The sequence below is a fragment of the Rhineura floridana genome, chromosome 3 (assembly GCF_030035675.1).
Source record: "Rhineura floridana isolate rRhiFlo1 chromosome 3, rRhiFlo1.hap2, whole genome shotgun sequence".
NCBI classification, from domain to species: Eukaryota; Metazoa; Chordata; class Lepidosauria; order Squamata; family Rhineuridae; genus Rhineura; species Rhineura floridana.
In genome coordinates, this window is record NC_084482.1 from 50,967,201 (window position 1) to 51,209,055 (window position 241,855).

Here is a 241,855-nt window from a genome sequence, read left to right on the forward strand (position 1 = left end):
CTCTCAGCGGCTTTCGATACTATCAATCATGATATCCTTCTGGAAAGACTGGCTGAGTTGGGAGTGGGAACGACTGCATGGCAGTGGTTCTGCTCCTACTTGGCGGGTCGGCTCCAGAAGGTGATGCTTGGGGAACATTGCTCGGCACCCTGGACTCTCCAGTATGGGGTTCCGCAGGGGTCAGTTCTGTCTCCCATGCTGTTCAACATCTACATGAAACTGTTGGGTGCAGTCATCCGGAGTTTTGTAGTGCATTGCCATCAGTATGCTGAAGACATGCAGCTCTATTTCTCCTTTTCATCTTCTTCAGGTGAGGCTGTCAATGTGCTGAACCAGTGTCTGGCTGCGACAATGGACTGGATGAGGGCTAATAAACTGAGGCTCAATCCAGACAAGACTGAGATGCTGCTAGTGGGTGGTTCTTCTGACCAGATGGTGGATGTCCAACCTGTCTTGGATGGGGTTGCACTCCCCCTGAAGGAGTACATTCATAGCTTGGGGGTTCTCCTAGAACCATCTCTGTCACTTGAGGCTCAGGTAGCCTCAGTGGCACGGAGTGCCTTCTACCAACTTGGGTTGGTGGCCCAGCTACGCCCCTATCTGGACAGGGATAACCTGGCTTCAGTTGTCCATACTCTGGTAACCTCCAAGTTAGATTACTGCAATGCGCTCTGTGTGGGGCTGCCTTTGAAGATGGTTCAGAAGCTGCAGCTTGTGCAAAATGCAGCGGCTAGATTGGTAACCGGGACCAGATGGTTCGAACATATAAAACCAATTCTGGCCCGCTTGCATTGGCTGCCTGTATATTTCCGAGCTCGATTCAAGGTGCTGGTTTTCTCCTATAAAGCCTTAAATGGCTTAGGACCACAATACCTGATGGAACGCCTCTCCCGACACGAACCCACCCATACACTACGCTCAACATCCAAGGCCCTCCTCCGGGTGCCTACTCTACAAGCTGGGAGTCTGGCAACAAGGGAGAGGGCCTTCTCAGTGGTGGCCCCCAAATTATGGAATAATGTTTTTGATGAGGTGTTCCTGGCGCCCACACTGTTGTCTTTTCAGTGCCAGGTCAAGACTTTCCTTGTCTGCCAGGCATTTTAGTATGTGTTTTTAAATTTTTTAAATTGTGTTTTTAAATTGTTTTTTGTGTTTTAAAATTTGTATATTTGTTTTTAATGGCTGTAAACCGCCCAGAGAGCTTCGGCTATGGGGCAGTATATAAATGTAATAAATAAATAAAACAAGATCATCATAGCACGTCTTGTTTCTGTTATTTGGGCTGACTGCAGGTATTGCCAACACTCACTATATGCTCGGAGTCACATGTTACCAAATTCTTCCAAGCTACACAGGAAGTGGATTGGACTGTGAAAGACCAACCCAAATTGTGTTTGCATTTTGACAAATGTGTAGGGCAGTACAATATCTCAGAGGGGAGGTCAGTTCTCCTGCTCCCCTGGTGCATTCACTATAGCTGCCCAATTTCCCTGCTTTTTAAAGTTTGATAGAAATATCTGTTGGCTTTAGGTACATTCTTAAACCGCAAGGTTTTTTGCATGTTAGTGAATTTCCCTGCTTTTTAGTCCGGGAGGTAAGAAATGGGATACTGTGCAAGTTTGCTGAGAATGGATTGATCATTTGCATGCTTACTGAGTTCAGTGGGATTTACTCCCCTGCAATCATGCTTAGGATAGGTGAAACTGACCACAGGGGATGGGGAGGGGAGGAGGAGGGAGGGGAGGAAAGGCAGAGGGGAGGACTGGGATGGGAGCAGGCAGGAGGGGGAGGGGAGGAGGACAGGTCTGATAATTTGCATGTTTATTGAGTTCAGTGCGATTTACTCCCATGCAATCATGCTTAGGATAGGTAAAACCAGAGCTTGGAAAAGTTACTTTTTTGAACTACAACTCCCATCAGCCTCAGCCAGCATGGCCAGTGGATTGGGCTGATGGGAGCTGTAGTTCAAAAAAGTAACTTTTCCAAGCTCTGGGTAAAACTGACTGGGGGGAGGAAGGGAGGGCTGGAGTGGGCAGGGGAGGAGGAAGAATGAAGAGGGGGGAGGAGGAAGGGAGAGGAGAGGGGAAGGAGGGGAAAAGCAGGTCTGATCATTTGCATGCTTATTGAGTTCAATGGGATTTACTCCTATGCAATCATGGTTAGGATAGGAAAAACTGACCATGGGGAGAGAAGCCTGGGTTGGGCAGGGGAGGAGGAAGAAGGAAGAGGGGAAGAGAGGAAGAAGGGAGGAGACGCAGAGCTTGGAAAAGTTACTTTTTTGAACTACAGCTCCCATCAGCCCCAGCCAGCATGGCCACTGGATTGGGCTGATAGGAGTTGTAGTTCAAAAAAAGTAACTTTTCCAAGCTCTGAGGAAGGGAGAGGAGAGGAGAAGGAGGGGAAAGGCAGGTCTGATCATTTGCATGCTTATTGAGTTCAATGGGATTTACTCCTGTGCAATCACGGTGGGAATAGGTAAAACTGACCATGGGGGAGGAGGAGGGGAGGGGAGAGTAGAGGGAAGGAGGAAGAGGGGAGCAGGAGTGGGAGGGGGAAGGAGGGGATTGGAAGGGGGAGGGAGGGATGAAGGAAGGGGAGGGGAGGGGCAAAAGGGAGGTGATGGGAGGGAGGAGGAGGGGAGGGCAGGTTCGATCATTTGCATACTTATTGAGTTCAATGGGATTTACTTCCATGCAATCATGCTTGAAAATGAAATGGACTGCCTTCAAGTAGATTCCGACTTATGGCAACCCTATGAATAGGGTTTTCATGGTAAGCGGTATTCAGAGGTGGTTTACCATTGCCTTCCTCTGAGGCTGAGAGGCAGTGACTGGCCCAAGATCACACAGTGAGCTTCATGGCTGTGTGGGCATTTGAAGCTTGGTCTCCCAGGTTGTAGTCCTAGTATAGGTAAAACTGACCATGGGGGAGGAAGGGGGCAGGGGGGAAGGAGGGGATTGGGAAGGGATGAGGGAGAGGGAAGGAGAGGGAAGGGGCAAGAGGGAGGAGGAGGGGAGGGCAGGTTTGATCATTTGCATGCTTATTGAGTTCAGTGGGATTTACTCCTATGCAGTTATGCTTAGGATAGGTGAAACTGTCTTGAGGGAGGGGTGGGGGGGAGAAGAGGGTAGGAAGGGAAGGGAAGGGAAGGGAGAGGGGAGGAGATTGGGTGGGTGGGCACTGGGCAGAAGGGAAGCGCCTTTCCTTTCCAAAAGGAAAACATTGTGAACAGTATTCTTTTTCAGCGTTCCCCCCACCTTTTTATGCTACTGCAGGTACATGTAGCCTCCCACCCAAATTTAAACCAAAGGTGTCCCTGGCCACATCCACACCAGACTGTTATTCCACTTTAGGCAGTCATGGCTTCTCCCAAACGATCCTGGAAAGTGTAGTTAGTGAAGGGTGCTGAGAGTTGCTAGGAGAGGCCCTGTTGCCCTCACAGACCTTCAATCAGAGCAGCTGACTGTTAAACCAGTCTGACCATTGGAGCCCTATCAGGGGAATAGGAGTCTCCTCTCAGCACCCTTCACAAACTACACTTCCCAGGATTCTCTGGGGGAAGCTATGACTGTCTAAAGTGGAATAAAGGTCTGGGGTGTGTAGCTCCCTGATTAGCCATGCCAAGCAGCTAGGAGTCTGGCTTTTAGAACGCTGACAGTTGGTTCTTACTAAGCATGCCTGACATTATCATTCAGTTCAATGCAAGATTTATTAAATTAATTAAAAATCAGCCAGGCATTTTTAAAACTTTTAAACTGCAGAAGATGCAGGCCAGAGTATGGGGCAAGGTCAGTAATAGGATTACAGGTATTCTGTGAGCATGGCTGGTTTTTAATGAATTTCAACAGATTATGAGAACTCACAGAAAAAAGTCCAAAAGGGCTCTGGTTTTTCTCTCTCTCTTCATTTTACACTTTGAACTCTCAATTCTCTGACTGTTTTGTCTATCACTATGAAAATTGAGAGGGTTGTTAAGCAAGCAATTCTGAGTTCAGGACTATAAATTTTGTAAGGTTTTGTTTTGAAATGAGCTTATGGGAAGGATCAGAATGGCATGGGGGGTATTTTCAATTTAACACTGCGGAATGCGAAAAATCCATGCTGGCTATAGTATACAGCCACTCCAGTGGCTGTATAATAAATCTGCATGCCATCACTGGACAGTGGGAGCACAGTCCAAAACATAATGTGCATGCTCCTGATCTTCACTATACATTTAAAGCAGTATCATACCACTTTAAACAGTCATGGCTTCCCCCAAAGAATCCTGGGAACTGTAGTTTATTAAGGGTGCTGAGAATTGTTAGGAGACCCCCTCTTCTCTCACAGAACTACAATTCCTAGAGTTCTCTGGGAAGAAGGATTGGTTGTTAAACCACCCTGGGAACAGCACATTATTGCTTCCTGTTGTTTTCAGGTTTCAGAAGATTTTTCAAAAATGGTGCAGACATTGGGAAATAAGTATATATGGCTTATCTCCGGTAAAATTGTGGACACGTCAATAGTTGCGGGTACAACAATTGTACAAGTACAGTGAGCATGGTGCTGCAAAGTACAGCAAAGTATACTTGGTAAATTGTGGGGAACTGCAAATTCCTAGGAACAAAATTTGCTGTTTAATGGCAGGGAAATGCAACCACTCCCGCAACCATTTAAATAAAAGATTGTTGAATTAATAAAGACATTCAACCACATTTGGAGGAAAAGAAAATCTACTTTATTACAGAATGAAGTAATGGAGAGACAGGACAAGGCTTTTAATTTGCAGAGGGCAGGGAGAGGATCAAAAGTTAGTTTGCTTGTGAAATTGTTAACTGTAAATGCTCATACACTGGTCTCCTTACAGCGCAATTCTGACTGTTCAGGTCTGCTCAGAAGTAAGTCCCACTGAGTTGAATAGTGCCTACTCTCAGGTTAAGGGGTATAGGATTGCAGCCAGTGAGAAGCTTCTTCATGGCCCATTAATTTCTAGCACTGGTCTATACACTAAAGAAAAGTGTGGGCCAGTATGAGTGTCGTTTATATAAGCTAACAATTTGTTAGCTGCTTTGAGAGGCAGTGGCTTGCTAAAGCAGGATTCTAAATATACGTAAACAAAACAAACTTTTCATAATTCACATGATTGTGGAAGAGAAGATACATTCAGATTCCCCACAACAACTGAGCAGGTGACGATGGCACATTTCTTGAGCAGAAGAAACAATCACTCCCAAAACTCTGTGAGGCAGATAGTCCAAAAATGTAGACATTTTGTGAAAATCTCCAAGACCAGACATTGCATCTTATCAGAAAATTCTTTGCCTCTCAGGACGTTTTGGGATGACTGTTTTTATTGCACAACACCACCTCTGTGCTTTAAAACATGTTTCATTTCTTCTGGCTACTGTTCCATCATTGGCAGATTTTAAATACCTGCTTGCCAAAAGTAGCTGTATTTTTGCTGAAATTCTAGGCACAGATCCAGAGGCGGATTGCTGCCCTTTAGTTAACTGGGCAGCTTTGACAGATGAGCAGCAGAATGTTGTAGGTAGGATTGGAAGGAATATAATATAGACCTAGAACAAAGCCCATGGGATGGACCTAGTGATGCTCATGCATGCAAGTGTTTTGCAGTGTACACACAACATCATCCTCATCAAAATGCCATCCCATATTATTTTCCATTTAATTGATTTACCATTTCTTTGAAATATCTGGTTAGTTTTTTCAAAAAAGTATATTGGGGTTTGGGGGAAATGAGTGGCATTTTAATGAGGGCGACTTTGTGTGGACACTGATAAAAACTTGCATGCATGAGCCAACGATAAACTGCCATGCGGAAGCACCCCATATCTGCCCATATGCATTGTGTGGGCCTTTTCTAGGATTATTTTAAGTAACCGATGTCACCTGGAATGAGGGTCTCTTTTTTGCCAGACTAGGTAGAAAACAGACATTTTGATTCACAACCGTACATGCAGTGTCATTCACAACAATACTTTCTGATGTACAGGAACCCAGGAAACTGCCTTAAACTGAGTCAGTCAGATTATTGATCATCGGGCTCTGTATTGTTTCTGGCCCCAGTTCTCCAGGTTCTCAGGAAAGCATATTTTCCAGCCCTGCCTAGAGATGCCAGGGACCGGACATGGGACCTTCTGCATGCAAAGCAGATGCTGTATCGCTGAGCCACAGCTCTCCCACTTACACAGAGGGCAGGCCACTAACACAGAAAAGATGTCCTCTTTCCATTCATCTGCTCACTGATACTCTTTTCATTCTTCATACTGGAAGAGTCTAGCAGATAAGGTCACTCCCACTGTTACACTGTTTTAAAAGAAGACCTGAGTTAAGAGGGCTGTCACATAACCCTCCCCCATCCTCCCAGAAGCGCTTGAGTCATTAGAGGCTGATTGGATTCACTTGGCAAACCCAGACAAAGGCATAGCTGTTGCTGACTGTGCTCAAAGTGTCAGTTTGACTTCATCTGCTGTGTTTGAACAAAGGACTTCCTGTTAGCATGCCTCAGGCACTTGCTGGTTGGGTTGGCATTAGATGGTTATGCTCACAGGATTCCCCTGTTCCCCCCCACCCAACATATGAACACACAATGTGAAAGATGACAGCTACTACAGCTCTGTTATATGTTGTGTGTACACACACACACACAAACACTCACTCACTCACACACACACACACACACACACACACACATTGTATAGCCCAGAGCAGGTGGTACATTCAGAGAATGGACCCTTTGTAAAAATGCACATTTTATTTAATTACACAGTATCAATGTCACCCTTTTTATTTTATTTTTAAAAAAACATTCTCAAGGTGGCTTGCAAGCCAATATAAAAACACAAGAGCTTAAAAACACCAATAAAACAATCAAACTACAAAACACAGAAAAACAAGTCACACAGCAGAGAAAAGTAGAAGATCTTAAAAGTCTGGGCAAGCAATATGCTACTATATTTCAAATCAATAATGTAGACTTTTGACAGCGAACCCACTTCTGTTCCAACCATTAGCAATTCCATCAGTAAACACACCAGTGCTCAAAGCAGGGCAGGATGGAGTAGGCACCCCTTTAGCAAACCAAAAACCATCCAACCTCCCTCTTTTCTCCTACTTCAAGCACTGAGGTGTATATACTACAGACTAAACTGAATATGTGCGAACTTGACCTGAAACCAATCCACTCCCTTCAAGCACTGAAATACACTGACACTCAGAAGCTAATAAATAAACGAAAACGGAAGTGAATGCAGAAATGGGATAATTTCAAAATAGCTACTTAAGGCGGCAATCTTAAATGTAGTTACTGGGACGGAATTCCCAATTATTACAGTAGGGCTTACTTCAGAGGAAACATACATTAGGATTGCACTGAAAGTCTCTCAGTCCCATTTTAAAGGTAAAGGTAAAGGTGTCCCCGCACTCGTAGTGCGAGTCGTTTCCGACTCTTAGGGTGATGTCTTGCGACGTTTACTAGGCAGGCCGTATAGATGGGGTAGGATTGCCAGTTCCTTCCCTGGCCTTTCTTTACCGGTACTCATTTTACCAACCACGGATGGATGGAAGGCTGAGTGGACCTTGACCCCTTTTACCGGAGATTCGACTTCCTCCTTCTGTTGGAATCAAACTCCGGCCGTGAGCAGAACTTCGGCTGCGTTACCGCCGCTTACCACTCTGAGCCACGGAGGATCTTTCGTCCCATTTTAGGTAGGGGCATATACATGATTGCAATAAAGGCAATTCCCAGCCAGGGCCCCATGCCATCCTATTATCAGTACAATGTAGAGCCATCAGACTGCAGTACAGCTTCTTCCTGTGCCACAAAGGCAATGTCTAAAGCTCTGGACCACACTATGGCTTCTTCCCACACCTGGATTGCAAAATCTGGCCCTGGGCTCGTTTATCTTATGACACAAGGGAGTGTTTATTTGTTAAATTTATATTTCACCTTTCCTCCAAGGATCTCAGGGCAACCTACAGGATTATCCCCTTCCCCATTTTATCCTCATGCAACAACCCTGTGAGGCAGGATAGGTTGAGAGACGGTGACTCACCCAAGATCACCCAGTGAGCTTCATGGCTAAATGAGGATTTGAACCTTGGTCTTCCAGGTCCTAGTCTGACACTGGAATACAACAGGAACACTGGTTCCTGTTGTATTCCAGCACCTCCAACATAGGAATTTGCCTTATACTGAGTCAGATAATTGGTCCATGTAGCTCAGTATTATCTGCACTGATTGGCATTCCCAATCCTTCCTGGAGATGTGAGGTACTGAATTTATGACCTTCTCCAAAGCAAATGTTCTGCCACTGAGCTACAGCCCTTCCCCTGCACCATAGAGACACATTCAAGACCAGAGCTTGGAAGTAACTAGTTACAAGTAACGAATTACTTGTAATTCATTACTTTTTTCAGTAACGAGTGGGTAATTCCTTTACATTTTGATTGCAATAGAACTAGGAGTAATTTTACTACTTTTGTGGAGTAATTGTAACATTTCCAAAATTACTTTTGGGCATTACTTGGGGGGGAGCAGGGGAAGTCTTCTGCTCCTCTGATTTGTGGATGAAAATCATGTGCCTCATGAGAGACAGAAGAGAGAGAGAGAGAGAATAAATACTGTGTTTGCACTTTGCACACAAAGTGGCCTCCACCACCCTCTCTGGCTACTGTGCAACATTTGCAGTATTTTAACTTTTTTGCATCTCAGGGGAAAATGTTTGCTTGAGTGAGTGTCCCTTAGTTGGTAGCAGGGCAGGGTCTGGGAGGTGGTTAAGTGAGAGAGATTATGCTGGCTGGCTGAGTGGGGGGGTTGCACTTGGTCTGACTTGCAAAGATCTGAGTAGTGGCCTCAGCCTCCCTCCCCACCACCCTTACCAGTGGAGAGACCACCATTGCTATCTCATGAATAATAATTATTATTCTACTACCTCTGTATGTGTGTGTTTATTTTTAATGTTGCTTTAGGCTACTTAGATGTGTAGCAGCCAAGGCCAGCACCTTGTAGGCTTTTTTTAAAGTAACTGAAATGTAATTGTAGTGATTACTTTGGAGGAAAAGTAAAGTAATCAGTTACTTTCAGAGCAATTGTGGTTGTAACGGTAATTACTACTTTTTTGGGCCTTGTAACTGTAACTGTAACTTATTACTTTTTAAAAGTAATCTTCCAAGCTCTGTTCAAGACACATTTAAAGCACATGACTTACCCCCCCCCAAGAATCCTGGGAACTGTAGTTACTCCCTCACAGAGCTACAATTCCCAGCACCCTTAACTAACGACAGCTCCCAAGATTCTTTTGGGGAAGGCGTGTGCTTTAAATGTGTGTTGATTGTGTTTTAAATGTATGGTGTGGCTCTGCCCAAGCTGGAATACACATTATCCAGTATGAGATGACAGACTTCAGGACTATACTGCTTCAGACTGCGGGTGGCAGCATATTTAATTAATACTCCCAAATCATTATAAAAGCCCTTCCTGCTTTTATAAAGTTGCACAGCAGAGACAAAACTATTTAGTTTAGGCCTCTTCCTGAGGTGCTAGTTTATCACAGGGAGGAAACCTTTTAAAAACAAACACACATGGTGGCATTCAAAGGTAGAACCTCCTCCCACCCAAAATCTGAAGTGGTACAGTTCAGAATTCTGCCACCTCTGCTGTCTACCTTCTCATTCTTCATAAAGCAGATTAGAGACAAGAATTTACCTACCTAATCCTTGTATTCTAGTTAGCACAGGCAGGTAGTGCTCCTACTCCCATTCAAAAAACAACCCCAAAGTCCGCTGTTTCCAAGGTTTAGTCACACACAAATCAATGTGTATTCATAAATAAGGAAGCTGATCTTGCTTGTGCTAAAGCTGACCAAAGACCACAGAGTACGTACGTGTACACATACACAACATCCTTTTTGCTCCTCCTCTGGCAAATCTGCGGCCACTGGCAACACTAAAGCTCAAAATGCATCTGCCAAACCAGCAGATGAAGGTACTACATTGCCCCCTTAACGGTTTACATATATGGGACATTTCATGCATCTGATGAAGTGGACTGTGATCCACAAAAACTTATGCCACAATAAATGTGTTAGTTTTTAAGTTCTTGTGCGAGTTAGTTCTTGTGCTAGTTTTTACCACAAGACTCATTATTTTTGCTACTAACACAGCTACCCTTCTGGACATACAGGACAGAGCAGGTCCCCTCAGAATCTACTTTGCCTCCCAGACACCCTACCTCCACCCTGCCCTAGTGCTGTCATTTTCATTATTTGCTGGGATCAAACACACCAGAGTGGGTTGCCCCAGGTAGTAAACTCAGGGTGAGAGTTCGTGTCAGCTCAAAGAATGAATGACATTCTCCAATTGCCAGAGAGCAATGGAAGGGCATCATTCACACCCCTCTCCTGTTGCATGTGACTGTCACCTCCTTTGCCAGAGCCCAAAGTCAAACAGGACAAATAACTGGCCAGTCACAATCTCCCTGTCACTGAGACACAAGGTTGCTACTGAGCAAAAGGTGGGGGCAGGGGAGGGAGAGAAAAAAAGAGAAAAAAGGCTTGACCACAACCTCCTCTTTGGAGTCAATTGTCAGAAAAGACAGAAGCAACTCCACACACACACACCAGCTATATGTTGTCTTGATTTTAGCTAAACAACTTAATGAATAAACAACTTTTGAGCTGGTCTGTGCCCACCCCTTCACTTCAGTTCCAAGCTAGGCTTCATTGCCCTGGGACCTTCTGCAGAGCCCATCAAAGACGGCTAAGATCTGCCCCCTGGCTCCACCACCAGACCCTCTGTGGCTCCCACACAGGTACCAGGAGTTTTGATTGGCAGCCCCAGTGAGGAGTTGTTATGTGTCTTCAAGTTGATTTTGACTTATGGTGACCCTATGAATCAGTGACCTCCAATAGCATCTGTTATAAGCCACCCTGTTCAGATCTTGTAAGTTTAGGTCTGTGGCTTCCTTTATGGAATCAATCCATCTCATTTGGTCTTCCTCTTTTTCTACTCCCTTCTGTTTTTCCCAGCATTATTGTCTTTTCTAGTGAATCATGTCTTCTCATTAGTATGATAACCTCAGTTTCATCATTTTAGCTTCTAGTGACAGTTCTGAGAAGCCTGTTATTTACTTGTTGGTAGGCTGGACAGATCAGCTGCCTAGGAAAATTTCCTTTCCTCTTTCACTCACAGTGTTCCTGAATAGTAGGCCAGGCTTGTTCCTTATTTACAAATTGGGATCTAAGCAGAGAAGCTTGGTGAGCAGTCTCTGAGACTCAGAAGCAAACATATGAAGCTTGGGCACATATAATTTAAAACAGAGTCCAATTATCCACCTTCTTTCCCACTACAGAATTAGTCTCCACATACTCACACAGCCCCACAACAGCCTGTTGTGGAGGTCTCTCCACTCCATCCCTGACTGGCTTCATTCCCTCCAGGAAGGAGGGTGCCAACTGTATAAGAAAGAGTTGGATGCTTGCTCTCTCCCATGTGATGGTGATATTCATGTGCACCTACCCCAGCCACATGGGCTAGTGGCTTTCATGTTGTTGATTTACCTTACATTATGGGACAGTATGAAAATGGAAATGGACTGCCTTTAAGTTGATCCCAACTTATGGCGACCCTACGAATAGGGTTTTCCTGGTAAGCAGTATTCAGAGGGAGTTTACCATTGCCTCCCTCTGAGGGTGAGACGCAGTGACTGGCCCAAGGTCACCCAGTGAGCTTCATGGCTATGTGGGGATTCGAACCCTGGTCTCCCAGGTCATAGTCCAACACCTTAACCACTACACCACACTGGCTCTCTATGGGACAGTATAGTGCGAACAATATAGAGTGAAAGAATGCTTCCCTGTGTCCCTCCTTTTTCCTATGGCTGTATGTGTGTATGAGTGCTTTCAGAGAGTAAAATAATGCCTCTTGCTGGTCTGGATGGAAGGTGGTGAGGGGTACGTGTGTGTACAAACTAGCCTACTGTGCAAAGGTAACATTTACATTTGTTGTTCTGCCCATCGCTGATGTTTGGCCCTTAGAAGGTTGCCCAAAAAGAAATGTAGCCCTTGGGCTGAAAAAGGTTTCCACCCGATTTAGAAAAACAATGGATCTGTATAGTTTTTAAAAATTCTCCTGCCAGCCCTCTTTATCTTCATGGTCCACCCAAGAGACACACCCTCAACAAAAGAAGAGCAGCATTTAAATCATAAAGGCAGGTCAGAATGGTGACAGGTTTTGGACCAGTGACAGCTGAGAAAAGGGGCAGCACCACTGAAGAGGCAAATGTATGCCCTTTGCCTTAGAAGCCCAGTGTCCTTCATTGTGCCCAGGGCTTTAACTGTTCAAGCAACAAAGCCAGCAACCTTCTAGAAAATAATGATTAAACGAGGCTTGGCCCAACAACAGCCCACTTGGTTAAATATTTCCAGAGGCATCAAGAATCAGTGTAGCGTTTAGTGCCAAATACAAGAGAGTTTGTGGCACACTCATTGTGTAAAACTCGTGTCTTGAATTCTCAGTTATCAAAGAAATAATTTCTGGGCAAGTGACTTTATAGGGTTGCGCCCTCTTGTGTCTTTAACAGCATATTGACAGAATTTAGCAGGCAAAGAAAGAAAACATTTTAATGCCTGAGTATTTAGCACTTCCAGTCACTTCTGCATAGTTACGTACTGCTTAGTTAATGTTCTGTATGTTACCAGCTTGCTGTTCAGCTCAGAGAATGTGTGGTGTGTGTGTGCATGGCTGGAGTGACTTGCAGTAAGTTACTAAACCTTCTTTCTGAACGCAGATATATCTGGTGACAGAATCAGTACCTTATTTTTGTGGTCTTTAACAATCACTTTTCTCCATCTAGTCCAGGGGTGAGGAACCAAGGGTCACATTTCCTTCTGGGCAACCTTCTGAGGACCACATGCCAGCGGTGGGTGGGTCCAGAAGAAATGGGTGGAGCAATGAATGTAAATTTTACCTTTGTACAGTAGGCTAGTTTCAACACATACACACACCTCTTTATCTTTCATGTAGACAAGCAAGAAGCATCAGAATCTGAGGACACATTCCTGCAAAAATATTCAGGGATAATGGAGAGGAGGTGTAGCCTGAAGAGAGTTCTGAAGGCTAGATAGAGAGGTTTGGACGGCCACATTTTGGGCCCTGGCCCTGAGCTTCCCCACCCCAATCCAGTCAGCATACCACAGTTTCCAACAGTAGTCAGCCAAACACCTCTGAGAAGCAAATGAACAGAAGGTGAGGACAACAGTATCCCTTTGTTATTTGTCCCCAGTCAAGGGTGCCAACAGAATTTTCTGGGCCTAGTACACTGTCTATGGATTGGACCCTCTCACTCCCTTGTGAAGGAGGGCACAAATTTTCATAAAACTTGCATATGCTTTGCCATATACAAATTTCTGTCCTCTTTAGCAGCCTGGAGTGCAGGGCCCCAAAATAAGTCAGTGGTCACACTTGTAATAAAATGTCTGACAGAATGTGAGCAGGCAAAGCTTTCCTTGTAATTAAATCTCCATACTAAACCTTTAAAAGTCACTCAGCTGTTAAAGGCACAAGAACCCTGCTCCCCTCCCCCAGTGCCAAGCTTAAACCAAAGCCCAGGCGGCAATCCAGTACCCCTGGGAATAATCCCCATTAAACACAGAGACTTACTTCTAAGTAGACATGTATACCATTGTATTGTAAGTTAACACAATGAATTCTTAATGAGAGCCTGGACTTCAGCTCATGCACAACAGACATGCCTAAGCCTCTTTGCAAGGTTTTCACATTTTGCATTTGCATTTTTTGGGTGAGAGAGGTTAACATCCACCCACACATTGTATAGTGATATTTCGAGAAAATAAGTTGTAGGTAGGGTTGCCAGGCCCAGCCTCCAAGAGGTCTTCTGTATCTTTAAAAGTTGGGCAGGGGGAAGGGAGAATTCCACCTTGTGGTTTTTCCCATTACAGTGTTGCAAGAACACCTGCACTTGGCTTACTTTCTCTTCTCCTAAAGATACAGGACCAGTCTCAGGCCCTGAACCTAGCAACCCTAGCTGTAGGGTATATATGATCTCAGACAAAACCACCACAGGAAAATGCATCCTGTTTGCTAGGAAAAAACGTAGGACAAACTATGGAGATTCTAAGGACCAGAAAATGAGACTGAAGCAGTAAAAGTGTACTAAAGGGAGGGGATAGCTAATGTAGTCCAACACATCTGGAGGACACTGCAACTCCCTTCATCCCTAACCATTGGCTATGGTGCCTAGGGCTGATTGGATGTAGTCCAACAACATAGGGAGGGCACCATGCTGCCTATCCCTGGGCTAGAGGCTTTTTAAAAAATGAAATCTCAGAGTCTGGGGGCCCTGTTGGCTTTGGGTCTGGTATATTAGTACCCCCTGCATCTCCCTTAGTAGCTCTGTCTCCAGTTTGGTGTTCAGGTGTATATACTGCCTTTGAACATGGAAATTACATTGAGCTAACATGGCTGATAGGTGCTGCTTCAAAGGAAGCCACAGACCTGAACTTACAAGATCTGAACAGGGTGGCTCATGACAGATGCTCTTGGAGGTCACTGATTCATAGGGTTGCCATAAGTCATAGTTGACTTGGAGGCACATAACAACAACAACAATGGTTAGAGCAAGTAGGAACAGCGATGTGCAGATTAAGCCAAGGAAGATGTTATGGGAGTGCCATGCAGCGCCCTGAACTTATCCACAGCTGCCGCTCTGGGCTCTGGTTTCTTTCATGGAACCCTGACATTTGGAGATTTAGCAGCTGAAGCTTTTTCTGGCAAAGTGATAAACTTTGAGAAGTGGTGTTAATGACAAGCTGTTGCTAGATCAGGGGGAAGAAACCTGTGACCCTCTGGATGTTGTTGGACTACAGTTCCCATCATCCATGACTGCTGGTTGGGGCTAATGGGATTTGGGAGTCCAGTATCATCTGGAAGGCCACAGGTTCCCATCCTTATGTTAAAGGAACAGAAACTGGAAAAATGGGTGTTGGCTGCTAATAAGGCTACTTTCTATCATGTTTCTGTTGACTCAATGGAGCAGTTACAGCAAACATTGACTCTTTTATTTTGACACTTAGGACCTGCCAGGAAGTCCCCTCATCTAAGTAGTTATTGCATAACCACGACAAGATTAGCTCACAAATAGTTTTAGTACCTCTGAAACAAGCAGCCCTCAAACATGGGCCTCTGGATAGAGAGGGTTCAGACCAACAGGATTTTACAATGGAGAGGAAAGGTCAAGCCTAGGTGTGTGTCCAGATTACCAAAGTTTCCATTGATGGTAGTTCAGTCCTTTTGTCTGGGTGGGAAAGAAAATGCAGAAGATGGAACAGACTTGCTTTTTGTCACTGTAGAGAGGGGAAGGTGAACCTGTGGCCCTTCAGATGCTGTTGGACTCCCAACACCAGCATAGCCAATAGTCAGGCATTATGAGAGTTATATTCTAGCAACAGCTGGGGAGCTACAGGTTTGCCAGCCCTGTTCTAGAGGGCAGGACTAGAATCAATGAGTGGAAATTGTAAGGAACCAGATTTTGGCTAAACATTAAAGTAAATTTCCTAACGATAAGGGGAAGCTGTCTATCAGTGGACCAGAATGCCTTTGGAATGTGGTGGGTTCTCCTTCACTGTAGGCATTTAAGCAGAGACTGAACAATCATCTATCATGGATGCTGTAGTTCAGCCTTCCCTAACCTGGTATCCTCCTTGTATTTTGGACTATGGCTCCCACAATCCCTGGCCATGCTGGCTTGGAGCTGAACATCTGGAGGGCACCAGGCTGGGGGAGGCTGCAGTTGTGAGGCTGCAATTGTAAGATTCCTGCATTGAGTTGAAGGTTGAACTAGATGACCTCTAGGGTCAATTCCAACTCATAACATCTATAGTTCTATTTCCAGTTGACACATCAAAAAATACATGAGGCTCCATAGCAAAACACCCAATCTCCAGCTCCTGCTTTGCTGTGCTCCTTGGCCCACCTCAAGGAGAAAGAGGTCATTGAGCTTCTACCAGCCAGACTGAAGCACTTCAGGCACTAAATAATTAACAGGGTTTCTGTTTGCTTAGGCTGCCATTTCCTGAGTGGCAGAAAAATTGCTGCTGAATGGAAAGGCTATCTGTCTAGGAGATATGCCTCCCGACCTTGGCATGATCTCCAGCCCACTATTTATTTGTTGAAGCACTACAGAAAGTTTATTACACCTGATGCATTTGAAAATAACGCAACACCTCATCAGAGGCAATGGTCATTCTACATCTGCTGGAAACTCAACAGAGTCTTACGGCACCCATTGTTGATTTTGCTGTGACAGACTAGCATGGTTACCTTTCTAGAAACTTTCTGAAGTGTATAATAAATTGGTTTATAGCACTTTTTGTGAGGCTCCCCACACATTGTTTGTTCCAGAAATTAGCAGTACCCTCTTTTTTTCATGTCCATGAATACATATGCCTGGTGAATTTTTGATGAAATGTGTAACACATTTCTGTTTCAGCAAGTATTCCAAGGCATCTGAAAATCATGTTATTGCTATTGCTCATGGCATATCGTGCTATTTTTGGTGTCTTAGTTGCGATAGAGTGGTTTATGGATTTTTGTTGTGCATTTTAAATATTTTCCTACTATCACTTTTTGATAAGGTACATTAAAAACACACACATAAATAAACACAAGCAGGAAATAGAACAAAAAAGTGCCTTTACTGTAATAAAAATCCCCTGAGGAGAAACCAACTAAGGCTAAAACTGCATATTATGGTAAATGCATAATGTACAACTACATCTGGGTTCCCCTCCACACCTTTATTTAATTATAAGTGCACAGGTGACAGATTGTCATTAAGACCACAGCATACGGGGATGGGAAGCTTAATCTTCCCTTTCCAAACTACGATCCCAATGAGGATCTCACACACAGCTGTGAGGCTTAAAAAAAATTCATTGGCACAGAGTGTATTTCTCATCAGGATCATGGCCTATAATTAAACAGTTAAAGAAAAACCACAGACATAGCTGCTCACTAACCAAATAAAGTAATGTCCTGTTTGGACTGTGGATATTTTATGGCAAGGAACAAAATGAAGTTTTAGCCTGCGACTACTATGAAGCAGGCCAAAGCTTTAACAAGAAGCAAACAAGTGTTGCTGTGTATATATACACATTTATGTTCGGGCTTCTGGGATGTGGGGATGAAAAACCAAACCACTGTACAATATGTTTGGGAACTTCCAAACTGATGTTCTTTGTTCTAATCTACTGCACTACTGATCTCCATAGCCTATAGGCCATGCTGCCAGCCAGCTGTCTAGTTTTGACTCAGCTGACCTGAATAGGGAAGGCAAGCAGGGCAGAGTTCATAGGACAGATGAGAGGCCAAGGCCACATCCCAGAAGATGGAAGGCAAAGTAGGACACTGTTAGACTGGGCAAGTTCATGAACAAAGAAGAAAGTAAGCATAGGAGCCAGAGAGACAAAGAACACAGGAAACTGCCTTATACCATCTGCTTCAGAGTTGTCTACTTCAACTGGCAGCAGCTCTGCACAGTCTCAGGCAGAAGTTTTTCCTATTCACCTGCTACCAGATCTTTTTAGCTGGAGTTGCCAGGGGCTGATCCAAAGATCTTATGAGTGCAAAGCATGTCCTCTACTGCAGAACTACAGCCCTCCCCTCATGCCAAGTACATTTAGTACGGCAAATCCAATGGCTCCCCTCAGCAGCTATACACATACTAAAGGAGTGTAGCAGACCTTGAGGTATTGTACAGTAAGTTGAGTGAGACTGGCTTTTCTTGATTACCTGACTCCCAAGGTCAGGAGGACTCTGACTGCCAGTATTTGTTGCTGGCCTAAGATGCCTGAAAATATACTCAGCATCCTCTCCTTGTTCATCTGCAAAAGCAGAAAAGAATACATGATAAAACAAGATCAGCAACAAAATTTAGGGGAAAAAACTGATTTGTCAGATAACTCTGGGCTAAAAAAAACAACAGACCTAAAAACACTTCCTTCCCCCACCCCCATTTAAGTAACACTTGAATTAAAACACAACAGTCACACACAGTCCTCCTCCTGAGCTCTTCCTGCCATTCACTTACAGCCAGCATTTTTTTTGAGAAAAAAAATTACATCACACTTCATTACTTATATAGAGAACAACTCACCCAAATACACACATACAACCCCAAGGCGCAGAACATCATTCTCAGCAAGGGTGGGCAGAAATCATGACAGTGTGAGGCTCTTCATTACTAGCCTTGGCTTGAGTGATCATAAACCAGCTGTTCATATTTCTGAGCAAAAAGTGGTGGGGTAGCAGACCGTAGAAGCAGGATATGGCCCTCCCCTCCCATTCTACAGAAGCTGCCTTCAGAGAGAGCTGGACAAAGGAATGCCCATCTTCAGAAGTACACTGAGTACACCACTCACAGGGAGCGGAAGAGGACTGATACAAAGGCACTGCTAGGAGCGTGCAGCACTTCCCTATTTCACTTCTTCAACCAGGTCCACACAACAGCAAAGTCTGCCTCCTTCCTGTAACTCAGGAGAGAAACAACACATCTTCCCTCTCCACAATGAGAACAAGTGAGAGGAGAAATGGTGGTGGAACATCAGGATGTTGGCAATACTCCAGCCACAGCCCAACGACTGAGAGCAGTGTGCAGACAATATGAGATGCTGTGAAGGCTGTAACAAAGAGGCTGGTGGCACCGTAAATATTAACGCTGTAACCCTAGCTCCACTTATCTGGGAGTAAGCCCCAATAAACTCAGCGGGACTTACTTCTGAGTAGATATGTTTAGGAGTACATTGCAATTTACTGTGGCAAAAGCTTTCATGGACCAGGGACTACTTTTTCAGATTCAAGAAATGCCATCTTGAATTTACCAATATACATAGAAGCATACATACAAGGAGAAGCAGGTGGGGTGGATGGGAATCAGGGTTATTATGCAAGAGAAAACGGTAGAGATGTGTGTGTGCATGCGTATGTGCGCGCCACTTTACTGTGCACAGCACAAAATATAACACAAATCATGTCAGAAAAGGAAAAAAGGATTCAGAGTAGGCTTGACACATTCCCAACTGAAGAATAAGTAAAGGATGAATAACAATGTATAAAGAGATGCAATTACTTTTCTGTGGTGAGCTAGCCACTCCTAGTTGCTTTGGAGCCCAAGCCTTCAAACAGCTTCAGCCTTTGAAACTCTTTTCGGAAAGTATGGCAATTTTGGGCATAGTAATGTGACACACCCATTCTCCAGCACTGCTGGGCCCTCTGGCTTCACTCTGTAGTTAGGTTCCCCCACTCCCCTCCTGTCTGTAGTGATGTATCTACATATCTGCCGACTGAAGACAACCCTTTGCGCATCTGACGGAAGAGGGCCAAATAAGCTTGTGGCAGGGGAGAACTGGAAGGCGACCCTTTTGACTATACATGTACTAGCAGGGAACTGCTGTAAAACCAGACGGCAAATATCATGGATCTCCCACAACTCTCATCTGCATGGAAACTAGGAAGTACCATATGCATATCCAAGGGAAACTCTAAATGACCTATAGCTTCCCCATCAGTTGGCACCTCCTATATGTTCAATAGGTGGCACCAAGGAAGTCACAAATACTTCAAAAACACAATCAAACAATTGAGATATTGCCCACCCACATTGACAACCAAAGCTAAACCCCAAACATTGAAAAGTCTTTTAAGCTGCCTTCATTTATATTGCCCGAGGGGGTGGGGGTCATCACGATGGTGGAGGTGGCATAATATTGTTGCACTCCAGGGCTTGGTCCAAAGGCAGGAGCGCTATGAGAGAAAGAAACCTTACCACAGCTCATATAACAAGCCCAAGAGTTCTTTTTACACTTGACAAACGTTTTTCTCTGCAGAAGGACTCTTATCTACATGGCCTCCATTGGAACAGCAGCACCCTTCTCAGTTCTGAAGCACTCCCTTGTGGGATTTGGCAACCAGACAGAAGGCAGGGGCACTCAATCATCCACCAAGAGGCCAAGCTGTGACCTAGACAAAATCCTCTCAGTACTGGAAAATGCTGATTTGTACAGCATAAAAACAGGAGGGACTGCAGAAGAAGGTGAGACACTCCACAACAGAGTCAACAGAAGTGTGGGTTGTAAATAAAAAAAGAGGGTCCCAAATTGCTATCTAGCTGTACTGCAAAAGTGGCACTAAGAACTTGACTGAAGGCTCCAAAGAAATTAGAAGTCCTGTTGTCCAGAATATCAAAACCAAAAACACAGGTGCATTCCAGCACAGAGACCCAGTTTTTCTATAGCAGAGGTCAAGCAGAGTACTTGAGTTATTCGTAACAAAAAGAAACTGTATTGTCTCCACTACCAGGATGAAATCTCAATGGCTAACTGAGGCCTAGTCTCATCAGATGCTTCTTCACAAAGGCAAGATTTGCAAGGCATCCTCTAGGAATGGGACCGGCCGAAATAAAGACGTTGGCTTCTACCATCTGCTCTTGCTATAAGGAGATGAAGCCTGAGGCAAAAGAAGAGATTAAGACATTAGGTTTCTTACCACAGGAAAGGTCTTTAAGAGTACCTAACTAAAGCAAACAGAATTGGAGTGGACATTAACTCTTCTGGACAGAGGCTTGCAACCTGTGCGATATTGGGATGCACTCCCTCTGAATGGTAAAGGGCGGGATGTAAATTAAATAATAAACAAATAAATAAATAAATAAAATTTGTTGTTTGGGAGTGCTGCTGCACTCAACACTAACTAGGGATGCTTAGGTGGTGGTCAAGGATGCTTTTTACCAGCTTCAGTTGGTTCACCAGGTGAAATCCTGTCTGGAGAGAATGGACCTAGTATTAAGAAATTTGATTCCACATGAAGTTAGGTAGACTACATCCCTTGACACCTTTAAATGGGTCTTAATTTTTTTTTTTTTAACTGCTAGTCTGTGGCTGCGTCTTGGTTTTTGGTATGGTCATGTTTGTTCATACTGGTTAGATAGTATTTTGTGCTGTTTAAAATGTCTGTTTTTAAAATTGTATTATGGCTTATTTGTTTGTGTACATTTTTGTAAACTGCTCTGAGAAGCATTTTGTTTGAAAAGTAGTCTATAATTTAAAAAATAAAATAAAAATGTGAATTTAGCACAGTACTCCTAATTCAAAAGTGAGAAATGTAAGACCAAGTCAGTTTATATTTTCTCACAGTTCACATTTTTGCATTACTCTGCAAAGCATGTAATATGAATTAATAACAATGTACAAGTCTCACCCAGTCACACTGGTGTACTTGCAGAGTGTGTAAGTCTAACTGTAAATGGTATCTGTATGTGATGGCATCATGACATCAATACCCGCAAAACTGGGGTGGAGTGCAGCGAGAAGCAGTGTATAAATCAGTTGAGAGGGGCAGGAAGGTAGGGATTCACTACATATACTGGTTTATGGGACTGGACTGGAATAGAATTCAATTGCTTGTTACAGCTGAATCAACCAATTCCTAGCACTTTACACACCTGTCCACTCTTTCCATCTTTCTGTGCTACTGCCTGCTTGTTCTGTGAAATGTAGACATCCTCAGCACGCAGTGTAGAATTAGTACTGCCCATCACCTGGCTGTTGGCTGTGGCACGAGGGAGGATGACATCATAGGGGCCCTCAGACTGGAAGCAAAGCAACAACAACAAAGAGGTAAACAGTAAGAACTGAGCAGAAACTGTGGTCAGGAAGCAAACCAACCGCTGCAGTATGTTCAAAGAAACAGAGCCAGCATTCTGTGTGTCTCATTTTTAAAAAGCAACAAAATATTTGTCCTTCAATGTAAAAGGCTTTTAGAAGACTTGAATTGTTTCAATTTTAATCACTAAAAACACTTTCAGGTTTAGATTGCTGCCAAGCTATACTAAACTTTTCCTTATTTTTATATCTTTTCTACTAGTGAGAAAAGGCTGACACATACAACAGTTCTGAAGCTATTTCAGATCAGAAAAAATGGGGAAAAACTCTCATTTTGTGTCTTCAAGGACACTACTCAGGTCCAGCTGGTATTTTCACTTGGGACCCTCAGCAGCAGGCTTGCATGCACTCCCCAAATTCATGTACACCCCAGTTCCTTAATTGTAAGATATCAAAACTTGAAAACAGCAGAAATGCAGCAGCTGTTGCAGTGATGCTAAGCTATAGAATTAATACCCTAATTCAGCTCCTGTCACAATGTTAGATAAACCTTTCTGTGGAGACACAAATGAATGCTAGGGAAGGTGCAAATACTTCAGCTTAATACATTGAGATATGAATGAGCCCTTTTGCTCATGCAAGCAGCCAGGCTTTGTTTCTCCCTTCAAGTAAGTGGGCAAACAAATCAGGGAGCCTTCTATTAACTACAGTTTCCTGTTTTGCCTGAACCAGGAAACAATGATTAACAGCTTTGGAATAAGCCAGGATATTAAAACCATATTTGAACCATGATTTACTGTCTGGTTCATTCTGAAGCTGTTAATGTTAACCATAGTTTCCCCAGATTGGATGAAACAGGAAACTATTGTTACTACAAGTTTTCCTCATTTGTTTGCCAGCTCATGTCAAGGGAGGCACAAAGGACTGCATGTGTGGGCCAAGATACAATCATCTGAACTCTTCCCTTGACTGGGTCACATGACAAAAAATGGAATGATCTTCCTTTGCCCTACCCTTTTCCACATTTATACCCATATCTGTTGGAAGGAGCAGGCCAAATAAGCTCCTTTGTTTTTGTTTTTTTAAAAGATGCTTCCTCTAGGCCTACTTCTCTTGAGAAGGAAATGAGGTGGTAAACCTGATTCTGGTGGTACCATCTTAGACTTCTGATGGGGACTCGCATAAGTGAACACTTCTCTATGAAATAATTTTTTTAAACCTTAGGTGTTTGTGAGGGAAAAGGTTCCTAGGCGTGCTGTCTAAACAGGTGTAACCCAGAAACAGTTTTGCCACCTCATCCTGTGGTGTTTGAGAACTAGGCCTCAATCTTTAGGCAGAAAGAGGCCTGCATTTAAAGAGTGTTGATTTACATCCCCTGAATGCTTACACACAGACTGCCACTATTTATTATATTCCCTTATCTATAGATAACTACACAGAATATCTGGATTTGACATTTCTGGGAAGCCTTCACCTTTCCTGTCAGATGCCAAACTCTCCTGCTGAACTGCTCAAGAGGATGTAGTTTTTTAGAAGCCTGCCATTCAGGAAGTTAAGCTATAGTCAAGTAGGATAAGAAAAGTCAACAGAACTACAAACTCACAGGTCCTTTGTGCATGAGAGCCATCTCTGTAGGTTGGTACACGCTTGTCAGTAGCTGCCCATTGTATCCGCTATATGGGGACACAGGTTTTTTGGCTGGAAAGAGAGAAAACACAGAACAGTGACATTTAAAGGCATAGCCTCAGGCACTTTTCAGAGCTTTCTGACAGCACTTTCTTAGCACAACTTGAGAAGAACTTTGCTCAAATAACCTCTGAGAGGCAGAATGGTGAACACACTGTACAATATAATGTTGAGCAAAGTTTGAAGAAGTAGCCCGCTGTACTCAGAAAGGCTCTTCTATGCCAACAGGGCAGGTCCATCAAAGCTCCATTACACTTGAACTGCATGACATTCTCTCACATACATAACATGTGAAGCAACTCAGCTCTCTATTTATTTATTCATTTATTTATTTATTTTCAACTGGCTTTGCAGGCATCATGTTCATTAGCTGGGTGACGGTCTGACTCAATTATGTTCTCTCTGGTTCTGTACAAAATGTTTATGTCAAGTGTTGTTGACTTGCAGTTTTTAAAAAAAGTTTTATATTTTGTACTATTCTTGTCTTTTGTTTTGATTGTAAGCCGCTTTAGATGGACAGTTGGCCAGAAAAGCAGCCTATATTTTAAATAACTAAATAAATAAATGCAACCACCCATGTGGTGAGATGTCAGAACTGCTGCTTTGAACATCTTTGTGGCACTGCAGTATTCTCAGGGTCTGGATTGGTCCTCCCTCGAGGCCCTTGGTGCGCTGGAAGGGATTTAAAAGGCTTTCTGTTTGGGCTAGGACTTCAACTGAGCAGCAAAGTCTTCCTGGCTCTGGTACTTTCCTCAGCTCTGACTCCTTAGCTTAACTCCAAATGTTCAGCTCTGGCACACATTTAGTAGAATGGGTGTTCCATGCGTAGATATGCTGAGCACTGAAATGGGGTAAGGAGCAGAGATACAAGGGGTCTCTGTAGAAGAGAAGGACTGTCAGATATGCAGAAAAATCCTGTTCCCCCATCCACCCCCGGCCACTACAAAAATGGTGGGTATAGAAAGCTGTGCATGTGCCCTGCCATCATATTGTTGGCAAAGAGAGCACACAATTGCAAATCCTCTCACCTGAGTTGGAAATTGGGTTAATTGTTGTCAGTGTAAGGTTTAAAAATGTGTATAGCCGTGCATGCTCAGAGAACCTGATTGCTCAGATGCATTTTCCCCAATCCCAATCCCCTCCACTCATTCCTTTAAACAGCAAGCAGGATTGCCCCTTAACCATTTAGGGCAAGAGTGGCCAACATGGTGCCCTCTGGATGTTGTTAGACTACAAGTCCCATCAGTCCCAGTCAGCATGGCCAGTGGTTAGGGATCTTGGGAGTTGTGTTCCAACAACATCTGGAGGGCACCATTTTGATTACCCCTGATTTAGGATCACAGAAGGGGTATTTTTGGCTTTGGAGGAGGCATGCAAGAGGGTACACATTTCCCAAGCAAAAGCACCAAGTCTAAAATCCAAAATAAAACATGAAAAGTTTAACATGCTATCCAATGATGCATTCATAAAGTCATACTTAGATTTTTCTTGATTCACCACTGCATTATCTCACATTTACACAGTTACAAAGCCTCCTTTTTGCAGACTTTGATGACCAACAGACACATGGAAATTTAGCATGCAAAGACATAAGTGACTGGGAAAGCTTTATGTGCTCAATGTCTATGTCCAGGCTGCTATTAAAGCCATGGGGCAGATCCCATTTAAAAAGCATGGCAACCCTAAATGATTGCATGGGCAACCATCACATTTATATCCAGAATTCATTTTGACCCTTCAAAAAGAAAAGAAAAAGTACACACACATAGATACTTTAATCAGTCATACAAATTATCCTTCAGAGAGCAACCTGTCAGACTTCATCTCTGTTATATACAACACTTCATTTCATACGCCACTATGAGATTGCAAGAGCCTTCACCTCTGCACACAGATAGCTTTATAAAGAAGTGATTGGTATTATTTCTTCCATGCTGGTTCATGCTGCTGGAAGCAAAGCAGGAAGCACTAACTAATCAAGTGCAAGAGCCATCAGAAGCCTGCTGGGGCATTTTGTTTTTTAAGCCAGTCATAAAACAAAGCCTTGTTTGTGGTGAACTATAGACAAAGTAGGTTTTAATGAGCACACTGTGCTCAAGAGACCTTCCCCAAATAAGAGAGCCCTCTCTAGGGTATAAGAGGCAAAGCTTGTCATAAAATCCTGTCAGCCATATAGTCAAATGTGTGTGTTTTAGCCAATCCATTTTTCCAACAAAGAATTGCCAACCAGTTGAGGTTTTGGTCTGCATGTAAAATGGCAGCCATCTTGGTTAGTACTGCCATCAGTCACATAGGGGACTTGCGCAGCCTATATAATAACCCACTCGCAATAGCTTGGCTGTTTTCTTCTATAGAAAAGTAACAAAACAAAAGGTATTTTTTTGGCTTCCTTCAGCAGTATAGTATATATGTTTCCCCAAAGACAGATGGATTACATTTCAAAATGTAAATATAAATATAAAAATAGAAATAAACAATTTTGGAGTTGCTGCAGTTTCTGAAATGAGGAGAAACTATGAAGTTTTGTTGGAAAACCAAAACTAGACATTGAAAACGAGATTCTTTTTTTTTTAATGCAGAAGTATTCAGAAGCCCTAAACAAAGTAGGAATACTTTGGTGGTCCATGAAGACCATGAAGAGATAGAACAACATAATTTAAAAAAAAGACATGGTGAATAGGTATAACAAAGCAGGAAGCAGAGGCATTTAGGCAAGACTGAAAGGTTGTGAGCCACAGAATAACACTGTGATTTGTGTGATGTGGAGTGATGAACTAAGGCTCATTCTGCATGGTGAGGCTTCTTGATCCTAATTGTGCTTATTGTTATGTGGCAATCCCATTACATTCACTGTGACATCCTTCCCAGCAAGTGTACCTAGATTGCAGCCATACTAACATGCTTCCATTTACAGCGGCACTGAAATATTTTATACTGTGAAAATTCCAAATAGGTGGATTAATATATAAAGGTGGCCTGTCTATCCTGCCAAGATTTTGTCCACTCAACCTGACTTTTACAATAAGAAACATATCAAAACATGTTTTTAAGTGCCTTTAAGCCACCACTTCTAAGAGTCCATTGCCTTTGCTACTTCTTTTTGCTTATACTACATATATGTACACACTCCTTCGGAGAAGGCTCTACTGGCAATTATGCCTTCAAAGATGGCTGACTTTTCTCAGGTTGCATTTTCTATAGCATCCTGCATGTTTTCCTGCCAATATCTCTGCTTTTTAATGAACCATAGTCCCTCTCCGGTGCTCTCTTTCCTGCTAGATAGAAAGAGCAATCTGCTACTTTTGAAATATAGGGTGAAGTGAGAAAGCTTGTGATGAATCGTATGATGAATCAGAGAACATCTAATAAGGTCTCTAGATCCAAACATTTTGAAGCTCAGCACCCACAAGCCCAGTAGTAGTGCACTATTCTAAAAACATATCTTTCACATTCTCATTGTCCGTCAGGTGCCTAAGGTGCAATCCTCCACATACATACTTTGATCTAAGGCCTGTTGAACAAAGAGAGACTTACTTCTGAGAAAACATGCGTAAGAATGAGCTGTAAGTGCCATTTCCAGCTTGCTTTTTATTTTCATTCAATGTGCATATGTCAGTAAGGTTGCCAACTTAAAGACTGCCTGTGTTACTTTGCCCTTAACAGCCATGAAGAAATTAAGCAAGTAACTTACTTAAAGGCATATGAGCAAAGAAAGTAAAAAGCTGGCAAATTATGTGCAAGAGCTTCACATGTGCATATACTTTGATACTGTGGGAGGCTAAAGTGGGTCAGAGGTTTCAGGAAGACACTTCCTGTTGGATTAAGGTGGAGTCTTTGGTGTGAAGTTGACAACCAAAAACAAAAGGCAAGTTAGAGAATACATTTAAGTGACATTTTCAGCAGAAGGAGCAATGCAGAAAATGTCTCCTCCTTAGCCTGGCAAAACAGCCTCTTATTTATTTGTGACATACATTCCACACTTCATTTAGAAAACTCAGAATTGCTCACTCGGGAATCTTTGATGAGCTACAACAGCATCATGTGCTCATAGACCATTTTCTAAGCCCACTGGCAAAGAGTCAGCGCCACAAAGCCTGAAAGTAAAAATTGTAATATAGGGCATACTCTAATGAAGTGAGGAGGGAGACGAGAACTCAAGGTAATCCAACCATCAAAAAAGTCTCTTTACTAAAATATTCACTTGGGTCCATCCATATGTAAACACACAAGAAGACACATACTGGCAGCTTTTGAAAATCCAAAGGAGTAGGATTCAGGATCTTCTTCCTAAACTTCAAATTATCATCACCTGTCCCCACTAATTGGCCCATGATGAAAAAAAAGCTAATGGCACCAGGCCAATTAATGCAATATTTGCTGTTATTCAGATCAAATTCTTAAACTTATGTTATGTGCAAGGACACGAAGACATTTGCTGCCCTGTGTTCCTTTGGGAGAAAGGGAAGGATATCAGTTTAATAAATAATAAATAAATTTCATACCACAATGTTCTAAGCCAAAATAAGTATTTACAGCCCAGTCCCATGAAGAAAGGGTGGACTTTGACGTATAAAGTTTATAAATTTCCAACCCTAAATTTACTCTGAAAACTTGGTATGTAAATGCCAGACCCAACCAATGAGATTTTAAAATATGCCATGTGATTTTCACGTCCAAAGAAAAGCATGATGGAAAAGTTTCAGTAAGCACAACTAGAATGCCATTCCTCCAGTAACACTGCTTCATGGCACAATGCTTTTTCCTCCCCATGCCCAAGGCCAGTGGCCTCTCCACAACTCACATATGAAGGCCTACCTGAAGAAGGCTCATCCATTGAGAAGGCCTTGTTCTCCACAAACATGCTCTGGGATTTCTGTTCCTTGAGAATTGTTTCATATCCCACCCCCCGGGTGGGGTAAACATCATCCTCATAGGCCTGCTCTGGTCCTGGTCTGATTACTTGGGAGATCTCAGGGATGACGTAAAAGAAAACAAAGACACAGGCATTGGAGACAAGAGTAATGGCCAATGTGGGGTCATCCCAAGTTGAGTCCCCTTCCTGCTGGTTGCCATAAAGATACATAACAATCCATACGATCCAAATGGCCATGGAGAGGGAGATGGTGAGGAGGACAAAAATGGCGTGCTTCCTCCAGTGCTTGTAACGCCCACACAAGACAGGCCATGCAGCAACAAATGTAACCACTTGCAAGAACATGACATAGATGAGTGCCATGACAAAGTCTTCATTCTGCACTTTGCAAGGGTCCTTGGATGTACTGTCACTCCTCACCACTGTGATAATGAGCCACTCAGCATTGATGATGACTTCAACCAAGACGAGGAGCAAAGCCATGCCAAAGGTGACCCACCCCCGGGGGCCATGATTCCGCCGGGCAAGGAAATTGAGGCTGAGGGTATGTGCTGCCAGACAAGAGAAGCACACGGCAAAGAGGACACCGAAAAGGAAGCGGCGTGAGGCACATGTTGAAAAATCTTGCTTGACGATAAAAGCAAAAGTCAAGCAAAACAGCCCAAAGGTACCAAACAAAAGGAAGGCTTGTGTCCCTATTAAACTCTTCTTCTGATAATCCTGGACAAATGGAATGCTGGCCACTAGGACAATGGTGAGGACAAAGCTGGTCACAACACCAAAACTGGCAATTGCCTCCAATACGATGCCCCAGGCTACTGACAGGTCACAGAGGTTGTAGTAGATGGATTGCAAGTCCTTATTGCACCCTGGTGGTGGTGGTGGAGTCACTTGAGCCAAGCACACTTTGATGGGAAGTCCTAAGAGCCACAGGTACGGCAGCAACACCCTGGGTACAGCCATTTTGGAACGATGGCACATGTGCTTTGGCACTTTGGGAAAGAACTAAAAAAAGAGGGAAAACGGACAAGATTAGCATATCCATGTGAAAGTGGATTATGGCAGAACTGTGTGATTTTGTACTATTGATGGTGGTGCTTGGTTATATAGCATGGTGATGGTCTACATACCCTGCCCATCCCTCTATACCAGCACTACTAGGCTCTATCAAGGTGTAGAAGACAGTTACTGTACTGTGTTAACCAACAAATACTTCAGATAGCAGACTAATATTGTGACGACCTAAGTTTTGTTGTTGGCCATGGTTCAGTTGGCACAGCGCATACTATACCTGGAAAGACATAAGAATATAAAAGAAGAGCCCTGCTGGATCAGGCCAGTGGCCCATCTCGTCCAGCATTCTGTTCTCACAGTGATAAGCCAGATGCCTATAGGAATCCTGCATGCAGGATCTCGGTGCGATAGCACTCTCCCCACTCATGCACCTCAATAGCTGGATGTTCAGACGCTGGAGGTAATATATAGCTATCATCATCCATGAATTTGTCTAACCCTTTTTAAAGCCAACCAAATAGGTGGCCATCACTATATCTTGTGGTAGCACAATCTACAGTTTAACTACGCCCTGTGTAAAGAAGTACTTCCTTTTGTCCTTCCTGAATCTTCCGTCATTCAGCTTCCTTGGATGGCCCTGAGTTCTAATATTATGACAAAGAAATGTCTCTGTCCACTTTCTCCACCCTATGTAGGCCTGTGCCTCAGGGCCAAACTACACATTATGCAGGAGGTTTGTGATCAGATCATTTGCCATTTTTATTATTACTTTAAATCAGCCGCAGGGGACTCCAAACTAGAGCAGGCAATGCTGAGGGAAATAGAGTGTTTAATCCTTTTCCCCTCTATTGTTTTGTAGATCTCATCACTGAAGCAGCTGTTACCCCCGTGGGGGGGGGATGTTTGAATCACCCCACTCTTAAGAGTCCAATAGCTTCAAGGGCCATTTAGTTTTGGTTAAGGAGAGGAGGAAGAGTGTTAAACATTTCTTCTCCCAGCATCACTACACCGATCAAATTTGGTGACCCCTGCAGTTGCTTTAAAGTAAAAATAAAAACCAGGAATTCCAGTCACAGATGTTCCACATAATGTACAGTATGCCCCTGAGATGTGGAGAGTCACTGCCTATCTGAGTAGTCAGTGCAGGGTTAGATGGGCCATGGTCTGACTTAGGTCACATCCACATCATACATTTAAAGCATTCTTATTCCACGAACAGTCAGGACTATCCCCCCAAAGCATCTTGGAAATTGTAGTTTGTCAAGGGTGTTGGGAACTGTAGCTCTGTGAAGGGTAAACTACAGTTCCCAGGATTCTTTAGGGGAAGCCATGGCTGTTAAAGCAGTATAAGTGAGCTTTCAGTGTATGGTGTAGATGTGACCTTATATTTTTATCCCATTCTTTCACAGACTTTCTAGGCAGGCTACACCACAAATATATAAAGTCAGAGCAATACTGAAGAGAATAATCATAGTATCTAAAATAATGAACTGAAGACCAGCAAAAAGAAAAGAAAAATAAATTGGGGGGGGGGAAGAGAAAGAAATCCTAGAGCTCCTAGCAACAATTCATTATATCCCACCTTCTCAGGCCTTCTTTGCCCCTCTCACACTAAGGTTAGAAGCATGAATATACCAGTCTATGGCTAACTCACTACACCACCACACCCTCCAGAACTCAACAATCTCAGGCTTTACCTAGAACAGGTGTGGGAAATCTTTGGCCCTCCAGATGTTGTTGAACTACAACTCCCATCATCCCTGATTGGGGCTGTTGGGAATTGTAGTTCAACATTTCAAACGCCAAAGGTTCCCCACATCTGACCTAGAGGCAGCTGTGTCCAGAATCTTGTTGCAATAATGAGGAGACACCCTGCCCCGCTCCCCATGTATGCCACCTTGACCTCTTTAGAGGATTAAAAAGGTAATTAACAATTTCATTCCTTATATTTATACCTTGATTTTTTTATCAGTTAAAAAAAACTCAAAGTGACTAACAAAATTAATATAAAAATAAGCATGGGTCAAAGCAAGCCAATGGGAGGGGCCTTGTTCTCTCCTCTTCCTCCAGAGTTACTGGATGCTGAAATCTGGAGAGGGGAGGAGTCAGGTGGCAGCTGGGACAGACAGCCATTGGAAAGGGCCTTGCTCTCCCTCCCCACCCTTTTCTGTTAAGGTGCAGAGTTGGCTGGCCATTGACAGATTGGAGTCTAAAAAGACAGAGACAATGTGGCCGTTTCTTGACTGTTAAAAGAAAAAAAAATAAAACTTCCTTGGAGAGAAAGAGAGGAATCCTCATATGGGAAGTTGTTTCTCAAAAATAACTGTAGTTGAACGTAATAATTGGACAAATCATTGGCTCCCCACTGCCCCACTGCAAAACATTTCTCAGACCAGCTATGTTCCCCTGATGCAGAATCAAGCAACACTTTTGGCCTCCCCTTGGCTGCCACTCAACATTTCTTGGTTCCCAGGCTTAGAGGATTCCAGACGACTTCCGAAAGAAGAGAATTCTCTCACATGAATTCCAAATCCGCTTGTTGTGTGGCCTGGATCATGGGCTAGTCCCAGCTTCTGGGGACTGGGGCTTTGTGCTTCAGCATGTGAGAGCTAGTCTTGCCGCAGCTCTTTCCCCCATCCCCTCTTGTATTAGCCATGAATGCTGCCACTCACTCTTCTTGGGTACTCTATCAGTTCAGGTTACCTTTATGTGTACAGTCACTGGGCTATTTTAGTTCCAAAACTCAGCAATCTGTACATATGCTGAACAGTGCATATTCTCTGCTTTCAAAAGCATGTCCTCCAGGGTAAATGCCAAGAAGCAAAAAAGTACAGTAGGGGCCCACTCATACGGCGGGTTATGTTCCAGACCCCCACTGTAAAGCAAAAACCGCTGTAAAGCAGAACTCATTGAATAGAATGGCGCGCGATGCCCAAAAACTGCCATAAAAGCGGAACAAGCACCGTATGAGTGGGGCTTTAGTCTAATTGTGTCTAATTGAGACCGCTGTATTAGCGAATCGCTGTAAAGCGAAGCGCCGTAAAGCGGGGCCCTACTGTACCTTACACCTTTCAATCCTCTCCAAAACTTTTTTGGCTGTCCCTACCGAAGTATCTTATTCTTTCCCCCTGACCCTTCAGTTTCTTTTTTGAACTCTACCATAATAAAGTTGTACACTGGGCACTGTAATGTTAAAAGAAGCAAAAAGCATGAGAGCCATGTTCTAAAAGTGTCAAGGTTTAGAAGGTATTCTACAGAGACCCATTTCACTGGCTTAAAAAGGATAATGCTTTCCCCCGGAAGGCCTGCCTGGCACCAATTTTGTCAGTTTCAGCACCAGGCAAAGACCTTTCTCTTTTCCCAGGCATTTGACCAGCACCAGTGACTAGATGTTTGTATTTCTGATTATGTTTTTAAGATGCTTATGTATTTTTTATCCTGGCTGTAAGTCACTTTGGGACTTTTTGTAATGGGGAGAAATGTATAAATCTAATCATCATAATTATCCTATATCCTTGTCAGCCTTTAGTACAAACTGTATGACTCATCACCTAGATATTTGTATGGCTTTCACTGTTCATGTAACGTATAACATGGTGGTTTGGATGAAATCCCAAGAATCTAAACTTTTAATTTTTACAAGATTGCAGTTCTATTGGTGGCTCAGAAAACATATAGATACTATTTGCAAATAGCTCAAAAATCAGGGGGCAGCAAGAATGCTCTGAACAGCAGTTGAGCAACAGGATATCATATATGTAATTCCCTATCCTGTATTCAACTGACAGTCACAGTAGTCACCGCAGTGCCCTCCAAATGTTATGGGCTCCAACTCCCATCAGGCCTAGTCACCAGTGGTCAGGAATACTGGGAGTTGTAGTCCACAACATTTGGAGGACACCATGTTTGTTACCACTGCATAATGCTTAGCATCCCTCCCCAAGCCCTCTATATACTTTGCCACTATGCCAGCTTTTTCTGTCAGAGCTCATGTGCCCATAAACAACTATGTTGCAGGCAAAAATACAACAGCGATGCCTCTTTCCATTACTGTATCTCCATGCCAGGGGATTAAATTCTGCCTACATAAGGGTTATCTCCATCTTTTTCTGGCAATATTCCTATTAAAAAGGAGACAACAATGGAAACCCTCAGATATGGGGAAATGGCCATTGGTCATGCTTGTTGAGGCTGATAGGAGTTCTTCAGCAAGATCTGGACGAGGGTCAAAGGTTTCCCACCCCTGCCTCATGTCATATGAGTTGAATTCCTAGGGATTTCAAGCATGAATGATCTTGCTTCAGAGGAGACCACTGATCTGGGACAGCTTTGCACAGATTTTCTTTCAGCTCTGTAAGTCTGCAATTCTATGAAAGCCACTTAGGGCACTTATGTGATTTCCCTCCCAAGCTTACATAAATCAACACTGCATAATTCTGGATTTTTTAGTCACCAAAGTTGGATAGTTTTTATGGTGTGGAATATTAGACTTTGTGCTTAGATATGATTTACCATCTCACCAATGTTAAAGAGTTTTTTTCTGGTAGCTTGTAAGTAGACAGAGGGACACTCAGGAATTGCCTTTTGGCTGGAGCTGCAAAACAAGCTTGAGCAGCTACTCATTGTGGAAAGGCTGCTGGTGGTTCCATCTGTTTGTCATGTGAATGGCAGTCAGCCCACATCTCTCATTTCAGTACCTATACCCCAATCAACATCCTTCCCTGCCCAATCAATTGGAGGGAGCTTTGTTTTAGTTAATGTGGTTTCTATCTCAAGAATCCCCCCAATTAAGCTGTTTAATCATTAAACCACAAAGCTCAAAATACATATGTGAACATCTCTGCTTTCTTTACAAAGCACCGGTAACCCTTTTTGGGTTGAAAGGAAAACAGCAAACCCACCCACCTCTTACAAATAAGATATCACATATAGTTTTTTTTTTAAATGCACCACTCTATATAGTATATTTCATTGCCTGTGCACAAAAAACACCATGTTCCAGAATTCTGGAGACTAGAGATGATCACTATGTGGCATGGGGATCAATTGTTTCCTGTCTAGTACATAACTGTGTATATTGAACAAAGCTGCACTTTGCTCTGGAAGGCACTGATTTGTGGTGAGGCTTAATTCTGCTCTTGCCAATCATTTCAGGAGAAATGCAGGTTTGTTACATCTCTCACATACTTCTAGAGATTTATTTTACCACCTTTTTCAGTGAAGCTATAGAAAAACGTTTGAGTCACCTACAGCTTTAGAGGCTATCCTCATGACAGTAAGTATGCATGCTAATGATCAAGAGAAACATGTGCACACAGTAGTCCCTACCACACTGATCACATGCACCCACTGCTGAACACATCGCTTTGCTTTCTGCACATGTCAAAAGGCAAAATGTTCAGAGTCAGAATGGGCTAGTGATTAGCGTTGAACTATGGCCTGGAAAACCCAGGCTCAAATCTCCACCCTGCCATGAATCTCACAGGGTGGCCTTGGGTCAATTAACCTCACAGCCAAACCTACCTCACGGGGTTGTTGGGAGGATAAGGGGGGGGGCGTACTATGCATGCTGCCTTGAGCTCATTGGGGTAAAGTCAGAATATACATGTAATAAACAAATAAAAAATTCTAAGTCCTTTCAGCCATGTGTTGAAAGCTACATTCTGCATGTAGAAACTGAGGTACACCCTACCAGCTTGCTACAGCCTGGGAGTGATACTAAATTAAAATGTGCAGATGTTTCTGGTGTTTTTTCTGTAGCCACTGCATGCCCAATAGTCATGTGGAATAGGCCTTCAGTCCAGACAGCTAGGGACTGTTAATTCCCAGCCACGTGCTCCATGTACTCTAAGCATTGGGGCAGTCTTCTCTTCTGCGATGCTCCATCTTACAAAAGGCAGGGGATTCTTTGTTCATTATCTTGCTGAACAAATTCAATGATCACAGTTCTACGTTTTCACCATTCTCTGCCACAAGGTTTCCCCTCTGAAACTGCTTCCCTGAGCACATGCTTGTCTATGGAACATCACAGATATTCCTCAGATACCATTTCCCTGTGCACCTAAGAAGAGAGACTTGGTCCCAGGACATGGCCAGTGGGCACATGACATAGCCACCTTCCTGAAGCTAAGCAGGTTTGGGTCTGGAAAGTGCCTGTTGCCTGAGAACCCCATGTGCATTGCCTTGAGTGCCATGATGGAAGAAAGGTGGGGAAAAATATACTAAACAAAGAATAGTTCAGTATGGACTTGCCCAGTTGCTGCTGTTATCCCTTATCTTTAGTTCCCAGGACTCTTTGGGGGATGCCATGACTGTTTAAAGCGGTTTGATACTTCTTAGTTTAATCTAACATGGCACTGCTGTCTAGGGATAGCCCCCAAAGGTGAGTAGTAAAGCACATGCTTTTCCATACACAAGGTCCCAGGTTCAATCTCAGACATTTCCAGTTAACAGGAGTGGGGAACCTTTTCTAGCGGGGGGACCAGTTCTTCATCTCCCCAACCCTTGGTGAGCCAAAGTCATAAGTGACGTCAGATGGTGCTTCCCTTTGAAGTACTGATTTTCAGGACATCAAAGGAAACCACAGGGTTTTCAAATATGGAAGGGACTGAAGGCATTGTCTGATCAGCCAGTCAGCTGATGGATGGATGAGAGTGTGCCTCCAAATCCCCCCACACACACATTTCTCCTTAAGATCTCTTCAGTCTGAAGAAGCATACAGTGGGTTGAAGGTACGCTCTGATGGGCGGATGGCAGCACATCTTCAAATGCTCGTCCTCACTAGTGATGTCAGCTGGTGGGCATGATTTGAGGAAAATGGCCTTATGGGCCAATTGTACCCCTTAGGGGTCCATGATTGGTCTAGAGACCGAAGGTTCCCCACCCCGAGTTAAAAGGATCTCAGGAAAGAGGAATAAGAAACCCCTCTGCTTGAGATCCAATGCCAACCAAAAAAGACAATACTGGACTATACAGACCAAAAGTTTGACTGCCAGTATAGGACAGCTTTGCATACTGTCTATATTTCTCAGGAGCTCGTGACAAACACACGGCATTAATTAACTTTTTTTAAAAAAAAAACCTTGTAGAGACACTGCTCAAGGGGAGAAGAATCAGGTGTTGATGTGCAACCACAGTTCTGACATTTCTGCTGGTTTCCATGCCACCTTGGGAGCACAGAGCAGATCAATCAATCTTGTTAAAACACTTCTCTGTTGTATGTTTTTAACTTTTCTGCTCTTGTCCCTCTTGCACATCACAGGCTTTGGTGTGTCATCTTTCACTGCACTTCATGACAAAATAAGTATCTTACATAATGCAGCATAACGGACATATTGTGCTCCTCTTTCCAATTTGCAAAAGCCATGAGGAAAGCTACTGTGCCATCATGGGCAAAGCTTTGTCAGGGCAAAACCCCCCCCACAATTTGTTGTGTATTCCTCTGTTCAACTTCAGAGACCCGGACTGTTTTGTCCCATATGATTCACTCCTCTCCAGGAAGTAGGCCGCATTTACCAAGGTAGCTGGAAGCTGTTACTGGATCTGTCTCAAGAGGCTTAGGTGGTTCCAGCTAAGAGTCTGGTGTGGGCAGGAGGAGGGGAGTTGTAAAGGGCAACAGGAGAAGGAAGCAATGAGCAGCTATCTATTTTGGAGTGCGACAGAGAAGAATGCCTTGGAAATTCAGGAGATGACATAATAGCTCCTCTTGGATCCCAGCAGCCTCTTTCACTGGGGTTCAGAATCCCCAAATGTTTCTCAGGAATGGGTAGCAGCTTGACCCCATGCATGCTTATTTGGAAGTAAGCACCACTGAATTCAGTGGGCCTCATTCCCCAGTTAGTATACATAGGTCTGGCCTATTTGTCATGTTTTCCTGTTGTAGGCAAAAAATCAAAAACTGAAAGTTACTGAAGGTCATACAGCAAAATCAGCAACAACAATAGAAGGTGGTAGTGGTAGTATTGAAAGGGTTCATATCCCCCACCAAACTGCAGAGCTATACTCTCACAGATGGTCAGCCTATCACCTACCTGTAATGGTTATTTCTGACACAGAGTCCTGATGTAACTAAGCAAAAAACATATTCTAAAATTCCAGAAACTGGGCTTAGGGTGTATCTATATCCCCAAGGTAGGGCTCCCTACAAAAAAACCCATAATGTAACAGCAAAGAGAAGAGTTCCTGCTCTTTCAATTCAGCTCTTATTTAGTGTGAAACATAAGCAATAGCCCAGCTAATACAAATTCCAAAGCAAATTCATCCCATAGTCACCATACTGCAGATTACAAGGGGTTGTAGTTTATGGCAGCCTTACATTCCTGCAGTGTAGTACACAATGAATACTGTGGGTCAGCTCTGAATGGTTACAACAATCCTGCAACGTTGATCAGATGCATTAGACCCTTCTTGCAGGGTAAGGCTGTAGGTGAACGAATAAGGGGTCACCAACATGGCCCAGTATGTACCCATGTGCCTGCAGGCCTTCTGTGGTGGCTACAGGGTCCCCTCCTCTCCCCCTGTTGAAATTAGGCTTGAAAGAAGCATTCCACTGTAGTAAATAGAATCGGTCGTGGTATATGCTTTGTTGTGGTGTGTGCGTATCATGTTCACAATAGTTTCTCTGGTTCGCAAATATGCCCGCCATCCCAATAAGGTTGGCAACCCCTACAAGTCTTCAGTGTTATCCATTGAACAGTATCATTCTGGTGTGTTCCATTTTTTTCCTTAGTTCAAAGATGGGAGGTTGGGGAGGTCATGAAAAGGGCTTTTAGTGGTCTCTGGATTCCCTCTTCACCTACTTTAGCTTGAAAAATTATTCTAACCCTGACCAGGAGTCCAACATTCCCAATCCACTTAACGGGAAAAGACAGAAGATGAGAGTTCTGTCCAGTTGCTTTACAACTCAATAAACCTTGGCCAAAATCTACATCTTAGTACCATCCTCTGATTGTAATTTAGTAATCTTTTCCCTTCCAAGAACATGTCATCTGGTTCTAGTGCCAATCTAATCCACTCTGCTTTACTCCCACAATCTTGAGAACATATGATGGAACCTACATTTATTTGTCATATTTGCATCACACCCTTCCTCCAGGACTCTCAGGGTGGCACACAGGAAGTAATTCCATTTTATCCTCACAATAACTCTGGCCGGCCAGCCAGCTTTGTGGCTGAGTAGGAATTTGAATCCAGGTCTTCCTAGTCCAAATTCAACACTACCTCACACCACTATACTCACAATGCACTACTGGTTTCTCCTGTTCCAATTATTAGATCCCACGGGGAAAGGCACAATTCAGCATGCACCAATTGCATTTTGCAAACCCTTTGTCCTGTGTGTATGTATATACAGAACTGCAACACCAGCAGTAAAGGAGAGAGGACACTCCAGATTTTGCCTTGCAAAATTTCCAACCCAAATCTCAGCCCTTTCACATATTTGCTTACTGAAATCTGACCTTTGAGAGGGGCTGTTTGCCCTCTTGTTTAAATAACACCTAAAAGATAATATTAGGATTCTCCCTTTTTCAAAAAATTTTTTGTCAGGGCTTTCTTTTAAAAAAAACCCTCAAACCTCTGCTTCCTAATATAACATGTAGATTTTAAAAAGAAATGTCTAAATCTGAAAACCAAAACTTAAATACATACCATAATAATATTATCACCATCGTCCTCAATATTATTTATACCCTAAGGGAAAGCAGCAATATCAAATTCAACATTACAGCTACATAAGTTATTTTTTAATATATAGTTTGAAGGACTAACCTAGGAGTTCCTTCAAAACACAAGACTGAAGAAGGGGAAACTGGCTGATTTCTTGTGTATGTGTTGTTAGCCCTCCTCCGTTTCCATTTAGCCAGGGAAGAGAAGCGTCTTTGACGCATAAATCTTCGGGGGTCAACCGCTCAGCGACGATGGAAGGTCCCAAAGTTTTAGACACCCATGGAGAGGGGAGAGAGGTCAATTCCCCAGCCGGCGATCTCCATGTAACATCAGAAACCACCGCGTCCCTTGCATGAGAGAAAACAGTCCGGGTTCTTACCTGCCTCAGGTAGAAGCCTCTCCCACCCAGGAGGACAAAGCCAAGCGGTGCCACGCCGTGTGCCCGGGACTCTGAGGTGCTTACGGTCTGGCCACCACCTGGTGCCTTTCACATTGCAGATCCGAAAGTTGAGGCGCTGGGACAGAAGGAGGGAGGCAGGCAGGCAGCAGGCGCAGGGGGCGTGCAGTAGCCGAGCGGCCGTGCTGCGAACGAGAGGGTGCGGGGAGGAAGAGAGAGAAAGCCCTTGCTTGCTTCCTCGATGCTCCCTCGCTTTTTGCTCTTGGAAGCTACGAGCCTGACATCACTGTGACATCAGCCCCATTCAGGGCTCTTATCAGGCCTTCGCCCAGCTATGTGCAACCAGATTGCAGGCTAATAAATCACTTCATGCGTGCCCCCCCCCGCACCGCTTCGCCCTTAAATCTTTGCGTCTCGAGTAACCGAGCTCGCCTTTACGCGCAAGAGCGAAAGTTCCGCCTTCGTTGGCTCATCCTTACCCAGGTTCTCTGGCGTTGTGATTCCAGACCTGGTTTTCTGACTAACACTCCCACTTTTTCATCCACGCCTCTTCCCCCTTTCTTCATTGTACTCAGTCGTTCAGGTATAACAAATCCCATATGGCTGGTAGAGCTTAATGGTTTATTATTTTAAAAAATCCGTATTTACACGAGATGTCCTCGGCTGCTTATTCTTAATAAGAAATGTATGAGAATAGGATGAAGGCATTCCGTCTGGGGACTCTGCATATGCACAGAAGTACTTTACAGTTATTACTTATCATTGTTACTATTCAGCTCTAGTATTGAAAACAGGTTCCGGTTTTGAACATCGGCCCCATTCTCCGATAAATGGGAACTCTCTGGGCTTGCTGACAAAACCGCAAACCCTATGCACACATGAGAGCCAGTGTGGTATAGTGGTTAGTGTTGGACTACGACCTGGGAGACCAGGGTTCGAATCCCCCCACAGCCATGAAGCTCACTGGGTGACCTTGGGCCAGTCACTGCCTCTCAGCCTCAGAGGAAGGCAATGGTAAACTCCCTCTGAATACCGCTTACCACGAAAACCATATTCATAAGGTCGCCATGAGTCGGAATCGACTTGAAGACAGGCCATTTCCATTTTCATGCACACATATCTGAAACGAAACCACATTGAAAACAATGGGACTTACTTCTGAGTAAACATGCACAAATACCTTCACAGGCACCAGAATTTCCTTTCCACACTAAAAGGAGAGAAGAAGCCTTGATTAAAAGTAGGTATATTTAAGGTCTCTGCTTTCATTACTCTACTGTTACAGCTGTCTGAATATTTATTTATTCATGTATTTATAAGATGTATTAGCCATGGTGACCCATTACAATTATAAAGCAACTAATGCCATTCCAAATGGAACAGAGCAGCACAGTACACTCATTATGTGGGCAGGTGTCAATATGCCTCTTGGCCACCCATATGATTCAGTGATTTCAAAGGGAAAAATACCATCAGTAGAATGGCAATAACATCTGGACCAGGTGGTTTGTGGCTCATATATACATTGGCCCAGATCTCACAGGATGCATTTTTGAACCCCAAACTGTGCATAAGCATCTGGCTCCTATAACTCTGACTCACCTCTTCAATAGGCTTTAATGTCCGAAGGCATGCTCTGTCCCTTCAGGAGGAATTCCCCTTAAGTATGGTCATTTACCTCTTTGAGATTTAAAGCTTTCTCAAACTGCTTTCTCAAACACACAGAGTCATCTAGGATAAGCATTAGCCCAGGATGTCATTGTAAACAAGACTTTGTGCAGTTATAACTAACTCTTATCAAGATTCCTTGGTGCAAACCTATATTTATGTTATGCCTTAGCTCTGAAAAACTGGAGTTTCTTTTTCATGTCATAGAAAGAACACTCCTTGGTTAGGATACTGGGACACCAATGTTTGAAGTCACAACGTAAGAAAGAGGCAGTAAAGCAGTAAACATCCCTGGGAAACAGTTGTAAGTGTGGGAGATTTTGATGGGTGGCAACAACAACTTGTACAGCAATGCAAGCCCTTTCTGGCGTGGAGGAATGATAGGACTGGTCTAGGAATCTAAGTCAGGATAGTGTTCAAAGGGTAGAGGGTGGGGAAGACCAGGTCTCACCTTGTATATGGCTGGCGAGGCCAGGCCAGTCTTCCAGTGATCGTAACCTCTGGTTGTGGGTCCTCAATGGCAGAAGTACTTCTCTAGGTCTGGAAGGAGGGATCCTCTGTGGAAGTATCCTCTGTGGAGGTCATTGGCATGGTTAGGTGTGCAGGAATATTATATATCACAGTTCTCAAGTTCTCAAAATGCAAGGTTAGTGATCCTGATGTTAAATCACTCCATGTTCTCCGGGACTCATCAACCTGGGGTTCTGATTGCTAGTGAACTTCTACCCTATTCCTGTGGAGTGGTTCCTAATATAAAGCATTGTTGGATCCCAAAGTCTACATGATAACATTGTGCACTCCTCCTTCAGTAGGGGCTAGGGAGCTTTCCATTAAAATAGCACACCTGACATAACGTTTGGCCCTGAAATAGGGGATTTTACACACTATCGTTTTTATAATTCTGGTAGCATTTTCATGTACAAATGCTTCACAGTTCTTTACGTCATTTTAGCCCCTCCAAAATGCTCTGAGGTAGCTTAGGCCAGGCTTCACCAACTGGGTGTCCTCCAGATGTTTTGGACCAGAACTCCCATCAGCCCAGCTGGTTGGCTGGGGCTGATGGGAGTTATAGTCCAAAATATGTATATGATAAGATTTGTATACTGAGTAATTGACAAACAGCAGACAGAGCTGCCATGTTCCCCAAGGAGAGGGTGGCCTTAGCTTCTCTGTCCTTCCTCTCTGCAGAAGAGAGATGCACCATAGCTGCACCCAAGGTCTTCTGAGCAGCAGCTCCAGGCTCAGCAGCTTTGGAGCTTGGATGAGGATGCTTTTTGCTCTTCAGATGCTTGCTTGTTTGCTTGCTTGCTTGCTTGCTTGATTTATTTATTTATTTATTTATTTCCTGCCCTTCCTCCTGGCATGCATGCATGCATGCATGCATAAATAAATAAGAAGCTGTCACAGATTCATGGAGCCATATATTTTTGGCTGCTGCCTAGATCTCATCAGCTTGGACCAGACTATGGTACACCTCCACCTGGCCCTCAGTTTTACTGCTCATGTTGCCAGTCGCAAAAGGTATCCTTGTCAGCTGGAGCCGTTTCTAGGCAGAGTAGTCTGTCCTGGGTAAATGGACAAACAGTCTGACCTGATATTAGGCAGCTTTCTAGGTTCCTATGGATCAGCCCAACCTTCCTTTTTGTCCAGCATCCTGTTTCCCAGAGTTGCTAACCACATGCCTTTGGGAATACAGGAAAAGGCTGCAAAGCACCTGCTAGGTCCCATGTCCGATCATCAGCATCTCCAGGGGTGGGAAAGTCCCCATGTATAAAGTCCTAGAGCAGCCTTTCCCAACCAGTGTGCCTCCAGATGTTGTTGGACCACAATTCCCATCTTTCCTGACCATTGGCAATGCTGGCTGAGGCTGATGGGAGTTGTGGTCCAACAACACCTGGCGGCACACTGGTTGGGAAAGGCTGTCCTAAAGAGTCACTGCCTATTGGTGTGGATAATACTGAGCTAGATGGAACTAATGGTCTGACTTCCTATGTTCCTAATGGGTGTCTCCTGTTGTTGCTCCCAGCAGCTGGTACTTAGTGAGAGAGTGCCTCTGGACTTGGGACGATGCATGCAGCCAGCATGATTTGAAAGATTCATCCTCCATCATTTTGTCTAATCCGATTTTTAAGCCAGCACAGCTAGGTGCCATCACCACATCTTGAGGCAGTAACTTCCGTACATTAATTCAGTGCTGCTATATGAAGTACTTCCTGTTCTGAATCTCCTGCCAATCATACTCAGAGTCCTAGTATTATGAGAGAGGCAGGAATTAGCACACGTAACATGATTTCCAAATGGCAGACCAAAGCAGGTTAGAATAATTCCTGGGCAAACTCTACATTGGAATCACTTGGAAACTATGTCTGTCAGAGGCACTGTGGAAACAGCAGGGAAGAGAAAGCCTGCGGCCCTCCAGACACTGCTGGTCTCCAACTCCTATCAGCCTCAGTCAGAGTGAGTAATGGTCAGGGATGATGGGCGTTGTAGTCCAGACATATCTGGAGGCCCACAGGTTCCCCATCCCTGAAGTAGAAGAAAGCCAGGCTCATTCCTGCTGCAGGAAAACAGAAACACTGACATTTGTTTATTTATTTATTACATTTATATCCTGCCCTTCCTCTCACCTGGAGCTCAGGGCGAGAAACAAAAATGCTAAAAACGCTTTAAAACTTCTGTTTAAAGGTATGTCTGAACATACCCTGTGACATATTTAGATAAGAATATTTATTTAGGGAAACAGAATGAGAACAAAGAATGAGTCAGTTAAAAGATAAAAGAAAAGAACAGCTATGTTAATGAAGCTCTGTAAAATCCAGTAACTATCCCCATGCACAGCCGTTTGGAGGACTACAAGGAGCAGGGTTTACATGGGCAGGACCGCACATGGCTTGGGGGAGCATAGACTCTGTGGGGAAGCAGCAAAATTTGGAGCTGGGGAAGATTCAGCAAGGGGCCCAGCCTGGGCACACATGCAGGATGCAGTTAAGAACAATAGAACATAAGAAGAGCCCTGCTTAATCTGGCCAAAGTGGTCCAGCATCCTATTCTCACAGTGGCCAGCCAGATGTCTGTGAGAAACCCACAAGCAGAACCTGAGCACAACAGTGCTCTTCCCACTTGTGAGTCCCAGCAACTGATATTCAGAGCATACTGCCTCCAACAAAGGCAGTAGAACATAGCCATTGTAGCTAGTAGCCACTGATAGCCTTACGCTCCATGAATTTGTCTAATCCTCTTTTAAAGCCATCACTACCTCTTGTGGGAGTCAATTCCATAGGCCTCTGAGGGCCGCACGTGGCCTGTGGGCTATATGTTGCCCTCATGTGCTGTAAATGATGAATTGCAGGACTAGTGTCAGAACAGGATCATGAGAACTGTCTTTTGATGCAGAGAAAAAGTCAGTCTGATTCCAGCAGTCAGCCCAATTCCCCTGGCAGCTCACAAGCAGGGCATGGCAGTGGTGGTCTGATACAAGACAGCATCATTGGACTCTGAAGCCATTTTAAGCAGGCAGCACTCATCACTTAATGAGTCAGAAACCCAGCAGGTAAATTCAAGGCACTCTTTTAAAAATTATATATGCCCTTGGGAATTGAGAAAATGACCCAGGCCTTATCCTGACAGTGTAGGACATGTGTGATACAAATCAAATCTGCTATGCAAAGCTGGATACTACAGAAGTTAAATAACAGGACAATCCTTTCTTTATTTGCTTATTTATTAATTATTACATTTATGTCCCACCTTTCCTAAAAGCAACAAAAAAGCTTTCTTCAGGTATGTCCATAGTAAAAGACAGAGAAAATAAATGGTGGCACAGCTACTCACTACTCAGTGAGGAAGGCAAAATGATAACAGATGACAAAGAAAAGGCAGAAGTGCTCAATTCCTACTTTGGCTCAGTCTTGTCCCAAAAAAGGGCCTATGACCCTCCCGGGAAATATGAAGTAGAAGGGTCAGGATTGGACCTTGAGATTGATAGACAAATGGTCAAGGAATACCTAATCACTTTGAATGAGTTCAAATCGGCAGGGCCCGATAAACTGCATCCTAGAGTATTGAAGGAACTGGCTGATGAACTCTCAGAACCGCTCTCTATCTTTGCAAAATCATGGAGGACAGGTGAAGTGCCAGATGACTGGAGGAGAGCTAATGTTGTCCCTATCTTCAAAAAGGGCAAGGAGGAGGAACCGGGGAACTACAGACCAGTCAGCCTAACATCAAACTCTGGAAAAATTCTGGAGCAGATTATAAAGCAGTCAATCTGTAAGCACCTTGAAAGCAATGCAGTGATTACTAGGAGCCAACATGGATTTATGAAGAACAAATCCTGCCAAACTAATCTCATCTCATTTTTTGATCGGGTAACCTCCCTTGTAGACTGTGGGAATGCTGTGGACATAATATATCTCGAATTCAGCAAAGCTTTTGACAAAGTGCCCCAGGATATTCTGATTAGCAAGCTAGCTAAATGTGGGCTGGATGGAACAACTATCAGATGGATCCACAGTTGGCTCCAGAATCGTACTCAAAGAGTGCTTATCAATGGTTCCTTCTCAAACTGGGCGGAAGTAACGAGTGGGGTACCACAGGGCTCGGTCCTGGGCCCAGTGCTCTTTAACATTTTTATTAACGACTTGGATGAGGAGGTACAGAGCATGCTTATCAAATTTGCAGATGATACAAAATTGGGAGGCATAGCTAATACTGTAGAAGACAGAAACAAAATTCAAAGAGACCTTGATAGGCTGGAGCATTGGGCTGAAAACAACAGAATGAAATTCAACAGGGATAAATGCAAAGTTCTACACTTAGGAAAAAGAAACCAAATGCACAGTTATAAAATGGGGAATACTTGGCTCAGCCATACGACATGTGAGAAGGATCTTGGAATTGTCATTGATCACAAGCTGAATATGAGTCAACAGTGTGATGTGGCTGCAAAAAAGGCAAATGCTATATTAGGCTGCATTAACAGAAGTATAGTTTCCAAATCGCGTGAAGTACTAGTTCCCTTCTATTCAGCACTGGTTAGGCCTCATCTTGAATACTGCGTCCAGTTCTGGTCTCCACACTTCAAGAAGGATGCAGACAAACTGGAACGGGTTCAGAGGAGGGCAACAAAGATGATCAGGGGACTGGAAACAAACCCCTCTGAGGAGAGACTGAAAGAACTGGGCATGTTTAGCCTGGAGAAGAGAAGACTGAGGGGAGATATGATAGCACTCTTCAAGTACATGAAAGGTTGTCACACAGAGGAGGGCCGGGATCTCTTCTCGATTGTCCCAGAGTGCAGGACACGGAATAATGGGCTCAAGTTGCAGGAAGCCAGATTTCGACTGGACATCAGGAAAAACTTCCTAACTGTTAGAGCCATATGACAATGGAACTAATTACCTAGAGAGGTAGCGGGCTGTCCGACACTGGAGACATTCAAGAGGCAGCTGGACAGTGATCTGTCGGGAATGCTTTGATTTGGATTCCTGCATTGAGCAGGTGTTGGACTCGATGGCCTTGTAAGCCACTTCCAACTCTACTATTCTATGATTCTATTATTCCTCCAAGGAGCTCAAAGTGAGCTACATGGTTCTCTACCTCTCTATTTATGCTCACAACAACCCTGCAAGATAGGTTAGGCTGAGTCAGGCCCAAGGTCACCCAGTGAGATTAATGGCCTAGTGGGGATTTGAACCCTGGTCTTCCAGGTCCTATTTCCAATTTAGTCCTTCTCAGAAATAAACCCCATTTAATGGGATTTAATCCTAGGAAAGTGTTATAGGATTGCAGCCTAAGAGGATGTTGATTCCCCATTCATGCTCATTGATTAAACCCTTTGATCAAGACTGATGGCTTATATGTTCCACATTATCAACTGACCACGTAAACTTTAAATTTATACTGGGAATACCAAACATGTATGTACTTAGGTACTAGAGAAATATATAATTCATATCTAGAACATCTATAAATATATAAACTGAATCTGAAGCCTAGCAAGACCGTGACGCTGTGGGTTGGTGGTTCCCATGTTCAAATAATTGGTCAGTTGTCTGCTTTGAATGGGGTTGTACTTCCTCTGAAAAAGCAGGTCCATAGTCTGGGGGTGCTCCTGGATCCATCTTTGTCGCTAGAGGCCCAGGTGACCTCTGTGGCTAGGAGAGCCTTTTACCAGCTTCAGGTGGTCGACCTCTGTGGACACTTCTGGACAGGGACAGCCTGATCACTGTTGTCCATGCACTGGTAACCTCCAGGCTGGATTACTGTAATGAGCTCTGTGTGGAGCTGCCCTTGAAGTTGGTTTGGAAGGTGCCGCTTGTGCAAAATGCAGTGGCGAGATTGCTTACTGGGGCAGAGTATTAACAATATATCACCCCACTGCTGAAAGAATTGCACTGGCTACCTATTAGCTACTGGGCTAAGTTCAAGGTTCTAGTTGTGGTGTATAAAGCCCTATACCGCTTGGGACCAGGATACCTGAAAGACCATCTTATCCCTTATACACCCAGTCGATCACTGCGCTCTGCGGGTGAGGGCCTCCTGCAGATACCTTCTTATCAAGAAGTCCATGCCCAGAGCTTGGAAGTAACTAGTTTCAAGCAACGAATTACTTGTAATTCATTACTTTTTTGAGTAACGAGTAGGTAATTCCTTTACATTTTGATTGTAATAGAACTACTTTTGTGGAGTAATTGTAACATTTCCAGAATTACTTTTGGGCATTACTTGGGGGGGAGCAGGGGGAAGTCTTCTGCTCCTCTGATTTGTGGATGAAAATCATGTGCCTCAAACTGGGTTTCTGTACAGTGTTGCTCTTCCCTCATGCTCTGTGGGTGGGTAGGACGAGGCAACGAGGGAGGAGGCAGAGAGTGAGACGGGGTGGAGTGGAGAAAACAATTATTTTAAAAAATTGATAGTGGTGGTGAAGAATGGAGTGGAGGGAAAAAGGATCCGGAGGTCAAGAACATGGATAAAGGAGGAGAAGGAGGCAACAGCAGAATGGAGATAAAGAACTGTAGAGATGAAAGATGACAACATGTTTTGGCACACAAAGTGGCCTCCATCACCCCCTCTGGCTACTGTGCTGCATTTGCAGTATTTTAACTTTTTTGCATCTCGGGAAAATGTTTGCTTGAGTGAGTGTCCCTTAGTTGGTGGCAGGGCAGGGTCTGGGAGGTGGTTAAATGAGAGAGATTATGCTGGCTGGCTGAGGGGGGGGGGGTTGCACTTGGTTTGACGTGCAAAGATCTGAGTAGTGGCCTCAGCCTCCCTCCCCACCACCCTTACCAGTGGAGAGACCACCATTGCCATCTATGAATAAAAATAATTATTCTACTGCCTCTGTATGTGTTTGTTTATTTTTAATGTTGTTTTAGGCTACTTAGATGTGCAGCAGCCAAGGCCAGCACCTTGTAGGTGGTTTTTTTAAAGTAACTGAAATGTAATTGTAGTGATTACTTTGGAGGGAAAGTAAAGTAATCAGTTACTTTCAAAGCAATTGTAACTGTAATGGTAATTACTACTTTTTGGGCCATGTAACTGTAACTGTGATTTATTACTTTTTAAAAGTAATCTTCCAAGCTCTGTCCATGCCATACAACATAGGAAATGGCCCTGTAGTGTAGTGGCACCTACCCTTTGGAATTCTCTCCTCTTAAATATTAGACAGGCTCCATCTCTGTTATCTTTTCGGTGCTTACTGAAGACCTTCCTCTTTCAACAAACCTTTTAAGTAGAGACCTTATCCCAGTCTGTCTGTGTTGGAATTGCTTTTTAAGGTGTTTTTGAACCTTTCTATTTTTAAAAAAAATGTTTTTAAAGCTTTTTAATTTTTTAAAAAAGATGCTTTGTTTTAATATATTTTAAAGTCTGTTTTTATGATGTTTTAAAGTGCTTTTAGTGCTTTTGTTGCCACCCTGGGCTCCTACTGGGAGGAAGGGCGGGATATAAATCTAATAAATAAATAAATAAATAAATATTTTGTTTGCAGCTCTAGTTCAAGCAACAGTTCTCTGTGTTGTTCTAAAATTATTGTGGATCCCCAGCGTTCAGAACAGGCAGGGCTGGAACTGAAGATACTGGTCCTGATTAGGAGATCAAAATTAGTGTCTTCATCATGTGATCAATGGATTTATGTATAGGAGTGAAAAGATTCATCACGAGCATGAACAGTTCAAAGTGCTGGTAAAACAATTCTGCTGCGGGAAGAAAGATGGATATGCCTGCCACTGAAATTCTCCATAACTTTGGGAAGGGGACTTTCTTCTAAGGGGGCACAATACCTCCATGCCTTCCTACCACTAGGAAACATGACCACATTTTATGTTAATCAACATCTTAATGACTGTGCTTTCAACATGCATCTCTTGCTTTGCTAATAGCTTTTGTTCTACTTGACCCTTTATTGACATCTTGTATTTGTAATGTAATTAAGTACCAGCTTTAACACACTTCCTGCACTTTGGTACAAAAAGACTACAATGCAGACATAGATGTCACTTTGCTAGGCTGATGTGTATTCAGCTGTCTGTCTGTAATCCTCCCCCACCCTCCAACATTCATCCTAAAGATGTGTGTGACATGAAAGCTTCCTTTCAGAATTTTAAATACCAGATGGCTCAGTTAAAAGTACAGTTTCACTTGCTTGCCACTAATCATAGGGGCAACATTTTGCTGAGCATGCCTCTCGTTTGACAGTGCTCTTCCTAAAAGTGTAACCAGAAGCCAGTTAGCTGGGAGCTGGGAAGAGGGCCAGTCTGAGTCTGAACAGGAACACTTAACAGGCAAGATTCTATTTAGAAAGGTAGGAGCTGGCAATCCATGGACTGGCATCTGATTGCATATCACTATGGGCAGAAGTACCCCCTTAGAGTAGTTCAAAGAAGTATTGGTAAGTGTAGTGTTCCAGAGCAGAGGTTCCCAAACAGTGGGGCACATGTGAGCCTTTATTGGCTGATCAGCATGCTGTTGGCTGTGTATGCTGTAGCTCAGTGGTAGAGTATCAGCTTTGCATGCAAAAGGTCCCATGTTCAATCCCTGGCATCTCCAGGTAGGACAGAAAAGATTCCTTGACTGAAACCCTGGAGAACCAGGCCCTGTCACTGTGGGCAATACTGAGCTAGATGGACTAATGGGCTGACCCAGGCAGCTTCCTATGTTCCTAAGCCTTAGACAAGACTCTCTGCCCCCCCCATTTCCCAATAATACAAAAACACTATGGGTGACAGTCATGTTCAGAGTAGACCCTTTGAAATCAGTAGGCCTATGTTCATTGATACTGATGAGTCATGACTAACAGTGGATATCACCATATCTATAGATCTAGATCTAGATACACACACACACATTCTAAGTATTGTTATTCTTTTCTTTTTACAGTGCATAGTTAAGCTATTATATGGAACTCGCTCCCAGAGGAGATAGCGGCAGCCACCAGCTAGGATGGCTTTAAAAGAGGATTAACAAATTCATGGGGAATAAGGCTATCAATGGCTACTAGCCACAATGGCTATGTTCTGCATCCACAGTCAGAGGCAGTATTGTTCTGAATACCAGTTACTGGAAACCAAAGGAGAGAAGAGTGCTCTTGAGCTCAAGTCTTGCTTGCGGGCTGCCCCAAGGCATCTGGATGGCTGCTGTAAGAACAGGATGCTGGATTGGATGGGCTATTATGGCTCTTATTATGTTCTTATGTCCTTCAGAAGCTACTCACACTCATTCTTTCATCCCCTTATTATCTTGGCACTATATTTTGGAAATGAGTTGACCAGCCCATCTGTATCTGCCAGTCTGACTGTCTGGCTATTTTGTCTTGTGTTTATCCAACATTAAGCACTCCCCACCTCCAAACATTGCTCTTGGCAGGGTTACTACTTGATTCTTAAATGTTTTTATTTAAAAGTCAGAATAGGTTGCCTTAAAAATGCATTGCACAAACAGCAGGTGAGCAAAAAGTATTTCACAATTTAATGCTGTAGCAAGGATTAAAAGATTTCCTGGGGAACAGACACAACCTTTGGCTGAGAGGGAGAGGTACTTCAGTGGATTATAGCACAAGAGAGTGATGTGTGTGCTCATATTCCTACACACGCACATGACCGGGTCTAGGTTGCTTGCCATAGTTTGAGTTTTCTTTTGAAGGTGTGTGTGTGGGGGGGCGAGGTGTGAGAAAGAGAAGGAAGTGGACACACTGCTACCTCTGGGTTGAAATTTCAAGTGGATCCTCCCCCTTTAGGTGCCTCTTTCGCTCAAAATAGCAAACTTCATCTGAGTGGTTGCCAGCAGGTTCCAGAAAGGAACAAGGCTGCTGTTCTGATATACAGGAGAGATAGAAGGGTCAGGGAGTTGGGAGTTCAGCTGGTCCAAAGGGCAGCTCTAACACATCTTGGATTCCTTGTGAAGTCAGATGCTGTCTGAAAGGCAGAGTTACATTACAGATTTAAAAACAGTCTAACTCCTCCTTTCCAGGGAATCTTGAGAACTGTCGTTCTGGATGGGAGGTAAGATTGGAATTTCAGTACTCATTTTTGGGGGAGGGGTGAATAGGGACAGTTAAAGTGACATAGAACTAATTTTGTAGGGTATATACAATCCTCCATCTGGATGGTAATGGACAGCACAGTCTGCTTCCTCCACCCCCAATTTTTGCTGTTAACTGTACAGAATGAAAAGATCTGTCAGTGACAAAACGCTGTTGTAATGGGAAAAACCACAAGGTGGAATTCTCCCTTCCCCCTGCACAACTTTTAAAGACACAGAAGACCCTTGGAGGCCGGGCCTGGCAACCAAGAGGTCTTCTGTATCTTTAAAAGTTGTGCAGGGGGAAGAAAGAATTCCACCTTGTGGTTTTTCCCATTACAGTGTTGCAAGAACACCTGTACTTGGCTGACTTTCTCTTCTCCTAAAGATACAGTATCAGTATCAGGCCCTGAACCTGGCAACCCTATAACATCAGGGATTCCATTGTTCATTGACTTCCCTCTAAAAGAAACCAGAAAGATCTACTCAGTAGGTAGAGTCAGCTCAGAACAAGATGGGATGGGCCAGGGTCCCTATTTTCCAGATACAGTTTCCATTTTCTGGGACCTACCTCTGAAAAGTCACTGTCCCCTTTTTGTCTTTTGGGAATTCCTTGTAAAAATGTACTTAGCGTGTGTACCAAGAATGACATTCAGATTTCAGCCTTTGTTGTTGTTTTTTAGAAGTTAAGGGAGATGTAAGGACGGCAGATGCATCACACGCATGAACACTAACACACACACAAGCCCCTCCTCGTAGTCTACCATGGCAGCCAGGGACATTTATTCTGAACTCCCAGTAACATATTCTGCTGCAATTATATTTTTGTAATTTGTCTGCAGCTGAAAGAAAGAACACTATTCAAAGCACACAGCAAACAGAGAAGATCCTTCAGCAATAGGGGGAGAGACAGAAAGAAGAATTCAGGCAGTGTTATAGGTACTTGTTTTTATTTGAAAAGTTGGGGGGAGTTATCTACTGCAACACCTTTCCTTAATGGATACCTCCCACACACATACACACACATATACCGCCTGCCTAGTTGGCCTATTCTCCACTTTGTGCTACAACACTTCCTGTGTTAAGGCTTAGCTGACAGAGGATTCCAACCAGCTTGGCAGCAGCAGCTGCTGCTGCTATAGGAAAATGTGTCCTTGAGTAATGACAACAACAACAAAGCCGTCTGGCCATGGGCTGCAGCTCCTGCCAGCAATAAGTGCTGACCCATCACCGAAGGCAACTAGGACACATGCTGTTTCCTTGAGATTATTTCTTTCCAAAGCTCAGGTTTATTTTCTGAGAGCCTGACCCTGGCTTGCACCTAACACTTAACATATTGGCACCATCTTATAAATTCCAGGACAGTTCCAGAAATGCCATTATGAGCCACCCACCATGGCAGGAAGGGTAGCATGAGATCTCTGCATCCAACTGGACCCCAGGAATGACAAATTAACAGTTGCTACCTACCCACAATTTTTTGTTACAGCACACAAATGGACACAGGAAGCTGCTATGGTCCATCATTGGTCCATCAAACCCTGTTCTGACAGCACTGCCTCTCCATGGTGTCAGGCAGAGGACTTTTCCAGTTACAACACGAGATCCTTTTAAACAGAGATGCTGAGGGATGAAGCTGGGACCTTCTACACTTGACTTCCCCAGTCTGGTTCCCCCCAGATGTTGTTGGACTCCAGTTCTAATTGTCTCCAGCCAGCATGGCCAATGGTGAGGGGGGCTGTAGTCCAGCAACATCTGAAGGGCACCGAGTTGGGGGGGGTATTCTATACACAAAGCATTGCCCTGCTACTGAGCAATGGATGATCCTCCCCATGTACTGTACAAGCCAAACAGTTGTTGAGTGGACTGACAGCCCTTAAGATACTTTTGTTTCAGGAATGTAGTAGTTCAGCAGAGCCCAAAATTAGTGCCGTCAGTCAAGCAAAAACTTTATAATCAATGTATCACATCCAATTTAATCAATTAAACTGTTCAAATATTACAGAATATCTGTGATATTCTGAAGGTATTTAACAGAAATAACTTTTTTGCTAAATAAGCGGAGACAAACCTATTATTATTCAGAAAATCATCTTCAGTGCATTGCTTTATAATGTTGTAATAGATCTCCATGTGTAGTAATGCTGGCTAAAATCCATTTAAGAATTCACTGGCATAGCAAGTTTTGCTAGGTCTTGGAAAGATTTAAGTCAACTATCCAAAGCCCTGCTCAGCCCTCTCCTTTCAGTATAACAAGGATGGGGAACCTGTGGCTCTCTGGATGTTGTTGGACGCCAATTCCCATTAGCATCAGTCAGCATTGCTAATAATCAGGGATAATGGGAGTTGAAGTCCACCAATATCTGGAGGTCCAAAAGTTCCCCATTCCTGCCATAAGGCAAAATATTACCCAAGGGGCTATGCTCCTCACTTATTTTTTATTTATTATTTGATTTATATCATGCCCCTCTTCCCAGTAGGAGCTTAGGGCAGCAATGCTTCCAATGGTGTTGATACTACTACTGCTTTCAAGGAGCATCCTCTAGGCAGGTTTCTCTGACTGAGCCAGAACCTTGGGCATGCTGGTGATACCAAAATGGATAACTCTGAGAAGGATAGATTAGCTGCAGGAGATGACATCTTGGACCATCCTGTTACCCTTCCTCTTCTTCAGTAGTATAAATTCCCATCCCTTGTCGTACATTATTCACTGCTAAACTGTCTCCTGGTGTGACTCCCGTCTTAAGCAAAAATTAACCAAATTATCCACATTTCCTTGCTTGGCTCAGTCTGCACTACCATTCTATTGTTGCTGAACAATGTCTATATTTTTCAGTACACGGAAAGCATCACCTCTGGGACATGGTTAGAAACTTGCTTGTACCTGGGAGCACGACTGAGCAAGCCAAGCCTGGCAGCGTAATGTAGGTTAATTACAACTTCCATTGCCAGTTGGTACATTCTGAACTGTTCTCATCCAAGCCAAGGCTTTCAATAAACCATTCCATTTGTGTACACAAAAAGGACCGAGTACAATTTAATCTACCTCTTGCAAATAAGTACAAAACAAACAGACATCAAGCTGTATGTGTGTGTATTTAAAAAAATCATGGCACTATCATTTGCCACTTGTTGGATGGTCCCCCTCTCCTGCCTGTCACTAGCATTACTACCATATTTGATAGCAAAATGAGTCTGCCATTGTGCAGACATGGAACAAAGAGAGTATGTATGCTTGCCCCACATTAATGTTTGTTTTTCCTGTCAGGACTAATATGCCTTTACCAGCTGCATTCCAAAATTCCTGCTTGCCACGCAGCTGGTGAAAGTGTAGGAGACAGAGATTTCCTTTACAAAACTACATTCATGGGAAGACCAGTAGATTATAACCGTTAATGTACATCTCTTTGTATGAGGAAACGAGATCTACTTATACGTGTGGTCTTCTATAAGGGCTTCCTACCCCATCCGTGTTGCTTGAACCTCTTGCTGTCTTCACCATATTTACTTTCTCAAGCCTTTATTGAGCTTGTAATCGTGAGTGAGTCAGCAGTCTTTGGTTCCTTCTTTACTGCTCATCATCAGCCTAACTCACTTCAGAATTGCTCTGCAAAGGGCTTTGGAGCTGTAACTGCCACAACAGGACCACAATACAAGAACGCTTAGATTTTCACTTTATTTATATCCAGAGCCAGTGCTATATTGTGAAGCTAGATCAATACAAAAGCCACCAAAGGGGCTAAATCCATCTGTTCTACAAGTCCCCAAGAGGTGAAGAAAACATGGTTTAATGGAGAATTAACAGTGGAAAGTCTGCTCTGGTTTGGAGGATTATTGAACCTGATTACAATAAGATTTTTAAAAGGGGACTTAGTCTTGGAAAAGTGGGGCAATCCTGTACTTACTGAGCTGTCAAGTACTTGCTTTCGGGGGAGGTTGGGACAAGCAGGGAAGTTGAGGGAATTATGTTTTGTGCAAATGCAAAGCATGTGTTTCAAGGGCCTGAAGAGATAGTGTTTAATGAGCCTGATTTATACACCCCACAGCATTTATTGGGGCAGAACTGGGACTACCTTACAGTGCAGGATTTTTTTCTTCTCCAGGGCAGAGCACATACACATATTGGGTTGCATCCAACTAAGTTCTACACAGAGTAGACCCACTAAAATGAATGCATCTAAGTTAGTCATGCCCATTAATTTCAATGGGACTACTCTGCGTATGATTAACACTGGATATAACCCTGACTTCCGGGAAGTGGTGCTGGCTGGTGGTTGTCTCTGAGGGAGCTCTGCCTCAGAGGAAGCTTTTTTCAGGTTAAAAGTCAGCCAAGAGGAATCTTGGACTGGCTTAAATGTTCTCCAAGGTACAGGAGAACCGATCAGATCTTCCACAAGACTTCGTTGAGCTGTCGGCGGCTGGAATTGATCAGGAAATTCCTGAGATAAGAAGGCAAGCCGATCGGCTGAAGACGGAGTCAGGATTTTCACGCAAGCTGGACTGGAATGAAGCGAAGCGTTTTTTCTTTTCTTAAAAAAAAAACGTTCTTAACCAGCGAGCCCACTTCTGCCTAAACCTTATCATTTGGCTTAAATTACTGCAATAAAAGGGATTTGTTTATGAATCAGCAACTGAGAAACCTGGGTGAGTCATACTTTTTCTCTTTTAAATATAATTAAGGAAGAAAGAAAATATAAACAACTTATTTACTTTTCTACGACAAAAAGCTGGCTTGAATTTGGACTTTTAAAGTTTAAAAACGGATGAGAGGTAATTATTATATTTTGGACTATTTTTCTCTTTGGACTATTTCTTGTTGGATGAATCCGCTGCTCGTATATGCTACTAATTGTTTAGTCTTGGCAACCAGAATTGTTTTGCATTCTTGGATGCAGATAAGGACTGTGTTGTGCTGGCTGGATTCCAATTACAGGCCTGGAATATTAACTCTTCTTTTTGGTGGAGGGAAAAAAAGAAGAAATAGACTGCCCTTAGGTTCTGAAACAGTGATTAATTTTAGAAATTAAAGGCCTCTTTTTGAAAATGACAACTAAAAAAACAACTAAGGCCCAGGGGCGAAGAGGTTCTATTGATACACAGGAAGAGGATATACCCCCAGAAATGTTTCAAAAAATAATGGAAGGGATTAATGCTATAAAACAGGAAATTAAACAGGAAATGAAAATTGAATTGACAGATATAAAAGACTATATTAAAACACAAGTGGATGAGATTAAAGGGACAATTGGGCAAATAAAGGAGGATGCAAAAAATACTAAAGAAAAGGTACAAACCTTGGAGAATAGAACAGATATACTAAATCTGGAACTAGAAAAAAATTTGGACTATTTAGCTATGACTGAAATGAGAAATAAAGAGCATTGTTTGAGATTCCGTGCAATCCCTGAGGAAACAGGTGAAGACATTAGAGACAAAATTGTTAATGCTTTAGTAAAATTTCTGGACTTGAATGAAGATAGGATGGAATTTGAAATAGACAAAGTTTATAGAATTAACTCCAGATATGCAACAATGAAAAAAATTCCAAGAGATGTGCTTGTTCACTTCGTAAAGAAAACGACCAGAGATATGGTTTTACAGCAACACTTTAAATATACCTTTAAAATTGATGGTAAGGAAATACTGGTGATGAAGGAAATTCCTATTAGACTTTTACGTAAGAGAAAAGAATATGCTTTCCTTACAGAAAAACTTAAGCAATGCAAAATTCAATTTAGGTGGGACGTTCCAGAAGGAGTGATTTTTACATTCAGACAACAGAAATATAGATTGAATACTGTTCAAAAAGCAAGGGACTTCTTGAGAAAAGCTTCAAAAGATATGGAAGAAGATAAACTCAAAGATATGGATACAGTTCCTGGGAAACAAAGTCAACAAGGATACGCAGAGGAGGGGAAGGAAGATGATGGATCAAAAGGAGCATCAGGCAAATTTTAAAATACACGCTTAACGATGGATTACAAATACCTAACTTGGAATATAAATGGAGCCAACACGGCGCAGAAGAGAAAGAAAGTGTTTCATTATTTGAAAAAATTAAAATTGGATATAATTTGTCTACAAGAAACTCATATTCAGAAGAAAGATTCTAAATATTTGATTTGTAAAAATTTGGGTGAAGAATTTATTTCAGCTGGACCAAAAAAAAAAAATGGAGTTGTTCTCTATATTAACCCACAATTGCTTCCTAAATTGGTATTATTGGACGATAGTGGTAGATTTGTGGGGGTTGAAATTACTTTACAAGGTACAAACATTTTGATAGTGGGTATTTATGCCCCCAATGAAGATAAAACAAGGTTTTATACAGGACTTATGGAAAAATTGTCAGAGTTTTCATATGAGCATTGGTGTGTCATGGGTGACTGGAATGGGGTAATCTCACCAAAAATTGATAGGCTTTCTGAAAAAAATATCAAAGAGACACAAGGTAAATTACCGAAGATTTGTTTTGAACTCATGGAACATCTAGAATTGGTGGATACCTGGAGATATATAAATGATAATGCAAAGGAATTTACTTATTTTTCAGAAAGACATAAAACATTTTCGAGGATTGATATGATTTGGAGGTCAAAAATTTTAGCGAAGGATATTTTTAAAATGGATATATTACCAAAAACTTTTTCGGACCATAATCCTGTGATATTAACTTTAAAAAAAAAAAATCTTGGATTTAGATGGAGACTAAATGAATCTTTATTACAGAATGATAAAGTAGTACAAGAATGTAAGAAGAAATTAAAGGAGTTCTTTGAATATAATTTACATAAAGGAACAAGTGAAAATATTGTTTGGGATACAAGTAAGGCATTTATGAGGGGATACTTTATTAAATGTAATTCTGAATTAAAAAAAAAGAAACAACAGAAAATGCAATTAATTTTGGAAGAAATAAAACAAAAAGAGGAAGAATTGAAAAAGAATCCAGCTAAAGTTTCTATTGTAAATCAAATTAAAATGTTACAGAAGCAAGTATCAATGTTGACAGTTAGAGAAATTGAAAGGAAATTAAATTTTGCTAAACAAAGGACTTTTGAATTTGCAAATAAACCTGGGAAATGGTTAGCATATAAATTAAGAAAAGAACGTCAAAAAAATATTATTTTAAAGATACAAGAAGGAGATGAGACGCTGACAGACAATGTAAAAATTAAAAAGATTTTTCATCAATATTACTCAACATTGTATAAGTGTCAAGAAATTCCATCTGAAAAAATAGAAGAGTATTTATTTAAACAGAATTTGCCTAAAATTACAGATTTTCAGAGACAAGTTATTAATGGCCCTATTACGTCAAGAGAGATATCTGAAGCTATAAATAAAATTAAATTAGGAAAGGCACCAGGACCAGATGGGCTATCTGCAATGTATTATAAATGTTTGGAGGAAGAACTCCTGCTACCTTTACAGTCTACAATGAATTCTATTTTGCAAGAGGGAAAGATACCGGATAGTTGGAAAAATGCTAATATAACATTAATACCTAAAGAGGACCAAGATTTAACTAAAACAAAAAATTATCGGCCAATATCTCTACTGAACAATGACTATAAAATTTTTACAATGATTTTGGCTGAAAGATTGAAAATAATATTGCAACAATTTATTCAGGAAGATCAATCAGGGTTTTTACCTAAAAGACAATTACGTGACAACGTCAGGAATGTTTTGAATGTGTTGGAATATTTAGAACAACGAAATGATAAACAAGCAGCTCTGATTTTTTTAGATGCTGAAAAAGCATTTGATAATTTGAATTGGAAATTTATGTTCCAGGTTTTGGAGCAAATGGACTTTGGAGACAACTTTATAAAATGGATTAGATCGATTTATACATCACAGAAGGCCCAGATAATTGTTAATGGAGACTTAACGGACTCATGTGAAATACAAAAGGGTACAAGACAGGGATGTCCATTATCTCCCCTTTTATTTATTTTGGTTTTAGAAGTGTTGCTTAGAGATATAAGGCAAGATAAAAGGATTTCGGGATTAAAAATAAAAAAAGAAGAATATAAATTGAGAGCATTTGCTGATGATTTGATAATTGTACTAGAAAACCCTTTGGAAGGAATTCATATACTGATGGACAAATTAAAAGAATTTGGACCTTTAGCAGGATTTAAGATCAACAATCAAAAAACAAAGATGTTGGTGAAAAATTTAACTTTAAGGGAACAGAAAGAGTTAATGGACAAGACAGATTTTACAATAGAAAAAAAGTTGAAATATCTAGGCATCATCATGACAAATAAAAACTCAAAGTTGTTTCACAATAATTACGAAAAATTATGGACAGAGATTAAGAAAGACTTGCTAAGATGGGATAAACTACAACTGTCATTAATGGGTAGAATATCTGTGATAAAAATGAATGTATTACCGAGAATGATGTTTTTGTTTCAAACAATACCTGTAATATCCTCTGATTTACCTTTTAAACAATGGCAAAAAGATATTTCTAAATTTGTATGGCAAGGAAAAAAACCAAGAGTTAAATTTAAATTACTTCAAGACGCTAAAGAAAGAGGAGGACTGGGATTACCAAATTTGAGACTTTATTTTGCTGCCTGCTGTTTAGTCTGGATAAAGGAATGGATCTTATTGAGGAATAAAAGACTATTGGATTTGGAGGGCCACAATCTGAAGTGGGGATGGCATGGATATCTATGGTATGACAAAGTAAAAGTAAATGTAGACTTTAATAATCATTTTATAAGACGTCCTCTGTTGAAAATATGGAATAGATACAAACCAAGGTTTTATTCGAAAATACCATTATGTGTCTCAAGTCAAGAAGCTTTTTATAGAAGAGAAATGTCTGGAAAAGAGAAATGGTTAACTTATCAAGAACTATTAGAAAATGTACATGGAGAATACATAATGAAAGAGAGAGAACAATTGATAAAGGAAGGATATAGTTTTCATTGGTTTGCCTATTTACAATTGTTAGAAAGATATAAAATGGACAAGAAAATGTATGGGTTTGAAATAAATAAATCTGATTTTGAAATAGGTTTGTGTACAAATGATGAAAACATAATTGCAAAAATGTATAAACTTTTATTGAAAATGGATATGGAGGAAGAACAAGTAAAAGAGTGCATGGTAAAGTGGGCAAAAAATTTTGGTCATAACATACAAATGGATCAATGGGAAAATATGTGGAAAAAAGGCTTGAAATTTACATTATGTTATAATCTTAAAGAAAATTTTTATAAAATGATGTACCGTTGGTACATGACTCCAGAAAAGCTGTCAAAAATGTATAGTAATGTCTCTAATGTTTGTTGGAAATGTAAACAACAAGAAGGATCTTTTTATCATATGTGGTGGTCATGTAAAAAGGCGAAATTATTTTGGGCACAGATAGGTAGGAAGATGCAAAAAATTCTAAAGATAAATATTCGGTCAAAACCAGAATTTTTCTTATTGGGTTTTATGGATAAACAAATAGAAAAGAAATATGGAAGAATAATATTATATATGATTACGGCAGCAAGATTATTATATGCACAAAAGTGGAAAATGGAATCAACACCAACAATGGAAGAATGGTTATTGAAATTAATGGACTTAGTAGAAATGGATAAATTGACATGTTTACTTAGAGAAAAATCGACAGATACATTTCTTAAGGAATGGAAACCTCTCTTAGACTTTTTGTTGAAAGATCAAAATAAAATGATGATACTGGGATTTGACGATTAATTAAGACAGCCTATGGAGAAAAGGGACTCTGTATGTATACATTAAGGGACAGGTTTGATGTATATTATATACTTATAGCTGATCTGCGACAAATCGGAAGTCAACTATTTTATTTTCATTTTTTTGTTGATGTATTGTTATGTCTTTTTGACTTTGTTTTGTTTGTTTTTGGAAAAATTTGAATAAAAATTATTAAAAAAAAAAAAACACTGGATATAACCCTCTGTGTTTCTTTCCTCTACCCTGCCTTTGGTGAAGTACTCTCTCCTGCTGCCTAGCAAGTGCTCGCATTGCATGACACTTGTTAGCCTTTAAAAATGCTGCAAGATTTTGAGGAATGAAAATAATCCACTGGCAGGACTATTGTCAGGATATCAGAAGACAGCACACATGACCATGGACCTGTGTGCAGTCAGATACAACCCTTTGTCCCATTTATTTATTTATTTATTGTTTGATTTATATCCTGCACTTTCTCCCAGTAGGAGCCCAGGGCAGCAAACAAAAGCATTAAAAACACTTTAACACATCATAAAAACAGACATTAAAATACATTAAAACAAAACAACTTAAAAAAAACTTTTTTAAAAAGCTCTGAACATATATTAAAAAAAAAAAAGGTTAAAAAACATATTGGTTAAAAAAAAGTTTAAAAGCATATTAAAAAGCAATTCCAACATAGAAGCAGGCTGGCTTAAGGTCTCAGCTAAACTTGTTGAAAGAGGAAGGTCTTCAATAGGCGCCGAAAAGATAACAGAGATGGCGCCTGTCTAATATTTAAAGGTAGGTAGTTCCACGTGATAAAGAAGAAGAAGCATAAGCCTTTCTGGGGCCATGACTTCTACTTTGCCCACCCTGTAGATCAGGACCTTGTTTGAGCTAGCAGTTCAGGAGAGGATCTAGGGCTCCAGGCAGCCATCTGCTTCCAGATTTTCTGTCACCAGGGCAGAACCATGGAGATGGTGCAAGAGCCAGCCACACAGCACCGTCACCATGTTCTCTGCCTAGACTGAGAGGTCTGTTTGCTGAACATAGCAGAGGAGAGGAGAAGGGGGCAGCTGCAAGGGAAAGCAAACAAAGGCTCTAGCAGATCAGAATGCAATTAAGCAGCTACAGATTGCACAAAAAGGACGCTGATGGAAAAGCATGAGAGGGTATTGGAAACACAGCTACAAAACAGCCAATAGGTTCAAATAACAAGCAGCACTGATGTTGCTACAAACAGTTCTATTTTTAAAAAAAATCCAACTATGTGTTATTGGCCTTCTCAAGTCCCCATGGAAATGAGTTCCATAAGCAAAGATTTATTTATTTATAGCCTACTCTTACCCAAAGGAAATACTAAGCATGTCACTGGTGCTCACATCAGTCTGGATTTCAAGCCCTGTTGATTTTAGTGGGAGAGATTTAGGCACATGCGTAGCTGTACTATGGAAAGCAGTGGGCCTTAAAGGTGCCCAAACATTTGGTAGGTGGTGCCTCTTGTCACCTAGCCTGAGCCCAAAGCTTCTATTTTATATATTTTCAAAATTCATTTGTTTGCTTGCTATGCTCATGGACTCCTCTTAACCAAATTTTGCATAATGGTTCCTGAGATCAAGGAGCAAATTCCCATCAATGTTGGATACAATTTGATGCCATCTTGAGTCAAGATGGTGGACTGAATCTTTCAGTTTCTTGGAATTCCTGAGCAATGCTGGGTACAAGGCTGCTCGTCATTTCTAAAATAAGATGTTCCGGGGCTCATAATATCCTTGGTTTCATGCTGCTTAATCCTAGATGTGTAGAGTTCCATAGCATCATGGGAAATTTACTCTGCACAGGCTCAGAAACACTTTGTGGCTGATGCATGCCAGATACATCCTGGTACAAATTCAGCTCTGCCTAAACTCTCAAGTGTGCTCACTTCAAGCAGGTTGCCACTGCCAGCAAGGTTGTTACCACTCTAGCATATGCTGTCAACTCCATTTTGGTTGGACTCCATAGGAAATGAGAATTCAGGGCCTTCTTTCTTCCGCACAGAAATAAAGGATCCATTGAAATCTGAAGCTGGCTACATGGTTCATTCTTATTGTTTGCTGTATCTTTGCATCTTGCCTTCCAATCCTGACAGTGCTCTCGTATTAGAAACATATCTTGAATTTCTATGTTGGATTATTCTGGGACAACTAGGCTGTCCTTGGCATGTGTGTAAGGGTGAATTACTGGGGGTGAACACATCATTGTGGGAACTACAGGGTGGGGGTAGAAATTAGATGGTGACAGGCTCACAGGCATTACCCACAGATGGCAGTCCCAGTGACTGTAACTGGATTTTTACAGTGAAATTGCTTGCTTTGAACCAGAAAGGGAGATATGTTGAAGCAGGCTTCTACAAGTAGAGCCAATGCAGATGCAGATCCCTGTTCTATTGTAAAATCTGTCAAACGGGGCCCCATTGAACTGGCTGGATGGCTCTATGGATGAACACATGGACCACCACGTGTGGCCACTAGTTGTTACACATGACTAGCACTGTTCAGGACCATTGTGAAGCGTGTTAACAGTCAGGGAAATATGTCCCTTTTCAAAATTGGTATGATTTGCATCATGCTGACAACTGAAGTATTGTCAATGTAGACTGTGAAATTACAGTATTTATCACATTTATATCTTAGGAACATAGAAAGCTGCCTTACACCAAGTAAGATCTTTGGTTCTTCTAGCTCAGTATTGTTTACACTGATTGGCAGTAGCTTTTAAGGGTTTCAGGCAGGGCTTCCTCCCAGTCCTACCTGGCGATGCCAGGGATTGAACCCAGGACCTTCTGCGTGCAAAGCAGCTGCTCTGCCACTCAGTTACAGCCCTTCCCCATGTTAAGTTCTTATGGAACCTAAAGGTAGTAGTCCCATGTCATCCTCACTTCAACTCTGTACAAGCAGGTTAGGCCTTTAGGTTCTTTATCTGAATCAATTTCAGTCTGGTTTCAGTCCTGGTCATGGCACTTAAACCACCTTCGGCATGCTGGTTGATGACAATTGTCAGGAGAGAGGTGGGGAGAGTGCAACTCTAATTGTTCTCCTTGATCTGTTGGCAGCTTTTGATACTATTGACCATGGCATGGGTAGCCAACATAGTGCTCTCCAACTTTGTGGATTCCATCTCCCATCAGCCCCAGCCAGCATGGCAAATTGTCAGGAATTATAGTATTGTAATCCAAAACAGCTGGTGGACACCATGTTGGTCATCCCAGCATCACAGTATTCTTCTGGAGAAGCCCAGGGAACTGGAGGTTAGGGGCACTGTACTTAATTGGTTCTGCTCCTACATTCAAAGCCCTTTCCAGAAAATAATTATGGGGAGAGGGCTGTTCAGCATCATGGGAGTTGTCCTGTCATGCCAATTCAAGGTGCTCATGTTAGTGTTTAAAGGCCTAAATGACATAGGCCCCAAACATCTGAAATACTGGCTCCTTCCCTACAGATCCTTTTGGGTGTTAAGACTGGCTGTCTTAGTAGTTCCACTGTTCTCAGAAGTTCGGGGTGGGGGTGACCCAGGAGAGGGAATTATCTGCGGCAGACCCTAGGCTGTGGAATTCCCTCCCTACAGAGGGACCTTCATTATATAGTTTTCATTGTATGCTGAACATGTACCTGCTTATCCTGACCTTTGACACTATATCTATCTACACACACACACACATACACACACACACACATTCTACTACTACTACTACTACTACTACTACTACTAATAATAATAATAACAATAGGCTGAGAAAGAATATCACTGGCCCAAGGCCAGCTAATGAGCTTTGTGACTGAGGATTTGAAGCCAAGTGTCTGGGTTCAAGTGTCGCGGGTCCAAGTCCAAATTCCCAGCAAAGGTAAAACTTGTGAGTCCAGTACTACAAGACCTAGTTCTACCAACAAACTGCAAATGAGGTGATAAAGCAACTTCTAGACTGTATCATTTTGGACATCAGAAGGAGGTTCATGCTTATGTATAGAAAAATATTAATTTATTCAGTTTTTAAACCACCCTTCATCAGTAAGATCCAAGGGTGGTTTACAGTGTCCAATTAGAACAAACCAATTACATTTAAAAATGATGTACCACCTGTCAAATCAATATGATACCATACAGAGGACCAGTGGACAGTATAACTACAGTGAACTTGAATACCTTAATCAGTTCCAAAGGCCTGAGTGGAAAAAAATGTGTCTTCAGATGCTGCCAAAAGCTCAATAGCTGAGATAACAATTGCATCTCTACCTTGTCATAAAGGGGGAATTAAATCCCTGTGTTCATTTAAAAAAACAGCATGTCAGGGAGAAAGGGTTTTCTATGTGCAGGGAATTTGCGGGAGGAGGGACATGGAGAAACATCCAGTTGTGATTTCCACACTTGCAGTTTTAAGTGGAACAGTCCAGAAATTGGCTTACAGCAGGTGTGGAGAACTTCAGGCCCAGGGGCCAAAGGCAGCCCTCCTAGGCCTCTCCACCTGGCTCCCCAGGCTACCCCGGCCCTGCTTTACATATTGTGTGTTTCTCCTGGCTAGAATGTGTCCTTCACCTCTGATAATGCCTCTTGCTGCTTGCTTGGATGAAGGATAAAGAGGGGTGTATGAGTAGGTGGAGATTAACAACTGTACAAAGGTAAAATCTGCATCCATTACTCTGCCCAGTTTTTACTCTGGCCCTGCCTGCCACTGGTATGTGGCCCCCAGAAGAAGGAATGCTGTTCTCAGACTGAAAAATGTTCCCCACCTCTGTTTTACAGCCTCTGCTGCCTTGTGAGAACTAGGCTTAAGTTTCTTGTAAACAAAGGGAAACTACGCGTTTGAAAAGATCCTGCGTTCGAAAACATGACAGCTTCACCAAACACACTGGATGGTCTGAATTTCAAGTTGCCCTTTTACAACAGAACTCTATAGAACACAAATCAAATGTCACTAGAAAAAAAAGTTAATTAGCCAGCTATATCCACATATCAACTGTGTGTTGTACTAGTAAAAGGAAACAAACCCCATTTACACTTCCGTGCCACTTGTCAATTTCATTAGACATTTGCAGACTTTTTGAAATTATATATGAAAAAAATCCTATGGCACCAATCCTTACTGTGCTGTTCCAGACATACCATGATGCTCCCAACCACAACCTCAGCCAAAAAAAAAAAAGGGGGGGGTTTGCACAAATTGAACATACAGAAGACAACTCCTCTCTGGAAAGAGCTTAAGCCAAATACACAGAACACAATCCAGTAATTCAGACTATTTCCTTGGCCTGTGCAAACAAATTCTTAACTCAGAAACCCAATACTCAAACAACACACTTTATTAGGAAACAGCTACCTTGAAAATAACTCTTTTCCTGCCCTGACCTCTTAGTCATGTCTCAGAGAATGGAAGAACTAAAAAGGAATGCCTTCCACTATTCAAATCCAGGAAATTCTGTGGCCTGAACAATGTAGCAAAGAAGATGACAAAACTCACCACTGAAACACCTGTCCAAAAATCTTTCAAAAATGGGCAAAATCTGAATAAAATTTATTCCTATAAAATAGTTGGGTGAATGATGCAACCTCAGGATTCACACGAGGAACCACTAGTTTGGAAGCACATGCAGGCAAGCTTTGAAACTACTCCCTCCCATACAATTCCAAGTTGGTACAGTGAACAATCTCATGAGTGGGTGGTTCCAGCATCAAAATATACTATATACCAATAGCAACAAATTGTCCAAACGTACATTCTTACGTAGTGAAACTGGCAACATCCACACAAACGGCATAAGTATCAGCAGGTTTGGGGGAGCCTCAAAGCATCAAAAACAATTAAATGAGGACTGAGCCTGCTCAGTGACCAAAACATGTTGTCTGACTGTTGGGGTGTGTGAGGGAGACAGAGAGCCAGGGAAAAGGGAAATGGAATGGAGTATCATGAAAGAAGGTGTGGTTGGGGGAGCACTCTGTACTGCAACATCTTGTTGCAGACCTTACTACAGTAGTTTGTTCTAAACCTGAGTTCTAAAGCTCTGAACCAAGAATACAGGAAGGTACTGTACAAATCTGCTCTAACCAGCGCAGATTTTACTTTAGACTCATTTATTCAATTGCATCTATGGGCCACAGCTTGTCCCCCACCCCTTTAAAAAGAAAATATGAAAAGTACAAGAAAAAGACAGAGAGATACAATTCAAACATAGAAAAGTATGAAGATTACATCATTTCAAATTGTCTTTATGGTATAATAATGCCTGGAATCTGGCAATATCTGAGAAAATAACACACAATTTGAAAGTCTCAAACAGATTGGAAGACCAAAAACATGTCTATGCTATTTGATGGGAATTTATCACATATGTCACTTCAAATGATCTGCAAAGTCCTTTGCCTGTACCAGTGTGTGAAAACTGGACCTCATAAATTTGATTTATAGAAACTATGCTCCTCTATTGACCTTGTTCAACTATTAATACTAGAAGAGTCTCTCTGTAATGTGATAGTGAAAACATTTTTGATGCATATCCCCTAATTGTATTTGTTTTGTTATGTTCTTTCTAATCCAATAAAATCTAAGAAGAAGAAGAAATCATATAAAAGTATCCATGACTCTGCACAACTGTCCTGTCTGATGTTGCACAAGGTTAGAACATTGCCCTAGGCACTTTGGAGGTGGGATCCTAGGTTATGAAGTGACCCAGCCCACCAAGGCTGGCCACTCACTCTGGTCACCAGGAATGACTGTAAAAAAGCTCTCTGTTTGGGTTGGGACTTTGACTTGGACAACAATAGTCCTTACTGCTTCCATCTCCCAGCTTGACTTCCCACCTTCTGGTTTTTGATCAATGGCTGCCTATGGTTCACCTGACAAAAAAATAGTGCCCTTCAATCCCTACTCTGTGAAAAAACATTTATTCCAGTATCTGCAAAGGGGCACCACAAGCCTAACATTCCAGCACTTCCCCACCCCCTCCCCAAAATGAACCACTGCAGATAACTGGCTCATTTCCACTAATGCTAGGATCTTTATCCGCCATTTCTTGCTTGATGGAATTTTGGGAGACTGCCAGTGTTTAGCAATCACGATTTTAGCTGCCACCAAAAGATTCGTGTTCAGATCTCTTATCTTTACTCTGTACTCAGTCTTTATAACATAAGGAACATTGCCACCATTTGGTTGACTTTGGTTGACTTATTCATTTCTTTTTAAAGAGTTTAAGCCCCCTCCAGACATCCTTTTTATTGTGCATCCATGATGATTTGTGCTCATTATGGTATTGAAGAGGTTATATGTGATCCTGATTTCAATAGTTTGTGCCTGCAAAGGTTTTTGAGCAGGCGTACTGCTTTGCTTCCAATCAGTGCATGTCCCATAGCTTCCTGCTGAAATCCTGTAACTTTTCATACCGCAAATGTTTCAGGGTTTGGTGTTTGTTTTTTGTCCTTTTGTTGCACTATAGCACAAGAGTGCCCCTCCAGACAGCAATAATGCAGTAACAGTGGGAAAGCATTACTGAATAACTATTAAAGAGGAATGATGTGTGGACGGTCCAGTATAAATCCACCCCTAATGCACAGAATGCACCATTCTAGAGAAACCTTAACAACCCATCCTCCCCAGTACTTCTGGGCAGAACCATCACATATGTAGAACATTTGTACCTGCTAGCATTTCCAACAGGCCCCAAAATTCTAGTTTTAGATTCTATTCAGTCTCTGTGGTGGTGGATACCATATACAGAGTACAATGCTTCTTGAAGGTTAAAATATAGAAAGTGTTACTTTGTAAACAGCCTTCCAGGATTTCTCTTCAGCTTTTGACAATTAGGGCACAGCCACAGTACAAACTTGAAATCTTGGGGGTTTCGTCCTGTGCTCTCTCAGTAAACCTACAAATGCCCCAGGTTGTTTTGCATAAGCCTAAACAGCCAAAGTGATTTAAGTTTGTGGTGTGGATGTGTCACAGAGTTCAGTTCCTATTTAAGCAGTTTCTTTCACTCAAATGGAATTCTAGTAATGAATCCATGCCATGCGTGAATGTGTGATGGAAAGTATTGTGGGAAAGTTTCTTCCTATGGAGACTTCTAAGCCAGGTTCTGACACAGCAGATGGGTTTCATAGAATCAGATGTGTATCAAATATTCTATGATTCTATGAAATACCTTTAACATTAGGAGCATGGGCATCTGCAAGAATTTTTCTGGGGAGGGGGCAAAGTAGAAAACTGAAAGGGGGGAGCAAGCCAATTTTTCACACACACACACACAAATTAGAATAGCACCTGTACATGTTGTCTCATATCTCAGTTTTTACAAATGCTAGAAACTTACTCTTCTTAAAAATTGAAACCTAGGAATCTAGTGATTAGGGTTGATTGAGGGGGCAACTGCCCCCACCCCCTGATGTCCATGATCAGGAGGCATACAGCCTCAACCTTTGACAGCAGTAGCTGTACAGCCTTAACCCTGCAAACGTTTTAAAGGGTTTTTAAAAGCCATGTTATTTTGGGCTGCTTTCTCTTACATAAGGTCTTTTAATCTTGCTTTATGAGAGCTGTCTTAGAATGGATAGCTTTGTGTTTCTGTTGAACTGTTTGTTTTAACTTGTTATGAGCTGTATCTAACAAAGGGCCCCATGAATGCAAGGACTTTCACCTGCCCAATAGGACTTCCTCTCCCTCTCTTGTTCTCATACCCTCCCCAGCTTCCCCAATCTCCTATAGACTTTCCTCCCCAATCCTCTGCAGCAGATGGGGGAGGGGCATGCATGGGGGGGGGAAGGGATAACTTTATTGGATACCAACCCTATGTTTTTAAATGAATGTCAGTACTGTTGCTTTGGAAATTAGAATCTATATTATGTTTTCATGGTGCATAAGCTAACTTGAGTGGGTGGTGTCCCAAAAGGTGGGCTCTACATTATTTCATGAATAAATAATAAGCACCACTGATTAAAACTGGACATGCAGCCTATGACTTGCTTTAGGCAGAAGCCTCATTGACAGCAATGGGACTTGGTCTCCTATGTACATATATCAAGGAATATTGCCTTAGGCATCACCCTTCAGTCCTAAGCATACTTGGAAATAAATCCCACAGAATTCAATGGACTTACTTCCAACCTCCCCCTCTCATGATTATAAGTCCATTTATTGTCTAAGATGTGTATTGGGAGTAACTGAACTCTCTTGCAGGAGTCCTTTGCATATGGGAAAAAGATCCTGTAAACCAGACATTTTATGAGATCAGTTAAGGAAATATACAGTACAAAACATGAGGTCTTTCCAGCTAGGCCAGACACACATTCACCTCCCAGTAAGATGGAGGGATGAGCAGTGGAAAGGAGTGGAAGGAGGAATACTGAAGGGACAAATCTGACAACTGCCTAAGATGCTGGGGAAAGCCAGCATCATCTTGTCCTCGCACCCTGATCTCACAAGTTGCCTTTCCGAAATCTGACTACAAGATAGCTACTTGCTATACCTTTTACTGCAAATAGGCCAGACACAGTTAAAGTTTTACAAAATATAATACTAGTGTCTCTTCTATCAAGGGCAATGAAGTGTGCCTTGGAACCAGATGTCTGAAATAAGGCACACAAGTTTATTAGTTTCTATTTAACTCTGACAGTCAAGAAAAGAGGACAACTTTTTAAAAAGGGCCTCTTTGAGGTATATGACGTGGACATGTCCTATGATGTCTTTTCTGGTCAGAAATTATTGTTTGTATTAACTTTGTTTTGGAAAAATCCTTGATGTTTGCGGAAGTTCAGGCACTCTTAACATTTGTGGTGTGTGTGGGCTATGTGTGGGGATGAATAGTCAACAAAAGTAGATCCCAAGAGCCCTTATGGTGGCAAAGAGACATATTGCAAGGCTGGAAGGATAAACACCCACCATCCACTAAGCAGTGGTCTGACGATCTCACTGCCCTTTCTATGTTTTTTATTTCATCTACAATATATTTTGGAAAGTTGTTCACCTTTTAACAATATCATAACCAAATTTTGCACACTGGTTCCTGAGATCATGAACAGGTTTTTGTTTATGTTTGCATAGAATTAGATGCCATTTTGAATCAAGATGGCGGACTGAACCTTTCAAAACTGCACTTATTTTTTGGCTTCTTAGCATTCCCAAGCAATGCCAAGTATTAGGCTACTAATGGCTTATAATCATCAGTCGTTAGGATACCTATTTGGACATATCAACTGCTTATATTAATGTACAGTATGTATAATTGATGGAATATTCTTATTTTAATGTCAGCTGGCATGCTTTTGTCTCTCCTTTGAACCAGCAGTTTAAGCAGCAGGCCTTAGTACATGATAATGTTCAATGTTCATACCTTGCAAAGCTTTACCTTTGGTTTCTAAGATCAAATTGCTGTTAAAGGCACAACAGAAAGCCAGGAAATTTCCTTCTGCTTGGTTGGCAGTACCCCCACCCTACACAAGACACCACCAAGAGCAGCACGCATGGAGTTTTTGGAATACTCCCATCTCTGCAGTTTCTTTACATTTCGTTAGCCTCAAAGGAGAAGTAAAGAGGCAAACACCCACCCTATCATCCCTGCAGGAAAGAAAAATGATTAGAAGCAGGTTTTGAAGCTGCTGGGGATGAGACAGATGTCACTGGCTCCAACTACATGGCTGAGGTTTAATTAAAACCAATTTGAGCCTGTTTGCACAAATGATGACATTGTGGATGTACTGTCCTCAATTAAGAGCACTCATAAACAGTTTGCTTCTTGGATGTACAGCCTGCCTGTTTCTCTGTGCCACTACCTAATTCCAGAGCTTGGAAAAGTTACTTTTTTGAACTACAACTCCCATCAGCCCCAGCCAGCATGGCCACTGGATTGGGCTGATGGGAATTATAGTTCAAAAAAGTAACTTTTCCAAGCTCTGCTATTGCACAATGACAGAGAGCTCTTCTCTGGGGAGTTCTATGTTTTGGTAGCATTGCCTTTATGTGGGGCATCAGTTCTATACATCTGGAATGTTTTAAAAAAAGAAGCCAAAGTAGCAGTGTTGGTCAATAAGAAAAAAAACCCTCCAAAATTCAGTTGAGCAGTATCTTCAATGGGATAAAGCAAATCTCACAAAAGTGTGGCACGCTTCTTCTGATTGTAGATTCCACCCTGGATAGCAAGATTTGATATTCTTCAAGGTGCATAAAAAGCAATATTCAAAGCATTCCAGATGTTTCAATACCTTCAAGTTGAATACTCTTAGGCTCAGTTCAAGCTGCTAAGAGCATGAACTCAATATATGCTCCAGGCTCTAAAAATATTTGGTCTTCAGATATTGTGTGAATGGTCTATGTCAGTGGTTCCTCAACTTTTTCCCCCACAGGCCACTTGAAAATTGTGGAGGGGTTTGGTGGACCACTGAATGGTTTTTTGCCTGTTGCAGCAATTGCAATGCACTGTGCTAGCGCATTAATACAATTGTAATTGCTTCTTTTATTTCTTATATATTGTATTTTATAGTATTCCATAGAATTCAAACTGTAATACAATAAAATACAGTAAAAGAAATAAAAGAAGCAACTAAAATACAATTAAAATCAATATATATATTTAATGTGACAGATGTAACATCTCCCATCTTCACCCACAAATCCACAGACACGCTGCAGTCCACCTGAATGAAGTTCATGGACCACTGGTGGTCTGCAGACCATAGTTTGGAAACCCCTGGCCTATGTTACTGTGAAACAGTACTTCAGATATGATCTACTGAAAGACAACGGATGATCCTTTTGAAACTTTACCCCTTACAATTACGTCAAAGCAAGCAGAAAACATAGAAGAAAAAATGGTCAACTAATTCACATTTTCTGGAATATATTGGTTAGGAAAGGCAGCAGGCTTTGAGATTGTTTAACTTTTCTTTGGACAGGAGGAGTTCTGTGCAAATCAAAAGCTGGCTGATGATATATTCTACTATGATAGTCCACTCAAAAGCATCATTTTAGCCATTTTGGATCTTGTAATTGTTTGGGACAAATTGAACACCCAATTCTTGTGTTTTTAGGGCAAAGCACACGTTACAGTTGGAACTATTATAAGCATTGTGGCATCATCTGACAGAACTGCAAACCTAAACGTAGTTACTAGGTAATAAACTTTACTGAACATAGTAGTACCTTCTGTCTCCCAGGAAACACATGTAAGATTGTGCTGCAAGAGGCTTCATTCTTACACACAATTACTCTCTAGCAATTCCCAGTGAAGTCAGTGAGACTTGCTTCCAAATAAACATGAGAAGTATAATGCCTTAAGGTGTTCATCCATATGAACATGGCTGAATGGTACATATGCCCATATCTTTCCAAGCAGTCTGGCAGTATCTGTAGTTTTAGAAGCCTCAAGGATAAGCTGTGAAAAGCTAATAAAACTGGTAGTTGAAAGCCATGGTACATGAGGATTAGAGTAGATGCTCCAAGAAAGAGTATACAATACTCCCAAAAAGTTGAGACTAGCATAATATAGCACATAGCTGCAGTACAGGTCATAATCATTGAGGTTCAGCTAGAACATAACCAATGAGCATCAATACTTAACCACCAGCTATAGCCCAGTTTTACATTAGAGCTGCTCAGAAGATGCAGGGAGAATCTACAAGAGCACACCTCACTACCAATTACAGATGTGAAAGCCTGGGGAAACAAATCAGAAAAAATGTGTGTGTCCCCTCCCCCCAATATTTCCCAAGCTTTCACATCTCTGCTGCCAATGAATCAACGATAATGGGTTGTATTCAACTAAGTCCTACTGAGAGTAGACCCATTGAAATTAATGAACCTGTTAGTTCAGCCCATTAACGTCAGTGGGTCTACTTTTGAGTAGGACTAGTGTTTAATGTGTCCTGCCAGTTGGCTACGACAAAGGTGCTGCACCTTCCATACCAGAGAATGCTATTTGTGCCACGCTACATCAACATAGAAAGACAAAAGGATTCTCAAAGGCCAAGGAACTTGCTCAGCAAGGATTCCCCATTGCCTGTGGGCATATTCTGCCACCTACTGACAGATTTGCACCACGCTTTCCCATCCACCTTTGTTTTTTGGGCCAAATCCTATCAAACCACCCTGGAAGTATTATTTTATTATTATTATTTATTAAATTTATATACCGCCCGACTAGCAATAGCTCTCTGGGTGGTGAACATAGAAATACAATAACATAGGAAATACAATAAATGACACAATATAATACAAAATAAAACAGTCTAAAATCAATACAATAACATTTTTAAAATTAAATAAATTTAAATTAAAATGCTTCAGAGAATAGGACGGTTTTAACCTGGCGCCGAAAAGAAAGCAGAGTCGGTGCCAGGCGTACCTCCTCAGGGAGACTATTCCACAATTCGGGGGCCACCACTGAGAAGGCCCTAGATCTTGTCACCACCCTCCGGGCCTCCCTATGAGTTGGAACCCAGAGGAGGGCCTTCGTAGTAGACCGTAGTGTACGGGCCGGTTCATATCGGAAGAGGCGTTCCGCAAGGTATCGTGGTCCCGCACCGTATAAGGCTTTATAGGTTAATACCAACACTTTGAATCTGGCCCAGAAACATATTGGCAGCCAGTGCAAGCGGGCCAGAACAGGTGTTATATGCTCGGACCGCTTGGTCCTTGTTAGCAGTCTGGCTGCCACGTTTTGCACTAGTTGTAGCTTCCGAACTGTCTTCAGAGGTAGCCCTACGTAGAGCGCATTGCAGTAATCCAAACACGAGGTTACCAGAGCATGTACCACTGATGTAAGGTCCTCTTTACTCAAATAGGGACGTAGCTGGGCTACCAACCGAAGTTGGTAAAATGCATTCCTTGCCACCGAGGCTACTTGAGCCTCAAGTGAGAGGGAAGAGTCTAAAAAGACTCCCAGACTACGAACCCGCTCCTTTAGGGGGAGTGTAACCCCATCCAGGACAGGGTATATATCCACCATCCGATCAGAGAACCCGTCCACCAACAGCATCTCAGTCTTGTCTGGACTGAGCTTCAGTTTGTTAACTCTCATCCAGTCCATTGTCGCGGCCAGGCAATGGTTCAGCACATCGACAGCCTCACCTGAGGAAGATGAGAAGGAGAAGTAGAGCTGCGTGTCATCAGCATACTGATGACAACGCACTCCAAAACTCCTGATGACCTCTCCCAACAGCTTCATGTAGATATTAAAAAGCAGGGGGGACAAAACTGACCCCTGCGGGACCCCATATTGGAGAGCCCGCGGTGTCGAGCAATGTTCCCCGAGCACTACCTTCTGGAGACGACCCGGCAAGTAGGAGCGGAACCACTGCCAAGCAGTACCTCCAACTCCCAACTCCGCGAGCCTCTCCAGAAGGATACCATGGTCGATGGTATCAAAAGCCGCTGAGAGATCAAGGAGAATCAACAGAGTTACACTCCCTCTGTCTCTCTCCCGACATAGGTCATCATACAGGGCGACCAAGGCCGTCTCGGTGCCAAAACCGGGCCTAAAACCCGATTGAAATGGATCTAGATAATTGGTTTCATCCAATAGCGCCTGGAGCTGGCCAGCAACCACTCGTTCCAAGACCTTGCCCAGGAATGGAACATTCGCCACTGGCCTGTAGCTGTTAAAATTGTCTGGGTCCAAGGAAGGCTTTTTCAGAAGTGGTCTCACCGCTGCCTCTTTCAGACAGCCAGGGACCACTCCCTCTCATAAGGAGGCATTTATCACTTCCTTGGCCCAGCTACCTATTCCATCCCTGCTAGTTTTTATCAGCCAGGAGGGGCAAGGATCCAGTACCGAAGTGGTTGCACGTACCTGTCCAAGCACCTTGTCCACATCCTCGAGCTGAACCAACTGGAACTCATCCAACAAAACATGACAAGACTGTGCTCCGGACACCTCACTAGGATCAACTGCTATAACTTGAGAGTCTACGTCCCGGCGGATGCATGAGATCTTATTCTGGAAGTGATCAGCAAACTGATTGCAGCGGGCCTCCGATGATTCCACCGTGTCCGGAGGGTTTGAATGAAGAAGTCCCCGGACAACTCGAAAGAGCTCCGCTGGGCGGCAGAGATGATTTAATAGTGGCAGCAAAATGATGTTTTTTAGCTGCCTTCACCGCTCCTACATACAGCTTAGTCGAAACACTAACCAGTGCATAATTGTATCCGTCGGGAGTTTGCCTCCATTTCCGCTCAAGCCGCCTCCTATCTTGCTTCATTGCTCTCAGCTCCAGAGTATACCATGGAGCTGTATGAGCTCTACACAGGAGAGGGCGTGCAGGAGCGATCGTGTCAACAGCCCGAGTCATCTCCGTATTCCACAGAGCGACCAGGGCTTCAACAGGAGCGCCAGTCCTATCAGCTGGAAAATCCCCCAGAGCCCTTTGAAAACCCTCAGGATCCATTAGTCTCTGGGGGCGGACCAATTTAATAGGTCCCCCACCCTTGCAGAGGGAAGAGGTTACTGAAAGTCTAAACTTCAGCAAGCAGTGATCTGTCCATGACAAAGGTTGTGTTGTAAGACTCCCCACATCCAGATCACTATCCCCATGTTCAGTAGCAAAAACAAGGTCTAGAGTGTGCCCTGATACATGCGTTGGACCACTAACATATTGAGACAGCCCCATGGCTGTCATGGAAGCCATGAAGTCCTGAGCCGCGCCAGACAAAGTAGTCTCGGCATGAATGTTGAAATCCCCCAGTACTAATAGTATTTCCCCCCCCCTAAAAAAACACAATTTCTTTAACAGAAAGTAAATTGCTCCTATTTTCAATTAACTCTTGTCAATAACAAGAGGCTAGAAGCCTTGAAGCCACGGATAGATACAACCTGGAAGATACTTATACAACCCAGGTGGGGAACCTGTGCCCCTGCAAATGTTGTTGGAACTCTAGCTCCCATCAGCTCTAGCCAGCATAGCCAATGGTCAGGGATGATGGGAGCTGTAGTCCAACAACATCTGCTGGAGCACAGGTCCCCCATCTTCACTATAGGGTTTCAACAGAGTGTTGTATCCACACGCAATATTCAATGCTGGTCCTACTCAGAGTAGACCAACTGAACTTAACAGACATGACTAACTTAGGTTCATTAATTCCAGTGGGTCTAGTCCAAATAGGGCTTAGTTGAATACAGTCCCATGGTAGTTCTGCAGAGAAGGCTGATAACTTTATCCATCATCATCAGTTTATTGCAGGCAACCAAATACAAGTTTTAGCCAGATAAAACACTAATATACAATTGCAGTATCTAAAAACTTTAGCAGTGGTATCTAAAACTGTAACAAAAATTATAACATTATAACAACATTTAAAAGTAAAACTCAGATTGCGAGGCAAGCTTGTCTAATCTGAGCAGCTCTCACGGCAAATTTGGCTGTGCTGACCATTACAGATCTATCTGGGCAGGTCAACAAATATTTGATCTTCTCCATATCACGAGAGGAGGAGGAAATTGCCACTAGAAATTTCTCTAAGTATTTCTTCCTTAATGTCTCATACAGTTTACAATGTAACATATAGTGGATGGTATCCTCTACCTATGGCCACCGCAAATACAGATGCACTGATCTCTAGGAATTCTCTTGTATCTTCCTTCAAGGAAGTTGGTTTTCTTTGTCTGACAGTGCAAGGCGGTAAATGCCTTGTGGAGAAAAGGTGGATTTAATTCAGACAGATATTTCTCTTCCTCATGATGGTCTTTAATAAGGGGAAAGGTAATGGAAAATCTAGATGAACTAATAGCATCCACATCCTTCTTTGCAAAGAAATCATGAAGATGCCTTTTGATATTACATCGGCTGGACAGTCCAACAACATCTGCTGGAGCACAGGTCCCCCATCTCCACTATAGGGTTTCAACAGAGTGTTGTGGAGTCCACACGCAATATTCAATGCTAGTCCTACTCAGAGTAGAACCACTGAATTTAACAGACATGTCTAACTTAGGTTCATTAATTCCAGTGGGTCTACTCCAAATAGGGCTTAGCTGAATACAGACCCATGGTAGTTCTGCAGAGAAGGCTGATAACTTTAGCCAACCATTTCAGTATCTTTCATGTTAGATTACTTCAGGTTTTGCCCAAGTGCAATGTAGGTCAGGATTGTTTTTTTTGGGGGGGGACGGGGGAGTGGAGGGAGAAGAAGAGAGAAATTACACAATTGTTTCCACCTCAAAGCTTTTGAAACTGCCAACAATACTCTAAGGAAGAGTTCTGCTTGGATCTTTTGTCTTTTCCTCAGCCTAGCAAATTTACTTTTCAATCTTTCACATATTCAAACTTTTTTTCTTAGTATGCCAGAAAAGTAGATAGGAAAAGTATGCATCCCTCTAGAAATAGCAGTCAACATAATACTGAACCAAAGAACCATTTGCTAACCACCTTCAAGCCACAGCAAGAAGACAACGTTGGGAAGAATTGACTCTTAAACCCTAAATAACTTGCCCCAGGATTTCTCCTTTCATATTTTACATTTCTTTGTACTTTGAGAATGGGAGAGAATTGTGTGGGCACAATTGTGATGTTCTACTTCCACTGTCAGACACAGTATGCCTCTGAATGCTGGGAATCATAAATTAGGAGAGTGCTGTTGCACTCAGGTCCTGCTTTCAGATTTCCCACAGGCATCTGGATGGCCACTACGAGAATAGTATGTTGCGCTGGATGGGCCATTGGCCTGATCCAGCAGGCTCTTCCTATGCTCTTATGTGTTTCTCTGGCTTCATCGGAGGATACATGAAGGCAAAATTCCTCTGGACCCTAACTGCAGGAACTTGCCGATGATATTGAAAAGTGAGTGAAGAAGTAATTGAACATTGGGACTTTGATACTGTCTTGTTTTGCTGTCATTTTCAGTGTGTATTTTTCATTCTGTATTTCTGTAAAACGCCCCCCTATCAAACCACTGTACTGATGGATGATATAAATATATTTATTCAGTTGAATTGTCTCCGAGTCTACTCCCATACTAGTCCTTCTAGTTTGAATCCTGGAGGAAAGCAAGAGAAGATTACAAAATCCCTAAGATTAGGAACAAAGTTCCAAAGCTAGGCGAAGAAAAATGCATTGTGAATACACTTCACGCTGCTTCAGGGAGTAGCCTCCTACTACCGACTGCCCATCACATACGAAACTAGTCAATCTGCTGGCCCAAATGTCTTGATGCGCTCATCCAAAAGAGGACCATTTATATGCATGGCAGTCTGGGTTGCTGCACTGTCCTTGTATTAAAATGTTTTCTGGAAGAGTGGAAGTCTTCTGACATCTCAGACTGGCTTCTTTAGTTTGTTGATAGCAACCTGACTCTCAGCCAATAGCTGTTGCTGCTGCTTACGTTTCTTTATCTCCCGGTAGGCTTGAACAACCCTTTCTCTTTCCTCCTGCATGATCCTCTGGCGAGCAAGAGAGGGATGGGCAGCTTTTGAAGTGGAGGTTGTCCTGCCAGAGCCCAAGAGAGACATTAGGAGAAGTGGCCTCTGGCCAGCCTGGAACACAAGAGAGATTTAGCTATAGAGAAGCACGAAGAGGAAAGAGGTTATGGACTGAACCCAGGGTATCATCATGAACAGAGAAAAAAATCAGGGTCTCAAGTACCTGAAACACTGGTACAGTTAGCTTGATATATTAGGGCAGGTGTGGGGAACCCTTAGCGCACCAGATGTTCATAGAATCATAGAATATTAGAGTTGGAAGGGGCCTATAAGGCCATCAGGTCCAACCCCCTGCTCAATGCAGGAATCCAAATCAAAGCATTCCCGACATATGTTGCTGAACTACAATTCCCATCACCCCGGCCACGTTTGCTAGGGCTGATGGAAGGTGTAGTTCAGCAATATCAGGACAGACAGAGGTTCTCCACTCCTGTATTAGGGTTAAGTGAGTAGGCTTTCCTGAGCGTTGCTGTTGATCATGTAAAAATTTTCCTGCATAGGTAGCAGGGACAAGGATAGGCCACTGGCAAAGTTAGAAGACAGAGATTGACCTACGTGCAGCTAAATTGTTTACCTTGTCTTTGATAACACTCTTCCTGGGCTTTGCTGTAAGTGTTGGGGGCTGTACTGCAACCTCTCCAAACTTCACAGAGTCTGAAAGGAACAGGAAGGAGGTAAACTCCAAATTAGATAATTGAGGAGATGGAGATAGCTCTAATAAACACCCATTCTTCTCCCATTATTTCCCATTTAGGAAGCAGGCTCTAGCCTGAAGTCCAGTCTAGAATCCAACACAGTCTCTCCCATTTATCATGTCCCAGCACAGGACAAATGTCATTCCAGCCTGCAGGTTGATCCCAGTTCTGGGCAAAAAGAAGGACGGGGTTCTAGAACAGCCTCACCCTTGCATATCACCACAGTACTCTGCAACAGAGACTACTATCAAACTCCAATCTAAATGCACCTGGCCTTATCACAGACTTCAAACAAAAAACGGTCTGCATCCAAAGAACCACAAAGAAAGAAAGCACATCCAAAGAAACCGCAATCACATCAGAAATATTTTTACAAAATATTTTAAATTATTAGTTAGTGATGTATGAAATGCTTGTATTTTAATGCTGTATTTTCTGATGTGATAGATAATTGTCCATTTTTATGTATTAACGTAGTATACTACTGTTTTTATAGCCCCTGATGAAGGCCCAATATACCAGAGGCCACAACATGTTGGGCTTTCCCAAGAAAAAAAATTTCCTTCAGCATTTTGAGATTTTTTCTCTTTCTTTGTGCTTATCACAGACTTCAGCACAAAGCAAGTACATGGTGTCACACCTTCCCTTTTCGCTGGATCTTTGGAGATAAAAGAATGTTATAAAAAACAGCACTGCAAACTTAGGGAGGGAAGTGGAAGCTGGAACCCAACTGCCTTGAGAGAATAAATACAAGACAAAATTTGCTTGGTATCAACCGACTAAGACACAGTGTTGGTTTGATATAAATTTTCAGCACTGCAAACGCTTTCATCTAACACCCACCCTCCACTGCAGCATGCTACAGCAGAGGGTCTATCACTTAAGGGTGCCTTCATTCTTACAAGCTTATTTGGCTGTTTTATAATATGGCTTTCATAAGATTGCAATTTTAGATGTTTGTAAGCCGTCCTGAATGGTGCTTTTACACCAGAAGGGTGGGATAATAAATGTTTTAAGAAATAGAAATAAAATATCAGTGATATGCAAAATGGAACCCCTACTTCTGCACAAGATATTTTTAATGTAATAATCTCAAATTAAGTGGCAATTTTTTGTTTTATACAGCACAAATGAAAAAAACAATATTTAGCTCAACTGTTTTCTAAACAGAGGAGACTACAGCCTCATTTGCATCAGATAAATCCCATCATCTAAAGCCATTGTGTGGCCTATTGCAACATATAAGCTGGCATGACAAGCCTTCATCTCTATATGAAATTCTGGTTAGGCAAATAAAAGTATGGTTTTGGATGAACTACAACTCCCTAAAATAAATAAATCCTCAAAGAAGCACTTGAACAAAAATTAAGCATCCAGAAAGATGTGATGGTTTTGAAATACTTGGTAATCTATAGCAGACGTTTGTGGTGTACTAGAACCACGAAGAAGGCTGAATAGCCCCAAACTGAAAAATACCTCTCCTACCTCTGAAGAAGTCTTTCTCCAGCATTGCTGCTTTTTTCTCCTCCTTTTGCTTACGGATTTTATCCAGCTTCTTCTGCTGAAATCTAGAAAGCAAGAATTGTTGAAGAAAGAACACAACATCAGCTGTATCCTTGAATTTCAAGGGAGGAGGAAGAGGAAAGAATTAAAAGTCCTGATCAGAGCAGAAAGGGCTACAAAAACTACTGTGTCAATGCAAAATAGCATGGTAGAGAGGAACCAATATGCAATTTCACCACTTAAATGATGCAATCCTATGCACATACATTTGGGGGTATGTTCCATTGAACTCAGTGGTAAGTACTACTGGGTAAACCTGTGCAGGATCAGGCTCCTAATATAAATTCCTGATAGGAAGGACCTGCCACTCCTATGAACAAGAAAACAAAACTACTGACATACTTGCCACTTCATCACCTCCTAGGTATGGTGGAAGACCCATGAGAGAGAACAAGTATAATATTCCTAGATTTTCATAACATTATCTCTCACACTGCTTATTAGTTCCTTGCCGATAGTTCCAGGGCCTTTAGGGAAAGGACCATGGTGCAGTGGCAGAGCACATGTTTTGCATGCAAAAGGTCCCATGCTCAACCTCTGGCATCTCCAGGTGGGAGATACCAGTCTGAAACTCTGGAGAGCTGCAGTCAATCTGTGTAGACAATACTGAGCTAGATGGGCTAATGGTCTGATTCAGCATAAGGTAGCTCCTTATAGTCTAAGATACTTGAGCAACAAGTTTCCACTATATGATTCTCCTTCCCCTTGTTCAGTCTCTCTTACTCGCTCCACCCAGTGTTTTCCATCCTTCTCTCTTCCTGCTCTGCCTCCTGGGTATATGCACTGGCTGAACCCTCTCCACTGGCTTCTCGTGAAAGGAGTACTGATTCCCCTTCAGTTCTGTTCTGTTGGTAGAGATGTGAAGGCTCAGAAAGAATCCAGAAAAATTGAAAAAAGAAACATTTTCTTCCAGGAAAAAAGTGGAAAAAAACTTTTTTTCCTGAATTTTCCCCCAGTCTTTCCAGACCTTCACATCTCCATCTGTTGGCTTTTCCACATGCAGCCTTCATGTTGCCCTGCCAGTTCAACTATTATGCTGGAACCTCCTAGCCCAGACGCACACCCCTTACTTTGGAGGGGGTCTCCTCCTATTACCCAAAACGAAGCATGACATTATTCATACACCTACATATTAATTTATTATAACATCAGATACAATATATGCTTAACTTCTACAGACAGTGAAGTTTTGCCATCTTCTTCTGAATCCTTCCCCGTCCAACCCAATGAGCTAGAACAGCTTGGGTTAAATCTGCATTTACTGGACAAAGGTCTCAGCTGAAGAGCAATGCTGTTAGAGTGCAGTGCTCCCGAAGCCAAGCGCTCAAACTTACTCTTTTTTCTTCTGAGACTTTTGGGGGGCTGGCTCTTCTTTCTCAGGTTCACGCTGTAGCTGGTTTTTGGTGAGGAACAGTACATGTTGAGTTTCCCGCTCCATGCGCCCAACATAGGAAGATTCGGCCTCCCCTTTCCGCCGCTTGAATTTTGGTACTGGAATGTCACCTTCCAGCCTCTGTTGGCTTGCTGAGACAAAAACAAAGACTATTACAGTCTTATTCTGTCCAGCAGCATTCAGAGAAATGAAGCAAAATGAAAAGAAAAAGACCTCTAATCCCCTTCCTTACTCTTTTTGGTTCTCTGCAAAACACTTGTCACTAGTTGAGCAGGTACACTGCCTATTTGACAGAGGTCCAAGCTAGAGCAGTGTATCACAGTCTCTGTGACCTGATGGACACAAGTGGGTGTCATGTTGTGTCCAGCCAGCCTGTATTTCCCCATCCCAAAAATGTCATGGTCCTGGTTCTAGTTGGCAGTCAAATGTTGGACTAAATTACATTTGAACCCATAAGCTTCCAAATACAGCACACACTATTTGCATTGTTCATGTTTACTATTACACAGCTCCTTAGAGCAGACGATTGGTATCACTTTGCCATAAGTGGGCAACTGAAGTTGTTGCCCAAAAACATATGGATTTGCATTAGAGTTTTTCTGCTCCATTCATTCATTCATTCATTCAATACGTTTATACCCAGCTTTTCATGAAAACCTCTCCAAAAAGCAGTTAGAGGGGTGCGCTCAGTGCTGTTCTCAGCTGATCAGTTCCGCACTGCCAAGCCTAGTTTCAACAAAGTGAAAGTTGCAAAATTATACAGAGGGTGTCTATTTGTGTATGCACACATGTACTATTATGGTAAGGAGACAATCCATAGTGTATATTGAAAAACATGAATGGAGACTGCTTTTACCCTTTTTCTTTTTCTTCTTGCTCTTAGGGTTCTTTAATTCATCACGGCTCTTCATTATTTCCCGCAACCGAAACGGAATTTCTTGTTCATCCAGGCATTTGGTTTTCTTCTTGTTTGTTTGTCTTAAGAGTTTTAAAAAGAGAAAGAGAAGCGAGGAAGAAGTGTTGGCAAGGCTCTACAGACTGTCTCAGCAAACACAATAGTTAACTCCAATTACAATTTCAAAACACTTTTTTGGTATCATGACCTGCATTTATGCAGTACGAAGGACCTGCTCCAGTGACAGGATTAGAGCTACTGTCCATCACGCGGACAACTCACAGACAACTTGCCCTCATACTTTCAGCATGCTCTCCATTAGAATTTCAAAATAACACCATCTGTACAGTATAGCTGTGACAGGACACACATTATTTCCGTCCACTGGCTATGCTGGCTGAGGCTGCTGGGAGTTGACATTTGGAAGGCAAGAGGTTAACTACTCCTGGTATAAAGTGACATAAAATGTATCTATCTGACAGCTTTACAACACAAGATGGGAACTTCCACCTGAGAAATAGTAACTTGTCCAACAGTAATTCTACTACTAGCCTGATAAATAAATTAAAAAATAATGAAAAGTTTGACCTCAAGTTTAAGCCTAACTCTCTCTTGTGTGAAACAACACAGACTCCGAGTATTGAAACAAGATTTGTATCATGAAGTTTGGTAATCTAGAACCTGCTTTGAGGTGCAGCTGGTATCCCTAGCACTAGAAAAAGCACGTTCTTCCCGCAGCAAGGAAGTACTGGACCGAAATCCCATATCGAGCCGCCTGAAGCAAGCCACTGATCTTTCAACTTCAGCCCCCACATCTGTGATATGGAAATGGGAAGTACATTGTGCTACCTTACAAAGTTACTGTAAGGATCACTGGGATGTGAAGCGTTTTGAACACTCGAAATATTATCAACGGGATGAACACTGACCTATCCCCTGGAACAGCAGAAGGCATCTTCGGGGTCCGCTGTTTCCACCTGCCCATTGCAACCCTCGGCAGGCAGCATCCACGTGCGCTTCCTCCACTTCCGGTGCCCCCTCGTTCCATTGGCTAAGCGCTCTTTTCCACGCCTACGTCCACTTCCATTTGATGTCTCGTTAATTTCCCCGCCCAAAATCTCTTTTCCAGGGGTTCGCTTCCTGGTGCCGGGCCATGACGGCCTCTTCCCTTGAAGTACGTTCAGTATGCATCGCTGAGGCTATTGGGCAAGGGAGGTGTCAGTCCTGACGTGCGGCATAGTGAGGGAAGAGGGGCAGGTCTTGGCTTGCTGTTCAGACGGATCCCGAGGAGATGCTGTTGTTACCGTTGGGCGCTCTCCGGTGTAGTCGAGGGCTGGTGGGGTCTCAGGGTTCAGCGGCTGGTGGGCATGGAAAGGTGAGAGTCCGAGGAAAGGGGAAGCTCGGAGGGTAAAGTCACTGGGATTAAAGGTCACGCTGGGAGGGTCAAAAGTGGTTGTGAGTCATATGCCTGACCCTGGGCATGTTTACCCGGAAGTAAGTCACTCTGTTCCTCAGCCACCAGCTAGGGAAGATCAAGGACGGGTTACTGGATGGTGGCTGATGCCAGCAAGGGGAGATCAGCCTGGCATCAGCTGGACTTAAAATGCCTGCTAAAAAGTAATCTCTGATTCTGTCATTTCATCCAAATCCCTTCCTTCTGTTGCCTGTAGCCTTTTAGATGCCCGGGAGGCAGGGCGGGATATAAATTTAATAATAAATAAATAAATACATTATAGGTCTCAAAACATTGCTTGTGTTTTGTTTTAATCTATGGATGCTGTCTGGTTACTATAGGCACCTTAGAAAAATAGTAATGATAATAAAACATTTTTGAAGATTATTTATTTAATTCATTTAACAAGATTGATGTACTGTGTAACCATCTAAGTATCTTAAGTGGTTATCAAAAGCCCTAAGCAGTTACGGTAGCATAGCAATGAACATGTGGTCCTCCAGATGTTTTCCCAACTCCCATCAATCGCAATCAGCATGGCCAAAGGTTAGGGATGATGGGAGTTGAAGTTCAGCAACAGCTGGAGAGCCACACTAGCCTGACATGCTTCCAACCAGATGTCACACAACACATACTGAACTTACAGTCTTTGCTGCCAGAGGATATGATGGCCAGTGGTTTAGATGGTTTTAAGAGTGGGTTGGTCAAATTCAGGGCCTATCAATGGCTACTAGTCATGTGCTTCCTCCAGGTTCAGAGGCCTCTGAGGCAACAATATCGCAGATTTTTAAACCATTAAATTTGTCATTACAGTAGGGACCCACTCATACAGCGGGTTACATTCCAGACCCCCGCCAAAAAGCGGAACTCCGTCAATAAAATGGTGCCTGATGCCTGAAAAACGCCATAAAAACGGAACAAGCGCCGTGTGAGTGGGGCCTTACTCTAATTGAAAAATGCCATATTTGCGGAATGCCGAAATGTGGGGCCCTACTGTACTGTTTGTTAAATGGATATTACATGTGGAATATACTCTATAGCAAGCTATCTTTTCCCCATGGCATATCCTGAGGGAATGTTTTATCCCATAAACATTTGTATATCCCTGCTCTTCTTTAGAGACCCCTTAGGCAGGGGGTTGGACTTGATGGCCTTATAGACCCCTTCCAACTCTACTATGATTCTATGATAGGCAGGAATGAGGAACCTCAGCCTCAGGGCCTGAATGTGGCCCTACAGGCTCTCCATCCGGACCTTGGGACTCTTCCCAGGCCACACCCCCTCACCCCAGGCCACACCCTAGTTGGCCCTGCTTCTCATTCTCAAGTATTTTTGCATGGCTAGAATGCATCCTTGAAGTCTTATAATGCCTCTTGCTAACCTGGGATGGAGGACAGAGAAGGGATGCATGAGTGTGTGTAGAAACTAACCTACTTTACCAAGATAAAATATACATTCATTATTCCTCCCACTTTCACCATTGGCCCTGCTCACCACTTGCATGTGGCCCCTGGAAGGTTGCCCAGGAGGTAATATGGCCCGTGGACTGAAAAAGGTTGCTATTTCAGCCCTAGAGACTCCCACCACTAGTTTTGTTCCCTAGATGGTTCCATCATCTTTTAGGCCAGTGGCTGCTGTGGAAAGCATATTCCCACTGTTGGCCCCCAAATTATGGAAGTCAATGCCTGCTGAGGTCTTTCAAATTGAGAGTCTAGGCCCTTTTAAATGGGCTTTAAAGCCATGTCTATTTGTACTGGATTGTAGCCTTAGTTTTATTCAGAGTAGACCCATTTAAATTAATCATCCCAAGTTAGTCATGTCCATTAATTACTCTGTTAGTAAGACTAACTCTGAATACAATCCATAGATTTTATTTGCTTTTATTGGCTACTGTTCAGCCTCTCCTTTCTTCTTTTTGATGGCTTTATTCTTAGACTATAGTTTGTCGTTCTCCACTTTGAGAATTTTGTATTGAACAATGTGTTACAAATTCTCTGAATAAATAAATGAAATCTGGCAGGCCACATCCTGGGTGGCTAGGACTCTGGGGGATGGATTAGACACACTGGAAAGCGGGGGGGGGATATAGAAAAAGTTTCCTTGGTAATGGAATTTATTTCTGCTTTTGTTCTTGTTTAGGAATGCTTATATCTGTTCAGGCACCCCCAAGATAGTGGTAGTACAGTGCCCTCACTTCTGCTCAGATCCCATCATAAGTGTTTAGTTGGTATATGGAGGCTCCCTGTGATCCCGATAGATGATGGACAGCGACACTTTCATGCAGATGCGCAGGACAATGGTTCCCAAAATGCTGCTTCCCTGATGGACAAAGAGCCTAACTCCAAGGAAGAGGCAGTTTCTTCAAAGGACAAAGAGCCTCTCTTTGCCGTACCTCCAATGCTTCTCCCTCCCACAAATTGTTGCATGAGCGGATGCCACAACTGTGTGTGGATTGCATACACCGAAGAGCTTCTGAAATATTACCAGGATGGAGGTGATCAGGCCTTAGCAGCTGTGGAGAAACACATACAGGACGAGAATATAAAAATGTTCTTAAAGATGGAAATCAAATTCCGCATGAAGAAAGACTGAAACTCTTAAACCGGTGCAGCTGCATACCTCACACATTGTCTCAGGTCCTAATGTAGGGGGGGAAATCCTGATGGCTTATGGTCCCTTCTGGAAGTGCTAGTCTCATCTTTTACAGGAGTCCTAAAGTTCTCAAACCTGTTTGAGTGGTATACTGATATGAGTCCTAATATTCTGGTTGCACCTAACGTACTGTGCTTAAAAATGTTGTGGCTCTTATTCTATATTATATGATCATATTGTTAACTATATTTTATTATTTAACGATTAAATAATCTTCTGGTTTAAGATCAGAGTTAAAGCTATTTCATATAGGTTCAAGGTCCACCACATTGGAAAATTAGAAGCTAATGTCCCATGATCAGCAATGATGCTGTCTAATGTTACAAATTATATTTTCTTTCCAACCATGCACCCATACATTTAGTTGGATCTTTCAGGCCCAAATTCAAATAGGGTGGGATGTCCGGGACACAGAAAGATGCCCCTTTTGCCCTAGTTCTGTACTGCCCTATGAAGTGTCTGAACCTTACTGTATTGCTAGAGGAATTTTCCTGTGAGTTGACCCATGCCTGTTTGTTGCTTACCCCAGCTGCTGGGAGGATGGGTTCAAGAGTGGGAGACTAGTACTGTTCCAATGACTAAAGGTGTGGTGCGTGCAGCTCTGTTTCCTAGAACCGTTACAATTGGTGATTGTACCAGTAATGAAAAATTCACATGGCTTGCCTTGGGGATATAGCTAGATCTTAATGGCCTCATGGATAGTATTACATTATAGCTACGGAGTCCTGATTTGAATGCTGCAGCCAAGGGCAAGTGAACTCTTCCTGTGTTGCATATTTATTTTATTAAGTTTGTGTCCTGACTTTACTTCAGTGGAACTAAAGCCTGAACATGGTATGGTTCCCAGGAGACCTTCCTTCCATTCAGGTAGTGGCAGACCCAGACGTACCTGGCTTCAGCAAGGCTGTTGTATCATGCGCTTTGAGACTACAGTGTTATGCATAGAGCTTTGTAGCATTGGCTAACTCCATAAAGATCAATTAGCCACTTTCCCTGTATCAGCTAGAGGATGACAGCTCCTAGGACTGAAGGTTATTCTAAACAATAGATAACATTTACATGTTTATGCTGCAATCCAGTGAAGTTACTTGTCAGTAAGCCCCATTAAACTCTGAAGAAATGTGTGAGTAAACATTCAGACTGTAAATAGGCCAGATACATCGTTAATTTGGAGCACAGTCCTACACAACACACATGCACACAGTTGGTGGCTGGGAAAGTTAGGATAATGTGTCAGTGTCTCTAAGCCAGCAGAGTGGGCTATTGTCAGTGGAAGCCTCAGGTGGGCAAAGAGCAACCACTGGCAGTAACAAGCAGCAAGATGGGTCAGGGTATTGGTGGCTTTGGATCCGCTGAATCCAACGCCCTGCAAATCCTCCAAGGGGCCCAATCCTTGGTCTTGTCAGTTGGAGCTGGTGTAGCTTAACAACAAAAAAGAAATGACCCCCACACCTTATGCCCTGGCTGGTGCAAACCAGTAGAGCTGAGAATGCCGTGGTGGGCTTCTCCTTGACCTACTTAGGATTGCTTTACAGACAAAATATCTTGTCTCCAGCAGTAGTATAGACGAATGTAGATGAACACTGCTTGCTAATGTTGCCCTAGGACTTCAGAGCCTGAAGGGAAGCACACCACAGTCTCTGTTACTGGCCAGAGGACCAAGGGCCATTGGAAAACAGCACCCCCTGCCCCCACATTCGTGGCAAGAGGAAGACTAGCCTGGCCCCATCCATCGGCCAGAGAAGGAACAGGTGCAGGAAGTTTGCTTCCCTCCTCCCTGTCATCATCTGCTCCATCTGCCAGTTGTCTTGGGACCAAAGAGTTGAAAGGAAGTAGTTTCTGGTCCCAGCCACAGGACCAAGGGCCACTCAGTGGCTGCACCTCTTGCCACCCAGGAAAAGCCATTGCATGAGAGGGCATTCATCAGCCAGTGCAGGAGCAGTTGCTCCGCTGCTTGCTTTCCTCTTCCTCATTTCCTTTTCTGTCATGTCAAAATGTGGGTCTGGTGGCAGGGACTGTCTTACCTTTTAATATTGGTATGGTGCTTGGAAAATATTACGTATGTTATAAGTGAATAATAATAATATTAACGCCACTTGTATACACTGTACACCACTCCTAGTCATTGGCTGTGTTGGCTTGTTGTGACATCTGAGTGTGGCCACGGGCTCTTATCTTTGGTGAGATCATGATTTAGGCCAGGGACAGGAAATCTGTGCAGCCCTCCAGATATTGTTGAACTCCAACTTCCATCAGTCCCAGTGGTCACAATGGGAGAGGGAGTCCAAAACATTTATAAGACACCAGTTTGGTGAAGACGGTCTTGGGTATTAGTTGTATCTTCTGAATATCTTAGCTGTTAGTTATTTTATCTTATTTATAAATGTATTGGTTATTGTTGTATGCAGTGGCATCAATGTTTATGACATTTTAGAAAGAAGAGTTTGTTTGTTTGAATTATAGTCTGCCTGTTCTCCAAGGCGCTCCAGGTGGTATATGTGATTCCCTTCCCCCACTTTATCTTTACAACAGCCTGTTAGGCCAAGAGATGGTGATTGGGCCAAGGCAACTCAGTGAGCTTTGTGGCTGAGTTGAGATTTGAACTTGAGTCTCCTCAATCTTTGTTCAATATTCTCTAACCAATACTATATCATGCTGGTGAAAATTATAGGTCTGTGCTGATAGGGATGGATGGATGGCTCCATCATTGTGGTCTGGTCCACCCCTGTTCTACATGGAGTCCATGCAGAAATACAAACATAAAAAAATAAAAGCACTTAGGAGGTTGCCAGAGGGCTCCAGTGCTGCCTCTGTCCATTTTTTTAAAAAAAAAACTTTCCTTTTACAAAGCTCCAGAAGTCGTCATCCAGCTGCTCACAATGCAGAGTGGCAGGCACATGGGACCTCTTGTCACCATATGCTTTCAACAGAATGGAGAAAGTCCTCCAGGCACGACAGGGCTTGATGACATTCTGTTGCTCTCCAAAGGAATTGTGTACACGGGGAGGCGGAACATGATCGCCCCAGCTCTTACAGGGACTGCAGATTCTAAAGCTGACTAAAATGGACTCATGATCCAATGGAGGTCATGATCAACCCCAATCAAATCAGGTGTGTCTGTTTTGGAATCAGGGACTGTTAAATTATGTTTACGTTTATTTCCATGCCGCCTTTTGGCCAAAAAAGGCCTGCAAGGTGGCTCACAAATGAAAATGCAAAGGATAATTCAAGAAAAATAATACAACTTAACAAAAAATTTAAACAAAATCTGAACCTTTAAAAAAAATACATTCATATTCCTGCCAAAGCCAAAGGGCAGTCCCCAGAAAGATGTGAGGGAGAACAGGGTCAGCTCCTTCTTTCAGGCAGGGGGATGGGGCAGGGCAGGTGGAAAAGATTTCCCCTTGATGCTCCCAGCGCAGGCTGTCCCCTTCAATTCTACAGATTCCTTCTCCATTCCTATTTGGGGAGCTTAGCAGCTATATTTATGTCTTGTTGAACCATTATCTCCTGCAAATTATTTATAATAAAACAAATAATGATTCCACCCTTATACAAAGTGCTCTTCCTTAGTGGTTTTCAGAGAGGTCTTAAAAGATTAGGGGTACTTTTGGGGGGCAGCTGAGAGATGGAAAGAAGATCTAGAAGGAGAAGATTTTCTCTCTTCATTAGACCTGTTTCTAAGTCGGTGATATATTTATAATGAAGTGCCAGTCAGTATAATAATGGTATTCATTGTGCTTTTTGACTGTTCAAGGCACTTCACATACATTATTTCAGTAATCCTTACAGCTGCCCTGTAATATAGACCAGGGATGAGCATAGATATGAATGGCTTCCATTTTCCTCTGCTTTTTTTCCCTTAAAGGGCCTGCAATCAAGGGATGCTGTTAAGACTGGAGCAAAACAATGTTGGAGGGGCTTGAGGCAGATTTTGCTCTCACTACAACAGTGCTGCCAATTGCACTGTAGCTCTTTTGGTTTTTGTCTTTAGAAGATATGAAGGGCTTCCATGACATCTGTGGAAGAAAGAGAACCAGCACCAAAAGTGTGTGCTCCATAAAGACCACCGAGTCAAAATCTAGTTTTTCAAAGAGGCATATATTTCTGTGGATGATGATTATTGGGAAGGTGCCCATCAGTATGGCACACTGGGGAATGGGGGAGTCCCCTATAAGCAGCAGTAACTGCTGCCTATGGTTGCCAGCTGACCACAAAAAACTGGCATGTCTGGCTTTTCTACCTTTAGGATCAGCTTCATGCACAGAAATCGGGTGAAACCTTTCACAGAACGGGCAGAAACATTATGTCTGCCCTTCCAGCTGCTGTTAAAGCAGGCAGTTGAAAAGATGACATCCCTAAAGGGAAATTGCCATTTGGCTGTGTTAATTCATCAAGGCCATATTAGGTAACAACAGCCTTTTCTCATCAGTAAAAAGCGACGGCCCCATTTCAAAATGTAGAAGGTTGCATTCCCTCTGCTCTCTTCTAGAAAAACAAGCTGTCATCCTTGCCCTTGGTCTGCCTACCAGGGTCATATCACTTACAATCCCTTCCTAACCCCCTGCTCTAAAGTATTTCTCAGACAGCCTAATCGCAGGTCACTTTAATGGAACTGCTGAACCTTCCGTGAATTACAGCTAGCTAGACTTTAGCAAATAGGATTAAGCTACACTGTTAAATGAACTTGGCTGGATCACTTGGTGTATAAAGGAACCTTTAAAAATGTACTTTTGCTTAGTTTGGTGCAGAGGCATTTAGCTGGAGTATTGAAATTCATTGGTAGGAATGTTGTTAGGTGTTTTTTTTTTAAGAACATCAGAAGCCTTTAATTCATTCTTCCACCTGGAGTTCACACAGGCAGCCCTTTGTATGTGATTCTTCTTGCACAGGGTATAACTGCAACTGTCTTCTAAGCTGAAGCCTATCAACTTATTTTACCAGTTCCTATGGCGGTGCCTGTAACAGCACCTTGATGGGCAAACAAAGGTGCAAAAGCTGGTCAGGCTTGGTTTTGTTCTTCTGGTCAGATGGCAAGCTTTATAATAATCTTCATCCCTAATGGGGGTGTAGTGTGAAGGAACAGTTTGCAAGCAAAATAGGCCATTAAGTGGAAGTGGCCTTTCTGCTGAGGAATATGCCACAGCCGTCTTGAGCCCCTGTAGCTTGCTTTTTCCTGTCAGGTAGCTATTGTGATAAACAGCTGATGATTAAAGGGAAGTACTGTGCATCACCTCATACCCTTCTGTGCACCTGAGTACATCTGCAGCCATAACCTCCCACAATCACCCCAGCAGCTGGTTATTGCAGTCCTTCTTGGACAACCCCTGCTTATTCCACAGCCTCTGCTTCCCCGCTTAAGAGATACATTTATACTAAACTACCCACAGTTTGGGTTGCTCTGCTTGCTACCTCCATCCTCTTTTCACTGAGCCTTGCAGTTCCTGCCTAAACCATGTGAAACAGAGGTAGAAATGCCACTAATGCAGGCACAGATGTAGGTTTTAGAATATTTTGTTTCATATGGTCACAACGTCTGTTGGCATAGAAGTATTCAAACCTTCAAGTTGCACAGAACGGTATCAGCTATACACAGTGACATGGTGGTGTGGAAGTGAATTGCTCTACAGGCTTGTCTTTAGACAGATACTGAGCCTATTGCAATTTTTTTTAATTTTTCAAACAATTTCATTAGTCTTTGGTCATTAGTACAGAAACAAAACATATGATAATGCTGATTTGGAAAATTTCAACTACATTTTCCCCTATTGACCCTTCTCCTAGCCTGAACATCCAGTCCATAAACAATGTACCTATCGTTGAGGTTGATACTGGATTAAAAACTAGAGACATAATCCTATTAGGAGGAACATAATAAGTCTAGCAACCCTTTTGAAACTTCCAGTGTTTCTGCAAACGAGAGATAATACACAGCAACAACTGTAAAGGCTTGCTACAGTGGTGCCAGCTAACATAACACTAGTATCCAGTGAGTAGTAGTCCTCTTACATTTTTAATTTGTTCCTAGTTATTAACCTGTTTGTTCCACCCACCTTGCAGCTTCTTTAATCTGGGTCCAATTGTGGTTGTATTCCTGGGAGGGTTTATCCAGGTGTAGGAGGAGGACCATGGGTGCAACAGACTGTGTGCTGATGAGTTTCGTTCAAATGCTTGCTCTGCCAGGGGATGTCACCAGGTAGGTTTGGGCAAGTGCAGTCTTTCTGCTTAACCTTTCTCAAAGGATGGTTATGAGGATGCAAGTGAGAATGATCCTGCAGTGCTATGCACATTGACAGGGCAGCAAGTATGATTGAATTCAGTTGGCCTTCCAAGTAATAACAAGCACTAGGATTAAGCTGAAAAAACAGCAGGTTTTTGTAGCTTGACAAGACAGCTTGGCAATGACAAATAACAATGAAGTTGATGGATATTGGAGCATAAAAGTAGGAGGTCTGGCTAATCTTGCATGATTAAAAGGCTAATGTGGTGAATGTACGCATACAGCATGTATATGTACTTGTGGTATATTTTAATCATGATTTTTTAATGCTTTGGTTTTTCAGATACCACAAGGAAAAATTTCTCAGATCCGCAATGAAGCTGCTAGGTCTTAATCTCATTTGTTAGAACACCTTGGTCTGTGTGACTCTAGCTGGAAGAGATAACACTACTGAGGTTGGGAGTAACAGATGTGGTCTTATCATGAAGGGAGATGCAGGAATTTCAGAACGAACTGATGAACAAAAAGAAAGTCTTCCCCCCTTTCCAATGATAATCCTGCAAACAACTGCAAACGTTAGCAGGTTTATTTACAAGGGAAGGGGAGGAAAGATTTAATCAGATTAGTATTTGTTTAGGGATTAAACTGTGAACCTAAGAGATGCTACACTGTATCAGACCAATAATCCTTTTATCCTAGTGTCCTAACTGGACAGCAGCCATTAATAGATGGTTTCCCAAACTAGGGTGCGGAATCTGCTGATGATGTATCTGCACCAAACCAAATCCAGCTTTTAGTTATCCATTAGATGTGCACTAGGCCCATTCTGTCTGCACTGTGAGGCATGCTGGCCCCATCCCGTCTGCACTGCAGCACTTGCCATGCCAGTTGCATTTTGCACACAATTTGTCAGGAGCAAATTTTTCATGGAACTGAGCCAAAACAGAGAGCATCAGCACAACAGGAAAAGGCTTGCACAAGGACACATTTTCACAGGACCAAAAAGAAACGCTGATCTTGCCTGGAACCCAGGCTGCTATTTCCCCTCTCTGACAATGATAATCTGTTGTTTCAGATGGAAGAATGAGTCTTTCTATTAGTCTCCATACGCAGCCCCCAGCCCAAATGTGTAGAGCCACATGAAATAAAACAATGGAGTGAATCTATGTGCCTTAGGCAGATATAATGGCAACAGTGCAGCACTAGGGTGGAGATGATGGGGAGAGATATCTCTTGAACTAAAGGTCCTTAAAGAGTGAATGATGATGACCGCAAATCTGTATGTTTGAAAATCTCTGCAATTATATACTCTAGCAAGGGGCCATGTTGGAAGGGGAAAACTCCATACAGGCATCTCCAGGTAGGGCTGGGTATGTCTCCTGCTTGACACCCTGAAGAGCTGCTGCTAGTCAGTGTCGACAGGACTAGGCTAGATGGGTGAATGGTCTGGCTCAGAAGACAGCTTCCTATTCCTCTCCTGGAATCAAAGATGTGACTCTAATACGTTTTCTTCCCTAATTATCTTCTTTGAACTATGTCCTCAACATGTGATGAAAGTCTAAAAACGGACATGATTTACTCTCTACTCCACACTGGCCTTGTGGTCTAACCTGTTTTCTTCTTCCTTTCTTCACAACAGATTAATTCACAGGAATCAGCAGCTTTTTTTGTGCCGAGGTGGTATTTCTTCACTACAGGCATGAGCCTTGAACCTCCCAAGCCAGAGGTCAAATCACCCACCAGAGTGACTGGAGGACCTGTCACACCCAGAAAAGGACCCTCCAAATTCAAGCAGAGGCAAACCAGGCAGTTTAAGAGCAAGCCACCAAAGAAGGGTGTCCAAGGGTGAGAGATGGAAATGCTGCTTGGGTGGACAGGAGTGATTTCACCTTCTAAAACAGTGGTTCTCAAACTCTTCCACTGAAGAACCTCTTGAAAATTGCTTGGCGGACCACTTAAAGACTTAAGTGCTGTTGTAGCAATTGCACTGTGCTAATGATTTTTAATTGTATTTTTATTCCTTCTTTTATTTCTTATATATTGGGTCTAAATTGCAATACGATAAAATACAATGTAAGAAATAAAAGAAATTAAAATACAATGAAAAATCAATATAAGCATTTAATGCTTATGAATGTGCTATCTCCCATCTTCAAACACAAATCTACACATATGCTGCGAACCATCTGAATGAAGCTCACAAACCATTGGTGGTTCATAGACCACAGTTTGGGAATCCCTGCTCTGAAAAACAACCATAGGCCTCTTGATCCATCTGTGTTACAGCTAACATCCCTAACAGCCCAGGAGCAACTTTAAAGCCATCATTTTAGGCCCAGAGCTGTGTATACAAAGACCAGCTTTAGAGAACACATACTCACAAAAACACAGCCAACATGGTGCCCTCCAGCTTTTGTTGGACTACAGCTCCCATCATCTTTGACCATTGGCCATCCTGGTTCGGGCTGATGCAGAGTTGTAGTTCAATAACATCTGGATGGTACCATGTTGGCTGCCCCTGGAATATGAACTGAGGCCTAGGTCACACATTTAATTTTGGTCTTCAGAACAAATTTCAGTAACATTCCTGTTCCCCACTCCTCCCCCAATCTACCTGCCTCCAAATGGCTCAAAATGGAAATTAAAGGGATTGCGAAGAGCTCCAAAAAGACCACTCCAAACTGAGTGAATGGGCAGAAAAATGGCAAATGCAATTCAATATAAACAAGTGTAAAATTATGCATATTGGAGCAAAAAATCTTAATTTCACATATACGCTCATGGGGTCTGAACTGGCGGTGACCGACCAGGAGAGAGACCCCGGGGTTGTAGTGGACAGCACGATGAAAATGTCGACCCAGTGTGCGGCAGCTGTGAAAAAGGCAAATTCCATGCTAGGGATAATTAGGAAAGGTATTGAAAATAAAACAGCCGATATCATAATGCCGTTGTATAAATCTATGGTGCGGCCGCATTTGGAATACTGTGTACAGTTCTGGTCGCCTCATCTCAAAAAGGATATTCTAGAGTTGGAAAGGGTTCAGAAGAGGGCAACCAGAATGATCAAGGGGATGGAGCGACTCCCTTACGAGGAAAGGTTGCAGCATTTGGGGCTTTTTAGTTTAGAGAAAAGGCGGGTCAGAGGAGACATGATAGAAGTGTATAAAATTATGCATGGCATTGAGAAAGTGGATAGAGAAAAGTTCTTCTCCCTTTCTCATAATACTAGAACTCGTGGACATTCAAAGAAGCTGAATGTTGGAAGATTCAGGACAGACAAAAGGAAGTACTTCTTTACTCAGCGCATAGTTAAACTATGGAATTTGCTCCCACAAGATGCAGTAATGGCCACCAGCTTGGATGGCTTTAAAAGAAGATTAGACAAATTCATGGAGGACAGGGCTATCAATGGCTACTAGCTGTGATGGCTGTGCTCTGCCACCCTAGTCAGAGGCAGCATGCTTCTGAAAACCAGTTGCTGGAAGCCTCAGGAGGGGAGAGTGTTCTTGCACTCAGGTCCTGCTTGCGGGCTTCCCCCAGGCACCTGGTTGGCCACTGTGAGAACAGGATGCTGGACTAGATGGGCCACTGGCCTGATCCAGCAGGCTCTTCTTATGTTCTTATGTTTAGGGTTGACAATCCTAACAAGGTTTAGGGTTGACAAAAATAAAGGAGAAAATCTTCATTATAACTATTGTCAGATTATTATTGGATTTTTCAGTATCAGGATTTAAACTATTTCTATTATATAAAGGGTTTTTTTTCCTGGAGAAGAAAAAGATAAAGCTACCCAGTTTGCACCCACAAAGAAAACAACTATTTCTTATGCGTTAGACTGCCATGTGGAGCAGCAGGCTAGAATGCTTACTCGTGAATCAGTCTGCCGGTTCCATCCGGCTGCTTGTAACATTTTCCTTCTCTCTGCCAGCAGATCTGGTGGCAGGGAAAGGTTCCTTTGTAAGCAGCAGGTTAGATACTTCGCCATCAGTGAATCTACTCATTTGTTCATTCAGGGACAAATTTTCCTCATGTCTCTTCCATTATCATGGAGAAGTGCATTCCTTCACATTTTCACACCAAATCCAGAATTGGGACACTATATTGGCAACACGGTGCAAATTGTACCAGTTTGTCTGGTGGTGTTCAATGAATCCCCAGGTTGCAATTCTTATATATTTATTTATTTTATTTAAAAGCATTTCCAAACTGCTTAATATTTAAAATCTCTAAGTGGTATAAAAATGCATTCTTAACAACCAAAGAAGGCAGAATGGATTGATGGAGCTTGGTTTTTGCTTACTCTGAGGCAAACATAAAAAACAATACACTTACATAAAAGTAAGAGCTGTTAAAAACAGTGGGACTTACAGCCCAATCCTATGCATTTTTATTTAGAAGTGAGAGTTTGACCATGTCTATAGACGTTGTTTATTGTAGGTTGATGTATATCTGATAAGCTTCTGCACCAGGGAAATGGGGAGCGAGCCACATCTTGAGGGAAGGACCACAGCTCAGTGGCAGGGCACATGTTTTGCATGCAGAGGGTCCCAGGTTCAATCTTTGATGTCTCCAGGTAGGTCTTGAGAAAATCCTGACCTGAAACTACAGAAAGTTCCAGTTAGTTTAGACTTGGACTTGCCAATAGTGCCCACAGCCTGCTCGTGCCCTTGTGCCTATCTGCCCCTCTCCCCATACTAGACTACTCCCCCATTGGATGGAAGAATCCTACATCTACGGCTTTTAAAGTTTCTTGCTAGGCCTTTGCCATACATGCCCACTTCCATTCTGATTTAACAATTGTGGGTGAAAATGTGTGATTCTGAGTGACTTGTGACATCCAATTAAGCTAAATATTGGACAATTCAGGACAGACAAAAGACAGTACTTCTTCATGCAGTGCATAGTTAAACTATGGAATTCATTTCCATAGGAGGCAGTGATGGCCACCAACTTGGATGGCTTTAAAAGAGGATTAGATAAATTCATGCAAGATAAGGCTATAAATTACTAGTAGCCACAGTGGCTATGTTCTCCCTCCACTGTTGGAGGTGGTATGCTCCTGAATACCAGTTGCTGGAAACCGCAGTAGGGGAGAATGCTTTTGTGCTTAGGTCCTGCTTGTAGGCTTGCTATAGGCATTCGGTTGTCCACTGTGAGAAAAGGATGCTGGAGTAGATGGGCCACTGGCCTGATCCAGCAGGCTCTTCTTATGTCTGACTTGGTATAAGGCAATTTCCTATGTTCCTGTGGGTCTGCAGTGCACTCTGATATTCATCTGTCTTGTCTTGCTGGTACTGCAGCAGAAAGAAATCAATGATGGCATGCTAAGCTGCTTTCATTTAGGGTGTAAAAGTACAAACTTTGCCAGTCCCAGGCATGGTCGTGTTTGCCATGCAGCTGGCTTTCTTTGTTTCTTCTTTAATGTATGCAGATTCAGATTCTGAGCAAAGAATATTTAGAAGAAATTATATGTATTTAAGATGTGTGTAATTTATCTTGTTTCTGTACTATTTTCGTGGATATATAATTGAAAGAAGGGAGAACATGGAGTGGAAAGTGCTGAAAATGAAGTCACATTCAAGCTCTGTATATTCTATATAATAAAAGCAACAACAATAATACATTTATTATTTATTTAAGCCATTTCTATACCGCTTAATATATATAAAAATATCTAAGCGGTATACAGAAGATAAAACAACAGCAAATATTATAAAAATATACAATAAAGCCACGATACAAATGCATATGTAATGTGTCTAATGTTGTTAGGTACCACAGCAATAGTGCACATGTCTTTTTTTAAACTGTGTTTAGGTTGTGTCCATTAGGGAGTCTGTGATAACTTTGCCCACAGTTGGTGAGGGTTCTGCTGTGTATGAAATTATTGAATCAGTGGTTATCCAGAGACATAGTAAGCTCTTGCATGGAAAAATCACCATCCTCCTTAAACTACTCCACATGTAACTCTATAAAAAAGATATATCAGGGGCAGCCAACATGGTGCCCTGTGGATGTTCTTGGGACTGCATCCTCCATCATCCCTGAACATTGGTCATGGTAGCTGGGACTGGTGTGAGTTGTAGTCTAACATCTGGAGGGTATCATATTGGCTATCCATGGATTATATGCTATAGTGGAATGATCCTGGTTGGGTGAAAAAGCCAAATATAGACTGATCTTTCTCTTTTCCTTTGCAGATTTGGTGATGACATCCCTGGCATGGAGGGCTTGGGAACAGGTACAAAGGATTACTGTTTTTGCACACCACTTAAAATTGATCTGTACCTTTGTTAATATAAAAAACTATGCAGTTTCTCTTTATACCTGTTTTCCACCCATCAAGGAATCTTTGTGTTTTGCCTAAAGATGGAGACAGACATGGGTACCAGCTGGTTTTTGCATTTCCAGAAATGGGGAATCAGTCTGCCATTTATTTTCGCCTTCCCAGAAGGCCTTGGTACACTACAGAGCCTTATTTGAGTGTCTGCTAGTGCTACCTCCTCCCACATTCCTGCTTAAGACTTGTACAAAGATACAGCCAACTTTTTTCTCTCTCTTCTCCCTTCTTTGTTTACCATCTAGCCTGGTGAAGAGTTCTGGAGAACTTGAATGTTTCCACACTATTTTGTGACTTTTTTTTGGTCTAACTTGGTTGGGATTGCCCTAATATGGATTTTAGATTTTTGTTTGCCAGATTTTCTAAGGCAAGCTGTAGTATGAACAGGCTCCTTGTAGTGTATCTGACTCAGCAGCCTCTAAGCAGCAATGTGTGAAATAGCGGGCTCGGTAGGGTTAGGGTCAATAATCTGATACCCTAGTGTGCATGGCATGTGCTACATAGTTTAAGCATGTGATATAAGTGAAAATGATTCAGCTTGTTACTACATAAAAAAGGCAACAGGCCCAAAGGGTTAAAAACCATCCAGGTTGGTTAAATACCCAAGATCTGTGTACAGAATCTCTGTCCTTAGGGCTTTGAGAAATGGGTCAATGGCTAACAGCACACCCACCTCAGCCTGTCTCCCTTTCAGAATGGTCTTGTTTCATTGGTTGGGGACTATTTTTATAGCTCATCTTGGCCTCCCCGACTTCTTGCATAGTCATGTCAAAATACTAGTCTGGCCATAGAGCATGGATTGGTTGGTAGACCAATTGGCAGTCAAGTGACTATGAGAAACACCCTTGCACGGCTAGCTCAAGCACTTACTTAGAACTAGCTGTGTTTGTTATGACAATTGTGTCTGCTACCAATTGTCACCATAACAGGAGTGGTAGCTCAGTGCTAGAGCATTTGCTTTGCATGAAGAAGGTCCCTGGTTCAATTCCTAGCAACTCCAGTTAGGACTAGGAAACATTCCCTGTTTGAAAACCTGGAGAGTAAGTGTAGACAATAATGAGCTAGATTGGCCAATGGTCTGACTCACTAAGGCAGCTTTGTATGCTCCTATAGGCCTTTGGGGAAGATTTCAGATTAGCAGTATGATGTCTTTTGGCAATTAACATATACGTGTTTCATTGATGCTAGCCCTGCTCTCTTTCAGATATCACCGTGATCTGCCCCTGGGAAGCTTTCAGCCACCTTGAGCTCCATGAGCTGGCACAATATGGTATCATCTAAATACATAGGCCAGAAATGAGGCTGCATTGGTATTTGCCATTCTTTCAGTAGTGGAGGCAGCTTTTGTGACCTTCCTTTTATCTGTGCTCCTAGCTCTGCAAATTAAGTATCTTGGTAGCAATCAGCTCTTGGCCTTTAGCAATTAATAAAACTAAAGCAAAACCTGAATGACCAGGAATTAGGCTTGACTTTGCTACAGTTTCTGCCAAGAACTCCCCCCTCCCCCTTGTAGCTATAGTTTGTAAAAATACATTTTTACACGTGGTTTCTCCATTTTACTGTGACCATGTCTTCCTTCTTATCTGTGCCCTGGAGATGAGGGAACAAGGGTTTAAAGCGGTGGATAATCTCAAACAATGATATCTATTACAACACTTCTTTTTAGGATAAAACAAAGAAGTGGAAGGGCAGGGAGCCTGTAATTGCAATAGGGAACCTTTAAGCTACAAGTGGGTGTGATGGGATTGGAATGCTGAAGGACAAAGCAGTGTGACTGAAAACATGAAGAAATTTGTCCCTTCTGCACATACAGAATAGGAAATTGTTTCCACGGAGAGGCTGTGGGGTAATCACAAGAAGTTTTTTGTTTTTTAAAGTAGACTAGTTAGGCTTTCATGAATATTGGTTAAGTGTGGACTAGATCACAGGTTTCCAAACTGTGGTCTGTGGACCTTCAGTGGTCCATGGCCTTCCTTCAGGTGGTCCATGGAACACCTGTAAAAATACAATTTTAAAAAATCATACAGCATCTAGCACAGTGCATTACAATTACTACAGCAAGCAGAAAAATCATTAAGTGGTCTGTGGAAGAAAAGTTTGGGAATCATTGGACTAGATTATCTCTTGGGATTTCATCTAGCCTTGTGGTGGTGGTTTATGAGTAAATTCCAGCTGCTCTCTAACAGAGGGATAGTGAAACTTTATGCTTATCTACTCAGAAATAAGCCCCAATGAATTCAAGGGGTCTTGTTCCCAAGTGACTACAGGATTGCAGCCTAAATTCTGACTAACGCTTCACACACCTGTCAACATGAACTGAGATTCAGTGACTAATTGCAGTGCACTTCAAGTATTTTTCTGGTTTGGAGTGCCTGCTCTCATCCTCCAGTGGCTGAGGGAGCCCACCAGGAAAGCCAATGCATTTCTGTGCATCCAACTTCCTTTCCCTCCACAAGGTCTTGTCTCCTTGCATAATCTTTCTTGTCTCCTCCTGTCACACTGGGCTTGGCATTGAAGAAGCCAAGCAACACCCAAGCACTGAAGCTGCTTTCTTTCCTTTATGCAGCCAGGCCCCTCTCTCCCTTTGCCCTGGTTCATCTCCCTCTGAACCGACTGGGACACAGAGGAACAACCTGGGTGCCACCCCAATGAACTTGACTCCAGGCAAGCTACAAAGGGAGATGGAGGAGAACACAAAACTCTCAGCCTCACTGTGCCTGGCCCTTTGGGAACCTGCAGAAAGGGGGGAGATAAGCATTGCCTGCTCCCTTCTCCCCCACCATGGTTTTGGGCTATGAGAACAACAGTCAAATAAGTGACAGGACATGAGACGTTAACTTCCTGAAGATGGTTCCAGCACAAGGATCTATCTTCCTGTATGATTCACCCATGGAAATTGCTTCATGTTCTTAAAGGGGCTCTGTTTCCTCCACAATACTATTTTTCATTTCTGCACTTTTAATATGATCATAACAGCCTGCTGTATCAGGCCAATGGCCCATCTAGTCCAGCATCCTGTTCTCACAGTGACCCATCAGATGCCTATGGGAAGCCAGCAAATGGGACCTGAGTACAAGAGCACTCTCCCCTCCTGTGATTTCCAGCAACTGATATTCAGGAGCATACTGCTTCCAACAGGGGAGGTAGAACATAGGCATAATGGTTCATATGAAATATTTCCTACATAATTTGATTTTTTAAAAAACTCAGCAAGCTGCAATCCTTTGGTGGCATATCTTAAGGAATGCAAGTCTGCAGTATGGATTCCAGAAAAGATGCAGATATTGTCACTATAGATCACCCAATGCCATACAAATGGGGGAAACGTTTACTAAGGAGAGCCAAGAACTATTGATTGGAGCAGCTAGAATATGAAGCTGAAAAGACTTGGGGAGCAGAGACCATTGCTATAATGTATAATTAATGAAAAGTAAAAAGCTATAATCAGATCAAGGAGAGTGGAGTAAAGGAGGAGCAGCTCATCAGTCATGGTGAAAGTGCCACCAGAGAACTTTTCAGCCTCAAAGGGCTTGGCTTCCATTAGTCATACAATGGCACTCTGCTAAAAGGTATTACCAGAACTGAATGAAACATATAACGAGGAAAGGAAAGCATGTCAAAAAGGCTCAAGTGAGCATTTGGCAAAGCACTGGCATCTGTGCATTCTGGTTGTGGCCCTCCAGTGCCTCTACTCTAGGTCTACATGCCAGTAGAAATCAAAAGTCTACCTCAACATGCTATTACAAAATACTGTATTGAATTAGACAAAAGGAATTCCCTCCCCACAGCCTGCTGTAATATGTTTTCAGTGCCTGCTGAAAGGGGCATGAGATTCTTCAGAGCATTCCCTAAATCTTTGCCACCACAGCAGACACATGCAAGTGGGAGCATTGGCTTTGGGAAGGCGGGAGAAGCCAGTTGTTGGGCTGGACCTGGTTTCCATGCCCAATCCAGATACTGGTTTTGAGAAAAGGCTACGGAAGACCAATTGCTGCCTGAGTGCAGAATTTTCTACAACACATGAAGGCCAGATACCAACAGGGTGCTCTACAACACTCCTCTTCTTTTTCTGGCCATATTTGGAAACACTGAGGAAGGGCGCATAGAAGGAAGAGAGATAGTACTGATGAAACAGGATACAGCTGGAGGTGAGCAGGGGAATAAGCTCCAGCCAAGGACAGTGAGTGCAGGACACAAGCAAGACGTATTCAAGTGCAAAGGGGCTTTCTGTTCCTCATACAAAACACACATCCTGCACTGGAAAGTTAACTAGCATATCATAATAGGAATAGGAATCCAATATTCTGGATTTATACTCCTCAGAAGATCATGAGTAAAATCCCCTCAGTCTCTGGCGATAGGAGAGCAAATATGTTTCCTCCCTCTCACTGTAATACTGAGTCCTAGCAAAGGCAATGCCTGCCAGACGTTTAGTGGCCAGTAATAAGCTTCCTACTTCAATCACAATCAGAAACGCAAAATAAAAGCCAATTGCTCCTGCATGATTATTAAACCATCTGCTCAGCTGGGGAACGCAGCCTCCAAGGTAGATGGTGCTTTGAGCCACAGACTCCTCCAGGACCAGGGTGCCAAAGCCACACTGGGAATTTGGTATGGTACTATTTTCCAGTGGATCCAGGCAGCAGGAAGCTGGAACACCACCGGCTTGCATGCCTGGAGAACTGCAGTTAAAATACCTGGAAGTTAAACAACAGGAACAATTAATTGTGCTTGCCACTGCAGCACAGAGATTCTGTTTCGCTTCTAAGACTCTTCCAACTTCCATTCATTTTTCCACTCATGCAGGCAGAAGATGGCCAAGCAGAGAACAGCATTCCAACTAGTGGATGGTGTTCAATGCTAGTCCTACTCAGAGTATACCTACTGAAGTGGAATAGACATGACTAACTTAGATTTATTAATTTCAATGGGTCTATTCTGAGAAGGACTTTGCTGAATATAACCCAATAAGGCTAGTCCACTCACGGATTCCCTGACTGGATCAGGATCTATGCATGCAAAGAGGTACTTTGCAAAGGGAAACCCCACATTGAGCACCTGGAGTTGTGTGCACAGCGATCTATGCATAACTGACTTTATGCATGCATCACTCAATGGATGGACAACAGAGTTAGCTTTGACAGTGCCTGTTAGGACTCAAGCTCAGAGAAGTTCTTGAACTGGAAAGATGGCAGGTGTGGATTCAAGTTGTGCACCACCAACCAGCTCACGCCAAAGGAAGGAAGTGCAAGGAGACCAGCTGCAGCAGCCAAGGAAGCCTCTTAACAAAAATGAGCCAGAGCAGCTCATACAGTGCTCCCTGCCAGTGTTAAAGCTGACTGTGCCCATTATCTGTTCAGTGGGTGTGCACATGCAGTTCTTGAGTCAATGTGTTAAATCTGAAAACGAAATTTAAAACTGGTTATTCCTACCTGTGAACAAAAGATATTTTATTTCATTTATTCACATTAGAAACTCTCTAGTACTTTTTGCAAGTAAAGACAATAACATACACACAATGTGCTTTTTGAAAGAACCACCAACATTAAGGAGATGAATATTAGCAGAGCAGACACCATATAGACGTTCTTCTCTAGCATTGGGGTTTCCTACTTTGGACCCTATCCAGAGGCATATGATTTGCAAATAACGTCTCATTATTTTAGAGTAGCTAAGTGTTTCTGGACTAGGGTCTCTCTCAGCAAGATTTGTGGTAAGAAATGAAATTAGTTATGTTTTAATCTGTCTAAAACTAAAGCTAGCAAGATGATCAACCCAGATTAGTAGCAATGGGTGAAGTTCCAGGAAATGTGGAGACTGTACAGGTGAACCAAGCTGGGCAATGATCATACCACACTGGCTTCCTGCCCTTTACCAGGCCTATTGCAGGCATCATGGTAAAGGAGAGATTTGAGGATGATAATCGACTAGTTCTACAATGGCACGGTTTCAATCATACAAGGTATGGCTAAAAAAAAAGATGGCTTTATTAGCAATTTTAGTAGAGCAATCATGATGACCATGATTGATTTATATTGTGCTATCAATATGTGATGTTTTACAGAATAACATAAAGGTGATGGGGGGGAGACAAGTCCTTGCCAAAAGTTGCTCACAATATAAATGTTAACAGTGGTAGAAGAACAGGGCTGATACAACGCATAGGGAAATTAACAGCCCGATCATATCCACATTTACTTGGAACCAAGTTTGAATCCAACATATTCTCTAGTAAGCAGCCAGACTGCACTTTAAAAACAAGTTGCTGCCAAACAGCATTCAAGAGCAGCATTTTCACATTCAATTTTATAGTAATGACCTGGTTTTCCAAATAAAAGGCCTTTCTGATATCTAGGGAACAGGGAGGGTTGGTGAAAAATAGTATATTTAGCGAGCTGGGCTGGACAGTGCCAGAGTGATATAAACTTGTTGAGTAATCAGCATTTCAGAGTTTCAAACAATTTCCACTCCAGGATTGTTTGTAATTAAGGTCCTACTGCACCAGTTTTCTCCCACCCTTCCTAGTTGTTGATAGAACAGAGCAAGGAGGTAGAAGTAGGCATGTACTCACAAATTTGTTTTCCAGTTTAGGTAAGACTCCACTCCGCAGCACTGCAGGCCCATTTGAATTTCATCCATAATGAATTGGAGATCTGGGTCATCTTGATATCGTAGCACTGCCACCATGAGAGAATTTTGCAAGGAGGCCTTGATTTGGTGTCTCAGAGAAAAGAGAACGATTCCACCTAGAGCTTCCAGGATCACAAAGGTGATGATTCCTCCAGTAAAAAGCTTCAAGAGGCAGGTGTTTTCAAAGAGGGTTCCTGTACAACCCAGGAGAGACATAATGCTGGCTACCAGACCCACTAGTACAAAAAAAGAGCATTGGGTCACTGCCCAAATAAGTTACCTGTTCACTTGCAAGTGACTCCTTGTCAGAGAGACCCCACATCCCTATTGCCAAAATGAGCAATCCTGTAATAGAGAACACCAGGTTCCAAACAATGGCCAAATATTTAATACAGTAGCTAAGTGAGTCCAGAGGGTGATGGGAAGATTGGCGGAGATGCCACTGTCTTGTCTGTTTCCTAGGCCGGCCCATTTCTCTTTCTCTGCTGGGAGGGGAGCCTTGTGCATTAGAGGGGCAAAATATGTCCAGTTTGTCCACCTAATCAACAGAGAAGAGAACCAAAAATGTAGACCAAGTGTCAGAGATAGAGAACAAAACAAAAAGGGAGGTACAATAAGTATTGTTTCCCCTTCTGAAACATCCTGATGTATCACTGAAATACCTTGGCACAAGAGTAGGGTAGAAAGTAGAGGAAAGGAAAAGAGATTTTTGATCAACTTATCCAGGGGGAAAATCATACATTGTTGCTTGGTTATTATATAATCAGTGATGCCTCGTTTCGCTGTTGCTCCACCTCAAGTGAGCTGGAGGCAGAATCATAGTGATAGAGGTTTCTGGTCTATGATAAAATTAATCTCTGCATTAACAGTCAAAATTGGCAAAGGGAGAGAGAGAGAAAGCTGCCCTCGGCCTTGGCTATGTGAAGCCTGTTTTGTAAGAGAACAGGACCTATGCTGGCCTGGGTGTACCTCTAGAGCAGTGATTCTCAAACGGTGCGCTGGGGCACACTGGTGCGCCGCAAGAGGTGGCTAGGTATGCCACGAATATTATGAAAGTATATTATTATTAAGTTATTTTTATTCATAGTTTAACATATATTAATATATTTTTAATTTTGTACACGAACTGCGCCAGAAATGTTTTATATGTTTTACAGTGCTCTGCGAACCAAAAAAGATTGAGAACCGCTGCTCTAGAGAGTCTAAGTTAAAAAGTGGAAGGTGGTAGAGTCGTAAGGGGGAAAAAACTGGTATAGGAGTATAGTGAGATATTTATTTTAAATATTTGTATCCCACCTCTCACAGACATGGTTTCTGAGGTGGCTCACAACAACAAAATCCATGTTCCCATAACAAATACACAACAATCACAAAAAGTAAAATAAACTTTACAATTAAGATAGAAAGAGCAGTGAGATAAAATGTAAATCCTGTTAAAAACCAGGGCGAAGAGCAACATCTTTAGCTGGTATCTAAATATCACAAAAAGGGGTCCAGACAAATGGACAGTGCACAGCTAAGCAGGCCCTGTTCCTAGTTGCAACCTACCAATCTGTTAGGGACCCTCAGGTAACACTTATTGTAGACCCATTATGATCAATGGGCATAAGATAATACATTAATTTTAATAGGTCTACTCTGTATGACTTAGCGGAATACCACCCATACTAAGCTTAATACATTTGAAGAGCTGTGCATATATATGTGCTTCCTTTCCTGGAGAGGAAAAGAAAATTACAAGTTTGATTTTACATTTGAGTATTGTATTCATTCCAGATGCCCAAGTTAACCTTCATTCATAAATGTTTCTACCCCATATCACTGCTGAGAGATAGTGGGCAGAAGGAAACATTAGACGGAAATCTGATGGAAAAGACAAAGTGTATGCGATCAGTTCAAGAAGGGAGAAGAGACCATTTAAATAACTGAGGAAAGTGGCAGGCAACTTGACTGATTCTGCAGCTAAACTTGGAATATAATGGAAGGTATTTATTATTATTAATTTATTAACTGCCCTTCACTTTAAGGTCCCTGGGCAGCTCACAATTTAATATACAACATTAAAAAGAGTTTAACACAAGATACAAAATTAAATGATACATTTAAAACAAATTATGTAGATCCAAGGAATGTAAAATGGGGAGAAAGGTCCTCAAACACTAAATAACAGAAATTTCAAGAAGGAGCCAATTTTGTTACCAAACTGTTATTTTTAAAAACATAGCGTGATCACTTTTAAGACATTATTGTTAGGACTGGCCATAAACCTGTCAACTAAGTATATTTCATTAGAAGAAAGTCCGATTGAACTTAGAGTGACTTACTTCCAAGTAAACTTCTTCAGGATTCTTCTTAGTATTTTTATACTGGTGACTGTGCAGCATGATGGACTAGAGTAGCTTTCAGTCTCCACAGAATCAGGACCAGTTTCTCTATATAGGCGCGTTCTATCAGAAAATCTCATTTGTGTGTGTGCGCGCACACACACACACACACACACACACACACACACACACACACACACACACACACACACACACACACACACACACACACACACACACACACACACACACACACACACACACACACACACACACACACACACACACAGAGTGAAGGGAAAAAAGGGAAAACAACTCCATATACAGAAGATTCAAGATCTCCAACGACAACGGCAAGTTCAGAAACAATATGCAAATCCTGGCAATTACCTTTGGTAGCAATGCACTGGTTTCATCTTCTGCGATCTTGGTGTCCTGGAAAGACAGCCCTGGCAAGAAAGGGTTTTTAAATGTGATAAGTTTGTTTCATTTTTCCTAGGCTGTAATGTAATCAGTTTGAAATCATTCTGCCCTTCTCCTGGCTAACCAAATGAGAAAACTACAAACATCGTACACTGTACAGGGGAGGGAAGTTTCAGGGGAGACCCCCTACAGTCATGCTTGTATCATGTGAGAAATCACATTTCCCGGCTTAAAGAGACTGGCTTTGTCTTGCCTGCTAGCCTGTATCCAGTAATTAGTTACAAGTTAGATGCCATCATTCAGGTCACACAATGGAAAGTATTTCTCATACATACATGTGTGCGCACACGTGCACACACACTCAAGAGTTACAGAGGTAAGGGCTGCTGCTGCATTATAGTCTTCTGTGACAGAGAAATTCACAGGATCGAAATGAGATTCACCTTATCCTAAGCATTTGCTATGTTCTGAAATCTAACAGTGCTGCCAAACAGGAGGCACACTGAACATCAGAAAGAGCATCAGTACATCACAACGTGATATTGTGCAGAACTTCTGATCTGCAGTCCAGTGACCAAGGGCTGAAATTCAGACCTAAGACATAGAGGTTCTTTCAAGCCCCAGTTCAGCCATGGATTTGCTGAGCGGCCATGAGGAAACTCTCAGCCTTGGCTCCCCATCTGTGAAGCAGAAATGCTAACGATCTAAAACACTAATGTGAAGATAAGCATTGTGTAAAATATTCTTCATGGTAAAAGTCCTGTACTTTTAATAAATTGTCACCTGAATATTGGAAAGGATCTCTACAAGAATATGCTGCATCACTAGGAAGTCAGATATATCTTATTTATTTATTATATTTATACCCCACCTTTCTTTTCATGATTGAAACCCAAGGTGGCTTACATATGGTTCCCATGCAGTCTCCCATCCAGGCACTGACCAGACCTGACCCTGCTTAGCTTCAGCAGGGAGTTGGCCTTATGTGCCTTCAGACCATAGCCTGGGATCTTCCAAAATCCTCTACCTTTCCTGCAAGGCTGCACAATGCGGGAGATTGTGAGGCAATGGATACAATGCATTGTGATTGGCTGGCATTGCTGTGGTATATTAGATACTGGTAGTGAATGGTTACTGCACATTTTCCTAGCGAGTTCAAAAAGTATGTGCAGACATACTGTATGTCTAACCCTTCAGGTAAGCTGTTATGTCTTTGCCCAAACCAGCCTCCACAAACCTAAAATACTTAAAGTGCTAACCTAAGAACATTTACTTGGAAGGGCTCTTGAAACAAGTAGGATTATGGGGTTTAGGGCTGTGGAACAAGTACAGTTTAACAAGAGGGATATCTATATTAATGTTGAAGTTCCATAAGGCTGGTTAGGAAAGGTACACCAGTTTCTACGGCTCAACTCTAACATCATATATGCAAAGCTTCAAATAATAGTTTGGAGGATTGGTTTGGGATCAGGCTGAAGGTTTGTGCTTTCCTTCCTCCTCTCTTCCCTCTTTCACAAATTCCCTTCTACGTTTCCTTTTTTAAAGTATGTTTTATTAAAATGTTCAAGGATAAATAAACAGTTGGGTTTATAATTCCAACCACCCACACCCTTCTCCTTTTCCTAACCATACTTTGGTTAACCTGTTGCTAACCATAGTTTACCTGAAAGCATGATTTGAAATAATGGTTTGTCCAAGTCAGATTATGGTTAGAGAAAACCAAGGAAGGGTAGAGGAAATTGATCCATGAAAACAAAGTGAGGAGAAAAAGGGAAGGAGTGCACAAACCAATCACATATTTCCAATTCTCCAAATCACACTTTTGAGGATCAATGATTTGACATTGAATTAGGCCTCTGTCCCTGTGGTACAAGAGAGGTGATTTAATCAGCTTTATGTCTGATGGCTTTTGAATTCCTCATACAAATTAGGATTCTCAGAGTGGCAGCCTTTTTATGGCATTTTGTGCACACTTAAGCCCCCTGAATTTAAGGAGTGCTTTGCACTCAAACCTAATTTTAAAAGCTATGTACAGTCTCAAATATATATGCTGCGGAGGAGCATTTGCCAGTGTGTAAATGCATATAAATATTTTCATGTGGCTGTAAAGTCTTCACTCTCACTGCAGCTATTGACTTTATAGCAGTACTCCTGTTGCCACAACTCCATTTGCTGCTTCCCCAATTTTGAGCCACCACTTCATTGCACCTTCCCACCCTTTCCCAGAATAGTCCATATTCCCCAAGGTCCTTTTACTTTGGGGTATGGAATTGTTGGTGGTAACATATCATCCTAGTTACCTTTCTCCCAATGTGTAGCTGAGAAACACAATTAGAAACAGCAGACAGCCATTCTCTTAAGCTACTACGAAGTTGTTTAGCAGCATATGAGATGCAATCATAGCAATCCCTGCCATAGAACCAAATGGTGATGTCTGCTAGTAATATAATACCTCTCCTCCCCCATGGCATCACAATTGTAACCAAAATAGCTGAAGTTCATTGTAGTATGTATACGCTGTCCATAAAGGCTCTAGATTCTGATGTTAAAGGAAAGTCATTGCCACAAGTATTCAGCATTTCTCTTAGTGGTGGTCTACCTACATCAGAAATGCACTGTTAGCCACACTGGCAACATGACATGTGGACACCATATTAGAATCCAAGACAGCAGCTGCAGATTCAAGTTTTGGTCAGTACTTCAGACCCCATTAGGGCTAGAACATTCATTGTAATGACAAAACCAACATTGTATGAACCAAAGAGATCTGTCCTTCTCTGCAGCACACCTTTCCCTTAATAATGTAGCCGTTTGACCCATACTAAGCAACAAAACAAAAACCCAAAACTTCAAAATAATTCAATTTGGGCAAGTTATACATTCATTTTCTAAGGAAATGTAAAAAGCATCTAGAAAATCAAGAACTGGAACTACTGTTGATAGTAACACTGTTTCACAGACTGCGGTGAGCAACAGTCAGACAGGAGAAAGGAAGCATAATACACTGTGACTGGAGAGTAGCTTTCTCTCAAAGGACATTTTGGAGCAACCTGTGGATGACAAGACTTGGAAAACGCAGCTGTCTTTAAACGGACGAAACAAAGTTGTTGCCTATTTGTTATTTCCTGAGGAATTTCTCTTTTGCAAAAATACAAAAGGCGGCGGGGACCATTCCTTCTAACCAAATTGCGCGTGCCGCTAAAAATCTCTTACAACCTATGAACTATTTGTCCTGGAGAGACTTTCGGGCGGGCAATAAGGGAACAGTCCCTGAGTAGGCGGAGCCAGCGGAAGGGAAGAAGGGAACGGCAGTGCTACCGTCGTACTCGGAGACGGACTGTTTCTACCCGGAACCTAGTTGCCTCTAGTTGCGTTACCGGGCGGGAACGGTGACGCGGCAGTATTGGCGGTGCACGAGCTGGAAGGCAGGAGGCGATCTGCTGCTGGAGCCGGGGCAGGACGCGGGTCGGGAGCGGCTGCGAGGACATGGCGGAGACTATTGTAAGTTGGGTTTGTGAGGGAGGAGGACATAAGGCTATTCCTTTCCCTCCCCCTCCAGCGTGAGGCCGGGGAGGGGAGGGGAGAAGAGACGCCCCCTTCCGTCCCTCTTGAGTGAGTCTCTCTCTCTCCCCCCTCTACCCCTCCCCCCCGCCGTCTTTGTCATAGGGAGGGAGGCGAGGAGTCTAGACCGGCCCACGTTTCGGAGCTACCTTATCTTACTTCATGACTCTGGTGACCTGCTTAGCTCTTTTTTCTTTTTTCTTTTTAAATGAATACCTTCCTCCAATACGTCGCCCTGGCGCTGACACGTCTGCCCTGGATCCTCTCTTTGGGTGGGAGGCACTGGCCAGTCGGGGCTTATTTTCCTTTTCCATTTCCAGGCAGGTTCTATGAAGGAGGCGGAAGAAGCAGGTGATGTTTTTAACTCTTTGAGGGGCAGGTGGTCTTGAGACGGCCAATTCCTCGCTCCATCCGTTTCTTGCTGTGAAAGGTCGAGGTGGGGAATTGGCCGCGGCGAATATTTGCGTCCGCTCCTCCCCTTTTCACTTTCACCAGAGTGAGGAATGCAGCCTCCACCCAAAAGATGGGACGCCACAGACTTAAACTGGTTTAATGGTAATTTCTTCTCTCCAGGGAATAGTGGGAGCTGCAGTTGCTGAGGCTGCTAAAGAAGAATTTTCTGCACACCACTAAACTACAATTCCCAGAATCCTTTGCGTGAAACCATGATCCTTAAGCAAGTGTAAAACTGGGGGGGAAATTGCATGTGCTTAGCTAGTCTCCCTTAACTTCTGTCTTTCAAGTTGGGGAGTATTGTGGAGGGAGGGGGCAAACGTGAGTGCTCATTACAGCTTACAGGCACATAGTTTCTATAACACCAGTTGTCTTTTTCTTCTTCAGTGATTATTTTATTCTTCAACATCCAGGGTTAGTTTTAGTCCTTTTTGTAATGCTTCAAGATGGATGTGTTGTAAGGACATTTGGCTACCTGCCCCAAAGCCATTATGTCCTCTGTGTCTATGTGAGTGCACGTGCACACACATACACACACACATGGGTTGAATGGGGCAAGTGCAATGTGTGGATGAAGTGACACTGGACCCTTTACATATTTCAGGGTTAAATCAGAGACTAACCCAGAGACTGTAATTGTAATTCAGTGCCTCATGAGATCGGTACCCTCAGTGTAGTGTGATAAATAGTTATTTTCCACTTCAAACTTCAGAGCAGAGGTTCTCGCACTGTGGTCTGTGAACATCATTCAAGTAGTCTACGGCATGTCCATATTAAATATTCATACTGATTTTTAATTGTATTTTTTTGCTTTTATTTCTTACCACTTAAATTCTATTGAATGCAAATTGTCATTCAATAAAATACAATATAAGAAATAAAAGAAGCAATACAAATACAATAAAAAATCATACAGCACCTAGCACAGTACAGTTGCTACAACAGGCAAAAAAAATCATTAAGTAGGCATCCAATACAAACAGCAATTTTTAAGTGGTCCATGGGAAAAGATGATTGGAAACCTCTGCTCTAGAGACATATACTATCTCACAATATCAGATAGACTGAGCACAAGGCAGAAGACTGCCCCTGGGTTTATCTTGTTGTAGAAAATTCACAAGGGTTCCTGGCTTAGCTTCAGTTGTAGAAAGTTAGAGGATTATGTTCCTAACTGAATAAGGGAAGCTTAGTCCATACTGCAATGTGTGAATATTTCAGCAGTTACCTTACATTAAGTGGTTTCTGTGAAGAAGCCTTCACGTTGTTTTCTCACAGCCATAATACCAAGGTGAGAAATGCATCCCTCCACTTCATGTATAATGAGAAGGTTGAGCTAAGGGACGTTAATGAGACTAAGGAAGAAAATGTAAGAGGGGTTTGAGGCTTTCAGAAAAGAACAGATTTATTATAATGCCATATGCAACTGTATAATAGGTCAGATAATACTAGCCAAGTATTATCAACTCATGGTTTGCATTGGCTCTCCAGGATCTTATGCAAACACCTTTCATGTTACCTGCTACCTGATCTATTTTTAAACTAGAGATGCCACGGATTGAATGTGAAACTTTCTGTGTGGAAAGCATGTGCATTATCACTGAGCTATGGTTCCTCTCCTATGATCCCTCCATCGTATAGAAGAAGTCTGAAGTTTCAAGAAGTTTGAATGTGTCATGAGAGCACTCACTTCTAAAGGTTGAACTACATATAGTAAGGGTGCATCCTTCTCTAAAGTCCCCATAGTGCATACAGCTTAATATCACATAGGCATGAACACATAATCGGGAGAAACCACAGGCAACTTGAAATGCTGGCTATTGAATTATTAGGTCACTAGTACCTAAAGTTTTCTTAACAGCCTGGTGCTGTGAAGCGTTAGGTGTGTGCAGCTCTGCATAGGATCAGACATCACAAGTTACAATGATGTTTGTGTTAACATTAGCCTAAGCTATGACTAGCTAACAAATTGTTGTCAATATCTGTGATATTATTGATCAGATATATCATTACTTGCTAATTGTTCAAATCAATAAACAAGGCATGCCCTTGTTTGGGTGCTTTTGGCATGCAGTCAAGAGCATTCAGTCTCCAAAGTTAGGCTGCGGTGTGGTTTGAATGTGGTTCTAGTTAAACCTGTTTTCTGGTAGAGTTAGATCACCCACTCTGTAGTTAAACAGAATGTGCTACTCCTTAACCTGCTTTAAAGGTAGGTGGTTTATGTAGTATTCTTTGTGGCAATTACATACCTACTTGGTTGCTGATCCCTGGCTTTCTTTGTTAACCAAGTTTATCAGTAGAGCAGAGTCAACATAGTTTTCAGTATGAAAATGCAAATTACAAGAAAGACTGGCAGAAAATAAAGTTTTGGGGAAATGCTCATGTTTAAGCTTCTCTTAAAGTTGTCAGTCATTGCCCATCTAGAAAACAGGGTAGTTTCATTGCATGATTCAAAGATACATCATTATTGTAAGTTTCTGGCTTACAGGTAACATTTAAATTGGCAGGTTTCTGGAACAATAGTTTCTGTATTTGGGGCCATCAACTGTGTATCGACATCTGGACATTGCAGCTTTTCAGCTTTCCTTTAGGGTTTTTTTAAAGTTATACAGCAAGCCTTTTAAAAGTGTCTTTTAAAAGTTTTTTCCCTCACCTCAGCCACTTTCTTGTTAGTTAACATGATAGTAAAATACTACAGATTCTAAGTGATTCTGGACATATATTTATATTATTATTTATATTATTCAGATACATTTTTTCTATGTGTGTGATCTATACGGGGCTGCCCTTGAAGATGACTTTCAACCGATCCAAAATGCAGTAGCCAGATTACTAGATGGGGTTCCCTTTAGATCTCATATAACCCCTGTTTTAAAATAGCTGCATAGGTTGCCATTTCATTTCTGGGCCAAATTCAAAGTGCTCACACTAGTATTTAAAGCCCTAAATGACTTAGTTCCCAAATATCTGAGAGACCACCTTGTTCCTTACAGACCTTCTTGGGTGTTGAGATCAGCAGAGGGGGCCCTTTTGGTAGTTCCACCACCCTTGGAAGCTTGGGGTGGGGGGATGGCCTGGGAGAGAGCATTCTTTGTGGTGGCCCCTGAGTTGTGGAACTACCTCCTCACCATGGTGTGTCTAGCAACTTCATTGTACAGTTTTAGGTGAATGCTGAAGACACACCTCTTTACCCTGGCTTTGACACCTGAGACCCACCCTATTTGGGGATTTTTAGGACCCACCCTATTTGGGGATTTTTAGGACCCACCCTATTTGGGGATTTTTAGGACCCACCCTATTTGGGGATTTTATGTTTTTTAATTTGTTTTTAATTCTGTATTTTAAAATGGTAACTGCTTTGCGTGAAGGGTGGGTAATAAATGATGATGGTGATGATGATAAAGTTAACTTCCATAGGGTCTGTTCTTTCAGCTATGGATATTAGTTGCTTTTCTTCCATTTGCCCACACTAATGGGCAGAGCCTGGTGGATTGTACACTGCCTGTTTTTGTTTGTTTTGTCCTTCTTTTCAGATCATTCCTCCCCTGCCTTTCACTACTTTTCTCTATTCTGGGCGTGCGGTCAGGTATTTCTGTACTGCAACAGTAGGGCAGAGCAGGCAGGGCATCATTGTCAGTCTTATGCTCCTGCTGTGCTCATACCACGCTGAGCTCCTCACGCCTCCCCCTCTCAGAAACTAGCACTGATGCTTGCTATCAGGAAGGAAGTGAGCAACACCACCTGCCTGTACTGGTCCACTACCTGCTACTGCTATATTGTGTGCGTGTACTTTGAAAGAAAGAAAGAAAAAGATCACAGGAAGTGCCCAAGAGCAAATGTTACCAGCCCTTAGTTATCAGGTGTCACAATGGGTGAAATGGAGGGTTGTTCTTTCTTTGGCTGGATGGGTGGTAGAATATCCATTTCCATTGTATTTTCTATTTTTTTTTACATACTGAGGTTTTGCATAAGAATGAAATTTAGCTATATTGATTTGCTGCTTGATTTGAGGGGGCAAGGTGGATGGAAATGTAAAAAAAAATTAAGATTATCCTGTTACTATTAACTGGCCTTGATGGCCTTATAGGCCTCTTCCAACTTTACTATTCTACGATTCTATGTGCAGCTACCTATTTCCCCCTCCCCCCAAAATACAGCAGCAATGAATACTGGACATTCTGATAAAGAGGCCTCCTCCAAGACCTCTGTAAGGTTTTTAAAATATATTTCACTGATTTTAATTATATAAAAAAACAGCATATAAGGTAACATCTATTAATAAACTCAGGTCTCCAGTGTTTACATTTGGTGGGAGCAGCTGTGGGAGGGAACAGGTTGACCCAATAGCCAACATACTTTGACACATTGAGTTTCTCCAAAACCTGGCATGAGATTCTTATTTTTTTTCTCCCAATATGCATACCGCAATTACAGTTTTCAGAGGAAAATCCCCACATTTACTACGTGGAAATCTTGAGAGAATAGTTGCTCTCAGCTAGGTGCGTCTTCAGCTTATTGCAGTCTGTGGAAATAGAGGTCTTTCATTTGTTCTTGTGGGTTGCTGGAAACAAAATGGCTAAGTTGTGTTCCATTGAGGAGCAAATGGAAGTATGGGTGTGGTGAGACCACTCACTGAAATGTCACCACACACAACAAACCACCCACCAAAAATGCTAATGACCTTCCACACCAGTAACGACTGCAGATGTATAACAGATTATTTTTATGTACTGAATTTTCCATGGTAAGAGAAATCTGGATTCATTGAAGAAGTACGAGCTATCATATGGATGCTCAGATAAAGTGTGTGTGAGCAGCACTAGTTTCCCAACAAATTCCCATCTGGAAGCACCCTCAGTTTGAAGGGGATTTTTCAAATGGAATAATAATACACCTATTACATAATGTTGAAATTCAAAGGGGGTTGTGCCCAGAATTAATAGCATGACCTGGTCCTAGTATTAGTCATTTGTTTTTAAATAAAAAAAAATTACTGTAGATCTACACTATTTTTTATTTAAAAATATTTAAATACTGCCAAGTTGTATAAAATACCAAGTGGTGATTTAATTCACTGTATTGGAGAAGGTTATCCATTTTCTTTTAAAACAGGTGTTCAGAACCTGTGGTGCCTCAAGCTGCCATTGGCCCCTTGGGCATGGTCAGTGGTAAGAAATGGCAGCAGTTGTAGACCAGCAACATCTGGAAGGCCACAGTTTTTCCACCCCTTTGTTAAAATGAGAGTCGCTGGCAGTTAATGATGCAACCTGATGCAATTTTTTTTCTGCTAAGGGAACAATCTGAAAGCTCATGCATGTTCATTGTTGAGGTTGTATATACTTCCTGCCGTTTGTGATTTGTGAACTCAAAGGCTCTGTCAGTAAAATAAACTTCCCAAAACTCCCATTAGTGTATGTATTTGATTCTTTCATATTTCAAAAAAGATAATATGAAACTGCTTTACACTTCACTCTTCCACATCTTTCTCTTCCTGCTGGTTGTATATTCTTGAATTTAATTTTTATTACTGGCATTATTTTAATTTTAAGGGATGCAGGCTGTCGTTATGTTGATTCATTTCATACATTCATAATTGAGTGCCCTATGTTCAGCCTTTTTTTTTTTGGCCTCAAAAGTCAGAACGTGGGGCTGTGGCAATATTCTTTTGTTTCTAAATCTTCTCATAAACCTTTTCAATTCCTAATAGATAATTCGTGTCCAGTCACCAGAGGGAGTGAAACGTATCACAGCAACAAAACGGGAAACTGCTGCAACGTTTCTGAAAAAGGTATTCTAGCTGAGCATATTCTTGCTGTTCTCCTAGGACAGGAACAATAGTGAACCTCTGTTGGTCAGAACACAGCCAGTCTATGCACTTGCTTTTTAAGATTTGGTTGGATTTACCCAGAAGCTTTCTTTGATGATGATTTAACGTAATTAGAAGAGAGTAGTGATGACTGTGCAATTCAGCACAAACTAGACAAGAAACTAATCAAACTAACCAAAATTAAACTGAAACTCCCTTTTGTTATAAACACACATTTGAAACTTATCAAAACCTAACCTTAATGCATTCTAAGATATTACTGGTGTTACTTCTGTCTGAGGGGTATTTTTTTTTAAAAAAGAAACTTTTGATGGCAAAGGATCAGACGTGATTTGATACACCCTGTACCTGCAATCTGTACATGTACTGTGGTGGCCTCCATGCTGATTAGTAGGATTGATACAGGTGGTCATAATCCAAAACAGTAACTATAGTGTAAAATTGCTAAGTGAGTTGGTAACCTCTTCTGAAAGGGGAACAGCTGCAGCACTAGGAGACTGAGGAAGACCTGCCGTGGGAGTGAGTATCTGAGGAGCTGGGTGCTTGCTGCTTGCTCCTTTGGGGTGCTGCCTCTCAAGACAGCTGAAGCTCCTGGTAAGTGCTGCAAGGACTGGGGCCCCCTGCCTGACCCTGGCTCCAGGGAGAGGCTGCAGTTAATCTTGCAGCCTCTTGCATCAGCTGCTGGCTGGGGCAGGAGGCATAAAAGCCCAGCTGCCCTTGGGGTCCTTGGGAACAGCTGCAGCACTAGGGGACTGAAGAAGACCTGCTCTGGGAGTGAGTATCTGAGCATCTGGGTGCTTGCTGCTCGCTCCTTTGGGTTGCTGTCTCAAGACAGCTGAAGTCCCTGGTAAGTGCTTCAAGGACTGGGATCCCCTGCCTGACCCTTGCTCTAGAGAGCATCAGCTGCTGGCTGGGTCAGGAGGCATAAAAGCCCAACTGCCGGCGGGGTTGCCTCCGAAGGGGGTTGCCCCTTGGGGAGTCCCCAGGGCAAGAGTGTTACCTCCCCCTTCTATTACCTTTTTTAAAAAAAATATCTGTTAAACCAATCTAGAGGAGATTGGTGGTGGGGAGGGCGTGTGGTGCATGTGTAGTTCCTGCACAGGGTGAGAGCCTGTGCAGTGAACTGAATGGTAGACGAAAGTCGCCAGATGCTTTCAGAGTGAGAGTCTGTAGCTGGCAGAAGGCTGGCCCTCCTTGGGTGTAAGACAGGAGGGAGAGTAGTTGGGCCCTGTGTGAAAAAGGGTATGACTGTTCCCAATTCTCACAGAGGCCTGGGATAATTGGTTCCGGCAGGCTTTGTTGGTGGGCTTGTGTTGGGTCCATATCAGGTGTTCAGGAGGAGTCTTAGTACGGAGGAACATGGGTGATGCCACCCCAATTTCAGTGATCACAGGTAGAGGGAAATATAGCCATGGGGATGTGGTGAATTACCATAGAAGACGAGGGCAAGGCTATCTGTGCCTTGTTCCTTGCTGCCACTCCTCCCATGGAGGGGTTCCTCGTTGCTCATCTGCTGTGCCCACTGGCCTGAGTGTGGTGTTGTTTAACGCCAGATCAGTACACAATAATACCACTCTCATCCATGATTTGATTGTGGATGAAGGTGCCGATTTGGTGTGCATTACTGAGTCCTGGGTGGCTGAGCTGGGAGGAGTTGATCTGACCTAGCTTTGCCCACCTGGATACTTGGTGCAACACCAGCACAGGCTGCAAGGACGGGGGGGGGGGGGTGTTGCTGTGGTCTACAGGACTTCCATCTCTGTCACCAGGAAACCATTCTGTCTTGGAGCTGTCTCAGGCTGAGGAGACAGTAAACTAGGGTTGCTGCTGGTGTACCGTCCACCCTGCTGCCCAGCAGCTTCTCTGACTGAGCTGGTGGAGGCCCTCTCGGCTGTGGTGTTGGAGGAGCCCAGAACGATAGTACTGGGTGATTTCAATGTCCATGGTGAGGCTGCCTTTAGTGTTCCGGCTCGGGACTTCATGGCCTCCATGGCAACCATGGGGCTGTCTCAAGTTGTCACTGGCCCAACACATAGGGCAGGGCACACCCTCGACTTGGTTTTTGCTCCAAATGGAGAAAGGGGTGGTCTGGAGATAGGGTGGTGGTGGATGTCACCCCATTGTCATGGTCAGACCACTTCCCGGTGAAGTTTAGACCTATGGCTCCGATCCTTCCCTGCACGGTTGGTGGACAGATTAAGATGGTCTGCCCGTGGAGCCTAATGGAATCCACTGGATTCCTGAATGCCCTGTGGGAGTTCCCAGTACATAGAGCAGGTGACCCTGTTGAAGCCCTTGTCACGCTGTGGAACAGCGAGGTGCGTCAGGCTGTTGACACAGTTGCCCCCGAGCGCCCTCTCCAGCATTGTAGAGCCCGGTTTGCACCTTGGTACACCAGTGAGCTAAGGGCAATGAAACAGGCTGGATGACGACTAGAGCTCAAGTGGCGAAAGATGTGCTGTGAGGCTGATTGGGCATGAGTAAAACATCATAACTGTGCCTACTGTGTGGTGGTGAAGGCGGCAAAGAAGGCCCACTTCTCTGCCTCCATCTCATCCTCAAGTAGCCATCCACTGTAACTTTTCCATATTGTCAGGATTCTGTTGACATCAACTCCAGGAAATGGAGTTTTAGACCCTTTGGAGGTCCACTGTGAATTGTTTGCAAGGCACTTTGAGGGTAAAGTTGCTTGCCTCCATAGCAGTCTTGATGCCCCCTCCACATCTACTGTAGTCCTCAGTGAGGTGTCCACTGCAATGTCTGCTGCAACTTCTTGGGAACGGTCTCAGTTGATGCGGCCTGATGACATAGACAAGGTGCTTGCGATGATGCAGCCAGCAACGTGTCCTCTTGGCCCTTGCCCGTCTTGGCTTATTAAAGCTTGCCGAGGGGGTTTGACCGAGTGGATCCATGGTGTAGTCAATGAATCATTGCGAGAGGGGCTGGTTCCAGCCTCCTTGAAAGAGGCGATGATCAGACCACTCCTGAAAAAGCCCACCCTGGACCTATTGGTTTGTGACAACTACCGACCAGGAACGTGATTGAGAGGGTTGTTGCACACCAGTGGCATGTACTCTTTGATGAAATAGATTACCTTGACCCATCCCAGTCTAGGTTCAGGCCTGGTTATGGAACTGAATCGGCCTTGGTTGCCCTGATAGATGATCTTTTATCAGGAGGACAGGGGGAGTGTGACCCTGTTATTCTTACTTGATCTCTCAGTGGGTTTTGATACTACTGACCATGGTATCCTTCTGGGCCAACTTGGTGAGATGGGTATTGGAGGCACTGTTTTACAGTGGTTCCGATCCTGTCTCCAAGGTCGCTCTCAGAGAATAGCATTGGGTAACTGTCTTTCGGCCCCCTGGCAGTTGTGCTGTGGGATGCCTCAGGGTACCATCTTGTCCCCCATGCTGTTTAACATCTATATGAAGCCCTTGGGAGCAGTCATCAGGAGATTTGGGGTGAGGTGTCAGCAGTATGCTGACGATACCCAGCTCTATTTCTCTGTAACATCTGAATCAGGAGAGGCCTTGGAAGTCCTGGACCGGTGCCTGGACTCGGTGGTGGGCTGGATGAGGGCCAATAAACTGAGTCTGAATCCTAGCAAGACGGAGGCGCTGTGGGTTGGTGGTTCCTGAGTTCGGATGATTGGATGGTTGCCTGCTTTGGATGGGTCGTACTCCCTCTGAAAGAGCAGGTTTGTAGTGTGGGGGTGCTCTTGGATCCACCTTTGTCGCTAGAGGCCCAGGTGACCTCCGTGGTAGGAGTGCCTTTTACCAGCTTTGGCTGATAAGACAGCTGCGGACGTTTCTGGACCGGGATAGCCTGACTACTGTTGTCCACATACTGGAAACCTCCAGGCTGGATTACTGTAATGTGCTCTATGTGGGGCTGCCCTTGAGGTTGGTCTGGAAGTTGCAGCTGGTGCAAAATGCAGTGGCGAGACTGCTCACTGGGGCAGGGTATCGCCAACATGTCACCCCGCTGCTGAAAGAATTGCACTGGCTGCCCATTTGCTACTGGGCCAAGTTCAAGGTTCTAGTTCTGTTGTACAAAGCCCTATACAGCTTGGGACCAGATACCTGAAAGACCGTCTTACCCCTTATATACCCAGTCGATCACTGCGCTCTGCAGGTGAGGGCCCCCTGCAGATCTGATCAGGAGGTCCATTCTGCATGACATAGGAAACGGACCTTTAGTGTGGCAGCACCTTCCCTGTGGAATTCCCTCCCCTTAAATATTAGGCAGGCATATCTCTGTGGTGCCTATTGAAGACAGGTGCCTCATCTTTTTGGTGCCTACTGAATACCTTCCTCTTTCAACAAGCCTTTTAAGTTAAGACCTATCCCAGTCTGCGTCTGTGTTGGAATTGCTTTTAATTTTTTTAAAACCTTTTTTCCCCTAAGCAATATGTTTTTTTAACCCTTTTTATTTAAGATGTTTTTAAAGCTTTTTTAAAGAATGTTTTTAAAGTTGTTTGGTTTTAATGTATTTTAAGGTCTGTTTTTATGATGTTTTTAAAGTGTTTTTTACTGCTTTTGTTTGACGCTCTGGGCTCCTGCTGGCAGGATATAAATTAAATAATAAATAAATAAAACCTCTTCCCCATAGAGGTGCATCTGGCACCTTAACTATACAGTTTTCAGTGAATACTAAAGGTGCACCTCTTTACCCTGGCTTTCAGCACCTGAGATACATATTTTCAGGACCAACCCTACTCCCGTGAATGCAATGTGTTTTAATGGTTTTTAATTCTGTAGATTTCTGTAACTCACTCTGGGACCTAATGGTGAAGGGTGGGCAATAATAATAATAAGTTGCCAAGCAAAACACAGACAACTTTATTCAATTTGTAACGGGAATTGAGCCATACTGAATTCATTGAAATGTACTTCTTGAGCAAACATTGTTTACGATTGGACTGTATTATATGGCCTTTTTTTAAACTTAAAAGTAACCAAGCTGGTACACAATATAAAAAGTACCTTCATTTTTAAACACTACTCTGCAATAAAATTAATGCTCAGTGTAAACATCATAACAATAGCCTAAAATTGCAATAGAAAAACAGAAATAATTAAAATGCTGACTTGAAAGCATAGAAAAATAGCTGGGGCTCTTCCTGAGGCTGCACTGAACCACAGTGATAGTTGGAATCCCATGAAAGTTCCTGCTGCTTTCTCAGCATCTGAGACTTACTGCAATGGGAACAAGCGCCTAGCCCTTTCCTCAGTTGAGGAGCACAGCGGCTCTTCTCTGCCACTCCCCCCGTTGTGCTGGATGGTGGTTAGATTTGTTTAGTGCCAATAGAAGAAGTACTTCTTATGGGATATGGCAAAGTAAATCTTCATTGGGAGTGAATTCCATAATGTAAGACTATCCCTTCTCACACTCAGCTCCATTTTCAAACTAGAACTGCTGATTTGGATGATTGTTCAGTTTTTAACTATCCTATCAGCTCTAATGAAGTTTATTTTGTGCATTTGATTATATGAAATTGGGTAATTTTGCCTTCATATATATCTAAACAACAACTGATCTTCCTGCAGTAACTTTTAGCCGTGAACAGGAAAAGTTGAAAGATCTTGGTTACATTTTCCTCTACTTCCTCCTCTGATCTGATCTATGTCTCGCTTTCAGCTACAAATTTGCTTAACCAAGTTTAAGTACTTTCGAGTGGGCCATAGGCTTGCATGCCCCCTCTTTTCTGGAGTGAAAATCATCCTCCAAAATGGGCCTAACTATGGTTCACCATTAAAACTGGCAACACCATTAATTGCTGGCAAGTCTAGCCAAGTTTCCTGCTCAATTTGAAAGATCCACCTATACAAGATCTTGTTCGTATGTATTATATTGTCTTGTGGATTCTCTGAGTGAGCATTTCAGATCTCCCGCTTTCACTTTTGTGTAGACTACATGTAGAGATAACGTCTGAGACCTGAGCTGCAGGGAGAAACATGCCAAAACTATATGAAATTTCTGCTGCAGATGTTACGTTCTCTCTTTTTTTTCTAGGTTGCAAAAGAATTTGGCTTCAGAAATAATGGATTTTCTGTGTACATCAATAGAAACAGGACTGGTGAGATCACATCATCTCCCAATAAGTCCCTCAACTTACTAAAAATCAAGTAAGTACTTGGCAAAAGACATGGAGCTACTGTTGGACTATAGTAGGTTCTGTTTTGTCAAGACTAGTCACGTTTGTCAACTGTGTGACAACTGAACAGAAATATCTACTGCAGTATTCCCTGTGTGGTGTCATCTGGCCTGTGTATGTTTATGGATTTAGGTGAAAAAGATCTATTGATTTGAGATTTTACAGAAATATAAGGTACTACTTAGTAGCCTGTTCTAGTATGTTACAGTGCATTAGTTTTTTTGCTTTTTGATCACAATTGTTTTAATCAATTTCTCCGTGTTGGAATGTTGTAAGTTAACTTGCTGTTTCGGAGCTGTTAGCAATTCCACGTTTGTTTGGAAATCAGTTGTTTTTCCGGCCTTGAATTTAAGCACTTGCCTGATAGCCATAGGTAGGAAGAAATTGCATGCGAGTGAGTGAGCTAGTGGAGGAGAGAGCGAGTGCTCCATCCTTCCTCTGCTCCTAGCATAGAAACCAGTTGGACTACCAGAGGAGGGAAACCCCCTCCTTTATGTCCATTGTAGAAAGACAGAAGGCCCCTGAAGGAGGTATGAAGCTCTTTCTCTTAGCCTCCAGCAGGCTAGTATATGTTTTGCAGATTAGTAATTTTTGTGGGTTTGCCTAGTTTGTGTTGCTGTTGTTTTGATTTGTCAAAATCAGCAATCTTTTAAAAAGTATTTACACTCCACTCTTTAGTCAGAAAGACTCCTGTGGCGGCTTACACAGAACAGTAGTAAGATGGCCCTGCTTGACATCAGGTTTACATTCTAAAAGACGCAACACGAAAGAAAAAAGGGATGAGAGGAAATGAGGGGAAAAATAAGCTTGGGTACTAGTATTTAAAGTTATAGTTTTTATAATCCAGTGATATAGTCCTGTTTATGCAGATTATGGCTTTCTTGGAAAGCAGCCTATCCTGGAAAAACTCTCTCCTGTCCGAATCACATCTGGGAGCAGGTCAGGTGACAGTGTCCACCCCAGGAGGGCAGGGTTGCTTCTGCTGCATAGTTCTTCTCTCAAACAGCTAATTGGATTATGCTACTAGAATAAAATCGTTTCTAGAATAGTTTTCATTTAGAACACTATTTATGAATCACTTCCTATGAGGCATCCTGAAGCAATTTGCAATATAATAAGGTATATAAACAGTTACATACAGTGCTTTGCAAAGGTAATCAGATCCCTGACCAATGCTCTCATATTACTGAATTATGAATGGTACATTGTAATTTTGTTCTATATGATATTTTATTTTGAAACACTGAAACTCAAAATCAATTATTGTAGGTGACATTGGTTTTTTGTTGGGAAATGTTTGTAAGAAACATAAAAAACTGAAACATGTTGATTGCATTAAGTAGTCAACCCCTGTGCTGTGGAAGCTCCCAGTTTACACAGATGAAAGAAATTGCCCTATTGAGGACACAATTACCTTACCACTGGCCTCCATCTGTGACCTATTAAAGGCTTTTTCAGGAATGATGGAATCACTGTCTCTTTCAAGACAGCTGGGGCCACTCCTTCCTGCAATGATGTGTTGACCACACCCTGGATCCACCCACTCATACTGGATCCACCTGGTAATACTAATTCCCTAGTATTGGAAGAACCATTTTTGGAAAGTATGTTACAAGCCTCTAGTGACAATGCTGGATCTATTGGAGTCCCCAAATTGCATACATGGGGTTATATCCAGCTAAATCATTGTGCGTGCAGACCCACTTCCTCTCCATCCCTGCATGCCCAACAAATTTGCTCTGGGGGTTCTTCCAACCCTCCAGAACATATTTGGGGGCAAGGGGGGCCATGGGGGGAGCAGAGAGAGGGGAAGTTTCATTGTGCTCACAGAAGTCATTCTGTAAGTGTAAAAAGAGAGACAGAAAAACCAGACCGCTTTTGGACTTTTCTGTCAGAGTTCTCATAATCTGTTGAAATTAATTAAAAATCAGCCATGTTCACAGAGTACTTGTAGTCCTATTACTGACCTTGCTCCATACTCTGACCTTCATTTTCTGCAAAGTAACAGTTACAAAAAAGCGTGGCTGATTTTTAATTAATTTAAGAAATTTTGCATTGAACTCAATGATAATTTTGGGCATGCTCAGTAAGAACCAACTGTCAGTGTTCTAAAAGCCAGACTCACAGCTGCTGGGGTTGGCTAATCAGGGAGCCACACCCACACCAGACCTTTATTTCACTTTAGAGAGTCATGGCTTCCCCCAAAGAATCCTAGGAAGTATAGTTTGTGAAGGGTGCTCAGAGGAGACTCATATTCCCCTGACAGAGCTCCAGTGGCCAGAGTGGTTTAACAGTCAGCCACTCTGATTGAAGCTTTGAGAGGGGAACAGGGCATCTCCTAGCAACTCTCAGCACCTTTCACTAACTATACTTCCCAGGATTCTTTGAGAGAAGCCATGACTGTCTAAAATGAAATAAAGGTCTGGTGTGGATGTGGCCAGGGACACCTTTGGTTTAAATTTGGGTGGGAGGCTACATGTGCTTGCTGTAGAATAAAAAGGTGGGGGAAACCCTGAAAAAGAATACTGTTCACCTCTGTCCAGTGCCCACCCATCCAATCTCCTCCCCTCCGCTCCCTGCCCTCCTCCCCCCTCCCTCCTCCTCTCCTCTTTTTGACGTTCAGCTGTAGTCCTGCTTTTGTGCTTTCCTCTTTAACTTTCATCAGCATTCGTTTCAAATCATTACTGGTTTCTGCTAGTAGTATGGTATCGTCTGCATATCTTAAATTATTGATATTTCTCCCTCCAATTTTCACACCTCCTTCATCTTGGTCCAATCCTGCTTTCCGTATGATATGTTCTGCGTATAGATTAAACAAATAGGGTGATAAAATACACCCCTGTCTCACACCCTTTCCAATTGGGAAGCAATCGGTTTCTCCATATTCTGTCCTTACAGTAGCCTCTTGTGCAGAGTATATAGGTTGTGCATCAGGACAATCAGATGCTGTGCAACCCCCATTTCTTTTAAAGCATTCCATAGTTTTTCATGATCTACACAGTCAAAAGCTTTGCTGTATAAAGCACAGGGTGATTTTCTTCTGAAATTCCTTGGTTCGTTTCATTATCCAACATATGTTTGTGTTATGATCTTCGGTGCCTCTTCCCTTTCTAAATCCAGCTGGGACATCTGGCATTTCTCACTCCGTATATGGTAAGAGACTTTGTTGTAGAATCCTGAGCATTACTTTACTTGCATGGGATATTAAGGCAATAGTTTGATAATTACTGCATTCTCTGGGATCCCCTTTCTTTGGAATTGGGATATATATTGCACACTTCCAGTCTGTGGGCCATTGTTTAGTTTTCCATATTTCTTGCCAGATTTTTGTCAAAATTTGGACAGATTCAGTCTCAGTAACTTGTAGCAACTCTGTTGGTATGCCATCTGTTCCTGGTGATTTGTTTCTTCCAAGCATTTTAAGAGCAGCTTTTACCTCACATTCTAAAATTTCTGGTTCTTCATCATATGGTTCCTCCGTGAATGAATCTGTCATCCTGTCATCTCTTTTATAGAGTTCTTCAATGTATTGCTTCCATCTTCCTTTTTGTGTTCCCCTGTTCATTATTCAACATCCCTAGTCTTGGTTTAAATTTCCCTTTCAATTCTCTAATCTTTTGGAATAGGGCTCTTGTTCTACCCTTTTTGTTGTCCTCTTCTATTTCTATACAATAGCTATTGTAATAGTTCTCTTTGTCCCTATGTACTAGTCGCTGTATTGTTGCATTTAGGGTTCTCACCGTGTTTCTGTCTCCTTTTGGTTTTGCTTTCCTTCTCCCTTTAACCATTTTAAGAGTTTCTTTAGTCATCCATTGAGGTCTTTCTCTCTTTTTAACTAGAGGTATTGTCTTTTTGCATTCTTCCCCAATAATGTCTCTTGCTTCACTCCATAGTTCTTCTGGTTCTCTGTCAACTAAGTTTAAAGCTTCAAATCGGTTCCTTATTTGATCTTTATATTCTTCTGGCATGTTATTTCAATTGTATTTTGGCATTATGATTGCTTTGTTGTTGTTCTTTAGCTTTACTCTGATTTTCGATAAGACCAGTTCATGATCTGTACCGCAGTCTCCTCCTGGTCTTGTTTTTGCCAAAAGTATGGAACTTCCCCATCTTCTGTTACCAATTATATAATCAATTTGATTCCTATATTGACCATCTGGTGATGTCCACGTGTACGGTCGTATTTTCGGTTGCTCAAAAAATGTGTTTGCAAGAAACAAATTATTGGCTTCACAGAATTAAATAAATCTTTCTTCTGCTTCATTTCTGTCTCCTAAACCCCATTTTCCCACAGTTCCCCACAGTTCCTAGTTCTTCTCTGTTTCCTACTTTTGCATTCCAGTCCCCCATGATTATCAGAACATCTTGTTTTGGTGTGTGATCAACTTCCTCCTGTACTTCTGAATAAAATACTTGTATCTAAATAGATTGTTCCTTCTCCAGTTCGTAAAGCTGTGATCTGAATCTATTAACATATGATGTTACTGTTATGAGAAGAAAAGTTTGCCTTAGTGCAATATGGGTACCCAATCCCAGCTGTATGTAGAGTGCACAGGGTTCACCTAAGTAATTGTGAATTAGACTCTTTGATGTAGTATCTAATTATGAAACCGAATTTTATTTGGTAACAGTTCTATCATATTTTTGTCTCTTCCTGTAGACATGGAGATATGCTCTTTCTCTTTCCCTCAAGTCCAGCTGGCTCTTCCTCTGAGAATATGGATACGTCAGTGTCTCAAGCAATGCGCCATCTAGGCGTTCCCCAGGTGGTAGAAGATGACATTGACCAGTACCTAATAAAACAAGATGGGAAAATTTACAGGAACAAAGACCAGCAACTGTAAATATCATTATGCTTTCTATCTGGACAATGGGATAGCAATTTTCAGTTTGTCATAGTTTTTTGTTGGGTAGGGATATCTGCTGTGTATATGCTTGATTCACTAATAGGCAAAAAACCTTGCGGTTTAAGGATGTACCCATAGCCAACAGATATTTCTATCAAACTTTAAAAAGTAGGGAAATTGGGCAGCTATAGTGAATGCACCAGGGGAGCAGGAGACTTGACCTCCTCTCTGAGATATTGTACTGCCCTACACATTTGTCAAAATGCAAACACAATTTGGGTTGGTCTTTCACAGTCCAATCCACTTCCCTTATAGCTTGGAAGAATTTGGTAACATGACTCATTTTAGTTAAACCTTCAGATGGCTATGAGGAATAAAAAAGCAAAAAGTCTAATGCCTGCCTCCCTTGTTTTCTTAGGGAAAAGCCCAGTAGGTCGTCAACTTGCACATATCTCATGGTGTGATAATGGATGGCCCCACCCCCCAATAAAAATCTGGAAATAATTAGCAAATTACCTGCAATATTGTAGGTCCCTTACAATCCAAATGGTGCTGTTGCATTCAGTTGCCTTTATACAAAAAGTATGATTATTTTGGAGAGCAATGAAGCGATTGGCCTTGCTGGTAGTCTTCATGTCCCTCTGATTAGAGTAGCTTCAAATGTTCATGGTTTTATAAGTGAAGCATGAAAAACAATAAAACTCTACAGAAAGGCTGCATGTATACTTAGCTGTAGGATCAAAGGAGTGGAAGTGAAATCCAGTGAACAGAGTAGCAGACACCGCAATTGGAGAGTCTCTGCCTGGTTTTTGTCTTCTAAAGTTTTGAACCTCCTCTTATCCTTTGAACTGAAATAGCCATATACCTGCTGAGACGTTGCAAATTTTAATGTTTGTCAGCTATGTGGAGAGTTCAGCTTAGGGTTGCTCTTGACAGCTATATATTTGCTCTGTGGAAGCTTTAAAGAAGCTTGAAACATAAAATCTCATGAAGTATATTGAAGGCATCCTAAGGCTTGGTATTTGGCTGTGAAAGGGACATTGTGACCACCGGATGGCCACTTGTTCACTGTAACAATCAGTTTTGAGAGTAGACCTCCTATTGGTAGTAAGTCCAAAAAAGTCTAACTTAAACTTTTAAAAAATACATGATTCATTTAAAAATGTAATAGCTCAATTTTGCCCCTTTACATGCCCTTCCATACGCATGAATCATTGCTTTAGAGAAGATCAAAAAGTGGAAGCCTTTGAATAGTGAAGGATTGTCTTGACTTTTGAAACAGCAGTTCAGTGGTAAAAATTGTGCTTATAAAACCATCAAAGGCAAAACTGCTCTTTTGTTACGGAGATTATGTCTAACTTTTATTACATATATTTCTAGAAAATAAACGTATTATGTTGTTGCTAGCAGTAGTGACAACCTAACATTTATTGAAGGAAAGAACCAAGAGTGGAACAAGGAAGTGATTCTAAGAAGGTTAAATGAATTCTGAGTAATGGACCTTTATTAGATTGAATAAGAATCTACTGCTTCGTGTGTTCCTTATTATCTTTAATCAGTCAATGAAGCAGAAGAACGCTGCACTGGACTTTTCCTGCAAAAGTAACCCATCTATTTATGTATTGCAAAAACACATTGTGTCGTAATTCAGCACTATGCATAATTAGTTTCTGATACCTAGCAGTAAAATTTAAAGCTACTTGGTATAGTAATTTAATTAGCAGATGTAGGCTTCACTGACATATTAATATCTGGCCAGTATTATTTTTTTAAAATTAGATTTGCTGGTGATTTTTCCAGTTAGTTTTGTTTGTATCAAATTTATTAACTCTGTGCAATTGTAGGAAATAGTCAGAATGCTTTTCTGTTGCTAGTGAACAAGACTGTTGACTTTTGTTTCCCTTCCACAGATGTCGGCATGGCCCGTTGGGTAAATGTGTTCACTGTGTACCATTAGAGGTAAGGAATTAAACTAAAACTGTTATGGTAATATTTTACTTGCTAAAATGTTTCCCCCTGTATATAGTTGCTTTAATGGCAGCAATTAAGAGGATGTTGCTGAAACATTAATGTGTCCTGTCTGTGCTGATAATGGCTAAAGGGGCCAAACAAGGCAAATTCCATGCTAGCGATAATTAGGAAAGGTATTGAAAATAAAACAGCTGATATCATAATGCCGTTGTATAAATCTATGGTGCAGCCGCATTTGGAATACTGTGTACAGTTCTGGTCGCCTCATCTCAAAAAAGATATTATAGAGTTGGAAAAGGTTCAGAAGAGGGCAACCAGAATGATCAAGGGGATGGAGCGACTCCCTTACGAGGAAAGGTTGCAGCATTTGGGGCTTTTTAGTTTAGAGAAAAGGCGGGTCAGAGGAGACATGATAGAAGTGTATAAAATTATGCATGGCATTGAGAAAGTGGATAGAGAAAAGTTCTTCTCCCTCTCTCATAATACTAGAACTCGTGGACATTCAAAGAAGCTGAATGTTGGAAGATTCAGGACAGACAAAAGGAAGTACTTCTTTACTCAGCGCATAGTTAAACTATGGAATTTGCTCCCACAAGATGCAGTAATGGCCACCAGCTTGGATGGCTTTAAAAGAAGATTAGACAAATTCATGGAGGACAGGGCTATCAATGGCTACTAGCTGTGATGGCTGTGCTCTGCCACCCTAGTCAGAGGCAGCATGCTTCTGAAAACCAGTTGCCGGAAGCCTCAGGAGGGGAGAGTGTTCTTGCACTCGGGTCCTGCTTGCGGGCTTCCCCCAGGCACCTGGTAGGCCACTGTGAGAACAGGATGCTGGACTAGATGGACCACTGGCCTGATCCAGCAGGCTCTTCTTATGTTCTTATGTTCTTAAGTTCCTTGGATATATCTGTTTGAGCAGTACCTGGATTTATCAGGCTTCTAACATCTGTTTTTCTGCAGTAGCCGATTTAACAGGATATACTACTAAATGCTGAGTAAAGCTCTCTCTGCCCCCTTCTATTTGTGTGCATTTTGTATATTTCCCTTCCCCCCCATATTGTGAATTTCCCTCCCCTTTTTAGAGCTGCATCTTAAAGCCACTTATGGTGTATCCTTATATTCTGGATTGGTTTTGTTAATGATTCCTTCCTCAGTTGTGCACAGATTCTTCTCATAGAGACACATAAGCACCTGTGCCAAAGTTCTCCAGACATGTTTGATCAATTAGCCTTTAGCTCTGCCAGTTAGAAGAAGAAGACTGTTATACTCATGAGATAGGTCGGGTTTCTGAAGACATTTTGAGTGAGGCTAAAATGTCATACTGTCCAAGGAGGGCAGAAGAAAGAGTCCCGCTATTATTGTCAAGCTAGTGGCGTGGCGCAAGACGTCACCCTAAGAGTCGGAAACGACTCGCACTACAAGTGCGGGGACACCTTTACCTTTTTAGTAACTTTGTGGAAAAGGAGCACAAAGCTTTCTAATTGTTTCCACATTGAATGCCAGCAAAAGAGTTCAGTCAAAAACATTCATTTGTTCAGTGATCAATGTAATGTCAAGTAGGTGTCTGACCTGTTTTTCCTTTTTGTATTGGGGTTTTTGACAGCCTTTTGATGAGGATTATTTAAACCATCTGGAACCTCCTGTGAAGCATATGTCATTTCATGCCTACATCAGGAAACTGACCGGAGGCGCAGACAAGTAAGAAACGTACCATTTCTTCAGAGGAAACTCATTATAGATGATAAAACAAAATGTGAAAATCCCTAAGACTATTTATAGGGAAAAAACTAATTCACTTTATCCAGTGGCAAATTAGTAAATTTCAAAACAGTTTTGCAGATGGGAGGAAAAATTGAGAACTTCATAGTTATTTCTCTCCCTTGATCAGCAGATCTTAACCCTTCTTTCCTAAACCAGGGATGCAGTTAGCACCATTCTGGGAAGGGGACAACATTTATTTAAGTCAAGGATTTGCCATCTCATCAGTATTGCAAAACCAAAAGCCTTTCATAGTTGCCTGAAAACATCAGAAAGAGGGTACTGACCACATTAGATGGTATGTATCTCTCATGATGCTTTCCAATTGCAAAGACTCTGTACGCAAAAAAGAGGTGTGAAACATGGATCACATTTTAATGAGTTCCTATCATGACAGAAGCAACATTTAGAAGCTGTAGGTGCTCTTGCTTTTTCACACACAGACTACAGTTCCTATGTAGCTATAACTTTCACCTGCATATCTTGGTATTTTGGTTAACGCCAACTATAATGAGAGGAGAGAGACAGGTTATCTTCTGGAATCCATTGCTAGTTGTCCTCTCCCCCCACCCCCGGCTTATGCTGTGAGCTGTGAGAAGTTGTGTGTGTGCCCTGACCCTGATGAAATGTGATCTAATGTCTCCCGTACGCTGCTCAGTTCAGGTTTTGTTTTTATAAATATTTGAGTATTAAGCATGTGTGTTTTTTCTGTTTAGGGGGAAGTTTGTTGCCCTTGAAAACATTAGCTGCAAGATCAAATCTGGGTGTGAGGGACATCCCCCATGGCCAGAAGGCATTTGTACAAAGTGCCAGCCAAGTGCCATCACACTCAACAGGCAGGTAAGATCAACACTAATAGTAACTTCACAACAGCAGAGGCATTTCTTACTTCTACTGTTTTTCTTTTTGGAAAGGAATGGCCAGATTTGATTTGGGAGTGTTTTTCCCTTGGTAAACAACTGTTGGTTAGCTTTTACACAGGGAGACAGGAACATATTCTTGTCTAGAGTTTCCTTGTAACTGGAGGACATCTGCTCTGGGCATGAGTTAGCAACTTTCTGTGGGAGAGCAACTTTCAATGAGTTTAAGAACCACCTGCTCAGATTTCTGTACTATGGTCACAAAGAATTGTGCAATTGTAAGACAGAGAAAGTGGCTGGGGAAAGGGGATCTTGGGTGTGATTTTCTTAGATTTCCTATAAGGTATAATGGCTCTGTTCAGTCATAATGCTAAACTATGATTTAGTGTTATTGTGAATGAATCTTGGGCTTGTGAGTAACCTTCCCCACTCCTTTGGTTCATTTACAAAGAGGAGTTTGGAAGCTTTCTTTTCTGCTTTCAACTAACTATGATTACTGATTATGTTCAAACCCAGACTAACCGGTTGGTTGATTTGGAAAAACTGGCCAACTTAACCATGGTTTATGATCCTGGCTTGTTTCTGTAAACCTTGGTTAATGCTAACCACAGTTTAGGTTTAGATATAACTCTCAGCTGTGGAGAACTGAAAATCAAAGTGAAAGTTTCTGTCTGCTTCCTCATGGCTGCTCCATAGAAAAAAGGCGAGGAGACTGCACAAGTCCAAGGTGTACATCACTAAACCATAGTTTAGTGTTAATATCTACACTCGATCACCGATTTGCTGTTTGAGAACTTTTGTGGTTAAAGGGGATGGATTTTGAGGAAGGGTAGAATAGTAGGGCCAAACTATTTTTCTCCACCTTTTTCTTCACTGATCATAAGCATACACAGTTTTAAGTAAATCTATAGAAAGTAAAAAGACACCAGTCTGTGAGACAGAATTGAGTTCGAAGATGGCAAGCTAAAATCTATATAGCCAGTGTGACTGAGTTAAACTTCATTGATCCTTATCAAGGGCATCACTTGATACACTATTATGCTTTTCAAACGGCAGAAATACAGGCATGTGGATAACATCATGTTTGAGAACCATACAATTGCAGATCGCTTCTTGGACTTCTGGAGAAAAACAGGAAACCAGCATTTTGGATACTTATACGGGAGGTATACAGAGCACAAGGACATCCCTCTGGGTATCCGAGCTGAGGTTGCTGCCATCTATGAACCTCCACAGGTAACAAATTTCAACTGCTCTAAAATGTCTTGGCTTGCTCCTTAAGATTCTTGGGAAACAGAATATTCCTTAGCGGTTGCGGGCATGGGAGTAAAACTATCAACTTGGATGGGATTGTACTCCCTCTGAAAGAGCAGATCGGTAGTCTGAGGGTGCTCCTGGATCCATCTTTATCGCTAGAGGCCCAGGTGACCTCTGTGGCTAGGACTATCTTTTACCAGCTTAGGCTGGTAAGACAGCTGCGGCCGTTTCTGGACCGGGATAGCCTGACCACTGTGGTCCATGTGCTGGTAACCTCCAGGCTGGATTACTGTAATCTATGTGGGGCTGCCTTTGAGGTTGGTCTGGAAGTTGCAGCTGCTGCAAAATACAGTGGCGAAACTGCTCACTGGGGCAGGGTATCGCCAACATGTCACCCTGCTGCTGAAAAAATTGCACTGGCTGCCCATTTGCTACTGGGCCAAGTTCAAGGTTCTAGTTTTGGTGTACAAAGCCCTATACAGCTTGGAACCCAGATACCTGAAGGACCATCATACCCTTTATATACCCAGTCAATCACTGCGCTCTGCAGGTGAGGGTCTCCTGCAGATACCATCTTATCAGGAGGTCCATTCTGTACAATATAGGAAACGGACTTTTAGCGTGGCAGCACTTACACTGTGGAATTCCCTCCCCTTAAATATTAAGACAGGTGCCATCTCTGTTATCTTTTTGGCACCTATTGAAGACTTTCCTCTTTCAACAAGCCTTTTAAGTTGAGACCCTATCCCAGTCTGCATCTGTGTTGGAATTGCTTTTTAATATGTTTTTAACCTTTTTTTGTTTAAAAAAGATATTTTGAAAGCTTTTAAAAATGTTTTTAAAGTTGTTTTGTTTTAATGTATTTTAAAGTCTGTTTTTATGATGTTTTAAAGTGTTTTTAGTGCTTTTGTTTGCTGCCCTGGGCTCCTGCTGGGAGGAAGGGCAGGATAAAAATCAAATAATAAATAAATAAATAAATAAAGCATGCAGCTATGTTGTGGTGATGAAGCCTTGCTGTAATAGTACATGTGTCAGCTGAGAGGAAGAGACAGAAACTTGGTTATATCCTGATCCTGACATATATATGAAAGAAAGGTCTGACTTTGCTCCGTGCGGTTTACTCCTATGTAATTGTACATAGGATGATGACTGTTGTTTGTCTCACTCTATCTTGGGGGAGGGGGGAGGCAGTGGTGCTACTCTTTACCCCCTAGGCAGTCTGTCTGATCGTCAGCAGTTTGCCCTGGCTGCAGCTTCTCTCAAGATGGACAGGCCAAAAAACAAACAGGTTCTTTGCAGAGACGGCTGCAACTGCTGTGGATCAGAAAGATTGACTAGGGTGAGGAGGCAGTAGCACCCCCTCCTTTTTTCTCCTGGACACAGGTCCAGATGGCAGGAAAGGTAACTAAAAGAGCCTATAGATAGTTATATTGGAGTAAGTCCCATTGACATCAGGACTGAGAATGCTATCCTACCAATGTTTACTCAGAAGTATTTCCTGTTGAATTCAATGGGGGTTCCTCTCAGGTAAGTGGGGTTAGGATTTCTGCCTTAAGGAGTGATCCTAACCGACCCTCTAGTGTGGCAGGGTCACTGCTATAGCTTGCCACACATGACAGCTGGGGTGGAAAGCGAGGATGGCAGGCAGCTCCATGGTGCAGTGATTGGGCCCAGTGCTATTACATGACATCTGTGGGGCTGGCTCAGCCTGAAAGCCCTCTTTTGGGGCTTTTTGCTTCCTGTCACTGGTAGGATCCCCTTGGGCTGAAGGGGGAGTTCCAGGGAATAATGCTGGATGCCTTTGGACAATCCAGCCCTGCATAAGGATGCATGTGATTAAACTGTTGGATGTGGGGAGTGGGGGCAGTTTGCTAGTCAAAAGAGTGGCTGCAAGCCTGAGACATCTGTGATAATTTAATATCTGTGATAACGTAACACTGGAAGTATAACTTCAAATGCAAAGTATTGTAGTAATTCAAAGATGAAGCATTAAATTCTATCAACATTTTTTGAATCCAGTGTGCGGCAGCTCTACAAAAAGGCGAATTCTGTTTCAGTGATCACTAGGAAAGGGATTGAAAATAAAACTGCTGATATCATAATGCTGTTGTACAACATTTGGAGCTTTTTGATTTAGAGAAAAGGCAAGCAAATGGGGACATTATAGAAATGTATAAAATTATGCATGGTGTGAAGAAAGCGGATAGGAAAAATATTTTCTCCCTCTCATAACAATAGAAAGCATGGCTATCAAATGAAACTGAATATTGGAAGATTCAGGACAAATGAAGCAAAGTACTTTTTCACTCAATACATAGTTAAAACTGCACAACTCACTTCCACAAGATGTAGCAGTGGCCGCCAACTTGGATGGCTTTCAAAGAGGATTAGACAAATTCATGGAAGGTGGGGCTGTCGATGACTACTACCCTGGTGGCTGTGTTCTGTTACCACTGGCAAAGGCAGTATGCTTCTGAATGTCAGTTGCTGGGAATCACAAGTGAGGACAGTGCTATTGTGCTCAGATCTTGCTTGCAGGCTTCCTTATTTATTTTATTTATTATTTCAATTTATATACCGCCCTTAGCAGAATAGCTCTCAGGGTGGTGAACAAACAAGATAAAATACAATATATCATAGTAAAAAATCACAAAAACATGTACAAACAAACAACAGAAAGCACAACAAAAACGAAATACAACACAAATTAAGAAGGATACATGTTAAAAGTAGAAAGATTAAGAAAATTAAAAGATTAAAATGCCTGGGAGCATAAAAAGGTCTTTACCTGGCGCCGGAAAGATAGAAGTGTAGGCGCCAGGCGTACCTCTTCGGGGAGGCTGTTCCACAACTCAGGGGCCACCACAGAAAAGGCCCTAGATCTAGTAACCACCCTCCGGGCTTCCCGATGGGTTGGTACCCGGAGGAGGGCCTTAGATTCTGAACGAAGTGAACGGGTAGGTTCATAGCGAGAGAGGCGTTCCACAAGGTATTGTGGTCCCACGCCGTGTAAGGCTTTATAGGTCAAAACCAGCACCTTGAATCTCGCCCGGAAGCAAATAGGGAGCCAGTGCAGACGCGCCAGAATAGGTGTTATATGCGAAGACCGACTGGTCCTCGTCAATAGTCTGGCAGCCGCGTTCTGCACCAGCTGAAGCTTCCGAACTGTCTTCAAGGGCAGCCCTACGTAGAGCGCGTTACAGTAATCCAATCTTGAAGTTACTAGAGCATGAACAACGGAGGCGAGGTCGTCCCTGTCCAGATAGGGGCGTAGTTGGGCTACCAGACGAAGATGGTAAAATGCATTCCATGCCACCGAGGCCACTTGGGCCTCAAGAGACAAGGAAGAATCGAAAAGAACCCCCAAACTACGTACTTGTTCTTTCAGGGGGAGTGTAACCCCATCCAGAACAGGGTGAACATCCACCATCTGAGCAGGGAAGGCATTCACCAGCAGTGTCTCGGTCTTGTCTGGATTGAGTCTCAGTTTATTAGCTCTCATCCAGTCCATTATCACGGTCAGGCAACGGTTCAGCACATCAACAGACTCACCTGAAGAAGATGAAAAGGAGAAATAGAGCTGCGTGTCATCAGCATATTGATGGCAACGCACTCCAAAACTCCTGATGACCGCACCCAGCGGCTGCATGTAGATGTTGAAAAGCATGGGGGACAAGACCGACCCCTGAGGGACTCCACAATGGAGAGTCCATGGTGTCGAGTGATGTTCCCCAAGCACTACCTTCTGGTGACGGTCCGCGAAGTAGGAGCGGAACCACTGCCAAGCAGTGCCCCCGACACCCAACTCCGCGAGTCTCCCCAGAAGGATACCATGGTCGATGGTATCAAACGCCGCTGAGAGATCAAGGAGAATCAACAGAGTCACACTCCCCCTGTCCCTCTCCCGACAAAGGTCATCATACAGGGCGACCAAGGCTGTTTCGGTGCCAAAACCGGGCCTAAAACCGGATTGAAACGGATCTAGATAATCGGTTTCATCCAAGAGCGCCTGGAGCTGGCCGGCAACCACCCGTTCCAAAACCTTGCCCAAAAAAGGGACATTCGCCACCAGTCTATAGTTGTTCAAGTTATCTGGGTCCAAGGAGGGTTTCTTTAAAAGAGGTCTCACTACTGCCTCCTTGAGGCTACCAGGGACTACTCCCTCCCTCAAGGAGGCATTAACCACTTCCTTGGCCCAACCGGTGGTCCCAGCCCTGCTAGCTTTCAGTAGCCAAGATGGGCAAGGATCCAGAACAGACGTGGTTGCCCGAACCATTCCAAGCACCTTGTTCACTTCCTCAAGCTGCACCAACTGAAACTCATCCAATAATGAAGGACATTAGTGGCACATGGTTGGTCACTGTGAGAACAGGATGCTGGACTAGATGGGCCTCTGCCCTGATACGGCAGAGCTCCCTTATGAAACAAATTTCACAAAGTTCAACCCCCATTAATATTTCTCTGAAGCAGGGGATGAAGGAAATACTCTCCTTTCCTGCCGTCCTACATTTTGTACCTGTAGAGTCCTGTCCTCACACAGACACTGAGGGGTACTAGATAGATGCATTGTAATGTGATAGATAAGGGGACCTGAACCTGGATGTCCCTTGTTCAAACTTTCCTGATGGATAAACTTAGAGCATGATTTGCTTTGGGCATCCTGCATCAGCCTGAGTCTTTCAACCTGCAATGTGATAGTGAGGATATTGGTCTAAGTTAAAACATGTCAGATTATTGAAAAAATGTCTGAAGTGTGTGGAACACTTGAAACATGCTACATAAACGTGAAGTGTGTGCAAGTGTGGGCTGCTTCACACAATGCATTTCACACAGCCAGTCCCAATTCTCTGACAAGTGTATTTGTATGATGCATGTTTCCAGATGCCTGTTTGTTATATTTATGCTTTGCATTTTTTACATGTTGTCTGCATCTAAACATGCAATGTATAAAAGGCTCTGTGTGTTTCTGGAAAGTGTGGTATGAAAACATGTAGCAATATCATGTTTAATAATTGGTGTGGTGGGGCACAGCTGCAGAGCCACCCTCCTGACACAAACATCACTACAACCTTCCTGGATGGGGATGGGGCAGGGCAGTGATGATATCGGGGCTGGGTGGATGCATTAGTGAAGCCTATCTGGCACAACTGCTGGTGTGTCCGTGCAATCCCAAGTTCACCGCCATCCTGCCCTCCCTCAACCAGGAAAGCTGTAGGAATGCTGGGGGGGGGGGGTGGAGCTCCACCATACTGGCCATTACTGAACTATATAAGCTTAGAGTGGACTAGAATTTTTTGAAGCTGTTGTTGTTATGTGCCTTCAAGTCAGTTACGACTTATGGTGATCCTATGAATCAGCGACCTCCAATAGCATCTGTTATAAACCACCCTGTCCAGATCTTGTAAGTTCAGGTCTGTGGCTTCCTTTATGGAATCAATTCATCTCTTGTTTGGCTTTCCTCTTTTTCTACTCCCTTCTGTTTTTCCTAGTATTGTCTTTTCTAATGAATCATGTCTTCTCATTATGTGGCTAAGGTATGATAACCTCAGTTTCATCATTTTAGCTTCTAGTGATAGTTCTGGTTTAATTTGTTCTAACACCCAATTATTTGTCTTTTTGCGCTCTCCTGCAACACCACATTTCAAATGAGTTGATTTTTTTCTTTTCCACTTTTTTGTCCAACTTTCACATCCATACATAGAGATCGGGAATACCATGGTCTGAATGATCCTGACTTTGGTGTTCAGTGATACATCTTTGCATTTGAGGACCTTTTCTAGTTCCCTCATAGCTGCCCTTCCCAGTCCTAGCCTTCTTCTGTTTCTTGACTGTTGTCTCCATTTTGGTTAATGACTGTGCTGAGGTATTGATAATCCTTGACAAGTTCAATGTCCTCATTGTCAACTCTAAAGTTACATAAATCTTCTGTTGTCATTACTTTAGTCTTCTTAACATTCAGCTGTAGTCCTGCTTTTGTGCTTTCCTCTTTAACTTTCATCAGCATCTGTTTCAAATCATTACTGGTTTCTGCTAGTAGTATAGTATCATCTGCATATCTTAAATTATTGATATTTCTCCCTCCAATTTTCACACCTCCTTCATCTTGGTCCAATCCCGCTTTCCGTATGATATGGTCTGCATACAGATTAAACAAATAGGGTGATAAAATACACCCTGTCTCACACCTTTTCCAATTGGGAAGCAATCGGTTTCTCCATATTCTGTCCTTACAGTAGCCTCTTGTCCAGAGTATAGTTTGCGCATCAGGATAATCAGATGCTGTGGCACCTCCATTTCTTTTAAAGCATTCCAAAGTTTTTCATGATCTACACAATCAAAGGCTTTTCTGTAATCTATAAAGCACATAAAGTGATTTCCTTCTGAGATTCCTTGGTCAGTTCCATTATCTAACGTATGTTTGCGATATGATCTCTGGTACTCTTCCCTTTCTAAACCCAGCTTGGACATCTGGCATTTCTCACTCCATATATGGTAAGAGTCTTTGTTGTAGAATCTTGAGCATTACTTTACTTGCATGGGATATTAAGGCAATAGTTTGATAATTACTACATTCTCTGGGATCCCCTTTCTTTGGAAATGGGATACATATTGAACTCTTCCGGTCTGTGGGCCATTGTTTAGTTTTCCATGTTTCTTGACAAATTTTTTCAAAATTTGGACAGATTCAGTCTCAGTAACTTGTAGCAACTCTGTTGGTATGCCAACTGTTCCTGGTGATTTGTTTCTTCCATGTATTTTAAGAGCAGCTTTCACCTCACATTCTAAAAATTTCTGGTTCTTCATCGTATAGTTTCACCATGAATGAATCTGTCATCCTTGCATCTCTTTTGTATAGTTCTTCAGTGTATTGCTTCCATCTTCCTTTTCTTTCATCTCAGTCAGTCAGTGTGTTCCCCTGTTGATTATTTAACATCCCTACTCTTGGTTTAAATTTCCCTTTAATTTCTCTAATCTTTTGGAATAGGGCTCTTGTTCTACTGTTATAGCTCTTAATTGCTTTTGCTACATTACTTCTCACTATTAAACCAACCCCGTTTCTTCTTAATTTCTCCTTTCCTGTATAAAATATTTTGTAGTTGCCTGATTGAAAATGTCCTGTTCCCGTCCATCTTAATTCACCAAGTATTGTAATCTTGGTGTGTTCCATTTCTTGCTTGACAATTTCTAACTTTCCCTGGTTCATGCTTCTCACAAGAGGATTCCATCCTGAGCTTTGCTGGTTGCACCTGCCTGCTCTCAGTCAGGCTGGGAGAAGAAAGAGACGCCCCTCCTGACCATATTTTTAATTTTTAACAGATCCTTAGCCCCATCCCCAGAATAGCTTTGGGGATGGTCCTAGGGTTTTCAGAGGTGGTTTACCATTGCCTTTCTCTGAGTTTGGATGCATCTTAGTCTGATGTCTCAGCTTTGACCATTCCGCCTTGGGTGCCCCTGCTAGGAGTCTAGCCTCTTGGTATAGACTCCTGACTGCATTGCTCTCAGCTTCTTAGACACTCTCAAACCCTCTCAACTTTAAGGTGTGCATCCTAGAAGAGGTTTGAAGCTGTAAGATCATGTTAAGTCATTAGGTGGCGCTAGCCACTGGGTTCCTTATCTGCAAAATAATACTGAGAGTGATGAATGTTAGAAAACATTACAACCTTGAATTTTATAGTAATTGTACCAATGGAGTGGAAACTTCTAGCAGAAATATATACATACTCAAAGTTTTATAGATTGAAATAGAAAAGAATATAGAGGGCTGGTTAGACCAGTGCTCCACAAATTTTAGCTTCATTTACTAGCCAAGCCCATGATATGTAGGTGATACCCTTTCCTGTGACATGTGCGGAAAACTCAGGGAAGGGTGTTTGCCTTTGGTGCTGAACGTTTGCAGAAAATGCAGGTGACACCTTGCAGCTGTTATCTCCTGCAAAAACTGAGTGGGAAGGAAGATCTACTTGGTGGAGGGAGAGAAGTTTCTCTCTTGCATGTTTGACTTTTGCAGAAAGTCGCATGCCGCTGCTTTTATCTCATTAAAAATGCCAATGGGAAGGAAGAGAAACTATCCCCACATCTCCATGACCCCTGCACACTTGCAAGAAAGAAAGAAGGGCCTGTCATTTCCCTGCCCAAAGAGATTTTGCAGGCAGTAGCAGCAAGAAACTGCTGGCACGCCCTGCAAAAACCCACTTTGTCGAACAGAAGCCATCTCTCCTTCCTTCCCCATTTTTTGGAGAAAAGAAAAGGTGGCTTCACTCACACAAACTGGGTTTTTGCTAAAGGTGCCAGCAGCACCTTGCTGCTGTGTCTTGCAGAAATTGAACAGGAAGAGAAGAAATATGTGTTGTTTTTCTCTTTCCCTATTCTCAGTGGTGTTGCCATGTTTGAGGGGGGCATGCATAAGGTATCCAGGAGCCTCCGTGCCATGTCCTGGTCTCTCTGTCCCCTGTTCCCCCACCCCCAGACGCCTAATGCAGTGTCTTCCTTTCTTTCCCTGGAAACTCAGTTGCCAGCTTTTTCTTTAACCATACTATTGTGCCAAGATGAAAATCAATTCACTCAATAAAGCCTCGCCCCACTAGTGCATCAGTGTTCTTAATAATAATAATAATAATAAATTTAATTTCTTCATCGCCTATCTGGCCAATGGCCACTCTAGGCGACTTACAAAATTATTAAAATACAATTAATAAAATACAGTAATACAATAAAAACAATAGATCTGCAACAACAATATTAAAACTGGGTAGGAGGCATTACAATTATATCGATTAACCCTCCCCGGATACCCCGAAGGCCTGCTGAAAAAGCCAGGTCTTTAAGGCTTTCCGAAATACATTTAGGGAAGAGGCATGCCGGAGATCTTGTGGGAGGGAGTTCCAAAGAGTGGGGGCCGCCACTGAGAATGCCCTCTCTCTTGTACCCGCCAGTCTGGCTGTTTTTGTTGGCGGGATTGAGAGAAGGCCCTGTGTGGCCGATCTTGTCGGGCGGCATAATTGGTGGCATTGAAGGCGCTCCTTTAGATAAACTGGGCCGAAACCGTATAGGGATTTAAAGGTCAATACCAACACCTTGAATTGGGCTCGGAAAACAACTGGAAGCCAGTGTAGGTCGAACAACACTGGTGTGATGTGATCTCGGCAGCGACTATTCGTAAGTAGTCGAGCCGCCGCATTTTGTATCAGTTGTAATTTCCGGACCGTTTTCAAGGGTAACCCCACGTAGAGCACATTACAGTAGTCCAAACGAGAGGTGATCAGGGCGTGTACCACCAGTGGGAGCTGATGAACAGGAAGGTAGGGTTGCAGCCTTCGTATGAGGTGTAGTTGGTACCAGGCTGCCCGGCTCACTGCCGAAATCTGAGCCTCCATGGACAGCCTGGAATCAAGCACAACCCCAAGGCTGCGGACCTGGTCCTTTAGGGGTAAACTCACCCCGTTGAACTTCAGGTCAATGTCACCCAACCTTCTCTTGTCCCCCACAAGTAGTACCTCAGTCTTATCAGGGTTCAACTTCAGCTTGTTCCTTCCCATCCATCCACTCACGGATTCCAGGCACTTGGACAAGGTCTCCACAGCCAACTCTGGTGAAGATTTAAACGAGAGATAGAGCTGAGTGTCATCCGCATATTGATGACACTGCAGCCCAAATCTCCTGATGATTGCTCCCAGCGGCTTCATATAGATGTTAAATAGCATGGGAGAGAGGATAGAGCCCTGTGGCACACCACAATTGAGAGGCCAAGGGTCTGATACCTCCTCCCCCAACGCTACCTGTTGGTACCTGTCGGAGAGAAAGGAATGGAACCACTGTAATACAGTGCCTCCAATTCCCAATCCCTCCAGGCGAAGCAGAAGGATACTGTGGTCGACAGTATCAAAAGCTGCTGAGAGATCGAGGAGGACAAGAAAGGTGGATTCTCCCCTATCTAATGCCCTCCTCAAATCATCAACCAGAGTGACCAAGGCTGTTTCAGTTCCATGACCAGTCCTGAAACCCGATTGGTATGGATCCAAATAATCCGTTTCATCCAAGTGTGCTGACAACTGGTTGGCCACCACTCGCTCAATGACCTTGCCCAGAAATGGTAGATTCGAAATTGGGCGGAAGTTATCGAACACTTGGGGATCCAAGGAGGGCTTCTTTAAGATGGGCTTTACAATTGCCTCCTTGAAGGCTGATGGCATCACACCCTCTTTCAAGGATGCGTTTACCACCGCTTTGATCCCCTCGCCCAATTTCTCTCTGCAGCTCACAAGGAGCCACGAAGGGCAAGGATCAGTAAGACAAGTGGTTGGCTTCACAGATGAAAGCACCTTGTCCACTTCCTCAGAAGGGAGAAGCCGAAACCGATCCCAATTTACCGGCTTGCAACTGGCCAACTCTGGTTCATCGACTGTGTCCACAGTTCCTGTTTGATTTCTGACTGTTTGTTTGTTTATTTCTTTATTTCTTTCTCTCTGTCTCTAATCTGTCTCTCTGTTCTCTTTTCTGTCTTCCATCTTCTGTCTTCTCTTATCTCATCTATCTATCCCGCCCTTCCTCCCAGTAGGAGCCTAGGGTGGCATTAGTGGCATGGGAACCCTGCCAGAGAAAAGTTGGTAGGCTTACAATGAGACCATCAAGGAGCAGAGCAGCCCGCTCCAGCTTCATGTGGCCCATTAGGTAAGGGGGATTTTGCAGGCCTGAAAGACGCCATCGTGCACCAGTGACAAAGGCAGCCACTCATGCCTGGAGAAAAGAGCTCCAGAGCCTTTCCCTCTGTCTGCCCGCTCTGGTGTTCTTGAGCTGGCGTGGACTGGCTTGACATGGGTTGGGTGCTGGAAATGGGAAGAGGGTGACTGAACAGAGGCATTCTAAGGAAATGAATGTGGGGGTGGCTGGATCCTCTTGGTCAGCAGTGATACTTTACCTTGCAGTAAGGCTGGCCACGTGGCAATAATCACCTGGAAAAGTTTTTTTTGCAAAAAAAGAAGGCATCATTGTAGCAATTAGTGTCAGCCCTATGGAGCCCCAAGCACGTCCATGCCTGGTGCAGGACCTGTTTGCTGCCATCGCCACCTCATTGTCTGCTGCACTCTGGCAATCATTTGGGGAGCTGTGGACCTCTGAGGTCTGACCCTAATGGTGCAACTGCCTGCTGGGCTTTGTCGGAAGCTAGAGAAGGAGAGGGAGCGAGCACATTTTCTTTACTTCCAGGAGAATTGGGGAAGGGAAGGGAAAGTAGTCACCCACAAATAGAGCTTTGTGTTGATGCACAGGGATATTCACCATATATAGAAGGGGCACTTGTTGAGAAAGAGACAAATAGATTTATGCGGCATTGTGTGTTGGACAGTCTTTTGTAGTTCATATTGACTAACTCCTTTCAATTGGCATCAAACTTAACCAAGTTTTATTCAGAAAACATTTGCTTTAGAAGAGCATTTCCAGATTTGAAAACTGCAAGTAAAGGAGCATTGTGATTTTCATAGCAACCTCTTCAATGGTTTATCATCCTTGTTAAAATATTTGTCTTTTTAATTTATTTGCCCATTTGTAACTTCAAAATACCGTATATTCCGGCGTATAAGACAACTTTTTAACCCCGGAAAATCTTCTCCAAAGTCGGGGGTCGTCTTATACGCCGGGTGTAAGGAGAACCTGTGCTGCAAGGTCCCCTTGGATCCCTTACTCTGCTGCGGGATAGAAAGGGTCTGTTAATAAACTCATTAGGGAGTTCCAGTTTTGGGGTTGGGTAGAGAGAGGAGGGCCCATTGTTAGCGGGGGACGAGTTAAGCTGGGAAAATTCCCCCCTCGACGAACGGTGTGACATCACTCAAACAGCCTCTATTAGAATGTTGCGCCCCTCACCTGGCATAACGGCGGCAGCGGCGCCCTTGTGCTGCTGTTGCTGCACCCGCTTTTTGCGCTTGGCCTCCTGCTTGAGGCGGAGGAGGGGGGAGCAGGAATGGGCGCTGCTGGGGCGTGACGGTGCCACGAGTAACTCCTCCTCCTCCATGGAGTCAGCAGCCTCCGCCCCTGGCCGCCGCCGCCGCCGTGCGCATGTGTGTTCCTAGGCCCGGGGATGAGAGAAGGGGCGGAAGAAGCCCAGCCTTCGTACAACTGAGCGTTGGCAGGGGCGCTCCCTGCCCTCTTCCTCCTCCGCCAAACGCCAATCAGGCACGAGGCATCCAGGCGCGTAGGAGAGGCGGGGCCTGATTGTTTTATCACCAAGGTAACCGTCATGGAGGGGTAGAGGTTAGAGGTGGGGCTTAGGAAGCGTCCCCATCCACTTCTACTCGCTGTTGGTCTAGGCTCCGCCTTGCCATGCTAAGGGAGTGAAGGGTTTGGTAAGACGTTTTCTGGTCTTTTTCATGCGTGCGTGCGTGCGTGTGTGCGTCCGCTGCCCAGAGACTTTGCAAGTGTTTTCATGACCGCTCTTATAGAGTCCCGTGGAGCAGGCTGCTAGCACGGTTCCTAGGTTTCTGGCATCATCGAGTGTGCTTCTGAGCATATACAGAGTTGAACCCCCAATAGGCCCACAGTACCATTAAGTATGTGCAGAAGGTTTCTAAGAAATCATCATTGCTGTGCTGCTTTTTATTTGTTTATTTTAAACACTTAATATTGGTGTGATGCTTTTTAAGATCATAGAATGGTGCACCATTAATCACACAGCACTGCTCTGTGGAATTAATGTGTCAGCATGTGCAGCGTTTCAGAAACCCCTACAGGCATAATATATCTGAGCATAATGTATCTGCTGGCTCTTGTTCGGGTTGGACGGAGAGCTGACCAATTCAAGCAGGCTTTGTATACAACAACCAACCAGTGATTGGCTGGTTGTTGTATGCTGGCAAAAAAAAGGGGGGGGAACCCCAAAATGCCAGAGCTTGGAAAAGTTACTTTTTTGAACTACAACGCCCATCAGCCCAATCCAGTGGCCATGCTGGCTGGGGCTGATGGGAGTTGTAGTTCAAAAAAGTAACTTTTCCAAACAGTACAGCACCACTATCTGTACCTGTTCATACAGTATAGCACCAGTATATACAGTACAGTATACAAATGTCCAACAGTCAAAACCCCATCATGGCTCCACCAGCAAGAAGAAAGAAATATGAAGCCAGTTTCAAACTTAAAGTTGTAAACTTTGCCATGAAACATAATAACTGCGCTGCTGCAAGACAATATGGAGTAACAGAAAAGATGGTTCGGGACTGGAAAGCAAATGAAAAAGCATTAAAGAGTATGCCAAGGGGTAAGTGTGCATTAAGAAGAGGCACCCCACATTGGCCAGAACTCGAAAAACATGTAGCAGACATGGTGAATGAGCATCGCCAAAACGGTTATGTAGTGACACGAAATAAAATACGTTTGTTTGCACTTCAGTGGGCCAAATCTAACCCAGATCACAGCAACAGATTTAAGGCCACTGTATCCTGGTGTACTAGATTCATGGGAAGGCATAATTTGGTACTGAGGCAAAAGACGAAAGTTGCCCAAAAATTACCTGCAGATCTTGATAGCAAAGTAAATAGTTTCCATCGATACGTAATACAACAGCACACTAAACATGGCTATGCGTTAAGTAGTATTGGAAATATGGATGAAACTCCAATGAATTTTGATATGGTTGGAAATAAAACTGTCCATCAAAAAAGTGAAAAAACAATTTTAATTAAAACAACAGGACATGAGAAGTCCAGTTTTACAGTGGTACTAGGATGCACAGCTGATGGCGCCAAACTGAGACCAATGATTATTTTTAAAAGAAAAACAATGCCGAAACTCAAGTTCCCTGTTGGTTGTTTTGTACATGTGAATGAAAAAGGCTGGATGGATGAAGAAGGGGTAAAGCTATGGCTTGATAATGTATGGAGCAGGCGACCAGGTGGACTTATTCAAAAACGTAGTCTACTGGTGTGGGATATGTTCAGGGCTCATTTAACTCCCAGCACCAAGCAAAGGCTTGCAAGACTAAACACAGATGCGGCAGTTATTCCTGCAGGATTGACATCGTTGGTACAGCCACTGGATGTGTGCCTAAACAAGCCATTTAAAGATCGTATTCGAGAACAATGGAATGAATGGATGGTTAGCGGCGAAAAGTCATTCACAAAAGGAGGAAACATGCGTGCTCCACAGTTGGATGTTTTGTGCAAGTTTGTCATAAAAGCCTGGAATGATATTGATGCAGAAACAGTAATCAAGTCTTTCAAGAAGTGTGGCATATCAAATTCATTAGATGGTATGGAGGATGACTACTTGTGGGAAGATGAAGAGGAAGCCGAAGCTGAGACCACACCATCTGATACAGAATTCGATCCATACGATGACTGCCTTACAAATGTATCACAAGATGTCATTGATGTACTTATGATATCAGATGACGAACAGGAGGATTTTGAAGGCTTTTAAAGGGAAACTCTTTGGTTGTCAGCTTAGAAAACAAACAGCATGGCAGCTCCCATGGGTTTATTGTCTTATCCTTCCTTTCAGCTTTAGAGTGAATTAGGAAAAGTTTAATCCACTTGCACTGTTTTATGTTTACATGTTTGATGACAAACAGCCTTATGTTTGTAAGTGACAGTTTTCCTGCTAAGTACCTGCATGTCATAAGCATTTGAATTAAAATTACCATATTGAAATCAAATCTGATTTTTTTTTAATTTTTATTTGGTGTGCGTTGGAAGAGGGGTAGTCTTATACGGCGAGTATATCCCAAACTCTATATTTTAACTGGAAAAGTTGGGGGTCGTCTTATACGCCGGAATATACGGTATATAGCGTTTTCCATTATGCAGTATTAATATATTGACAAAAAAGCTATGGCAAGGATATTAGGGCCAAGTACTCTTCAGGGTACTTACTAGTGCGTTGGGCTGTGGAGTGCTCTTTGCACTCAGGTCCTGCTTGTGGGCTTCCCATGGGCAACTGGTTGGCCACTGTGAATACAGGATGCTGGAGTACAGGATGCTGAACAGGAAATATTTATCAAATTTGCAGATGATAAAAAATTGGGAGGAATAGCTAATACCCTGCAAGACAGAAACAAAATTCAAAGTGATTTTGATAGGCTGGAGCATTGGGCTGAAAACAGCAGAATGAAATTTAACAGGGATAATATAAAGTTCTACACCTAGGAAAAAGATACTTGGCTCAGCAATACTACATGAGAGAAGGATCTTGGGATTGTTGTTGATCAGAAGCTGAATATGAGCCAACAGTGCAGTGTGGCTGTAAAAAAGGCAAATGCTATATTAGGCTGCATTAACAGAAGTATAGTTTCCAAAACGTGTGTAAGTACCGGTTCCCCTCAATTCAGCACTGGTTAGGCCTCATCTTGAGTACTGCATCCAGTTCTGGACACCGCACTTTAAGAGGAATAAACTGGAACAGGCTCAGAAGAGGGCAACAAAGATGATCTGGGGACAGGAAACAAAGCCTTATGAGGAGACACTGAAAGAACTGGACATGTTTAGTCTTGAGAAGAAAAGATTGAAGGGAGGTATGATTGCATTCTTCAAATACTTGAAAGATTGTCACACACAGAGGAGGGCCAGGATCTCTTCTCAATCATTCCCGAGTGCAGGACACTGAATAATGGGCTCACGTTACATGAAGCCAGATTTCAGCTGAACATCAGGAAAAACTTTCTAACTGTTAGAGTGGTATGACAATGGAACCAATTACCTAGGGAGGTGGTGGGTTCTCCAACACTGGAGGCATTCAAGAGACAGCTGGACAGGTACCTTTCGCGTATGCTTTAAGTTGGATTCCTGCATTGAGCTTGGGGTTGGACTTGATGGTCTTATAGGCCCCTTCCATTTCTATTGGCCTGATCCAGTAGGCTCTTCGTATGTTTTTAAAGTGGTCAACCTATTGTCTTAGGATCCTTTTTGGTCTTTTTGAAAAATGCTGTCTCAACACAGATTGCCCTTGAAAATGTTGACAGGGAGCTCCTACTGAGTAGCGAGCTTGTTACATATATAATATATATTTCTGTTGGGTGATTTTAGACATGTCAAGCAGTAATAATTCATGAATGCATTGTACAGTGGCAAGATTTATGAGTTTCTGTTAAGCAGCAAAGTAAACTTACATCAGCTCCCTTAAATCCTCTGCACACCATGAAGTTAAGTATTGAGGCTTTTGATCACTTACCAGTTTGCGTGTTTTGATACTACATCGTGATATGTGTGTAGAAATCAACAGGCAACAGTGCTAAAGGGGTTGTCCTTTGGTTTTGTGGCTCTTATGTGATTTATCAGAACTACTCTGATGGTTGTTCAGCTCAAGATAAATAGATGATGTCTACGGTTCCAAATTTAGATTTGGGATTGGTAAATATGTGTCACTGGAACCCTAAGAATAAAAAGCACTGAGTCTGGAATTGATACAATCGGAATTGCTGCAATTTTTAAAGAGAACGTGTTCCTTGGCATCCTTGCAACCCTCCAAGATCTCTCCTGGTTTGGCCAAATGTAACAGTAGCAGTAGAACTGGGAAATCCTTGATCCAGCTCAGCCACCCTGTTGGTTGACCTTGGGTACCAGTTGCCAGTCAGATACAAGTTCATTCCTTTTGAAAGCAAGAACATTTGGCGGGTGCAAAGTCAGTTTCTGTCTATAGCTGAGGTCCCATCTGTGCATGAAGCAGACCGTGGTAGTGGCATTCTGAGAAAGAAGAATGAAGAGTGTCACTTCAAAATGCAAGTGGAGTTTTGTGAGTCAAAGTGATGGGGCTTGGAAGCCTCCAGCCTCGCATGGTCAGATTTGGCAGTCCACATTGGGATAATTATCTGGAAAACAATTAAGGACAACAACCATTTAATATATGATCTTCCTAGAGCATTATAGGTACAATAACTCCTATTGTCAACTGCACTATTTTCTCTCTTTGTTGTATAAGTTATACTTGTTTTGTATTCTGTTCCACCCAGAACCAATAAAAACATTATTTTAAAAAAATGCAAGTGGAGGATAAGACATCTGAATGTTGCCCTGCATTTTTTAAAACCTCTACATGTAGAAAAGTGCCCCACACAAGAAATGGGCTGAGCTTTCTCTCTGATAAGCTAATTCTTTACTTACAGATAAACGTTCACATAGGAAAGCATTCAAAACAGCATTCCCTACTGTGCAGTCTGCAGTGGGACAGCCCATCTCATTCTGCTGCAGAAGTTAGACCTTGCTTTTTGTGAAGCCAAGAAAAGAAATCACTTCTCCTTTTTCACTCAAAATACTCAGAGAAAAACTCTCACAAAGTATGTTTGCCTAACATTCTGCAGTCCAGAGAGAAGCTTGAGCACTCTCGAAAATAATTCCTGAGTGCTTTTCCATATTCTGTGCTTCCACATGGTGCAAAATTTGGCTTTGGAGGTTGCTTGAATGTGAGGATGCTTGTGGCTGATTTTTATGGCATGTGAAATAAAATTGTTGTTTTAGCTGCTGTTAAATTTTCTTATCAGTAGTCATTAGAACAGTATCACTAAATAACATATAAAGATGAGGAAGAAGAAATGTAATTAAAATTTAGTTTTGGAAAACGCATATTGTTCCATAGAGTGGTACAAAAGTACTGGAAAGAAAAGAGGCTTCTAATAACTACATAGAATTATTAAAAATCCAACCTTTTGTTTTCAGTCACATAAGTAGGAGCTAAGGAACAAAACAAGAAGGTAAGAGAGGTGAGGAGGAAAGTAGGGAGGGAGTTAGAGGATAAGAAAAACATAAATTAAATTAGAGAACAGAAGTTTGAGGTCAGTTTGCTTAACTTAACATTGATTAACATCTTGCCACACATTTACATTCATCCATCATAAAAGCATTGCTGGTTGCCCTGTGTGGGTACTGATTTAGCGTTGTGTGAAATGATCCAGTGTCAAGCACAAACTATGATGACAAGGGTAAAATTGATGATAGATAAGGCTTCATAATGGTTGCTAAATCACAAATTTTGAACAACATTTGTAATAGATTTTGTTAAAAAAAACAAACCTCATTTCCTTTTGCTAGAGGATTTGAAATAGCCATGATAGCTATTTTCTACCTCCACTGCTGGAGGCAATACGCTTCTGAATACTAGTTGCAGGACATTGCAAGTGGGAGAGCATTGTTGCACTGAGGTCCTGCTTGCAGGCTTCACATGGGCATCCAGTTGGCACCACTGGGAGAAGAGAATGCAGGGCCAGCTAGCCCTTGGACTGATTCAGCAGTCTCGTCTTAGTTTCTTATGGGTGGCAAAACTTAACAGGAGGTTCGTTCTGCACAATATAGGAAATGGACCTTTAGGCACCTATGTGATGATCCTGTATTAGTATAAATAGGGTAAGTGCTGTTTGAATAGAAGATACATGGTAAGTGGAGTGAAAGAGGAGGGGGAGTGAATGGGCAGTAGAATGCTGGATGATTGGCTGAGTGTTTAAAATGGCTGAGCGTATAAAAGGAAGAGTGACAGTGGAATCTGGGTGGATGTGATGTGATGAAAGTGAGTGGGTTGTTTTGGTGGGTTTGAGAGAGTTGTTTGCCAGGAGAGCGTGGAGAAGGAGGGGGGTGGAGTTCGGATTAGTATTAGATAAAACCATATGCTTATGTGCCTTATGAAGAAATCTTGTTATCTTTGTTATCTGTAATAAATACTTTATTTGGTTTACCGAAGGCCTGATCCTTGGCTGGGGTTTCACAGACCAGAAGGGAGGGTAAGGTAATGACCAAGGCTGAAGGGAAACTGTAACAAATGGTGGCAGTGGTGAAGAGAATAACAATACAAGTATTCAGAGTCTCTGGGAATACTGGCATTAGGACGTGACTGGTGGTTGCCTAGCAGGGGGATCTGTTGAGATCTGTGCTAGAGCGGGGAGAGAAACCATAAAAAAGGACAGTCCGGACTGGTGGAGTCCCTGGTGATGCCTAGTGACAGGCAGTAGCCACGAGCAGGTAGGAACCTGACAGGGAGAGCCAGGGAAGGGCGTCACATGTGGTAGTAGCGGTGGGATCGAACAAAGGAGACTACGTCACAGGTGTTGGCTGTAGCGGTGGTACGAATACTAGAGAATCCCTAACAGTGGTGTGGCAAACAGAAATAACAAAACAAGATTACTTGTGAGAGTGACTGGCAAAGAGTGAGTGACCTCAAACACCATGGCTGAATATATAAAAATGAAAAGAGAGGAGCTGGTGGAGAAGTGCATAACATTCAATTTACCTCACGAGGGTAAAGGGGTAGATGAATTGAGGGTAGCACTTATAGGATTTGCAACTGCCCAGCAAAAACAACCTGTCAGGGAAGAGACCCCAGAAGGATACTTAAGCAATCCCGCTTATATAGAGTATTTGAGAGAGAAGTTGAGGATGGAAGCTGATGGGAAAGATAAACAGCGAGAGTTGGAAACTGAGAAGTTGCGGATGGAAACTGAGAGATTGAGGATGGAGGCTGAGGAAAAAGACAAGCAGAGGGAGTTGGAAACTGAGAGGTTGAGGATGGAAACTGAGAGAATGAGAGTGGATCCGGAGATACAAGGGGAAAGATTAAAATTGGATAGAGAGAAATTTCACTCTGAGGAGACAAGGAAAGACAGAGATGGAGCAAAAATAAAAATTACTCCAAAGGACTTTGCTGTCTATGAGCCTGGTCAAGATCCTCAAATGTATCTCTCAACCTTTGAAAAGGCAGCTCAGTTGTGGGGGCTACCTGAAGATAAATACATGCAGTATTTATCAAACCTGATTAAAGGGGAATTGGCTGAGGTATACCAATATTTCCCCTCAGACAGGCCCGTCACCTATGCTGAGTTTAAAGAGGCAGTCTACAAAAGATTCAGACTGGGGCCTGATTATTTTAGAAAGCTTTTCAGAAACTGCCAGATACAGACAGGGAGGTCTTTCGTGGAGCTGGGGGCAAAACTGATGGACATATTTGGGAAATGGCTGACAAGTGCAAAAGCTCAGTCTGTGGAGGAGGTGAAAAACCTCATGATACTGGATCAATTATACCATCAGTTACCACCAGAAATAAGGCTGCTTGTCAAAGACCGTTCCCCTACATCGGTGCAGGAGGCCACCGAGATGGCGGATCACTTTGCCTCCAATAGAACTGGCTGGGTGGGGAAAACATCAAGAGATTTTAAACCCAGACCATATAATGCTGGCAGAAGGGATGTGGTACCACAGCGAGTGAGTCCTCCAATAAAATCTGAAGGGCACAGGACACCCCAGAGTGGATCTGTGTACCCTAAAAGTGAGGAGAAATTATGCTACAAATGTGGTAGACCGGGGCACCTACGTTTTCAATGTGAGGTTGCCAACCCCATTAGTAATCCTGCTCAGACAAGGGCAGTGAAAACAGAGCCCAAGGCTTTAGAAACAGCGAAAAAGGTTCAGTTCTGCCAGATAAACTGGACAAAAGTAACAGACTTGGATTCGAGTCTAAAAGAGGAAGTGTGTGTTCAAGGGGCAAATTATTGGGCATTGCTTGATACTGGTGCCGCTCAGACATTACTGAGGCCAGATTTAATAAAATCTGAGGAAATATTACCTCAGGAAACTGTGACTATCCAAGGAGTGAGGGGACAACCAGAAAGCTTGCCTATGGCCCTAGTGAAAATGGAGTGGAGAGGAAAAGGGGGAGAATATAAAGTCGGTATTAATGCCCAACAACAAGAACCAGTGATACTGGGAAGAGATGTTATGGGGGCACAAGGAAAAATATATGTGGTGACCAGACAGCAGCTGGGCAAAGAAACAGAAGCCATGTTAACACAGGCTGAAAAGAACAGGGTGGAATCTGTTAGCCAGCCTCAGGTCACCATAGCAACCACTAGCAGGCCTGCTGAAGGAGACAAACTGTATCAAGTGGTCTCTGGGGAAGAAGCAGATCAATTCAAGGAAGAGCTGCATAAAGATATAAGTTTGAATATAAAGATATAAGTTTAAAGGAACAAGCGCTGACCCAACAGATTCCTTTCACTGACAAACTGAGGAATCAAGTTGTGTGTGAGAATGGGATTTTATATAGACTGTGGATGCCTGCTGAGAGAAAGGATGAATGTGAACCAGTGAAGCAATTGATAGTACCTAGCAAATACAGAACCAGATTGCTAGAGGTAGCCCACGATGTCCCATGTGCAGGACATCTGGGAATAAAAAAGACCAAGAGGAGATTGGCTGCACACTATTATTGGCCAAACAGCTCCAAAGATGTAAAACAACATTGTCTATCTTGTGGTATATGCCAAAAGGTGGGAAAAAGTGGAGTAAAGACTAAGGCACCCTTAAAGCCCCTTCCTATAATTGAACAACCCTTTTATAGAGTGGGAATAGATTTGGTGGGCCCTTTTTCCAAACCCACAAGGCATGGCAAGAAATATCTATTGGTGGTGGTGGATTTTGCCACCAGGTACCCAGACGCAGAAGCACTAAGATCTGTAGAAGCCCCTGTGGTGGCAGAGGCTTTATTAAAAATCTTTATGAGGCTGGGTTTCCCTCATGAAGTGGTGACGGATCAAGGCAGTGTATTCATGGGAGAAGTGATGCAATGTATGTGGAAATGTTGTGGTCTAAAACATCTAAAGACCACTACTTACCATCCCGCCACTAATGGGCTAACAGAGAGATTCAATGGAGTTTTGAAGGACATGATCAGAAGCTATGTTCAAGATCACCCACAAGACTGGGATGAACGTCTGGGATGCTTCTTATTTGCATACAGAGAAGTCCCTCAGGAGTCAACAGGCTTCTCACCCTTTGAACTCATGTTCACTAGAAAAATGAGGGGACCTTTGGAATTGTTAAAAAATTCATGGGAAGGAACCCTGGGAGAGTACAAAACATCTGTAGTTGATTTTGTATTGGAATTCTGCAATAAATTAACATCAATGATGGAAGTAGTGAAAAAGAATTTGAGTCAAGCTCAGCAGAAGCAAAGTTACTGGTATGACAGAACAGCCAGGGAACGTGTGTATGATGTGGGAGATATGGTTATGGCATTCATACCCAGGAAACATGACAAATTACAGGCTAACTGGGAAGGACCATATACCATAAGAGAAAGGCTTGACACAGTGACATATGTAATTACCACAGACCAATTAAACAAAAGCAAAGTGGTTCATGTAAACATGTTAAAGCCTTGCCAGACCAGGGATGCACAGGTGTTGCAAGTTACCTTATTCCCTGAGGGAAGTGGGCCTGAACTTCCGGATCTGGTACAGGAAAGCAAAGACAAAGGAGGGGTAGATCAAGTGGAATGGTCAGAGGAGGTGAAGGAGGAAGTAAAAGAAGAGATTCTGAGAGTTTTGAAAAACTATGGGAATCTCTTTAGTAATAAACCTGGCCGAACCAGTATAGCCAAACATTCCATTAATACTGGAGATCATGCTCCAATCAGATCTATGCCGTACCGTGTGAATGGGAAAGTTTTGAGTGAGATTAAAAAGGAGGTGGAAGATATGCTGGAATTAGGAGTGATCAGGGAATCCATCGGTCCCTGGGCCTCAAGTATTGTCCTGGTTCCGAAAAAAGATGGAACGACAAGGTTTTGCATTGATTATCGGCTAATCAATAAAATTACTGTCCCAGATGCGTATCCTATGCCCAGGGTAGACACAATGTTAGAGTTGTTGGGGGCAGCAACCATTATCTCTACGTTAGACCTCTGTAAAGGATTTTGGCAAATGGAACTAGACGAGCAATCCAGAGCCAAAACTGCCTTCAGTACACCAGATGGGTTATATGAGTTTGTGACCTTACCCATGGGACTAAGGAACTCACCAAGTTCGTTTCAGAGGCTAATCAATACTGTGTTGCGAGGCATGTCAGATTTTGCAGTGGCCTATATAGATGACGTGGCCATTTTTAGCAAGTCGGTGCCTCAGCATGTCCAACACCTGACAACAGTATTAAAGGCATTAAGAAAGGCAGGCCTCACAATAAAAGCGAAGAAATAACAGTTTGGGTTGAAGGAGGTGGTCTATTTAGGACATAAGGTGGGGAGTGGGAAAATCACCCCCTTATGGAGCAAGGTGGAGGCAATACAAGTGTGGCCTATCCCCTTAACCAAAAAGCAAGTTAGGGCATTTCTAGGTGTGGCTGGTTTTTATAGAAAGTTTGTGAAAGATTTTGGGGAAATAGCAACCCCCTTGCATGAGTTGACAAAGAAAAAGTGTTCTGAGCGTGTGGTACGGACGGATGAATGTCAGAAGGCTTTTGATCTGCTGAAGCAAGCCTTGTGCCAAGGACCCATATTAATAGCACCAGACTATGAGAAACCATTCATCGTGGCTACAGATGCGTTGGACCTCGCGCTGGGAGTCGTCTTGCTGCAGGAGAGAGAAGGCACCAGACATCCAGTGGCGTATCTGAGTCGCAAGCTGACGCCGAGGGAGAAAAACTATTCGTCGGTCCAAAAGGAGTGCCTAGCGGTCGTGTGAGGACTGAACAAGTTGCGCCCATACGTGTGGGGACGAAGATTCACGGTAAGAACGGATCATCGGGCCTTGTTATGGTTACAGACTATGAAAAACCATAATACTATGCTGCAGAGGTGGTACTGGGCCCTACAAGACTATCAAGTGGACTTCCAGTTCATAAAAGGCAAGGACAATGTATTGGCTGATGGACTGTCAAGGCAGGTGGCTGGGACTGCAGTGACGTGACCAGACGGAGGAACAAAGAAAGACATTTTCCCCAGAGAGACTTGTTTTAATTGTTAACGCGAGGTATAAATCCTGGAGCAGGAATAATACTCTGCCGTTATGTTAAGGGGGGGGAAATGTGATGATCCTGTATTAGTGTAAATAGGGTAAGTGCTGTTTGAATAGAAGATACATGGTAAGTGGAGTGAAAGAGGAAGGGGAGTGAATGGGCAGTAGAATGCTGGATGAATGGCTGAGTGTTTAAAATGGCTGAGCGTACAAAAGGAAGAGTGACAGTGGAATCTGGGTGGATGTGATGTGATGAAAGTGAGTGGGTTGTTTTGGTGGGTTTGAGAGAGTTGTTTGCCAGGAGAGCGTGGAGAAGGAGGGGGGTGGAGTTCGGATTAGTATTAGATAAAACTATATGCTTGTGTGCCTTATGAAGAAATCTTGTTATCTTTGTTATCTTTGTTATCTGTAATAAATACTTTATTTGGTTTACCGAAGGCCTGATCCTTGGCTGGGGTTTCACAGACCAGAAGGGAGGGTAAGGTAATGACCAAGGCTGAAGGGAAACTGTAACAAATGGTGGCAGTGGTGAAGAGAATAACAATACAAGTATTCAGAGTCTCTGGGAATACTGGTATTAGGACGTGACTGGTGGTTGCCTAGCAGGGGGATCTGTTGAGATCTGTGCTAGAGCGGGGAGAGAAACCATAAAAAAGGACAGTCCGGACTGGTGGAGTCCCTGGTGGTGCCTAGTGACAGGCAGTAGCCACGAGCAGGTAGGAACCTGACAGGGAGAGCCAGGGAAGGGCGTCACAACCTACCCTGTGGAATTCCCTCCCCTTAAATATTAGGCAGGTGCCATCTCTGTGATCTTTTCGGCGCCTTTTGAAGACTTTCCTCTTTCAACAAGCCTTTTAAGTTGAGACCTATCCCAGTCTGCATCTGTGTCAGAATTGCTTTTAATATGTTTTCTCTAATATGTTTTTAACCCTTTTTTTTAAAAAAAGATGTTTTTAAAGCTTGTTTTAAAAATGTTTTAACGTTTTGTTTTAATTTATTCATTTATTTATGTATTTTAAGGTCTTTTTATGATGTTTTAAAGTGCTTTTAGCGTTTCTGTTTGGTGCCCTGGGCTCCTGCTGGGAGGAAGGGCGGGATATAAAAGAAAATAAATAAATAAATAAATAAAATAAAACTTAAGCTTCTTGACTGTAATGTATTGGACAGTGACTGATTCCAGTAGAAAAGCATAGCACATTGTTGGTTCAAATCAATATTATTGAAGCAGTAGTAAAAATAGTCTAGTTCTGATGGCATACATATTCACTAACAGGCAAAAAAACTTTTGCGGTTTAAGAATGTACCTATAGCCCACAAATATTTCTATCAAACTTTAAAAAGCAGGGAAATTGGGCAGCTATAGTGAATGCACCAGGGGAGCAGGAGACCTGACCTTTCTGAGATATTGTACAGGTACAAATTGGTCAAAATGCAAACACAATTTGTGTTGGTCTTTCACAGTCCAATCCACTTCCTGTGTACCTTGGAAGAATTTGGTAACATGTACCTCTGAGCATATGGTGTGTGATGGCAATCCCTGCAATTTCCAAAGATGGAGAATTACATTTTAGTATGTTTGTCGGTGTTCTTCTTACTTGGCTTCATTCCTGTGTTACTATTGTTTCTACAGAGAATCTACTCTAGAAAATTATATTTCTCTCATTATTCATCCTAGAAAGCTGTGGCAAATTTATTTTTATTAATTTCAAAGCCTTTTTATTGGTCAGTGTCATATGATAGTGAAGACAGCGTTTTGTATTTCAAATTGAAGGTTATGTTCCATTTCATTTTTGGGTGCATTAACAGTTGAATCTGAAACTGAAGTTTGATGTAAAATCAAACTGATTACAATATGTTGCTACTTAAAGAATGACTGTAGCTGTTGGAAAAAACAAACTTGGCCTGCCCAAGATGTATGTTTTCAGCCTGCTATGCTTAAAGTGCTCCACTTAAGGAAAGGTGGGCATGGTCAATTAAAAACATAGAGCATACCTAGAATTTTGCTAGAATATATTTCACCTCCCACTGTTTTATCTTGTGCAAATTGAGACACTGCTGATGTCCACTGAAGACTATTCTGCAGAATAGTCAATGCCATTGTTCCACAATTATTTTTGGAGGTTTTTTAGTGTAAATTTTGCAAAGTGTTGCTGTACTTCACATATTCACAGAAGCAAAAGAAAATGATTTCCTATAGGAAACTTCACTAAAATTGCAAAGTAAATCAAACATATTTAAAATGACTATCTGAACTATATCAACTGTCTTAATAACGTTGCTTCCTCCCTGCTAAAACAAGATCAGCACAGCACATGTCTTGTTTCTATTATTTGGGGTGATTGCAGGTGTTGCCACCACTCACCATATGCTCAGAGGCACATATTACCAAATTCTTCCAAGCTACATAGGAAGTGGATTGGACTGTGAAAGACCAACCCAAATTGTGTTTGCGTTTTGACCAATTCGTAGGGCAGTACAATATCTCAGAGAGGAAGTCAGGTCTCCTGCTCCCTTGGTGCATTCACTATAGCTGCCCAATTTCCCTGCTTTTAAAGTGTGATAGAAATATCTGTTGGCAATAGATACATTCTTAAATTCTCCTGAAAAAGCCTTCCTTGGACCCAGACAATTTTAACAGCTACAGGCCAGTGGCGAATGTTCCATTCCTGGGCAAGGTCTTGGAACGGGTGGTTGCTGGCCAGCTCCAGGCGCTATTGGATGAAACTGATTATCTAGATCCATTTCAATCAGGTTTTAGGCCCGGTTTTGGCACCGAGACAGCCTTGGTCGCCCTGTACGATGACCTATGTCGAGAAAGAGACAGAGGGAGTGTAACTCTGTCGATTCTCCTTGATCTCTCAGCAGCTTTTGATACCATCGACCATGGTATCCTTCTGGAGAGGCTCGCGGAGTTGGGAGTTGGAGGTACTGCTTGGCGGGTCGTCTCCAGAAGGTAGTGCTCGGGGAACATTGCTCGACACCGCGGGCTCTCCAATATGGGGTCCCGCAGGGGTCAGTTTTGTCCCCCCTGCTTTTTAATATCTACATGAAGCCGTTGGGAGAGGTCATCAGGAGTTTTGGAGTGCGTTGTCATCAGTATGCTGATGACACGCAGCTCTGCTTCTCCTTTTCATCTTCTTCAGGTGAGGCTGTCGATTTGCTGAACCATTGCCTGGCCGCGACAATGGACTGGATGAGAGTTAACAAACTGAAGCTCAATTCAGACAAGACTGAGATGCTGTTGGTGTACGGGTTCTCTGATCGGATGGTGGATATATACCCTGTCCTGGATGGGGTTACACTCCCCCTAAAGGAGCGGGTTCGTAGTCTGGGAGTCTTTTTAGACTCTTCCCTCTCACTTGAGGCTCAAGTAGCCTCGGTGGCAAGGAATGCATTTTACCAACTTCGGTTGGTAGCCCAGCTATGTCCTATTTGAGTAAGGAGGACCTTACATCAGTGGTACATGCTCTGGTAACCTCACGTTTGGATTACTGTAATGCGCTTTACGTAGGGCTACCTTTGAAGACAGTTCGGAAGCTACAACTAGTGCAAAATGCGGCGGCCAGACTGCTGACAAGGACCAAGCGGTCCGAGCATATAACACCTGTTCTGGCCAGCTTGCACTGGTTGCCAATATGTTTCCGGGCTAGATTCAAAGTGTTGGTATTAACCTATAAAGCCTTATACGGTGCGGGACCACGATACCTTGCGGAACGCCTCTTCCGATATGAACCGGCCCGTGCACTACGTTCTGCTATGAAGGCCCTCCTCCGGGTTCCAACTCACAGGGAGGCCCGGAGGGTGATGACAAGATCTAGGGCCTTCTCAGTGGTGGCCCCCGAACTATGGAACAGTCTCCCCAAGGAAGTACGCCTGGCGCCGACTCTGCTCTCCTTCCGGCGCCAGGTCAAAACCTTCCTATTCTCTGAAGCATTTTAAGTTACACTGATTTACTTTTAAAAATGTTTATTGTATTGGATTGTTGATTGTATTTTAGTATTATTTTGTTATTCATTGTATTTTTATGCTATTTTATGTTCACCGCCCAGAGAGCTATTGCTAGTCGGGCAGTATAGAAATTTAATAAATAAATAAATAAATTAAACTGCAAGGTGTTTTGCCTATTAGTGATTTTTTTTGCTTTTTAATTCAAGAGGTAAGAAATGGGATCCTGTGCAAGCTTGGTGAGAATGGATTGATCATTTGCATGCTTACTGAGTTCAGTGGGATTTACTCCCCTGCAATCATGCTTAGGATAGATGAAACTGACCACAAGGAATGAGGGGGAGGGGGAGGGGAGGAGAAAGACAGGTTTGATCATTTGAATGTTTGAGTTCAATGGGATTTATTGAGTTCAATGGGATAATGGTCAGGATAGGTAAAACTGACCATGGGGGAGGGGAGAGGAGAGGGAAGGAGAAAGAGAGGGGAGAGGGGAGTGGAGGGAGGGGGAGGGGAGGGGGAGGAGGGTATTGAGGGGGAGGGGCAAAGGAAAGGGCAGGTTTGATCATTTGCTTATTAAGTTCAATGGTATTTACTCCTGTGTAATCATGCTTAAGATAGGTAAAACTGACCAGGGGGAGGGGAGGGGCAAGAAGGAGGCAATAGGAGGGAGAAGGGAGGGTAGGTTTGATCAGTTGCATACTTTTTAAGTTCAGTGGGATTTATTTCTGTACAATCATGTTTGAGATTGGAAATGGACTGCCTTCAAGTTGATCCTGACTTATGGCGACCCTATGAATAGAGTTTTCATGGTAAACTGTATTCAAAAGTCGTTTTACCATTGCCTTCCTTTGAAGCTGAGAGGCAGTGACTGGCCCAAGGTCACCCAGTGACTTCATGGCTGTGTGGGGATTCGAACCTTGGTCTCCCAGGTCGTAATCCAACACTGACCTGGGGGAGCGGCAGGGTGGGAAGGGGAGGAGATTGGGTAGGTGGGCACTGGGCAGAGGGGAAGCCTCTTTCCTTTCCAAAAGCAAAACATTGTGAACAGTATAATTGCTTTTCAGTGTTTCCCCCACCTTTTTATTCTACAACAGGCACATGTAGCCTCCCACCAAAATTTAAACCAAAGCTGTCCCTGGCCACATCCACACCAGACCTTTATTTCACTTTGGACAGTCATGGCTTCTCTCAAAGAATCCTGGAAAGTGTAGTTAGTGAGGGGTGCTGAGAGTTGCTAGGAGATGCCCTGTTCCTCTCACAGACCTTCTCAATCAGAGCAGCTGAATGTTAAACCCCTCTGGCCACTGGAGCTCTGTCAGGGGAATAGGAGTCTCCTCTCATTACCCTTCACAAACTACACTTCCCAGGATTCTATGAGGGAAGCCATGACTGTCTCACGTGAAATCAAAGTCTGGTGTGGGTGTGGCCCCCTGATTAGCCAAGCCAAGCAGCCGTGAGTCTGGCTCTTAGAACACTGACCATTGGTTCTTACTGAGCATGCCCGACATTATCATTCAGTTCCAGCCAAAATTTCTTAAATTAATTAAAAATCAGCCAGGCATTTTTTTTAACGTTTAAACTGCAGAAGATGCAGGCCAGAGTATGCAGCAAGGTCAATAATAGGATTACAGGTACTCAGTGGTTTTTAATGAATTTCAAAAGATTATGAGAACTCTGAGAGAAAAAAGTCCAAAAGGGGTCTGGGTTTTTTCCTCTCTCTTAAACTTTGAAAACTCAATTCTTTCTGACTGTTTTGTTTATCGCCATGAAAATTTAAAGGGTTGTCAAGCAAGCATTTCTGAGTTCAGTACTATAAGTTTTGTAAGGTTTTGTTCTGAAATGAGCTTATGGGAAGCATGGCCAGCGCCAGACATGCCAGGGCCCTTGGGCACCAGCTTGCCCTGGACCTTGGCACGCATGTGTGCACACACACATACACGCGTGTGCACGCCCAGGGCCAGCCCCAGACATGCTGGAGCCCTTGGGCAAAAGTTTGCCCCAGGGTCTCCTTCTGCAATTCGCGCACAACGAGAGCTTCGGGACTCCACCATTCCCTTGTTTAACTTACCTTGTTCTGCAGTTGCGCACGCAGCAGTGCACTTAAGAAAGATGGTGGCTGAGGTTTCCCTAAGGAGCTGAAGCCTCTGCCACCATCTTGATTCATGGCAGGGATGCGAGCACGCAGCATGCATGCGTGCCATCAGCCAAGATGGGGGCAGAGGCTTCAGCCCCTTAGGAAAACCTCAGCTGCCATCTTTTTTAAGGGCACCGCTGCGTGCGCAACCGCAGAACAAGGTAAGTTAAGCAAGGGAATGGCAGAGCCCCGAAGCTCTTGCCATGCGATCCGTAGCAGCAATCCTGCTGTGAATCACAGAAGGGGAGCAGAGGGGCTTCTCAGGGGCCCTCGGGCCAGTGCCCCACATGGCCGCCCCTTGGAACCGGCCCTGATGGGAAGCATCAGAATGGCATGGGGGATCCATGCTGGCTATACTATACAGTCACTCCTGTGGTTGTATAATTAATGTGACTGCCGTGAGACACAGCAGCTTGTTGATCTTCATTCTCCTGACATTTTCCATTATTTCATTGTTGAGAATGAAAATTTCATTTTCTTGGGATGTTAAATATGTACCCATTGGTAAAGTAATTCTCTGATGCTTTTCTCTTATTTTCAGATTGGTACACAAAACAGTCTGGAACTTCTGGAAGACTCAAAGGCAGAGATTGTGGATGAGATTGCTACCAAGCTTGGCCTGAGGAAGGTAGCAAAACTGATTTGGGCTGGCATATTGGGGGGGGGGACTTCTGTGTTGAGCTGAAAGGAGTCCCATTGGGCACTAATGTCTGTTGAACCAAGGTTGGTAAATGTTTGGGATCCAGGTTGTTGGAAGCTAATAATGCCAGTCTTCCTTTGGCATGCAGGCTGTGCCGGAGGTTTTGAAGCCAGTGCAGCCTTTTCTGTGCCTGTTGCTTAGCCCTGAACCAACATGGAACTGAGTGGGAAGTGTGGGTTGGTGTATTTAAAGTGTTGCCAATGGCCTAAAGAAAATATAGATGTGGTCACATTTACACATCTTTTCTAATTCCTCAGTCTGCTCATCAGGCTTCTTCTTACCAACTGTGTATTATGAAGGCAAGTGAAACAGGAATTTTGGTTGAGCACCTTGAACTGTTCCCCAGCTGTGCTTTTCTGATATGATTAGGATAGGGCAAATTTTACCTTCTTGATGATTTTTCCTTTATCTGCAAACTGTCAGATATTTAATAGACGCATGAATTCTGGCACCATCTTTATGCAGATGCCTTTCAGATCCATACTTAATTTTCTTCCCTATATGAAGGCATTGCTTGTATTGCCAAAATAAAACAGAAAATACATTGATTTTTCTCCTAAAGGTTGACTATTTTAAAACCTCAGGTCAGTGAGTCATACAGGGCAGAATATTCATTAAATTTGAGTTTATATAGATATCTGTGTCTAAGACACAAAGCATTTTTGTTTGAATCTAGTCTTCATTTTACTATAGTTCTGCTAAGATTATTTTGCTATACAAATTACCACTATTCATATCTGTAAAGCATACCTAGTTTAGCTCAGGACGTTTATTGCATACAATATATGACAGCAGCATCTTATGGACAAGCTCTGAGTGCCTAAACAAAGAGCTTTAGGGAGATATTTGAATATGAATTTATATTTCAGAAACAGTTGAACTACTTCAGTGTGATCAAGTGGGATTCAGGAAATTTGAGATGGTTCCCTTTTAGATAAACTAGTATAGAAACTAGAGATCTTAAGAGCAGTTCTGTGAACTGTTTCAGACTCTCTAATGTGAACACAGACAAGTAAATGCATTTTTATGGGTAGAGGGAGAAGGAGGATCCCTTCAGTTTCCAAATCTTCCCATAAAGGGCCATAAAACTGCAGGTCTCTGCCAGTTGTTACTGCAAATATGTGAATTGTATTCAAATGTGTAAGTTATATTCAGATGAGCACTGCATAGCTAAGGGAGTAATTTCCTTCAGGCTCCTTTTGAGCAGGCTTGCTCTAAGAGATTCATCTAGCCAAGAACATTTTGTACTGGTGAGGAAGGACACCTTTAAAAAATGAGGTAGAAAAATAAAACAAGTATTTGTGTTTAAAGGTTGGCTGGATATTCACAGATCTAGTCTCAGAGGATACACGGAAGGGAACTGTCCGATATAGTCGCAACAAGGTAAGAATCATGCTTTTTTTGTCCTTGCTCTCTTTCATTTGCTGTTATTTTTATTACATCATAGATGCAGGTTTTGTCAAACAAAATCCTTCTGTAGAGAACAATGTGTGTAAATTTATGCCTTGCTGTTAAGGGTGGTTCTTGCTTATTGTAACTGGAATAATACATGAATTCAGTGGGAATTTAAAGGAGCCACAAATTACTTGAAATGGAGTTTTGTAGGGGTAGGATGTGGGGTGGTTTGGAATCTGTTTAGATTCTTAGATACATAGCAAAGATGCAGTACAAACTTGTAAACCGCTTAGAGATCTTGTTACAATCAAGTGGTATATACATTTTGTAAGATAAATGAATAAACTTTTTGTTGCCCATAAATAGGATTTCCCTAAAGTTCATCTTGCTTGGTTACTTAAATGTTCCAGCACTGTAAATACCATAATATCCCACCGTAACTTGCTCTTGTATCTATCTGAAGTTATGGGACTGCTTCTGTATACCTTCCTTGATCTTCAGGTTGAAGCTTTCTGTAGTTGTGATCACAGGAAGCAGGCTCTTGTTCTACAGTTTGTTTCACCCTAGCACATAGCAACATCCCACATATAGCACCATTGTTAATGTTCCTCTCTGCAGGCTAATGTCTGTCTAGTTTTCCTCTTGTCCTTCTGCATCCTGTTTTTGGACTCTGTATCTCATTTGTTGCCCTTTTCTGAACATTCTCCATCTTTTTATAGTGAATTCTCTCTACCAGCCACTATTCTGTGAGATAATCAAATAGCATAAGCTAGTAGTTTGCTTCCCTACTTTTTCTACAATGAAAATTGGGCAGAAATTAAAACAGCCTGTTTGCTATCAGTAAAATACATCTCATCGCATTCTGCATTTTATAGATTGATCGCACATTGGGGAAATTAACCTTTTCTGAGGAAGTTATTGACTGGGTTCTCCTTCAGCCCTAATTTTGCCACCTCCATTCTTTATATCTACCAGATGTAAGCATGAAGTCCGTAGACCATATGTGGGACTTGAGATACTCTTGCAAGATTTCAGGCAGCCTAAACATCTATGAATCTCAAAAACAATACATTTTTAGTTGTCATGGTTTTGGAGAGACCTCATAAACCCAAGTACTTAAAGGTTCAGCAACCAGATGCCAAATAAATTTGCCTGATTTATTTTTCATTTTAAAAATCTTGTTTAAAAGTTTGGGTTTCCTAGTATGCTAGGAATTGTTTGCTGAAACAAAAGCTTTACAGATTATAGTACCCCCGTGTCGTCATGATTTTCAGCATGGTCATCTGTGCTAGATCTTGAACTTACCGATCCATGCTTCATTTTAGAAAGTCCTCCTGGGTTCCCTTAAATGCTGTTCAATGTTATGGATTAACAGTATCATCTTTCCACCCTCTTTAGGACGCTTATTTCTTAAGTGCAGAAGAGTGCATCACAGCTGGGCATTTTCAGAATCAGCAGCCAAACATATGCCGCCTGTCTCCAGATGGTCAGTTTGGATCCAAATTTGTCACAGTTGTGGCTACAGGTAAAAAAAAAAAAGCAGTCTCTTTCTCAGTTGCTGAAGCGTTTCATTCCCTCCCCCCACCACCCTGCCCCCCCCGTTTGAGATAAAGCAACGCGTTTTTCAAAACACTGAGAAATATGAAATGAAACAGTGGTTCTGGCCATGAAGAGCCACTCACTGCATGTGCTTAGAAACCCTTCGCATACCTTTGCACAAAGGTCTAAAAAGGAGCGTGTGCACCAGGAACATTGGGGTTTGGGCTTGCATTTGTGCCTCTGCCCCTGTTCTCTGTTTTTAAACTCACACATGTTCAGCTGAATGTCTCAATGGGGCTTTAGTTGAAGAGGAAACCTCTCAAAAACACAAAGAACTTTATTTAGAACCAAGTCCCAAGTTTTAGTCTCTTGCAACCTGCAGTTTGAGTATAACACCATGCCTTGGATACCAATTGGTCATCCATTCACTGAAGCGGTGTGGCTTCTGCCAACTCCCCCTTTCATCTGCAACCCTCATGCCATTCCCAAGAGTTCTTTAAACTCCAGATTTTCTGGGGTTCATGGATCTGCAGAGGGAAGGAAGAGCCAGAAAAAAAAATCTGTGAATAGAACTCTGTTCCATTCATGGAAAGAAAGTTGGGATCCAAGGTCATTGTTTTAACTTTTGAATGTATGTCTGGTTAGTAATTAATATTTCCTTTAATCCTCATAAAAATGATGACCGTACTTCATGGTTTCTGTTAACACAGCATTTCACTCACTGTAGTAGTGACTCCAATCTGGTGACGTAGTGAGTAGAGCAGACAAATGAAAAAAGGATGTGGGGAGAGGGGAGAAATGCATTTGGATTTCAAAACAAGCAAAATTTAGAACTTGTGCCTTACATAGGCTGCAATCCTAACTCCACTTACCTGGGAGTAAGCCCCATTGAATTTAGTAAGCATGGTTAAATTTGTGCTGTCTCGCTCCTTTGTTGAATTGGATGCTTACCTATTTTAGTTTTGTGGGCTCTCTCCAATTAACAGAATTTTTAGATTCAGAAGTAAGGGTTTATTTCAGTTACTAATCTGATGACTTCTGGGTTGGAGATGTAGAATAGTTAATACAAGCAACGATGTTCAGATAATTGTGAGGAGAGGGAGGGATTATTTAACCTTTCTTTCTTGTTTCCCCTGCTCAAGCCCTCCCGTGTTCAGCTTCCTCCTGCTCTCCATCTCTCACTGTGTGGGCTGAAGGCTGGCTTACAGGCCATGGGAACTAGGGAGTACTGATTTGCTAGTGTGGAATAAAGTGCAGAATTCCAGTTTTCTCTTGATGCATGATTTCTTCTTAGGGCCAATTCACAGAACCCTTTTCACTTGATGAAATGTAGATTACATAATGTGCTGTCTGGAGCCGTGCTGACTAGAGTAACTAGATTGCTGATCTACCAGTGTCTAAGTGAAAAATATCACTTGAATTGTCGATTTGACAGTTGCTGTACTATTTTTTTGGTAGTCGTTATGTAACCCCTATTCTGCCTTGCAAAAAGTGTTATCCGAATTACCCCTAAGAAACTAAAGCGTTGCTGTTGTTATTATTTATGTTGTATCCCACTAAATCGTTGAACACGTGGAACCTTTTCTCCAAGTGCCAGTGAACTTCCCCCCTTTTGTGCCCCTGTGCGCCCCCCAAATCTGTGGGTTTCCCCCCCACCTCTGGAGCAGATTTGGGAGCAGTGCAAGGGGGGAGTAGAGGGAGGGGAAGATCCATTGTGCTTATGGAACTTGTTATCCATGCACAATTATTTAAATGGATATAATTTATCATGATTATATCCCACCTTTTCTCCAAGGAACTCAAGCTCACAAGAAGTTCGCCCTCATTCAATGTTATCCTTACAATAACCCTGTGAGGTAGGTTAAGCTGAGAAGCAGTGACTTATCCAAGATTCCCCAGTGGGCTTCATGGCTGAGTGGGTAATTCTGTAATCCCCAGTTTTATTTAGAAATTTTAACTTTCATAGTAGCAGCAAAGCTGTTGAATCTGTGATTCCTCAAATATTAATGGAAAATAGTCTTGAAACTTTAGTAGGGTTGCTTGAAATAACTGACAGCCAGTCCCAAAGTACAGTGACTAGTACCAAATTTGGTGTTCACTTAATTTGAAAATGCTTCTATTAATAATGTTAAACCATGTGATTTTGTACACACAAATCACAGTCAGTCAGTCTGCCTCCCCATTATGTTTTATGCTTGTGTGTACCGCTGGTGAATAAGTTGCACCTTTCCTCTATTTTGATCTTTGGTAAATGTCCTCTGCAAATGCCTTCTATGTGTGATATTTAATATAGTGATTTTTAAAAAAAGTATTACTTGCATATTCTTTCTTCTTGGATGATAGTCCATCAGATAGGCTTACTTACTTTATTGTTTACGGTCAGAAGAATTACATATAAACAAACAGATTGAATTATATACCTTATATATAAACAAACTTTTAAAAATTAATAAAATATAATCTAGTACGCTAGATGCATTAACCATCTGTTTCCTTATAGTACATGCTAAGACACAAATTTTTGCCGCTTTAAAAGTTATTTCATTTCTCAAATCTGAGAGAAGAAGGGAGGTATAAAATGTGTCAGATCTACTTGGTAAATTTTTGAAATTTGGAGCAATATAAAAGGAACGAATGTTTTTATAATTTGTACAATGTAACAGGACATGAGTGGTTGATTCAACCTCGCCCAATTGACATGGGCAGATGCAGTTGTCTGTTAAAATCAGAGGGGCTAGTCCTTGAGGTTTAAAATTTAGCTTGAGCCAAAAGCTTAATGTGTTTAGCCATGCTCATGCTTCAAAAGAAACCAGAGCAGATTCCAATCTGAGTAGGGTGTTAGGAATGCCACATGGGGCACCAAAAGTGGAACGTAGAAACTTGGACTGTATTGCCTCCAGGGAGCAAAAATCTTTATAAATTCATATCTGAGAACCATGGAGTAATTGAGCCAACATCTTGCCCTGGAAAACTTTGATGACAGAGGGAATATGGGAACCCCCTTTCAAAAAGAAAAATCTAAGAATAGCAGAAATAGTTCTTTGGGCATTCTCGGAAAGATGTTGTTTGAAAAACGATGCCCAGGTATTTGTATACCTTGACCTGTTCGATATCATGCCGATTGACCCTCCATCTATGCTTAGTATATCTTTTGGAAAAGTTCTTTTGATTTATTGTAAGCTCCTCCTCTGTACAGTATGCCATAAAGGCACGAAGAGCTCTCCTGAGTCCTACTTCTGAGTAAGATAAAATAACAGTGTCATCTGCATACAATAAGGCAGGAATGGGTCGATTTGCTAATTTGGGCCTGTGAAAGTCTGGATTTGTTAAGGTTGGAACTAGAGAGTTGATGTAAAAATTAAATAGTAAGGGGGGCCAGAATGCAGCCCTGTCTCACTCTCCTGTTCAGTGGAACCGAGGAGGACAGATGATCCTGCAGGTTGCACCTTACTGTAAGAGAATTATTTTTGTGCAAGGTACGAAATAATATTAATAGTCTGCGATCAAGAGAGGAGGCCTCCAGTTTTGCCCACAGCCTGTTCCGGGACATACTGTCAAATGCAGATTTAAAATTGTCAAAAGCTAAAAAAAAGAGAGCTCCATTAGGCCTACAGCTATATTTCCTAATCGGATGATGGAAGATCAGACATTGATCGGTGGTGGAGCAACTGGATCTAAAGGCTGCTTGCTCCCTGCCTAATATGTTTGCCCGATCAAGCCAGTCCCAAAGTTTCTACAACAGGTGCCTGGCATAGAGCTTGCTTACTGTACTAAGCAGACTAATTGGGTGGTAATTGGAGGGGTCATCCTTTGACCCATTCTGTATATTGGGATAATATTGGCCAGGCCCCAGTCTGTCAGTATTTGAGCTGACTGATCTATAAATGTAAAAAGTGAGGCCAGGACTGGGACCCACCAGTCTATATTTTTTTTTTAGCTCAGATGTAATACTGACGATCTCAGGAGCCTTCCCAGGTTTGAGTAGAATAACTAATTTTTTTATTTCTAATATCGAGACTGGCTGCCATGAAGGAGTGTCTGCCAGGTTGATAATTGAAGTTACTGCAGAATCTGGCCCTGCTGAGTAGAGGGCACTAAAGTGGGTTTCCCATGTCTTGGCAGACCGCAAACAAGTCATCCTAGGGGGATCTAGTTGAAGCCCGATCCCTACAATACGCCAAAAGAGAGAGGAATCATTGCTTCTAGCTGCCTGGATCAACTGGGTCCAGGCTTTGCTTAGTGTCTCTCTCTTTTTCTTTTTGATTAACTCCTTGTACCTTTTATTTGGTCTCTCTATATATGTATATTTAAAAAACCAAAACTCCTTGTCTCTCTTTCCGTCCCCCGCCTTCATCTTTCCTTCCCCCTGCATGGTTTGGAGCAAGAGTGGGTTAGTTTTAGGCCAAATCAGCCCACTGTTTGGCACCATGCTTGGGTGTTATTTTTGAAGTGTGTTCCTCCTATCTTCCTAACCCCAATGTCACATATGTGCATGAGGTGATGCAACATGGCGGCTGCTAGTTCCTCCTCCAGTAATATCGGCTAGACTGATGTAGTCATGGGACAGGAGCTTCAGGCTCTGCTAGCACAGTGCCTTTATTAGTAGAGGCTTTGCCCCCACTGACCCTGGCCCCAACGATTATGCCTGAGGACAGCTCTGTTTCTCACAGGGTTCAAAGAAAGTCTAAAGAGAGAGCCTCCAAGATCACCTCAGCCACGGCTCCTGCTTCTGAGCATGCCAAAACAAAGGTGATGGCTGCACGCCCATCCCCCATCTCAGAATGTGCCGCTGAAGGTGAATGCCGCACGCACCTGTAGACAAGTGTGCTATGTTGGAGTTGTTCATGAGGAGCCCTCTGGTTCAGCTGGAAACTTCCCCCTCTCCTGTGGCAGGAGGCATTCAGAAAAGCTTCTATCAGGATGTGAGTGCCAGCTCCAAGCTAATTACTTTGTTTAATTCTCCCACTGTCTCTTCGGAAGATGACTTTCAGAGCTTTGAAGAACATGCTTGGGGTATCCCTTCCCTTGGCTCCACCTAATACATTATCTACCTCTGTTACAACCTCAACCCTCCTAGCTGCCTCCCTTTCTTCAGAATGTTTCCCCCTCTGTCCTTGCCGCATGCCCAGCTTTTCAATTTATGCTTGAGGTTTTGCCTCGACTCAAGGAGGCACTGATAAGAACCTTGACATCAGAACTGCTGGCCATCCTCAAGGGATGCTCCAGGAATCAAGGCAGTGAGTTCTGCTGGTGCGGCCTGCTGCTGAGCCTGCTTCTAGCATTTTCTATTCAATAACTGCCAATCCTGAACAGCTTTCTCCAATGTGCACCATCGTTCCAAAGTCTCCAAAAGCTCACAATCTTTGTGCACGTCCTTATCTAGAGACTTGGTGAGTCACTCTTACTTGATGAGTCACTCTTTGGATGAAGATGATGCTCCATCTCATAAGTTTGCCTAGGGGTCACTTGTCTGATGCTGCAATCTGAAACACTCTGGACCCCTTCTTGAATTCTGAGTGTGATGAAAGAGAGTGGAGTGAAGGGTCAGAGGTAGAGGAAACTTCTTTGTTTCAAACTATCCATTTCTTGCTTCTCCTTTGCAAAACCTTAGCAGCATTGGATTTAAATTATGCTCCCAGTGAACCTCCACCTGCCCCATCAAAGAAGGCAGCAGTCTTAAAGGAGCCCAAGTTGTTAGCTGAGTTCATGCTGTTCCTTTTAAGATTACCAGTGGCGACTGGGATGCTTCTCTGCAGTCTAGGCAAATACCTTCTCTTGCCAATAAGTTTTATTCATAGGAGCCTTCCTTTATGGACACCTTGAAAGTCCTGGGCATGGATGGTCCAATTTCTGCTTTAGTTACCTGTTCTTTGCTTCTTAGAGAGGGGGATGCACAATTCAAAGATGCTTCTGAATGCTGATTTGATTATACTCTTTGCAAATCCTATGAGGCCAGTGCCTTGTCCATTCGGGCATCTTGCACAGCATTGTTTTTTTCTCGGACCTCAATGATCTGGCTAGATGATCTCTTGGGTGATTCTCATCAAAGTCCAGACAGGGTCTGGAAAATACTACTGAAGTTACACAGGGTAACAGCTTTTGTGGCGGACACTACCCTGAACACTATGCAATTTCCTGCTTGTTCCTTAGCTGCTGGAACTGTTGCCAGAAGAATACTGTAGCTTTGCTACTGGAATGCAGACATAGCTACCCATGTGAATCTGTTTACTGCTCCTATATGTGGAGTCAAACTCTTTGGGCAACAGGCCCTCAAAAATGTCCTGGTAGATCCAAAGCAGCAGCAGCAGCAAGTGTTGGCGATCTTCTAGTGCAATGAAAGGTTGTTTTGTAGGTATGCTCCCTATCAGTCTCCTTTTCAACCTTTCTGGTCTAGCAAGACCTTGGGTAGAGGCTGTGATTTTCACACCACCAAACAGCTTTGGGGCTGAAACCATTTCCCAGGCAGATCTCACAACCAGCCTGGGGGCAACTTTGTCTCTGCCTCTTCAGGATCCAAAGGCTGCAGAGTGCAACAACAGCAACGATATTGATGCCAGTGCTCCTCCAGTGGGGGATCAGCTCCTACAGTTTTCCATAACCTGGCAACATTTAACAATCAACAGGTGGGTCCTGGAGGTGATTCAAGATAGATGCAAAATAGAACTGCAGTGTCTTTCAGGAGACCACACAATATCTACTGCAAATTCAGACTATTGAGGCGGTGGAGCCCACAGGCTGGTTCTCTGGGGTCTACTCCACCTTTTTTGTCATGCCCCACTGTGGCAAGTCTTGGAGGGCCTTTTTGGACCTGAAATTTCTAAATTGGTTTGTTCATTACTGAAAGTTCAGGATGGAGCCCCTTTCATCCATCAGCGAAGCCCTGCAGCCTCTGGACTTCCTACCTTGATAGACTTGAAAGAAGCATATCCTCATATCCTGATCCCCTCTCAGCACAGGGCATATCTCCAATTTGTGTGTGGTCCTCATCACTTTCAGTATCAGGCAATGCCATTTGGCCTGTCTTTCACAGCAAGCGTCTTCATAAAGACTATGCTCACCCTGGTGCCGCATTTGCACTTCCAGGGTGTCCATATATATCCCTACCTGGATGACCTCTTGATTTGTTCAGACAGTGCAATGCAATTGGAGAGGGACATTTATCAAACTTGAGTCTTTGGCTTCTCATGGGTTCCTAATTGACAACAGCAAGAGCCATCTGGTTCCTGTTCAGAGGCTTCAACATCTGGGCACAATCTTGGACACCCAGAACTCTGATTTCTCTATTGCCAGAGCCGATAGTTATCATGGATGGAAACCTTCACAGATGGAGAACCCATTGCAGGTCAGAGGACAGACTCAGAGGTCCACCACAGTATCAACTAGCTAGAGCTCAGGGCAGCCAGAGTGGCCATTCAATACTTCATTTAAAGGTTCCAACTCTGTCAAGCCTTCCTCCATACAGACAACACAACTGCCAAAGCCCACATCATTCGACAGGAGGGGATACGATAGAGGTGCCTCTGGTACAAGGCCTCCCTGCTCTTTTGGTAGGCCGAAGTCCATCTGAAATCTGTTCTGTCGAAGCATCTCATTGGCGACCTGAACATGACTGTGGGTTGGCTCAGTTGACAGCAGTTTTTCCTGGGAGAGTGGATGCTTAATCTGGGGGTGTTCGCAAAGATCCAACTTCATTTGTTGGAGAATTTTCTATTTCTCCTGTGGGATCTTTGCTGGGGGTCCTTTAAATAATCTATAACACAGGCTTAAAGCAAAAAGATAGGCCTTTATTTGATAGACAAGTATATGCAAGGAGTCCCCCAGAAATTTAAGAGGGACTGTAAAGAAGTATGGTGTGCACAGATCTTTATAGATCTTACAACATGTGACAATGGTTTAACCAATCCCCCAAGTTCCTTGTAATAGTTCTTTCCTCTTGAAATATTTCCAACAATCCAGATAACTTTATTAAAATGAAGTCATGGGGATGGGGGGACGGGGTGGGGGAGTCGCAGTAGTCTATTGTGATTCCATCTCTATGACCAGGTGCCCTCTACTGCAAATTGCGGGACTCGAGTGTCTTTATTTAAAGCTCTGCGGGCGGGACAAAATAGCGATTCTGCTGGTGTATCGTCCTCCCCGCTGCCCAGCAGTCCCCTTATCCGGGCTCTCCAAGTTGATCTCCGGGCTGATATTGGAGTTTCCCAGGCTGTTAGTTTTGGGTGACTTCAATATCCACGCGGAGTCCCCACTTTATGGAGATGCCCGAGACTTTATGGCGGCCATGACAACTATGGGGCTGTCTCAACTAATAACAGGCCCTACTCATGCAGCTGGTCACACCCTCGATCTTGCTTTTTATGTGGGACAGGATGATAACGATCCAGGAGTGGTAGATTTTTCTATAGCTCCGTTGTCATGGACGGATCATTACCTGGTCAGCTTTAGACTAACTGCGACTCATACCCAACGCGGGGAGAAGGGACCCATTAGAATGGTCCACCCCAGGAGACTGATGGATCCAGTTGGTTTCCTGTCAGCTCTTGTGGAATTCCCTGTCTCCCAAGTAAGTGATTCTGTCAACACACTGGTCAAATTCTGGAACAGTTCAATGACCAGGGCCATTGACACAATCGCTCCTGAGCGTCCCCTTGTGCGTTCCAGAGCAAAATCGGCCCTTTGGTTTTCCAGTGAACTGATGGCGATGAAACGCACTCGTCGGGGTCTAGAGCGATGATGGTGGAAAACTCGGAACGAATCTGACCGACTTGTCGTTAAAGAATTCTCGAAAACTTACTCGACTACAAGACGATCTACGCAAAAGGCCTTTTTTACGGCTTCTATCTCATCAGCCGTTAACCAGCCGGCTGAACTATTCCAAATGGTTAAAAATTTGCTTAACCCTGTTTATCCTGAGGACAACGTGGATTTGTCTCCAACCCGTTGTCAAGAATTTGCCTTTTATTTTGCGAATAAGGTCGATCAGATCCGCTCTGACTTAGAAGCCAATTTTAATGCAGTCTCTAAGGATGTACCTTCGGCCTCTGTCTGTCCAATTAAGATGGATTCCTTTCAACTTGCTCAACCTGGAGATATAGACAGCCTCCTTGGAGGAATGAGACCTACCACCTGTCCGCTTGATCCTTGCCCCTCCTGGATCATTAAACAAGCCAGAGGGGGGCTGGCTGAATGGGTCTGTGGAGTAGTCAATGCCTCTCTTGAACAAGGCTCCCTGCCGGGATGTCTGAAAGAGGCGTTTGTGAGACCATTACTGAAAAAACCCTCCTTAGACCCATTATGTTTGGGTAATTATCGACCAGTATCCAACTTACCTTTCTTAAGTAAAATAGTGGAGTGGGTGGTGACTAGTCAACTTCAACGGTTCCTAGTGGATACGGATTATCTTGATCCATTCCAATCTGGTTTCAGACCTGGCCACGGGACCTTAACGGCTTTGGTCGCCTTGGTGGATGACCTTTGAAGGGAATTAGACAGGGGGAGTGTGTCCCTGTTGGTTCTCCTGGATCTCTCGACGGCCTTTGATACCATCGACCATGGTATCCTTCTGGATCGCCTATCCAGGATGGGGCTTCAGGGTACTGTTTTATGTTGGCTCCGCTCCTTCCTGGAGGGTCGAACCCAGAAGGTAATACTCGGAGACTCCTGCTCAGCCCCCTGGCCTTTGACCTGCGGGGTTCTACAGGGCTCTATTTTGTCTCCTTTGTTATTTAACATCTATATGAAGCCGCTGGGTGAGGTCATCCGGAGGTTTGGAGTTCGTTACCATCAATATGCAGATGACATCGAGCTTTATTTCTCCTTCCCCCCTGATGCCAAGGAAGCTGTTCGACCCCTGAACCAGTGCCTGTCCTCAGTGATGGATTGGATGAAGGTGAACAAGTTGAAATTAAATCCAGACAAGACAGAAATGCTCTTTGTCAGTTGTAGGGCTAAACTAGAAAGGTGGAATGTACCTGTGTTAGACGGGGTTACACTCCCCCTGAAGACTCAAGCCTGCAGCTTGGGTGTGCTTCTGGACTCGGCTTTGAACCTGGAAGCTCAAGTTTCTTCTGTGTCCAGGAGCGCTTTTGCCCAGTTAAGACTGGTTCGCCAGCTGCGCCCGTTTTTAGAGATGTCTGATCTGACAAAGGTAACTCACGACTTAGTTACATCCCAGCTTGACTACTGCAACGCACTCTACATGGGGCTGCCTTTGAAGACAGTTCGGAAGCTTAAATTGGTTCAACGTGCAGCAGTAAGAATGCTGACAGGGGCTGACATTCGTGCCCATACAACCCCCCTGTTGCAACAGCTTCACTGGTTGCCGATTTGCTTCCGGACTCAATTCAAGGTGCTGGTGTTGGCCTTTAAAGCCCTTCACGGCCTGGGCCCTGTCTATCTGTCCGATCGGTTGTCTTCTTATGAACCTCCCTCCCCCCCGTTCTCTCAGGTCCTCCGATAATTCGTTCCTTAGGATACCTTCATCCACACAAGTTCATCTTTCAGGAACCAGAGACAGGGCATTCTCTGTTATCGCCCCTGGACTCTGGAATTCCTTGCCAATAGAGGTCCGGTCGGCCTCCTTGCTTCCGGCATTCCGTCACCAGGTCAAGACGTTTCTTTTCCGTCTCACATTTAACCTGGACTGAGGAATAGGAAATCTCTTGACCATGAGAGACTATGGAGTAATGATGTTGTTTATTTTACTGTATATAGTTTTACTATTTTAACCTTATCTTATAAGTTTGTATTTATGGTTGTATGTCTTGTTTTTATAAGGTATTTTTGTCTATGTTCTTTTATTATAGAGTTGTTCGCCGCTCTGAGCTTTCCAGGAAGATAGAGCGGCATAGAAATGTTTTAAATAAATAAATAAATTTATAATCAAGTAGATACCTCCCATCCCCATTGTATTCATTGATGTCAATCTGTCCCCTTGGCTGATATTACCACTATTCTGCTGTCATATATTACTGATGATCTTGTACAGTTCTGAAACCAATATGTACCATTACATTTCATTCTACCATGGCTCCTGACCAGTCAAGCTGGTCAGGAATATCTCTTAGGACATAACAGCATGTTCCTTGGGTGATTGGCTCTCCTTAGAATAACTGGCAGTTTCTATAAAATTATATACATCATACACATCATGCTATTTTAAAAAGAATATCAAGCCAAAATTCTATCTCTTTTTCACCTAGATTTCCATTATAAAGATTTTCCGTTAGCTGAAGCCATAATATCAGAAACCTGGTTTTCAAGATCACATAGTAAAAAGTATATTGGTCAAGAGAAACAATACTAAATAAATGATCTGCTGTCACGCATTTAGCCATTTTGCACCGAAAGATGCTCAGGAATTTTGTAGCAGGGTGAGCTTAACCCTTTTTCTGCTTGGTACACGCAGGCCTGCTTTTAATGCCTGCTGTGTGTGACAAAGGGAAAGAAACCCATTTATCAGTTTTCAAGGGCCCATATCGCTTGGGGCCAGGGCCCCTTAAGGGGTTCTCCATCACATTTCAGTCAAGTCTTGGGGGGCCTGTTTGCCTCTCCAGCCAAACAGCAGGTTCCTCGTCTCTTCACTCAGTTAAAGGTGGTGGATGTGCTATCAGTCTCTGGCCCTTGGGGCTTCTGTATGCTTTTCCGCCAATGCCCCTCATAGCTCAAATTCTGAGGAAAATTCAGTAGGAACTGATCTTGTTAGCTCTTTCTGGCAGTGCCACCCCTGGTTCTCTGAACTATTCAGAGTGTTGTCAGTTGCTTCATGGATGTTCCACCTCAACCAGTTCTTCTATCCCAGGGTCCAGTGTGGCATCCAGATCCAACCTGGTTGGGGTTGACCGTCTGGCACTTGAGTGGTGCTATTTGAGGAAATTGGGTCTCTCTCCTGCACTGACTGACCCTATCTTAGTGTCCTGCCGCCCATCTACAGAAAGTATCTACCACTCTACATGGAAGAGCTTTATCACTTGGTGTTCCGGAAAGAAGCCAAAAGCCCTCCAAGGTCAAAACAGCTCATGTTCTTAGTTTTCTTTGGGATGGTTTCCATATGGGTCTTGAGATGAACACCTTGTGTTGACAGGTCTCTGCGCTCTCAGTTCTTTCCCTTTATTCATCACAAGCTATTGGTTCCTAACCTCTGGTCACATGTCTTCTGAAGGGGGTGATGGTACCATGTCCTCCAGTATTATACAGATATCTCTCTTAGAATCTTCACAAAGTATTTACTGCCCTTCAGTGACCTCATTTTGATCTCTGCTCAGTTCCTCTTCAATTTCTTTTGTTTAAAGCCCTTTTCTTGGTGGTGATCACTTCTGCTAAGCACATTTCTGAGTTGAATGTATTAGCTGTTGCGAAACACCTTTGCATTTTTTGCATAGATGCTTCATTTGTGCCCAGTGAAGTCATCTTTTCATAGTCGGCATAAGTTGATTTTGCCCAAATCTTATTCATCCTCACGAGAAGGCATGGCATGGCATTAATCGCATAAAGGACTTCATATTGCCTGACTCTCTTTTTGTATCTTTTCATCCTGGTTCCCTGGGGAAGAAACTTTTCAATTTATCCTTGTCCTGCTGGTTGAGAACTTTTATTAAGTTAGCATATGAAGTTTTACACGTATCTGTTCCACAGAACATCACTGCTCATTCAACTAGGTCAGCAACTACTTCAGTCACTTTTTCATTTAATGCTCCCTTGCTGGAAATTTGCAGGGCAGCAACCTGGGCCTCGGCCAACAGATTTACTAACCATTATAAGATGGATACTTCTGCCTCGGCCAAGGCTGCTTTTGGCAGGTGGGTGCTACAATATGTAGTCATGTGGTGATGCGCAGCCAACTCACCATTACCCTCCCTATTTTGTATGCTTTGATACATCCCACTTGATGGACTGTTATCCACAGAGATGGGAACTTTGGCCTTACCTGAAATAATTTTCTCCTAGATGATAGTCATCAAGGTCCACCCTTTGTGGTTTTGGGTGGCTCAGTTGCAGCGTTATCCTTGTGTTTTTTTCTCTTGCAATTGTTATTGTTTTTACATACTTTTTATTGATGTTTTTAACATTGTTAATAAGAGAAGAGAGAGTAGGTCTCTTTTTTGCTATTTGTTTTTCTTTTTCTGTATTGTTTGTTTTTTGTTGGTGTGCACAAGCTCTTGTGTTTTCTCAACCTTTTGACTCACCATGAAATTGACTGGGGTCATGTGAACAAGGTGACCTTCTCCCTCAGAATACTGAATTTCCTGCCTGTGGATGCTAGGTGGCAGACACAGCCCACTTGATGGACTATTATCCCGGAGAATATCCTTGCAGATGAGGACCAAAGTCCTCACTTTCTGTCATAAACTTGCTTTTCCATCCCAACTGGTTCAGCTGTATAGCATGGAGATGTCATACAGCTTTGCTGGCCTCATTATGGGAAAAGGTACAAAAAGGTTATTCCTCTAGATATGCAATGACTAGTGGCTATATCTGTCTGATCCTGGATAGGCATATGTTGAAGAGTTGCAGAGGAGTAGTTGCGACTAATAACTATCCATGTTGCTCATTGCTTACACGCACAAGAAAAGTCTGTGCCACAGTATAAAAATCACAATGGAATGGTCTGTCAGCCAACCCAATAAAACATTTATAAAACCACATATGGAAGAAAATGCCTGTGCCTGTGTATTATATCCAGGGGTTTATATGACTTCTAAAAATCTTCTTTATATGGATCCATCTTTTGAGAGTAGTTCACCATTTGAAGTCCTTAAGTCAAGACAGACTGTTAGGAAGAGTCTGCTGTATGTGAGCTAGAACCTCTGGATTTGATGCGCTTACATTATCAGCTCAGTGACATCATACCAGTTGTGAGTATGCTACAACCTGTGTACATACAACTTCTTCCTCTTGAGTTGCTTAAAGGTAACTTCTTTTCCAGGTGGTCCTGACAACCAAGTCCACTTTGAAGGCTACCAGGTATCCAACCAATGCATGGCTCTAGTTCGCGATGAGTGCTTGTTGCCATGCCGTGATGCTCCAGAGCTTGGCTATGCAAAGGAATCCAGCAGTGAACAATATGTGCCTGATGTGTTCTATAAGGCAAGTATTGATAACCTTCACCTCCACCCACATGTGGCCCTTGACCTTTTCCAGGAATAGCAGTAAGGGAGGGGGATATGGTTCATTCTCTGCTTTTCTGTAAGGTTACAAAATAACAGCTGCAAGCCATGGGGTAGCCCTTACCCTAATACTTAAGGGCTGGAATTCTCTTCTGCCCTTGGGAGGGTGCTTAGTCTTCTCTTGGAATGGCCTAATTGTTGGAAGCCTAGGCTGATGGTTTCTCATGCCCAAACTAGCTGTCAAAGTAACAGGTGCATTTGTTGTTTTTCATATCTCTCTGGGTTAAGGCAGTGCAACTCTGCATGAGCAATAGTCCTCCTGGCCTTCTGGCTCTGGAGAGAATTGTCTGGCCTGCCCCATGAATTGGAAGAAGTTGCTACTGAGCAATATTTCCTATCTACACTGACACATTTGTCTTGTGTTGTTCACAGTGATGCATTTCAGAATTATGCTGCCTACTTTTGGAGAGCCATCTAAGTCAGTATTCTACCAAGCCTTTGTTTTGGTGTTGCCTCTATCAGGTCCACAGTGAAATCTCTGAACCTGAAAGTTAAGGGGCTCATCAGAGGGGTAACAGTAAGCTATTGATTGAGTATAAACTGGAACATGCATTCTTGCATCCACAGCCTACAAACGGTAGTTCAGCAATATGTATAGAAATACATGTTTGCAATAGTTTCTTCTACAAACTCAATTTTTCTGAAAGTCCTATCATACTCCAGATCCTGTTTAGCTACATTGTGCCTTCCAGCAAGCCCTCTGAATTAATGATGCTGCTTGTGTTTGGCAGTAGCTACTTCAACCCCTCTGTAGATTTCTAATTCCTAACTAAGTTTACTTTTTCCTGTACCCAGTTATGCTTAGGTGAGATGTTCAGTGAAGCAAAATGATGTAGCAATAAAAGCTGAAGGTTTCTGTCCGTCTGTGAAAATAGTTTTTGCCGTGTGGGGTATGTTTATAAGATGCCTGGTGAGCAGCATCAGTTGCTGTAGAGTGGCAAAATGGAAAACAAGGATTTGGAGAGGGTGAACTTTGTTGTGGGGAAAGAAGTAGGTAGGGGCTGTGAGTAAAGAACTATGTAAGAAAAGTCATGGATAGATCCCAAAGATTAGACAAAAGGAACATACAAATAATTCCTTTGTTCTATTACTATAAGCAATCAACATTTTAAAAAACCTCATTATGAAAATGTTTAAGATATCTGCCTTATATGCTATGGTTCAAAAAATAGAAAATTGGAGATATTTTCAGTACTTTACTTTTGGTGTGTGTGTGCTTCCTAAACCAGAAAATTCTGCTGTAGACTTTGGAAAGCTGAAATTAGATTTAAAAATGTATGTTTAGGATCATGCTTTGTTATTCTCTCCCCAAGTTGTCAACGTTTGACTAGCAGTAATTCGTACACACAGCTGGCACCCGATACACAAAATGTTGTTGATGGCGCAGCAGACCTGGTGGCATTTCAGAATGGGAGCTTTCTGAGGCCTTGGCTATCAGTCTCATTTATGTTTACTTACACTGTATGAAGTCATCAAGTATAGGATTCACTGATTCACTTACACTTTTCAATCCTGCAGTTGCAGAAATTTCCAGCTATGGCTTGTAGCTCAGAATAACATTGCATCTCAGAAATTCTCCCTTCATTGAATACAATCTACCCATCACCTGATCACTGAGCCTTTAAAAATTTGGTCTCCTTGGAAATATACTTTGGCATTTCAGGCAGGTGTTTAAATACTGCTTAGGCCAGTGTCTAAGTCACTGGAACAAACCTTGCCATTGCTGCATTCCTCTAAGAACCTTCTGAACGGTGGTGGGAATGGAACGGCATGTGGTATGAGAAAGTTGTGTTTGGCTATTTTCCTTTGTACTTTAATGTTGCTCATTTTACCTGTCACTAAAAGCTGTGGATGTCATAGAACAGATAGCTCAAGCAGTCCCTGTTCCATGCAATTCATGATCCCATTATGCTGAGCTTAGTCTCAGGCTACTGTGGAGAAGCGCACTACTGCTATCCACACTTCTGTTTCTCTGGATTCTTTCTGGGTCCATTAAGAGTGAGCAAGAAACCAGACTAGGGACTCTACCAGGTAAACCTTTAAGCTGCTTCAGACTTATTTATTTTTATAACTCAGGACCTGTCATTATCCTTTCTATCAAATGTTTCTGATTCATTAACTTGTTTTGACATATGTAGTAATCCTGTGCACTTGGTGTTGTAGTTTTCCATCTCCCACTCTTCCTTTGTATTTGCAACATCACAAAATCACTGGAGAGTTTAGCAAATTCTGTGTTCAAGAACCATTTGGGTCTTGAGAAATGTGAAAGACCTAGTATTAGACAATGCTTTGTCACAGGTTTCGTGTGTGCAAGCTTCACAACAGATTGTTATCGCATTGTCTTGGTGCCAGAACGTTGGCCCTGTTGGAATGTGAAGCAGGCTAAGAATGCAACACTGTAGTCATCAAGTAGTGCCTGGCTTATTTTATTTGGCTAGTGATACTTCTGTACTTTCACTTCCTGCCCTGTACAATAGGGAAGTGTTACTGTATATGCCATATGATTTATGACAGCTTTAAATATTGGGCACAGATTGCAGTCACCTTTTATATAGAGTCCCAAAATTAGAGAGCTGCACCAATTCGAAGAAAACTCAGGCAGAAAACATCCAAAGGTTCTGTGAGAAAAATGCTTTCTTTTTTGAAGCCCATCCAATACATTTTGAACTTTTCATTCTGTCAAGGTTATTTTACCCTTTCCTTCAAAAAAACAGGTTATCTTTCTTTATGTGCTATCCTTGCCTCTTTACTATTAACATATAATACTCAGCACCCCATTCTAGGAGATGGAGGAATGTGTTTTGTTCCATCCTAGAGGCTGAGCTAAGGGAGGTGGCTGTCATGAAGTGTTTGTTCAAAACATGTCCAGAACAGGGAGAAGTAAGTGAGCTACTTAGACTAAATTATTTACAGGCGTAAAGGCTTTCAAAGGTTAGTCTCTTGGCAGCCTGCTACTACAAACCAGCACAACTACTCTTCCACAAAATAAGGAAAGATCCGCATTGGAGAGTCTTAGAGAGTAGTATATATGGGTAGCACTCACATGAAAGAGCTTTTAGAAATTTGTGGGATATGCCCCAAAAGCCAATGTTTGTTTAATGTGGAGTGCATTTATCTCAAAAGGTTAGCAGCAGTTTAAATACAGCAGAAACTATTGAATCCCTGTATCATCTAGCTGGGTAGGAGAACAGATGCTCTTTAAGCTTCTGGAGGCATAGAATAGGTGATGTATGTAAAATTAGGGAGACTTGAAGCAGTGCCTATATGAAAACCTGCTCATTGCATAAGGTATGTGGTCCTAGTATATTGTTTTTTTACCTTTGGAAAACAGTTTCCAGAAATTTGTCTGAATTGGTAGTGCTGGAAAAATTAGCCCATGTTGGGATCAGAGTCACACAGCTAGGAAAAATTGCTGAGAGCATTACTGGCTGCAGGACCTCCGTGAGCAAAAAGAACATAAGAACATAAGAAGAGCCTGCTGGATCAGGCCAGTGGCCCATCTAGTCCAGCATCCTGTTCTCACAGTGGCCAACCAGGTGCCTGGGGGAAGCCTGCAAGCAGGACCCGAGTGCAAGAACACTCTCCCCTCCTGAGGCTTCCGGCAACTGGTTTTCAGAAGCATGCTGCCTCTGACTAGGGTGGCACAGCACAGCCATCACGGCTAGTAGCCATTGATAGCCCTGTCCTCCATGAATTTGTCTAATCTTCTTTTAAAGCCGTCCAAGCTGGTGGCCATTACTGCATCTTGCAGTAAAGGGAAAATAACAGGCCTCTCTTGAGCCATCCTTTGTGGTGTGCATCAGTGCATGGTGTGGGACAGGGCCAGAAGCTGTTGCACCCATGACAACGTGTTCCAGCAATTTCTTGTTCCCATGAGGACCAGTATGACTAATCCATGTCTTCAATATTTCAAAACAGGAAAACCAACAGTGCCAGGTTTGCTCCAGCTTAATGAAGCCAGGCATTTTTATGATGCCTCTGGCAGTGACAGTCCTTTATGTCTTTACCACTCCCTTAATTTTGGCCCCTTAAAAACTAAGTCAGCATTGGCAGCAAAGCTTTGTAAATGGATGCTGAAATTCAACTGTTGTAAAGGCCTGGAGGATTATCCTAGTGTAAACATTAGGAGTTTTAAAGACCAGAACAATTGCAGAGGGAAGGAAACCCACCCGTCCCAAGGGAATAAAATCTGGAACAGAGCGCCGGATTATTGTTATCATCATCATCATCATCATAGTTATTTTCATGTATGGATTATTTAGAAGAATGAAGCATGTAGAATTGATTTCACAATACAATAAAAGCTTATATAAAACAAGTGCATATATAAAAATAATTAAAAACAATTACATGTATAAAAGCAAATCCAGTACAGATACCAACTGGGATAAAAAATCTCCACTTAGAAGGCTTGCTGAAAGATGAAAGTCTTCAACACGCATCGAAAAGACAATAGCGATGGCACCTGTCTGTTATGTAATGAAAGGGAGTTCCAAACAATAGAGGTTGCCATACTACAGGCCCAATTTGGGCATAGTTCAGAATGGAGTTCCTGATAAGATGGTATCTGCAGGATGCCCTCTCCTGCAAAGCACTGTAATTGGTTGGATTTATAAGGGATGAGACAGTCTTTTGGGTATCCTGGCCCCAAGCTGTGTACGTCTTTGTATACCAGTACTGGTACCGGACTAAGTTCTAGTCAGGTAGCTAATTAAGATAGCCATTATATCAGTGTCATGCAACCAGCATCTAAGTCCGTAATAGATTTTTATGCTTGATAAACTGCTTCGAAGCCTATTTTGGAATTCATTGGTATATTAATTCATATTAATTCATACTACATTCAGCTGTATGTGGGCAGGCAGGGTATTTCTGATTTCATGTAACTGCACATAAATCATATTTAAGCTAGCAATGTATCTTGCCCTTGTGAATCTGAAGAGAAATTCCACTGAATAATACTGTGTTCCCTTTGTATAGAGGTTGACCCCAGAGAAGGGAAAAGAAAGAACTATGACAGGCAAATGTTGCTTAACTTACATTTAGCATCACACTAAACTGTCTTCAACTTCTAGTTCTCCTTTCCTAAAATATAATTGGCATTAGTTATCCTAGCAAAGCCAGATGAAATCACTGGACCCCATGAGAGTTGAACACTCCTTCAATTTGGAATATTCATCAATTTGCAATTTGCATTAATGGAGAATAGTTCTCCATTTTTGTGTTCCTAGGTTCTACAAACAACACCTCTTCTTCCTGAAGCAGCTTTTAGCTAGTCTGCTAAGTTTGACTTTCCATTATTTAGCTATCATTGGGCACCCCTGTGACCCTCAGGCTGCGGTGTACTCTTGAAGTTGGTTTCTGCACCACAGGACTCCAGCTCTAGACTTATTTCATGGATGTCTCAACATTCTATCAAATGCAGTGTGCCAAAAAAAAAATCCAAAGGGAATCTGAATTTTATGGATCCTTTGAAGCATTCAAAGTAGAATAGGTTCAGTGCTTTTGCAGGACTCTACTCCCTTGTTGATTTTAGAAAACCAATTGATTTTAGAAAACCAATACAAAGATGTCATCTTTTGCAGCAAGATACGTTTTTATTGATGTTCTAATGTCTAGGAAATTTCTTCAGCTTGGTAAAAGATGAAAGACACTTGAAGACACGTGTGTTACAAAGAGACCTTTGCCCCTTGTGGTGTTCTTTTTTCAATCCAGAAACTGGATAAGGTTTTTGCATTTGGTCTGTTGCTTCAACCTCCTATGGTGTCCAGTCTAAAGAATTGCCAACTACTAGATTTTAGTTCCAGCACAAAGTATGATATATCAGGTTTCATCTTGTCAAGTTATTCCAGTGGCAATACTAGAAGGCCAAGCAAACTTTCTTAAGAACTGCCTGGGATAGTGGTACTCATTTTCTTCTAAAAACTAATACTCCTGGGTATTGCTGAGTTATGAGCGCTTGATTTGTAATGGACCTTTAATTCAGACTGAGGATAAATTGAGACTCCTGATGCTCTGTTGTTGTTGCCGCCTAGGGACAGGGACGTGAGATGCCAAGTACATACCCTGATTCCTGGAATCATTCAGAATTCTCAGGATTCCTTTGGCCCAGCAAATTCTATGATATTGGTCCAATCTCTTTTCCCTCCCTGACCCCCCACCATTCCCCCATATTTCCAGAGCTTTGCAGGGTTCTTTATACTAGGTTGTCACTAATAGATCCAGCTTTTGCCTAATGCTTTCTGTGAAAAGTTCTTTTCAGCATTTTCAGTGCCCAGTTTGCCTTTTGGTTATGAAACATCAACTTTTAGCTCCAGCTAGTGTTTTGTTCTCCATTGCTACAGATAAGATTTCTGCTCCCTACTTTCTTTCCCTGGCCCCAAAATAATCCCTTTACAGTTTTCACAGCTATTCTATCTTTTCTCTATTTTTCATTCCATTTTTAAGAGGAAACTGAAAAACTAGCCAATACTTGGACGGCCAGTTTGGCCAGCACTGCTAGTATGGGGCTCTTTATTCCCCACATTTCTTCTCAATGTTGCTTGTCTCTCTTACAAAAGAATGATGGTGATGGCTCATCTTCATCATTCCATCCATCCTTCTCTACAGTAGTGATTTGTGTTGCTCATTAGTACTTGCAGTTATCTGGGTCAGGGTTAGTTTCATCAGCCCTGAAAGTTTCCATGTAGCTGTGTCATGACACTGCAGATAACATGGCAGGTCCCGGACAGGACTGGACAATGTGTTACATTCCTGTGGCTGGAAAGTTTTTATGTCTTGTACCAAGTTGTACAGGCCCGCTGTAATGAATTTGCTAGGCACTTCCAGGATAAAATCTTTAGCATCTGCCAGGACTTAGACTCCGATGTTATAGCAGGTGAATCAAGCGAGGTATCCAGAGCACAGCCGTGTCCTGATTTCTTGGATGAGTTTCAGTTGGTACAGCTTGAGGACGTTGACAAGGTGCTTGGACAGGTTCGTGCAACCGCTTCTGTGCTGGATCCTTGCCCTTCTTGGCTAATAAAAGCTAGCAAGGATGGAACAGCCGGCTGGGCCAAGGAAGTTATTAATGCCTCTCTGCGAGAGGGAGTGGTCCCTGGCCCCCTGAAAGAGGTGGTAGTGAGACCACTCCTGAAGAGACTCTCCCTGGACCTAGAAAATCTTAATAACTATAGGCCGGTGGCAAATTTCCATCCCTGGGCAAGGTCCTTGAATGAGTGGTTGCAGGCCAGCTCCAGACACTCTTGGATGAGACCGGTTATCTGGATCCATTTCAGTCGGGTTTCATGCCTGGTTTTGGCACAGAAACAGCCTTGGTCGCCCTGTATGATGACCTCTGTCGGGAGAGAGTGACTCTGTTGATTCTCCTTGATCTCTCAGCGGCTTTCGATAGTGTTGACCATGGTATCCTGGGAAGATTGGCTGAGTTGGGAGTGAGAGGGACTGCATGGCGGTGGTTCCACTCCTACTCGGCGGGTCAGCTCCAGAAGGTGGTGCCTGGGGAACATTGCTTGGCACCCTGGACTCTCCAGTATGGGGTGCCGCAGAGGTCAGTTCTGCCCCCCATGCTGTTCAACATCTACATGAAACCATTGGGTGCGGTCATCTGGAGCTTTGGAGTGCGTTGCCATCAGTATGCCGATGACACGCAGCTCTATTTCTCCTTTTCATCTTCTTCAGATAAGGCTGTCAATGTGCTGAACCAGTGCCTGGCTGCGACAATGGACTCGATGAGGGCTAGTAAACTGAGGCTCAATCCAGACAAGACTGAGATGCTGTTAGTGGGTGGTTCTTCTGACCAGATGGTGGATGTCCAACCTGTCCTGGATGGGGTCGCACTCCCTCTGAAGGAGCAGGTTCATAGCTTGGGGGTTCTCCTAGAACCATCTCTGTCACTTGAGGCTCAGATAGCCTCGGTGGCACGGAGTGCCTTCTACCAACTTTGGTTGGTGACCCAGCTACGTCCCTATCTGGACAGGGATAACCTGGCTTCAGTTGTCCATGCTCTGGTAACCTCCAAGTTAGATTACTGCAATGCGCTCTACGTGGGGCTGCCTTTGAAGACTGTTCGGAAACTGCAGCTTGTGCAAAATGAAGCAGCCAGATTGGTAACAGGGACCAGACGGTTCAAACATATAAAACTGATTCTGGCCCGCTTACATTGGCTGCCTGTATGTTTCCAAGCTCAAGTCAAGGTGCTGGTTTTAACCTATAAAGCCTTACATGGCTTAGGACCACAGTACCTGATGGAACTCCTCTCCTGATACGAACCCACCCGTGCACTATGCTCAACATCCAAGGCCCTCCTACTCGGGGGGAAGCTGGGAGTCTGGCAACAAGGGAGAGGCCCTTCTCAGTGGTGGCCCCCAAATTATGGAATGATGTCTGTGACGAGGTGCGCCTGGCGCCAACACTGTTATCTTTTCGGTGCCAGGTCAAGACTTTCCTCTTCTCCCAGGTATTTTAGCATGTGTTTTTAAATTGCTTTTTAAAATGTGTTTTTAAATTAGTATATTTGTTTTTAATGTTTTTAATTGTTGTAAACTACCCGGAGAGCTTCGGCTATGGGGCGGTATATAAACGCAATCAATCAATAAGTACAGAATGGTATATATTTCTATCGTTCCCCAAAAGCAGAAGCATGCTGCTTCCAGGCCAAAAGTGCGGCAGAGGTATGTTTGTGCATGCACAGGCACAAGTGTACATATTAACGCAGGGCAAGGTACTTGTAACAGGGTTGTAGATTAGCCTCAAGAGATGCAATAATTGCATATCCATTTGGAAGTAAATCACATGGAATTTAATAGATCTTCCCCCACAGGAAAGTTTGTATAGGATTGTAGACTCAGTCTCTTACATATGGGAGTTTCTGGGAGGCCTTGGACAGATGGTGTCCATTGGCTGTGGGGGGGGGGGAACAGCCCAAATGGAGCAGGCTCTTATTTTGTCTTTGCAACTTTAGATTTTAATCCTTTTTACCAAAGTCGTACTAGTAGTGTATTCCAGTGTTATGTCATGTACAACTTGGTGAACCTATTTCTGCCTTTTTATAAAGTTAATAAGGACTGGACAGAACAGAGTAATGCCAATATCTTAATTTGAACTAACACCATAGTGTACTGCAGCTGTGACAATTGAAATTCAGTGCTGGGAGTCATTAGGAATGCAAATAAAACAAAGTATCATAATGCTATTATATTATTTATTATTAAAGTGTTTATAGGCCACACTTTTCATAGAGTACATCAAGGCAGTTTACAACATACAAAGACGTAAAAAATAATAATAAAATATCATGAAGCACAATAACAAAAGCATCAATAATACTGTACTGGCAGGGTGGGGGGAAATTATGTTAAAAGGCCTGTCTAAAAAGTTCGGTTTCTAAAAGATGCCTGGAAGAAAGGAGGGGTGGTTCCTGCCAGACCTCTGTTTGTAGGGAGTTCCACAGGGCAGGGCCTGCCACACTAAAGGCTCGGTCCTTGGTGGAGGCCAACTGAACCTCAGGCACGTGGGGAACCACCAGAAATGCCCCATCAGAAGATCTCAGTGATCAAAATGAAACATGGAGTCAGGCTGTCCTGAAGGAATTTTGGGCCCATGTTGTTTAGGGCTTTGTAAATTAACACAAGTCCGGTAATACCTCAGTTGATGAATCCTTCAGGAACAAAGCTCCTATTAAGGAACGCTTTTTTAAAAGATGAAACTGACAAGCTTTGCTTTGCTATGGATAAAATTTCAAGCCTATGTCATTGCTTTAAGGTGAATCTGACTGGCTTGTTCCTCTTTGCTTTTGCTAAACTTTCAAGCCTGTGCCTTTGCTTTAAAGTAAAACTGACTAGCCTGTGTCTTTGCTTTTAAGTGGAACTGACCAGCCTGTGTCTTTGCTGTGCTGTCAATAAACTGATATGCCTGTGCCTTTGCTTTGCTAGGGTGAAACTGACAAGCCTGTGTCTTTGCTTTCAATAAACTGATAGGCCTGTGCCTTTGCTTTGCTAGGGTGAAACTGACAAGCCTGTGCCTTTGCTTTCAATAAACTGATAGGCCTGTGCCTTTGCTTTGCTAGGGTGAAACTGACAAGCCTGTGTCTTTGCTTTCAATAAACTGATAGGCCTGTGCCTTTGCTTTGCTAGGGTGCTGAAACTGCCAAGCTTGCATCTTTGCTTTCCTTGGGTGAAACTGACAAGCCTGTGCCTTTGCTTTGCTTTACATTAAACTGACAAGCCTGTGCCTTTGCTTTGCTAGAGTAAACTGACAAGCTTGTGTGTTTGCTTTGCATAAAAGAGATCTCTTGCTTTCTCCCGGGAAGGATCCAATACAATTCAGAGGAGGAGAAGGAGGGAGGAGGGGTGGATCCTGGGTGCCAGGTAGGCACCCTTTAAAGACCCTGTTGAAGCTGCCTCCACCATCTGAGAGCAGGTGTAGGAACCTATCCTTATTGTTTTCATGTTATTTCTACCTCTGGTACCAAAGTTTCTGTAAAATAAGTAATGTCCAGGAAAGCATCTACTTTGTTAACTGAGGTATTACTGTACCCTGAACCTGGCGCAGTAGCAAACTGGCAACCACTGCAGCTGTTTCAGCAGCAGGATAATATGTTGCCTGTAATCTGCTCCTGTAAGCAGTCTGGCCACTGCATTCTGCACTAATTGCATCTTCTTGACCAGATACAAGGGCAGCCTCACATAACGCATGTTACAGTAATCGAGTCTTGAGGTTACCATTGCATGGACCACTGGGGTCAGGCTGTCACGGTCCAAGAACGGTCGCAGTTGGCTTACCAGCTGAAGCTGGAAGAAAGCACTCTTCGCCACCGAGTTCACTTGAGCCTCTAGTAACAGAGATGGATCAAGGAGTAGCCCCAAACGGTGTACTTTCTCCTTCAGAGGGAGTGCAGTCCTATCCAGGACAGGCAATTTACCTATCTCCCAGGCATGGGAGCGATCCACTCACAAGGCCTCCATCTTTCTAGGATTCAAACTGAGTTCATTGACCCTCATCCTTGAACTTGGTTTGCACAATGTGTATTCACCTTATGAAGCGCATTGCTGTAGAAGGCTGTAATGGCAACTAACCTAGCTTTTTAAAATGGATTAGACAAATTTATGAATCATAATCAAAACATTAATGTGCAGCACTTTTGGGGACAAAACCTGGCACAAAAGGTGAAAGGAGACCATCCCTGTCCATAGGCTTACAATTTAATGCAATGCAATCCAACTATAGTTCCACAATGGGTCTGTTCACAGCTGTTAGCCATGTAAGCTGAAAGACATCTCTATTTACCAGATGCTGAAGAGGATGAATGGTGATGCACCTATCGCCATCTTGGGTTGCTTGTGAGCTACCAGAGGAATTTGGCTGTTGTAGGTGGAATGCTGAATAAGACGGACTTTGGTATAGTCAACCCAGGTTTTATCTCTTGACAGTGTGTTTTCAGAGTATTCTTCTTTTCTCCCCCACCAATAGTTTTGACAGTAACACTCATGCATTTAAAAGTTTGCCAAGGACCTTAGTCATAGATGCATCCTGGATGTTCAGAGATCCCTTGTCTTGGCTTATTGGGAGGAGGAGGTTCTCTTGCAGCAGCTGCCTGGTGCTGTCATACACTCAATTTTCAGATACGCTAATAACCACATATTGGCAATCTTTAACATTGAAAAGATTGACTGGCTCTGCATAAGTACTTTGGCTATGAGTATATAATTATAAGCACTGTGTCGTCAGAAGAATTCATAAATTTGCACACTGCAGAATCTTGAAAAATCTTTAAAAACAAAACAGCAAGTTCTTTGTCTGCATTTATTCTTTCCACAGTGCTGTTCTACCTAGATTAAGGCAGCTGATGTGAGGCATCATGATAGTGTCAAACCAAATATTGAGTGAAGGCATTTTTAGTTCTTCATCTTTCTTCTTCCATCCTTCCACTTTTTGCTTATTTCCCCAAAGCTAGAAGATGCTACAAGAGGCAGAAATATCCCATCAGTGATAGAAAGCAGTGTTGCAGACAAACTACTGAATTTGTACCAGAGCTCTTCTTCAAACTAGGCCTTGAAATTCAATCTTTCTTCCTGATAAAATATTCAGATGTGGTTGGAAAGCTTTGTGTAGCACCTAAAGGCCCACTTCTTTCTCTCGTAGAAGCACATTAAGGGTAGGCTTGATTATGTAAGAGTAACCTATATAAATGGTGCCATCTGTGATGCAAAATTAGTTCTGTTTTGAAAAGAAGGTTGTATTGACACCAGCACCCTACACATTTTCTTTCATCTTGTCCAGAACAGTGGCTAGGAAAAATTCAGTATAAGGCTTCTGTTCAAATGAATTTTGAAAATATTTGTACCCATTTGACGATGCTCAGGCTTTTATATAGGACACAGTGCAATCAGAGATGGCTGCTGAGTTTTAGCATGGACTGCAGCAGTTCGCCATGCAAACATATGTTGCAGACCCCATGGGAAGCTGTGTGGGCTTGGATAAAGGTCCTCTGGTCCAGTGGAATAAAAGACAGCCTTGCTGGCTTGACTATCTGCAGTGGCAAATCTTGCAGGACAATCTAGTTCATCACAGTACTAAAAAAAGTGTCAAGTTAGCTGGTTCCTGTATAAGCCCTTAGGACTTGAGCTACCACCCAAAGGCTTCAGCTCCTCAACCTTTGCTCCAGTCCTTTGATGAATGAATTCCTTCCTAGTTTGGAGGCAGGTGGTTTTATTCTAAGGACGAGTTGTGTTTTTAGGAAAAAGCTCATTAAAGGCCAAGTCTCCTGACTACCCCTTGCCCAATGTGATTGTTTCTTTTGTTACTTAAGTTTTGTCCAGCTTTCAAGGAGATGCAACTTAAGTTAATGCTGTCTTACCACTACTGCCACTACTGGTCAGCAAGCCATGCTGCCCTATTCATAGGGTCACCATAAGTTGGAATCGCCTTGAAGGCAGTCCATTTCCATTTCAGGTGTCTCCCAGCTTGAAGTTTGCTACGTTCTATAAAAATATAATTGGCTAATAAAATAGCGTATGTATGTGTAGTGAGGGCCATGAGTACATACCTCTTGAGGGACAGAGTTTACAGATATTTCTTGCAATGAGGAAAATGGAAGCTTCTGTTTTATTGGAACAGTATTAGTGAATGTCTTTCAGATTTTAGTAACTTGACTTTTTTTTTAAGGCACTAAACATGGAAATCCCCAAAGGGAAAGATAAAAGTGAACAGGTGCTGGGAAAAATGTTTCTGCATATTAGAACTTAATTGGATTGGAAGTTGAGTTCCAGATGGACTAGTTATATGGGTGGTAAAGCAGGTTCTTTCTTGCATGGACAAATCTGTAAGCTGGTTTCATTGGATTTGATCTTGCTCTTTGCAGTCTTGCAAGATTAAGGGCATCGCTGTACAACAGCTGCTCATGTTGCAGGTGGAATGCTGTAACATACAGCTAGAAATATAGGAAGTGTCCCTAGCAAAGGCAGAAACCTTTTTCGCTCATTACATCATGGCCAATAAAGGGCATCGACATGAGATGAAATCCCATGGAGGACTATGGGTAATGGCTGCATTGTATAAAAGCATCTGATTCCCCAAATAATACTATGAAGACATGCCCATAAAAAGAAGTGGGCTCGTAAGCTAGTAAATTTCATCAGAAAAAGTCTTTCCTCCTCCCTGAATCTCCTGTTGGAGCTCTGAATATATAAAGACACAAGCCCCTACACTTGTCACTGAAGACATTACCCTGCCAAACAGGCTGTTTTGTTTAAGAAATGGAAAGTATCTTATGAGATTTTTTCTATAATCAGCATTTCATTCAAAGAATGCCTAGAGGGGCCTATTGGCTTACCATGTTTTGGACAGGTGTCTGATTGGGTGCGACATGGATTTTTCTGCAGAAGAAGAGGTAGGTGATGATAATATGATGCGTGCTTCCACTTATGTATAAACAGCTGCTTCTTTCTATGAATCTTTCTAGTCAGGCTGGATTGATAAAAGTTTGCTTGTTCATTGTTCTTTAGTAAATTGGCACTGTTTTTGGTATTTTTAATTTTGAAGAATGTGACCACCTCCGTCATTCTGGAACTTGATGAAAATTAATTGGACACCAAACTTCATATCAGTAAGGTTGAGGAGCACACTGATGAATCTAGGAAAGGGGTTTTGAATTGCTCCAAAATTCTTATTGTTGTTGTTATGTGCCTTCAAGTCGATTATGACTTATGGTGACCCTATGAATCAGCAACCTCCTATTGCATCTGTTATAAACCACCCTGTTCAGATCTTGTAAGTTCAGGTCTGTGGCTTCCTTTATGGAATCAATCCATCTCTTGTTTGGCCTTCCTCTTTTTCTACTCCCTTCTGTTTTTCCCAGCATTATTGTCTTTTCTAGTGAATCCTGCCTTCTCATTATGTGTCCAAAGTAGGATAACCTCAGTTTCATCATTTTAGCTTCTAGTGATAGTTCTGGTTTAATTTGTTCTAACACCCAATTACTTGTCTTTTTCGCAGTCCATGGTATGTGCAAAGCTCTCCAATACCACATTTCAAATGAGTTGATTTTTCTCTTACCCGCTTTTTTCACTGTCCAACTTTCACATCCATACATAGAGATTGGGAATACCATGGTCTGAACAATCCTGACTTTAATGTTCAGTGATAGATGTTTACATTTAAGGACCTTTTCTAGTTCTCTCGTAGCTGCCCTCCCCAGTCCTAGCCTTCTTCTGATTTCTTGACTGTTGTCTCCATTTTCGTTAATAACTGTGCTGAGGTATTGATAATCCTTGACCTTCATTGTCAACTTTAAAGTTACATAAATCTTACGCTGTCATTACTTTAGTCTTCTTGACGTTCAGCTGTGGTCCTGCTTCTGTGCTTTCCTCTTTAATTTTCATCAGGATTAATTTGAAAGCATTACTGGTTTCTGCTAGTATGGTATTGTCTGCATATATTAAATTATTGATATTTCTCCAATTTTCACACCTCCATCTTGGTCCAATCCCGCTTTCCGTATGATATGTTCTGTGTGTACATTAAACAAATAGGGTGATAAAATACATCCCTGTCTCACACCCTTTCCGATGGGGAACCAATCAGTTTCTCTATATTCTGTCCTTACAGCAGCCTCTTGTGCAGAGTATAGGTTACGCATCAGGACAATCAGATGCTGTGGCACACCCATTTCTTTTAAAGCATTCCATAAAAACTCTTATACTCAAATGAATTTTTATTATATTTTGCATGAGGTAGAGAAAAGCGTCCCCAAGCCCTCTTTCTCCATAGCAGTGGGGAAGCAGTCATCCTGGGAGTGGGAGACAGGTATCTCATCCCTGAAGGCTTCATCCACCAACTTATCTGCCTTTTTTAGCCTCTGCAGATCAGCCACCTTGGCCTCAAAGGAATAAACTCGTTCCCTGAGGGCTGGAAGCTCATTGCATCAAGCACACACCCACAACTTCTGTCCAGCAGGCAGATGGTCATAATTGTGACATTCTGTACAATACACTAGATACTCCCCACACTCCTGTTTGCTTTCTACCAGCATATCTATTACCATTTATTGAGCTAGTTTACTTGAGAGCTGGGGGGTTGTTAGGAGCTGGGTGGGTGGGGAGTAGTTTGCCTTCGCCTCCTCACCCTGCTGCCAAACTCACTGAACTGCTTGTTACCTTGGCTTGATGCTTTGGCACTGGGGCTTAAATGTTGTGTCAGCTGGGGCACTCCTCTTGCTTATGGAGCCACTTGATTGCTGGAGGAGTGTGGAATGGCTTTTACTTCATGTATAGTGCAATGTGCTCTTGAGCAGCCTTTTGTTAAATATTAGGATTGTTTTCCGCACAAAACCTGAATATATTGAAACTAGGGGCTATACTCCTGCCTTCATCGCTTACCTACCACCCCCACCCCATTAACCCCTTAGACCAGAGGTGGGGAACCTTTTTGGCTCCCACCCTATAGACTAACTTTGACAGGTGTATTGCCCCACCCACCTGTCAAACACATGACATCAGTGTGGTGCCACAGTTGACAGGTGGGTTGCCCTGCACACCTGTCAGAAGTTCCAACAGCAGAGGCTGAGAAGGGGAGTGTGGGAAGGCTTGCAAAATCTGCTCTGTGCTGATCCTTTCAACCTTTAATGATCCTCTCCCACTTCTCCTTTGCTCCCCTTCCCCCCCAAAGTCTTTTGGAATCTTCACTCTATTTCTCCTTCGATTCCTCATGTCAGATGTGCAATGGATTCCCCTCCTGCTTTTCCTTTGCTTATTATTTATTTATTTAATTTGTATCTCACCCTTCCTCCCAGCAGGAGCCCAGGGCGGCAAACAAAGCACTAAAAAACTTTAGAACATCATAAAAACAAATCTTAAAATACATTAAAACAAAACAGCTTTAAAAACATTTTTTTAAAAACCTTTAAAAAGGGTTAAAAACATTATTAAAAAACATATTAAACAATTCTGACACAGATGAAGACTGGGATAGGTCTCAATTTAAAAGGCTTGTTGAAAGAGGAAAGTCTTCAAAAGGCGCCGAAAAGATAGCAGAGATGGCGCCTGCCTAATATGCTTGCCCCCGTGTTGCCCTCAGTGACAGAAAGCAAGGAGGAAGGAAGCAGCTGGTGGCAGCAGCAAAACCGGATGATTCCTAGGGAGCTAGCCCAGCTTGACTGTTCCTTCACAACTCACTTGGCTTCGCTATCCACCTCCATCTCCCTTTTTTGTGCCCTCTGATACCACTGAGGGCAAAACAGCATCATTGGTTCAAGGTAGGTGGCAGCAGCACAGCAGGATGCTTGCTGCGGAGCTGCCCTGTCCTGTCCTGACTGTTCCTCTGCAGTTCACCTGGTCTCCCACCCACCTCAGTCTCCCTCTTCTGCTTCCCTTCTTCTCATCCTCCAACACTGCTGCGATGGCCCAGCAGCTCTCAGAAATCTGTCATCATGCTGTAGTTTGAAGTGCCATCTGTCGGCGGCCAAGCAAACTACAGCATGATGGCATTCTTACGGAAATATTGGTAACAGTCTTAAATGAGACAAATTGAGGTGTGAAGCTGCAGGTTTCACAATGGTAATGATCACCAAATCACTTGACTACATCTTGGAATACTGATTAACAGTGCTCATCGGAAATGTCTACCTTGTGACTTTGCCTCCCTCTCTGACCGCTTGCAATGCAGAGAGCTGTGTGTGTATTTATGTGGTTCCCGCTCCTCTTGTTTTCCTGGCAGTAGATAAATCTGCATGTTTGATTTACTGCGAGGAAAACAAGGGGAGGGGGAACCACATAAATACGCACACCCAGCACTCAAACAGCAGTGTCCGAGTGTCTGTCCTTGGAATTTGCCTCATAGCCACATTTTGCTTTTGAAAGCTTAGCAAATGTAAACTTTTATGGAAGATCTCTGGTTGGAGATTACAAATGTATAATTTATATAGGTTTGAGTGAATGGTTTAAGTCACCTGTTAAGTGGTGAGTTAGGTGGAAAATACAACCCCCACCTGCAGAAGACGTAATAAACCTCAAACAAAACTATGCAGGTAAGAAGCCAGCAGGCGTGTGGGGGCTTTCCAGTGTTTTGCACAGCCTGCAGCATGTACGACTTATCTGCCTGTTGGACAGCAGTCGTGGGTGTGCTCTCGGTGCAATGAGCTCCTGGCTCTCCGGGAACGACTTCATTTCCTTGAGGCCAAGGTGGCAGACCTGGAAAAGCTGAGAGAGGCAGAGAGGTGTGTGGAGGAGGCCTTCAGGGATGTTATAGCTGTGTCCCGCTCCAGCAATGATAGCTCTCCTGCTATCATGGAGAACGATGGTCTCGGGGAAGGAGAGCATCCAGCTGAGGAAGAGGGAAACGATCCCTTAGAAGGGACCCATTCCTTGGGGGATGAGCAGCTATCCTCTCGTGCCGAGGATATATCTCCAGGGGGTGGAGGGATCCTTGTAGTGGGTGATTCGATCATTAGGAACATAGACAGTGGGGTGTATGATGGGCGTGTAGACCGCAAGGTGTTTTGCCTGCCTGGTGCGAAGGTTGCGGATATCGCCCGTCGTTTAGATAGTTTGGTAGACAGTGCTGGGGAGGAGTCAGTGGTCGTGGTGCACGTTGGCACCAACGACATGGGGAAATGCAGCCGTGAGGTCCTGGAAGCAAAATTTAGGTTGCTAGGTAGGATGCTGAAAGCCAGGACCTCCAAGGTGGCTTTCTCTGAAATGCTACCAGTTCCACGCGCAGGACCAGCCAGACAGGCCCAGCTTTGCAGTCTCAATGCGTGGATGAGACGATGGTGTCGGGTGGAAGGGTTTAGATTTGTTAGGCACTGGGGAACATTTTGGGACAAGCTGGGCCTGTACAAAAGGGACGGGCTCCACTTGAACCAGAATGGAACCAGACTGCTGGCACTTAAAATTAAAAAGGTAGCAGAGCAGCTTTTAAACTGACTGAGGGGGGAAACCCGACAGAAGCTGAGAAAGGTCCGGTTCGGAATAAACCTCCCCCCTGGGATAAAAACCAAAGAAATGATGAAATGTTAAAAGGGGTAGGCCTAGAAGTAGGCATGGTGAGAGCAGGGGCACAGGATATAAATTCAGAAGAGCAAAATTACCACAGGCCTAACCACAAGTGCCAAAGACACTTGAAGAGAGACACTGCTTACAAGTGCCTGTATGCTAATGCTAGGAGCCTGCGAACCAAGATGGGAGAACTGGAGTGCTTGGTCTTAGAGGAGAGCATTGATATAGTGAGCATAACGGAGACCTGGTGGAATGGAGAAAACCAGTGGGATACGGTTATCCCTGGATATAAACTATATCGGAAGGACAGGGAAGGACGTATTGGTGGCGGAGTCGCTCTATACGTGAAAGAAGGCATTGAATCCAGCAAGCTCGAAACCCCAAAAGAGGCAGACTCCTCCACAGAATCGTTGTGGGTGGTGATACCATGCCCCAGGAGGGACTTAATACTGGGAACGATCTATCGTCCCCCTGATCAAAATGCTCAGGGAGACCTTGAGATGAGATATGAAATTGAGGAAGCATCCAAACTAGGAAATATGGTAGTAATGGGTGACTTCAACTACCCAGACATAGACTGGCCGCATATGTGTTCCAATCATGACAAAGAAGCAAAGTTTCTAGATATTCTAAATGACTATTCCCTAGACCAGTTGGTCATGGAACCGACCAGCGGGACGGCAACCCTGGACTTAATCCTCAGTGGGGACCGGGACCTGGTGCGAGATGTAAGTGTTGTTGAACCGATTGGGAGCAGTGACCACAGTGCTATTAAATTAAACATACATGTAAATGGCCAATTGCCAAGAAAATCCAACGCGGTCACATTTGACTTCAAAAGAGGAAACTTCACAAAAATGAGGGGATTGGTAAAAAGAAAGCTGAAAAACAAAGTCCAGAGGGTCACATCACTCGAAAATGCTTGGAAGTTGTTTAAAAACACTATATTAGAAGCTCAACTGGAGTGCATACCGCAGATCAGAAAAGGTACCACCAGGGCCAAGAAGATGCCAGCATGGTTAACGAACAAAGTCAAGGAAGCTCTTAGAGGCAAAAAGTCTTCCTTCAGAAAATGGAAGTCTTGTCCGAATGAAGAAAATAAAAAAGAACACAAACTCTGGCAAAAGAAATGCAAGAAAATAAGGGATGCTAAAAAAGAATTTGAGGAGCACATTGCTGAGAACATAAAAACCAACAACAAAAAATTCTATAAATACATTCAAAGCAGGAGACCATCTAGGGAGGCGATTGGACCCTTGGATGATAAGGGAGTCAAAGGCGTACTAAAGAACGATAAGGAGATTGCAGAGAAGCTAAATGAATTCTTTGCATCTGTCTTCACAGTGGAAGATATAGGGCAGATCCCTGAACCTGAACTAACATTTGCAGGAAGGGATTCTGAGGAACTGAGACAAATAGAGGTAACGAGAGAGGAAGTTCTAGGCTTAATGGACAATATAAAAACTGACAAATCACCGGGCCCGGATGGCATCCACCCGAGAGTTCTCAAAGAACTCAAAGGTGAAATTGCTGATCTGCCAACTAAAATATGTAACTTGTCCCTCGGGTCCTCCTCCATGCCTGAGGACTGGAAAGTGGCAAATGTAATGCCAATCTTCAAAAAGGGATCCAGAGGGGATCCCGGAAATTACAGGCCAGTTAGCTTAACTTCTGTCCCTGGAAAACTGGTAGAAAGTATTATTAAAGCTAGATTAACTAAGCACATAGAAGAACAAGCCTTGCTGAAGCAGAGCCAGCATGGCTTCTGCAAGGGAAAGTCCTGTCTCAGTAACCTATTAGAATTCTTTGAGAGTGTCAACAAGCATATAGATAGAGGTGATCCAGTGGACATAGTGTACTTAGACTTTCAAAAAGCGTTTGACAAGGTACCTCACCAAAGACTTCTGAGGAAGCTTAGCAGTCATGGAATAAGAGGAGAGGTCCTCTTGTGGATAAGGAATTGGTTAAGAAGCAGAAAGCAGAGAGTAGGAATAAACGGACAGTTCTCCCAATGGAGGGCTGTAGAAAGTGGAGTCCCTCAAGGATCGGTATTGGGGCCTGTACTTTTCAACTTGTTCATTAATGACCTAGAATTAGGAGTGAGCAGTGAAGTGGCCAAGTTTGCTGACGACACTAAATTGTTCAGGGTTGTTAAAACAAAAAGGGATTGTGAAGAGCTCCAAAAAGATCTCTCCAAACTGAGTGAATGGGCGGAAAAATGGCAAATGCAATTCAATATAAACAAGTGTAAAATTATGCATATTGGAGCAAAAAATCTTAATTTCACATATACGCTCATGGGGTCTGAACTGGCGGTGACTGACCAGGAGAGAGACCTTGGGGTTGTAGTGGACAGCACGATGAAAATGTCGACCCAGTGTGCGGCAGCTGTGAAAAAGGCAAATTCCATGCTAGGGATAATTAGGAAAGGTATTGAAAATAAAACAGCCGATATCATAATGCCGTTGTATAAATTTATGGTGCGGCCGCATTTGGAATACTGTGTACAGTTCTGGTCACCTCATCTCAGAAAGGATATTATAGAGTTGGAAAAGGTTCAGAAGAGGGCAACCAGAATGATCAAGGGGATGGAGCGACTCCCTTACGAGGAAAGGTTGCAGCATTTGGGGCTTTTTAGTTTAGAGAGAAGGCGGGTCAGAGGAGACATGATAGAAGTGTATAAAATTATGCATGGCATTGAGAAAGTGGATAGAGAAAAGTTCTTCTCCCTCTCTCATAATACTAGAACTCGTGGACATTCAAAGAAGCTGAATGTTGGAAGATTCAGGACAGACAAAAGGAAGTACTTCTTTACTCAGTGCATAGTTAAACTATGGAATTTTCTCCCACAAGATGCAGTAATGGCCACCAGCTTGGACGGCTTTAAAAGAAGATTAGACAAATTCATGGAGGACAGGGCTATCAATGGCTACTAGCTGTGATGGCTGTGCTGTGCCACCCTAGTCAGAGGCAGCATGCTTCTGAAAACCAGTTGCCGGAAGCCTCAGGAGGGGAGAGTGTTCTTGCACTCGGGTCCTGCTTGCTGGCTTCCCCCAGGCACCTGGTTGGCCACTGTGAGAACAGGATGCTGGACTAGATGGGCCACTGGCCTGATCCAGCAGGCTCTTCTTATGTTCTTATGTTCTTAGAATCTTTAATGAAAAGTGTCTGTTCTTAAGAATTTATTTCTGAAGCAATGTTTGAGCTAGGCATGTTTGACTTATATCAGGTCTAATTGTGAGTTTGTGATTAATGAATGTATGTTGGCAATTCCCCCCCCCCCCCGGCCATAATTGAACTTGTGTTCAGTTCATCAGACAAAGTGCAACAAGTTTACACTTTGTCAGATTCTGTGCGTTGTTTAGGCTCCTGATTTTAAAAAGGCCAGTAGAATTGCTTGGGGTTTTCCCTTCCCCGGCCCCAAATCATATTCTTTTATTTTTATTTTGTTGATAACAAATTATTTTTTAAAAAAGGAAAAGAAATTTTGAAAGGAAAAGAAAAAGAGCAGAACTAAGTTAAATTAACCTGCAAACTATAAATTACAATGAAGAGCCGATAAAAACATAATTCCATGTACATAGTCAAAAGTTTTTTTCTGTCCCCCCCCCAAAAAAAGTTTTCCTTTTTTATTTATTTTATTTATTTATTTATTGAATGTATTAGTCGCCCATAGTCCAGCCACTCTGGGCGACGTACAACATAGGCATACAATACGTAGGCATTAAAAATCTAAAAACAATGAAGATAAAATCTAGTCCACCCCAAAAGCCTGCCTGAAGAGCCAGGTCTTCAAGGCCCGGCAGAAGCTCATCATGGAAGGGGCATGGCGGAGATCATTTGGGAGGGAGTTCCACAGGGTGGGGGCCACAATTGAAAAAGCCCTCTCTCTGGTCCTCACCAGTTTGGCTGTTTTGACTGATGGGATGGAGAGAAGGTCTTTTGAGGCTGATCTTGTTGGGGGGCATAGCTGATGATGCTGGAGGCGCTCCTTTAGATAGACTGGGCTGAAACCGTATAGGGATTTAAAGGTCAAAACCAACACCTTGAATTGGGCCCGGTAAGCAACTGGTAACCAGTGCAACTCTTTTAGCACTGGAGTGATATGATCTTGCGGGCGGCTGCCTTTAATCAGGCGCGCCACCGCATTCTGTACCAGTTGCAGCTTCTGGACCGTTTTCAAGGGTAGCCCCACATAGATCGCATTACAGTAGTCTAGGCGAGAGGAGACCAGGGCGTGTACCACTGATGGGAGCAGATGATTGGGAAGGTAGGGGCGTAGCCTCCGTATCAGATGGAGTTAATACAGCGCTGCCCAGCTCACAGCCGAAACCTGAGCTTCCATGGACAGTTGGGAGTCAAGAATGACCCAGAGGCTACGGACCTGGTCTTTCAGGGGCAATTGTACCCCATTGAGCACCAGGTCTAAATCCCCTAACCTTCCCTTGTCTCCCATGAACAGTACCTTGGTTTTGTCAGGGTTCAGCTTCAGCTTGTTCCTTCCCATCCAGCCACTCGCCAACTCCAGGCACTTGGACAGGGTTTCTACAGCCAACCTCGGTGAAGATTTAAATGAAAGATAGAGCTGCGTGTCATCCGCATATTGGTGACACTGCAGCCCAAATCTCCTGATGATAGTCCCCAGCGGCTTTATATAGATGTTAAATAGCATTGGGGGGAGGATGGAGCCCTGTGGCACCCCACAAGTGAGAGGCCAAGGGTCCGAAACCTCATCCCTCAATGCTACTCTTTGGTGCCTATCAGAGAGGAAGGAATGGAACCACTGCAATGCAGTTCCCCCATGCCTAACCTCTTCAGGCGGTCCAGGAGGATACTATGGTCAACGGTATCAAAAGCCACTGAGAGGTCCAGGAGGATGAGGAAGGTGCACTCACCCCTATCCAACGCTCTCCTCATATCATCCACCAAGGCGACCAAGGCTGTTTCAGTCCCATATCCAGGCCTGAAGCCCGACTGAAATGGATCCAGATAATCCGCTTCCTCCAATTGCACTTGCAACTGCTTTGATGCTGCACAGGGATGAGAAAATGAGACTTGACTCAAGATTTAGGTTTTTGGGTTCAACAGGGCTGTGTGTCAAAGTGACTTGGATTGGTGAGGTCTCAGGATACAAAGGCAACATAGTCCAATCTTGTCTATTGGATCTTCTCTGCTCCTTGCCACTTCTTTAGTATGTGGCTTTTGGACTAGCTTAGTCTATTCTGGCCTTCTGAAGGATATGGTAACCTATTATGCTTCTTAAGGAAGGGGCCAGCTTCCCACAGTGGGTGTAATACCCCATATGTGTTGACTGGCTTTGCTGCTGCTTTCAGAATGATGAGGCTTTTCTTCCTTTGGTGGTGGGGGAGGGAACTGGAACCTTAGCCAAGCTGGAAGGGGGAAGAGAGGCTTTCACATTGGTTACCCACAGAGAACCCCCTCAATGCTGCTCTGGGAGGAAGGGTGGGATGTACATCTAATTCATAAATAAATGAGGAAGTGCTGCTTCTCCTCGTGCTCCAAATGCGTGGAAATTTCCTTGCTTGCCCCTTAAGGTTTGCAGGGACACAGGGAAGCCCCGCTGGCCTGCCTGTGGTCCAGCTGCTTCCAACAGATATGCTTGCTTTGACTGTCATTCATAACTATTAAGGAAGAAGGCAGGATCCCAGGGATCTCAAATTCTCAGGTGCACCTGACCAGCTTTTCGCATTCACTAAGGACCAAACTAGACCTGATAGGACAGCTGTGTTTCACATTTGCCCCATTTGTGTATATATAAAGTAACTCCTAGTTTGGCCCTAAAATAATGCAGGCTAGCTATGAATCATGTGAAATAAACTCTAAGCTAGGTACTGGAATATTTTTTTTTGGAGCTGGGAGGGAAATAAAATCTATACAGGTGTGGGAGGGTTCCCATGTTTTATATATATAAAGCATGTGATTGACAGTACAATCGGTTGTACAGTGTAATGAGGAATAAGTCCTTAAGACCAATGTGCAGGTGTGAACCAGCAGCTCTCTTCTCTGCTACACCTCCCCAAAACACATTCCTTTTTATATGGGAGGCTGCAAAGATTGCTACACTCTGCAGCCATTTCAGCAGTCCAGGTTCACACAAAGATTTCTCCCTGCTCTCTTGTACACAGGGAGAGAGAAAACACCTGGTTTGCATATACAGTGCGTTGCAAAAGTAATCAGACCCCTGAGCAATGCTCTCATATTACTGAATTACAAATGGTACATTGTAATTTCGTTCTGTTTATTTTATACACACAAATATTTTAACTCAAACTCAATTATTGTAAGGTGACATTGGTTTCATGTTGGGAAATGTTGGTAAGAAACAAAAAACTGAAACATGTGGCTTGCATAAGTGTTCAATCCCTGCCCTGTGGAAACTCCCAGTTTACACAGATGAAAGAAATTGCCCTATCGAGGACACAGTTACCTTACAATTGGCCTCCACCTGTGAACCATTAAAGTTGCTGTCACATTGTCAGGATAAAAACCCCACTATTGAAGGATCATTGGTCAGGCTGTGGATCTGAAGAAAAATGAAGACCAAGGAGCATTCTACAAAAGTGAGAGACAATGTAATACAAATGCATAGATTAGGAATAGGGCACAAAATAATATCAAAAGTGTTTGGATATCCCAGTGAGCACAGTTGGATCAATAATCAGGAAGTGGAAGCTGCATCACACCACCCAGGCACTGCCAAGAAAAGGCCGTCCCTCAAAACTCAGCGCTCGAAAAAGAAGGAGACTTGTGAGAGAAGCCACAGAGAGGCCAACAATTACTTTGAAGGAGCTACAGAGTTCAGTGGCTGGGAGTGGAGTAATGGTGCACCAGTCAACCCTGTCAAGAGCTCGGCGTAACACTGACCTGTATGGGAGGGTGGCAAGAAAGAAGCCGTTACTCAAAAAGTACCATTTGAAAGCACGTCTGGAGTTTGCCAGAAAGCATGAGAGTGCCCCAGCTGTGATGTGGGGAAAGGTTTTGTGGTCAGCTGAGACCAAGATAGAGCTTTTTGGCCAAAACTCAAAGCGCTTATGTGTAGCGCAAACCTAACACTGCCCGTGCCTAACACACACCATCCCTACAGTGAAGTGTCATGGTGGCAGCATCATGCTGTGGGGATGCTTCTGATCAGCAGGGACTGGGCATCTTGTTAAAATATAAGATAGAATGGATGGAGCAAAATACAGAGAAATACTGCAAGAGAGTCTGCTTCAGACCACTAAAAAACTGAAGCTTGGGAGGAAATTCACTTTTCAGCAGGACAGTGATCCCAAGCACAAGGCTAAAGCAACATTGGAGTAGCTCAAGAACAAAAAGGTGAATGTCCTACTGTGGTCCAGTCAACGTCATGATCTCAATCCCATTGAGAATCTGTGGCGCTTTTTGAAAATTGTGGTACACAAGCGACATCCAACCAACCTGAACAACCTCAAGCGAATCTGCCAAGAAGAGTGGGCCAAAATCCCTCTGACACTGTGCAAAGCTGGTACATACCTACCCCAAAAGACTTAAAGCTGTCACTGCAGCGAAAGGTGGCTGTACCAAATATTAACATGTGGGGGTTGAATACTTATTCAAGCAACATGTTTCAGTTTTTTATGTTTCTTACAAACTCCCAACATAAAACCAATGTCACCTTACAATAATTGATATTGAGTTTCACTGTTTCAAAATAAAATACCATACAGAATGAAATTACAATGTACCATTTGTAATTCAGTAATATGAGAGCATTGGTCAGGGGTCTGATTACTTTTGCCAGGCACTGTATACAAACTGCCCTGATAGAGGCTAGCACCTGGGCAGTGCAATTGCCCAAACCTAGCACTAGAAGAGCTGGGTTAATTTTGCTCGATGGGCCGTCTGTATGACTCGGAGGGGGGTCATGTTAAATATGGCTTGCTCCTGCTTTTTTGTTGTTAATATGCAAATGTAGTTATTATAGACTAAGTTCTTTTATATAACTACAAGCTTCTATCCTTCTTTGTCAGAGATGTATCTTCTGCAGTGGCCTACTTTTAAAAAACAAACCCAGCAACAGCTTAGACCAGCTTTTCCCAACCTTTGGGTCCCCAGATGTTGCTGGACTACAACTCTCATCAGCCCCAGCCAGCATGGTCAGTGGTCAGGAATGATGGGAACTGTAGTCCAGCAACATCTGGAGACCCAAAGGTTGGGAAAGAATGTCTATGTTCCACTTTATATATGTTTAAATTTATAAAGCAACTGTGTGTACTTGGAATCTCTACCTAGCTAGGGGTTGCCAACCTTTTTGGACCAAAGAGCACATTTCAAATTTTGAGAGCGTGCTGGGGGCAACAGCCACAAAATGCATGCCATGGGGGTGTGGCATAACAAAAGTAGAGAGTAGTCATGGTGAAGCTTTTCCCATAATTGTATTTCCATACCAGAAAAGACTTGTCCTGTTGAATTGCTGCCAGCCATACAGATGTTAAACACACAAGAACCTTGTTTTTCCCCAATACCAACCCTAAACCAAAGCCTGGGCTGCCATCCTGTACCCACTTACCTGGATGTAAGCCCCATTAAATACAAAGAAACATACTTCTTAGTAGACATGTATTTGTACTGTAAGCTAACTATACAGTGAATTCTTAATGAGTCCTTGGTCTTCAGCTCCTGCCAAACAGGAGACGTACCTAAGTCTCTTTGCAAAGTTTTCAGATTTGCCTTTTTTAGGGAGGGGGATTTTTTAACATTTGCCCACATTTATTGTGCAGCAGTATTTGCCTTTTGTGGGGAGGGGGGATTCTAACATTCACCCACACATATTGTGTAGTAATATGTGCAGAAAATAATTTCTAGGCACTACCTGATCTCAGGTGAACCCACTGACTAGAGGAAAGATGCATCCTGGTTGCTAGGGAAAAGGAAGGGCAAACTATAGAGTTCCAAGGACTAGCGGGAAAATACAAAAGCAGAAAAAGTGCTCTAAAAGGGAGGGCAAAACAGCAGCTCTTTAGGACCCAGGGATTCCTATTGCTTGGTGTACAAACAACTTGCTTATCAATCACAGCTCTGACTTCACTCATTGGCTTATAACACTGATAGGCAGGAGCAGCCAGGTTGGCTCATTTAAGTTAAATCGGTTAGAAGGGTACCTGCACTTTTTGCTCCATAACTTCCTTTTTTCCCCCGATGAAAGCTAGGAGTGCCACTGAATAATTTTTCAGACACCATGGCACCCACAGGCAACTGGTTGGCGACCCCTGTGTAGTTACTCTGTGTTAAATGATCCTAAATATGTGTTCTTGCTTAAGAATATGAGATGTTCCTTGCTGGATCAGATCAAGATCCACCTATGCAACGTTCTTTGCAAGAATCCAATTAACCAACTGGTGCTGTGACCCACTAATAACTGGCCAGTGGCTCACATGTAGTCTGTGATTTATCTTTTGCCCATCCCTGATCTACCACTTCTTAGCAGGTTTGTTTTAATCATTCTATCTAACCAGTAGACTGCTGTTGTTTCAGGATATAGACAAGTTTGGGAACGAGATCACTCAACTAGCTCGCCCACTTCCTGTTGAGTACCTAATCATAGATGTAAGTATCCATTATCTTTTTTCTTTTACAAATTAAAATAGGCAAACTTCATCCCAATGATGAAGTTGGAATTTCTGCTTTGTTCCTTACTTTGTCCCTCTCTGCCTTTATTAGAAATCTAAATATTAGCAAGCAGCTCATAAGTCAGTGCAGTTTTCTTTGGAACTAGTAGTGATATGAAACTTCAGAAAAGCTTTTAGCTTCCTTGTTAGCTGCTGCTTGGAGCATCTCTCTGCTCTTACAGAATTACATCTATCCATTAGATGAGTATAAACTGTCACCCCCCACAGAGATGCTAGTGATTGCCTCTCCAGGAGCTTGTTAGCAAATGTCTACTGTACCTTTCAGAGGAGTGATTAAGTGGTCTGCTGCTTATAGTGACTGAGGCAGACATGACTTGACTGCCTTTGGCATCTCCATTGCCATTAGAGACTTCAGCATTGGAAAGAGTCCAGCTGCCTCCCATCACAGGAAAATGGGTGGCTTTCTGGTGTGAAGTAAGGATTTGCATGTATGGTATCTCACTGCATGTTATGGACTGATAAATTGTTACAGCCTTGGATTTAGCATTAAAATAATGGGAGGAAGGCATTTTGCAGGATGGAAGAGTGTAGCACAGTAATTATTCATCAGCAGAAGATTTGATGGTGATAGTAGTGGCACTAGTCTGACTCACTCCAGCAGCCTGAATATTGGCTGCAGACTTGTACTTGTTCCTCCTCCTTGTCCATATATTTACATAGCTGCTCAAGAGTTGGGATATAGACATTTAATGTCTGATTCATGCTCAGAGATAATGCCTTTTGCAACAATTGTGGCCATTGTGTTGAGCCTGCAGACTTTCTATTCCAGTTGACAGCCCAGAAACATATTTATTACTCAAGCAGTGAAGGCATCTGTTTTTGGACTACCTGGGGTATAATTAAGATGAAAACAGATCGACAGAATATGCACTTAGGAGGCGTCTGAAAAGAGATAAAACTGAATTTCTGAAGCCTCTCTTTACAGTTCTGCTTTTTTATTATTCTCTTATAACTTGAGCTATTTCTGCACCTTTAGTTTTGGTGACAAATCTTGTTGGTCCCTGATTGAAAAGTCCTTTGTTGATAAGGCTCCCACTCCACAGAGTCACATTTTGGAGAGGGCAATTCTTCTCTTTCAAAAACAACAGCCTGCAATATTAGTCTGCCTTGGGCAACTTGTGTGAGATCAAGTAAACATGGCCTCCTTTCTGTTGGAAGAGTCAGGATGCAAAAGTCATCAACAGTTCCCATGAAGTTTGCAAGTTCTCCTAAAGATGATGTCTTTGTCTTAATTTTATTATAGTAATCCCCTTTAAAATATGCAGTGTGGAATATGCAGCTGGGGGGAGGACAGTGGGAGTTTGAACCCGTTTTCAGCCCAGCATTCTTACCGTTTCCTATATCAGACCTACTCTAGATCAGCCTGTGCAAGCTTGCATGTTCCTAAATCAGCCATACTGTTTGAAACTAAATTCCTTGATGCAGTCTGCTTGTTTCACCATGCATGCTAAAGTGTCTCCTTGGGAAAAGAGGTGGGGGTTAGATACAATATGTATAAATACTAAACAGCCTTGAGTAAATTCATCTCATAGTTACTCCTTCTGACTCCTCATCTGATTCTTTGAATCTTTCAGCTATTGAAGGTACCCAATTGAGACTTGTATCTATCATACATCTGGTCATTATGTCAAATTCATCATCTGATTGTTGTTCTTTTTAATTTAAGATTACTACTACGTTCCCTAAAGATCCAGTTTACACATTTTCTATTTCTCAAAATCCATTCCCTATTGAGAATCGTGATGTGCTGGGAGAAACTCAGGTAAGTGCAAATCATAGTTGGGGAAGTGGGGGCTCTATACAATTTAATTGATGTTAATATTTAACTGTCATAGGACATTGTACAAAAAAAATGGGTTGGTTGCAGATGCTAAATAGTTGTAAAAGCTCTCATTTGTGTCCTTAGTTGGTTCTTGTGCTGAATTGGTGTGTGGGAGGAACAGTTCTGTGGGGAGAAATTGCACGTAATCATGTAAAGTGTACTCTTGCTGTGAAGTATGTGCATCAAAAGTCAGAACAAAGCTTACACAGATGACGGTAAGAGAAAATTTTGTGCACTGTCGCCATTGATGTACAAATTCTAATTTTTCTTTAAAAACAGAAATGTTAAATTTTGTATCCCAGTAATATCTCTCCCAAGTGCACGTACATATTTGTATATATATGGACCTTCAGCTTTGCTCTTGCCTACTACTAGAACAAAAGGATATTGCAGTATATGACTGAAGAACAAGCATGAACATTATGAAGATGGACTATGCTTGGAGAGAGAGAAACCCAAACCTGACTTGCCTTTTCTGTTCCTGCTGCCTCAATTTGAGCTTGTATCTGTGGGGATATTGATGAACTGTTGGTAGAAACAGTTTAGTCTAGCTCAGCTTTTCACTCTAGATACCCTGGCAACTCCTGGCAGCCAGGAAAATCCACAGATACAGCCTTGCGCTTGGGATATCCTTAAACTTCTGGCCAGAAACTGAATGCAAGTGATAAGAGGTAGATCTACCCCTAACTACCCTTTGTGACTACTTCAAGACAGATGCTTTCAAAGAAGAATACTAAGCTAGGTGCCCACAGGAGCAAGCCTTGTCTAAATTCTCCCAGGTGTTCTGTGCTTTCTTTTTGTTAATTGCTCTCATACCTTGGAGAGAACGTCCAGTTTAGTACAGAAAGGAATTGCAAGTCTATTCTGGTTGGGTTAAGTGTCATAGACGCATAAAAAAGCCAGTTCCTTTTTTCCAATGCACTCTTGAGGTTTGCTCTGACAGTATCCGCCTTTATTCACTCCTGATGCTGAGAATTCCGGTGTCATTCCATATGCCCTCACTGGGCTGCCTACAACTGAATAAAAGGAATCGCTGTCTGCTTTGGGAATGTGTCCTGGTAGAGCTCCATTTACCAGAGTGATTCAGGAGTGTCTGAAATTGATGATGATTTACATTTGTTAGTTACTTTTTCAATGTATAATATAAATGTGGTTAGACGGTAATACAATCTATATTGACAAATCATAAGAATACTGAAATATATTTCATCTTTACTATTTCTACAGGACTTTCACAGTCTGGCTACATATTTGTCTCAGAACACTTCCTCTGTGTTCCTTGACATCATCTCCGATTTCCATCTGCTTCTCTTCTTGGTCACCAACGAAGTGATGCCTTTAAGGGTATGTGATGATGAGAAGGAAGCTATTCTGGTGTCTGACATGAGATCTTGCAAGGAGAGCTATGCATATTTAAGGTGCCAGGCATCTCTGGTCCCCAAATAGTATATCTTGCTTGCCTGGAGGGAAGGCAGCTGCATGGTTCTGTTTACATTCATCATCAGTTAATCGGGGGAGGGAGGGATGCCTTTTCTCAGACACCAGAGGCTGCCCTGTTTTTCAAGTTGCCTCTTCAAGGTAGGTATCAAAGATGCTCAGTGGAATTCAGTGTGGCGATCTCAGCTTGGTCTTTGTGTTGTTTCAAGCAGTAAGCTTGTGGTGTTTGTATTAGTATGTTCTGAGACTAGATGGAGCCAACTTGAATGCTGCATTGACAACTGGAAATGTTTTTAAAATTCTCTGAATCAGAAATAGTTGTTGTAAACCATTGCAAGATCAGTTGCCCAATCTTACCAAGGCCAGCAACTTCCTGTGTTTGCATCTCCTCTCACGCCTCCACTCCCTTTGATTGGCTTGGCAGCTGGAGCCTAGCTGCACAAGAGGCTCTGATTATAACATCATAACAGCAACACTTTAAAAAAAATACGCACCAAGGGGGGTGGGGGTGGGGAACCAAGCCATGTGTTTTCCAGAGGGTTTGAGAACTACAAATATCAAGAATGTGAAAAACAGCTGGGCTACCAGTGGGCAACTGGAGATCAGGGCCTATCAGATTTTCTGCATGTTACATTGTTTGCTTTTGGGTTGTGTATTTTTCCCCTTATGTATAAAGCCCTGATCATTTAGGCTTGCTGTAAAGAAGGGTATGTATGGTGAGGAGACAAGTATGAAGCCAATAAAAAGGAGAGGGACTTTTCATTTTCATTGTCTTTGTTTCATGGGTCATTGTCCAGTTTCTGAACTGAGCTGAAGTATTAGCAATGGCTAGTCACACATATACATGGTCTCAATCTGTACGTTTCCACTCATTACACCACAGAAGCGGCTTCTAGCACCCTCTGCTGTTAGGAGCACAAAATGCTCCCTTCAGCTAAAATCATCTTAGTATAGCCTTGCAACTTGCTATTTGCATATAGCAAGTAACAGTTGCCACCAAATGAACTAGTGAGAGACTTTCACTGTACTATGCCTACCCAGTCATCTGCTGCCACTCACACACACACCCTTCCCTTAGTTATTTTGGGTGCTGTCCTGGCTCTTTGGAGGAGTTTGTGCTGCCAGTTCCTTTCACAAAAATACAGCCCTGTGCCATGGTGGCTGTGTGTGTGGTGCTTTGGCCAGTAGCCCTTTAAAGCATATGGGGCAACACCATGCATGGAGCCATCATAGCACTGCAGGGTATTTGGGGGTCTGATGAACTGGGTGAGCCGTTCGTCCTCTCCTTGTTTTATAGGGTTGCTAGCCCTTTAAGCAGAAAGGGAGCTGGAAAGCACACCTGAGATGTCACTGTGCTGTTATTGAGGTTGGAAACTGAACTGTATCTTTACTGACAGTCCTGGTTTTCAGACAGCTTGGAATGGGGATGAGGAGTAGAGAATCAAGATTTATTATTTGCAAGTCTCATCATATTGTTAAATAAGTTTTCGTGATACTAGGGTTGGTGGGGGATGGCAGTTTTGGAGAAAAGGGATTGTTCCTGAACAAACTCCATTTGCTTCATATATCCTTGGGGAAAACAGGATTAGCTGTGATCTGATCTATCATCTCCCTTTCAGGATAGCATCAGCTTGTTGCTGGAGGCAGTAAGGACCCGGAATGAAGAGCTTGCACAGACTTGGAAGAAATCTGAGCAATGGGCTACCATCGAACAGCTTTGCAGTATGTCATGCCTTTCCCCTTTGATACTAGGAATTGGGCATCTCTCTGCAGAGATGATGGAGAGATTTGGTTTATCTATGTCAGATTGCCCAGTGTTAAATGGTAGATTTCTCTAGTTAATGCAGAGCCCTCCCTATTTGCCAGCCATATTTCCTCTCCTCTGTACAGCTTTGTTCAATTCCATAAACTCCCACATTATATAATTTGTGAGCTCCCCAAGTGTCTGAGGGAGCTTAGAATCCAAAGTTTTCTGTAATGTTCAAGTGAGAATTCACCCTTTAGTTGGAGCCTTTCTAACCCCATCCTGATTGCGGTATTTTATCTTTTTAGGCACAGTGGGTGTCCAGCTGCCTGGACTCCAAGAATATGGTGCTATGGGTGGCTCGACGCATGCAGCAACCTCTTCCATGTGGGCCTGTCAGCACTGCACCTTCATGAACCAACCAGGCACAGATCACTGCGAGATGTGTAGCCTCCCACGTAGCTAGGCCCCATTTGGCTTAGCATTCAGGGCGGCCATTACAGACCAACTGGCAGAAATACAGAGGCAGACCCTTAGCCAGCCGGGACTGTTCTTCCTTCTGGGATGATGCACCATGAGGGTTGGGGCAGGAGGGGTGGGGGGAGTGACCCATATCATGGGCACTCAGTGCCATTCAGCAGGTGACAGCTTGCAGATGGAACTGGATATTCAGTGGGAGAATATGGCACAGCCCCTCTGCCCAGTGCTGCTGCCTTGTCTTTTCTTTGCTCTCAGTATTGTAGAAAGCCAGCCAGAGGTCATGTTTCCCTTGAGCTGCAGTCACACAGGTGGCTCATCAGCTCTGTGGGCACATGGCAATGTGGCCATGCCCCCCTTTTAGCTTGCATGCCACAAGCTTTCCCCAGCCTTAAGCCAGTCAGCGAGGCTAGGCAGCAGTGTTGAAGGGATGACTTGGTTCCCTGGGCTAGCTTGCCTAATATTACTCTCTTGACATGCTTTGCATTTAGCCCCAGAGCCGCTGGGTCATTGGTGCCTGAGTCACTTCAGTCCAGCCTCTTAATTGCAGCTTCCAAACTGAGTGGCCTGAAATGACAGAACATACAGTGGCTTTAGTTTGGGGCTTAGCCTGGGGCTCTATCTTGCCACTAGAGAGAAGAGAAAGCATCCTTCTCAACATGGTGGAGTGTCAACAGTTGGCTGTTGACCTACTTCTTGTCCTGCTCAGCCACAATGACAGCAAAGAGATAGATCACCAACTGTCTCCTGGTGCTTCTCATCTAGGGCTGGGCAACAGAAGATCATTCTTGCCCAAATCAGGCAGTGGGGACCAGCTGGCTTCCTGAACTGGAAGCAGGCAGTAATTTGGCAGCATCGTTCTGGCTGTTTCAGGGTTGGACAGGCAGTTCACAAGCAGTTACTTGCCCCAGATTTCCATATGCCATCATCCCTTTACATTTAAAGCTGTTTCCTGGTACCTGTAGCTGTGAGCAGGCAAAGCTTGCAAGTACTTCCTCTTGCCTATCAGTGACTTAAATAGCATCCCAGCAGGGAAAGCTAAATGGGACATTTGTGGCATCTTGGAATAAGCTTTTTCTTACTCCACCATCAGCCAGGCATATTGCACTGCAAACTCTTGCCTCAAGAACACTAACCTACCTACTGTTCCCATAACCACATCTTAGAAGTACCCTCAGGCTCCTCCTTTCTTCGGATGAGTGAGCTCCTCCATCGCCAGCTGTCCAGAAATGTGCTTTCGTTATCCAAAACATTTCCAGCAACTCTGCCAGCAGTGTTACGTTAGGGCACATTTGGTTCCTCTTCTAGTGGTATTTCTGCACTCAACTAGCCTGCTCATTACCCAGGCATATATCCATCAATTTCACTGTAGAGAAACAAGGCACTCATCTGTTGGGTTATGTGGACAGAGGGCATCCCGTTTCAGACCTTATACCATTGTATCTTTTTAGATGCTCACCACAGCAACATATGCCTCCACCCCACCTACCGGTTTTCATCATGGGTCTGTAGGCCTGGCTCCCAGACAGCTGCCATGAGTGATGTGGTCTCTGCCTTTTCATGGCAGGAAGTATCCTGGGCTTTGTCTGTCGAGTGTTTGAATCACCATTTCATCTGGCCCTTGTAACTGCTGAAAGGACATACAACTCTCTTCTTTTCCTGGGTTTGTGTTTTGACTAAATTCCTTGACCTCACTGGGCTGTAGCTGCTCTTGCTATTCCTCTTCATTCTATTGGTTGCAGAGGTGTTTGGTTTGGACTGGAGTTGACTGAATAACAGCCCTGCAAATAAAAATATATTAAAAGCATCTGAAATGGAAGCTTCCTGGTCCATTATTTCACCACCTTGTCCCCTCTACCTACTTATCTCGTATCCATTTTGAGCTTGTGCAACTTTTGAATTACCAGATCTTTCTCCAGACAAGGTTTTGGATATCTTCTAATCCAACCTCCCACTTGTCCTTGCCTACCCCAAATGCTTGTTATATACTGTGGTCAATATAGGAGGGCAACAAATTATGGCATTTCAGCAGCACTTTCAGCTGAAGATGGTGATGCTTTGTCTTGAGAAAGATGTGGGAGTTCTAGGCAAAGTTTTAGTATCCTGTCTCTATCCAGAGCTCTACCAACTGAGGCATACAGTTCTCTGCCTTGACTTTACTGCCTGTGCAACAAAGGGACAACAAAGCATTTTAAATTGTAAAAGGGATTATACTTCATTGCAAACATTTATATCCCTCAAATGTGCAACTTAGGATTTGTTAGACTCCCAGACAGTATATGAACTTTGTATATATCCTGCCCTACATCAGTTTTCCTGGTCTCATCTGCTACTGTCTCCAGTCACCAGTTGGCAATAAAGACAGTGCCCTGTTGTAGTACTGTTCTTTTCCTTCCTCTGTTTTCCCACTTGTGCCAATTGGGAAGGCAGGTGAACCAGTCACTTCTTTTTTCCAGCATACAGGTTTTTTACTGGCTACAATAAACACTGGCTACAATAAAATGGCACGATTCTTTGGTTAAATCCTCTCACTTGAATACCAGTTTTTTAGGAGTCAGACTTTGAATTCTAGAGAACACCAGGCACTTTTCTAAAGGAAATAGTAAAGAAATGTGTGGCCTCCACACAACCTTGATTTGTTTTGCAGCATGAACTGGCAATGAGAATAATCTTTCCTAACATATTCTACATTATATGTTCAGCAGAGTCAAGTTGAAAAGGTTTTCCTGGACTCTTTCGCTTCAAGCTGCAACTGAAAAATTGTACTTTTGACTGCTCCCCATTGAAAAATAAGAAAACGCTCTCCTTGTCATACTCGTTTTGTGGGTTTATTTATTATTTGATTTATATCCCGCCCTTCCAGCAGGAGCCCAGGGCGGCAAGCAGAAATGCTAAAAACACTTTAAAACATCATAAAAAGACCTTAAAATACATTAAAGCAAAACAAAGTTAAAAATATTTTTTTTAAAAAAGGGTTCAGTCTAACCTGACATACTGTTTTTTTAACCCACGTGTGTGTTTTCTCATACAGGAGAATAAAAATGTGCAGCAGCTCATGAATAAATGAAAAGGTTTGCCACAAGATTTTGATGAATTTATTAATCAGTTATTTGGCAATTACACAGTCACAATTGTGTATAGTAGCATAAACTATTAAAGCAAGCAAATACTTACACAAAACTTCCCTTGCATTTGTTTAAGAATAGTATCTTGTCACAACTGGTTCCAATGAAATACGAGTCATTCACGGTGATGCTCTGCAAAGGGAAAGCATCTTTTAAAGGAAATGATCAGAAGCAACTGAAACCTATGCCCACAATTTGTTTAGCTGTATTCCTAGAGAAGAATATGTAAAATGGGTGGGTTATGAGTTTGGGGTAAACATTGGAATGGGACATCTAGGACTAGCAGGGGTTGTGAGCAGTTGGAATGTTTACATTTAAAAGTGTGGATCCTAGTGAGCCAAATTCTTGACTATTCAAAACATATGCATAATGGGTATCTGCGTGCCAGGTACACACACGGTAATTGGCACAGGTCCCCTGCAGCCTCCAGTTCTGCAACTGCAAATCTAGTTTGTCTGTGAGAATTACTAAATGACAAGTTGCCATAATTATTCTGTAAAATAGCACTAGTAATGGGGTGTGAGATTAGGTCCGGCTTGTGAAATCCTTTTTTAGGTATTACGGATTTGGAAACAATTCAACATGAAACAATTCCACAAGCAGACATCAATATTCATGATTTCTATGAAGTATTCAACACCCATAGAACCCTTCACCCAAGGCCCTTTGGCACTTGAAAGTTTCCTGCCTTGTACGCATATTGACTGGCTTTGAGGGAAACTTCCCTTCTTTAAGCTGCTTTTGCAGTGAAATCCCCTTTGATGGTACTGGGTTTCTGCTTCTGCCCTAACAATTTGCAGTGCCTGCTTTCCAGAAAAATTCTGACAAGGCCCTAATCTGAATTAAGAATTCTACTAAGATCACAATTTTAGATGGGGAAGGGTCTTAATGTTGGCAGGGCTCTAGCAATAAACAATTCTGACACCCTCACAATGTGAGACTCATTTGGCAGGTACGGAGATGACATGAAAATAAGATGACTTAATTTCTGCCCATTAAGGGAGGCCAACATCCAGGATGGTAGTTGATGTCTGGAATATCCAGCAGAGGATTAACTTCAGACTAAATTGATTCATGGAGTGGGAGAACTTGGGACAGGTATTAAAAAGCCATATATTGGTGGTCATATGCACTACTCAACAGCTCTTTTGAGAGATCCACTATGCTGTAAATTAAATGATACTCCAATTAATGTACAGATGTCCCTTACGCTCTCCTTGCTGATCGCCTGGTTTTGGAGGGATTCGCTCTATTCGATTGGTGGGTACTTGCTGCTACAACCAATTTTTTTTGCCAGGGCTAGGTGTTTAGCAGCTTCTGAAGGACTAATCTGGGATGAAAGTCTTCCACGTATTGTAGGGCTTACAGTATTTAGCGTCCACATTATGGGCTTGGCATTGCGGAAAAGGTACCACAAGAAGGAAGTATTGGCTAGCATATAGGATTTGGGCTGCAATGTGTACCATGTTGATTTTGCTAGTCCCTGATCAGCGAAGATGGGCAAAGAAACTGGCAATATTTATGCATGGCTTGCTAGAATGAGCAGCTATAACCTGAAAAAGCAATCAGCCCACTTACTCCTATTTAGTTGCAAAAATATGAGCTTTAAGAAACGCAATTCTGAGCCTCTTCTCTGTGAATAATCTTCCACCCTTCCCTCCAAAAAAACAAACAAACCTAAGTTCTGGGAGGGGTTGTTTTCTTGTCCTAGCCCTTAGCACAGGGGTAGGGAACTTGTGGCCCTCCAGATGTTGCTGGTCGTCACAGTCTTCAAACTCCATCGTCCCTGATCATAGGCCCAGCTGGCTGTGGCCAATAGGAGTTGGGAGTCCAAAGACATCCAGAGGACCACAGTTTCCCTACCTCTGCCTTAACATGAATGGTGGAATTCAGATCCCACTTGGGCCATGAAATTGAATTGCAAACCTTTTTCTGAAGCTCCCTTGCAAACAGAAGGCAGCTTAATTGGGCAGAAGAGCTCTCTTACTCTTTTTCTTCAATTGCTGATGTCCTGAATTGTACTTCAGCGTTCTTTGGGAGTTGTTCCAGTGTCCTGCAGGCATCCTCCCTCTTCTGCCCCCTCCCACCATTTGAAGGAAGCAAGCCATGGCCTGGAGGCCTCTCCATAGACCAAAAGGATCTGTTTGCAATTAGAAGGCTGCTGTGTGGTTTGGCAAAATTCCAGGGTAGTGTGCTATAAGGCGAAGAGAGGCAGATCTTGGCCAGGGAGAGAAGAAAAGCCTCGGACTTGAAAGAGCAATTGCTGCAACTTACTATCCCAGGGTCTCGGTTCAACAGGTAGGGAAGTTTCTTCTTTGTAGTCTATAAGCCTAGTTCTGAGCATTGATAGTCCTTGAGCTACTTTGGGAGAGCTTTCTTCAAAAGGGTTACAGTGTTTTCACTCATGCCAAATCCCTGCCTGCTTTGGGGACATGATTCCTATCCTAGAGTGTCTCCTGTATGCTCTTGGGGCCCATGAGGTACATGCTGTGTTGAGTGTCCTTTTGCTCCCGCAGAGGTTCTGATGTCTTGGATAATTAATAGAAGATGCAAAGAAGTGGCCAAGGATGAAAAAACACCCAGGTTCTGAGCTGTGAAAGCCTGCAAGGAGCTGTAATACTGGCTCTTCTTAGCCTCTAATCTAAGCAATTTATTAGCATGAAATCCCAGGCAAGAATGGAGTTGATAATTGAGCAGAAACAATTGTCTCCAGTCCTGAGAGATGGTCTACTTGTTTCTACGTGGGTTACACTGTTCATGGCAGGTGATACTGTTAATACTACAGAAAAGTGGACCAGATGCCGGTTGAAACCAGATGGAAGCAAAGTAAAGGATGGACTAACATTTTTTTCAACAACAGACCAGGTGAAGAATGCCAGGATGAACAACCTGACTACATAGATAACATTGGTCTGGTCAAAATGAAGGTCTGCTATTGTTGCTCTTAAGGCTACAGATTAGATAATCTGTTCAGTTTTTCATCTGTAATTGCTGTTATAGATGCTGGGATTGTTACGTCTCCTGTCTGCTGCTGCCAGCTCTTCTCAGCCCTCTTTCCAATGCAAGGATGCAGCAAATGCTTATTTGCCAGCTCAGGTGCATCTTTCTCCCCTGCCCCAAACAATTAAAACAAGGTTAATGCCATTCTTGTGGGTACACATAAATGTTTTGACCAAGGGGGAATGGAACTAACTCAAAACCTGGGTCCAGATTCCTGCATCACTTGTTCAAACCACTGCACCACACCCTCTTCATGCCTAGTTCACAAAGACCTACTGGAACTTTACTTATGAGTGGACATATGTGAATGTGATGTTGCTATGGCTACAGAGTCAGAGAGGCCCCCTTTTCCTTTCCATTTGGTATAAACAGCTTGTGATCATCCCAGCTGGAGGGTGTCCATGTGGAAACTGTCAAGGCAGGGATAGGGGTGTGGGAAAGGGACTGGGCTTTGAAGTTGGTTGCAGAGATAGTATTGGGGAAAGGGAGGCTTGTCCAATTCATTTTTCCTTCTCTCATCACTCCACAAAGGCATCATGAGGCAGATCATATCCCTGCTGCTTTTTGTGGTAATCAGCTATGCCATCAAACCAAAGAGGCAGCAGGCAACGTCAGAATGGGACTACAGATCCGAAGGTAATGTGTCAAATTTGCTGTGTGCCAGAAAGTGGACACATGTCACACAAAGCTCATAGTGGTGTTTTTTAAAGCATGTGTTAAAGGCTGCAGCTGGCCAGGTTTGACTATCCTTGCTCAGGTCCTGCAATCATGGTTTTGCAAGAGATACTATTATAGTCCTAGGATACATGGATGCTACCCAGCCATCCCACATTGGACAGATAAAAGGGTAGGCTTGGTTTTTACATTGCAAGTGTAAAAATCCACTTTTCATGAAGGTTTCCGACACAAGACCCAGCTACCTCTCCAATACATTCACATTGTTTTGCAACTGTGAATGAAAGAATATTCCAACTTTCCCTCATCCTTCAGAGCTTTAAGTCCTGTGTGAGCACTTTTAATCTACCCATAAATCTGTTTCCATTCCCCTACATCCTGTCACAATGCCATCTAGGATATACTTCCAGAGAATCAAGCATTCCATTTTAAGAAAGAAATGTCCTAAAAATGTTTAAACATGTCCTAAATGTTTAAAAAATGGCAGATCTGAATTATTTCCCACCTTGCCCTGGCATATTTATATTATATTAGTTGGGGTTTTTTTTTCAAATTGAAAACTTGAAAGTGACTTACAACATTAAAAAACAGATATAAAAATGAGAAAACATCCTAAAATACTTAAGATACATAAAAACAAAGTCCAATGTCTCCTGACCTTACTAGAAACAAACAGAAAATTAAACTGCAAAGGCCTGAGTGAATAAAAATGTTTTTATCTGGTGATTAAAGACAGATAGTGATGACACCAGGCTTGCCTCTCTGGGGATAGGACTCCACAAATGAGAAGGCCCATTCTTGTGTTGACACCCTCTGCACTTCCCTCAGAGGGGTCACACAGAGAAGGGCCTCAAATGACGAACTCAGGGTCCAAGTTGGTTAATGTGGAAAGGGGCTGTCTTTAAGGTATTGGGGTCCTGAGCTACATAAGATTGCACATAAGGCATGTGCAATCTCACCATCAAATATAATAATATCACCATTACTAAAGGGACTTCCATGTTCTCAATGTGTTTGTTTAGTATAATAATCCAGTTTTATTATTTATGTAACCTTATACATCAGCGAAAGTGAAAGGTTGGGCTACAAAAAATTTAAATGCAGTTTATAAACCAAGTTTATTCCAATTTCATCTATCTTAGGATGGATTTCATAAATGCACTTTTTTGTTTGCAGTTATTTAGTCTGACAAATGATCAAAGTTCTGATCTAATGTAAATGGTTGCAAAGTTCCTCCCTCTGCCCCCCCACAGGAAATTGAACTGTACAAGTGCTATAGCTCAGGGAAGGGTGTGTGTTCTTTGATATTACTGCTTTGATATTATCCCACATGGTTGCCTTCGCTCTTCCAGCTGAAAAAGTCAACATGAAGGGATGTGCCAATCTCACTGTCATTCTGGATAACTGGAAGTTTGCTATTGTGACTCAAATCAAGAATCTTCTCCTCTTTGATCACCAGACTGTGTTGCCTGACTATGGAAGGTGAGCCAGGCTGGTGAGGGTGGTGACAAAACAGACTTCTGGTGCAACTTGTGCAAATCTGCTATAGAGTTACCATCTTGGGACCTGCTAGGCATGTATGGCAATCTACCTGGGACTCAATAAAACAAACAAACAGTGTTTACCATCAATCTCAGAAATACATGGCAGGTAGGCTGGGTTTTTGTGGGTTACAAGTTGCAGAGGTTTGGTCTAAAGCAGTGATGGGGAACCTGTGACTCTTCAGGTGATGCTGGACTACATTTCCCATCATCCCTGACTGTTGGCCATGCTGTCTGGGGCTGATGGGAGCTGCAGTCCAACAACATATGGACAGCCTCAAGTTCCCATTCCCCAGGAATAATCAGTTAAATAAGAGATAATTTGTCTGTATCAACACATGCAGCACTGTGGTTGAATCCTCAGTAAATGAACATTTGTTTCGGTACCTAGTTTTTAGATAGTCACCTTGTAACTGTGTACGCATATTCTGCCCATGCAGTTTGGCATTATGGGAAGATACTGGCCTTGCTTAAGCTATGAACTTTTGCCAGAATGCTTCTCTCTTTTGTAGTGTGGATTGTTGTGAAGGTACTCCTTGCTTTGGAAGCCTGTCCATATAGGCCACTATAGAGGAGTTGGTGAGATTTGTTTTACTCCTTTCCTTGCTTCTTTTCTTTCTAGGATTAAACCACTTTCTGATGCCCTTGATGGCCTGTACAAAGAATTTAATGCACTCAAGGAACGGCTTGGAGAACTGACAACACGATTTGAAGGAATGGAGTCTTTTGTGGATGAGATGAACAAAGGCCAGAGCCAGTCTTCTGGTAAGATTCCCATTAGGGTCCCCCAAGCAGAGATGGAGAAAGCTGCTGCCCCCTTGCCAGCCAGGCGTCTGAGACTCCTGATCCAGAAATGGAGGAAGTCCACAGAGTCGCTGACAGATGGAACACAATAGAAACTATTCCAAAGTGTTCCCTTGTTGGTTCCAGAGTGCTTCAGAACTTTCCAATTGCTTTAGAGGCCAAATGTGTCTGTCTATCCCTATATTGCTTCCTCTGAAGACTGTTCCTGAAGATGGATACAGTGAGAGAGACCTAGATAAGAGAAACAGATAGGAGCCCTTCCTTGGTTACCAGATCTAGGACCACAATTTCACTATGTTCTAGTATGTAAAAGATAAGATCTAGATGGATTGCAGGGACTGTGGAATTTAGCAGCATGGTTCCATCAGCAGGGCATTGCACGAGGGTGGTTTGAGTCTCAAAAGGGCCTGTTCCTTAAAATATCCATGTACAAGACCTCATTGTGAAGATGGAAACTTGCCCAGAACTGTGAAAGAAGCAGGCAGGCAGTCCACCTCATACACTTCACCACTTAGTAATACCAGAATTTATATGGTTCTCCTTGCTTTGCAAATTTCCAGCATTGTAGAACCTTCTTCCGAAGAAATACTTGTGTCCTCCTGCTCACAAATTGTAGTGGCTACGGTATCAATGGACAGGCAGTCATTGGAGGTCAAGCATAGTTGAAGAAAGTATCTGACAGCTGCATATGAATGTTAATTTCTCACAACTACAGCTTACACGATAATCCACACAATCCGTAGTAGGAAGTAGTAATGGAAGTAGATTTTCGGTGTACAGAATCTTATGTAGGATGCTAGTGCATAGATTCTTACCTTTTAGATGTTGTGGTCTAGAGTTTCATTTAAGCTTTAAAATATACAGCCTACAAAAATACCGAATGCAACTGATGAATAAGCATAGCTGTTTCCTTGATTGCTAGTGGAGGCAAATGAAGGCAGTAGATAAATAGCAAGGCTGTAGGAGCAACAAGTTAACTCTGAATGCAGACTCCAAATTAGTTTTTCCTGGGTGGCTGTACATGTCTGTTTTAAGTGCAAACTCTCAGAGAGGCTCAGGCTTGCCATTGTAGCAACCTTACTTTTCATAGACATAGGTTTATTTAGACTGAGTGACAAGCACAATAAAAACACAGACTATACGCAGGTATGTGAAAGAAGTGTGCACATGCTGTATTTTGTGATAGCAAATTTGCAAAGGATTTGAAAATTTCAACCATTTTATGCCCAAATGGCACTTTGAAATGTAATAATTTCTTGAAAGTGAAGCCCCGCTTCTTTGAGGGAGATAGTTAGCTTCCTTGCTTGCCATTTGCATACAAGCCTGGAATCATTTCTGGAATGATCATTTTTTAAAAGGATCCACCTCCACCCAATGTCATGAGAGAACCAGCAGACTGAATTGTAAACAAAAAGGATTGTTCTTCCCCTGCCGCCCCTCACTTGCTCCACCAGCCAAGGCTCTTCTTGGAAATGGGAAATATCAGGCCAAATTGCCAGATAGCCAAGTACAACAGATTAGCTGGGGCCAGATTATGAGTAAGTGAGTTTTATATAATACTTCCCATTCCCCTGGGAGCTAACAGACACTTATCTTTCTTGACATTAGTGCTGAAGGGCACTTACATATTGTGTGCCTACATCTTGGTCCCTGGGCCTTATCTCAGGGCCAATATGCTAGCATTTTGATGACAGGAAGAAGACTGTTGAGAATAGTTGCCATTTTTTCTAGTCAGCCTTGCAGTTCTAAATTGCTTCAAGGTACAGGAGTTTTCAAGTGTCAGGGCTGTGGATTCAGTTTACCTACCGGCACCTCCTTGGCACAAAAATACTATAAGCACAATTCTAAGCACTTTTTCTCAGACGTAAGTCACACTTTGTGTTCCATGGAACTTACTTCATAAGAACATAAAGAACTATGCTTCATCGGACCAAAGGCCCATCTGGTCCAGCATTATTTTCTTGCAATGGCCACCCGGATACCTTTGGGATGCTCACAACAGCACATGTCTTTAGGATTGCAGCACTAGCCATTTCTTGAACTGACTGATGGTAGTCCAAATGGCTTAGCAGGATCAGAATGGGTGGCACAGTCCCAAAAGTAAAGGCCTTGATGGCAACCTGCAGCTAAGTGGAACAGTAATTCACTGCAACAGGACACATAGTGCCAACTGGAAGGGGGATTTTGGCAAAAGTTCCCTTGGAGCATGTTATATATGCAGTTCCTGCTAGACATTGGTTTGTGCATGTTAAGCCTCTGGAAGCACCTTCAGATGGACACTTAAAGCCTAGAAATATTATAGGAGCAGCAGGTCAAAACTCATAGGAGATAAAAATGTGCATCCTCCAGGCTTTACTACAATTATTCTCACTTTATATTGAACTCTGTCTGCAAAGTTCTCAATTTCCTTTGTTGTTGCAAATTTTCAGGAACTCTGTAAGGCAAGTTATTTTCTTCCAATTATACAATGGAGGTAGTTTTCAGCAATAAATGTAAATGTACTGTCTTCAGGTCGATCCTGACTTATGACAACCCTAGAAATAAGATTTTCATGGTAAATGGTATTCAGAGGTGGTTTACCATTGCCTTCCTCTGAGGCTGAGAGGCAGTGACTGGCCCAAGGTCACCCAGGGAGCTTTATGGCTGTGTGGGGATTCGAACCATGGTCTCCCAGGTTGTAGTCCAACACCTTAACCACTACACCACACTGGTAAATTGTGTCCTGGAAAATGTAGCTTTTGTTTCAGCTTGCTTTGCTGAATGCTGCTGCGGCTTTCATAAATATTCAAATTCAGCTGCCTGCCACAAACACACACCTTAGCTGGAGTTGCAAGGATCCTTTTTGTATATAGGGCTAGAGTATTTGGCACTGAAATTCCTGTATCAGTAGAACAGTAGAAATCTAGGTGTGAAGAAAAGTAAAAACATAAAAAACTCCAAGCCTCCAAAATATAAAAAAATGCAATATGGCAAATTGTTCAGACATCTCAATGAGAGCTCCAAAACTGAAAAATTGCAAAATAACTGCACAGTATTGCCAAAGAAAGCTAGCATTGATAGTAATGACACTACTCAGGATTTGGACCGAGTTATAGAAGATTTTTCAGACTTTCATTCCCCTTTAATTTTGGACGACATCTCTGGAAATGAATCTTCTACCCCGCCCATTCCTCTGGCAGAGCATGAGGGCGAGGCGAAGGCACAAAAAGCTAAATACTGGAACTTGATTCTCAACAACAAAGACCTGGTTCTAATTAATCTTCCTAAACCAAGGAAGTTCAGTTCACAGTTGCAATGCAAACTTTTCCTAATTAAATTTCTGAGGGACATATCCATAAATAATTTTGTGGTAGAGGATATAGAACATGTAAACTACTTTCCCCATTTTGGCGCTGTTACCCAGGCAAAGATTTCTTTCAAAGAGGCTAAATTAGTCAAGAAATTGCACACTTGCAAAGATGTTCTGCACCTCCATAATATAGAGGTATGCAGAGCCTTTGTCAACACAGCTCTCCCTATGCCACTGATACCCAGCTGGACTGAACACCCACTCTCTTCTGAGCTCGAGACTAAATCTTAATTATGCGCCGAGGCTCCATTAGAGGTGAGGTCTACTCCAACCTACAATGAGAATGATATTTTAACTAACATGGAGTATGATCCTGCCCCAACCTCTACTCTATGCCCCCCTGAACCGCTGAATGAAGACCCGACGAATGAGACATTTGTCATGGAAGAGAATGATTTACTCGAGTCTTATCGGGCTTTACCTTTTCAAGCCCAAGCGCACATAATATCGAGACTGGACACTCTTAGATCTCGGCTACTTATCTCCTCTCAAACTGTCAAAGGCACCAAGCTGGTTATACAGGCGGAAATCAATCCTGTTGCTGATAAGTATTCCTCATTGGACCCCCTGTGTTCCCCTGTGTATGAAGCAGTGAATGACTCAACCACAACACTGTCGAAATCACCTAAGTTGTTGGCCCCGAGAAGTCAGGGGCTCTCTGAGCAGAATATTCTTACAAATATAAATTTCAGTCCCACCCCCCTAAATGGAAAAAATCAGGAGATTAAAGGTTTCCCAAAAGGGGAACGGGGCAAAGTGAGAGCTTTTGATGGCTCCACTCTGCAAAGTGCTCCCCCCACTCTCCTTAATGCCCCTAGTGTATGGCCGATCGAATCAGATCACCTTGGGCCTCCTTTAACTTCCACCGGCCCTTCTGATGACACTGTCGATTCTTTTGACAATGTGGAGAATCTCACAGCCTGATATAAAGTACCTCGGTCCGAATATCTGTTATGTATAGTCTCCTGGAATGTGGCGGGCTGGACCAATAAGGGCCCAAACCCCTCATTTTTCATGTTCCTTAACCAACATCATATAATAATGCTCCAGGAGACCTGGCTCACAAGCGAACTCTATTTAAGTGGGTTCGCAAATTATTTTCTTGAGGCAATTCCTAGCCCTGACGGCGGTCGGCCAAAAGGCGGTTTAGCGATATTGGTTTTGACTAAATTGGATATGACGGTACTGAGCGTAGACAGGCTGGAAAACATAGCATTGATCTTGTTGTTGAACTTGCATAATGACCTTCTTTTGATAACTAATGTGTATCTCCCCCTGTGATGTTCCTATATTAATGTATATATGGTAAGTGTTGTTTTAGAAGATACATTGTAAGTGGAGTGAAAGAGGGGGAGTGAATGGGCAGTAGAATGCGAGATGATTGGCTGAGTGTTTAAAATGGCTGAATGTATAAAAGGAAGAGGGAGAGTGGAATAGAGGGGGAGAAGAGAACTGAGTGGATTGCTTGGTGGGGTTTAGAGAGTTGTTTACCAGGAGGGAGGTGGAGTTTGGATTAGTATTGAGTAAAACCATATGCTTATGTGCCTTAAGAAGAAATCTTGTTAATCTTGTTAGCTTTGTTATCTTTAATAAATACTTAATTTGGTTTACCAAAGGCCTGATCCTTGGCTGGAGTTTCACAGACCAGAAGGGAGGGTAAGGTAATGACCAAGGCTGAAGGGGAACTGTAACAAATGGTGGCAGCGGTGAAGAGAATAACAATACCAGTATTCAGAGTCTCTGGGAATACTAGTATTGGGACGTTACTGGTGGTTGCCTAGCAGGGGGATCTGTTGAGATCTGTGCTAGAGCGGATAGGTAAACCATAAGAGAGTGCGGTCCGGACTGGTGGAGTCCCTGGTGGTGCCTAGAGACAGGCAGTAACCACGCGCAGGTAGGAACCTGACAGGGAGAGCCAGGGAAGGACGCATCACATGTGGTGGCAGTAGCGGTGGGATACGAACAACAGAGAATCCAGATACGAATACTAGAGAATCCAGAACAGTGGTGTGGCAAACAGAAATAACAAAACAAGATTTCTTGTGAGAGTGACTGGCAAAGAGTGTGTGGCAAAGAGTGAGTGAACTCAAACACCATGGCTGAATACATAAAAATGAAAAGAGAGGAGCTGGTGGAGAAGTGCATAACATTCAATTTACCTCACGAGGGTAAAGGGGTAGATGAATTGAGGGTAGCACTTATAGGATTTGCAACTGCCCAGCAAAAACAACCTGTCAGGGAAGAGACCCCAGAAGGATATTTAAGCAATCCCGCTTATATAGAGTACTTGAGAGAGAAGTTAAGATGGGAGGCTGAGGAAAAAGACAAGCAGAGGGAGTTGGAAGCTGAGAGATTGAGGATGGAAGGTGCAGAGAAGGAAAAACAGAGGGAGTTGGAAATAGAGAGAATGAGATTGGGGTTTGAGGAGAGGGAGAAGCAACGAGCATTGGATGCTGAATTACAAGTAGAAAAGTTAAAATTTGATAGAGAGAAATTTCACTCTGAGGAGACAAGGAAAGACAGAGATGGAGCAAAAATAAAAATTACTCCAAAGGACTTTGCTGTCTATGAGCCTGGTCAAGATCCTCAAATTTACCTCAGCACCTTTGAAAAAGCAGCTCAGTTGTGGGGGCTACCTGAAGATAAATACATGCAGTATTTATCAAACCTGATTAAAGGGGAATTGGCAGAGGTATACCAATATTTCCCCTCAGACAGGCCCGTCACCTATGCTGAATTCAAAGAAGCAGTGTTTAAAAGATTCAGACTGGGGCCTGATCATTTTAGAAAGCTTTTCAGAAACTGCCAGATACAAACAGGGAGGTCTTTTGTGGAATTGGGAGCAAAGTTGATGGATATATTTGGAAAGTGGATGAGTAGTGCCAAAGCTCAGTCAGTGTAAGAGGTGAAAAGCCTCATGATACTGGATCAATTATACCATCAGTTACCACCAGAAATAAGGCTCCTGGTCAAAGACCGTTCCCCTACATCTGTGCAGGAGGCCGCAGAGATGGCGGATCACTTCACCTCCAATAGAACTGGCTAGGTGGGGAAAACATCAAGAGAGTTTAAACCCAGACCATATAGTGCTGGCAGAAGGGATGTGGTACCACAGCGAGTGAGTCCTCCATTAAAATCTGAAGGGCACAGGACACCCCAGAGTGGATCTGTGTACCCTAAAAGTGAGGAGAAATTATGCTACAAATGTGGTAGACCGGGGCACCTACGTTTTCAATGTGAGGTTAGTAATCCTGCTCAGACAAGGGCAGTGAAAACAGAGCCCAAGGCTTTAGAAGCAGCGAAAAAGGTTCAGTTTTGCCTGATAAACTGGACAGAAGTAACAGACCTGGATTCAAGTCTGAGAGAGGAAGTGAGTGTACAAGGGGCAACTTATTGGGCATTGCTTGACACTGGTGCCGCTCAGACGTTACTGAGGCCAGATTTAATAAAATCTGAAGAAATATTACCTCAGGAAACAGTGACTATCCAAGGAGTGAGGGGTCAACCAGAGAGTTTGCCTGTGGCCCTAGTGAAAATGGAATGGAGAGGCCGAAAGGGCCAATATAAAGTAGGCATTAATGCCCAGCAACAAGAACCAGTAATACTGGGAAGGGATGTAATGGGCGCCCAAGGAAAGATCTATGTAGTGACCAGACAGCAAATTGGCAGAGAAAAAGAAGCCATATTAAGGGGGGCTGAAACAAACAGGGTGGAATCTGTTAACCAGCCTCAGGTCACCATAGCAACCACTAGCAGGCCTGCTGAAGAAGACAAACTGTATCAAGTGGTCTCTGGGGAAGAAGCAGATCAATTCAGGGAAGAGCTGCATAAAGATATGTCTGAAGCAGATAAAGGAACAAGCGCTGACCCAACAGATTCCTTTCACTGACAAACTGAGGAATCAAGTTGTGTGTGAGAATGGGATTTTATATAGACTGTGGATGCCTGCTGAGAGAAAGGATGAATGTGAACCAGTGAAACAAATGATGGAAGTAGTGAAAGAGAATCTCAGTCAAGCTCAGCAGAAGCAAAGTTACTGGTATGACAGAACAGCCAGAGAACGTGTGTATGATGTGGGAGATATGGTTATGGCGTTCATACCCAGGAAACATGACAAATTACAGGCTAACTGGGAAGGACCATATACCATCAGAGAAAGGCTTGACACAGTGACATATGTAATCACCACAAACCAATTAAACAAAAGCAAAGTGGTTCATGTAAATATGTTAAAGCCTTACCATACCAGGGATGCAAAGGTGTTGCAAGTTACCTTATTCCCTGAGGGAAGTGGGCCTGAACTTCCAGATTTGGTACAGGAAAGCAAAGACAAAGGAGGGGTAGATCAAGTGGAATGGTCAGAGGAGGTGAAGGAGGAAGTAAAAGAGGAGATTCTGAGAGTTTTGAAAACCTATAGGAATCTCTTTAGCAACAAACCTGGCCGAACCAGTATAGTTATACATTCCATTGATACTGGAGATCATGCCCCAATCAGATCTGTTCCATACCGTGTGAATGGGAAAGTTTTGAATGAGATCAAAAAGGAGGTGGAAGAGATGCTGGAATTAGGAGTGATCAGGGAATCCATCAGTCCCTGGGCCTCAAGTATTGTCCTGGTTCCGAAAAAAGATGGAATGACAAGGTTTTGCATTGATTATCGGCTAATCAATAAAATTACTGTCCCAGATGCGTATCCTATGCCTAGGGTAGACGCTATGTTAGAGTTATTGGGGGCAGCAACCATTATCTCTACACTAGATCTCTGTAAAGGATTTTGGCAAATGGAACTAGACGAGCAATCCAGAGCCAAAACTGCCTTCAGTACACCAGATGGGTTATATGAGTTTGTGACCTTACCCATGGGACTAAGGAACTCACCAAGTTCATTTCAGAGGCTAATCAATACTGTGTTGCGAGGCATGTCAGATTTTGCAGTGGCCTATATCGATGACGTGGCCATTTTTAGCAAGTCGGTGCCTGAGCATGTCCAACACCTGACAACAGTATTGGAGGCCTTAAGAAAAGCAGGCCTCACAAGAAAAGCTAAGAAATGCCAGTTTGGACTAAAGGAAGTAATCTATTTAGGACATAAGGTGGGGAGTGGGAAAATCACCCCCTTATGGAGCAAGGTGGAGGCAATACAAGCGTGGCCGATCCCCTTAACCAAAAAACAAGTAAGGGCATTTCTGGGTGTGGCTGGATTTTATAGGAAGTTTGTGAGAAAAATTTTGGGGAAATAGCAACCCCCTTGCATGAATTAACAAAGAAGAAGTGTTCTGAGCGTGTGGTATGGACGGATGAATGTCAGAAGGCTTTTGATCTACTGAAGCAAGCCTCGTGCCAAGGACCCATATTAATAGCACCAGACTATGAGAAACCATTCATCGTGGCTACAGATGCGTTGGACCTCGCGCTGGGAGTTGTCTTGCTGCAGGAGAGAGAAGGCACCAGACATCCAGTGGCGTACCTGAGTCGCAAGCTGACGCCGAGGGAGAAAAACTATTCGTCGGTCCAGAAGGAGTGCCTAGCGGTCGTGTGGGGACTGAACAAGTTGCGCCCATACGTGTGGGGATGAAGATTCACAGTGACTACGGATCATCGGGCCTTGTTATGGTTGCAGACTATGAAAAACCATAACACTATGCTGCAGAGGTGGTCCTGGGCCCTACAGGATTATCAAGTGGACTTCCAGTTCATAAAAGGCAAGGACAATGTACTGGCCGATGGACTTTCCAGGCAAGTGGCTGGGACTGCAGTGACGTGACCAGACAGAGGAACAAAGAAAGACATTTTCCCCATAGAGACTTTTATTTGTTAACGCGACGTATAAATCCTGGAACAGGAATAATACTCTGCAGTTGTTTAAGGGGGGGGAAAATGTGATGTTCCTATATTAATGTATATATGGTAAGTGTTGTTGTTTTAGAAGATACATGGTAAGTGGAGTGAGAGAGGGGGAGTGAATGGGCAGTAGAATGCGAGATGATTGGCTGAGTGTTTAAAATGGCTGAATGTATAAAAGGAAGAGGGAGAGTGGAATAGAGGGGGAGAAGAGAACTGAGTGGATTCTTTGGTGGGGTTTAGAGAGTTGTTTACCAGGAGGGAGGTGGAGTTTGGATTAGTATTGAGTAAAACCATATGCTTATGTGCCTTAAGAAGAAATCTTGTTAATCTTGTTAGCTTTGTTATCTTTAATAAATACTTAATTTGGTTTACCAAAGGCCTGATCCTTGGCTGGAGTTTCACAGACCAGAAGGGAGGGTAAAGTAATGACCAAGGCTGAAGGGGAACTGTAACAAATGGTGGCAGCGGTGAAGAGAATAACAATACCAGTATTCAGAGTCTCTGGGAATACTAGTATTGGGACGTTACTGGTGGTTGCCTAGCAGGGGGATCTGTTGAGATCTGTGCTAGAGCGGATAGGTAAACCATAAGAGAGTGCGGTCCGGACTGGTGGAGTCCCTGGTGGTGCCTAGAGACAGGAAGTAACCACGCGCAGGTAGGAACCTGACAGGGAGAGCCAGGGAAGGACGCATCACACCCCCCACTTGCCAAATACCAATTAATAAGGGAAGTCTGGTCGAAACTACAAGAATTTGTTCTTAAATCTCTGGCTAAGTTTCCCCAAGCATATGTTATTTTGGGTGGGGATTTCAACGCTAGGACAGGCGTTAACGACGAAGCCTTAAATAATCACTTTCACCTAGCTCCCCCACTATCCAATCTTCCCCCCTCCTGTTCGAGTAGACACTCTAAGGACAAAGGCTGCAGTTTTGCCGGCCTTTGTTTCCTTCAAATGATCCACATCTGTGATTTGGTTATCCTGAACGGTGGGGTGTTGGGCGACCTGCATGGCGAATTCACCTACGTCTCGTGCCGTGGGGCGTCTACCATCGATTATATAGCGGTCTCCTCCAATTTGGCGGAGAAAGTCTCCAGGTATTCGATAGGGTTTAGAGATGATAGTGATCATCTACCTCTGATCTGTTCCTTTAAGTTGGGTCGCAAAAGGCTGTTTCTGGTTCGCGAACCCGCCCTTAACCTGGTGCCCAATAGAAGAAACACCTGTATCAGATGGACCCCTGCCACCGCCATTAAACTCTCCAAATCTATACACTCCGCTGAGGGTATTGGCCTCAGGAATAAGCTTCTGCAAGAAATCACCCCGTCCTCTGTTTGTACCTCATACCAGGAGCTGGTGGGGTACATAAATAATCTTTTAACCTCTAATACCCAGCCATGCTCAGGCACCCTAGAATGGATGTCAAAGCCTTGGTACGACAAGGATTGTGTAGCATTGAAGAAGACCCTGTTGTCCATCTATAGAAGCTATCGAGCCTCAGAGCTATCGGTTCTCCCCAAGGAATACCTGGCCACTAAAACTCGCTATAAGGCTTTAATAAAAAACCCCAAAAAAATCTCATCAAGAGGAGTGCTGGAAAAACTTAATAGAAGCCTCCCACCTAAAACACTCGAGAAAGTTTTGGAAATTGGTAGCCGTGGGTCACACGACTGCCCCCCTGAGTATAGACTACCATATTCCAGCCGGTGAGTGGGAATCATACTTTGCTGCATTATTTGCCAAGGGCCATAATCTTGACAGCCCTGTGTGGGTTGATGCTCATACATTACCTATATGGCCACCGGTTCCTGTGTGTGAGACAGCCGCACTCATCGATAAACTAAAATTAGGCAAGGCGCCTGGAGTTGATAACATCACCCCTGAACTCCTTAAAAAACACCAGGATTGGTGGGCTCCTATCCTTGCAGCATTGTTCACGGCCATAGACAAATCGATCTCAATCCCTGACGACTGGCGTATGGCCATCGTAATCCCTCTCTGCAAGAAAGGCCAATGGACGGACCCATCCAATTATAGACCAATTAGTCTCCTCAGCGTTATAAGCAAACTATATGCAAGCCATCTTCTAGAGAAGCTTAACGCATGGATGGAGGACGAAAAAGTCCTGGCCGTTGAACAGGCAGGCTTTAGATCAGGCAGCTCCACAGTGGACCATGGACTAGTCCTTCAGCATCTGGCTGGAAAATACTCTTCCCGTAAGGGAGGGGCCTTATTTACTGCCTTTATAGATCTTAAAGCAGCTTTTGATTCCATACCCCGTGCGAGACTGTGGTTGAGATTGTTGGAGACAAACATCGATAGACGTTTGCTCTGTTTAATCCGCTCACTGCACAAGAGGACTCAAATAAGGGTAAGATGCATTCAGGCTGGCCACTTGTCAGCCCTGATCACCACTACTAAGGGAGTAAAACAGGGCTGCGTGTTGGCTCCCTCCTTATTCAATATCTATATCAACTCGCTGATAAAACACCTGTCAACAGTAAATTCCCATCCCCCAGTTTTGGCAAACAAACACTTAACATGTTTATTGTATGCAGACGACATTGCCCTGTTATCTCAAACGCAGGTGGGCTTACGTCGCCTACTAAGAGAACTTGCCTCCTTTTGTGTTGACGAACTTTTAAGAATTAATTATTTATTTTTATTTATTTTTATTTAATTTAATTTATATACCGCCCTAAGCCCGAAGGCTCTCTGGGCGGTGTACATAAAAGGTAAAAGCAAGCACAATATATAAATACAATAAATACAATAACTCAAGAAACAAAAACACACAAACAATACGAAAACCAAACAACATCCATAAACAACATTATGAGAAATGCAAGGTTTTAGTTTTCTCCAGGAGGAGATATATCGCTGGCAACTTGATAACCACAGCATCGACCAAGTCAATGTTTTTAGTTATCTTGGCATTGCCTTCCAGTCTTCAGGCTCTTGGAATGCGCATTCTGTTCGGTCTGCGGCGACCGCACAGAAAACGGTAAAAGCTGTATTGGCCTTCTTTTATACAAAGGGTGGACAGTACATTCCAGCAGCAGCTCAGGTATTTAATGCCAAGGTGCTCCCCCAACTTCTCTACGGGATCCAAATTTGCAGTGGAGGTAATCACTCACTGTTGGAGGGGGTACAATCCAAATTTATGAGGTCCGTTCTGGGCACCCCGAGGTGCGTCCCCAATGTGACTTTATGCTTGGAACTAGGTGCTCTTCTAATTGAGACCTGCGTTTGGATGTTAAAATTCAGCTATTGGCTGAAGTTACTATTTCAACCCTTAGGACTGGCCCCACTAACTTTGGAGGATACCTTTCAATCTCAATGGAAGCGAGAAATGATCAATAAACTTGGAACTCTTGGTTTCTCACTTCCTGCGATTGGGGCCTTAGGCTATATGACCGCCAAAACAACAATTACCCAACGCCTCAAAGATATTGAATTTCAGAACAACCTGAGCCTGGTTGCAGCTCATTCGCACTGTCTTATTAATGTTAAACCTTGTATCCCTGTTACTTACATTTCAAGTTTACCTACCCCGAAACTTAGGAGAGCTTTTACCTTAGCACGATTCAATACTTTGCCCTCGGCACTATTGGAGGGTAGATATGGGGTGTTGCATATCGTGACCGGATTTGCCCTTGTGGAGCAGAGGTGGTGGAGACTGTGAACCATGTGTTGCTCTACTGTCCCTTTTATTCCGAGCTTCGCCTCAAGCTCATTTCCCCACTTCTGTCCAATTGTTCTTCGTGCTCAGAGGTTACGATTTTGCAATACTTATTGGCAGACTCAGATACCCGGACCACTGCCAAGGTTGCCTCATTCTGTGTAGCTGCTATGGCTCGCAGGAGGGATTTAATGCGTTGTGCACTAGATTAAGGTACCAGCTAGCTCAGTATGTGGACTTAGTTAACAATGTCCCTGTATTGTGATGATAATGTATTGGATTCTGTGTTCTCTGATACCCAGAGGTCTTGTAACTATAATTGCTGGTCTTGGACCGTAATAAAGATTTTACTTACTTACCTGTATCAGTATTTTATTTTTAAATGCTTTCCCCTTTTTTATATTGTACCTTAAATAAAGACAGAGCAACTCGCTATTCTAATCTAGTAACAGTTGTTGATTATATAGGTAGTAGCCAAAACACACTAGTGTTTTGTATCAACGTGAAGAATTAGTCTAACCTTTATACAAGAGTGTTCATATTGCCAAATGGATAAAGTCTAAAAATATTTATCAAAGCTCTTTTTAGAAGCTTCCTTAAAAGTCTCCCAACCTTATTTCAATCTAATACTTCCTAGGTCATTTTGTTCCTAGTCTGATGGACAAATCTAAGACAGTAAAAAAGCACAAAGTGACCATCCATCATAGTCACTATGTGACAATGCAGAAGTCCCTTATTTGTACAGAGTGATACAAGTGCAGTTCATAATCTTTCTAAAGTGGAACAGCAAAATCTGGGAATGAATTGTTCTGTAGCTTCTCATATACCTTAAGTGTAAGCATGTTCTCAATAGGAATTAAGTCTGATTACTGCCTTTATCTCTGATAACCTCTCTCTTAAAATACCAGTCTCCCTTCATTTTTATAGCTGTACATGAAAAATTTCCAAATCTATAAAACATGCAAATTTAACACTTATGTACATCTACTCTTTTGATAGTCTCTGTTCTCAGTCTGACTTCTATTTGTAAGCCATTATGAAAGCCTTTTTTGGCTGAAGAGTGCACTAAAATACTTCAAATAAATAATCAAATATGCACTTTATTTTGCTTGTGCAGTTTTTGTGGAGAACAGTACAGCTTTGCTTTTTTTTTAAAGTAACAACTCTAATGGTGAAATGAAAAATAGTGGTTTATGGAATACTGAGGGCAAAAGCTGTGTAAATGGATTGGGGAAAATTAGTAGTAAAGACTTTAATGACTGGATTCTGTGCTGAAAGGAGAAGACATCCTCTTGATTAGTCCAAAATCCATCACATTCAATAGTTCCACTTTTTTGTCTCATCCCTCCACCTTTTGATTATCATGGTTATCTCTCAAGGATAGATCTGTCCCATTGCAGACCCTGATGCCATCTACTGGTTCCATACCATAAAAACTCAGTTTTGCTTTTTACACAAAGAATCCATGGCACCTGCCTGTACCACCAGCATTAAACCTACTTTTGTTTGCCATTCTTTTTAGCCCTGAAAGCTGGGTATCAACATAAAAATGAATAAGCAGCTATAACACAACAAAGAAGAGATCTGTAGGATCAGAACGAGGGCCAGTCTAGTACAGCATTCTGTTTCCAACAGTATCAGTGGCCAGTCAGATGCCTCTGGAAAGCCCAGGGCACGCAGACAACAACCCCTCCACTGTTTATTTCCAGCACCTGGT

At 42.9% G+C, this 241,855-nt stretch overlaps 5 protein-coding genes across 14 annotated transcripts; 2 read left to right on the forward strand and 3 right to left on the reverse strand.

The window, feature by feature from the left end:
- Positions 1-16,693: 16,693 nt before the first annotated feature.
- GPRC5C (G protein-coupled receptor class C group 5 member C) lies at positions 16,694-39,780 on the reverse strand. Of its 2 annotated transcripts, none has more exons than XM_061615718.1 (5): positions 39,293-39,780; positions 28,176-29,238; positions 23,278-23,372; positions 21,515-21,661; positions 16,694-20,520 (listed from the first exon to the last, which is right to left on the reverse strand). In XM_061615718.1, the coding sequence occupies exons 2-5, from the start codon at positions 29,212-29,214 to the stop codon at positions 20,488-20,490; spliced, it is 1,314 nt and encodes a 437-aa protein (XP_061471702.1). In that variant the 5' UTR covers positions 29,215-29,238; positions 39,293-39,780; the 3' UTR covers positions 16,694-20,487. The 2 variants fall into 2 exon arrangements, with proteins under 2 accessions (XP_061471702.1, XP_061471703.1); XM_061615719.1 differs by lacking the exon at positions 39,293-39,780 and adding an exon at positions 39,016-39,285.
- A 39,340-nt stretch (positions 39,781-79,120) lies between these two features.
- CCDC137 (coiled-coil domain containing 137) lies at positions 79,121-85,296 on the reverse strand. Of its 2 annotated transcripts, none has more exons than XM_061615725.1 (6): positions 85,111-85,292; positions 84,143-84,264; positions 83,228-83,417; positions 81,816-81,898; positions 80,210-80,289; positions 79,121-79,689 (listed from the first exon to the last, which is right to left on the reverse strand). In XM_061615725.1, exons 1-6 carry the CDS (start codon positions 85,227-85,229, stop codon positions 79,471-79,473), a joined length of 813 nt encoding a protein of 270 aa, XP_061471709.1. In that variant the 5' UTR covers positions 85,230-85,292; the 3' UTR covers positions 79,121-79,470. The 2 variants fall into 2 exon arrangements, with proteins under 2 accessions (XP_061471709.1, XP_061471710.1); XM_061615726.1 differs by having other exon boundaries at positions 79,450-79,642; positions 85,111-85,296.
- On the forward strand, positions 85,263-102,492 carry LOC133379789 (retinal rod rhodopsin-sensitive cGMP 3',5'-cyclic phosphodiesterase subunit gamma). Of its 5 annotated transcripts, none has more exons than XM_061615731.1 (4): positions 85,295-85,355; positions 96,146-96,351; positions 100,707-100,747; positions 102,051-102,492. In XM_061615731.1, the coding sequence occupies exons 1-4, from the start codon at positions 85,335-85,337 to the stop codon at positions 102,125-102,127; spliced, it is 345 nt and encodes a 114-aa protein (XP_061471715.1). In that variant the 5' UTR covers positions 85,295-85,334; the 3' UTR covers positions 102,128-102,492. The 5 variants fall into 5 exon arrangements, with proteins under 5 accessions (XP_061471712.1, XP_061471715.1, XP_061471714.1 ...); XM_061615730.1 differs by lacking the exon at positions 85,295-85,355 and adding an exon at positions 85,362-85,556 and having other exon boundaries at positions 102,051-102,476; XM_061615732.1 differs by lacking the exon at positions 85,295-85,355 and adding an exon at positions 85,580-85,798.
- Positions 102,493-103,140: 648 nt separating this feature from the next.
- On the reverse strand, positions 103,141-113,887 carry TSPAN10 (tetraspanin 10). Its single transcript, XM_061615724.1, is given in 5 exon segments — positions 103,141-105,543; positions 107,418-107,725; positions 107,727-108,014; positions 110,191-110,249; positions 113,601-113,887. Coding segments are annotated over 5 exon segments (1,179 nt in total). The 5' UTR covers positions 113,755-113,887; the 3' UTR covers positions 103,141-105,173.
- Positions 113,504-219,927, forward strand: NPLOC4 (NPL4 homolog, ubiquitin recognition factor). 4 transcript variants are annotated; one of them, XM_061615720.1, is made up of 17 exons: positions 113,504-113,724; positions 119,942-120,022; positions 126,080-126,192; positions 130,882-131,061; positions 132,979-133,027; positions 134,643-134,737; positions 135,514-135,637; positions 136,714-136,893; positions 167,221-167,307; positions 168,691-168,762; positions 170,173-170,299; positions 184,238-184,398; positions 212,486-212,557; positions 214,307-214,402; positions 215,690-215,806; positions 217,519-217,621; positions 217,952-219,927. In XM_061615720.1, exons 1-17 carry the CDS (start codon positions 113,710-113,712, stop codon positions 218,107-218,109), a joined length of 1,830 nt encoding a protein of 609 aa, XP_061471704.1. In that variant the 5' UTR covers positions 113,504-113,709; the 3' UTR covers positions 218,110-219,927. The 4 variants fall into 4 exon arrangements, with proteins under 4 accessions (XP_061471704.1, XP_061471705.1, XP_061471706.1 ...); XM_061615721.1 differs by lacking the exon at positions 113,504-113,724 and adding an exon at positions 113,885-113,955; XM_061615722.1 differs by lacking the exon at positions 113,504-113,724 and adding an exon at positions 114,250-114,339.
- Positions 219,928-241,855: the final 21,928 nt, after the last annotated feature.

Coding starts and splice junctions, on each gene's coding strand:
- CCDC137 (XM_061615725.1), bottom strand. CDS start 85,229: ATGGAACGAGGGGGCACCGGAAGTGGAGGAAGCGCACGTGGATGCTGC. Junction 83,418..84,142: donor CAAGAAGAAAAAGAAAAAGG/GTAAAAGCAGTC, acceptor TTTTTGTCTCAG/CAAGCCAACAGAGGCTGGAA. Junction 80,290..81,815: donor GGAGAAAGACTTCTTCAGAG/GTAGGAGAGGTA, acceptor TGTTCCTTTCAG/ACTCTGTGAAGTTTGGAGAG.
- GPRC5C (XM_061615718.1), bottom strand. CDS start 29,214: ATGTGCCATCGTTCCAAAATGGCTGTACCCAGGGTGTTGCTGCCGTAC. Junction 23,373..28,175: donor AATGGATGAGCCTTCTTCAG/GTAGGCCTTCAT, acceptor CTCTCTTTCCAG/CCAAAAAACCTGTGTCCCCA. Junction 20,521..21,514: donor AAGATGGAAAGAGTGGACAG/GTGTGTAAAGTG, acceptor CTTTTGCCTCAG/GCTTCATCTCCTTATAGCAA.
- LOC133379789 (XM_061615727.1), top strand. CDS start 85,473: ATGCTGTTGTTACCGTTGGGCGCTCTCCGGTGTAGTCGAGGGCTGGTG. Junction 85,557..87,773: donor CGGCTGGTGGGCATGGAAAG/GTGAGAGTCCGA, acceptor GTTCTTGTTTAG/GAATGCTTATATCTGTTCAG.
- NPLOC4 (XM_061615720.1), top strand. Junction 167,308..168,690: donor CCAAGCTTGGCCTGAGGAAG/GTAGCAAAACTG, acceptor TTGTGTTTAAAG/GTTGGCTGGATATTCACAGA. Junction 214,403..215,689: donor ATGTGCTGGGAGAAACTCAG/GTAAGTGCAAAT, acceptor CTATTTCTACAG/GACTTTCACAGTCTGGCTAC.